Below are 271,210 nucleotides of genomic sequence, written 5' to 3'. Positions count from 1 at the left end.
AATTAAAAATGAGAGTTACATACTTGATGCTTTGGTAACAGTAAACCAAATTTAAAACCATCTGGAAACCAAACTCATTGAAAACCAAAAAGATTTAAAAATGATAATCTTCACCTTTGCTTTTATTGGAAAGAACACAGAAGTGTGATGATACAAGAGCTGCTAACAGATGGCATGAGTCACCGGGGCCAGAACACTCCAGCGAAGCCACTTGAGGAGCAGCGGTTCGCTAACACACGGGAGTAACACCTCAGGAGCAGGAGCGCTGCAGACGGACTCAGTGCTATAGTTGTCTGTCTCATTCCAAAAGATTTGTTCACCCCCAAGTTAAATCTGCAGTAATTTCCCAAGGTTTTTTGTGTTTTGTTTTTTTTTTGCTCGCAGATGGTGTTCTTCTCTGATTGAACAGCTTATGGTTCTTAAACTGTCAGAAAACTAATATGCAACTGAAAGTGAAAACTGCATCTATCTATGGTGTGTCCATATTACTGAAATACTGTGAAGGCAATCTATAGGAGTTCTTTGTTCATTTTCATAGGGGCAACATGAAGCCGCTTTCTCCTGTGGTGTGGTCAACGTCAAGGTCATTTTAAAGTTCAGCACTCACAATCACTTTTTCTGAGAGGTTTTAACAAGCCATTAACCTGACCCAGTTTTAGAGATACTCAATCCGATTGTTCAGACTATGACAGTGCTCTTTTTTTTTCACTGCTTTTAGTCCCAATTAACCCAAATTCACCCTATATGAATATTTCAATACACACACACACACATATACACACACACACACACATATATATATCTATATACACACACATATACTGTACACACGTCTAGATAACACCAGATGCAAAATAGTTTCTTTTTTCTGTCCACAAAATTCATATGAAATGTTGAATTTAAATCGTCCCAAAATCGTCCCAAAACGTATTTAGCATTTTCCATGCTTTGTCACAATTGATATTACCAAATAAAAATGACCAAAAAATCTTGCTGCAAGAAAAGAGACAGAACAAAGATAATTTCTTATAAACTTATTGCTACATTGATGTTTTAAAATATCATCATTATCAATGTAAATATTTCCACTATTGTCCATGTCTCTATAGTATCACTCTTTTTTATACCATAGCAATTGCTGCCAAAACCATTACTGTAATTTTGTCTTTTTCAGACTACAAAAAAATTAAAACAAAAAAGTATATATATTTTTTTTCTTCTGCCTGTTTGAACAAAGCTGATAATCCAGTGAGGTTCTATGGTCTTTTTATATTAAATTTTTGTAAACCGTTTTGATTGAAGTGTATGACAATCCAGTTGTGATTATGAGAACAAATGTGTGAGTAGATGTTTTGCAATAAGCAGAGTCAGTAAAATCATGCATGACAAATAAATGAAAATCTAGGCTCTGGTTTGACACAAGATGTTCCTTTCCATTAAGTTTTTCCATTAGGCAAGTTATTGTTTTGTTCCCATTATGGTAATTTCGTCATAATACAATAATATTATGATACAACTAATGCATCGTCGATACAAGCCACACAATCTACAAGAATTAAGACCCTAATGATTGCAGCACAAAGAAAGAACAAAATGAACTATGTGGTTGCTAGAAGATATACAGAAATAATTCTGTTGCTGTGTGGCTTCAAAATAAGAGATTTTCTGCTAATCCAAATTAGTTTTCCCCTCATGCTAATAGCCCAGTCAGTAGCCCTTCCTGTATCATACTGGAGTCTGTCTCCCATTAAGAACAGATGTGTTTTCTTTTGACAAGCTCCGACAACTTAATGGTCCTTCCATAATGTGTATGGTTCTTAACCGCCGACAGAAGCATACAAATAGCATCAATTACCATGTAAGACTACAGCAGGTCGAAACAGGGTTAAGTATAGCTGTACTGTACCTGCCTGAGCTTTCTTTCTATTCACAATACAGCTAAGACATCAAGACAAATGGGATTTAGAAATCAATATTTTGGTAGAGCAAGCTCTCTCTTATTGAACACTTAAATACACAAAGTAATGGTGAACATGTGCATCTTGTTCAATACAGACAGATTTCATAGCATACATAAGTGTGGTCTTTACACTGATCCATAATGGCTTCCATCTGGAATTCGACTTGGTACGGTTTGTGCATTATTCTGAAGAGATGTAAATTGTAGGCTTAAACTGAAATTGAAATTAAAATAACCCGTTAAACATGAAAATATTATGCAATCATCTAATACATTTCTCCTTATGTAGAACCTTCTTTGCATAAAGGGGTTCTTTAAAATTGAGTGAAAAACCCTAGGGAAATATGGAAAGAAAACCCATTTTTTTTAATCTAAAACTAGATTATGCTTGTAGAATGAATCTTATTCACGGATTCAAGTGAAAATGAAACCTTATCAGTATCGGCACGAAATGCAACAGTTACAACAGTATGCAAACATTGAGAATGGTTTGGCCCAGTGGTGGAAAAGTGGCTATTGTGTCCATCAGATGAGCACTTCAGAAACTTGCAGGAAGTAGTACTGTAGGTCAGGTCATATGAGTTTTTTTGCCTACTGTTCTCCAATACTATGTATTCAGACATACTACTCTTTTGCTGCACGGTTATCCGCATACTATATGTTGTGAACATAAGTGAAATTGTATTGCTGACTACTATTTTGAAGAGGAAGTCAGAACTATTGAGGTTGTGCCTGAATGATGTAATGACGTAATATGCGAGAACGGAAATGTGTAAAAACAAGATGGATGAAGTTCGTTACTTCTGTCTCATCTGCTTTATTGTTAAATTACTTCTGACAAATACAAGACAATTCAGTAGGGAAGTACTTGATTGCGGGATGCAGCGATTGACTCACTCATAAGTCAGTCACAAGTGAAATTTGGGTGCTAAAGCAATGCAGACAAAATGGAAACAACCCAAAATAGGGGGCAAAAACTCATGTAGAGAGAAAGGATTACTGAAGGATTATAGTTTCAAAATCTGTCTCACAGCATTTAATCTTTGATGGTGTGTTCTTTTCTAGAAAAAAGTTATTTGTTCACAAAAGACTGGAGGTTGTTGTGATCCATATATGATGTTTGGCCTTGCAGGGCAGTTTGTTTGAAACTAACAATTTTGATGACAGTGGGTAACAGACAATTGACAACTATTTTGCAAGGTAGAGTGCCTTTTTGAAGATATGACTGCTTCAACCTTGTGTTCACTTTCCAGCTGATTTCCCTAAAATGTCACCAGGCTTACGATCAGCTTGAAAAACATGGTAGTATGAACAAACAAAACACACTAGAAAATTTATTGATCTTGTCATCTTAAATATATCTTTACAAACATTAATAAGGTGTAAAAAATATTTACACCAAAGAAGCAAATCTAATTTCAATGTCTAACAACATATGTTTGCACTTGACTAAGATATTTACCTAAGAGCAATGAACCCAGCCACTGTGCTTTTCTTCAGTAACAGCGTGAGGTCTGCGTGAGGCGTGCATTGCGCTACTGGACTGCTGCCACTTATTGACTAAATATGAGATGTATTCAATTAGAAAAGAATCTAAATTAAAGCATTTTCATTAGTAGTCTCAAAAATTTGGAGCCCACTATATATTGGTAAGATATATAAAAGTGTCGAAGATAAAGAAAAGTCATTTGGAAAATATATACAAAAGTTTGGAATAAAGAATTTGGTTCCAATTTATTTTGATGTTCCCTTTAACACATTCCCTTGACTATAAGTAACGTTACTCTCATTAGAGTGTTAGTAGAATATTAGTAGACTGATAGGGTTAGGGTTAGAATAAATTGTCATGTACTTGCAAAGTTACTTATAATCAGTAGAATGTCTGTTGGAGGAGCATCACAATAAAGAGTAGCTGATATTAAGCAGTTAGTTGTAGTTACTTATAGTCAACAGAATGTTCAATAGGGACAGTCTCTTCTGAGGCTTTATTTATTTGAGTAAAAATACAATAAAAAAAAACAGTAATATTGTAAAATATTATTACAGTTTAAAATCACCTTCGTCATATTTGAAAATATGATTTATTCCTGTGATGGGAAATCTGAATTCTCCAGTCTTTAGTGTCAAATGATCCTTCAGAAGTCATTCTAATATGCTGACACAATATGTGAGATTTTTGGATTAAAGTATATAAAAACCACTTGAACATGACAACCACTATATATTTATATATAGTATATATACATTATACATTTTTGTTGACCTGTCAATGATGTCACATCCGTGTTTCCCTCGATTTCGAGGTTTACCTTCTGTAGAAACCATGGAAAAACCAAAGACACTTTAATATATTATATATTTGATAGGTAAGCAACTGTTTGGATACATTTATCCACAGAAAACTAATTGTTATATAGCTCAACATGGTTAGTCTTATTGGCTGAACCTTTTGTTTTCTTGATTTACTGCGAGTAATATGTTTGTACCTCAGAGACAGCACTGTTTTGTCAAGTGGCTAACATAGCGTAATCAGAAATAGCTTTATTTGTAGAAATAGTAATACAGCATTACAACAAGCGTCTCATAGCAGCCACTGATCTAACGCACAGAGTAGATTGTTACTCACATTAGTCAGTGATTTAGAAAATCAAGAACTTAATGTATTAATAACTTGTTTTCACTGCTTCCAAACTAGCTCTCCAGAAGAGGATCCCATGGCAACAGAATAATGATAATGGGGCTTTTCTCTTTAATGAAGCACTGAATTAAAGCAATGACTAGATGAAATAAGACACACAACTACTCATGAAATATTCTTATGTTCAGCTATGCTGAAGAACACATGGTTTCTTATCTTGACTGAATATGAAATTTGAAACAGCAAGAATGGAGACAGTAGAATTAAAAAAAAATCTACAAGTGAAATGTGTCATGGCAAAGGGAAGTCTAAATGTTGATGGTGTCACCTTAAGAGCTGATGCATTTGGGGCACAGTTGTGCTTTAATGCATGAATATTCATAGCAATTCAAAGCAATGCTGTAACCGCGTCCACATTAAGCATTTACTATGCTCCAGTTTGCATAGTGACAGAATGGAACCTCACAAATTTCTTACTACTCACAATCAACAGACAGAATGAGGGGCTTCAATATTAAAGGGATGGTTCACCCAAAATTGAACATTCTCCCATCATTTGCTAACCTTTATGTCATTCTAAACCTTAATTACTTTCTTTTATTCTGTGGAACACACACACACACACACACACACACACAAATAGATTAAAATAACTTCTTTTTTGTCCATAAAATTAAAGTCAGTGGAGTCCAGCGTTCTTCAAAATATCCTCTTTTGTTGTTATGCATCAGTAGTTAAGTAGAAATTTCAGGCCAGTACCGTTAATACTAGTTTTGATTGCAAGCACAATCCCAATTGCATTTTGTACACACTGTGGTTACTAAAACATAAATTTGAGAACATTTAGTCTGATTTAAAAGTAATAATGATTTTGGTATCAATATTTGATCATGATAAATAACAGAGAAGTAAATTGAAAATTGCCTCATCATCAGAGTCCTAAAACTCTGATCCAAATGTGCTTGATTATATATACCTATAGCAATCTACAGATAATCAGCAACCTAAATGGATTTGAGTGTTTATTCATTTGAGTATGAGTGGAAACAATTGGAAAATCCTTAGGGATTTAATTTAAATTTAATATTTGAATTTAATGTTTGTTTGTTTTTTATTTGTTTGTTCTCTTTGTGTTGCATTTTATGGGCACTGTTAATTCAGTTACTGTCTCTTTAAGAAAATTAGCAAAGGCATAATCCAATGTCAACACCACACTGTCATGTATGTGTCATATATTCTTCTATTTTATGACAATAAAGACAGTTTTAATCCTTTAAAGCATATCTCTGGTCTTTAGTGACCCGGGACATTATTCACTACCCGCCTCCTCATTTATACAACCTACTTAGTATTCCTCAATCAATTCATTATAAACAATACAACAAGAAAACATTTTATAAAAGAATGCCTGTTTTACCATTCATTTTTTGTAAAAATTGCATAGGGTCGCTAACGAGCTGAGGTGTGTAATAGTATATATTTTTTTGTGCACAAAAATAATTGATTCTTTGATGACTGTTTATTCACCTTTATTCCACAAGGTGTCAATGTCTGATACACAATGATGAAGTGACGTTTCACTCACAGTTACCGCAGGCAGAAAACAAAAGAATAGGAAGTATCATCAACAAAACTTGAAATGGCTCAGCAATTTACTGCAGAGCAAGAACTGAACGCAATCAAATATTAGTTTCACTGTCACTTGGTGGTGGATCTGGTGAAGAAGCTGTCAGCAATCAAAATATTGCTTTTGAAGATGTTGAAAACGCTAGTTTTTAGAATATGTTTGAGATTGCTAATATGAGCCAGATGCTGAATGTACTGGGAAATGAGCTCTGACGATGACAGTGATGATGGTATAAAACATCTGCTCAAACTGAACCCTTCCAAGCTCCAAAAGGTAACAAATTATGCTTTATTTTATTCTTATGTAATTTTTACTCTAATATCAGGACAGTTCTCTTACGAGAGATACTCTCGTACTGCGTAGAATACGCTAGGGGAAAATCCTTTTCCACGAGAATACTGAAGCCAAAAAATTATCCTTTAATTTTGTATTAATGTAAAACGCGTTGCGGCAGCATACAGACATAGGCGAGGCAGCTCGCGCGCCTATTGGCTGGTCTGCTGGCAACTGCTTAAGCCTATCGAGCGAGACCTAGAGTGACGTCAGACCCAATGAGGGCGCTTCGCGCCCTCTGCGTCACGTCCCGCCGAAACGGGCGTGGCTTAGGTCTATAAATACCGCTCGCAGGCATTATAACTCTGATTTTTCATCCTTCAGCGAAGCAACTCACATCGCTGGATCCGAGAAGAAGCCGCGCTGTTGAAGAAGCACTTCAGCGGGACGAGTCGAGAAGCTGCTGGCCGCGCCGCCTTCATCGCCTTCCTGCTGCGCTATCCGGTGCTGTATCCTTTTCTCTTTTACTATGCCTTGTGTGTGTGCTCGCCACCGCGACACACACTCTCATTGCACTAAAAGAGCCGGGCGTCTTTTTCAAGACGCCCCTTTCCTGAGGATCACGCAGTTCTCGCGCTCGCTGACGGCGACTGCCCTCACTGAGCTAGGTACTGCCTATGGTGACTCTGAGGACTCACCGGGCATCCTTCTCCGAGACTGCTCCTCCGTCCTTCCAAGCCGCAAAGCTCGCCGGTTCGCCCGCTTGCCTTGCCTGCTTGGGGGATGATACCTGCTCGCCCTCTGTTCGAGCCGCGCAACCGCGCCGTTCACAGGGGATGTCTGGAGCGGACCGTCACGCGTCACTCACCGGCGAAAGGAGAAAAGTGTTTACAGTCCCGTCGAGACCGGACTGAACACATTTCTCGCACACGTCTCAGTTCCCTGATCAGGCGACTGGAAGTGCCTATACTGCAGCAAACGTGCCTGTTTAATACACGCACGCCTGCAAGCAAACGCAGAAGAAAACATGTTGACGCTCTTTCATATGCTCGTGCATCTGAAAGCCTTTGTGTTTCCCCCCTGTGGCTCAGTGGCGGAATCCAAGGTTTTTTCACACGGGAGACCGGTGTTCGAATCCCGGTCTAACGGCAGATAAATTATGCCGCCAATGCTTCGTTCTGTCAGTTCCCTGGAAGGCGACTGCAGACGTGCATTTTGCAGCCGACGAGCGCGTTGTACAACCCGCTCGCCTGCATCCAGACACCGTTTCTATGGTTCCCGTGCGTCACTGGCGAAAGGAGAAAAGTGTTTACAGTCCCGTCGAGACCGGACTGACCTCATTTCTCACACATGTCTCAGTTCCCTGATCAGGCGACTGGAAATGTCTATACTGCAGCAAACGTGCCTGTTTATTATACACGCACGCCTGCAAGCAAATGCCGAAGTAAACATGTTGACGCTCTTTTATATGCTCGTGCATCTGAAAGCTTTTGTGTTTCCCCCCCTGTGGCTCAGTGGCGGAAACCTAGGTTTTGTCACACGGGAGACCGGTGTTCGAATCCCGGTCTAACGGCAGAAAAATTATGCCGCCAATGCTTCGTTCTGTCAGTTCCCTGGAAGGCGACTGCAGACGTGCATTTTGCAGCCGACGAGCGCGTTGTGTAACCCGCTCGCCTGCACCCAGACACCGTTTCTATGGTTCCCGTGCGTCACTGGCGAAAGGAGAAAAGAGTGTTTTAGTCCCGCTGTGGCCGGGCCGATCTCAATCTCTTACACATTTCTCATTCCCCTCTGATATTCAGGCGACTGGAAATGTCTTTATTGCAGTGAGCGAGCCTGTTGTTACACGCACGCCTGCAATCAAACGCCAGCATGTTGACGCTCTCTGATAAAACTCGCGCTGACTGAAATCTTATGTGTCATCCCCTGTGGGCCAGTGGCAGAATCACAGATTTCCGCACGAGAGACCCGTGTTCGATCCCGGGTCTACCGGCAAATAAAATTATGCCGCCAATGCTCGCTCTGTCAGTTCCCTGAAGAGGCGACTGCAGATGTGTATTTTGCAGCCAACGAGTGCGTTGTACAACCCCCTCGCCTGCACCCAAACCTTGCCGCTCGTCCAGTTCCAAGAAATGTGACTGGTCCAGCGTATTTAGCAGCCAACAAGCCGGTTCCATTGCCCGCTTGCCTGCATAAAAAAGCCTTTTTATGGCTACCCAGATAAATCCCTTAAAGAGTGTATTTTCTGGTGTCCCGGCCACGGCCGACGGTGTTTTCATGTGTAGAAAAAATGGCTACTACTCAGTGCCCATTCCTACACACAAACACAGCCCTTCACACAGGACTTGCGCACATAAAATCGACTCAGATCGATTGCGCTTTAAACGTAGCAAACGTGCACACTACCCAGTGCCCACAAACGCTACTTCCCAAATGTCTCACGGTCTCTGTAAATACAGGACCAGTATGCATACGCTCTGCTCACGCGAGCAATGCTGTAAAAGTGGTGTATGTGCCCGCTGCTCTGCGCCCACGCCCACACACAGACATGAAACTAGCCCAGCCCTCCTCCTCTCAGCTAAACACTGCGGAGGAGTCGAGCGCGGGCATTCTGCCCGCTGTTATCAGCGCGCCCCCTGCCTCAGATGTCATGAGCGCGACGCTTATGTCACAGCACGCAAAAGCCGCTGTATCGCGAGCCGATCAGAGCGCGCTTCGCATCCGGCCCCTAGCTACTCGCGCACCTGCGTGGGAAAAGCTTCCCGGGGTTTTCGAGATGGGTGCTGAACATCATAAAGGAGGCTATTCGCTGCAGTTTCGCCGACGCCCTCGCCGCTTCATGGCGCGCGTCGAGACCACGGTAGAATCGAAAGTAGCCCATCTACTTCGAGCCGAAATTTTGAAACTGTTGAGCAAAGGGGCTATAGAACCCCTATCTCAAGCTCAAAGCGAGGGGGGCTTTACAGCAGATACTTCCTGGTGCCCAAAAAAGACGGGGGTCTCAGACCCATACTAGATCTGCGGCAGTTGAACAGAGCGCTTATGAAGCGCCAGTTCAGGATGCTCACAACCAGAAAAATCCTCGCGCACGTCCGCCAGGGGGACTGGTTTGTGTCAATAGATCTAAAAGACGCGTATTTTCAAATACAGATAGCGTCACGTCACAGGCGATTTTTGAGATTCGCCTTCGAGGGCCAGGCATATCAGTACACAGTCCTGCCTTTCGGCTTGTCCCTGGCACCCCGTACATTTACGAGGTGCATGGATGCAGCGCTCGCACCCCTCAGATACGGGGCATACGAGTGCTGAACTATCTGGACGACTGGCTGATTCTAGCCCAATCTCACTCAGAGCTCGTAGAGCACAGGACCATTTTACTCGATCACCTCGAGAATCTCGGTCTCGCAGTGAACTGGGAAAAGAGCTCGCTTTTCCCCAGACAGATTATATCTTTTCTGAGAATAGAGCTGAACTCGCTGCTAATGACAGCACGCCTGTCATCTCAGCGCACACTGGATCCGGTCAGCTTCGCGTCAAGGTCAATCAAGCATGCATTGCAGCTTTGAAACCTTGGGAGGCAAAAGACTGGTACCAATCAGGTGTAAGCCTGGGGACTTCCTCGAGAGTGATGGTGGTGTCCACGGACGCATCCACCTCGGGATGGGGAGCGCTGCTCGAGGGCAGACCGTTTTTTGGCCTATGGTCAAAGCGGGAGATGCTCTTACATATCAACTGCCTCGAAATGCTGGCAGTGAGCAAAGCGCTCACGCGCTTTTGTCCCCTCATACAGGGACACCACGTGCTAATACGTTCAGACAACGTCTCAGTGGTGTCCTACATAACTTGCCAGGGCGGCCTCAGGTCCCTGTCTCTGTACAGGCTAACCAGGCGCCTCCTGATATGGGCCCGCAGCAACCTGCTCTCGCTGAGAGCAGCGCACGTGCCAGGGCTCCTAAACATAGGACCAGACAGACTGTCCAGGAAGCAAGTTCCGACAGGAGAATGGTCTTTGCACCCACAGACAGTCCAGCTGCTGTGGAAGAAATTCGGCAGAGCGGAAGTAGACCTGTTCGCGTCTCAGGAAAACGCTCATTGTCCCGAATTTTTCTCGGAGAGCAAGGACGCGCTGACCCACGAGTGGCCTCGCCGTCCTCTCTACGCTTTTTCCCCCCGTCTCCCTCCTGACTCAGGTGGTAGAACGGGTCAGGGAAGAAGGATGCTCAGTGCTGCTTGTAGCCCCACTTTGGATGAGCCAACCTTGGTTCCCAATTGTGATGCAGTTAGCAAGCACCGCCCCGTGGCCAGTGCCTCTGAGGAGGAATCTCCTCTCTCAAGCCAACGGCTCGATTTGGCATCCTCACCCAGAGCTGTGGTCCCTCCATGTGTGGGCCATCAACGGGTACCCGCTGACCTCCCACAGGGAGTACTAAACACTATCACACAGGCCAGAGCTCCGTCTACACGACGTCTCTATGCCTCAAAATGGTCAGTGTTCTCTAGCTGGTGCACAGCTCGTGGTGTGTCACCCCTGCATTGCGGTGTGACAGAGGTTTTTTCCTTCCTACAGGAGCTGTTGGATAAGGGCAGGTCCCCCTCCACGCTCAAAGTCTATGTAGCGGCCATAGCAGTGTTCTCTTCGACCACGCTCGGCCAGTCTATTGGAAGGAATGATTTAGTTATTCGCTTCCTTCGTGGAGCTAAGAGACTGAATCCTCCCAGACCTCCCACAGTCCCTATATGGGACCTTTCTACGGTACTGGAAGCCATGAAAGGTCATTCATTTGAGCCCTTGCAGGAGATTGATCTTAAACACCTGTCTTTCAAGACGGCGTTTCTTCTGGCTCTCGCTTCAGTGAAGCGCATAGGGGACTTACACGCGCTCTCAGTAAGCGCGACGTGCATGGAATTTGGGCCGAATGACTCTAGAGTTATACTCAAACCTAAGCACGGTTATGTTCCTAAATCCCTCAATACACCGTTCAGAGCACAGGTCATTCCCTGTCTGCCCTGCCGGTCACTGAAGGAAATATGGATGAAAGCTCCCTTTGCCCAGTCAGGGCGTTAAGAGCTTATGTGTCTCGCTCGTCTGTTTTCAGACAGATGGAGCGGCTCTTTGTTTCGTTCAGCGGGCGTTCTAAGGGACTAGCCGCTTCGAAACAGACCCTATCCAGATGGGTAGTGGACGCAATAGCGCTAGCTTACACAACCAGGGGCATACAGCGCCCGCTGGGTGTCAAAGCGCACTCCACGAGAAGCATGGCTTCATCGTGGGTATGGTCAAGTGGGATTGCCTTGTAAGATATTTGTATGGCGGCAGGCTGGGCCTCTCCGTCTACATTTATTAGGTTTTACAACCTAGGGGTTCCCGCACTACAGGCCAGACTACTGTCGGTCTAGTATGGCCAAAATCTCATAACTGGCGCTGTCAGTTATGCAGCTATTGAGTATTGCAATCCTTGCTCTATGCTGCTATAAGGAAGATAGTGGCTAACCCCCCCTCTCTTCCAGGATTCCCTGTGAGTCCCCTGGGTGATTATGTACTGTATGAACTCCGGGCTGTCGCCCTTGAGTCTATGGTATCAGATCCCAGCACGCACGGCGTTTTACAGTAGGTTCCCCTAGCGTATTCTACGCAGTACGAGAGTATCTCTCGTAAGAGAACGTACTCGGTTACTAACGTAACCTCGGTTCTCTCTAGAGAGAGGAACGAGTACTGCGTATCCTGCCGTGCTTGCACGCGCTCTGGTTGCTTCGACTATGAAAAACCAGAGTTATAATGCCTGCGAGCGGTATTTATAGACCTAAGCCACGCCCGTTTCGGCGGGACGTGACGCAGAGGGCGCGAAGCGCCCTCATTGGGTCTGACGTCACTCTAGGTCTCGCTCGATAGGCTTAAGCAGTTGCCAGCAGACCAGCCAATAGGCGCGCGAGCTGCCTCGCCTATGTCTGTATGCTGCCGCAACGCGTTTTACATTAATACAAAATTAAAGGATAATTTTTTGGCTTCAGTATTCTCGTGGAAAAGGATTTTCCCCTAGCGTATTCTACGCAGTACTCGTTCCTCTCTCTAGAGAGAACCGAGGTTACGTTAGTAACCGAGTACGTTTTATATTATCACAACAGGTAGATATCCATCCATGTTAGATGTATATTCGGGTAACTAAAGACATGAATATCTAATAGTGATTGGCAAAACATTCATGTATTTAAGGGTTAATCATATTGAACAATTTGAAACTAGTAGTTTACTGGAGTATACTCCAAAGTGTGCTTTCATAAACTTAAAAATCTGCTTCAAGTATTTAACTAGTAAACTATCAGTATTATAAGTTCACTTTTAGTATAGTTGCAGTACAAATGGAAAATGTAGCCTAGTTGTTAGCTGAGTACTCAAAGTTTACTACTGTTACACTTAAAGTATAGGCATACTTAAAAAGTAGGACAATTTAGTCCCAAGTAGTATTGAAAACGTACACATACAAGTATACTACTAGTACAGCAAGTATTGGTATACTTGCTACATAAAGAATACTTAAAAATATACTTGAAATTTACCTAAATATACTTAAAATAAGTATATTTCAATTTACCGTATATACCCGACTATAAGACGACCCTGAATATTAGACGACCCCCCCATTTTCCAGACTTATTTTTGGGACAAAAAGAGATTTTTGTGAAAAAAATCTGGTTTTCACCAGAAAATAATTTTATTTGAAAATTGCAGTGATAATTCATTCTCTCTCTTCCAGCGCGCGCGCGCACCTTTCTCTATCTCTCTCTCTCTTGCACTCTGCGTCTCGCACGCGCACCTCTCTCTCTCTCTCTCTCTCTCTCTGCGTCTAGCGCACCTCGCTCTGCATCTCGCGCTCTCGCTCGCTCTCTCTCTCTCTCTCTCTCTCTCTCTCTCTCTCTCTCTCTCTCTCTCTCTCTCTCTCTCTCTCTCTCTCTCTCTCTCTCTCTCTCTCTCTCTCTCTCTCTCTGCGTCTAGCGCACGCGCACCTCTCGCTCTCTCTCGCTCTCTCTGCGTCTCGCGCAGCAGAGAGGAGCAGCATTTTAATTCAGTTAAACACAGAATGTTGCTTCTCTAATTTTACATGCAAGTATAGCTGAAATCATTTGTCTTAATGGGTCATGTTTCAGTCACTATTTCATATTTATTCAGTTGTTCTTTCTCCCTTTCCCCCCGTGATTTTGTCTATATCGCGAATATAAGACGACCCCCCATTTTTCAGCCTATTTTTAGGACAAAAACCTCGTCTTATATTCGGGTATATACGGTACTTTTATTAAGGGGAATGCAGAGCTGCAGCATTAGCAATGCTAATCACACCAGCCAACTCCATATTTCAACAACAGTGCAACTAACCACAGCACATCATGCAAATCAGCACAATAAATAAATAACCCAGTTTAGCTACTATCTAACTTGACTGTACTTCCCTGAGCTCACATAATTATGATTTTCAGTATAGGCACAAATGTTCTGCACATAAGGCTAGCCCCTTAATCATATTAGCATTCATCCCAAATTATTGTTGAAAAAAGTGGGGCATGGAGAATTTTCAGTGTACTATTACTATTACTATTACTGTCAAAATCTGGCACAAGTCACCATTTATATTTATATTTATATCATCAGCATACGTTAGCATCAAAGTGAATGTGACTGATCCAACATTCTGACAAGGATACGAACAGATTTTCGAGCAAACTGAAGATTGTAACTGAAGACTTAGATGATTCTGCAGCTAGGTTTCACAAGTTGGCTAAATGGAAACGAGAAATTGCAAAGCTTGTTACCCATCTCATGGCTTAATATATTGTCAATAATGTTGAGGAATGTTGTATACTCACTTATTCACTACAAGCTCTGCTGAATAGTTTCAGCTGTTCATTATTCAGAGAGCTCAGAGGATGAAGCAACATATATTTCCCATGTTCTGTGGTGCAGTATGCTTTAATGAGTTTCGTTAACCGATTCAATAACTCATCTCACCGCCAATGCCAACAGCCGCATGAAGTTGTAGATAGCATGAGCATATGGGCCTGAATCTGCTGCTCCCGTTTAATAAGCTCCATAAAGGGAACAAACAGCTTGAATCAAATCCATCCCATGTGATTCCTAACTTATTAAAACACATTACTTTCAACATTCCCTTTCTCCCCAAACTAAATCAGTGAGAACTTGGAATTTGAGAGCGGGATGTTTTGCCATTTCCATCAGAGGAAAAATGCTGAGACTCTCTATTTTACTCCCTACGGAGCTGGTTATAATTGTGTTGGTTTGCTTGGACTCTGTTTGATCCACCGTTCTTTGATGCCGGATGCCGCAAAATGCTCACAAGATGCTCTGTCAGAGTTGATTATGGTAGAAAAAGGTGTTAATAAGAAAGAGACTTTTCTCCCTCAGGATTTTTGATTCACGATAGGAGCAAAAAGTGGATTTTTATAAATGTCACTATGCTTTCAAGGATGACGTCAAAAAATTATTACTCATTATGCTCTTTGAATATGCCAAAGATTTTCAAACATATACTGTTAACTTTAAAGCTATAATTATGCTCTTATTTAGCATACAGCCACTACCCAAAGTGCTCTTGTGACTTTTGAATGACTCATTTTGAACCGCATTCAAAAATGTCTGTTAGAATCATCGACATGGATAGAAAGAAAAAGTGTGCAAAAAGCATTCGTAAAAAGCATTCATGACAGGTAAAGGTTGCCATGCCAGCCATTTTTCCTCTAAACTGATTACTTCTGTGTTCTGAAAGACAGCATTAATTAGACATTGCATTATGTAAAGTTGAATTTCGCACACTTAAAAGATGTGCGTGTCATTTGTATGTCATACAGTAGATCATTCTGACTGTGTGGGCTGCTAGTTTCCATTATTAAACTGGGCTTAATGACTATGTGATGAATAGGACGATCTCACTCAACATCCTGCAGGGGTCCAAATGGCACGTTAAGGTGCCAGTTAAAGGGAACTCTCAAAACAAGAGATAATGGATTGGTCGACATCCAACAAACACTAACATTTAGCTGAAGAAATGTGTGCTTAATTAGTCTGGATGCTGATTATAGAGAAACACACAGCGTGTGGGTGAATAATTGAAATAAAAAGCCTTGTCACAAAGCTAACGTAATGTCACAACCAAATACCAAAACGTGGTCCCTCCATGGGTCTGAATTTGCCAAGCCTACGCAATAATTGTAGATAGACCACCAGTCTCGGAGAGAATAAAGTTGCAAGTTAAAAAGCTCTGAACTATCTCTATAAATATGAGCTATGGGAGTGAGATGATGAAATTGCCGCTCATATACGCTCTTACACCCACAGCTCTCTGAATCATATATTTATTTAGCGTCAACGGTGAGTTTCCAACAAGCAGTAATGCCTACCTACCGTTCATTTACCTCAGAATCTCCCCACGGACAGCTGAAAGAATTAGCCCCGACTTGTATCCAAGTGCTTGCACATTAATCCGGAGACCTTGACCTTCTAAATGAATAGTGCCATAGAGATTTGAGGGTCAGCGGCTATCGGCAGATATTTTTAGCATTAATATTTTTAACTTATCTGATAGACAAGCCCAAACCGCCTGGGAACTTCAAAATGCTTCAGCATCATTATTTTTTCTGAACTCAAAAGCCATGTCTTAATACTGATCAACTCTTTCAATCAACACGTCTGTAAAGCACAAAGCCACAAAAGGCATAGACGACTGTTTCACATATTAGAGAATTTCACATTTGTGTGAAATAGCTTTTTGTCTGCACTACTGGCGGAGAAGAAGTCTTATATAAAGGAAGATTACCCAAATCATTGCAGTTAGTACACTCGTTCGATCGTGCAGACTGACAACCTGGCTTTACTTTTATTTCTGAATGTGTCATCAGTAGGTTTTTTAACGATCTGTCCAATTGTCTGAACAGTCTGGAGCTTAAATTAAATGGGTTATGATTGCTTTGCAAAAAGAGATGAAAGTGACTATGTCAGAACAGATCAATCCAAGCAAAAATGTTTCAAGCAGGTCGCAGGCAATCTAAACGTTATAGCACTTATAACGTTATAGACAATTTCAGAGGACAGTTTATGAAGCATTATTCCAAAGATAATTACAAAAGCGGCTGCTTCATATTGAGTTTTAGAAAAATCTTCCTGAATTTCCCATCTGGGAATGGTGCCTTCATACATGCCCTTACGCAACCTGTGACTTCTTGTGGTCATGCTACCTGATTTGCCAGTGTTACCCGAAACATATTTTTTAACTTAGGCTAGAGCTAGAAAAAAACGAAACAAGACAGTACTACAGAAAACCCTTTTTATGTAAATCTTTATACCGGTATTTAAGACGGGTCTTGTATAGACGATCTTGGGAAGCTGTTCAATGCAATGTTCAATGTTCTTTCAAAGCTATGAACAAACATTATTCCAGAAAGGTTAATAGAATGTTCATTCAGTTATCTGATCTTTAATAATGTTCTCAAAATGTTTTTCTGAAATGTTCAAATGTTACTAGTTTCAGAATGTTCAAAGAACATTCAAAAGGAACGTTGCCATAATGTTTACAAAATTATACAATGGAATGTTCCCTTAAAGTTTGTATCACCACAAAAAAGAAAAAAGAAAATGATATACAGTACTGTGCAAAAGTCTTAGGCATGTTAATGTGCGCATGTTAATTTTCCCTGTTTAGTAAATCTAACAATATGGCAATAAATACTTACAATCATTATACTCAATTCAAAATATGGCATTTCCTTTGGGTGTGACTTCAAAAGCATATAGTAAGGCTATTCATAGTTGTACAGTAGGTTGTACTGCACTGTAATATTGCATGTTGTGCGTGTTACCATTGTTGAGCTGAAGTGTAGTGTCTACTATGCTCATTAATACTGTATTTGCTTGTATTATATTGCTTGCTGCTCTGTTATAGTTTAACATCAGCAGAACTATTTTGCAGAAAAACATTTACATTTGATAATTTAGCAGATGCTTTTATCCAAAGCGACTTACAAATGAGAACAATAGAAGCAATCAAACCAACAATATGCTATAAGTGCTATGTCAAGTCCTAGTTAGTCTTGCACAGCAAACATAGCAAGTTTTTTTTTTTTGATTAATGTAATAAAAAAAAAAAAAGATTAGAAATATAATAGAATAGTAAGTGTTAGTAACTATTAATGGGTCAAGTGTTGATGAAAAGAATGTGTCTAAATGTTTTTTGAAAATGACTCGGGTGGAATTAGGCAGGTCATTCGCAGGGAACAGTCAAGGTAAAGGTCCGTGAAAGTGATTGTAGCTAAGTTAAAGGCTCAGGGAAGGAGACGGGAACCGGCGGAAGTTAAACACACTTTAAAATCAAAATAAACAACGAAACGAAAGCGGAAGTCCCTAAGGGGCGACTGCCCCACAAACATAAACAAAACACAAAGTAAAATCCAGGCCTGGTCTTCTCTCGTCCTTCACTGTCATCACTCCTCCTTTTATCCATCCAGATTTTGTGCCTCTTTGGGATGGCACCACAAGACTCCATTCACTTGTAGAATGCAAGCTTCTGGAGGGCACATAAGTCTGAAGTAGTGAGTTTAGGTATAGAGGTGCAGAGCCAGTGTAGGCAATTATCAGTGCCTTGAATTTGATGCGAGCTGCTATTGGCAACCAGTGCAGATTGATGAAGAGAGGTGTGACGTGCGCTCACTTCAGCTCATTAAAGACCATTCTCACTGCCGCATTCTGGATCAGTTGCAGAGATTTCACAGTACATGATGGAAGACATGCCAAAAGAGCATTACCAGTCTGGACAGAACAAGAGCTTGGGCAAGGAGTTGTGAAGCATGCTCTGGTAGGAAGGGCCTGATTTTCCAAATGTTGTTTAAGGCAAATCTGCAGGACAGGACAGTTCTAGCAATGAGGTCTGTGAAGTCTAATTGATCATCAATCACAATTTCAAGGTTCCTGGCTGTCCTGAAAGGAGTTATGGTTGACGAACCTAGCTGAATGGAGAAGTTGTGATGAACTGTTGGGTTGGCACAAGCAGTTCTGTCTTTGCCAGGTTCAGTTGAAGGTGATCAGAAATGTCTGTCAGGCAGGCTGAGTTGTGAGCAGCTACCGTCAGATCATCTGGCTGGAATGAGAGGTAGAGTTGTGTGTCATTAGCATAGCAGTGATAGGAAAAAACATCATATAGTGATGATATGTAGATGGAGAAGAGAAGTGGTCCAAGCACTGAGCCCTGAGGCACCCAAGTAGCTAGATGTTGTGACTTGGACACTTTACCCATCCACAACACCCTAAAGGACCTACCTGAAAGGTAAGATTTGAACAACTGGAGTGTGGTCCCTGGGATGGCCATTGTCATGAGGATCTGGTGGTTAACGGTGTCAAAAGCAGCAGACAGATTCAGCAAGAGGAGCACTGATTATTTGGAAGTTGTTCTTAACAGTATCAGAGCTTCAATAACTGAGAGCAGGGCAGTCTTGGTTGAGTGGCCATTTTTGAAGCCAGACTGGTTGTTGTCCAGGAGGTGGTTTTGTTTGAGAAAAGTAGACTTGGTTAAACACGACTCCCTCAAGTGTTTTAGCAATTAATGGAAGAAGGGATACCGTTCTGTAGTTTTCTAAAAGTGCTGGATTTAGAGTGGGTTTCTTAAGCAGTGGGTTTATTCGAGCCTGCTTGAATGCTGTGGAAATGTACCAGTGTGAAGAGAGGTGTTGATCATGTGAGTGAATGCAGGCACAACTGTAGAGGATATGGCTTGAAGGAGATGAGTGGGGATAGGAGCAAGCGGACAGGTAGGATGATTGGAAAGGATGAGTTTGGAGACTTCTGTCTCTGAGAGGGGAGAGAATGAGGGGGAGTGTGTGTTTGTGGTGTGGAGACTTGGCCACTGATGGTTGTTGTTTTTATTTACGAAAAATGTGAAGTTGTCAGCTGGAGGAGGACAAAGAACTGAAGGAACTGAGAGCAAATCAGACAGATGCAAACTGACATTCAAACTGAGCAAGATTATGAAGCAGAATTCCAGAGTCTCCAAATCAACAAGTCCAAATTAACTCCATAAATAAGAGACCTGTCAGTTGGGTGCCACTCAGTCTGGAAACGAACTGACTCTTCTACACATAGGACAACAAAAGCTTGTAAGTTATGGCCCCAATTAGAGATCAGACACTTAAGATGTCAATGTTAGGCAGTTTTAAAAAGATGGATTGGTTTCGGAGATAGCACATCTTGAGTCTCCCAAGGTAACTCATGATCTGCTTTTATGCCATTTTTCCTTTTTTATTCAAAATATTCATAAATTTGTTAGATATGGCATGAAATATCTGATATTCCGATTGTCAAATATATGCAAGTGGAAGTGTTTTGTTGTTTAAACACCTTTATAACGATCGCGTTAGTTGAGCTGTATGCGCGATGGGAGCCGCTGATCTGTTGGATTTACAATACGTGAATTCATCCACTTCTCCCGAAATACATAAAAGTAAGTGGCTGGTGAATAAACGTGTCTAATTATAATGGAAAGGATTATTATTGCCTCTTCCTTTGACATCAGTGTGTATTTTACAAACTCTAAATGTATTGTTTTTTTAGTACTTATATGTCTGAAACCTAAAATAAACATTATGTGGTTGAAAACACTGAAAAGTTGTGATATATGACAGCTCTGAGCGCGCCTGTCTCTGGCTCAGCGCCAGCCAACGCGCAAAAGCACATTTGAATTTAGCAGTTGATCACGCCATGCACTGACCGTTCTAATCACACCGGTGTGATCGTACGCTCCAGGGACCAGCCTAGACTGATCACACCGGTGTGATCGTACGTGCGAAAGGGTTAAACACAGTACTAACATCCCTCTAAAATCCACAGAGACCGCCTTTACATATCAAAATGCATCAGATAATTCCAAACTCAAGTCTCCAAACTCATCCTTTCCAATCATTTTAATTCTTAAAAAGAAATTACAATTATCTCACCAGAATGTTTGCTCACTCAATGTATTTGTGTTTTTATGAGGTAATTTGTTGCAATAATCAGTAATAAAGCAAGAATGAATAAACACATTAGAATCAGTAGCATAAATAAATACAGTAGAATAAATATACAAACTAAACAATGCTCTATATTTTTTCAGGCAGGTCTAACAGTAGGTTTCAAGTAAAAATACCACAGAAATTGAATAATCAAAATATAACTGACGCCTATACAGTGATCTGTCGCGCCACATCAAAGAGCATCAAAACTGCATTTTTTTGTTTAAATTTCATGATAAAATGGGCAGAATTTGAAAGATGACACTTTGTTTCTTATCGAAAGTAACAAAACGCAGAGATTATTACAATTATTGGCGGTTAATGGTGGTTAGGCTACAACACTGTATTTGTTATGTTCATAAGACACAATGGGTGGGTGGTGTATCAAGTTTTTTCGGTTCAGTTTGAATATCGTTACACCCCTAGTAAAAGTACATACAAATAGCCAAAAAGATACATAAGTACAGTAACTAATTACATTTCCTCAAATATTTTACACCACTGCTTGTGTGTAAACAACTTCTACCCGCTCCTTTTGATGCTACGCAGATCTCCTTTGCTGTTTTTGGATCCAGAGTTGCTGTATTTCAGAAGATACATATCAGAACCCCTACCAGATTACCAGAACAAATCGTAAATGGAAGGGAACCATTGTCATTGTTAAAAATCTCGTCAATGGTGGGGAAAGAGTTACAATTCTTGGTGTCTTGGAGAAGACCATGTCAGATCTGGAGATTACCAACAAAAATCAAATTTCAACATTTAAATGAGAAAACGCCCCCCAAAAAAATCTGAGCTCAAAGAGAGGCAAGTGTTATCAACATAATTTTGGAGTCAGTGGGAAGCTAATTGACCCCAACAAGAGGCACAATGAGTTGACTCATGTTTTATTTCAGCCTGGTGAAGCGCTTTATAGATAATCATATTGAGGCTGTCTAATCTTAGCGTGAATGAAAAATGACAATGAAAAAAAGAAACAATCCAAGAGGAAGGCCTGGACAATATATCTGATGTCTCAATCAGCAAACCTATTCTAACTAAGCATGTCTTGTTTAGTGTGATCTATGATCAGAGTTGTTAAATCATTTATAATTGAAGTGGTTTCTCGCACACTTGCTACATCTTTGCAAGCCTTCACGTAATAGATCACAGACTCACAGAGGCAGAAAATGGCATTTCTGAGTCCATTGTTAGTGTATGTGAACTCAAACACTTCAGTTTCAAACAATATACAGTCACACAAGGTTTTTTTTTTTTTTACAGAAAAGAGCTTGCAAAAAAGCTTTTTAAAAAAAAAATAATAATAAAGGGAACTATGATTCCTATGATATTGACCTTAAACTCATGGTACAACTGAATAGAAATGTCTGTATATTTGCTAATGACTTTGCATTATTTTTTGTCATTGTTACATGGTCAGCCATTTTGTTAGATTCAGGTTGCGTCTCTGTGCTTAAGAGGATAAATTCAGTTGACTGGTTCATTCTCTTTTCCATCTTTTGCCTTTGTCTTTTGAAAAATATTTGTATCAATGTCATGTGACATTAACTACAGGATTAAAAGTAATGAAATATCGACAGCCCAAGTTCTGATTATCTCTTAATAGCTCGACCTTGGTTTAGATTTCATGTCTTCTGTAGATCTTGAAAAAGGTAGACTATCCTGTGAGGAGAGGATCGTCACTGAGAGGAGTGTTAAAAAAAGAAAATCTACAGATCTGGAGTTATTTTTTCTTTGGTTGGGATTTGGCTTTTATTTCTGATCTGCAGGAGGTCAAGGTTTGGCTGGTTAGCATTGGCAGTTAACCTCTGCTGCTAGATGCTACAACTACACCATTATCTTGGCAAAGAGCATTTTTTTCTACATTGAAGAAAACCATTCTAAAGTTAAAGTTGGCATGAAACGGATGTTGTGATAGTTTTTTTCTTTCTTTTTGTGACGTATATCTGAGTGAAATAGAGTCTCAAACAATAATAAAAAAAAAAGTAGGCCGGGACTTGTTTTTGTCCATGGGGAATCGGTAAAAAAAAAAGAATTATCCATTTTGATTTGTCTGTGACTTTAAATATTACAAATACTCAGGAGAGATTTTTTAGAACGTATGAGCTGCTCTTTGAAAGTTAATGGGGACCAACTTCAAAGCCCCAAATCATCATTTATGTATAACAAATGCAGTCCATATGTCTCATAAAATATATATATATTTATAAAACCATTTAACAGCATTTTGTGGGGCACAGACTGAGGTCTAAGTTGGTTTTCAATGAGATCTTTAATTTAGTTTAACAGCTGTGATCACCATTGACTTTCATTGTACAGAAAAATGAGAAGCAGTGAAAAAATTCACATCCTTAAATCAACATGTAGTGAAGCCTGACAGTTTCTTTTTGTGTGTATGTAAATTGTTCTTACATAATTTTTAAGAGTACTGTATGAAAAACATATTAATTACTTCCTGTAATAACAATGATTGTTCAAGTAGAGAAGCCATGTACATTTACATTCATGCAATCTGAACAGCATTTAAAGGGTCTTTTTTTTTAAGATGTGAACTTATGTACAGGCTGCACATCAATGAAAACACTAAAAGCACTCATACATATTCTCAACAAGTGAATATTGGTTATTTAGCTTTTTTCTGAGCAATCTGGTTCTGCAATTTGCAACGTCATGGAATGTGAGGTAGAAGTGTGCTTTCGGAGTGTGTGACTGGCTGTCGGCACGATTCTACGTCAGCTGGCCCTCGAGCTAATTTCTGCATTTATTCATGAGAAAGAGCTCGTATGCGCACATATTTAATCACGTCTTATTCAAATGAAATATATATGTGCAAATGAAAGTGCCCATTTTTGTTTTTTTGTTTTATATTTTAAAATGAATGTGTCTGTGTCTGTATGGTAAATGGAAGCTCAAGCATGTTCGCTTGATGTGCGAGAACCATTGAGGTTCATTCTCGTGTTACGCAGCACATTTGAGCTTACGCAAGAACCAAAAAGGTTTATTCTTGAGTTATGCAGCACGTTTGAGCTTAAACAAAAACCAATGAGGTTCATTCTCTCGTGTTTTACGCAGCATGTTTGAGCTTCAGCAAGAACCAATGAGGTTATAATAATAATAATTTGTTACATTTATATTGCGCTTTTTCTGGGTACTCAAAGCGCTTTACATGGAAGGGGGAATCTCCTCAACCACCACCAATGTGCAGCATCCACCTGGATGTTGCGACGGCAGCCATATTGCGCCACAACGCCCACAACACCAGCTTATTGGTGGAGAGCAGACAGTGATGAAGCCAATCAGTTTATATGGGTATGATTAGGAGGCCATGATGGACAGAGGCCAAGGGGCAAATTTGGCAGGGATTTTTAATGACCACAGAGAGTCAGGACCTCGGTTTAACGTCTCATCCGAAGGACAGTGCTTTTTGACAGTATAGTGTCCCCATCACTATACTGTGGCGTTAGGACCCACACAGACCACAGGCTGAGCACCCCTACAGGCCTCAGTAACACCTCTTCCAGCAGCAACCTGGTTTTCTCAGGAGGTCTCCCATCTAGGTACTAACCAGGCTCAACCCTGCTTAGCTTCGGTGGGCAACCAGTCTTGGGCTACAGGGTGATATGGCTGCTGGCATAGGTTCATCCTGAGGTTCATTCTTGTGTTACGCAGCACGTTTGAGCTTCCACAAGAAGCAATGAGGGTTGTTCTCGGGCTTCAAGCAGGTTTGGTTAAGCTGTTTATGTTCACTGATCAATGTTTAATGTGAATAAAAGCCTAAATTAAATCTGTTCATCATATAAAGCGATCAAGTCTCTTAAAAAAATGGACTAAGGCGCTCAATTCATATAAATTAGTTTTACGATCTTTTTAATAAGCTTTTGGAAGCGTCAAAGTAGCTGCCAGTGGAGGGACAGAAAGATCTCAGCTTTCATTAAAAAGATCTTATTTGTGTTCCAAAGATGATCGAAAGTCTAGTGGGTTTGGAATGACTTGAGGGTCAGTAATTAATGACAGAATTTTCATTTTTGGCTGAACTATACCTTTAATCATTAATGAAACAGCTCATCCACAAATTAATATTCAGTCATGTCGTTACGAACCTTTATGGCTTCTGAAGTCTTGAAAATATAGCACATGAGTTGTATGGACTCAAAAAAGGTGTCCATACAAGTTTCATTTTAGGTGCAGAAAAGGCATGAAAAGATTGTTCAATCGAATTTCTTGTTCCACAGAAGAACGAAAGTCGCACAAGTTTGAGTAAATAATGACAGAATCATCACAGCTAGAGATGACTTAATGCTGAAGTTTTACCATATCAAAAGTTAATCCTGCTATTTGATATGCAGGCATCAGTCTACTGCAGAGCTGGAATGGAACAGTTCCTTTGTTCCAATAGCACGGCAGACCCTTTCAACCTCTCTGCTGTTTATTTGATTAGAAGGCTGCTGTGGTCATGAGAGACACACTGGATGTTAGCATCTGCAAATGGCCAGACAAAGCAGCAGCAGCGGCAGCAAGATCACTATTTCAACCATAGCTATGCAACTCATTACCACAGCACACTCTTTCAACACCAAACCTCAACACAAGGTCAACAGAAAAAAATATTGAGATTTGATAATTAAAGGAAGACAGGCTGATATTCATGGAATGTGATAAATATACCCAATACTGTAGCTTGTTTTGACCTCTCTTAGTAAAGTTCACAAAATTAATTATCTATATATTAGAAGTTCTCTCAAGCCATTTGTTAGCTTTAACAACTACAACTGAAATTTCACACAAAGCTATCGTTTGGCTTCAGGAGAATATAGAGCATGAATCACATAAACTATACTTTTATAGTGCATTTACAGTGCTATGCATAAGTTTAGACACCCAGGGGGAATAAAAAATCATCTTTTGGAAATTGAACTTAATGCCTTAATTAAAAAAAATTTGGAAAAATCCAACCTTTAAGGACACCAATTTTCTTTGTGAATGAATAATGTATCGTAAATAAATAAATGTTCTTCCTTAAAATATAGGGTGCATAAGTTTGGACACCCCTATCACATCATCATCATCATCACATAGCCTTCACCATACCTAGAGATTGGCATGGAGTACTTTCCATAAGATCATCTCTCAATGCAAATCAAACCAGCTATTAGGCTAACTGAAATAAAACCATGCCAATCTATAGGTATGGTGAAGGCTATGTGATGATGTGGGGCTATTTTAATTCCAAAGGCCAAGGGAACTTTATCAGGATGCATAGTATCCTGGATCCATGAAGTAACTGGCCTTTAAAAATAAAAATCTGCCTGCCTCTATGGGAATTTAACATAGGGTGTCCAAACTTATGCACCCTGTATTTTAAGGAAGAACATTTATTTATTTACGATACATTATTCATTCACAAAGAAAATTGGTGTCCTTAAAGGTTGGATTTTTCCTAATTTTTTAAATTAAGGCATTAAGTTCAATTTCCAAAAGATGATTTTTTATTCCTCTTTTTAGTCAACTTTAGCATGGGTGTCTAAACTTATGCATAGCACTGTATGTCCTTTTTGGAGCTTGGCAGCTCAGCATTTTCATTTCTCCTATTGTGTTCCATGGAAAATCATACAGGATGAAAGGACATGAAAATGACAGAATTTTCATTGCAAGTGATGTATTTAAGTAATTTTTTTGTTTTGAGTGTGCCGACATGCAACAGGAAATTGTGATTTCTTTCTCTATTGTGATGTACAGTATAAAACAGCTTCTGGGATGGAAAATAAAATTTAGCGTGGGAGTTGATTTTGTCTTATGGTATTGATTAGATCATAGGAAGTTGGGCATTGCTAACTAAATGGAGGCAGATCACACCATGTTGTTATTACCATAACTTGTAAAACCATTAATGTCCTCGTTGAGCTCGTAATGAGTTTTTTTAAATAATGATGTGCATGGATAAATAATTGACAATAAACACTGCCACAGTCTTAAGTAAAATATAAAAAATATAAAAATAAGAATTGTCAATTTTGATTTTGATTGTGATTTTAAAGAGAATCTATTATGCTTTTTTACATTTTCAACTTTCTTAAGTGTGTAATGTTGCTGTTTGGGCAATCAGTAAGAACTGTTTCTGAACTCGCTGAAACGCCTCGATTGTAGTCTTGAGTTTACAACACGTCACAATATTCCTCATTTAAATAAATAAGGCATACGCAGAACAAAGGTACGAGACCTGGTTGAGTTGCGTTAGTAGTGCTGTCAAATTGATTATTTGATTATGTAAAATTTATGTATTGCAAAACCTACTTCAGGGACACCAAAAAAATTAAGACTTTGTAAAAGGGCATAATAATGTGGGTCCTGTTTAATTAAAAAATAAATTAAATGTATTTAATTTATTAATAAGCACCAGCTCCTTATTACACAGCTCTTGAATCTGAATGAACAGGTGATTTGTTTTTTCTTTTGGTGGATAGACATGTAATAATGTATAGCCAGAATGATGTATTCTACAGTTAGTCAATGACTATATGATATATTAATATCAATATAAATATAGACTTGATATAACACATTATATCATTATTATCTTGGAATGATGTTTGCTTAAGCGTAAAGGTCATGTTAGTCCCCAAGTTGTTTTTTAATTGACATACATTTACAAGGCTTTTTTCACTCCCATAGCAATACACCCCGGTGATTCCTGAAATAGGTCTAATAACTTTCAGGGCATTAAACTACCTTGCTGCCTGTTGTACTGTGCGGCCACCCAATCAATCACCACTCTACATGGTAATTGTGGTTTAATTGCAAGACAACTGCCCAGAGAGTGTTTCTTTATATAGATAGCCTGTAAACCCATTTGTAACCATGACTAGTTATGCATGACAATTACCTGCAGATCTTTCAAATAAATTTGGACATTGATGTGGGGGAAGAAACTTTGTCATTAGGGTTAATCTAATTAACAGAGAATATTATATTTGCATCCAAGACACCCTTTACACACATTACACAATCAGAAGGGTGTGTGGTGAGTGTCAACACAGCTGCTCAAAACACCCGTTGGTATTCAACACATGCAAACGCGAGTAGACTAACAATTACCGCGCGCTGCTGAAAATGCACACTTCGCTCAAATTCAGATTAGCTGCTGGATCTGCCTCTTCATTATTTACGAATTTTACCTTTGAAGAAAGCAAAAGCACACGTCTGTTTTTCCTCCTTAGTCCACTGGCAGTTACTCAAGCCCCTCTCCTTTCGCCTTCATGTCTGTTTGGAGGAGACGAGACCATCAATCAGAAAATCAGAGAGCTGGATAGGAATCTGACAACACACCACACACACACACACACACACACACACACACACACACACACACACACACCTGTTCTCTTGAAGGTGAACTGGCAGGATATAGCCTTTTGACTTTTCATCCTTTTCTGCATTTTAGTCTTTGATATTTTCAAATGTAGTCAGTGTAGAACATTCTTAAAAATCTGTCTGAAAACCCATAGATATAAGTGCTGGTGGAACATCCATCTTAGGAAAAGTAGCTTGCTTTTGAACATGGTAGCTCCATTTCTAGCTACTCTATTACCTACAATTGCATTTAAATAGTATTTCATTTCAAATATTCCATATGCATGGAAAAAACTGTTTCATTTGCTAGTTCAGTTTGGTCAACCAGCTTGTACCAGCTGTAAACTTGAAGGGAACTTCATACATAATAAAAAATTATCTTGGAATCAGTTGGTTAGAAATTGCTCTCAGACAATCGCTCCCACAGCAGAAATGGCTTCTCACTGCTTCGTGTGTGTGTGTCCACGTTTTGGTGTGTGTGTGTGTGTGTGTGTGTGTGTGTGTGTGTGTGTGTATTCACTCACTCCTAATGTGTGTGTACTAACTTGAATGGGTTAAATACAGAGGACAAATTCCAAGTATGGTTTACGATCCTTGGCCTTTACATGTCACTTTCACTTTTATATATAAATGCTTGTAACAATGACCATTTACGAAACTGCATATTCAGTTCAGTAGGACAACATCAGGGATGGTTGCGTTGAAAAAACGTGAAATGGAGGGTAGTGGAATGAAAAAAAAGAAAGACACATCTTTTTAAAAGTTTAACTAATTGAACTCAATTTATTCATTTCTTTCTAACATTTTTAGAACACCATGTCATGTGCGAGACACTGGAAAAGATTCAACCGCAACGGTCAAACACGTCCATCAAGAGCATTTTTGTATAGAAAAACTATTGAAAAGCAGTAAAGCGGAATGCAAAAATACGTTTGAAAAACAGACAACACAAGAAATTACATTGCAAACAACATAAGCGTAATGGTCAACAGGGCCATTCACACATAACAGGGCTCCAGACAAAAAAAAAATTAAAGGGATGGTTCGGAGTAATTTCAACCTAGGGTCCTTTGCACCATGACCTCGAGACCCCCCCCCCCCACACACACACACCCCCCCCACCCCCCCAAAACTTACCAAACTTCTACAGAAGTACAAATATGTTCTGTACTCATAAACCGAGGCATTAGAAAGTTTGTAAGTACATCAGGAGTTTATATAAATAACACTTGCCTGATTGCTTGTGCTACTGCTAACCCGGACGTCGAGGTCACTTCCGTGATTTGGGAAAAGCCTGTAAAAGTCCTGGCAGAAAGTGATGCATAAGGATGAAGCGTAACGACGCCCTTGGCTCCTATAAGGGAAAAAAATAGGCACCAAATTATTTTTTTAAGTGCCACAAAAGAATAAACATGTTTTAATTTTGTCATGTGTTGTCACGTCTGCCTTCCTTTTACAGCATCAGCATTTCATCCATCTTGTGGATGTCCTGGGAATTAAGATTCACTTAAACTAGGAAGTGAATTGCTTTTCCAACTTGAGAACTACATACAGTCGCAAAGAATTGTTCTTTACACAGAATCTGAACCAGTGTCAATGACCATAATAATGTCTGCATCACTTGGCCAATGAGTAGTTTGGCCTCCTCCTAATGCCTACCATAAATGTTGTAGTATGTCTTGCACACACGCAATCTATTTTTCTTTTTTAGTAATATCTGAGAGGTCAATTTGGCGAAAGGCAGCTCTTCATATGCAATTATACGGGTGGTGTTGAATTTTTAGCTCCTTCCATTCTGTAGACAGACAACAGTTCAAGTAAAAAATTAAGGATTATGTGATATAGTTCATATATTTAGCAAAATGTCACTTTCTATAGTTATTTTTCTAGCTGACTAACAAGTGTATGAGCATCGAATGGCTTTTCTGAGGTAAATTTGACGTTACGTGACATGACTGTTTTATACAAGTTCTTTCCAAGGTCTAAATACTGATTGAGCGATCTGTCAGGCCACATTAAAGAGCACCAAAACAATATTTATTGCTTATATTTCGTGATAAAATTGACAGAATTATAAAGCTAAAAGTTTATTAATTGTTTACTAAAAGAAACGCATTAAAGGTGACAATTAAGTACAAATCTTACTGTGATTATGGATGGCTGTGCTACATGTGTGAAGTTTAGACAGTAACAGAAAACAGCAAAGATTAAAAGATATTGAGAATAAGAATCCATATCAGTATCAATTAAAAACGAGAATTGTTAATGATTAGTTCACGTCCACACAGCTGACATGTTTATCTGTTGTAGTTCATCCATGCTATGTGCACGAAATAGACTGTCTTCCTACACTTTTACAGTACTTGCTTGTTCATTAATTGACACGTCTCTGTCGTTTTCTCTCTCATGCTGGCACAGCTGTCATGTTGCTCGATAGAGATGAGGGCTTTGAAAAAGCGTGATATTTTTCGGGTTGACGTGGAAAGCTGATCCTCACTGTCCCAATGCCTATTTTGGCGCTCGCTCGAACTCAGTGAGGTTTTTATAGCACTGCAACTTTGCTGCACATCGTCTCATTTTATTATGTCAACAAAACAAAAGATGTGATGGGCTACATCACAGAATATGCAGGTAAAAAGGGACGCAATTTTTATCCATAACAAGTACATTCATATTGTCACCAGATCTTAGCAAAAATATCACTCACAAATGAATATTTTTGGTCGCAAATGACAGTTTTAGTCGCAGTCTGTAGCCCTGCAGAGAATTCTTTCTGTGCGATTTTAAACGTGTGAAACAGGGCGGTGGAATGAAGAAAGATCTAGAGATGTGTTTTTTAAAAGTTTAACTTCTAACTTGAGTGCCGCATTTTTAGAAGGCAGTGTCGTGCATGAGATGCTGCTAAAGACGTGAGCGCAACGGTTAAAGGCATCCGTCTAGTGCATGTTAAACAGAAAAACAATGGAAATGTAGCGCAGTTGCATGCAAAAACACATTTTAATTCTGCTGAAGCATCACATACTGTATACAGGGTGGGCCATTTATATGGATACACCGTAATAACATGGGAATGGTTGGTGATATTAAAGTCCTGTTTGTGGCACATTAGTATATGTGAGGGGGCAAACTCCTCAAGATGGGTGGTGACCATGGTGGCCATTTAGAAGTCGGCCATCTTGGATACAACTTTTGTTTTTTCAATAGGAAGAGAGCCATGTGACACTTCAAACTTATTGGTAATGTCACAAGAAAAACAATGGTGTGCTTGGTTTCAACGTAACTTTATTCGTTCATGAGTTATTTACAAGTTTCTGACCACTTATAAAATGTGTTCAATGTGCTGCCCATTGTGTTGGATTGTCAATGCAACCCTGTTCTCCCACTCTTCACACACTGATAGCAACACCGCAGGAGAAATGCCAGCACAGGCATCCAGTATCCGTAGTTTCAGGTGCTGCACATCTCGTATCTTCACACAATAGACAATTGCCTTCAGATGACCCCAAAGATAAAAGTCTAAGGGGGTCAGATCGGGAGACCTTGGGGGCCATTCAGTGTGTGAAGAGTGGGAGAACAAGGTTGCATTGACAATCCAACACAATGGGCAGCACATTGAACACATTTTATAAGTGGTCAGAAACTTGTAAATAACTCATGAACGAATAAAGTTACGTTGAAACCAAGCACACCATTGTTTTTCTTGTGACATTACCAATAGGTTTGATGTGTCACATGGCCCTCTTCCTATTGAAAAAACAAAAGTTGTATCCAAGATGGACGACTTCTAAATGGCCACCACCCATCTTGAGGAGTTTGCCCCCTCACATATACTAATGTGCCACAAACAGGACTTTAATATCACCAACCATTCCCATGTTATTACGGTGTATCCATATAAATGGCCCACCCTGTAGAATGGCTTCCATTTTGTGTTGCATTGCAAGTCTTTTTCTCTAGTATTCTTATGCACTTGATCAGATTGTTCGGAAAGGCACAGAGAACTCAGAGAACTACTTTTCTAGTTAATGTCCCTCAACGATATTCCAGCTGAATGAGGGTAGTGTTCTCATGGCTCCTGTACAGCTCCTTGGCTGACTCTCACTGATATGGTCTTTTGGATGACACTCCAGAAAATGTTATTTCCAGCAAATGTCACCCTGACTTCACTGATCTCTCTGACAGTGCTCGGAACGGCTCAGATATACCCCCCGTTCTGGTAAAGCTGATGATGTTCAACGCCCGGAGCACCCTTCACAACATTCCATTTACTTTAGATGGAATGCTCTGCTTTAGAACAGACTGTCTGCATTGAGAGGAAAACAACCCTGGAGTTTTCTCCCCATCTGGGATACGAGAAAGCATTTACACACTCGCCATTCCATTAATCAATGTTTGGAAATGATTTTCAGGGAAATTTTGGTTGTGTCTGGCTGAGCCAACCCTATTTGGCCACCTGACTGTTCCCCAGTCAGCTAACCATGTGCCTTTCCTTCTGCATAGTGGCTGGTGATAGGCCACAGTTCTCGAACTAATATCCCTTTGCTTTGCAAGGCAATAGCAGCTGTCTGTAGTGTGCTCTCAGACAGGCGGTAATTTGATATTATACCAGAAATAAAATGGATCATGGCTGAATTTCAGGTTTAAGAGTTCCTCCTTCCATCGCCAGTGTTTTTGGCCCCACATATGAAATAGGCTCACAGATGTTTGGAGTAAAAGGGTGACCTCAGCTGTTTGGACCAAAACGTAATGAATTCTACATCCACATTTAACTCAGCTTTGTGCCTCCATGTATCAAATTAACTTACCTTGAAGATTAAGAGCCAAAATGTTGAGAACTGTGAGAAAAAACAAACAAAAAAACAGTAGTTTGAGTAATATTTTAATTTATTCGTAGATTAATGAAATGTCAAAATCAAGCCAAGTAAGCAATAAGGTCTCAAAGGCTGTGCTGTGGGCTTTTGTGAATACAGTCAGGATGAAACAACCCCTTCAGCCGTGACCATATTCACAGTAAAGCATGCATAGAGTATCTTATTACTTTTATAATAAAAAAACAGTTACCACAAGCCAAAATATATATATATTAATATGTTACGTTTTGGAAGTAAAATAATTAAATTACATCCTTCTCCCAGAAAAAAGTCCCTAACAGTGACTGTAAACAGCAAGAGAATGTTCCTAGATGTAATGTCACATCTGATGAAGCTCAAATTTACTAGCTAACTTTTCTCAATGGACCACAAATAAATGAACTTTCCTCAAACACATACATATGCTTATCCTCAGCATGAGAAAACATTTGTTTTCTGTCTTTTATTTTAAACCAGACCTGTTTGTGGCATAGCGCCTACAACAATAAGCCCCATATTTTTAACATAAGAAATGGTGCGGCCATAACTTCAATGTGTCAAGGCTGGGTCTCATACACTTCCAGTTATTTTAGCTGTACAAAAACTGTCCATCATGCTGCTTGATATCACAAAGTAACTGTTATTTGTTATCATATTATTTTAATGTATTATCGTAATCATAAACACACTGGTTTGTAGCGCAAATTATTTAACCATTTACTGTATTTTTTTATCCTTTCAGCGGCTAAAAAGTTCACACACATTCACAGAAAATAGCTTAGGCTACTCATGTGTTGCAAAGGTGAATAACTCAAATATCATACAGTAGCCTACTCTACCTGAAACAGAAAACTTTTAAATAATGATCCCTCTGAATCAATTAATTCATCAAGTTTATTTAATAATCAACACTCAAATAATACTGAGTTGTACAAGGCTAAACTACACATAAGGCAGTTTTTATTTCGACTTTTTAATAATAGAATTAGGCCTATGTTGCTACTCCAATTTCTTAGTGAAATATAACAACAGCAGTAATAGCCTAACTTGTTTTCATGAGATTTATTTGCAGGCTACATTAAATGATGTAAAAATAACTACGTTAAGTAAAAAATATAACAAATAGGTTAAGTAAAAAAAATAAAATGAATATGTAATCTCATACATATTTTTATTAAAATACTCCTCTCTATAGTTATTCTTGTCTAGTTTAGTTTACTGAGTTGCGGGAATAGCTTTCCTGAGGTAGGCCTAAATGTTAGTCAGACATTAGGTAGCTGTTTTATTGACGTTTTTCCGCGTTTTAAACAGCTTATTTGTTTCAGTCATTTCTACTCTATCTTTCAATATATACTTTCTGATGTTTATTCATGTTTATTTCAGCTATAATAACCAGGGCCGTTTGAAGGAATTTGGGGGCCCCAAGCAAAATGGACATGGAGGCCCCCCCAATAAAAAACATATCCGTTCGAAAAAAAAGTTGCACTAACTGTTTGTTACAAGCAGCATTTGCCGTCAGGCAGGTAGCTAACATAAACATATTTTTTTTCTAGCCTACCTGCTGCAAAATTACACCATTTGTACAAGACAAGTGGAGCTATTTTATCCAGTGTAATTTATAACTTACCACTAGGGATGTAACAAAATTCACGGTTCGGTTCAATACGATACACGTGTTACGGTTTGGTATGTTTTCGATACAGCAAAAAGAAAGAAATGCCAATTTCCTTGATTTATTTATTTTTCTTCTTTTTTTTAATTAAAACTAGCACCATAAAATATTATTTCTTTTTACTTTGAGCAATTCTGGAGCTATAATTGACTCTTCTTAGGAGCATATAAAACAAAACAGCTCCTTGGAAAAAAAAAAAATTAATATTGTAGTAGTTATAAACAAATGTTTATTTTAGTTAAGATTAACATTTGAGGGCATTGTATTCATAATGTCAAAATAAAACCGACGTAATGTTTCTTGAAGGCATTATAGCCTACTATTCCTGCCAAACAATGTGAATGTTTCTCACTACATCTCGCAGCGATGTTATTACTTCTGTGGCGAATTCAAATGCTTTCTTTACTGGATCTCTTATTAGTGCTGTGTAGTAACAGTGTCGCATGATCACGATCGTCTCGCGCTGCACTGGTCCAAACTGATAAACAACGGTCCTTCAACCACACAATAACGAGTAGCTCAGTTTCGTTCCGCTTACATTACATTTGCCATTTGATGTTGGGCAATGTTGTAGTCGCGCCGGCATCTCTACATTATGAGCGCGCTTGCCACGCGCGACCCGCCTACATTTGAAATAACGAAATTTTGGTCGGCAGGAAAAATGATCCAACGAACCGTTCGGTTTGAAAATGCGTACCGAAGACCGAACCGAAAGCCTCGTACCGAACGGTTCAATACGAATACGTGTATCGTTACACCCCTACTTACCACTATCTTGTTTTTTCTTATCCTCCTCTTCCTTTCTCTTCATTCTTTTCTGGCTTCCTGAAGCATAATTCCGCTTCATGATGACTGCCGAGGAGGTTTTGTATTTTGCGGCGGCAGAGATCGCGTGGTTGGCTGGCTGCTGTCAGCGACTACTGAGGGGGGCCCCCTTGAGGGGGATCCCGATAACAGTGTCATTGCACTTTACTGCATTGACCATCAAAGGGAGATGGTGCTCGATGCAGAGCCAAATGGGAGGAGCTAGAGCTCCAGCCCCTCCCCTCGCTGGAGCTCCAGCCCCTCCCCTCGCTGGATTTAGTGAGCGGGGATTCGCTGCAGCTAGAGGTCTAGCTCACCCTTGCTGGATCTAGTGCGAGTTCAACCGTGATGGAAGGACAAGTTTGTTTTGATGCGCAAGATGCTGGCATACATCATATTGTATTTTTCTCTAATATTTGTCGTGATTATGATTAAATTTATCGTTTCTGTGACAAACGCGTAAACACCTAATAAGAACATTACTCACACTGTGTGTGTGTGTGTGTGTTTGTGTTTGTTTCTAAAAACGGTTGAAACTTTGTATCTATTTATTATTTTATCTTTATAACGGTTTCGTTGTTTTCCTCACTTTTAAAGCTGCTTTGGACAAAAGCGTCTGCTTGATTATGTAAATTACTAGACTTAAAAGGCAATGTAAAAGCTTAGATAGTGCACCCCTATTTATTTTTTGTCCACCGCATTTACGTGACCTTGTCAGCCACAACATAATGACGTCACATATTTTCCAACCCAGCCCTCAGCCCCGTTCGCATGAAACAGCTTCCAGCGCGCCTGGATGGAGGTGGTGCTGCTGATGCTGGGGATGGAGGTGCTACCCAGCTAACAAAAAAAGGTCCCCAGAACGTCCCCTAAATGGCCTGTGCGAACGTCCCCCCGAACGTCCCCGTCCTCCTCCGGACGTTCAAAAGGACGTTCACATGACCAACAGCGGCCTTTCGGAACGTTTATGGGACTTTTATGGTTTTTTACTTTTTTTACCAAAAGAAAACAGCCATAGAAGACAAGTGAGAAATTGTAAGGACCAAAGATTTTATTTTAACTGAACAATTGTACAGGTGAGGGTGAGTGTGTGTGAGGGTGAGTGAGTGTGAGTGTGTGTGTGTGTGTGTGTGTGTGTGTGTGTGTGTGTGTGTGTGTGTGTGTGTGTGTGTGTGTGTGTGTGTGTGTGTGTGTGTGTTGGGGAGGGGTCTGGTCTGGGTCTGGGTCTGGGGCTGTCAGCTGTCGCCGGGGTTACTCCGATGGAAATTCTTCCTGTTGGCTTCTAACCTGAAATAACGAAATGAGCAGAGTATCCTATTGGTAACTGTTTTTATGTTATCAATTTGCAAATGCATCATAGGCTACAGCTCGATCCTATATGCTAGTAGGCCTATAGGCTATCATGTCTTTATCATAGGCAACTTCTACGTTCAAGCAATAGCCCCCAATGGACATTCATGTTAAATTTTTACTGTGCATAGCCTACATATTGTGTCCCCTGCAATTTGAACAACGGATGCATCAAACATTAGGCTATTCTGTGCTCTAAAAACTTATTAAAAAATATTTCATGGTATTGTGTCATGCAAGGTAAATGCAAAAGAAATGTGCGGGGTGGCCAGTGGGGGAGAGTTGAGACACTAGGCTACCCCAGATTTATGTTGAATTGTTCAGTGTTATGATAGCCTACTGTACACAGCCTATTAATACATAATGAAAATGCTTCGTTATTTTTTTCAGACATATTTATTATCATTAGCCTACTTTTGCCGGTGCTTGCTTGAACTGCACCCAGGATCACTCTAAAAAATGCTGGGTTGTTTTTTAACCCAGAATGCTGGGTCAAGTCTGTTGGGTAATTTTGTTGGGTTATTTTATCACATTTTAAACACCTTTGGGTAGTTTTAATTTTCCAGTTTTTGGGTTAAACCTGCTGGGTCGCAACGCTGGGTTGTTTCACGAGCTTCCCGCCTTGGAGATGTTTAAATTCGCTCCCAAGCTGTCATTTTGAGAGGACAAAGGGGCAAAGCAGCTGGGTGCAACTGTTTTAAGGTAAGTTTATATAATGTTTTATTTTATTCTTTATTAATAATTCGTTTGAATTAGCACAATTATAACTTTTTCCGCACCAATAATTCTTAAACTTATATAGTCAGACTAAAATTAGTGATGCAACTTGTTCGACAAACAGTTATTACCTCAGAATCAGATATTGACTCGCATAGTCATTTTAATGTGAGACGACAGATTAATACAGTTAATGATTCTGTATCACACGGAACTATGAAATATGTGAATATCTGTGAAAACAGAGGAAAGAGTCGTTTCTGTCACTGACAAGCGAATTGAACAAAGTGAGTCGAGTCACTCAAAACAAAACAATTGAGTAATATGACTCGCTGCTCTTAGGTAAAACGCCTGCAATTGTCCTTACCGACATGTAAAAGACATAAAAAGTAGCCTACGTAAATGTCGTGGGACCGCAGGTATAAAAGAAACTACCATCCGGTAACGGTTCAATAAACCGGTTCACACTTCCAAGTTTGAAACAAAATGATTCCCGGAAATGAATCGACTTATCAGCACCGCGAACACTTTCAAAGTGCGTGCGTGCATCAGTGCCGTGGGTTGGACCAGTAAGGTGATTTGGTGTGGTACAAAAAGTATTTTTTACATAGGCTACATAAATTCGTTTTTGGTAAGTGATGTAATTTAAAATTTCGTTTTTTTTCCTAGTTAGAAAACCATATGGATATGAACTCTTCTCTTCGAGTGGCAGTTACCCAGTCTTATCGACAAGTTTAACGGTAAGTTCATGTTTATTATACACTTTTGCTGCTTTTACATCTATAATTGACTGCCTGTGATAATCAACTCAACCTCGCGGAACTTAACGCATATAAATTTGATCCGTGCTTAAATATAGGTAGGCTGCCAACTTCTGAATTTAGCAATTTATACCTAAGCTTGTGGTTCGATTCCGATCTTGATTCAATGTCGATTCATTTGGATAAATATCAGTACATGTTCATTTTTTAATGAACCTACTATTCAAACCTATTATAGTATGGCCCTACTATTCTTTTTATTTTTTTCAACTTTAGTTAGTGTGTTATGTTGCTGTTTGCATAAAAAAGATCTGTAAGGTTACAAAAATCAGTCACTCCAAAGGGAGATAGCCTATTTTATGTAACAGAATTTTAAGGATTGCAATTAATTTAGAAAAATTGAATCAGTCTTTGGAAAATATTCCACAAGGTGATGTTTGTTGTTTTAAATCTTCAATACAACATAAAAGGCAAGGTATTTAGTATCATTATTGCATATTTATTTTTTATGTCTGTAGCTTATTGCACAAACTTTAGTATATTTGTTGTAGCTGGTCCTGTTTCTGAGATGTTATGTCTCTTTTCTGCAGAGAATAGAGGTGATTTTGCTCTTTTGGTCCTTCCCCTTCTTCTTCCTGCCACAGTGTAATAGGTCAGACGGTAAATCGGCCATCTATTGACGAAGCTAGAAAGGCTTTCATTGATTGTCAACTAGTGAGTATAAAACCGCATAACTGCTATTTAAATTGCATTGTAACCTGTCTGGAACTGCCTGTGCATTACGCAAGGGATACTGTACATCCAGCCAGTTAATATTGCAGAATAAACTTCAACAGGGTAATCAACACAAAGTGGAGGGATCTCATATCACCCTGAAGGAGTTTATTTTGTGATGAAAACTGACTGGATGTACATTACCTCAAAACAATTCCTGTTAAGCAACTTTGATCCTAGACAAAAAAACAAGATCAAACAAGACATAATGTAAAGCATACCACTTATTATATGGCTTTTCGCCAAATAAAAATATTGATTGTTGAAATCATGATAAACTCCATTTCATGATAAACTTCACACAGTTATTGAACTGAATTGAATCAACACTGAACTGACTTCAACTGAATAATGAAACCGTTACCATTTAAACAATCTGTATTTTTGTGTTTATTTTCTTTTATAGGTCGGAACGAACATGGTGGAGTTTCTAAACCGGGCAGAGTCTACATAACCCGCGTCTAAGAGTCGTCTTCTTCTTCGGAGTCAAAAAAAAGTAAATTTCACTGTGTACATGTAAAATAGGCCTACAATTTTGCACATCTGTGAATTTCACTTTAATTTCCTAAGAATTAAATGGTATAAATTACATTGTTCAAAACTAATTTTCTTTCTTTCTTAACTGTATTTGACTTTATTTAACTATACTTGTGTACATTTTTGCATATTTTAAAAATGATTTTGCATTCGCTGACTTTAAAATGAATTGTCTGTTGATTTCACTGCGTATTTAGACCGTTACACATGTAATAGTTAAACGCATAAATGTCATTGTTCAGAACTAATCTTCTTTCTTTCTTTAATTGTATTTGACTATTTAATACTTGATGTATTTTTAAATGATTTTGCATTTGCTGAATTTAAAATATAATTGTCAATGTCACTGTATTTAAACCGGTAATAGTTTTAGAACTAATATTTATTTATTTATTAAAACTGACAATATTGAACTACTTTGATGTCAGCACTAAATGATTTTTGCATTTAAATTTAATGTGCAGTTTGTTGTCATTGTTGCCAATTTTAACACATTTGTGAATGTCAGTTGACAAGCATTAAAATTATTTTAAGTCTAAACATGTTCTTCATTGTTTCTTAATTCAAAGTTTTACAGTAAAGCACAGGTGAAATTATAAGAAAAATAAAAATAACCCAGCAAAAATAACCCAGAATAGCAAATCCATTAATGGTAAAAAAAATTACTACATCTTGGGTTTCTAGACAACCCAGCCTGCTGGGTTAAAATGTCACTGGGTTAATTTAACCCAGCATGTGTTCTGTCCAATATTTACCCAGCACTGGGTTGCCAATTGGGTTGTTTTTAACCCAGCCAATTTTAGAGTGATGGATTAATGCGATATAGTAATTGCTTAGGCTAAATGAATGACTAACGTTAAAAATATTTAGTCTATCAACTCTAATCAAATTAGATGGCCTTATCTAATGACATAAAGCCTATTTAAGTATTAGTATCCAGCTCTTTACATTACATTAGACGAGTTAGCATTTTATTAACCTAATAACAAAATAAAGTTTAAATTAAGATGCTATAAAAGGCTATGCTATTTCTATATAGCAGGCCTTATTCCACAAAGGACTGTTTATAAGGTGATAATCCGTTATACTGTAGGCTATCTTGAAGATTTTTGTAGGCTATCTTCTGGTATAAAGACGAAGATTGATATTTCGTTAATGAAATAAATAAGAACATATTGAAAAAAATGAACAACTCAGGTTATGTTATGTTAGATGTGTTTTTGTTTAATTATGAAGATAGCCTATTAACAAATATACATTTTAATATATTAGCCTATATAAAAAACATTATAGGACTATATAAAATATATTTAAAAATAGGGCCTTTATTTGTTTTATTTATATGTGGAAATAAATCTGATATTGGATGTGCATTTTGGACCTGCCGTGTGCGGACAGATCGTACATTCTGGCAATGTCGTAGGCTACGTCATTAACGTGATAGGCCGTTTATTTAAGCTTTTTCCTTCTCCATATCTTCCCAAGAAACTGTGGAATATCGCTAAAATGCAAACGCATATCAAACTGATCTTTTCTCTCTCTTTTGCTATTTATCTTGGCCTCACTGTAGAAGTAACCATGGCAACTGATCAACTGATAGAGTTACCACCTAAAATGGCGGCGCCTTCCCGGAATGCAACGCTGCGGGAAAAGATCGTGACGTAACTCTTTGATAGCGAGAAAGTTTACCTGCGCATGCGCGGCCCCGCCCACTAAATCCAGCGAGGGGAGGGGCTGGAGCTCCAGCGAGGGGAGGGGCTGGAGCTCTAGCTCCTCCCACTTGGCTCTGCATCGAGCCCCACTTGATCAAAGGGGCGCTCACACAGTTTGTCGTTGCATTTTATTCTTAACCAGTCGTTGTCTTGGGGCCCCAGGCCAGCTCGGGGCCCCAAGCAATTGCTTGGTTTGCCTGCCTTGTCGCGACGGGCCTGATAATAACCAGTAATGAGGATGATATATAGGTGTGCAGCTTGAACTGGGCGCCAAAAACAAATGTTTGAATTCCACGATACAATCAACAGAATTTGAAAGCTGAGATATTGTTTCATATTAAAAGTAGCTCAAAGCTCATTGCGGTTATTGAATGTCAGGAGCTACACATAATGTTTAGTTAAGTTATGTTATGTTCATGCATCCAAACTGAAAACGGACCGATTTCCTATTTGGAGTTACAGAGAGATAAATACTTTGGGGTGACCTGGTGAGACTATAAAGATACAAAATGCATGGGAAACACACATGAGGTAATATATAGGCTACAGACTTACTTGTAAGTGTTGTCCTTTTCAAGGTCAGAGCGATCCTCACAGGAATACTGAAGTACGATTAAAGTGGCGCTAAATCGCGCGTACACGAGTACTGGAGGCGGAGTTAAGGAATAAAGGAATGTGTGTTGCTGTTGAATTTTGATGAAGGCTACAGTATTAAAGTCCTTGTTTGATAATAGGCTATGTGTAGACCCTTAAAATATAATTCTATGTAAAGTATAAATAATAATCGGTGGCCATAACCAAACTTCAACAACATAAGGGCAGATCCTCAACAACTTAATGTAACGCAGAGAATTGGGTTGTTTTTTTCTTCAGAAAGCGAATGTAATATATACTAGATTAGAATTATGTTCACCACTCAATAGTGTTCATACATCTTAATTTATGACCAATATTAAGGGTCACCTTCATAAATCATCCAGATTAATAATTGACATGCTCATTGATTTTAAGCTTGGAGTCATATCCAAGCATTTGACAATGCATTACAATGAAGAAAATGTGTTTTTTTATTTCAGAAAATTATGTTAATTTGACCACTCAACTCTATTAGTACTGCACTGACCAGCACTACACTAATATTACTTTTCCTTTACTTCTGGCCTGTTTCACTCCAAACTAGCTCTAATGTGCCTGCTTAAGGTTGGATGCCTCAAAATGTAAATAAACTGAGAAATCAGGCCATCTAATCAGTTCTACCAGAAAGACTCGGGAGGCAAAATAACGTAACAAGTATGCATTTATTAACAGCCCAGCAAGCATTTATAAAGTTCTTTGGCGTAGGCCCCGTCCGTAGCTCGCAATGGAATCTGCATTTCCTGCCTGAAGACGAAGGCAGGGGCAGAGCCGACCCCCTGGGAGGTATGGACAGGGACCTGGTGGTGGTGCGAGGATGGAGGTAATTGATGGTGTCCGCATTTGCGAACTCAGACGTGTGTAAGTACCGATCTTTTATACTGCAAGTATTAGAACACGATTGGTTAGATGTGAAGGTAATAAGTGACGTAACAATTCTTCCTGGCAGAACTTATGCTAAAGCTTTCATTCATCTGCTGGGCTGCTTAAATAGAGCCAGATCCATTCTCTCTCCATATGTTTAATGCTGAAGCTCTGCCAGCTCTGTAGGTCTTTCGCTGGTAAGACGCACACACACATGTCCTCTTTTTTTTTAATCTGAGCATTATTACAGCTAAAGCATTACTAACCAACCCTAAAACATGTATCACATTTCTGTATGCCTGTGGCACTTTTCCCGGGCTCAACACACAGTCAGAAGAGGCCACGATCTTCTCCGAGTTCAGGGCACAATAAATTAAATTTTCATTGCTGGATGTAGTGTTTTTTTATTTCACCTTATCTCACAGGCTTCACTAAATGGACAGTGGACAACATAAGGTTGTTGCAGAAATCTCATGGCTGGAACATTTAATTTTATTGTACAAAACATAAGCATTGCTAGACCCTGATTTGGAGGGCTTCTGTCTCCGTCGTTCATCTCAGAATCATGAAAATCTTTGATTAGAATAACTGACAGCAAATATGTGATACGGTTTCATAGGTGGGTTTCATTTATATTATTTGTTAACATGAACTAAAAATGAACTTATATTGCATTATTAATCTTAATACAACATTTTAAAATACATTCTAAAATAAAAAGTTGCCTAGTTAATTCATTGTGAACTTACTAACATGAACAAAGAAAGAAACAAAGACATTTGTACTAAGTAACATTAACAAAGATTAATAAATGTACTAAAAATATAGAATTTACTGTCAGTTTTTACATTAGCTAATGTTAACAAATGAGATCTTATTTTAGTGTCACCAATCTTCCCACTGACAAACAGATTTTTAAATGGATAAATATTGCTTAAATATTTTAATTAATCATTTTTAAAACTGTGGAATTTGAACTTCTTTCTAATGATTTTAATCTAATTTATGAGTCAAGACCTCTCTCACTTTAGGCAACTAACATTCATCTGAGCCACATCAGACTGAAATCCTTGAATTACCTTTGGTACGAACAGAAATTGGCATTTATTTGTATTTTTGCTGCATGCTAATACTGCCACCTCAGTTGTTTAGATTATTTAAGTATTTCGCTTGTTTACATCAGCTTGTAATATGACACCATGGGGAATGAATATATATATATATATATACTGATGTGTTGAATCCTCAGTTTAAAATTGGCAGTAATCAACCTGATTATAACAGCATACAAACTAACAAAGTAAAAGTTAAATATATCATCATTGCAGCCGGCACATTAATGCAACATTCTTGCCAGGGGCTCCATATTAAAATGTATGAGCAAAAGGGCAGCAGACTCAAAAATACTCTGACATCATTAGAATTGTTGAGGATGCTCACAGTATGAATAAACATAATCCAGGAGGACTGTTGCAAAGAGAGGTTGCACCAGAGCTCCAGGACATCAGGGAGATGATGTGACTTAAAGTACATGGACATGTGATTAATGTTCTCATAAAGTAGGGCAAATATTGTTGCCAAGAAAACTCATTGGGACTGTAAAGCTGTTAGGCAGGCCAGAGAAGATAATGATGATAACTGTATTATAGCACACATTAAACATGCTACGCTTTACCAGCTCTACTATTTAGATGATATTATGATGAATTGATACCTGAGAGGCACTGAAGGGTCTTCATTTTTCTCACCACTCTTCTCATATACCTCTATACCCACCATACAATTTGTTGTTAAAATGTGACACATGAAAAGGTGATGTGTCATGACAATAATCCATTACTGTCTGTTTTTTTTTTTTGGCACCAGAATGCTGCCACCTCCTGAGGGCCATTGACACATCTGTCCATGATAGTGGCCTTAGTATTGAGCAGACGCATGTTGACCTATGGGACGTGACAAAGAGGTCACACCGGAGCAGCAGGACAAATGGCTCTAATGATGGTTACAAAAAAGAGAGATGCGGTGCCAAGTGGAGCATTGTATGCCAGGATATGTCCCCTTGCAAAAGACGAGAGTTGTACAAGAGCTTTCATCAAAAACATTTCTCATTCACAAAACACTGCTTGTCTATATTGAGCCTGACAGATGCTCTGAAGTGAGCATTTAGTCAGAGAGCGGGGAACGATCTATATGCTGATTACAGTTTATTATCATTTTCTTTTTTCAAACAGTTTCCTTTTTACCACAATTTCACTATATTGTAGATTGAGCATGTTGCCAGAAATGCCAACATTTCTACAGTTCATTGAAGTCTGAGTCATTCCTTACACCTTTTAAAGGGATACCAAAAAGAAAATTCTGACATCCTTTTCTGCCATCATCATTAAAAAAAAAGAAGAAGAAGGGTATTTTAAGAAAGGTTTCAGTCACCACCAGATTTTCTTACTTGTGGGTGGACTATCTCTTAAGCCATCACACCAGGGTTGTGATTTGGGCTTACCTGGTCATTCCAAAACCATGACTTTTCAATATCCTGGTGTCCTTGGTGTCATTGTTCTGTTGTAAAACTAAAAGCCAAGCTTTAGATGTTGGACAAATGGCCTCATATTTGTCCCTAGAATATATTGTTATACGGAGGAGTTCATGGATGACCGGAAGCAGTCCAGATCCTGTGACTCCAAAACAAACCTAAATTATCACTCCACCAACAGGCTTGATATCTCATAATTATATTTGGGGCTTTTTGTGGTACATTTGGTTAGGACTGTGCTGGAAATACCATTGTGCATTATGCCCAAACACCTTCACTTTGGTCCCTCCTGTGCAAATGACATATTACTTCTATGACTTTTTTATCTTTAGATATAAACCCATGGAAATAATACTCCATTTCTATCATCAAAATTCCTCAAACACTGAACCCACACATTTCAGCTGCAGCAATTTCATACACACAGCTGGACAGAATGGAAAACATATAACGCATGTCCTTTAAAGCAGCATTTCCACAGAAGACCATTACATGAAAATGAGAAAACAGGGTTGAACCACACCACAATCATCAAATCTCTAGTAAAAAAACAGCAATATTTTGAATGATCAGGCCTTTATATTAATCTCATGTTTTCTCTGTTCATTGTACAGTGCACAGTATAATCAGGCGTTAACATTCATTTAATCAAATCAATACCAAAGATGCATAATTTCATATGTACAATGCCATGTTGTTTATACACAATGTTTCCCACTATAATGTCTCAGAAAAAGTCTCAAAGGGCAAGACAGCCGAATGAAATATGGGTTCTTATTATATAGTCCTTGGTTTAAATGACCATAGCACCACTCTGTGGTAGCCTGCTGAATGTCATTTACAAGCTCTTATTCATAACTGTTTTAGGCTTTGGACAAATGAAACAACGGTGAAATTTGAGAAATAAACCCAAAATAAATGCAATTTATTATGGACCAGAAGGCAGGTCCATGGTTTTTGTCCTGACATTTTCCCCTGGCTGGGAATCTTTAGCAGTTAGAGAAGGCAAAAAGTGAACTTTGGTAGGCTTACAGACTATTCACTGTAAATCACCATCTGAGTGATTCTCCCACTCAAACCTTGCAACACTGCCAACTACTACAGACTTCAGTGTATAACTTTTATAGCCATTTTTATCTTCAGTTTTTTAACCTCAGGTTAAGTTCAGTTTTACTGATCTGAATTTCTGCCCAACAGAGCTTTTGCGCAATTGTTTTTCAATTGCCCAAATAACTTTCCAAATTGAGTTTATTAACCAATATAAACCAAATAATATTGATAATGGGTCTGGCATCAGTGCAAAAACATTAACATTTGAGGTGAAATAAAACAAGTAAAATAAGCATTAGAAATGTTATAGCTTTGAAGGAATCAGGAAATGAGGCAGCTACCAATCGCCAATATTTTAACATGAACAGCCAAAGCGTAATGAATAATATTAGCAAAGATCATGACACTAAAAAAAAGAAAAAAGATAGTCCCCAAATATTAGTTAAACAGTGAATGCCTACAAAAAAGTCATTAAGACAGCAACTGAATCTTAACCAATTTGGTAAAAAAAAAAAAAAAACAACGTTTCAAACATTTATTAAATTTTATTCTGGAAGACATCGCTTTGCATTATGAGGCAGTTTTTCTAGAGTCCCTTAGCCCTTGATGGGGAAGTAGTGCTTGAGAAATGGTTGCTTGTATAGCTGGACACCTGACCCAGATTCACGTAGGGCCTGTGCAGTCTGCGGGACACCAGAAAACATACCAACAGGAGATGCTTGGGCACTCAAGCCTACAGATGGAGCCCTGTTGGAACCTGAGGGGTGTTGCAATGTCACAAAACGTTCAGATATTTTCTTACTGCTTGGGGAGGTGGAAGGAGCTTGAGATGAAAGTCTAGAGGTTCTTTCAACTACACCGAGACCCTGGGTTAGCCGAGAGTCCGAGCTATACAGGCCATTTGTCCTCCGATTACTGATAGACTGACTAGAAATAGATAGTGGAGGGTAACCAAGCTTGGCATATGCATGGGACTCAGGGGTGTACTTGCTAGAGCGGCTTTGAGAAAGGAGCCAAAGGCCACCATAACTTGTGCTACCATCCTGTGCAGAAACAAACTGTCCTGACTCTCTGGATGAGCCTCCTGCTGAAGACAGGGAAGAGAACCTACTCTGCATTGGAGAGCTTTGAGACAGAGAGCTACCCTGTGACGCAACTACACCTGAGGTCTGAATATTTTGTGAAGGCTGCCATCTTTGGGGCTTCTGGCTTTGGGACACATAATAGCTCTGTAACTCTTGGTTGGACTGGCTGGCAGCACCTTGGGGTGAGGATAATGATACACTTGGATAGGAGGATGGAGACCCAGAGGCAAACTGACTTGGGGTACCTTGAGGCTGCACTGATCCACCATAAGTGTTGCTTCCCTGAAGGTTGAATGGAGTAGAGGACCCTGACAGGGTGCCATAGCTAGAGGTAAACTGCTTCCGTGAACTCTGGACTGTAGCAGACTGACTGGCAGCACCTTGGGGTGAGGATAGTGATACACTTGGATACGAGGATGAAGACCCAGAGGCAAACTGACTTGGGGTACCTTGAGACGGCAGTGATCCATCATAAATGGTGCTTCCCTGCAAGTTGAAGGGAGTAGGGGACACTTCCTGGGTTCCAGTGCTGCCTGTGATGGTAGAGATAAACTGCTTTCGTGAACTCTGGACTGTAGCGGACTGACTTGCAGCCCCTTGGGGTGAGGATAATGATACACTTGGATAGGTGGATGGAGACCCAGAGGCAAACTGACTTGTGGTACCTTGAGGCTGCACTGATCCACCATAAGCGTTACTTCCCTGAAGGTTGAATGGAGTAGAGGACCCTGACAGGGTACCATAGCTAGAGGTAAACTGCTTCCGTGAACTCTGGACTGTAGCAGACTGACTGGCAGCACTTTGGGCTGAGGATAGTGATACACTTGGATAGGAGGATGGATACCCAGAGGCAAACTGGTTTGTGGCACCTTGAGGCTTGAGTGATGCACCATATGTGGTGCTTCCCTGCAAGTTGAAGGGAGTAGAAGACCCTTTCTGGGCGCCAGTGCTGACTGTGAAAGGAGAAGTAAACTGCTTTTGTGAACTCTGGACAGTAGCAGACTGACCGGCAGCACCTTTGGGTGAAGATAGGGATGCACTTGGATAGGATGGAGACCCAGGGGCAAACTGACTTGTGGTGGCTTGGGACTTGAGTGATCCACCATAAGTGTTGCTTCCCTGAAGGTTGAATGGAGTAGAGGACCCTGACAGGGTGCCATAGCTAGAGGTAAACTGCTTCCGTGAACTCTGGACTGTAGCAGACTGACTGCCAGCACCTTGGGCTGAGGATAGTGATACACTTGGATACGAGGATAAAGACCCAGAGGCAAACTGACTTGTGGTACCTTGAGGCTGCAGTGATCCATCATAAGTGGTGCTTCCCTGCAAGTTGAAGGGAGTAGGGGACCCTTCCTGGGTTCCAGTGCTGCCTGTGATGGTAGAGATAAACTGCTTCCTTGAACTCTGGACTGTAGCAGACTGACTGGCAGCACCTTGGGGTGAGGATAGTGATACACTTGGATAGGAGGATGGAGACCCAGAGGCAAACTGACTTGGGGTACCTTGAGGCTGCACTGATCCACCATAAGCATTACTTCCCTGAAGGTTGAATGGAGTAGAGGACCCTGACAGGGTGCCATAGCTAGAGGTAAACTGCTTCCGTGAACTCTGGACTGTAGCAGACTGACTGCCAGCACCTTGGGGTGAGGATAATGATACACTTGGATAGGAGGATGGAGACCCAGGGGCAAACTGACTTGTGGTACCTTGAGGCTGGACAGAACCACTGTAAGTGTTACTCATTCCGTGAGAAGCAAAACCAGTATAGGCACCAAACCGAGCCCCAGAGCCATGATAAACAGCTTGGTGTGAAGACATGGGAACACTCACATATTTGGTAGGAGATGCAGGGGCATACATACCCACAATGCCCTGAGGCTTCAGAGATAAAGTAGAAGTAGAGTAACTACCTCCCATCACAGGGAAAACATGACTGGAAGTCGTCAATTGAGTGCCAGACCTGCTCTGGGTGCTTGTAGACACACTAGGTGAACTTTGAACACTTGTGTACTGGCTAGAAACCCCAATTGGTAAGGCACCAAAATTGCTATACATCAGGGATCCCGGGGCATACTGACTTGAAGTGCTAGGTAATTGGGACACACCCCCATAACTGCCATTTTCAACTTGCCCAGAACTTCTAGACAATTCAGGCCCAGAGCTTCCCTGAGAAGTGGAAGCAGAGGCCTGAGTCAAGTTAGACAAAATGCTTTGAGAAAGACTACTCTGAGTGTCTAGAGGTAAAGCAGGACCTGTTGACTGTGAATCTGTGTTAACCACAAACAAGCTGGGAGTGCTTTGACTATTACTAGACTGGCTAGAAACCTCCAAAGGTGAAGGCAGGAGCTGATTGGAGGTTTCTTGAGATTGGGGAGACAAGTCAACTTGAAAGGAAGAGCCAGAAGCGTCCAACAAACTGCCAGAACTACCCTGAGAGCTCTGACTATACAGACTGGGAGTACTCTGATCACTGGTAGACTGACAAGAAACATAATTAAGCTTGTTATAGGAGTCTGGGGTATCAGAGGCACCTTGAGACTGAGACAAACCACAGTAAGTGATTTCACCCGGAGGGGAGATCGATTGACCAGAGCCTTCTGAAAGTGGTACAGGGCTACCTTGAAAGTTGTAAATGGCACCTGGAGCAGATGAACTGTTGTACAAGATACTCTCCTGAGAGAAAACAGGCAAAGTGGCTTCTGTTGACTTAGCACCAGAAGTTTCCTGGGAGCTGGACATGTACAAACTAGGGGAGCTCTGACTACTGGTGGACAGGCCAGAAGTGCCAAGTATAGCAGGGAAACTAGTACTTTCTCCTTGTGCAGAAGCACTTGCAGTATCCGTAATGGTTGATCCAGAGGAACCATGGAGCAATTTCAAACGGCCTGCAAGCTGTTTATTTAAGGGTAGGGTCAAGGACGCTAAAATTGAGCTGCTTGGAGCGGTTTGGGCATAGGACGTCGATTCAAGCCTGCTGGAAACACCACCTTTAACAAACTTGAATAAGTTCAGCCTTTTCACGGGTCTGTTAGTGAATAAACTAGAGTCCACTTCAGCCAAAGTCCCAGTCACAGGGACCTCTGGCACAGAAGACTGGACTGCACGAGGTGAGAAAGTATTGTCAGAAGGCTGACCCCACTGGTGGTGGGCATTTGAATAAGCGCCACCTGTGAATTAAACAAAATAGAAGGATTTGTAGACAAACCTGATAATAAAATAATAATAAAAAAAATCCTTAGCAAACCAAGGAGAGATAGATAAATTGTACCTTTAAATCCAGAAACATTACCCAAAACCAGGAAGATTACAAACAAGGATAACCTACAAGTATTTACACAAAATATTAAATACATAACATAAAAAACAAACTCAATATTTGCAGAATTATTCACAAACACAGACTGATTAAATGAATAAACTCACTTGTTACACCATTGATCCATAGCAAACAAAACCCTTTTCACTTTCTCAAAACACCAAACAAATGCTACAAATACACGTAGCTGGAGATAAGTGTATTGTATAGGCCCTCATTTGTCCAATTAGAGCAAATAACTAATTAGATGAAACATCATTCACCTGGGAAACTAACTGGCTGTTAAGAGATAACTGATGATTGTTTCATGAAGGCTCTGATACCCTCTGTTGTTTAAACATTGTAAAGCAGATAATTATTTCAGACTTTCATCTAATGTCTAGGATATTCTCATATACCTTACACAAAATGTGCCTCATCACCTCAGGATGACCTTTATGAATTGTTTGTTTTATGAAATTACATAGTGTCTTGCAGACTTTGCAGAGACAATTACTGATATATGGGGCAGATACATTTTAGGATTGGGCACATGCAGAAGTAAGAACAAAGCTGTTTATGCTAAATTGGGTGGAGTCTAAAAACAATCCTGTACATTTTCTTGTCTGACTTAGCACGTTACATGGACATGGTCTTTTCAATGTCTTACAAAATGTGTTTGCACAATTGAGAACCACTGTGCTTTGTAAAGTCCCTAGTACCCTGTTGTGCAAATTTAATCAGTACCAAAATTGACATCAGTCAATCAGGATGTGCAGTGCTGCAGTATTATATTTGATTACTTTCATCATGATCATTAATTTACACCACAGCAAAGTTTATTTAATGAAGCAAGTGGTCACATACATATTTCCAATATAGTGTTCATGCATTAGGATAATGACTTCATTATGAATTCACTTGATATTACGCACTGTATCACAGTAAATATTTATGGCACCAAAATAAATTATAATAAATACATTTCTTACACAACTATAAATTAAACATTTTTATACAAAACATAAATTAACTAAAGGTACAACAAAGCATGAAAAAAAAAATATTGCTCAGTGTTTGGATTTCTTCCTTTGATTTGATGGGGCCACTGTGCTTATCTATTCCCTTTTAATGCATTCTATGAACGTATGGCTTCCTTTTATACTTTATGATACATTTGTACTTATAGATATGTAGTGAATTCATTATAATGACAAATTCATAGAATACATTAAGCCATTATACATTAATCTTGGCACTTTTTGAAATAAATAAACATTGTTTTGTGACATACTAGTAGTTTGTCAGTTCTAAAATTTTCTAAAAAGTTGGCCTTTACATCATATACCACTTGGTCAGAACACTGTTTGACACACTGAACAACACACAAAAGAACTTCCACACTATATTGTAGCGACGATATTCATACAATATTTTCTTTACTACTTAGCAAAACTTTCACAATAAATAAATACCAAGAGCAGCAATGAAAAACGACTTTGTAATCCGTCAGTGTAGACTTTGTGTATTTGATTTGATCAGAGAGATTGAGTAACATTTAGACGTGTAGAAGACAGATTCATAGCTGATTGAAAGACAAAATGAATGAACAAGGAAAAAAGCAAGACTAATGTTTGGAGTCTCGGGGATAAAACTCAGCCAGAGTGCTCTGAGGAATCCTCTTCAGCATCTCTTTGGGGAAGATTCTCAAGAGCTGCCAGCCAATGTCCAATGTTTCGAACACAGTTCGATTCTCATATGCACCTGTGATACGAAACAAGTTAGGTTCATTCTGAAGTAATATATATATATATAGTACAGTCCATTGCCATTCACGGAATTTGATTGCATTTGATAAAAAAAGAAAAAGTATACACTATTTGTTTCTTTTTCTTCTTTCTAAATGTCCTTTCACACCAAACTTGAATAATGTGAAAAAAATAAAATAAAAAAAAAGGATTTAGAATGCAAACAATGCATTCCTAAAAAGCTATTCACACTGGGGTGAACATATGCCTGACAACAAACTAAAGTTTTTGTTTCTTTGTACAGTGCTGAAACAGCATTAACAAATAAAGTTATAATCATCGGATCATGTGACTGTAACCATTGCAGGTACACATATCAGTATATCTCAACGTGCCAATAAGCATTAAAAAAAGATTCAGAATTATTTGAAAGTAATAAAGATAGAAAATGCAAGCATTTGGTACAGTATTTCAAGTGTTTGGTTTGCAAGGGCCTTTAAGAAATAGTTCCCCCAAAAATAAAACATTCTGTAATCATTCACTCATCTTCAAGTTTGTTCTGCTGAACACAAAAGAAGATATTTTGAAGAATGTGGTTAACAGTTGCTTGTCCCCATTGACTTCCATAGCATGAAAAAAAAAACCTATGAAAGTCAATGGGGACCACATTTGGTTACAGTTTGGTTACTCACATTCTTCAAAATATCTTCTTTTGTGTTCAACAGAACATAGAAACTCAAACAGATTTAGAACAACCTGAGGGTGAGTAAATTACAGAATATTTGTTTTTGGGTGAACTATCCCTTTAAAATGAGATTTTTTACATCATTCCACAGGTGCCCTCCTGTTGTTACTTACCCTGGGCAATAAAGTTCTTCTCAAATTTCTGTAAGAACTCCAAGTACAACAAGTCATCCGATGTCAGTGCTTCTTCCCCAACCACGGCCTTCATTGCTTGCACATCTTTCCCGATAGCATAGCAAGCATACTGCAAAAGAGGAGATGCTTTGTCACAGACAAGTCAAATGTCCATACACAATTAACTCAAACCATTAGATAATTAAAATAAACATATGCATGAAGAAAAAACCCAACAACAATTATTTGTGAAAGAGACCAAGTGCTTTGATCATAATACAGGTGTTGTTCTTTCTTCGTTTCTTTACAATTTACAATACCATTCAAATGTTTGGGTTAGAAAGTTTATATATTTATTTTTTGAAATAATTTTTATTTATTTATTTAGCAAGGATGTAGTAAACTGTTCAAAAGGGGGGAAAAGACTCTTCACAAAACATTTCTATTTCAAATAAATGCTGTTCTTTTCGAACATTCAATTCAAAGGATCCTGGAAAAACAGTTTTTTAAAATTGATAATAATAATAATAAATGTTTCTTGAGCATCAAATCAGCACATTTCTGAAGGACCATGTGACACTTAAGTCTGGAGTAATGATGCTGTAAATTCAGCTTTGTCATCACATAAACAAATTACAATTTAGAATATTAAAATAGAAAACAGGCATTTTAAATGTAAATAATATTTCACAATTTTACTGTATTTTGCATCAAATAAATGCAGTCTTTGTGAGTATAAGAGACTTTTTTCAAAAAAATATTACAAACCCCAAACTTCTGAACAGTAATGTATGTTCATCCATACTTACCAGCTGATTAGAAACATCTGAGTGGTCTTTGCGTGTCATTCCCTCGCCAATGGCTGATTTCATCAATCGAGACAAAGAAGGTAGTACATTGATAGGAGGATAGATCTGCATAGAAATATCAATAGTTGGTATAAAACAGCACATGCGACTTATTAAAGTGTATTAAAATTAAAATTCTGTCATTGTTTACTTAAACTCATGTTGTTCCAAACCAGCAAGTCTTTCGTTCATCTTCAGAACACAAATGAAGATATTTTTACTACAATCTGAGTGTTTTCTGTCACTCCATTGACAGCTACGCAACTACCACTTTCACTTCTGAAGAGACACGATCGCTTTAAATGCTGAACAGATTTAATTTAGGCTTTTATTCAAATATAAACATTTATCAACTCACACATCAGTTTTGGTAAACGGAAGCTCAAGCATGTTGTGTTACACAGGATTAGTTTTACAATTGAAGCGTCAAAGTGGTAGTTGCATAGCTGTCAATAGAGATTACAGAAAGCTCTCAGATTTTAGTAAAAATATCTTCATTTGTGTTACTAAGATGAACGAAAGTCTTACGGGTTTGGAACGACATGAGGGTGAGTAAATGATGACAGAATTCTCAACTAATGTCACACTGTAAGCTTGTTTCCATCACTTGCCTGTCTGTTATGAAGCTGTCTGTCCACATAAATTTGACCCTCAGTGATGTATCCAGTTAAATCCGGAATAGGATGGGTAATATCTGCAGATAATAGTAAGCAAACCATTAAAGTAGTAAGCAAATCCGTTATGATGATATAAGGATTAAAAGATGAGTAGGTAGATGTTTGCTGACCATCGTTGGGCATAGTGAGGATTGGGATTTGGGTGATGGAGCCATTGCGTCCCTCCACACGTCCGGCCCTCTCGTATATAGTGGCCAGATCGGTGTACATGTAACCTGGGAAACCACGTCGACCAGGAACCTCTTCTCTAGCCGCAGAGACCTTCAAGACCATGATAGAGTTTAATGCATAGCAATGAGTAGCAAGTTTAGAATGAATCCTAACGGCTGTCAGTATAAATTCACACATTATGTCGTACCTCTCGTAAAGCCTCGGCATAAGAGCTCATGTCAGTCAATATGACCAGCACGTGTTTCTCACACTGGTAAGCCAGAAACTCAGCCGCGGTAAGTGCAAGCCGAGGGGTGATGATGCGTTCAATCCTGAAACAGGGAAATATAACTTTTTGTTGCTCCCTTATCATTTACTCACGTTCATGTCGTTCCAAATAAGCATGGCATTTTTAAGTATTATACTTATTACTCTTCTTGAATTCATTTAGTTTTGGTCTACTTGGAACCATTTAGAACACAAGTCATATAGAACGACATGAGGGTGAGTAAATGATGACAGAATGTTATTTTTGTGTGAACTATCCCTTTACTTTCAAGAATATTTGAGAGAATACTGACGTGGGATCATTGGCCAAATTTAAAAAGAGGCACACGTTGTCCATGGACCCGTTCTCTTCAAAATCGGACTTAAAAAATCTTGCAGTCTCCATGTTGACCTAAAGATACAACCAATGTCATGAAGATATCCCACTGGTATGGATGCATATATTTAGATCGAAAACTTTTAATCCCATGTGCTCCTCACCCCCATGGCAGCAAACACAATGGCAAAGTTATCCTCACTGTAATCCATCACATCTTTGGATTTCTTCACCAATCCCGCCTGACGACAGATCTGTGCAGCAATCTGGGAAAATAAAATAAAATCAAGGATCAATTGTTAGATAACTACATTAGACTTAAGTACTCAAGTTCTTAAATTAAAATAGGCATTTTTGGGTAAGGAGAAGCAGTCAAGCAACAGAAGTGGACAGCACGTAAGTGTATTTGTTTTTATTTCTCATTTGATTTAAGCACAGTTGTGGTTGCTAGGAAACATTGTTTTGTTTACTGTGTTTACTGGTAAACTGTGTTTACGATTTGTTCTCATGCCATGTCGTGTGGTTTTTCAGTTTCATTCGGTTAAATACTAAGGTAATGTTTCAGATACTACCAATGATGTTTCAGGCAGGCACAACTGAAATAGAAATCTTTTGTAACATTATAAATGTAAATAAGGTCACTTTAATATATTGTATAAAAGTATTCATTTCTTTCAAGAACCACCCCAAAGTAGATGGACTGACAGCGGCCTCACCTCATTGTGGGGTAGACCAGCCGCAGAGAAAATGGGAATTTTTTGGCCTCTGGCAATACTGTTCATGCCATCAATGGCAGAGATGCCGGTCTGGATCATTTCCTCAGGATAAATACGGCACTGAGGATTAATCGGCTGACCTGCAGGAAGCAGGATGGAATTTGATGGTACATTTATCATCAATATAATAAAAAAACAAAACACTGATGACAATTTATGAGCATAACAGTTTATGTGGTGCATCACAAAGACAGCCTCATTGAAATGTACCCATGATGTCTAAGTAGTCCTCCGCCAACACAGTAGGCCCTCGATCAATTGGCTTTCCTGATCCGTTGAACACACGACCTGTAATAGACTTCAAGTTTAACCAAATACACATAATAAAAAACATCACATGGCTTCAGAATGTCTCTTTTTTATTATTACCCAGCATATCCTCGGACACAGGTGTACGCAAAATGTCCCCTGTAAATTCACATGTGGTTTTTTGGGCATCAATACCAGATGTTCCCTCAAACACCTAAAAATGAAATAATGAGATGCTACAAATCAGATTACAAAATGGGGGGTGGAAAAGAAAACATGTAGGTCTATTTGAAGATGTTATTCCCTGACCTGAACCACAGCTTTGGAGCCTGTGACCTCCAGCACTTGTCCGCTCCTCTTGGTGCCATCAGGGAGAGTCAGATGGACAATCTCAGCATACCTGGGGAACTGCGCCAGGTAACCAGTTAACATTGCATTAAAAACATCAATGTAATCCAGTACTTTCCAAACAAATTAGCTGATGTTTGCAGAAATCCAATACCTTCACATGATCCAAAATCACCAGGGGTCCATTAACACCAGCCACGGTTTTATATGCTGAGCACACAATAAACATGAATGTCACAACACAAGAGTGTTTTCATAGTCTAGATCAAATCACAATACAACTAAGGGTTTTCTCTTAATTACACAAAGAAAATCTGTAAGCACTGCATTAAGGAAAACAAATACAGTAAAAAAATAAAACACATCACCTGATAAAATATGACATCATGCTATGGTCAAAGTGTCTTAAAAAGAAAAATAAAGAAAACAAATGAGAGTGTGTCATTAATATTATATGAAAACATAAATAACAGATATAAATAACAAACATGAATAACAGAGATGCTCAGAATAAGAAAATAAAACGGCATGATGCCTTAGCAATTGGTTATTCCTATCCAAACATTATGTATACATTTAAGAAATAATTAGAAATTTTTATTTTTTAACTAAAACAACTTAAACTTGAGTAGGGAATGAACATGTTTAAATTTCGTTTTTAAAGCTCCTTGTGTGTTTTGACCATCAATGCATCTGATGATGCCGTCATCTATGGCAAGCTAATTTAACATTATTCCTCACAACTAACTATTTATATTTTTAGTACTTATTTAGCCTAATTTCTAGTAAAATAAAAATTAGTAACCAGTGGGGTGTGCGATATTGACAAAAAATGGTATCTCAACATTTTCTGGGATTTTATTAATAACGATAATTAGACGAAATTTTGCTCAGTGTGTTAATTGTGTTGGCACCTTGTCAGGTTTAGAACTGCCGTGGACAGCTGACTCCTAAAGTCTTTGATATTTGTCTGTTCGCAGTACTGACAAAAATGATCTTTTCAAATAAGTTTAAATAGATTTTAACCTTTTATAGGCATTTCTACCTTTGTAAAAAATGTTTTAACCTAATTAAATGTATGCATCATCTTTTGTTGAATTCTTACATTTGATCAATAAATTAAATTAGAATAATGAGACACAATAGGGCTTTTACCATAGTAGACTGTAAAGAAATATGGACGCAGTGTGACGTGACGTCACCCGTAGGGTTTCTGAAGAGCATTTTTAAAGCCCAAAGTGGGCGGAGCCGGCCGTCGTCATCTTGGTAGCGTGTCACCAAAAGTCACTCCCAGATAACCGAAAATGGGCAAAGAGGCGGGATTAGCTGAGCTGACGTGATGGCTAACAGACAGCAAACAAACGGCTAGTAGTGACAGCAGCGGCAATCCACGTGTCACTCAAGTGGCCACACCCTTAAAGGGATACTCCACTTTTTTCAGAAATATGCTCATTTTACAACTCCCCCAGAGTTAAACAGTTGAGTTTTACTTTTTTAGAATCCATTCAGCCGAACTCCGGTTCTGACGGTACCACTTTTAGCATAGCTTAGCATAGATCATTGATTCTGACGAGTCCAGTAGCATTTCCATGGGTGCAACAGGCGTAATGATATGACGCAGCGCCTGAAAATAGTTCTAATAGGTTAGACAAACTTAGTCCCGGTCACGTTGGAAGAAGTTACCGAGCTGGGGACTATTTTCAGGCGCTGCGTCATATCATTACGCCTGTTGCACCCATGGAACGGCCGCACAGTTCCTTGATTATTACGCCGGAATGAGAGTAGTTCCTAGCCATATAGGCTTAGAAAATCGCAACTTTTCATTTTCCGTCGATCTTAGTACATGGTTTAACTACAGAAGAGTCAAGTTTTAAATAGGAAAAATATTAAAACTCTTTGGTCATTTTGAAAGAAATGCTACTGGACTCATTAGAATCAATGATCTATGCTAAGCTATGCTAAAAGTGGTACCGTCAGAACCGGAGTTCGGCTGAATGGATTCTAAAACGGTAAAACTCAACTGTTTAACTCTGGGGGAGTTGTAAAATGAGCATATTTCCGAAAAAAGTGTAGTATCCCTTTAATTATGCAGAGCTTTAAGGCTTAATATGATTTAAACGGATGAGTTATAAAAGAAATTCACCCCCTCACAGTTGTCATGAAGGGCAAAATTAGCTATATAGACCAAAACCACTTTTTGCACCAGGCTGTAAACACATTTTTTTCTGCTGTAAATTTGGGCATATTAACATGGGGGGTATATGGGATTGACTCTCTTTAGAAGCCTGTCTCTAGCGGCCAGTTGATGAATTGCAGTTTAAGTCACTTCCGTGTTCGATTCAAGAGAGAGACCGGAAGATTGACGCTTGGCTTTTACCAGTCAAATGCAACAAAATGCATCTTTGATGCCTCGCGTTTTCGAACCTGAAAAACGCGTTAGGTGTGATCGGGCCTAATATAGCAAAGCACCTGAAAGACCGACACCCGGATCTATATAAATAATTTCGAGAGGTTGATAACTCTTCTCATTTTAACATTTCTGAAACATTAACCAAGATGGCCTAGTATTGTTGTTGATATGAGTGTGTGTTGTCTCGTTTTTTCACTGTAATTCTTGAAGTTAATATAATCTGACTGAGGAATCTTAGACAAGTAAATATTTTAACTGTGATCAAATGTAAATTAACTTGTGCTTATTCAACTTTATTAAAAAAAATATTATTTAATTCTGCAATTTGCCTTCATTAGCGATTATCATCAATTTGATTACACAGATACTAATTAAACTAAACTGAGCTAGACTGATGTCTCTGCAAACATCTCTGAATTCAATAATGAAATGCCTTTAACTGAAAATTGAATGTTTAATATTATTATACATTACTGACACTCTATCCTCCAATTTGATACTGTTAAGTGCTTTGACAATCCGTATTGTTAAAAGCACTATATAAATAAAGGTGACTTGACTTCATGTCGATCCAGTGAGCATTGTTTTCGCGTTATGCATGCACGTTTGCGTTTAAATATGTTCATCAAATAACGTTAATGTATTAACCAGCATTTATGCTTTTGAACAAGTGCACTACCTCAGGACATTTTTGTTCATGTAAAATATACCTCATTGTCATGTTCTAGACTTGTTATATTTAGCTTTAAATAAAAAAAATAAAAAATAAAAAATATTGTGGCAGTTTTTTTCTCCGTGGTATCGAAAATGGTATCGAATATCGATATTTTTCAAGGTATCGTATTGAAGTTAGAAATTCTCGTATCGTGACAACACTACTACCCAGGAATCCTTGCGAAAGGCCAATCAGACAACGGATGGGAGGAGATTTCGCTCACGGACAATTGTTGACATGGCTGAGAAGAAAATATTACGTTTTTTATGACCTAGATGTACATTTTACCAGTTGTAACCTACAGTTTATACAAACATTATGGTCATCGAGCAGTGGTTGATGTCTCAAACATAATAATAGCGCGTTGAATAATACGATCGCATTATGATTCATTAAATAAATAGAACGGAATGTCAGGGCTTTACTGAGTCATATGTAAACATAGTATGAATATTGAAACCTGTAAATTCATCTGAAACTCAAGCACATTTTCATTATGTGTTAAAATTGTAATCTTAGTTCAAATGGAACATTATATATTATTATGTACAACTGTATACATCATTTAAATATGCATGATGTATCTATTGTCTAATGCCCAGGTGGCATGCACAATATAAAAATGTAGAACTGTAAAATTAGGCTGTGTAGTTGACATGGAGATAAGACGTCGGAGAGCAAAAATGTGATTTCTCCTGTCCAACAACAACCAGACCATTATTTCCGGAGTGACGATCGAGTCTGTCCCAAAAATACCTCTCAATGCGCCCTCGTGGAGTCGCGCCAAGGGCCCTATAGGTCTGCACTACATGACTTCACCAAAGTGTCTGAGGAAGTCCACAAGTTCCGGAGTGTGCCATTTGGGACAGGGCCAAAGTGCATTTTAATAGACTAAATCATCCAGTGAAAGTGTGCACTCTAAATGTACAAGCGCACTAGTCTAACCCACTAGACTACATCACGTAGTGTTAGTGTATGCGTGCACTCTCTAGGTGTGTTTTTGAAAAGTGAGGGACATACTAATGTCAGATCGCACATCATTAAAACAACAATCACGATCGTAGACGGTATATATCACACACACTAGCAGGGGTTGAACAGACTAGTTGACTTCAGTGGTCTGCCATGATACTTTAAAGGGGACATATCATGCTAAATCCACTTTTTTAGCCCTTAAATGCATTTTGTTGTATATTTGGAGTGTTTAGAAGTACAAAAAAGTTGAAATTATTTTCTTCAGGTGCTTCGTTGATATCTTTATATTCTGTTTTGGTCATATTTTTCAACCTGTTCAGATTTTTCTGTTATCTATGACGTTTTGTGAACAATCATGTCACAGTATTTGCAGCGGAACTGCCAAATAAGGACATTGACTTCCAGCCCAACACTTCGAGCAATCCGCCATTTTTTATTTCTCGCTGCAATTTTGTAGTCCAAGCTAAAAGATGCAGAAGTTACGAGAGGGTAAGTTAAAATGTTCGGTTGTTGGATGTAGTAACCCACACGCTTCATTACACCGTCTAATGTAGATGAACTGCCGCGCTTATGACAGTGCGCATGTTTGACTGAAAGAACGAGCAGAGAGAGAGAGAGACCCGGTCGCGCGCGCATTCACTCTCTCTCTTCAGACCCTGGCGAAAGTGTAAACCTTCTCCATACTAGACGCTGTCTTGCTCTCTCTCCCTCGCACATATTAATCAAAATAAATCGACACGGTGGTAAAAGGTCGGAAGACCAAAGTTTCATGTATAAATACAGTAACACACCATTGCGATACATCCATATGAAGACGTTGTTCTGCAGGTTCGTCGTCTTCATTTTCATCTCGCTCCGGCTCCGGACTCTGGCTCGAACATGTAAGGCTGGCTGGACAAGTCTTCCGTTGTTGACATTTTGTTAATAACGTGTGAATAAAAAGTTTCTGTGCTGCTATAATCGTATCTCTGCTATTAAACTACAAAAATGGCCGAACGGGGTGGAGTTGAACCTCTGCAAACTGTAGAGGGGCGGGGTATGATGTGTCTCAATTGTATTTAAAGAGACCGCACCAAAACGAGTTGCTGTCAGACGCACACCAGAAAAGGGGTAAAAAGGGGGCCTGTGGAGCTATAATAATGAGGAATTCAGACCCAAGCATTGCAGTTCTGCTTTATATAGACTACAAATGTATGATTTATATGTTAAAAGGAACGATTTAAAAGCATGATATGTCTCCTTTAAGCTTGACGTCGACAAGTCGCTGATCATTCATGGCCTAAAGAGGGCGCAACATGGTAATAAATCTTTGAAGTCCACTTTTACGCTCTGTTTCAGTTAAAATGACAAATAAATGCATACTCAGAGAGCGCTCCACAAGATATGTTTGATTATACCATCTGAATGCTCAAAATTGATCGCGTGAACCCGCTACGTTCTGTTCAAATGCTCTGATAATAACAGCTTTGTAGGACTATACATTATTTGGATAACTTGTCAAAAATAATTATATTAAATCAAAATTTTGTTGGATAGAACTGAATAAATAATAATATATATATTGTTTTTTTTTTATAATTAATATATTTCCAGTCCAATTTTAGTGTGACTTTCAATAAAAGTGTGGTTATTTTGTTTGATTGTCTTGTATTTCTTAAAATCAGTTTTTGGCCAAGTGTATCCAGATTTTTCAGTTTCAGCCCAGAGTTTTCATTTCGGAGCATCCCTACGTTTCACAATTTTATTCTGTTTATGTCACTTTCAGTGTGAGTCTATTTTTTTCTTGGTATTGTGCATAATATAAAATTAAAATGTATAATAAAAATAGGCCCATATGATTTAATTTATTGATGTGAAAAATAATATTTCTATAATTACTAATATATATAATATTATATAACTGAAATATAATTTTCCTTATTTTTATGGTAACTATTCAGTAGGTAATAATTGTTATATGTTATTCTGGAAGTAATGAAAAAAGAACTAGTAACACAAATACATACTAGTTAAGGAATAGTCTAAATGCTGAAACGGCTTGCCACTCCATCACGATGCAGATCCTACACGCATCAACCTAAATCATGTTGATTTATTAACATCTAATGTGATGAAAAACCAATCATTCATTTAATTTTTAAGATCAGGCAATCAGAGGTAAACAATATGCATGAACAGAGAATATACCCTCTAACGTTAGCTAGTAAACTGACCCTTTATTATTTACCTGACTGCATGTAACGTATTTATCATAAATGTACAACATCAGAAATGTCAAAATGTTATAAGTCTACAGTTGAAAATAACATGATGATTAGCAGATTCAGTGTAAGTTAAATACAAAACACGTCATTCATTCGTTGCGCCATACACACATCATTGTATCGCTCTAGTGGAGTTCTGTTTGTAAGGGCCCTTCATAGTCAGCACTGGACACTCACTCAATCTCGGCTGAGAAATGTAGTCACGAGTCACGGCAAGGACATTTTCCCGGACGGCGACGTGTTTGGTCCCGGTAACCGCAGATGATATTTCGCTGACAGCTCCGCTCACCATTCCCCTAAGAGCCTTCATGATGACTATAATACTCAAAAATCACTACAGGTCTGAAGCTAAGCGTGACAACACGGCTGCACATGCGCAATAGTGCTTATGTGTTTCTCTCCCCTCCCCTTTTCAAAATCGACGCAGTGGACGATGACGCCCTCTAGAGGTGTATGAGGTCACGATAACCTATGACGGTATAATAACATATTTTATTACATTTCTCTAGATATTACAATATATTATTAGAATAACAATGTAAAATGTTTAACTGAAAATTCTGGAAAAAAAATATTTATATTCCCCTTTTACTTTAGCGGCACAAACCTTTTTTTATTGTTTATATGTTCTCCAACATGATTTGAAAATGATCCAAAGCACATCTTGTGCTTCAGTGGAAGCAACGAAACATCTGTACAAAGCTCTAGTGCTCATTGTCAAAATAGTTTCTTTTTTTGTGTGTTTGACCTAGAAATAAAGTTCAAAGTTTCAAATTTTAAGTCATATTGTCTCTTTGTTAAAACACTTCCAGATTTAAAATATATTTTGAAGCCCAGATTTTAAATGTAGTCTCAGACACTACTGAACTTCATGTAAAATTAATTTAATTTTTTTTTTTAATAGTTATTGTAAAATTATTAGTCAAGTTTATTACTGCATTCATTTAGATACTACATAAAATATGTACAAAAATCAACAGACTTTCATATCTTAACCAAAAATCTTGATTTTTAAAAACGTTAATATCTGTTATTTGTCAAAAAATTGATCTTCATTTTATACAATGCAATTTTTTTTATTTTATACAATACATTTTATTCTCAAATTTAACATACAAGTAATTGCTTAAAATTCCTATTTCAGTTAAAACCTTTTATAACGTTAACATTTTCAGTATAACATCTGCAAATCTTAATAGTACAAACAGAACTATTTTGATTGCACTTTATTTGACAGTACGTGCACTTACAGTATACTTACCTAAGTACTGGGTAATAGGTCACTACATGGTTTAAGGTTAGGTTAAGGGGGAGGTAGGTTGTTCTTAGTTATTACACAGTTATTGTACAGTAATTATAGTAAGTACATAGTATGCATATGGGGAACAGGACTGTAAAATAAAGTGCTACCATTATTTTTTATGGGCAAAAACAAAGACGTCATCCTTCCTGTAAAAAACAAAACAAAAAATAACTATCATTCAAATGCATTTCAGTAACATCTTTAGGAAGATAAAAAGATTAAAAAACAGAAAAAAAGAAGAAAAATCAATAATGGACGCTTCACATTTTTTTTTTTATTTAGGCCTTAAGAGCTCTACCAATATCATCTTACATGAAATCTGGTTTTGCATCACTAATCTGAGGAATAATGTATCATTCTCTCATATTTAACTTTATTACATTGAATGTTACACAATTACAAGACATAACATTTTGGTACCAAATTGTATCTTGACAGAAAGAAATGGGGTTCTACATAGAACCCAAGGATTCTTGACTCAATTTTAATGAACAGTTTATGCCAAAAAGGTTCTATATAAGGAGAAATATCGTAAATGACTGCATAATACTTTCATGTTTAACAGGTTATTTAATTTCTTTCTTGTGATAAAGTGTGTTTTTAATTTATAACATTTTATTAAAATAAAAATGAATTCAAACAAAATGAATTTAATTAAATCTAAATCCATAAAATGATCCCATGATGGGAACCCTTAAAAGGTTATAATAAAGAATCATTTAAGGTTCTATATAGAACCTTTTCTTCTAAGAATGAAATAAAAGGTAACCTGAGTCAATATACATAATCAACCCTTCTTCCAAAATGTGTTTTCGTCTTACCCTTATTCACTATGGTCTATTATAAGTCTATTATAAGTGTTTATATTTTAGACTTGGCAGGATGGTTTTGCTGGAAATTGCGTACATACGACTCTCGCCCTTTCTTGTCTCGTCATAAACATGTGTGTGACGCAGCCATGTGCACTTACTAAACCATCTCATTCTAGATTTTAATGCTGAGGAGGACTCTTGCCAGTGTTTTCCTACGGAATAAAGCTACTTTTACACCGTTGCCGCTGATAGTTTTTGAAGAAACATGTTCTTTACTCCCAGAACACGTTTTCACGGGGACGCGATTGGGCTAGTTTTGTCCGTGTTTGGGCTAGTTTTTATAAGCAATAGGGTGGGCATTGTTGAGCAGACCTGGCAACCCTGACTCTAGCCTACAAGCCTCAAAAGGACTGGATTAAGAAGGACAGAGCCTCACCAGGATGCAGCTTTCCGTTTGAGAAGCACTCGTGTATGGTGTGGGAGGGGCATAAGTTCATTGTGATAATTAGCTTGTCTTGGAGCTGCTAAATCTCGAACCTCTGGGGAATCACCCATAAAAAAACAAACAAAAAAAAAACACCAAAGAGAAGAGAGTCTGCCGGCAAAAAGAGAACGTGACAGAGCTTGTAATAAAACAAGAATCAACATTGGCTTGGCTTTTTGGAGACTGTGAGAACAAGGGACTTGAAATGTTGTAAAAGTGACAGAGATGGCGTTTTTATCACTCAACAGGTGAGTAAGGTATTTTATTGAACAGAAAAACTGCCATATGTAGCTCTCTAACAGTTCATTGTAAAGCATTTTCTATTGTGAATGGTCATATTCACCCGAAGCACAACCAAAACAATGTTCTTCTGCAAAATGCGTCCATTTTTGTTTTTTAACCACTACAGAGCAAAAAGTTACATATTGTACCTTTAACTGTAAACCAATGGCAATCTACAGTATCATAAGCATGACCCCTCATACAGCATAGCCAAATCTGCTGTCATACTTTGCAGTGCTGTAGCTGGTGTTAGTAGAGGGTGGATGCTCAGTTTGGGTTTGGCCCACCTGGCTGTAGGCCACACCTGAACGGAAGCTGGAGATTCGGCTGGAAGGACGGCTCTCAGGTGCAGGAGCATCCTCTCTTTAAAGACAGAAAGAAAACAGAGCCAGAATGTCTTGTTATCATCATCAAAGTTCACATGATTGAAGGAAATGGAGGGATTCATGGAGGAAAATGGAGGGGTCTTATTACCTAATCTCATTAGAGAACTCTTTCTCCTGTCGATTCCTGTTACATCTGAAGACGAGAAGCCATATAATGAGCAGGACGATCATGATGAGGAGTAAACACCCAACAAAGGTGCCTGTGATGACCCCCGCTCTGTTAGGAGCTGTGAAAGATTATGATTATTAAGACTGACCATTATGAATAATCAGTTTGCATCAAATCACTGGAGTGTGTCTATGCGCTTCACATACGCTTCACAGCTTGAAGGTTAAGCCGACAGCTCTCTTTCCCGACAGAATTGGAAACTTCGCAGGAATAGACACCGGAGTGGCTTACGGAGTGGTTACTGATTAGAAGTTCTCCTGTGAGGGAATCTAATGTATAGAGAGAAAGAAAAACATGCATTAAATCTCATTAATTTAAATAAATCTGTGGGCTTCTTTTCCTCCTGCATGTTAATATAAATAGGTGCAAATCCTCCACAGAAATTAATTGACAAAACGTCCCTTCCTAGCCATTTTGGGACGCATCAATTGGAAAATGTATTAAAAAACAAAGTAAATATTTTTTTTCAAATGTATATATAGACAATGCAATCTCATATATATATATAGATAGATAGATAGATAGATAGATAGATAGATAGATAGATAGATAGATAGATAGATAGATAGATAGATAGATAGATAGATAGATAATAAAACACATAATAATAACAATACTGACAATTAAACTTTCTAACAAAATTTCTTTAATGCTCTATAAGGATTTTATTTATAAATAAAATAACTGTTAGGTTTTTCTCACATCTGTTTTGCTTTTATTACCAATTCATTAATTTAAAATACTTTAACAGTGCTTGAAATTAATATATAATATAAGTCTCATAACTTCACTTTTGCATAAAAAATAAAAAAATAAAAAAACTTATGCACACTTTTAAAAATAAAGGTTTAAAAAGGGTATTTTTCCACAGCAATGCAATAGAAGAACCATTCTTGACTTCCCAAATAACATTTTAGTCATCAGTTCATAAAATAACCATTTTCTAAAAGAACATAAAAAAAGAATCCATTATAAATAACCTTTTTGTGGAATGGAAAGGTTCCATGGAAGTTAAAGGTTCTTTATGGAACCATCAATGTCAGTAAATAACCTTTATTTTTAAGGATATATTGGGCATTAATCAAATAAATTGTTAAATAATCCATACAGTAAATTGTATTGGCTCCACATTCTTTTGCAAAAGCCATAATTTATATATCAAAATAAAAGACGTAATTTAGCTATCAAAGTGATGGTTTGCATACTATTTTATAGAGTCAAAACTGTTTGGAATCACTGATGGAAAAGCAGCATTTCATTACAATACGTTACCACCAGAGGTAGCACTAACTCTGAATGGCGTCTGGAGGGATGGCACCTCCGCTCTCTCTCCTCCATGAATACAGCAGAGGTGCAGAGCCTTGATCCGATCTGCAGCGGAGAGATGCTGTCTCACCCACAGCTTCGCCAGCATCAACCCAACACTTCGGCACGGACGGCCTCACTACCACACAGAGAGAGCCAAAACACTGTTATTCTCCCATACAAATTCAAGGCTGTTTGAATGATTGCATTGTGCAGTTCTGTAGGGAGCTGGAAGCACTGCTGAGAAATGGTGCATGCTTTTCCTCAAAGACTCTCTCTTCAATATAATCCTTTCAAAATCAAGGAAAAATCCAATTTTGAACAAAGTCTTCTACTAGAAGAAATTTGGAACTTTTGTTGGAGTTAAAACAGGTTTCCTGAACACTTCTCCTCACTTCTATTGGTCAAACCAACCGATAGCTCCACCCCCAAACTCACACCATTGGTTGAGCCCTTTGTTGCTGTGAGAAAAATCAAATTCTTTGTAATGGAAGAGTTTATTGAGCCTTTAGACAATATTTTAAAAATCAGAAAAACTTTGCATATGTGTTTTTTGTTGAGTATTATATATGCACATCAGGAATCCTACATCAGGATTTTATGGCTTACATTAGGCTATGAAATGAGAATAATGGAGTTCATATTCAATGGGGAAAAAACATCTGCGTTTTATTTAGATGCCCAGACTGGGTATAAATATGCAATTTGGTGCATATGCTGATATTTCTATGGCCAAAAAGTAACATGAAATTCTGATAGCGTGTGATGTAAGTCAGTGAGATCTATTTAACAGTATAGCAGACTACTTAGATAAAATGCATATAAATATCATTTGTCACTCTATACCTCCCAATAATGTGTTATAACATTATATTTAAATGCTTAGTTTTATGATCAAATCTTTGTAATTTTTATTATTGGGGGCAAATCATATAATGCAATGCAATATAATGATTATTGGAAGATGTACAAATACATTTTCCTTAGATGCCTGATGTATCATATACTCAATTTAATGTGATTTTAATGTAGGGATTATGGATAAATTCTTTAAATTGCTTTATCCATGATCCCTATTCCCATAAAAAATAAAATTAAATGCTGGTAATCTTTAATCAAAATAACTTCCCCTCACTCTTGCAGTGACATCTCTTCTCTTCTTTGATGTGTTTACTGAAACAAGGGCGGGGCAACCTGTCAATCACATGAGATCGACCAATAGCAAACCACAACAAATCAATCAATTCCACATGGACAAAATCAAGCCCTGCCCTACATTTTTTCTTGCCCGAGAAGCCGTTTCACTCGGATAAATGTCACAATAGAGAAGAAAAGATTATGGCAGCAACTTCTGTTTCAGTGGCGTCTTTAAAGATTCCTTATAGAAACGCTCTGTGTAGTATACAAAGACTGGAAATACATGACATTACCCATCACAATCAGAGATATTTTCCGACTGTCCACCCCAGGTGCCTTTTTAACTTTGCACTGATACGTTCCAGCATGACTGACCATCAGCGAGGTGATAGATAGAGATGCATCTCCCTGGGCAGGGTCTACAGCTGTGAAGTCCACACCTTTCATTAAAGCAGGGTCACCATGGGTATATCTCCTTCCACCTGTATATGATATGATCTAATAGACAACAGATTTAAATAACAGTTCAAGTTGATAGTTGTTTTTCAACACATATACGTAAATCACCAGTAAGAGTCTGGTCAAAGCAGTGCCTAAGGAGATTATATCATTTCACTGATATAAGCAGAGCCTTACGCACCATCTGGTCTTTTTTTGTGGTGTCTGGACTGACAACTGACCACTCAATGTCAAGCTCGCCGATGTCTGCTGGACTTGACGTGTAGGTGCAGTCTAGTGTAACGGGTTCCCCTTGAGCCATCTGCATAGTCTGTGGTCCACTGGAGGTCACTTTCATCGCTACTGACACATCTGCAAAAGATCGATGTGCATCTACTAGCAAAATTCTCTGAAGAGATGTTTAGTCATGACGTCAATGACTATGCCAACCTTGAAGGCTTATCGATATCAGCTTCTCTTCATTTTTAATGGGATTTAGTATTTTTTTAAGTAAAAAAGGCTGCTTAACTACTTGAAGAAATGTTCATGTTTTGTTAAATATTATTAATATGAAAACCAAAATCCACCAAATTTACCTTTAGTAAAACATAATTATGAGATAAAAAGTCATTATTATGACATAAAGGTCTAAATTATGAGATACTAAATCATAAATATGAGCTAAAGATCAAAAGATGAGATAAAGATCGAAAAAGATTGAAAGATGAGATACAATTTCATAATCATGACAAGTCAAACTTACAAGATAAAAGGTCATTATTATGTCATAGAAGATGGAATTATGCAACTTGTTATCAACTTAGCACACAGTGGTTCCAGAGTTCATATTTTAGGTATGACTATGCAATTTTTGTTGTACATGACTTTATTTTACACATTAATTAAAAACTACTATTCTAATTTCAGAGGGAATCCATGGACTGAAAATGCAAACTCTGTCATTTTAGAACTACAAACTGAATACAAATGTTTTCAGACTGTAAATATAGAATTTGCTCAACAAACTACAAAGACACTTTTCTTTGAACTATGATATATTAAAGCTTCAAATCTAATTGAAAATGAAATAAGTTATGAGAATAACTAGTCTTTTTAATTATTCTGTTCTTTCTAGGTCATTCAGCTTTTTTTCTTTGTCATTTAAAGTCTAAGGATGATTATTTTCAATTAGCCTGTAATTCCAAAAATCCTGGTTTCATACTGAAGTTCCATCCTGGTGCTCCCTCATAAATGATTCATATGGGCTCATATAATGAAACTCTCCAAATGACTAATATCTGGATTTTGTCCAGATGCTTGTGAATAAATCCCATCATACATCCATGACTTGGATGAAGGAAAACTTTCAGGCCTAATTGAAGAATTTTAGCAGGGTTGTGAGCAGAATGCCATATTATCTGGTCTAGTAGCTACAAATGGTGCAGGAAATCAAGTTTGAAAATACAATAAGTTTTTTGCAAAGAAACTTACTTGCTTTGAGAAACACAGCGAGCGCAGTCAATATCACAAATGAGGACAACGGGGACAAACTTCTTCGTCTAACACAAGGCCATTTTAGACATCTGTGAGAGATGAAAGTAAAAAGAGAATGAAAGCTAGAGGAGAGGATCATGACTGAAAGAAGTTTGAGGAAGATAATGAGCATGTCTTGCTGGGTACCATATTTTGAACATTCAGTTCTTACATACAGTAGGCCTACCTTGTGTTGCAGCAGCAGTTTTGTACATTCATGTTTGGACACCCTTTTTTGTGCCACTTCCTCCCATTCAGCTGAGTGAAGTTTTTAACACACACGCTTGAGCCTAGAAATGAAAAGAGACTGCAAAAAGGATTGATATTTTACACCAGTAATTTGTTCGGTCTTAGTTTGCTATTTTGGTAACACTTTAAAATAACGTCCCATTAGTTAACATTAGTTTATGGATTAACTAACATTAACTAAAAAATAAGCAAGACATTTGTTTCTGTCACAAGTGGTTACAGGAAGGGAGATGAAGATGAAGATGAAGATGAAGATCTAACACATAATTAAATGAAAGTTAACATGAAGGATAAACTGACAGGCAGGGCAACACACGCTTAAAGCAACATAGACATGAGAATGAATGTGAGGGACCAATTTATATAGCAAACACAAATGAGGATGCTTAATAGAACACAGCTGACACAAATTAACTAATAACGAGGAGCGGGAAAACTGAACAAAGGAGCACATGATGGGAATGAAAGCAAACTAAAAGTCCATCATAAAGAAACTAAATTGAGCATAATGGTGACAGAACGCCCCCTCCCAGTAGGTGCGACCTCGCGCCGTAGTAGCAGAGGTGAGGGAGGGAGGGATGGAGGGATGGAGGGGGTGGACAAGGAGGTGGCGAAGGAGTGGTGACAGGAGATGGTGGAGGATGACGATCCCCTGGCGGCGATGATGGCAATAGTTCACAGGCACAGACCCAGAGCTCCCCAGTGCCGACAGCCCACGGTGGAGTCGAGGGAGGGAGGAGCCAAGGTGGTGTAGTGGCTGACGACAGCTGGGGAATGACTGCGGGAGACGTGGCCGATGGATCCACAGGAGCAGACAGAGAGCCGATGGAATCGAGCGACATCACTGGCTATGCAGACCAAGGCGATGCCATGGCGATGAACGTCTGAGGCGGAGCCGGCAGGACGAGGGAACCCGGTGGAGCCGAAGGTGGGAGGAGCCAAGACGGAGCCGACAGGCCGAGATGGAGAGAAGAGATCCGAGGCCAGAGGCGAAGCTGCAGGATCCTCTCGCACTGACGCTGCTGGTGGTAACACGACCTGCGGCTCGACGTCATAGCAGGGCTTCCATGGAGACAGCGCAGGGCTGCTGATATCCGGCAGTGGCGGGGCTGGAGGACTGGCTGAGCTTCACGGTGATGGCAGAAGAAATCTCGACAGAATGATGGTGAGTATGACACAGTCTATGTAGGTCGATGAAAATAATAGTTCATAGTTTATACAGTCAATGGTACTGTTCCAAAACAGCAATGACGAAGGTACCAGGTGGGATAGGGTGGGAGTCGATAATTCCTCATTGAAGTCAATCAGCCATTCCTCATTGTCTGTAGTCACGACTCCCTCGTCCGCTGATGTCGTGGGCTCACGCCCCTGGTCAGACTCATGATGGAGCTCCACTTCCGGGGCGAGGGTCAGCTCTGTCCTCTTCTCCTCGGGCTCTGGCTGATGCGTCGCGGCGGGGAGTAGCTCTCCGTCTGCGGGGGGAATTCGCCACACGAATTCTCCGCGGTCGATGGTGGTGATTTGGGCTCTGGGTCTGGCTGTGTTCTGGATCGGGGAAGGATGCTCTCCAGACACTGGATGATTGCTTCTTTCCAGTTCAGACCGGTTAGTGGGAGGTCAACTGGATGATGATAGTTCGCCCCGATCCAGAACAGTGACTTCAGGGTCTCGTCGTCGAAGGGACAGGTGATGGCGAGATGGAAAAACTCCTCTGAGAAAGACAAAAAATGAGCCACGGTCGCAAACTTCGCTGCGTAATCTAGACTCTTCTGTTACGGGTGGTTGCAGGAAGGGAGATGAAGATGAAGATTAAGTTCCAACATGTAATTTAATGCAGATAACACGGAAGGTAAACAGACAGGCAGGGCAACACACGCTAAAAGCAACGTAGACCGAACAGAGAATGAATGTGAGGGACCAACTTATATAGCAAACACAAACAAGGGTGATTGAAGTCATTTCAACTTAAATTACATTAAACTGGCATAAAAAAATTAGTTTAATCTTGTATAACTTATAAAATAAAGTAGAAAATTGCTTAACTTATTTTGATGTTACATTATTTTACTTATACTTATTTTACATGTTAATGTAAAAACATATGTTGTCATGACTTATTGATCATTTCATTTTTTACAGTGTATATGTTGAAGTTACATCAACTAAGATTAAGAAAGGATTTGTTGTTTGTTCATGTAAACTAATGCAGTTAACTAATGTTAACAAATGGAACCTTATTGTAAAGTGTTACTATTTTATTTTAAGCATTAAATTATTTTTAGTGTCAATGGTAGTCAGTGGTAGTCTATAATTAATGCATAGAAAAAATAGGACACAAAACCTGGAAAATATTACACTGTAGCAAAAAGTAAAAAATACGCACCTGTTGTGACCCGAGGACATTCACAGAGTGAAAAGTTTCTTATCTACTTCCTACTGAGAGAGAAAAAACACATCTTTGTTGTTTTTCTTTTTGTAACGCACTCCATTCTTCCTCCTACACTATTTTGAAAGCCTGTAACCTCATTGTTCACCAAAATCTATCCTGCACCATGCATTATACAACACAAGACGAAACATTTTGGCTGCTTTTATGCTGATCGACTGGAATAACTGGTTCCTCTGCATGAATGTTCATCTGAGCAGGAAAATAGGACATAAAAAAAGATAAAATGGAATTATTTATGGAAACTTACAGATGGAGGGCCAGTTCATCTCTGTGCTTTAGTCCTCATGCACGTCACCTTCTGAATGGCTCCACTGTGAGACAACAAGTCACTTCTGGTATCAAGTGAAGGTGGTGCCATGGTGATATGGTCCACGGAGACTGGTCTCAGGTGACAACTGGTTACTCCACTCAGAAAAACAAAGGACACAATAATAAGTTATTATAACGATTCAGTATACACATGCCAGGCATTTTTTATTTTATCGAAAATAAACAGTTTTTCTTTTCTTGCTATGCCTTTTCACCAAGCTATGCAGTGGAAGTCCATCTAAAGGTGGTTCTTTCACAATGAACAGTGAAGCTCCACACATCTTCATGAATAGGCCACTGCAACCTTATCTTTAAGAAATGCACATGCTTGAATATAATGAGAACCATTAACATAATTGAAACGGAGAACGATTACTTACATTTAAGACATTTCACAGCTGCTCCAGCTTCACACGTGAGGCTGCGATAGTCAACAGATGGCAGTTATGCAATTCAGAAAGACAGGTGGGAAATGAAATGTTTCCTAAAGAAACACAAATAAACAAGACCATTTTTTTCCCCCCAGTTAAAGCAATTCTAACCATTTGGGCTATGCTGTTCAAAGGTTAGCAGACTATCCATACAGTTAAAAATGCATACAATATATTATAGCAAATATGAGCACATATGGTTTCACAATAGCACATGAAAATGAGATCACAACATTTGCTTCATGACCTGATCACAACTTTTTCTTTCATTTCCATGAAACGCTAAATCCTACTTTCTACACTATACATTTCTGAACAAATGTTCTGCATGTCTCATGTCTAAATCGACTAATGCTCAAATTATTATTCAACATGATAAAGCTACATGTATTTTAAATATTGCACATTTATACAATTTATTCACTGTAAAAAAAAAAAAAAAAAAAAATTTGCTGTACCCTTAAGGTGCATTTCTGTTTACATACACATTTCAGTTTACATTGCAAATGCCATAGTATTTTGTTGTCTAATGCAACATTCATTTTTTAAATGTGACTGTAGTACTACTGTATACACATTCTTTTTGGGAGGTTTTACACGGAAATCCAAGTAGAGAGAATAATGAGTTAAACACAAGTGGGAGGTCTGAATATCTCCCACTGGAGTCAGTGGACGGTCCGCCTCATCAGGGCGAAGTGCCAAGTGCGTTCACGGTCTGCAACAAGTGTGCATCATAAAGTCGAACTTTAACCATTCTTAGCTTTGCAGTTTCTCTGCAGGATAATCGAGGTGTTATATTCGCCTGTGCAACACATTCCCTCGAGCTATTTCATCAACCCGCTGCAGGAATGAGTGAAGATCAGTTTGACGTAGTTGTCGTTGGCGCGGGCCTGTCAGGGCTCAGCGCGGCTCGAAGGCTGCAAAAGAGAAACTCGCAACTCAGCGTGTTGGTTCTGGAGGCCAGAGGTGTGTCGCTCGCAAGAAAACACACTTTTATCTTAGATATTCTCTTTAATTAACTACACTTGCATATGTCTGCAGTCCACATGCAAAATATGAGCATTTCTTGTTTTCTATTGGCTGTATACAGACCGTGTCGGGGGAAGAACTGTAAGCGAAAAGCTGCCAGCCGCGAATGGCGTTGACCAGTGGGACATGGGGGGACAGTGGGTGTCCAGGTAAGCTTTCCATGACTTGATGATGGTGATTCCATTTTTCAAGGAAGGATTTTAAATGTCACTTTGGTTAGAGTAGACAACTCTCATTTGCCGAGAGAGTGAGGATGAGTGAGGGGAAAAAAACCCTAATCATGACATAAAAAAAATCGAAATGATGACATACTAAATTATGCTTATGAGATGAAAACGAGAAATTATGACAAAAAGTCCAAATAATAAGATATAAGATAATTTAGAAATGATTACAAGTCATACGAGGATAAAAGTCAAAATTATGACATAAAAAGTCAAAATTAAGATAAATTAAGAAAAATAAATTCGAAATTAAGACTTATAAGTCATTATTACGAGATTAAAAGTCAGAATTATGAAAAATTCTAAGCTTTTATGCCACAATTTTGCCATCTAAGTCATAATTATGATTTTCTTCTCATGAATATGCTTTCTGTATGAATTTCTTTCTTCTGCTGAACACAAAATATATGTTGAAGAATGTCGGTAACCAAAAAGTTGATGGGTCCCAATAACTTTGATAGTATGGAGAAAAAAAAAAAAAAACTATGGAAGTCAATGGGGCCCATCAACTGTTTGGTTACCCATATTCTTCAAAAATGTCTTCTTTTGTGTTCAGCAGATGATAGAAATTCAATTATGGTTTAGCATGTCATAATTTCAAACGTATCTTACAATTTTGAAATTTTATGTCATAATTTTTACTTTTTAATATCATAATTATGACATGGTATCTCATAATTTAGACTTTTTGTGTCATAATTTTGACTTTTTATGTCATAATTAAGATTTACCAAAGCATGATTTTTTTTCGTATGTGGCGGAAATGGGCTTCTATACTTAGTTGCACCAAATAACAAGACAGCACAAAATAAATCACTACAAATCCGCTCATGCATGGTCTCCTCGCTTTGGTTTTGGTTTCCTCCTGGTGCTCTCCTGGTGATTTCCCCCACAATCCAAAGATATCCAGGTTTGAGGAATTGCAGACACTAAATTGCGAGTGGGAATGACATTTTTCTGGCTAAAATCAATCTATTTATATTGATGTATTATTTAATTATATATTGTAATAATAAAATGTATACATTTAAAACACGTGATGCCTTGCCCAACCTGACATTCATTAAAAATAACCTTGTCCTGAGACTAACTTTATTTTAAGTTTACTCTTGCTGGAATGTATGTTTAGTGTGGTTGTATTGTTGTTTTCTTGTTACCCAGCATATACAGCATGATCATATTGTGAAGAACATAATTTATTTTTAATTTAACAGGGTTAAAACAACACACATATGTGTAATTGGACCTTAGATTCAAAACCTCATAGTTACTGACTGAAATATAGCCCTTGTGACAACTAGCCCCGTTCTCCCTATAGTTTGTTTTCGAGGTGTGATAATTGGAACTCCACAAAAGCTTGTTTAAGCCTACAAGCATTAAAAGTGTGTTTTCAAGCAAGGAATTTATTGCAGCAATCCACTACCCAAACTATTAGAAAATACCCAGAGCTACTCTCAGAATCCACAGAGATCAATAAACAGCTGTTGCCTGGGGCTGTGAAAGCCTTCGCTTTAGACGAGGGCAAGCAAGGACTTTCATCAAGTTACACAAAAGCTGATTTGAAGCAGGTTTCCGCCTTTAGTCGTCCGAATGTGTGCAGAAACACGGTTACTCGCAATTTACTTGATTTTCATTTTTTGTAGCTCGCAGACCCATGTCATGGAGCTTATTCAAGAGCTTGGTGTGGAGGTCTTTCCACAATACACAGAGGGCAAGAAGGTGCATCACATGGGCGGTCCGCATGCCAAAATCTCAACGTATTCTTCTAGCGTCCCATCATACTCCCCGCTGGTCCTGCTGGATTTCACCCAGATTCTGTGGCGGGTAGGAGAAACAGCACAATCTCATCTGACAAAGTGCATCTACAATAGAATATATCTTTTTTATTGAGTAGTAGAATGTGACTAATAGCCATCATTTCATATCTTAATGGATGAATGGATTTTGGTTCTATAAGGAGTTTAAGATGCATGTTTTCCTTAGCCTATATGTTCAGCCATGAACATACGCAGTAGTCTTTTAGATTTCTCAGACATATATGGATGTATGAAAGCTTTTTAGCTGCTATTCCTAAGAGTACTGAATGGATTAATGTTTTTTTCTCCAAACTCTTGATGTCATTTTTGACATCATGCTAGTTTTAAGCTCAACCATGAAGATATAAATGTGTTGTTGGTGTTAGGGCTGCACGATATTTGGGAAAAACTGTTATTGTGATATTTTTTAGATTTTCTGCAATATATTGTGATGAAAAGGTACAGGAAGCTTCACCAGATGACTTAAATAGCTCTATTTGAAAAACGGGTTTTCCTGGGAAAAAAATGGCCCAGAACTGACAATAAATCCAAAATAAATGCAAAGAAACAGTTTGTAGTTTTAACTCATCTCATCCTATTTATTTGTGAAATAAACAATAACCACTGTCAGGACAGATGCTTAGTGCTTAGAACTATTTTATATTTAAAAATCTGTAAATTTATATGTAAAAAGCCACTGAGTGACTGATTTGAAAAGTTAGTAATAAAATGAACAACAAAGTAACAAATTACATAGAAAAAGTGGCTGGTCTATTATTTAGCATTTACTCTCCAAGACTTAATGCACAGATAATTTGACATACAGTATCTGTTTTGTTCCGTCCATTGCTACGGTTGTCAATCCAGAAACTTTGCAATTTGCTGTAAAATATATATAATATACAGAAAGTTAGCAAAGATCGCTGCCATTATATTCACTGAAGCTGTCAATTACAACACGAGGCACACAAAGCAAGCGTGAACTCGCGCTGAACAAAAATTCAGCCATTTTGAGCGGTGTTGAGCGGATTCTGACTAACTTAAACACATCTGATTGGTCATTGCTTTCACGCACTCAACAGATATGTCTGTGATTGGCTACAAAGCTTATCACTGCAAAAACATAATTTATATAAGAAACCTTTGATGCTCTTCACAGAGCACAAACACTCACGCCAGCGTTTTAAAGCAGCATCAGCTGGTACCGGTACTGCAGAACAGCAGGTATCATCACATTAAATGATCAAATAAATCTTTGGTGGGATATGTTCATCAATATTTTCAATGCAGGAAAAACCCTGGAAAGAATGAATAGTTGTAGAATATTTGGGGTGATTTTGTTTGGGAGTGTATTGACATTTTTTTTTAAAAAGGCAGAAAAATTACTTTTTACTCAGAATTATTTTTTATGTCTGAACAATTTGCGAAAACTTAAAAAATATGGGCGGTCATCCTTGGGTTTACTTTTAAAAGAATAAACTCAAACAAGTGAACAATTAAAAAAAATCTTTGCGCTCAAGATTTCATTGGTCACATTCACACTGTAAAATAATTTTGGCAATCGCACTAAGCCATTTCGCGATATTGATTTTTTCAATAAATCGTGCAGCCCTCACTGGTGTACTAAAAGCATGCTTTTTCAATTGGATTATGTGTATATCTCCTAGATCGACTCTCTCACTAAGACCATATCAGTTGAAGATCCAATGAGTTCTCCTAATGCCGAGCTCTATGACAGCATGACGCTTTACACCTTCATGGAAAAACATATCTGGACCACACGTGAGCATTGTGGATTTCTTGCATGTTCAATTCATTGCATTGTACAAAACAGCCCATTGACATTTGTCGATACTTATCTATATGTCCCTGTGCGTCCTACAGAGATAAAAGAGGAGATAGCCTTGTGTAGCCGTATCGTGTTCGGCCTGGAAGCCTCTCAGGTGTCCTTCCTCTACTTTCTGATGTACTCCGCTGCAGCAGGGGGCACTCTACGTCTCCTGGAGACCACACCTGGATCGGGTCAGGAGCTCAGAGTCAAGGTGAGGGAGAGAGATAAGGTGGATGAACGACACAGAGACGTGACAGAGATAATTCTCACTATCTGCAATTGTTATTCAACAACGGAAGCGCTGTTTCAGATCTTAAAGAGGCCAGTCATTGCTTGAAAGCACAGCTTTTGTAATACAACTGGTTTGAAATGAATAATTCATCAAAACAAGACAATTTTTGTACTTATTTGCATTTACGTACATATGACTTGACTTATTTCCATAGAACACAAAAGTAGACAGTTCTTGCATTATAACAACATAGTGATCAAGGCCTTTCAAGCTCCAAAAAGTACTATTGTGTAACTTAAACAAAACTGTAATTTTGTCTTGCTCTGACAAAAAAAAAGAAAAATCTGAACATGGGTTTGGAATGACATGTGGTTGAGAAAACTTTGAAAGGAAAATAGAAATATATATGTATAGGGGTGTAACAGTACACAAACATGACGGTTCGGTACGTACAGTACCTCGGTATTGAAGTCACGGTTTCGTCCACCTGTCGTCCATTAATTATATCATTAGTTCCCTTTGTTTGTCACATTTATATACCTTGTGCTCTCACCCATTCTCTGTTCGTCCTCGTTAGAGATAGTGTTTGGTTGTGTTTATTCTTTGTTGTTCTCCAAGTTTACTATTAAAGGAACCGTATGTAAGAAATGTATTTCAATTAATCATAAAATGGCCCTGATATGTCACTAGACATTAAGAAATCATGTTCATTTCAAATACTTATATCATTGACAACAGTAGTCCGGCCAGGATATTGTCATTTAAAAGTGAAGTTGCAGCCCTCAACTGATGTTGATGTTGTCATGTTGTGTTTTGGCCTGATGCGCCGCCCTCCACCGATCTACCAATCACGAAGTCAGTAGTGTTTCGGCATCTGGGTTGCCAGCTCTGCTCTAGTTACCACAGCTGCAGCTACAAACGTGTCGGATAAAAAATGTCTAACGTTACGAAACCTAAAAGACCTCGTTATGAGTCTGAAATACGTCGTGACAAAGTCCGAAATAAAACAAGGATTTGTATAAAAAATACAGCTGATCGCTTTCACTTTTAGCGTCAGCTAAATGAATAGCTGTATCTTTGATATCTGTTACACATAGTGACTTAGGCTTGTGCTTGTACTTACGTTAATGACAGATACCTACCGTTACAAGTTAGACTAACAGCTACTGTTCTAACAATGTACTGTCACTTACGAGCGTACATCTTTACGATTATATTTGGCTAATCGCCATTAGTACATTTTTGCGATACATAATTACTTAGCAAAACATCTCTCATGAAGCATAAACATAATTAACAGAAAAATAACTTACTGTGTAGGACTCGTCACTTGCCATTGGAAGCTCCTTGTAGCAGCCTACGTTCCTGCTGGATCCTGCAGCCTAACTGGCAACCTCGAGTCAGGGGGGAGGGGGAGGGGGAGGGGATACACCGCTCTACAGTAATTTGAAAGTGATTGCAGTACCAGTTTTGGCCACAATCTTACATACGGTTCCTTTCAATATTGCTCCAGTTAAATCTCCTTCATCATGTGCTTCATTAACTCAACCATTCCGTAACAACTATATGGGGAGCCCTTAATTACACAATACTATCATATTAAAGGTTACAATTACAAAAAACAGAGCCCAAATTATTACATTCAGTTGCTGTTTATTTTTTAGATTCAATAAGCAACACTCAAAAAAAAAACCCCAAAAAACATGTACTGTAAATTGCAAATAAGGCAGGTTTTGCATTAACTTATAAATCTAATTATAAAGTAACTTTTCTACTCCAATTCGTTTTTGAAATATAATAATTTACACAGTGGCTGTCATAACTTGTTTTCATGACAAATTTATTTAAACATACATTAAATAATCAAGAAATTACTAACAGGTTACGTAAATATAATGAATAGGCTAATAATGTGCATATACGAAATGCTTCTCTCTAGAGTTCAGTTCATCTAACGAAGTAATGACACTAAATGCCTGAGGTAAATGTAATGCTACCTAAAATTATTCTCAAGCCATTTAATTAATATCTTTCCGCAGTTGAAACACTCGATCGTCTCTTCTTCTTCTTCTGTGCTTTTTACTGGTACTGGTAGCAAACAGCGTTGCATTGCTGCAGGCGCCCCCTTCTGGATTGGAGTGTGGATCCCCTGTGACTGATTGTATTCTTCGTGCGACTGCATGCACCGAACCGTGACGTCCGTACCCGGTTCGGGACGGACGAATACATGTACCGCGTTACACTCCTAATATATCCTAATCCTTTTAATATGAAAAAAATAATAAAGAAAGAAAGAAATATCAAGTTTAAACATAAACAACATGAGAAAAACTCCTTAGTGGCTGAATAGTGTGAGCTAGGCTGGAACTCAGCGATAGCATCAGATATCAGCTGTTGATTTAGGTGAAAGGGTGAAAAATGGCTCATTTTGAAACGCTTTTATCTCCTGGTCCTCTTTTACTTACTTTCTGCCAGCACTGACTGCCTTGTTTATCTCTCTACTAGATTAGGTCTGTCTTTAACCTCCTAACCATTGAGCACTGCATACGATTACTATGCGTACTGTATATTCCCCATTGTGTTTTTTCAGCACACAGTCAATGCAATCTCATAGTCTCATAAAACAAAACAGATGTATCATCATGGCATGATACTCTTTTGCACAACAGACAATTTGAGCATAATTTGTGGCAGAGGAGAAGCCCATTGGAGCAACACAGACGTCTGTGTTGTGTTTATTTGTGTGCATTGAGAGCAGAATCTGTGGATGACCCTAGTGTGATACCCATCTCTCTCCACAGGGAGGCACTCAGCAGCTGTCGGAGAAGCTAGTGGAGCAGATCGGAGCAGAGCGGGTTCGGCTGGGTGCCGGCGTAACCACCATATGTCAGGTAACAACTCCATCAGCGCAGGCTTGACACAGAGATAATGAGCATTTCTCCACCAGCAGTGCGAGTGATAAGTTCCTTTCCTTTAAACGAGATACTATTCAGATACCAAGGCAATGGGTCCCGCTGTGTGCTTTTCTCTCTCTCTCTCTCTCTCTCTCTCTTTTGTTTTGTTTTGCACTGTCTCTTCCTTTCCATTTCTGTATAATGCACAGTTGTACGCTGAAGTGCTTGTCATGACAAAAATATTTAGATGACCTAAATCAAATCCACTCCATTAGATCGTTCTCATTTGAGAATTGGTGACACAAAATCTTTTGAAAGCCTCACATCAGGGAATTAGCCTATAATGTCGCTCTCATACATAGAGAGGTAAAATCCATTAGCCATCTTAATGGTGTTACATCGACATGGCTGAGTAGAAAGTTTTACTCGCCCCTCACTGTTTATCAAAATGAACTCGTTGACTTCTATCAATATCAATTAAGTGAAGTGGTGGTCACCGTATAGCACATGTGATAATAAGTCCGCACTATTCGATAGAGGCAAAAGCCCCTGCAGCACGTTTTTTGAGTATCTGAATATAGTTGGTTACTTGTACAATCAAAACGATCTTCTATAATCAGTGTCAAATATAATATTCAGAGGTGTTGAAATGTTTTTTTATTTTTTTGCGATACCATGTATGAGATTTCACTGAAATAGGTCCTCTGAGAAATCACACATCTGGGGCTCTGTAAACAGAAAAGGGCTCGCATTTGTTTAGCTAATCAGAAAATGAGTAAAAAAAATTAGCATGATGGCGGAAATGATCTAAACAGTTAACATCACTTACAGAGCATGTAAGCAATAAAAAATTGTACTAATAATAATATTAATTAATAAATTATTTTTATATAAATAAAATATTAATGTAATTTTTTACTTTTTGTATACTTCTATTTCACATTTCTTTAGGTTTTAGAAGTCTTGTGCTATGAACACACTACCGAAACTAGTTTGGGGTCTGTAAGATTTTTTTAAATGATTTTAAAAGAAGTGTCTTATGTTCATCAAGGCTGCATTTATTGTTTAAGTTTACGTAAAATGTATTGTGAAATATTATTACAGTTAAAAAAAATTCTATTTCTATTTTAAAAATTGTTTTAAAAGCTGAATTTTCAGCATCATTACTCTGCATTTTCAGCATCATGCATCCGATATAATGATTTGCTGCTCAAGAATTGAATGAAATTAAAGGGGTCATATAATGCCATTTTTGTACAAGCTAATATGATTCTTTAGGGTCTAAATTAAAAGTTTGTAATATACTTTAATTAAAAATTCTCATTAGTATTGTAAGAAAACACTAATTTTACCTGGTCAAAAACAGCTCTGTTTTCAGCACGCCGTTTCAGTGCATGTGTCTTTAAATGATAATGAGCTTTGCTCACCACGCCCCTCTGTTCTGTGCATACACCGTTTCTAACACAATAACCACGCGTTGTTCATTATAAACGTGGGATTATGAATTATATTGAGAAGGTCGTACATAGAAAACATGCCGTAATGTACCCTGAGTGTAAACCTTAGATGCATTCATTGTGAAGCCTGCAGCAAGGTTTGCAAATTTCGCATAGATTATTATAAATACTAATATAAAGGTTAATAAAACATTACACTCACATTTTCTGGAGGTTCAGCAGGAACACGTTGGTACCGATCCGTTTTTTTCTCGTTTGTAAAGCTGTCTGGTGTGAAATGATTCGCGCAAACATGAAAGCATGGACGATCGTGGGGAATCCCCGTGAGGGAATCCCCGCGTCAATCCTTTGGGCATATCGCTTCAAAAACAAAACTCTTCAACGGCTCGGATTTAGGAACATCCAAATTACTGCTGTGTTCCTTATTTCATCTAAGAACAGAACACCACAATCGCTTAGACGCCATTCTGCTCCAGCATATCCACAATGGCGGACTACTAAGACGGCTGTCACAGCTCACTCAGGGCGGGTCTTGTGTTGCAACACAGCTGTCAATCACAATAGCGGGAGGGGCGTACGATCTTATGACGTCACAATATCGAACGGCTTGATTTCAGAGAGGGTCAAACATATAAGGAGATTAAAACAAAACCACTGGATGGATTTTTATCATGATAGGATGGTTGTGTACAGGCACTGCCAACAGACATTTCAGTGCAATCAACTTGTAAAAGTGCATGTACCATTATATGACCCCTTTAATAGAATGTTTAAAAGAGCAGCATTCATTAAATAAATAGAAATATTTTGTAACATTTTACATGTCTGTTTTGATCAATTTAATGCATCCTTGCCAAAAAATCTAACTAAACCTAAACGTTATTATTACATTATATAAAAAGATCAATCAGTAAAAGCTTCTTGTCAGTTGCATGCATTACAGTTTGAACCGCTGTCTATTGAATTTCCAGAGCCCAGGAAAAATGCTGCATGTATGTGGGTCCCAGCAGTGTAAAGACCTGTTAAATGTGCCCCCCTTGTCCCATAGCCAAGGATAACGTTTATCAATGTCCTTTATAATGATCTGCCCAGGTGTTTTGCCTTCTATTTGAGTGTGGTAGCTGGTCTCTGGTACTGTATCTATAAAAGGTACTGCTGCACTCATATTTCTATCTGCAACACCTCTGGGGGTCGTACATACTGTAGCAGCCTGTATTTATTTATATCTCAGTCTGGCCAGCGGTGAGATCTGTTTGGGGGAGAGCTTTATGACAGATGGCCATATTAATAATATAAAAATAAAATAAAATGAATAAAGAATAATGGCACTTTTGTCTTCTTTAGAGCTGTTTATATCTAAATTGAACTTGTTTCATGATTGATGAACTTTACAAAATTATTGAACTGAGCTGACTTGAGTTTAATAATTTGTCTTTTAAGCCTCGTTCAGACTGTAAGTCCAAAACTGATTTTTGTGCATATCCGAGTGGAATCCGATCATATTTAGCAAGTGTGAACAATTTCGAGATGCATTCTTATGTGGTTTGCAATCTTATTAAAATTGCATTTCTGGAAATCCTTTTCAGTCTGACCGTTCTAATCGGATTTTGTGCCGTTTGTCGCTTTCTTTTGCCACGCAAAACATAAACATATCAGACGTTGTTATAGGAAACATGATGAAAGTCTCTGCAGAAACAAGTGTTGTTGCAAAGTGCCGGTCGTGCGGAAAATTACAATATAATGGAGACAAGTTTTGAGAATGACGGAGACGAAAGCACATCATGTTGTAAATAAGACACAACATCTGTTTTGCAAATCCCCTCCATTTTGCTGTTGTTGTTTTTGGCGTATATCTACCAACGCAACGCCATTGCCATAGAAACCAATGCAGATATTCTGGAAAACGAAAGAGCGGCATGGGACACACAAATCAGATCTAAACGGTTGCGATGTACAGTGTGGACAGTCAATAATGTAGATCAGATTCCAATCGGATACTTAAATAATAAGGTTTGAATTTGTCTCATATTTGAAGTTTGCATTATTGAAGCAATCTGTCTTGTATAAAAAGCTGTAGAAACATAGGTGACATTTCTCCCTGTTGTCCGAGAGCCAGATATGTGTGGGTGTACAGTATGTATTCTCCAATACATAATAACATGATTTTCTTGATAGGGATCAATAGTGTTCATTAACAATACTGTTATTGTGTATTGGCCACAGTTTCAGCAGCCACATTGTGTCAGTGTCCTTGCCATTTCAGTCTAACCTCACAATACCAGACTGTTTTAGTCTTTGAATCAATTCTAATATGTTTTTCTCTTACAGGATTCAGAGAACATAAAAGTCACGACTTCTGCAGGCACAGTCACTTGTAAAGCCGTCATTGTTGCTTGTCCTTCTAACTTGTCAGGTTAGTGCACGTGCAGTAAACACACACATCTATGTGAATCACAAAGTTCACACAAAACAGTCTGTCGCATTGACCCCAAAACAGCCGTCAATCACATGCCCCCTGTAGTCTACTTCCTCCTGGACTGCCGCCATCCTGACTGCAAGTTTGGCTGCCACATTTTGTTTAACAGATAGTGCAGCACAGTCTGTTGCGCGGAGTCTGGCGAGGACACTTTTAATGTGACGGATCTAAGGACAGCTCTGAATTACGCAGAGTGCCTGAACTGCTATCGTCCTGCTGGCTCGAAATCAGAATTCACGCATGGCAAGCTGACAGGTGACGGGAACTCTTAAAAACTGGAGACACTGTTAAGTTTAGACAGCCGTCCAAAATGCATTCAGCAAATAAATAATGAAGGCAGTGTGGCTTGAAGTCAACCCTCTGGCATCTTCTCCTGTTACAAACTGAAAACTTTTAATATTTGTACTGGGAATCAAATTGTCTGAAGCATCACATAAGCTGTTGAGTATACACACACACACACACACACACACACACACACACAAACACATAGGCCTAATATATATATATATATATATATATATATATATATATTAGGCCTATGTGTTTGTGTGTGTGTGTGTGTGTGTGTGTGTGTGTGTGTGTGTGTGTGTGTGTGTGTACTCAATATATATATACTCTGTCAATCGATTAAAGGTTAATCAGTTAATTAATCACAGATTTTTCTGTAAAGTATTTAATATTTTTTATATTTTATATTGTATATATTATAATTTCACATTTAATCTCCAAATTAATGTAGAGACAACATAAAAACAGTAGCTTATCATTTTTTTTACATTTGTTTAATGGCATCTTTTTATGAAAGAAAGCCAGTATCACATACCAATTCTGTTAGGACCACAGTTAGCATACAGTTTGGATTGGCGGTATGGTTCCGTTCTGGGGTGCGTTTCCCGAACAACGGCATAACTCGCTGCTTGACTACCATAGTACGATGCATCGTTGAAGAAATCAACTAGCTAGTCACAACTGTTTCCCGAAACCGTACTGTCACAAAGTGGTCGTTCAACCACGTTGGTTTATGACGTCACAAACTTCTTTTAACCCTCTGGGGTCTGAGCTGTTTTCTGGGCCCTGGAGGTGTTCTGACATGCTCTGACATTTGTGCTTATTTCTGTTACTTGTGACATTTCACATGGCTAAAGTCTAATTACACTGTATTCAGCACAAACTCTGCTACAATAATATATCAGCAGCATGTGTGTAAAAGTTTGTTGTTTTGAGATAATGACGTTTATGTATGGTTTTTGAAAATACAAAAAAAAATTCTCACTGAAATAAGGTCATGAAACCCCTACTGATTATTTCTTCACAAGACTTTTGAAAATTGTATGACGTAGCCTAGAATATTTGCTCTAAAACTATGTGAAAATTACACGGACTGCTCATTCAGATAAGACAATATATTGATTTAAAAATTTTAAGACGTGTTTTGTGTGAAAAAGCTTTATGCGGGAGCTCATTAATATGTAAGCTTTTTACACCTGAGAAAGACAATGACCCTCCCCTAACGGCCCTATTAGGAGCTATCAGGCCCTATCATTCTGAGCAACCTTGCACAAAGAATGAGGAGATTTAAAAAAGAATGGCTTTTAGATTTTTTGGATTTATTTACAACACAACATAATCCAAAGATACACAACAAATGACAAAAAGCACTAATTGAAAACAATGATCCAAAGACAGAGACCTTTGTGCCATTCCTAAAAACATTGTACATACCTTTCATTTCCAAGGTGTTTGATTTTCACTTTACCATGTTCATGTACAGAGACTCATGTGAATGTTGAAGTCAGCAGGACAGGACTCAGTGGCATCTGGGCCCTGAAAGAAAAAAAAAGTGAACATACTGATATCAAGAGAAAGGCCTGCACGATTTTGGGAATACATTTTAGATTTTTCTGGTTAAAATTGCTTTTTAAAATTCACAGACAAAAATACACACAAATAAAATTCACAAATACACACACACACACACACACACACACACACACACACACACACACACACACACACACACACACACACACACACACACATAAATGTTTCCAACAATATATAATATAATGAACACCAGGTTTGTTGTGCCTTGTAGGCATAGGCTATGCGCAGTGCTGAATAAAATAATAATAACAATAACCTATAGCAGCCTATAAATCTTCCAAAATATTTCAGTAACAACTAAGCAAGAGAAAAATAGATTGATTATCATGTTAATTCAAATGTTTCCATTCGTTATGATGATATGAAATGAGATAATAGTAAAAACATGAAGCCGTTTGGTGCTTTTCAAACGCGATCGCGATCCAAAATATGATACATTCAAATGTGATCGCGCTCAAATATTAAACATTATGGTTACCATATACATATCTACATTTGAGCAGATATCCACAAACACAGTAACAGTAAACACGGGTCTAAATAGTATAATATTCACCATATATCTAGCAACAGTTCAACTGCAATGTGAAATTTATGCAACAATAAACTAATATGTAAGAATTTCTTAACTTACATCTTTCTTGTCTTCAAATCGCGTTCTTCTTCTTCTGAGGTAGCCTAAATCCAATGTAAGCTCACGGCGCGTCTTTCAAACTCGACGAAAAGCAGAGACTTGTGAAGTGTTTTGGTGTTTTGTTTTTGAGGTAACGAGCGCGTTTGTTCCATGTGGAGATTTGCATGTCAATCTCTTTTGCGCGAGTGGGCGTGTTCAAATTAAAAATTATTAGGAAGCGTTTGAGAAACTGGACATCTTGTTGGTTTTATACAAATTACTTAAACAGAGAATATTTGTTTTCAGTTTGAATCCGATCATTTAAAAGTACACACTTAAATGTTTATAAAGGTATATGGCTCATAAATGTGTGACAAGTATTCACTGAGTTTTGTTTCAGTTTATAGACGTGCTCAAGAAAAAAAAGTTCACCGCGACGGAGAGGCAGAACGCACACCCTGTTTATTTTCTTTATTTTACAAAAGCACAATGTTTTGATTTGATTGTAAGTGGACACATACAAAAGTAAAAATATCACAGATTATTTTTTTATATTTCATTTTTCTGTATGACCATAAATGACGGAGTAATTTAAGTTTATAGTGCTACAATGTGAAGAAAATCCAGCAAAACGCGCCGGCGCGTTTGCCGACCTCAGAGGGTTAATGAATCTGTTTGAGATTGAATTAACGCTAGATATTTTGCTATAAATTACAGACATAGCATCTGAGGACTATTTCTCATTTTTCTCAGTTATTTTGCTTTATTTCCAGATTCAATCATAGGCTCGTTCTTACATAGTAGAGCACGTCCGTTGCTTTAAATCTCTTGACAAACTAAAATACGTAAATGACATTTGTATGTATTCTAAATAAAAGACAAAGGTTTTACTGAATGTCAGCTTGCTTATTTTGCTCAAGATAAGGATTTATTAAGTCCACATATCATGCAAACTAGAAACTATGCTTCTAACCACAGGTCAAGATCTGTCGTTCCAGCTACATAACTTTGCGATGCTGTTTGCGAATGTTCGTTAGAACTATGGTTTCAGGAAACACTGACTCATTGAACTATACTGATAACGACGGAACTTGCGAACAAAGTTGGCTAACGATGCTTTTGGGAAACGCACCCCTGGACGAGAACTCTCTGCGCATCCATGCAGCCTAGCATGGATAAGAGCAGGGAGAGCAGCAATAACCCCCCTTGGGGGAAACAGAACAGAACCAACATGAATGTTTGCAAATATATTTAATTCAAGATTTTAAAGTACAACATAATTCGAGAATTTATTCTGATTCAAGGGGAATCAGAATGCCAAATCCTGACTGACGAGAGGAGGAGCTGGGGATGGAGGAGGGTAATTAGCTCCTGAGAAACGCGATATCTGCTGATAATACTGAAGGAGCTCATATATGTATACGGTGATAGGCGTTGTATTCCTATAGGTAGATGTGGATCAGCTGAGAGTCAGCTGATGCGAGCTTGACTAACGTGACGTGCTAGAACTAACACTACGCTTGATTTATGCTACTAATGTCTCTTTGAAATTGATTTTTTTCTTCTCAAATTTAGCCATTATAGGCATTCAGCATTACAGTATAATTGAAAGCTATAAATTGTAACATTTATTAGGTTTTAAAAAATATCACAACATTTAATTTAAGTGAACTTAAAACAATCTTCACATAAAACCATTATAATAAATGTCACATTTACATATTTTCTTCAATAAACCAGGGTTAAAACTTTTCTATTGACCCAGTCAGACTGATTCAGATTTTTACTTGCCCAGTCAAAATGCCCAAAAAAGTTATTGTTTTGTTGTTTTTGACCCATGTAACCTTGTAAACAGTGCTTTAAGACTTTTAGGTCTAATAGGTAGGATATATCAAACAAAGTCTTCACTGCATAAATTATAAATTAAATATAGATTAATCCTGATTAAAGCTATGAAAGTTATTCAGTCTAGAGCAGTGAGGGATTTTCTCTTATTCATTTGTTCTTTGATTACCCTTAATGACAGACAGCAGCAGGTTATTAGGTTGCTGTCACTTTAAGCACATCACGTGGATCTGACACACATCCCGTTTTCTCACAACTCTTTACGTTCCTTTTAGACTTCATTTAACTCATTTAAGACAGTGCTTGCGAGGAAACGCAACAAAAAAGGGCATTTTGGTATAATTTTGTGTTTTTGTTCATTCAAGTGCTGTCTGAAGCAGCTTTCTGTGCGCAGCTGTGCACGAGTCGTGTGTGTGTCACACAGACAGGAGATTCACAGACGCGGCAGTACCGCACTGATTTCTCCTTTTGCGCTTGAATGGTTTAAAAGCATTCATAAGAGCATGGTCATATAATGTCATGCTATCTAAAGCTACCTATATATATATATATACACTCACCTAAAGGATTATTAGGAACACCATACTAATACTGTGTTTGACCCCCTTTCGCCTTCAGAACTGCCTTAATTCTACGTGGCATTGATTCAACAAGGTGCTGAAAGCATTCTTTAGAAATGTTGGCCCATATTGATAGGATAGCATCTTGCAGTTGATGGAGATTTGTGGGATGCACATCCAGGGCACGAAGCTCCCGTTCCACCACATCCCAAAGATGCTCTATTGGGTTGAGATCTGGTGATCTGGCCATTTTAGTACAGTGAACTCATTGTCATGTTCAAGAAACCAATTTGAAATGATTCGAGCTTTGTTACATGGTGCATTATCCTGCTGGAAGTAGCCATCAGAGGATGGGTACATGGTGGTCATAAAGGGATGGACATGGTCAGAAACAATGCTCAGGTAGGCCGTGGCATTTAAACAATGCCCAATTGGCACTAAGGGTCCTAAAGTGTGCCAAGAAAACATCCCCCACACCATTACATCACCACCACCAGCCTGCACAGTGGTAACAAGGCATGATGGATCCATGTTCTCATTCTGTTTACGCCAAATTCTGACTCTACCATCTGAATGTCTCAACAGAAATCGAGAATCATCAGACCAGGCAACATTTTTCCAGTCTTCAACTGTCCAATTTTGGTGAGCTCGTGCAAATTGTAGCCTCTTTTTCCTATTTGTAGTGGAGATGAGTGGTACCCGGTGGGGTCTTCTGCTGTTGTAGCCCATCCGCCTCAAGGTTGTGCGTGTTGTGGCTTCACAAATGCTTTGCTGCATACCTCGGTTGTAACGAGTGGTTATTTCAGTCAAAGTTGCTCTTCTATCAGCTTGAATCAGTCGGCCCATTCTCCTCTGACCTCTAGCATCACGGCATTTTCGCCCACAGGACTGCCGCATACTGGATGTTTTTCCCTTTTCACACCATTCTTTGTAAACCCTAGAAATGGTTGTGCGTGAAAATCCCAGTAACTGAGCAGATTGTGAAATACTCAGACCGGCCCGTCTGGCACCAACAACCATGCCACGCTCAAAATTGCTTAAATCACCTTTCTTTCCCATTCTGACATTCAGTTTGGAGTTCAGGAGATTGTTTTGACCAGGACCACACCCCTAAATGCACTGAAGCAACTGCCATGTGATTGGTTGATTAGATAATTGCATTAATGAGAAATTGAACAGGTGTTCCTAATAATCCTTTAGGTGAGTGTATAGCCTAGGCTATAGCAGCCTAGGACATAGCTCGGCGATTATTATCTTTTACATGAAGTACGAGGGCGATTATAAAAAGTGTCAATGATGTCATCTTACTCAGCAAATAAGAGTTTGGTTCCAAAACGCGATAAAAGTTAAATATATACAGTGAGGAAAATAAGTATTTGAACACCCTGCTATTTTGCAAGTTCTCCCACTTAGAAATCATGGAGGGGTCTAAAATTGTCATCGTAGGTGCATGTCCACTGTGAGAGACATAATCTAAAAAAAAAAATCCAGAAATCACAATATATGATTTTTTAACTATTTATTTGTATGATACTGCTGCAAATAAGTATTTGAACACCTGTCTATCAGCTAGAATTCTGACCCTCAAAGACCTGTTAGTCTGCCTTTAAAATGTCCACCTCCACTCCATTTATTACCCTAAATTAGATGCACCTGTTTGAGGTCGTTAGCTGCATAAACACACCTGTCCACCCCATACAATCAGTAAGAATCCAACTACTAACATGGCCAAGACCAAAGAGCTGTCCAAAGACACTAGAGACAAAATTGTACACCTCCACAAGACTGGAAAGGGCTACGGGGAAATTGCCAAGCAGCTTGGTGAAAAAAGGTCCACTGTTGGAGCAATCATTAGAAAATGGAAGAAGCTAAACATGACTCTCAATCTCCCTCGGACCGGGGCTCCATGCAAGATCTCACCTCGTGGGGTCTCAATGATCCTAAGAAAGGTGAGAAATCAGCCCAGAACTACACGGGAGGAGCTGGTCAATGACCTGAAAAGAGCTGGGACCACCGTTTCCAAGGTTACTGTTGGTAATACACTAAGACGTCATGGTTTGAAATCATGCATGGCACGGAAGGTTCCCCTGCTTAAACCAGTACATGTCAAGGCCCGTCTTAAGTTTGCCAATGACCATTTGGATGATCCAGAGGAGTCATGGGAGAAAGTCATGTGGTCAGATGAGACCAAAATAGAACTTTTTGGTCATAATTCCACTAAACGTGTTTGGAGGAAGAAGAATGATGAGTACCATCCCAAGAACACCATCCCTACTGTGAAGCATGGGGGTGGTAGCATCATGCTTTGGGGGTGTTTTTCTGCACATGGGACAGGGCGACTGCACTGTATTAAGGAGAGGATGACCGGGGCCATGTATTGCGAGATTTTGGGGAACAACCTCCTTCCCTCAGTTAGAGCATTGAAGATGGGTCGAGGCTGGGTCTTCCAACATGACAATAACCCGAAGCACACAGCCAGGATAACCAAGGAGTGGCTCTGTAAGAAGCATATCAAGGTTCTGGCGTAGCCTAGCCAGTCTCCAGACCTAAACCCAATAGAGAATCTTTGGAGGGAGCTCAAACTCCGGGTTTCTCAACGACAGCCCAGAAACCTGAATGATCTAGAGAAGATCTGTGTGGAGGAGTGGGCCAAAATCCCTCCTGCAGTGTGTGCAAACCTGGTGAAAAACTACAGGAAACGTTTGACCTCTGTAATTGCAAACAAAGGCTACTGTACCAAATATTAACATTGATTTTCTCAGGTGTTCAAATGCTTATTTGCAGCTGTATCATACAAATAAATAGTTAAAAAAATCATACATTGTGATTTCTGGATTTTTTTTTTGATTATGTCTCTCACAGTGGACATGCACCTACGATGACAATTCCAGACCCCTCCATGATTTCTAAGTGGGAGAACTTGCAAAATAGCAGGGTGTTCAAATACTTATTTTCCTCACTGTATATATATATATATATATATATATATATACACAGTATATATTTTTTTTAGTTCCCGCAAAAATCTGTATTGTATCTGGTCGGTTTTGAAAAGTCCATTTTTAATTTTACGTAAAATGCGATATCCGCGCAGTCAGCGCACCATTCCACGCTTTGTAAACCGTAACGGCGGCGCTTTGAATAAACCCGGCATCCTAGTTTTCCTTCTACTTTGTGATCCACAAAAAATAAAAAAAATTATAATAATAATAATTTTGATGGCATTGGTGACCCTGTGGTGGTTTCTGCGGTGGGGGAGAAACGTAAGCCATCGAAATCTAATAATTTAGGCTACTTGAGGAGATTAAGAAGATGAGGCACGCGGGAGGAGGAAAAATCTCGACTGTTGCTTGTTCTCACACGACAGCATCAAACTTCTGTCATGCTGACACTTTGACCCCAGGGGATCTTTTGAAAAACTTTCAATTGTTTTACTCAAAGTCAACGAAAACCGAGCAAGACCCAGCCATTTTACAGCTGATCGCCGTAAAAAAAAAGTTCAGGAGGTATTTCTTAGCGATGGTGATTTAATGTCGGCTATTTTTAGTCCAGTGCCTTTGAGTTATATAAGATTAGTATTGACCAAGTTCAGAGGCTGTCATATGTGGATCAACTTACTTTTTTGTGTATTTCAACAGTTAAAATATGAAAAACTTTTATATTGATTCAATGAATTAATTGCATTTTGGAAAAAAAAGGTGCCATGAATTTATTGCATTTTGTGGGGAAACTAATCCTTTTTTATAATAAATATTTGAAACTCAAAATATGGATTTGAAATTGTTATGTTATTATAACCTAAAATATGCTACAGTATGTGAAAGTTTGAAACAAAAAAAATGTGGTTTTAATCTTTCCACTCTCTTGGTAAAGAAAACACATTATTTCTCAAAATTAATCATAATGAATTTATCGTGTTTTGAAACCAAACTCTTCATATACAACAGATATAGGCTATACAGGAAATGTGGTCATCACTGGTTGTGAAGGCGGTTCATAAATTGCAAACAAGTCATTGTGCCGATCTGAGTCGAATTCTCACTGCTATTCCTGTGATGAAATATGTGCGTTTCTGTCTCCTAGCCGCTTCACTCGCTGTCGTCTTGTAGTAAGCTGAAGCAAACTCAGATGTAGATGGCTTATTTTCTCCTTCTCGCTCATCTTTTCGTGCGTAATATTGTACTTTGCACAACGCTGCCATTGTCACCGCATGAACTCTCACGCGAAGATGACAGCGTAGGTTACGCACAACATGTCAAATCAAGTTTGAAAACAGACGCATTTTACCACGCAGTATTTTGATTGATCAATCTATCAATTAGACTAACACATCAATAATTTCTTATTTTTATTATTTTATTTTAAGCCATCAGAAATCTGAGGGGGCCGGACATATAAATGAGGGGGCCTAGGCCCACCCAGGCCCCCTCGTGGCTACGCCACTGGGTGAAACTAGTGACAGAAATTAACTTTAAAGTAATAATTCACTCAAAATTGCAGTTTGAATGCAGTATGTCCTTAGACAGCTTTTCTCTACAATTAAAATTGATAGTGCTTTAATGCCAAGCTGAAAAACCCCCACCAATCTCATAAAAGCTCCAAAAATTAAGGAGGATACTGTTAGGGAATAAAAGTTTTTTTTTTTTTTTTTAAGTTATTATGTAACTTCAGAAGACTTGGAATGTAGCAGAAGTCACATGGTTACTTATTTGAAGTTAGCATTTATAATCACCATCCATTCTAATTGAATAGAAAAGCTGCTTAAGGACTTCTGTGTTTCATGAAAGAAAGAAATTAATACTGGGAACTGAGGACATGATAACAAAACTGTAATTTTTGGGTGAGCTGTTTCATAAAAGGCTTGTTTTCAGAAAATGTCTTATGTCTTTATTTACATTAGTGTACGAATTGTAATATGTTGTGAATATAAAATTAATATTATGGTTATTAATCATTTATTATATAATGATTATTAATAATATTATATTATTTATGATTAATAATAATAATACATTAATGAATATAATATATATTTAAAAATGTTCTAAAGCATATTTTGTCATATATATGATATATATATATATATATATATATATATATATATTCATTTGTTTAATAATCCTCACTAAATTGTTATTTAATTACAGTTTTTAAACTGCTATTTACAGTGTCCAAACTGATATAGTCAGGGTCTAAGAACATAGGAACTCCAAGGCACTCGAAGTATGTTGAAAAAAGTTAAAAAGCCTTTATTTTATTCATGGCTTAAAATGGCTTTTTAACTTTTTTCAACATACTTCGAGTGCCTTGGAGTTCCTATGTTCTTAGAGCTTATTTATCCCAAACAACCAAAGAGCACCGAGATTTTACACCCTGTGCAGCACTTCTATGGCATTCTTTGCTTTGATGATATAGTCAGGGTGTCAGCAAGTGTTGCACAGACAGATAATGAAGGATAAAGTTCAAACATGAGTCTTTAACAGTAATCCACAGCATAAAACAGAACATAGGAAGTTGCATACCCAAACATTAACGCAAACGAGACCGGACCTTAAACACAGGAAAAGGCTGAACTGAAGTATGCTGATTAACAAGGTAATTAATGTAACACTGCTGAACTAAACGAATGAAATAGTAACCATGACAACTGAACACAAGAGAAGCGGGAAAAGAACGAAGGAAAACAGGAAACTAATGAATACAAACTAAAAGTCCATTAAAACTCAACTGAGAACAAACACAACAGAAATATTTGTAACACAGGGCGTTTTTTTTTTTTTTGAAAAGCCTATAGACTCACTTACGCTACGTGTGGCCTTGCCATCCGGGCTGATGGAGAAAAATGTTTTAACCTCCCATCCATCTATCTTTTATAATGAGTGAAGTCACTTCCCCACCACCTCCATTTCAATGATTAATGAACTGCTTGACTTGATAGTTGTTCTGGCTTTGCCTATCTTAGCGTTTTTGCTCCCCCTGCTAGTCTTTTTTTATATTCTGCACTTTGAATTGGTTTTATTCAGTTTCCGGGGTTGGGTTCAAAAGAACAACGTGCACAGCACACGGTAGCGCATGTTGACTTTGCCGTCAGTCCATAGCAGCAACAACAACACTTAAACGAGGCACTGCCTGTTAGTGGAGTTTGATTATTCTTGATTATGGCATTTCGTATGTTTATGAGGGAGTGCATATAAAAGTAATTGTTTTCATAGTTCTGCGTTATATTGTGTGAACATGTTGTGTTATTTTCTCGTGTCGTACATTGTTGGACTCGACATTTACCATGTGACAGTTTAATTTTGTATTCTTTTTGTTTTTATATTGTTTTACAGTTTTACACATTTATTCAGTAAATCTGAATGACGACTCCGGTGTCAAGACTGAGTGCATGTGTTTAGCTTTCTGGGTATGAAGCCAGTATAATAGTACTTTATTGTGCTTCAGTTTGCCATGCCGGGTGATAGAAGACTTCTGTTCTACTGGAAGCCCAAAAGTCTCAATATATATTTTTAAAAACTAATATAGTATTTTAAGGAATAATTCAGCCAAATATGAAAATTGTCAATTTAGTAGCATTCCAAACACACTTATATATATATATATATATATATATATATATATATATATATATATATATATATATATATATATATATATATATATATATATATATATATATATATTTTTTTTTTTATAGAACACACTTTCTTGCCATTCAAGCTCCAAAACAGTAACATAGTGGTCCAAATGACTCATGGTCTCTGTCTTCTGAAATCATACAATAAAGTAGCTACTATTAGGGCCACATAAAGGAATCACGGAATCGAATCATAAAAATGGAATTGACTGTATAACGTGGAATGTCACAGAATTTGGCAAATTTGGGATGAATAAAGGGCTGTACACTTAATTATATCATGATATGGACTAGTATCTTTGAAAAATAAAGGATACAACACAGGACATCTGAGAAAAAACATTTCATATGGCCCTATTAATTGTAAAGAGAAAAAATACATGAATAAATTATTAAATTAAAACTCTGATTAGACATGCTTTTTAATTGTTCAAATATAATTCAATTGAATCCAGATAAAAGTAAATAGAAAAATTGACCTTTTTAGAGCCTCTGGTTACAATGAACTTCTGTTGCATTCCAAAAGGTGCATTTCTTTATGCATATTAGCATATAGGTTTAGAGAGACATGAGGATGAATGAAAAATAACAGAATGTTTATTTGTGGGTGAACTGTTTCTCTGATAGTGATTTTTAGATATTTCTTTACTTTTAGTCATAGGTAATGGCTGTCACGAGTAAAGTCAGCGGGACAGATGTCTTCAAGCGATCGTTTTAAATCTGTGTGTTAAAACCCTATTCGCAATCCTGGATTTCTGTGACAGTGGGTGAGAGGACAGAATATTAAGTGTGGGTGTGCGTGGGCACCCATGAGAAACGAATGTGTGTGTATGCTTGTGTGTTTGCTGGATTTGTTGTGCGTGGTATAAAACCATGAAGTATTCATGCTTTGCTGCACCAAGCCTACATTATGCCGGCGATTAGTCAGGTTGTGGGATGTATGTGCTTTTTTGTCTTGGTATTTTGGTTGGCGTTAAGATGCTCAACCGGGTTTGGACGCATTCCTTCTGTGGGTTTGTGGCGTGTCGAAGCATACCCGAGTGCAGCCGGTTGGTTGCTATATTTAACTCCCCAGTCTTCCTCCAAAATGCTGTACCTGACTTAGCTGGCATTGCAGCTGCATGCAATTTGAGCTGACTGGCAGAGAAACCGGTCCCCAGCCCAGCCTCCTATTGACTCCACTTTGATGAGAGAACATCTCCAGTGACAGCAGGCTATGGTGGAGGCAAGCAACATCACAGACACGTCACTCAGAGTTTCGCTTAGAGGCCTGTTTATACTTTAAGAAAGAAGGGAAGCAATATATTAGCATTCGTTTGACTGCAGTGACCTATTTTTAAGGGTGGTTACACCGAAGTTTAAACAGATTATTTTTTGTTTAAGAGTGCCAGATTATTTCCAATTTCACAGCGCTTTGGGAATGTGTTCAAAAGCACAGGCTTTATAATCAAACCTTTAATTACCAAATTGCTGGTATCACTTTTTACAGATGAATGGAGGCTGTGTGGGTATGTGAATGGGAACAAGGGATATATAGCAAATTTCGGCCCTTGAATTTTCAGCTGAAAATGGCATTTTAGGACATTTTCGACTGGAAGAAGAACATTTGAATGGAAAATGGTACTTTATCATGCAATAACAGAATCTTGTTGGAGAAAAAGCATCTGTGTCGTTCATGTTCACTTGAAAAGATCCACATTTGAAGATGCCTTGACATTGTCTGACAGGTTTGGTTTTATTTCCTGTGTTGACATATTTCCTATTAAAGTGTGCAATTCAATTTTATATGCAATTCAAATACATAAATCTAAATTTTAGGCCTAAATATTTTATTTTTGAGTGAAGAATTGTCCTTTAAAAAATAATCAATTTCCAGACTGTTACAGGCAGTGTCCCTCACATTGTCAATCTAGAGAGCATTTGATTGGTCAAAATTCTATGAAGTGCAGGATGAGTCATAATTGTTTTAATACTTTTAATGTATGTGTATATATTATATTATATTATATTATATTATATTATATTATATTATATTATATTTAGTTTTATAGTTTTCAGCCGTATCCAGGATTTTCAGTTTCACTGCATCACTAGTGTAAACAAGTGATTATTTTTTTCCCCCTTCCTTTTTAAGTATAGTTTTCCCAAAGGCTCCGGGCAGGAGGGTATCCTAGAGAAATGCTGAGAGCACCTGTGGCCCGTTAGCCCGAGGTTATGCTATAACTGTCTGTTCCACCACTCACGGCTACCTGGGTAACACAGGTGACAGAGATGCCAAGGAGTGAGGGGGAAAAGAGACAACACAAAGACACACACACACAAAAAAAAACCTTAAGGCAAGAAAGATAGTGACAGACTGACTGAAGTGTAGGAGGATCTAGAATATGGTCTGTAAAATATCCTTGGAATTCACTTAAGCTTGAACTGCAGCCACATACCTGTGGAGTTTGCATAGTGTTGTTTATTTGCATTTAACACCTGGATCACTAAAGGAATTATGCAAATCGGGTAAAGACAAACATATATCACTCCCTAAATGGCTCTTTAAAATGATAACTTCATTTGAATCATGACTTGAAAAAATCCTAAGTGGGGTGATTTTGTTGGGAAGTACATCTGCATTGAAAATAAATAAATAAATATGTATAGATTTAGGAAAAGCTTCACTGTTAAAAATTTAGGAGTATGTTTTACAATATACTATTTCAGTATTTCTACTTCAGAAATTTTGTTGAATTCAATGTATTACTTGCCATTTCTTTTTAAGTATTTGTGAAATTAACAAGCAATTTCTGAGTGAAAATAGTTTCAAGGTAAATCCTACATCAATTTTTTTATTGTGTTGCAAAATATTTTTTTTTATCTCTCAAGGCTTCACACTGTTTTAATAATCATTATGTTTTTATTGATTATTATTAAAAATAAAAATTACAAAATAAGAAATATATTGTCAACACTGTTGTACTGTAAAATAAAAATCGAGTTTATTTAATTAGAATATTTAATTTATTAACTTCTTAATTTCAAGCTTTTGTGCTATTTCAAAAAAATGCGCCGTGGTTTCAGAGTGAAGCTTGGCACTGTGTTAATTTACATGCATCTCACGATATCAGGTGTGTAAATGGCGTACTTCACTTTGAAACCGGTAGTGCTGTCAGGCTTCTGGGTGGATGAAGTAGGAGACGAACACGAAGATAAAGAAACAAAGGTTTTAATTCTCAATATACACTGATACAAACAAAAGGGGAGCGTGTGCTCAAAATACAGAAAACCTAACATTCAACATTGACCGACAAGTGAAGAGTGAAAACCAGGAACTTAAATACACACACAGATGAACACAAGACAGGTGATGCAGATAATGATGATGAACAGGTGGGTAATGAAGGGAGTGAGTTCAGGTGTGGAAACAAGGAGGATTCTGGGAACTGTAGTGCAGACAGGACGATGACAGACCGTGAATGTGACATTACTCCCCCCTCCCGGTAGGCGCGTCCTCGCGCCGTAGAAAGACCAAGGGGGTGGGAGGGTGGGCGCCCTGGAGGCTGACGGGGAAGACCAGGCAAGGGAGACAAGGCGGGAAGCCTCCAGGGCGGAGCAGACTGTGGGTGTGGTCACGGTGGAGCAGGCTGTGGGCGTGGCCAGGACGGAGACAACCCCTCGGGCGGCCATAGCGGAGAGGACCCTTCAGGTGGCCAGGGCGGTGATGTCCCCTCAATCGACCACGGCAGTGAGGACACGTCGGGTGGCCATGGCGGTCTGGACCCTTCGGGTGGCCAAGGCGGTGAAGACCCTTCAGGCGGCCACGGCGGAGAGGACCCTTCAGGCGGCCACGGCGGTGAGGACCCTTCAGGCGGCCACGGCGGTGAGGACCCTTCAGGCGGCCACGGCGGTGAGGACCCTTCAGGCGGCCACGGCGGTGAGGACCCTTCAGGCGGCCACGGCGGTGAGGACCCTTCAGGCGGCCACGGCGGTGAGGACCCTTCAGGCGGCCACGGCGGTGAGGACCCTTCAGGCGGCCACGGCGGTGAGGACCCTTCAGGCGGCCACGGCGGTGAGGACCCTTCAGGCGGCCACGGCGGTGAGGACCCTTCAGGCGGCCACGGCGGTGAGGACCCTTCAGGCGGCCACGGCGGTGAGGACCCTTCAGGCGGCCACGGCGGTGAGGACCCTTCAGGCGGCCACGGCGGTGAGGACCCTGCAGGCGGCCACGGCGGTGAGGACCCTTCAGGCGGCCACGGCGGTGAGGACCCTTCAGGCGGCCACGGCGGTGAGGACCCTTCAGGCGGCCATGGTGGTGAGGACCCCTCAGGTGGCCATGGCCCCTCGAGTGGCCAGGACGGAGCCCTATGGCCCCCCCCAAAAAAATACTTGGGAAAAGTCCCGGGTCTCAGAGAGGGATGGTTAAAAACAGTCTCTGACCGGGCTGACGGGGGCCGTGAAGAGGGCTCGGTGCTGGGCAGATCCAGCGGTGAGGGCTCTGTGCTGGGCAGATCCAGCGGTGAGGGCTCTGTGCTGGGCAGATCCAGCGGTGAGGGCTCTGTGCTGGGCAGATCCAGCGGTGAGGGCTCTGTGCTGGGCAGATCCAGCGGTGAGGGCTCTGTGCTGGGCAGATCCAGCGGTGAGGGCTCTGTGCTGGGCAGATCCAGCGGTGAGGGCTCTGTGCTGGGCAGATCCAGCGGTGAGGGCTCTGTGCTGGGCAGATCCAGCGGTGAGGGCTCTGTGCTGGGCAGATCCAGCGGTGAGGGCTCTGTGCTGGGCAGATCCAGCGGTGAGGGCTCTGTGCTGGGCAGATCCAGCGGTGAGGGCTCTGTGCTGGGCAGATCCAGCGGTGAGGGCTCTGTGCTGGGCAGATCCAGCGGTGAGGGCTCTGTGCTGGGCAGATCCAGCGGTGAGGGCTCTGTGCTGGGCAGATCCAGCGGTGAGGGCTCTGTGCTGGGCAGATCCAGCGGTGAGGGCTCTGTGCTGGGCAGATCCAGCGGTGAGGGCTCTGTGCTGGGCAGATCCAGCGGTGAGGGCTCTGTGCTGGGCAGATCCAGCGGTGAGGGCTCTGTGCTGGGCAGATCCAGCGGTGAGGGCTCTGTGCTGGGCAGATCCAGCGGTGAGGGCTCTGTGCTGGGCAGATCCAGCGGTGAGGGCTCTGTGCTGGGCAGATCCAGCGGTGAGGGCTCTGTGCTGGGCAGATCCAGCGGTGAGGGCTCTGTGCTGGGCAGATCCAGCGGTGAGGGCTCTGTGCTGGGCAGATCCAGCGGTGAGGGCTCTGTGCTGGGCAGATCCAGCGGTGAGGGCTCTGTGCTGGGCAGATCCAGCGGTGAGGGCTCTGTGCTGGGCAGATCCAGCGGTGAGGGCTCTGTGCTGGGCAGATCCAGCGGTGAGGGCTCTGTGCTGGGCAGATCCAGCGGTGAGGGCTCTGTGCTGGGCAGATCCAGCGGTGAGGGCTCTGTGCTGGGCAGATCCAGCGGTGAGGGCTCTGTGCTGGGCAGATCCAGCGGTGAGGGCTCTGTGCTGGGCAGATCCAGCGGTGAGGGCTCTGTGCTGGGCAGATCCAGCGGTGAGGGCTCTGTGCTGGGCAGATCCAGCGGTGAGGGCTCTGTGCTGGGCAGATCCAGCGGTGAGGGCTCTGTGCTGGGCAGATCCAGCGGTGAGGGCTCTGTGCTGGGCAGATCCAGCGGTGAGGGCTCTGTGCTGGGCAGATCCAGCGGTGAGGGCTCTGTGCTGGGCAGATCCAGCGGTGAGGGCTCTGTGCTGGGCAGATCCAGCGGTGAGGGCTCTGTGCTGGGCAGATCCAGCGGTGAGGGCTCTGTGCTGGGCAGATCCAGCGGTGAGGGCTCTGTGCTGGGCAGATCCAGCGGTGAGGGCTCTGTGCTGGGCAGATCCAGCGGTGAGGGCTCTGTGCTGGGCAGATCCAGCGGTGAGGGCTCTGTGCTGGGCAGATCCAGCGGTGAGGGCTCTGTGCTGGGCAGATCCAGCGGTGAGGGCTCTGTGCTGGGCAGATCCAGCGGTGAGGGCTCTGTGCTGGGCAGATCCAGCGGTGAGGGCTCTGTGCTGGGCAGATCCAGCGGTGAGGGCTCTGTGCTGGGCAGATCCAGCGGTGAGGGCTCTGTGCTGGGCAGATCCAGCGGTGAGGGCTCTGTGCTGGGCAGATCCAGCGGTGAGGGCTCTGTGCTGGGCAGATCCAGCGGTGAGGGCTCTGTGCTGGGCAGATCCAGCGGTGAGGGCTCTGTGCTGGGCAGATCCAGCGGTGAGGGCTCTGTGCTGGGCAGATCCAGCGGTGAGGGCTCTGTGCTGGGCAGATCCAGCGGTGAGGGCTCTGTGCTGGGCAGATCCAGCGGTGAGGGCTCTGTGCTGGACGGGACCAGCGGCGAAGAGGGCTCTGTGCTGGACGGGACCAGCGGCGAAGAGGGCTCTGTGCTGGACGGGACCAGCGGCGAAGAGGGCTCTGTGCTGGACGGGACCAGCGGCGAAGAGGGCTCTGTGCTGGACGGGACCAGCGGTGAAGAGGGCTCTGGGCTGGACGGGACCAGCGGCGAAGAGGGCTCTGGTGGGTCGATGAGAGGAGGAAGATCGCTGTCAGTCACGACGCTTACTGCCTTGGTCTCGGCAGATCTGGCGTGAAGTGCAGGCTCGGCTGGACTGGCGTGAAGTGCGGGCTCGGCTGGACTGGCGTGGAGTGCAGACGGTGACATGGCGTGCCACGGGAGGAAGCTCTCCAGACAACAGGAGAGTGCCTCTCTCCAGTCCTGACCGGAGAGATCTGGAAGCTCCCTCGGGTCGACCTCCTTGGCCCCAAGCCGGTAACACGCCTTGATTGTCTCGTCATCCAGCGAGCAGGAGGCAGCAAGAGGAACAAACCCCCAGGTGAATTGGAACAGATCGCGGCTATCCCGAGCCAAAGCCGCGATCTGTCCAGCGAGCTCCCAGCTCATCTTTTTGGTCGGTCAATCTGTCAGGCTTCTGGGTGGATGAAGTAGGAGACGAACACGAAGATAAAGAAACAAAGGTTTTAATTCTCAATATACACTGATACAAACAAAAGGGGAGCGTGTGCTCAAAATACAGAAAACCTAACATTCAACATTGACCGACAAGTGAAGAGTGAAAACCAGGAACTTAAATACACACACAGATGAACACAAGACAGGTGATGCAGATAATGATGATGAACAGGTGGGTAATGAAGGGAGTGAGTTCAGGTGTGGAAACAAGGAGGATTCTGGGAACTGTAGTGCAGACAGGACGATGACAGACCGTGAATGTGACAAGTGCATATATTTATTTAATTATATTGCAGCCTTTGCGATTTGACAATTACACTAAGCCATGTTGCGATATTGATTGTATATGCCTGTTTAACACTCCATCATTTGATTGCAATTTGACGAATTTCCACTTTCATAATCAATATAAAATGTACACAAACATTTCTTCTAAGGTTGCTCATCCCTTTGTCTCCCTGTGCGGCTGGCAGATTGGTGGTGTTGTAATTTCCTAACATCTTGCAAACTGAAGCAAGCTGACAGTTGCTGTCTCTTACAAGCACACAGTTATGATGGACTGCCAGACGCAGAGCGATTGCTCTCAATCAACGAGAGCAACTCTACACCTCAGTCACTGTGGTTAAATTAGATCTGTTTCCCCCGTCTGCCATCACAGCCCTTACGAGAGACAGATTAATGTGGGCTGTCATGGGATTGGCGGTCACATATAAATGATCACAGAAATAAATCATGGTTAAGAAAAGATACATTAGAAACATGGTTTGTGTTTTTTCCCCAATTAACATGTTGGAAAGTCTTCTGGGAGAGAGTTAGTACGATGGAAATGTGCTAATCAGAGCCTCTTGTTCAATTAGCAACGTGTTCGTGAAACATAATGTAATCAAAATATCTTTTTCTGATTGCCGTCTTTTAACACAATTGCAATGTAGTGCTTGATTTTTCAGTCTGGACAAAGACGTTTATTAACATTAGCTCCAATTAAAATGCTTCTCTGCATTATTCTGGATCCACTTTAATGAGAAGTGGGGTGATTTGCTAAGCATTTTACAGATGGACTTAGTGACAATTTCCTTCCCAACAGTATCCAAGCTCCCTTTTTTGTCCCTTTTGTTATAATAACCCTGGTGTTTTGTAATTGCTTTGCATTTCCTGTTTCCCACAGGGTTTTGTGAGACTATATGAGGGGTCAACCGCGGCCCCTGGAGGTATGCCTCTATCCACACTCTGTGTCTATATTTTTCCTCATGCTAATAAGTGCTAAATAACTACTTTTACAAATGTATATTGTTGAGAACATTGTAGCATACCCTGTACACAACCCCATATGCGCTCTGCTTGTGTGGATGCAGTCAGTATTGACTGCAGAAGATGAGGTCATTTGATTGGATGTCATCTATTAGTCCTTTTATGGTATTTTGTCTGTTAGAAATACATGTTTTAAAGTGGGGTAGAATTAAATGAACAACATTTTGTTCATGTACCCCCTCTTGAGCTGTTTTAACTAAAAGCAACTTGCACTGATATATCTTAAAATATGTCAGTGCAATTGTTTTCTCCCAAGATGCACGCCAGTAGGCACGTTTATTAAAGTTACCTACTTGTCCTAACTGAGCTATAGCCTAATCCTGGCTTAATCTAATCTTTTTAACATCTTTTTATATTGTTATGCTTGTCAAGCATTTACTTTTCAATTGACCAACTGGATGGAAGGCTAAAATTTATTTGAGTGTCCTCTCTTCAAAAGGTTAGTTCACATGTTGGCTTGTTGCCAGAAGGCTGTCTTGTCAAAACTGAGGTCAGAGTCCCTTCTGGCACTGTTTGCCTTACACACACATAGAGATGGCACTGTGGGCCGCACATAAAGTTATTGGATACCCCACACTCGCGAAATGGCTAAGCCTTAATTATGGCTTTTAAGAAAACAAAGTAGTAGTGTTAAATCGTAGAGATTCTTTAATAGATTGGCAATTTCATGGAGAGCCAGTCACTGGGGTATTAGATCCAATTTTCCAAAGTGCTGCTTGATTAGAAGCTATAGCCACCTAAATCAATACCAAGGGATGATCTGAGACCTATGAGTTATTCTATACCATATTCTTCCTGTCTGTGCTTCCCATTTTCCCCTTTCTCCTCATATGGAAGTCCATTTTCTGTTTTCCAATGCTCTTTAAAATGTGTATTTCTATTCAGTCCGGTCCTCCCCTTTATAACACTCTTAATCCAAAGTATACAGCATCCCAGAATCCTTTGGTCAAGAGTGTCGACATTTGCTCTTCCAAAATCTAGTGAGCTGCCTCCTTAGGCAGAATTTTAAGGCATTCTTGACTCTGAGGCTGAACTTAGACGTACAGTATATTTTAAGAAAAGTATGTAAACATAGGGCTTGTGTACTGTTAATATGAAGCAATTTTCCGTTTTGATATTTCACAGGTGTTTTATGCATATTTTTAATTACCAGTAGACTACCCTTTCCATTTTTCTACAGTTTTTTTTTCTAGTGTAGGCAACTTCCAGTAATCATACTGCCTTTTAAGACATCTTAAGACAAAATCTAAGTTAGCGTCCAATGCATCATTTGCAGGGAAGGCAATCCCAGAATACACGGCGATGAGCTCTGTGAAAATATAAATCCAAGATGATAACAGATTAAATGTTTCAAATTAGCATAACTGACAAAACTAGCTAATTGTAACTAAGCATAATTTTACCTAATATTTGAATATGTTATGTTTTTATGCTTTAAAGGGGTCATATAATGCCATTTTTGTACAAGCTAATATGATTCTTTAGGGTCTAAATTAAAAATGTGTAATATACCTTAATTAAAAATTCTCATTTTACCTGGTCAAAAACAGCTCTGTTTTCAGCACGCCATTTAAGTGCATGTGTCTTTAAATGATAATGAGCTTTGCTCACCCCGCCCCTCTATTCTGTGCGCACACCGTTTGTAACACAATAACCATAACACGTTGTTCATTATAAACGTGGGATTATGAATTATATTGAGAACGTCGTACTCGTACATAGAAAACATGGCGTAATGTACCCTGAGTGTAAACCTTAGCCGCATTCATCGTGAAGCGTGCAGCAAGCGATTTGCAAAGATTAATATAAAGATTAATATAAATAAAACGTTACACTCACTTCAGTTCTTCTGGAGGTGCAGTAGGAACACGAATAGTTGGTACCGATCCTTTTTTCAGCAGCAGCTTCTAAGCAAAACCAGCTTTACTGACCCTCGTTTGTAAAGCAGTCTGGTGTGTGAAATGATTCGCGCAAACATGAAAGCATTGACGTTGATCGTGGGGAATATTCCCTTCAAGAACAAACTCAGCCACTGCGTCTTCAGCGGTTCGGATTTAGGAACATCAAAATGACTGCTGTGTTCCTTATTACACCCAAGAACAGAACACCACAATCGCTTAGACGCCATTCTGCTCATAGACAGTGCTCCAGCGTATCAACATTGACCGTGCGGACTATGATGACTGACAGCTCGCTCACGAGCGAGGGCGGGTCTGTGTTGAAACGCTGCTGTCAATCAACAATCGTGGGAGGGGCGTCCGACCGTGTGACACCTAAATTGAAGATGTTCACCGTCGTGATTGTTGAAATGTTGCATATCTGCATATTTCTACTGTGAAAGAAATGATAAAAATAAATTATAGTTTTGAAAATAAAAATATTGTTTTACCCAATATTTGTATGTACTATCTTTTTTTTTTTTTTTTGAATGCTTGTTACAGTTTCAAAGCATTATTTCAGCAACATACTACATCAAACTATTGAAATCAATTGTGAGTTGCTTCTCTCATGTGGAGCGAAATTTGTTGTTGCTCAAAGTTTTCCAAGTTGCTCCCTTATGAGGTTCGGTGATGGTTAAATGCTTTCTTTGAAGGTAGCTGCCTATGAAGACAGTAGGCAACAATGCAGCTTACTACTTTTAAAGTCACCATGGAATCAAAATTGACAGTTTTTGTTTTGGAATATATGGAATATTTATTATAAATGATCTATGCGTCCACATCACGGATAGGAAAACCCGTCACTCACTTGAGATTGCAGCATTAGCAAATCACAATCATCCAATCAATTCCCCATGGACAAAATCAAGTCCTGCGATATATTACATATACGGCACGGGAAGAAAAGACTATCACAACTTCTGTTTCACTCTAACTTCAAGAACAGAGCTGTTACCTTTCTCATCTGTCCTTCCTATTTTATTATCATTAATAAACATTAGCATTCCACTGTTCTTTTTTAGCACTAAACGGCTTTTCATTCAGTGCTGATTATGCCCTCATTTCCAGCCCAGATCCACTACGAGCCTGCCCTGCCAGCCGAGCGCCAGCGCCTCATCCAGTGCCTGCCCATGGGCCACATGACGAAATTTATCGTCACGTACCCCACTGTGAGTAACACGCATAACCCATCCACTTACCCACAGCCGGCTTTACTGGCTTTCCCGGCTTTCCTAGCGCAGCGCAGTGCAGTTACTTCCCCTATGGCTCTATTGCATTATACTCTATAATGAAGTTAAAATGTGCAAAGGCATGGAGAGCTGTCTCCTAGTGCTCATTCTACCATATTCAGTATAAACCCTCACTTTAATTTAATATTTAATTTTGGTCCTGCAGTGACTGGAGAAACCACCTTAATCAGAGGATAAGGCTTGTCTGTCAACTGTGAAATGTGTACTTGAATATTTTCTATCTTGTGTATATAAATGAAGATCATGGGTTTCATTTATTAACAACTTGTGCATAAAACGTGATACATATTGATTCAATAATAAGTTCACACTTAAATTGATCATAAATTTGATTAGAACCAACTGAAACCAAACATGCACAAAAATCACTCCCAGTGGCCTCTGAAACGTAGATTGTGTTAATGTGAATTGATTATTTATATATTTTATTATGCATTTAATAACTATATGAACCTACAATTCAGGGAAATAAAATGATCGATCAAACCTCTTTTTTTTTCAGGGAGAAGCTTTTCTGTGCAGCACACTCAATTATTAGTGCATGAAAGCCTGCCTGAGTGCTTAAAAGTGTGTTTTAATCTTTCTTATTATCTCTAATTGCATATATACATGAATTATGGATAACACATGTATAAATGAAGTTACATATTGGAGTTACAGCCCCATAAGTATGCATCAAGTTTGGTAAATGAATAAATGTAAAAATATAAATGAATACATTTTACATTTATTTATTTAGCAAATGCTTTTATCCAAATCAACTTACAAATGAGAAATACCACATAAGCTATTTTTTATTTTTAAATAAGGTGCTTCAGATAAAGTGCTGTTTTGGAAAAGTACTAAATATTTTAAATTGCACATAGACAAAATGTGATTATGAATTATTTAACCTTTAAAGTACAATTAGTCTTTTTCTGTCTTTACATAAAGAGGTTTATAATGCATGCATTTATATTTTAGTTCAAACATTTTAAGAACAAAGTAATTTATTATATGTGTTATTGTTTTAGTTTAACGGATAGTTGTTACTCATCATTATGTCATATATATATATATATGTGTTCATCTCAACATTCAAAATTCACTTTTCAACGGGCCACGTAGCACCTCAGTTCGAAAGGACATATTGCTTGAGAGATGATCAATATGCAGATAATACATATAAATTCTCATAAATCTACAATTGAATATTTACATTTATGCAAATATAGTTGACATTTATGCAGATAATGTCAGTTGACAGCATAGTGCTTGTCTCATTTAATCAAGAATAAATGCTTTTCATTTTCAGGCATGTTGATTCTCTTCATTTTTGATCTGACTTAACAGGCATTTTGGAAGGAAAAGGGTTTCTCGGGGGAAATTGTGGTTCGCCCCTCCGAGTGCTGCCCTCTAAGCGTCACATTTGACGCCACCAGCCCCAAAGGCAATCCTGCGTTGGTGGGATTCATCACCGGAGTACAGGCCCTTGACTGGAGCGAGAGAAAGGTGAGAGACAGAATGAGAGTGGGGGTTTATGAAAAACAGAGACATACTCTACAGTGAGCTGAACTGGAGTGAGAAATGGAAAGAGGGAATGTGAGATAAAGAGAAAGAAGTTCATTATGTTCCGGTGTCAGGTCTATTCTCAGTTTCACACTTTCATAGGAATACTTAGACAGTGAGTCAAGAGGTGAAAATAAATACATTTTGACATTTAGTTGCTCAAAAACTGCCCTTGTAAAGCTTAACAGTCATAATACCCTGCTGAAAAGAAATACAGACAGCTGCTCACAACCATTTGTTGTGTTTTGGATGATCATGTACTGGTTTGCTTCATCTAGCTGAACTTGAGGAAATCTATAATATGTGGAGAAATCTGTTAGCATTCCCATTTCAAAGTCTGTTTCATATTTTTAAGAGCCTTCAAAAACAATCTGTCTACTTATAGAAAACAATATAAAAGTTCCTTCAAGACAAGTCATTTCACTCAATAGTTTTTTTTTTAAACACCTCTCGGGCAGCTATTTCAGTCATGCAAGTACATCTCCTATCTCTATGAATGGCATCAAAGTCCCCAAAGCTGTTCACCAAGCTTACGATTAAATTTCATATTTGAAATCACCACTGAAATTTCAAATCTGACAACAGTTGTCTCATAAATGTGTTTACTTATGTTAAGGTAGCGTTAAAAAAATGAATGAACCTTTCAGGCTGGACCAGCCAATGCGCATGTGCAGTTCTAAGCGTGCGTCTCAGAATCAATTACTTTTTGTGATTGCACTTTCTCCCATTCACAGGAATACGAGTACGAGTAGCTACATTTTGCTGAAGAAAATCATGGCTATGTTGGTCCACGAACTAGACCAGCACCAGTGTTGTTAATGTTAATAGATAATTAAAAAATGTTTTCAGTAATTGAAATAAAGGTGAAATAATATACAATATAAATATTAGATGAAAAACTTAGTCTGTCCCCGAAAACTTAGGCAGCTGGCTTGTTGGCTTGTTGCCTCTCAGGCAATGACTTTGCAGGAAGCGTTTGTGCATGAAGGCACCTCATGAAACTGATTTCGGACAGACTTCTGACGCAGCGTAACAGTTTAATGATCTACAGGAGAATAGAGCGAGCTTTGGTGAAAACTAAGCAAATATTCAATTACTATGATTAATTAGAGTAATTTCTTGCTAGGAATGATATCAGAAGTGGAAAACATTGGTCAGAAACGTACATTTACACGCAAACTGACCAGGAACCGCAACTTTCAGATGCCATCTTTATTTTTGTAACTCAACTGTCACAGATTGTGGGATTGTGGGATATCAAAGGCAGTGAAGGCAGCATTAATACACAAGGGGTAATTGGGAAACAAGACAGCCTGGTCTTGTGTGGACTTTGATTGTTCCCAGGTATGTCTTGCTGCATCTTTCAACAAAATTTAAATGAGCTAATGAGCTGTTTAAACTGGATGTGTCAAAGCGAATGTTCTTTAACGCTTCCTTTTACTCTTCCATATGTCCTGTTGTCGACAGACTCAAGTGCGTGGAGTACAGCAGAAAATAAACGGGCATCTGTATACTTTATCCAGTTGTCAGGGTTCTGTCACTTCAGTCTGTTAATTCTTGGTTTGGTCAGAACCCTGACACCAGTGTAGACAGCGTCAGTGATTATAATGGATTCTATTTGCTTTTGACGCAATGCTCACATCCAATGTATGCGAATGTCAGTCTTTAAACGTCTGAATGACAGTGGGCAGGGCCTATGGTGCGATGATGTATAACAATTCATCCATGTCTTGCTCTGGAGGTGGTCATATGCAAATTTGTTTGCCCATGTGATGTCAAAGATCCCACAATATCTGAACGAACCGTTTTTGGAGCTTGATTAAATAAATGCTTTGTTTAAAATGAGGAGGGACATTTTGAGCTATGAAACTTGCAGGATGTTTTAATGGTACAAAAGCCTCTTATATGTCAAAAGATCAAGGCAAATTTGATTTATGATGCCAACTGAAATAAACAAGTTGAAGTTCTAAATGTATTAAAACTAAAATTTTAACTGAAAATATAAAAACAAAAGTTAATTCAAAATATTATTTAAAAATATTATTGTATAACTAATACCAAAATATAAAATAAATAATACTAAAACAACACTGACACCAATGTTGCTAACATGCTAGTCTTAGCGAGTCTTTGTGAGTGTTTGAGCCAGTGCAATGAAGGACAAATTTATTTTCTCAGCATCCTAATCTGATAAGCAATTAGCTAAATGTCTTTGCTACAGAATTAAACTGGAAGCCTTATCTTGGGAAAACAAATATTTCCAGCTTTGAGTCTTCAAAGGGTCTTTTCCTGACTGATAATGTGGCAAAATATTGATTTATCTGTTACTCGATGCTAAATCAAACAAAGATAGCCACACATCCTGCATGCAGAAAATAGCTACTGTAGCCTAAAGCTTAAAACCAGATGAGACCAGAATTCACTCTTCGAGATGAGCTTCATATGATAAAACTCCCAGACCATCCGTTGTCATGCATTATAGACAAGAGGAGTTCTTCTAAGCAACTGAGTTTATGGTTGCTTCATTCATAATGAATCAGATGGACGAGTCAGTCTGGTTCTCATCTACTAATACAACATTTCCATTTTGTGTATGGTGGTATTTTATGCTGGAATAACCAACCCATTTTTATTTTTTTACCTCCATTAATGAGTTTTGTCTGTAAAATGTCTTGTACTCTGCAAAGCAGTTGTCGCCGAGCTCTGGTTCTTTTTATACGGATGTCTAAGAAGTCCAGACTGACTACTCAGCACATTATGCCCAAGCCATGTGCTTTCTGCCGTTACTCCACATTAACTGCACTGCACATGAATGAGCTGGCAAAATTTGAAATGCGGACATGAAGTGCAATTTTGTACGGTTTGTTTTATGAGCAGGCATTAGAGATAGCGGCTAGCCCTCCAGCTCCTTATGGACACTTTTATACCAACCACCGCATATGGTTCCACTGCCGCCCTGCCCCCTACCTGGTGCAAAGCCATAATTGTAGGCTGAATTATGGTCTGGGACACTTGGTTCAAGTGGAAGTGTTCACAACATGCAGATGCAGGGTTTTATGTGTTCCCTTAACATCTGTCACTCGTTGGCATAGTAACAGCAGGGGTGCGTGCCCCGGCCCGTTTCTGCCCATAACTCATAGAGAACAGAGACCAAAAAGGAACTGAGTTATTAAGATCGATGTAGGTTGGAGAACCAGACTCAGCCCATTTACTGCCCTTGTGAAAAAGTACAGTTTAGCGTAATTTAAAAAAGAGAACTTATTAAGGACATAATATACTTTAAAATAATATGCTTTAAAAGAATATATGTAATGTTTTCGGACACTTAATTGTTATTTACTATTAAATTAGAGTGTATTCTAGTTTAAATATATTTTAAATGCAATTAGCTGAACTTTAGAGGGCTTAAGTACATATTTTATGTCATTTTCTATTTTACTTCTATTGTCTTTGAAATATGGTAAAAGTGTACTGTAGAAAGTGCTGACAAACATTTATGGTTAACTAAAATGTACTTAAATGTCATTTGTAATGAAACTTATCTTTATACTTAATTAGTAATGATGAAGTTGTAATTTAGTGCATTTAAAATATATTAACTTTAAATGTAATATCGAATAGAACAGTACAATTTAAAAATGATACTTTACATGTGCTTTAGTGTGTTAAAGTCCCCCTGTAGTCAATATTTTTTTCCCTTAAAACTTACCTTGATCACCAAAATTAATAATTTTTTCCTTAAATTTTTTTTTGTCATGCCTTAAAATAGCTTGAATGTTACTCTACACCCTTGCCTCATTTAGTATATGCGGTTCTATGAATATGCAAATTAGCCTTGCCCCCACTCACTCACAGCAGCTCAGAGATCCACTCGTTGACGATCACACATTGACGTGATTGGTTACAAGGTAGTTTGTGATGTCAGAAACAGACACCAACATTTCAAACCGCGTGTCAACAGTGGCACATGCACAGCGTTAAAAAAACGCCAACTGTAAATTCACAGATGATTTACAGAGAAAATTCAGGGGTTTCCGTTTGGGTCGGGATCCGTGTAAAGCAGAATGCATGACCTGCAAAGCTAGCACGTAGCCTATGTGTCAGTGTCAAATAAAGGTGCTAGCAACCTAGAAGCCCACATAAGGAAAGTGTACAAGAGAACATCAGGAGGACTGAAATTATTTTTTACTGAAATAGTGTAGTAGATTTTTTATTTTATTTTAACCTATGGCCATAAATAGAAACAGTGTCATGTAAAAGGTGTTAAAAGCTAAACTATTTTTTTATTTGTTTGTTATTATTCTATTAATGCTGGCCAAAAGTTGAATGGAAAGGATGTTTTATTTTATGTATTAAAGTAGCCTACAATAACATAGTTACAAGGTTGTAAATGCATATGTCAAGCATTTGTTGATGCATTCACGCCCCCCAACAACGCCCCCACCGACCTTAACCACGCCCCCCGTCCTCTTTTCTGAAAACTAAAATATGTTCACCCTACTTTCATGTAGTGTGTAACATAGACCTAAGTGAATGAAAACATCCTACAAAGTTTTAAATCTGATAGTGCACCGTATATATAAAGTTATTGTCTTTCAAAAGTAAGACTCGACTCTGAGTCAATGAAATTAATCGCTTTTCAAACGAGTCATAAGCCGTTTCGTTGTGACGTCAAGATGAAACATTAGCATATTGCCTGCCCACTTATTGCGCACGCAGACACCAGGGAAAACTTGAACCTCAAATACTGCAGCTGATTCCTGTGGATACTGGATAGCATCATGTCGAGAAGACACTGTGCTCTACAATGTGAAGGTAAAGCCAGTTTTTTTTCACTGCCCAAGGACGAGCATGTGAAGAATCCGAGGTTAAAATTAATCTTTACCATGATATCACAGCTGTATAATCCTAAACTTTTGCTGTTCCCTTTATTTCACTGATGACAGCTTCTCAAATCTTGGAGTTCAATGCAGGATTCGCACACCGCTTGCTCTTGAAAGATGGTGTTCAAAATACTTAGTTTTGAGTTTTATTTTGTGTAGGTCTCCTGCTAACTGGTTAACTCACATTATTACTGTCTTACTGAAATACTTCTGCTAAAGCTGATGGTGAGGAATTACAGTTGCAACACCTCATAATGTACCTCAAACTGAGTAGTGTATCACTGAGAAACGTCCTGCTCGAGTTGTCCTTGCGATGGAAGTTCGGGTTGAATAACTATATCTTCCAATTTTTCATCATCGGACTCTCACTCACATTGTTATGGTAAAATCGACATCATTGTTCGTCTCTGTGTTTAGTTTACAGTGTAGGAAGCCTCAGGACAAGCAGAGCTGACGTTGTTATGGCAATGGGCATTTTTGTTTTCGACGCAGGCTGTACACAGTAAACCAATCACAACAGACTGAGCTGTCTGGCCAATCAGAGCAGAGTAGCTCGCAGAAAGGAGGGATTTAGAGAGATTGATTCATCTGACGAGTCGTTTGAGAATCATTGAAAATGTGGAGATGTGCGAATGTATATTACGAGGAAATTAAACAGTTTTTTTTACCTTTGATGCATGTAAACCTGTTGTAGGAGACTCCACAACAACATTAGGAAACTTTAAAATAGCATAATAGGGGCACTTTAAAGCATATTAAAAACACCACGTAGACATATAAACAACATTAAAAGCTGGATTTTCACTACAGGGAGACTTTAACACATCAAAATAAGTGTCCTTCTTTAAAGGCTTCTTTAAAGGCTGTCAAAAGATGATTGATTAAAGGATTTAAAATTTACTTTAAAATTAAACTTTTTAATTGACATTATTACAAAGTCTGCTTTGAATTAAGTGTGTTAAGAAACATAGTGTTCTCTCTTCAAGTACACTTAAATTGGCCTTTTATTCCATTAATATATTACCTATAAGTAAAGTTTTTAATACAATTGAGATTTAAAGTACACAACAAGAGCACATTCAATACAACCAAGCACACTTCTTTTTCACAATGACAACAGTGCAGTTATATTTTAGCAGCATTGGCCTTTTATGATATGATGATAAACAAATGTTTTTATGTTTTTCTTATTTTAGATGGAGGAGAGAAGAGATGCTGTCATCTCCAGCCTGGTAAAGTACCTGGGCCCGGAGGCGTCCACCTACATTCACTATGGGGAAAAGGTATGTGGTGAATTTCAACCAATATGTTCACTGAGTCAGAGAATTTATAGTCATTGTCTTGCAAAACCCTCCACTTCAGCTCCACTTTAGGAACAAAATATTTTCTGAAAAATGAAAAAAGACACTCCCCAGATAGCATGTAATCATTGAAACAAAGTTGAGTCAGTGTTGATGCGTAAACACTAATTACATTAAATTAACGTTACAAAGTGATGTTGCTTTAGCATCACTCTTGCACCCTCAGTTAATGTTGAAGCAATGTTGAGATTTCAACCAAAAATCAATGGTAATAGTATTGATTCAACATCACAAAGTGATATTTTATCAACATCACTTTTGCACCCTCAGTTAATGTTGAACAAAAAAATCAATGGTAATGCTATTGAATCAACGTTACACTATGATGTTGAATCTACATCACTGCTGTTGAATCAACATTGAAATGAACAAAAATAGTCTTTGGTAATATGGTTTGATCAATGTTACAATATGATGTTGATTCTAAATACATTTTGTTGAAAAACTGAAAATACAACTGAAAAGGAATGTCAAAAAATGTTGCCATCTGATGTACCAAGTTAATGTTGAAACAACATTAATATTTCAACTACACTTCAATGGTGCATCAACAAATTCCTGACCATTTAAAAATTCGCCAAAAATCTTTTAAAATATAAATGACACCTTTCCAGCAGTTGAGTCAATTTATTGTATTCAATCAATCAATGACAAAAAATATATTAAAAGATAATTCTTTAAAAAAGAAAGGGGGAGAAATAAGGACAAAAGCATTCAAGTTACAAGTTTATCCTGTAGAATAAAAGTTTCATTGGTTTTTCCAATGAATATAATATCTTTAAAGGGATAGTTCAGCCCAAAATGAAAATTCTATCATAATTTATTTACCCTCAAGTTGTTCCAAACCTGTATGAGATTCTTTCTTCTGTTTAACACCAAATAAGATATTTTAAAGAATGTTGGTAACCAGAAAGTTTACGGTGGCCATTGATTTCCATAGTAGTGTAAGAATTGATAAATTAGGAAATTCCAAACAGTCTGTTTTGGGGGTGACCAGGCCCTGAGAGGACAAAAGGACCTCTCTGGAGATTAGCATTTGAACTGGCTCTCATGCATCATTGAGACGAAAGTCTCACCTCCGAGTCATCTAATCTACATCTCTTTCCCTCTCCCCTCACCCCCTCTCTCTCATGCTCAGATGATCAGCTGAAATCACCCAAGAAAATGTATAGTTTAATGTGAATGATTATCACAGAGTATTTTCATGTTTGGTATCATTTAAAATGTCACAGTGCGACTGGTACAGATATCTCATATCCAGATAGATAAAACAAAAGGTAATAAGGTTTTTAAGAGCTTATGGATAACTGATTTACAAAGGAAGGTGGTCTCTAAGCAAATGGTCCCACACCCCCATGAAGATGCGACCACTGCATGCAAATTTCTATTGTTACATGTTTCCAGGTAAAAGGTTTGTCTATTTAAGGAATTGCAGCAGGGAGATCGGGGCCTTTTTCTGTATTTCAGATGGGTCCGTTAGGCTGGGAGATGTAGATCTCTCAGCCTAACGTATTTCTTAAAATGTTGGGTTTGCATCTTATCTCTATTCCAGAGCATTTGATGTTTTGTATCGATTATCTTTGAATTGATTATGGAATTGGCATGACACATTTACCTGACATAATAAATTGTTACATTGTTGATTATTCTAACGGATTTTCATTGAAGAAGTTAGACGGAATAGTCAAAACATTCACTCATGATTAATGATCCACAGATATCATTAAAACCCTCTCATTTATGGAGTCAGATGAAATAAACGAGTAAATATATGATTAATATATATTGCATTTAACCAACCAATACTTCGCATGAGTGAGGACAGAGCACGTGAGACCTTCCCTGTGTTATTGGAAAACCTCCATTGGACCAATTTCACGGGCCTTACAGTAGGAAATAAATACCATGGAAGTCAATGGCCATCAACTGTCTGGTTTATGTTTACAGGGTAACATAATCAAGTTACAAGTGTAACTTCAAGAAATCTGTTAAATGACGCTGGTTCCTGAACTTTATTCAGGACATTCCTAATAAACTTTACTAAAGCAAGGTGCATTTTTTAAGAATGTAGAAAAATATATGCTTTATTCAAACACTTTAATAACTTTTTAATCTATCTAATTACAGTGAGTAACAACACAAATTAAACGCAAATAAGCACGCAAAACAAAGGAACAGAGAAATAAGGTAGATGCACCATTGTTTGAAACTGTGCTAGAGAAGTCATGTAAGTATGTCAGGTGCTTCTGTATAGGATGCACCTATGTTTTCTCTCTATTGAGGAAGCATTAGATTACTGAGAAGTGCAAAATGGGCGTTTACCAATCAGTGGCCAACTTCAAACTACAATAAATGTTTTTCAACCATTTTTCAACAGACTTGCTAAAATCATGAAGGCCTTAAACCAAGCCCCCAGTGGATTAGAGCAAATCGGGTAAAGCGGTTGAAAATGGCCATTGTGGTTTGAAAACGCCCCACTGATTGAGAAACACCCACTAGTGTTCTGCAGAGATACATGCCTGAATGATATTGTGCTCATCAACTACAAATCACTGTTAGTTCAATGTCACTGTCTTCACCCATGTGTGCTGTTGACTTTCATCAAAATTTCAATGCTGATCCAACACACTTTCAACAATTTCAATCTCAACCAAAATGATGATTTGATCAGTGACAGGACAGGAATCCATATGTAAATAATATTACCTTTTTAGTACATTCATTTAAATGTAGCAAATGTACAGTCATGTGAAAAAGAAAGGACACCCTTTTTGTGGTTTTACGTATCAGAACATAAAAAAAACTTCTAGTCCTTAGCAGGTCTTGAAATTAGGTAAATACAACCTCAGATGTACAACAACAAATGACATATTGCATTGTGTCATTATTTATTTTACAAAAATAAAGCCAAAATGGAAAAGCCATGGGTGACAAACTAATTACACCATATAATTTAATAGCTAGTAGTGGCACTTTTAGCAGCAATAAGTTGAAGGAATCATTTTCTATATGACTTTATCAGTCTCTCGCATCGTTGTGGCGGAATTGTGTCCTGCTCTTCTTCACAACGTTGCTTGAGGTTTGTGGTTATGTGTTTATGCACAGCTCTCTTACGGTCTGGCCACAGCATTTCAGTCAGGTTGAGGTCTGGACACTGACTGGGCCATTACAACACCTTGATTTTTCTTTTTCAGACATTCTGTTGTTGATTTGCTGGTGTGCTTAGGATCATTGTCCTTACCCAATATCAGCCAAGCTTTAGCTGTCGGACAGATGGCCTCACATTTGACTCTAGAATACTTTTATATATAGAGTTAATGGTCAACTCAATGACTGCAAGGTGCCCTGGTCCTGTGGCTGCATACAGTAACAAGCCAAAAATCATCATCCCTCCATCAGCATGATGGACAGTTGGACTGAGGTGTTTGTGCTGATATGCTGTGTTTGGTTTTCTCCTAACTTGGCGCTATGCATCATGGCCAAACATCTCTGCTTTGGTCTCGTCTGTCTAAAAGACATTGTTCCAGAAGTCTTGTGGTTTGTTCAGATGCAACTTTCCAAACCTAAGCCATGTTGCCATGTTCTTTTTAGAGAGAAGAAGCTTTCTCTTGGAAACCCTTCCAAACATGCCATACTTGTCCCGTCTTTTTCTAATTCTACTGCCACAAACTTTAACATTTAACATGTCAGTTGAGGTCTGTAGAGTCTGAGATGTAGCTCTTGAGTTTTTTGCAGTTTCTCTGAGCATTGCACTGTCTGACCCTGGGGTGAATTTGCTGGGACGTCCACTCCAGGGAAGATTGGCAGCTGTCTTGAATGTTTTCCACTTGTGAATTATCTTCCTTACTGTAGAATAATGGACTTCAAATTGTTTGGAAATGGCCGTATAACCCTTCCCAGATTGATGGCGGTAACAATAGCTTCTCTAAGATCATTGCTGGTGTCTTTCCTGCTTGGCATTGTTTTAACACACACCTAGAGGCTCCAGACCAGCAAACTGCAAAAACGTCTGGTTTTATAGAGTTGATCACACTTGCTGATGATCAATAAATCAAAGATATTTGATTATCAGCTCCTGACTGCTACTTACACTCTTAATTCCTATGGAAGCTGTAAGGGTGTACTTTTCACACATGGCTTCTCCATTTTGGCCTAGTTTTTGTTAAATAAATAATGCCACAGTGTAATATGTCACGTTGTTGTTCTGAGGTTGTTGTATTTACCTAATTTTAAGACCTGCCAAGGACCAGATGACATTTTATGTCCTGATACATAAAACCATAGAATTTAATAGGGTGTCCTTTCTTTTTCACATGACTTTAGGTATCCTTTCTTAGATTATACATAGACAAAGAAAATTAGCACAAAAAAAAATCTCACGGGGTAAGATTTACTCTATTTTTGTTTAAAACTTGCCAAAACACAAATCCTCTCCAAAGATGAGAAAATGGCGGACGAAAACAGTTGCTAAGGTAGAATTGGTCAGTAATGTATTTAAGGGCCATGACATGACACACCATCTGACAGTCGGCCAACTTCGGCCATCTGTGAGTGTGTGTCGGGATAGTCTTTGCTGTGTTCTACACGTCGGCGGCAGTTCACCTGAGTCAGCATGATGAATCGGCATTGGGGTGTTGGTGTGAGAGATTGCTATGATTGGCTGTTCAGTTTAGCAAACAAGTGTAAGCACAAGAATATAAGCGAAAAGCGACAGAAGGCATACGTCACCTTACCTAAAAGTTCAATACAGTTTGTATATCTGCAGTCCTTTTTTCAGTGTCCCTTTTTCAATGACGAATACAGACTATTGATACCTGCTGATATATAGATAGTTATTTCCTTACGCGCAGACGCAGAACGCACATACTAGTTGGCAGTCACCTTTAGTTGGTTTGGTGTGTTCAAGCGTAGCTTTTTGGCTGTTCTTCCATCGCTGGCAAGTCAATGCAAGGCGACAACTTTTAATGACACTAATAACACTAAAAACAATACAATTACAAATTATTATTATTATTATTGATAGTAATATCACTAAAATTATATAGGCCTAATAACTGTTTTTGGTCCAAACACAGCACAAATCAGTCATCTTTGAAAATCAAAAGCAGCTTCAAACGCTGACTTAAAAAACTTGTTTAACAAGAAAAATGCATTCTTATTTTTTTCACTGTCATTAAAGTATGGTCCATTAGAGAAATATTAAGCCAGTAAATTCAGATTAACCGTCATCAGCTTTTAACGTAGATTGATCGTCCTCTCTAAGAGAATGCCCCGTTAATGCAGCGACAGATGCTCAGTCAGTTTTTGCTTTCACTTTCAGGAAATAAGTGAGCGCGTTTACGTGCACATTCTTAACCCGATTATGCTGAATAAGCTGACAATGCATGTGGACATGTTAATGCGTTTACCCATTTTCCTTTATTGGAGTAAAGCCATAAAAGGCTTAAGCATAAACCGAATGACAGCTCGATTTTTGCCCCTTACCCCTGTTTCTCCCGGCATTTAAACACATTAGCAGGCATTCTTTGGGCTTATTGAAGTGCACATGTGATAGGCTATATGACAGGAAAGCGTCCTTACTGTGCATTTACGTGTATCCAGACAGAGTGAGCTTTTCGTGAGAGCTATAGACATTATGTAGCCCCGCCCCTTTTCAGCACTACGCTCGTTGTCTTTTGACTTCCGGTCTGTATTTTCACAGCGATTTTGCATGTTTATTAATGAACGGCTCGTTTTAAAATCTTCCCGGTTGACTGACATTTGTTTAGTCATCTGCTTTAAACATTACAGTCTTCATGATAACTTTCGTTAACTTTACATTAAGTAAATCCACTTCAAAAGCTAATTACTCCTGGACAGCAATGTCATAGAAATATACAGAGCGACCACAAAACGGTAGTTAAAAAACAATATTCTAAAGATGGCAGCACCCTCGTTTCTCTGGCGCATAAGGTCTATAGGGAGGAGGAAATATCGCAAACTCCAACTTTTTCTTGACCCAAGAAACTTTAAAAATGTGTTTTCATCTCTTGCAGAAGTCCTACAGTAAAAATGCTGTATCTGTAACGGCATGAGAGGATATGTGTCCATAAATTTCCCATAAACATCAAAACAGACATAATAAATGGAATACTCAAAGTCAGATACACGAATGATTAGGCTTTGTTTTTACCTCACTACCGGGAAATTACCTGATTTGTTAATATACACTCCACCTTTGCTAGCAAAATAGAAAAAGATTCTCATATATAAAACAAATTATTGAGTAAATAAATAAGTAAAGAAATAGGCAATTTAATGATCAAATAAGTAAGTTAAGGAAATTATAAGGAAATTATATTACAAATGTCATTCAGACAGACCTGCAGAAATGTTTCATACACAGTATGTAAATGTAACAGTCATGTTCTTTTAGTTTTGTTTTCATGGACTTTTAGTTTGTATTCTTTAGTTCCTGTTTTCCCATGTCTGAGTTTCCCGCCATCATTAATTACCATGGACACCCATCTCACCAGCTGCCATTCATCATGTTCGTTAGCTCTGTGTATTTAGTTCCTCATTGTTCTCTGTTTCCTGTCGGTTCTTGTTAACGCACTAGCTAAGTTTGGTTATGTATGCATTCTGCTATTAAAGCCTGTTTATTCTTATTCCGTCTTCATTGTGTTCCTGTTGAAGCCACGCTGAGCCAGATCGTGACAGTAGGCTGTTAAAAATTTTTTTTATTATTATTTTTTTTTAGAAAGACCTACTCATTTTGATGGTTCAGTGTTTAATTAGGAGGTTCATACTCAAAATTTACATCCTAACCAGTATAATACTCTTTCAAATTTACTCAATTCCACAATACAGAGATAGGCCCAGTATCCCAGCGACCCTATATTGAACAAGCGGTTTGAAAATGAATGGATGACAGATTGACAGTGAAAACATCTCAGTCTTGAATGGATCCAAATGCCAAAGCTCTCGGTTTGTTGCTTCTGTTCTCACTGAGTGAGTCAGCATGTGAATATAACACACATTGTCCAAAATCAGGCATGAAACCTGTTAAGACTTGCTAGAGTTCATCACCTCTGTGCAAGCTCCCTCTGTGGCTTTGACAAGCCTCCATGTGACACTTGCCACAGGCGTCAAGTGAAATGGAAATCTCTGCAGCCACCTCTATTCCTAGTTGGCCAAAGCTGAGAACCAGTCCTCCACTGTGCCTAAAAAGCAAAAGAGAAATGGGAATTTATTCCCCCTAAGAGGTAAAAAGGCGACATAGACCGTGCAGAAGGCGTAATGGAGATTGACAAACGGGCACATTGGTTTGACAGCCATCAGCTTCAACAGAATGTTAACATTTTACCACCTTGGTGCAAAAGCGGTGTCTGGCCACTTTAGCACTCTAAGTGAAAAAGGAGAATAGCCTTAAGCTACTCCTTGACCTGTGGATGGAGAGGGCAGGAGAGAATTATAGGACTACTGTTGGCAAGGCTTTTTTTGCAAGGAGCTGCTACTGAGAAAGGAAATATATAGAACTACTGATGGCAAGGCCTTTTTTACAATGAGCTGCTACTGAGAAAGGAAATATACTATCTTTTCAACTCAGAGAGTCCTGAGATGTCTTGTGTTGGGCTTATGGGTGCATTGTGGAAAGCAAAGGTGCATCAACTCAGAAAACCTCCAGATGGTGTTTAATCTACAGTATATAAAACTGAAATAGCGTTAGATCTTATCAAATAGTGATTATCAAATCAAAGGCTGCTGTGCCGTGTGAGTGAAAACCGGCACTGTGTTCATTTGCATGCGTGTAGCTGTTTTTAGAGCAGCTTGGTTCACAGTCATGCAATAAATGGCATCTCTGCAAGTGAGTTTAACATGTATTTGCAAACACAATGGCCCTCATTTATCAAAAGTGCGTACACCAAATTTCCAGCGTACACCTGGCGTACACCCAAAACCATGGTGACTTTGAGATTTATCAATATGGACGTTGGCGTACGGCACGCTCAAATCCTACGCCAGCTCAGGAGGTGGTGTACGCACGTTTTGAGTTAGTGCGGAAATGCACAGAAAAACAATTCCTAACACCACAAAACGCACTGACAAACTAAAAGATATGATATATTATGACCCACTGTAAAAAACAACAACATAGTAATTATAAACTTCAGTGTTTATTTTTGTGCAACATGGACTTCATTGTTTAATTTGTGTGACTTTACCAAAGCATTTGATTTGTAGGCATATGTATTCCTTCAGTTGCGAGCCTGTGCACTTTACCTGACGTTTGAAGCCTGGTTTAGCCTATACTTTCGCCTGGCTCCGCAGCGCGAGTCTCCGCGGACTGCGCGCACACCTCCCCAAACGGACGAGGCGTTTATACTTGACGCGCTCGCCGTTGTACTATTCTTTGAAACGATGGGCCAGGGTTAGGCCCGGCAGGTGTGAACGGACTGGGTTCAGTAAGGCTTTCAATGACCAAAAAATAATTCAGATTGACAAAATAATAAAAATGACATTCTTCTTTTAAAGGTCCCATATTATGCCCCTTTTCACAAGATGTAAAATAAGTCTCTGATGTCCCCAGAGTGTGTATGTGAAGTTTCAGCTCAAAATACCCAGCAGATCATTTTTTACAGCATGTTTAAATTGTCATTTTTTGGGGCACAGAAAAACACGCTGTTTTAGTGTGTGCCCTTTAAATGCAAATAAGCTGCTGCTGGACGACCCAGGGGGCGGAGCTTCATAAGCTTGCGCTCAGTCTCTCAGGACAATTTCATCTCACGGAATGATGATAATATCAGAAACTCTCAGTAACGGTGTTCATTTCGAGTCGGACAATAATGCCTACAGAGTCAGAGTGCTGTATAGAGATGAAACGGGTATAGTTTAGTAGTTTAATTACGGTTATTATAACATATTTGTCATCTGCTTGTATGTATCCATTATTTATTAATAGCCTACAAGTCTGCTGTCTGAATGATGATCAAACATATACTGATGAGTTTAATAAAGTTTATTGTACATCACACAAAAGATGAAGCGTCAGTTTTACTTCAGAAAATCACCATAAGAGCTGAGTAAACAGTAAGTTATAAGAAGTGCGCAAGTACATTAAACGAGTTTCGGTAGAGTTGAGGGAGCATTGCTGTGGGCGGAGGTTAGTCAAAAAACGGTTCTAGTGATGTCATTAAAGAAGGAAGTAGAGGGATGTAGTCCAAACGGGCCGTTCGATGTATTCAACTTCTGTTAAATAAAATATCTCGCTTGGCATTGAACTTTGAGCTTTATAATTTTACAGATATTATTTATGCTCTAGCAGCAACATTACACACTAACTAAAGTTTGAAACATGGGATCACGAAGAACGGGACCTTTAAATAATAATAATAACAAAAATACAAATAATAATAATAACGACATTCTTCTTCTAAATAACAATAAGCGTCATTAATAATAAAAATCTAGAAATCAATTTTGTTTCTTTCCACTTCCCTGGTTTCTCTTTCTCTTTCTCAAAGAAGTTTCTCTTCTTTGCCGTCTTCCGTGTGTCCATGGCGGAAAATGAGGGGTGGGGGAAGCGGAGACTTGAATATATAGGGGCGTGTTATTCTAATGACGATCGTTTTCAGCCGCGGCATTTATCAAGGGCAGGTATTGCGTACACCTGGATTTCAAAGGTACGCACAGCTTCATAAATCAGGCGGTGAGAGGAGTGTAAGCATAATCTTAGCCAACATATACGTCCGTTTCTACGCAAGAATGATAAATGAGGGCCAATGTGTGCTAGGTTTATTTATTAAACTCATTATCGCGGTGCATTGTGGGATTAAATAAGTGCACTCGATGACATCCACTATGGTTTTGAACACCACTACAAATGGCTGTCCCCTCAAATAGTGTCCTATTTAAGGGAATAGGAGGCGATTTCGAACAAAGCTGCAGTCTATGGGTGCTTCTCATTTCTAATGTGTGCGTCCTCGCTTCCTTAGTACATGCATCAGGTTTCTCAACAAGAAAGACTTCTGCATAGGATAGACCTGTGCATCCTCGCTCAGCTCCTCTGGAAGCCTCCTGTTCCTCGCGGTGCAATTAGAAAATTGAGATGTCCTTCAAGATGGCTTTCTTTGATCAGTTTCCGAGTCACAGGCTGGAGGACGTGTAGGAGCAAGGAAATGAGGAAGCATCACTTTGAGTATTGAGAAGAACCCTATATTTTTTTTCTGCTCTTTATGTTGTGCTGGACAGTTGTCTTAGACTTATACTGACACCTAGTGGTGTGGAGACAGCATCGGTGTTTATTATTCAGCTGATTGTATCAAGCTAATTGTTAACTGTAATTGTGTTATTCATGTTTTCGTAGAAAGGTGATGCATACTACCAATAGAGCTGTTTGAGATGCCAAAACCTTCTAATAAAATCTTATACATAAGTTATTCACAAGTTAACATGCTTGGATTGTTTAAGGGTTTTGCTTCAACTACCTTCAAAAATCCACAAGAGCATTTAAGAACATTCAACATTAACCAAGATGCCAGCAGGGTATTTCGTGAAGAAAGGCTACAGGGCTCTAATGATGAATAATGAATAATTGTTCATTAAATGTAGTCTAATCCACACAGAATTCATTAAGGTGACCTTATTAAAAGTGAGAAATAGGGGGTTGTAGGGAGTTTATGATAATGTGAAGCTGCATTAATATAAAAGTAACCTGCTCAGTGAGAAGAGAAACAAGATGACTTTCTGCCAAATGTTGTCTGCCAGACTTCTAAATGTTTTGTTAGTGTCAATGCAAAAGGCACCTGCTTAATAAATTCGTCTCTTCTAAGAAATAAAGGACAAGCTACATCAAACCACAGAGTGTAAATGTTTCTCAGATCATTTATTAGCCTGGAATTAGATTTCACATTGACGCTGACTGCTGCAAAATGTTAATTGTTGTCTTGTTTTTTCAGGACTGGGCAAAGGAGGAATATAGTGGAGGCTGTCCTGTGAATGTAATGACCCCCGGGATGTTAACGTATTACCACCCCAGTCTTCGAAAGCCCTTCGACAGGTAAACCAATCCACTACACTGGCCAAAACCCTTCATGTTCAACAAAGCCTATTTCAAAACCCCAATCCCTCATTTCACCGCTTCCTCTGTCCTACAAGGAATAGTTCACACAAAAAAATAAAATTCTGTCATTATGTGCTCACCCTCATATCGTTCCAAACAACACTGTTATTTAGCCTTCTAAAGACTTTGAATACTGAGCATGAGGCATATAGGTTACTTTTATGGTCTTGGAGTGAAAAAACTTGATCAATAAACTTGGCCAATAAAAGTGGCTCAGTTCTCATTTTGGTTCATTTTTTTTGTGATCAGGTCTTAGTCCACTTTCTATTTTTTAGTGCCACAACCACATAATAATAATAATAATAGTAATTATTATTATTATTATTTAGTTCAATTCTGTTATTAATTCAGTGCCAGGTCGGTACTGAAATTAAAAAAATGTGATTATGATATGCATTGATCATTGTAGCAGTAAATATTTGCAAAATAAAAAACTGCATCACAGACATAGCTGTTGAGTGTGTGAACGCAGTGGCCACTCAACCATTCAAAACCTTTTGTTCACAGCGCGATTTAGTTCTGCAGGCTTGCAAATCCTTTCATTATTACCAACAAAGGGTAAACACAGTGTAAATAAGAGATTCATTGTGCCGTGTAGGCAGCTTTTTCGAGTTTCCGCAGGACTGTAAATCTCAGTAAGCAGGCGCTGAACATAGCCTAAGTTATTGACAGCTTCAGTGATTATAAAGGGAGCGCTCTTTGATCGCTTTGTGTTTATAACCCATACACATTTGAATTAAAGTTTTGTTTTTCATGCTGCAAAGTACACTGCACAGTTTCTGGATTTTCAACTGTATTTAAATGCGCAATATGATACTGCATGTCAAAATGCATTAATCCTTAGAGTGTGAATGCAAACTAATAGACCTGTCTTTCTTTGTCCTTGATTTTATTACAAACTTGATTTCAGATTTCACTTGATCTTTTATAAAAGCAGTATTTACTACATGCTGTTTAAATGTATTATTTACTCATTTCATTTAATAATTATTATTTTTTTTTCAAATAGATAAATAAAATAGTTCCCACTATTTCTGCTATGGGACGGAAATTGGTACAGAGAATCGTGACATTTTACTGGTATTTGTACCGACTAATGGAATTTTGGTACTGTGAAAACCCTAGATCCTAGTACCAAAACATATTGTGGTACTATTAGAATATTTAATAATAATAATAATAATAATAACAGCATTTATTAATTACTGTTATTGATAAATAAAAAAACTGTGGTCCAGGCACCAAAACAGATTGTAATATTAATTTAATTTATTATTATTATTATTATTATTTATACTATTTATTTATGATGTTATTCAATTTTATTTGAAATACTAATTTTGTAATAATAATGTTTAATATTAATCGTATTTAATCTTTTTTTTTACTGTTTTGTCCTTGTATGTACATAGATATTGAAAGACTTCATTTTTGCAAAACAAAAACAAAAAAACAGCACACAGGTTGAAAAACATAAAGAATAGTAAATAGTGACTATGTTCATTTTTGGGTGAACTTTAATTGGAGATCTCATTGACTTTAGCAGACATTAGCTGCAGATAAAGATAAAAGTGAGAGTAGTACATAAATGCCCATTTTACCTTGAAGTGCAAATGCTACCCGAATGCATGACTTGCATGATGTCAAAAGGACAGCGCTCTCAGGGGAAAACGTCTCAAAAGCTATTTGAAATGGGCCGGTTAAGCGATTGACAGGGCTGAACTAATGCTCGCCCAAGGAGAACGTACAGAAAGAGCGTGTAAGAGAGAAAGCGATAGCGTGCGGTGGCTGGGGCTGGAATCGAGGGGAAATTTCCATAATAGAATTAAATCCATAGGGAGAGGAATGAGTTCATCATGTAAAGGTGGTTGAGGCATGTACAGACTTCCCATTCTTTCTGGTACCTGTGCGGGCAATGAGACGTTTTCTGAAACAGGGCTGTAATCTGTCCTTGACCCACTTGGGTTTCCCGACGAGATCTTGAAGCTCTTGATCTCTCAGATGCTACAAGACTCTTTCATGCATTAAATCTCCATCCATTCTTTCTAGCTACAGAAGTTATTCATATTAGATGTGAATAATTAAAAGGACTAAAATATGAATTAACAACTGGTACACTTGCACACAATTCTAAAATATCCCATTTAAGATGTCTCGAGACAGCCTGCCCTGAGTGTTGGAACAGCACAAGGGCAGTCGTTTAAATTGTAGTGCACGACAAGATTCTGTAAAATTATAAAGGCCCTGATATACTTCAAGAGAAATCAAAGTGCAAACTTGTGTAACGTCATTTCAAACTAAATAAATCCTGCTCTCTGAGAGAGAGAGAGAGAGAGAGAGAGAGAGAGAGAGAGAGAGAGAGAGAGAGAGAGAGAGAGAGAGAGAGAGAGAGAGAGAGAGAGAGAGAGAGAGAGAAAAAAAAAGTTGTGGCAAGGTGGTACTTGGATGTTCTGATTTTGATTGAAGGTGATACTTGGCCAGAAAAGTTTGAAAACCGCAGAACTAGACTGTTAGATTTATGCTGGCTGCTTTTGATGCAGTATTTCCAGAGTTAGAAGAGCATCTCTTGCCTTTCATAGATGGTGGAATAGAAAACAAACCGCTTTCATGTCTTCGAAGTGATTCGCATATACAAAGAGCATAGGTGAAAACACTGTGGGTAAGGGATATACCTAAGGGTTTTCTTCAAGTCCACACATCCATAATGCATAAAGAATAAACAGTGTGGTGGATGGGAAATGGCCTTGCATGGGGAATATGTTGTTGAATGCAGCAATAAGCATTTTTGAGAACCCAATTAAAAGTTATTTCTGTTAAATTCACAACAGACACGAATGTGTGCATTATCTGCTGGAGGTTGACTGAGTTGTTTTATATGTGCATAAATTAACCATCCCATGGAGTTACCAGGACTGTCAGATTAGATATTAACTTTTTTAGTAAATAGCTTTTGCTTTTGTTCCTCTTTTGTAAGTCGCTATGGATAAAAATGTATCTGTTAAATGCATAAATGTAATTCTGTCAGGACCACTATCATTAAAGATGCTTGACGCTTACCTAACAGTTTGGATTGGGCGAGGAACTCTCTGCCCATCCATGCAGCCTAGCATGGATAAGAGCAGGGAGAGCAGTGATAATCCCCCAGGATAAACAGAACAGAACCAACATGAATGTATTGCAGATGTAATTAATGTTCAATAATTTAATGTTCAACTTAACTCAAGAAAAAGGAGTCTGATTAGAAGAGGAATATCAGAATGCTAAGTCCTGACGGGACGGGGAGGAGCTGGTTATGGATGAGGGTAATTAGCTCGTGAGCAACACGATAAAGCTGATGATAATACTGAATGGGCTTTATATATAGGGATGCTGTGATAGGCGTTGTATAGACCCCTTCACGGTCGACGTCACAGGAAAATTCTAAGTTCGCAGTGCACATGTCGGGATCAGAAAGTTCATTCCATCCCATTGAATTGTGTGTTTACCAGAGAATTTCTCGTCAAGAAAAAATGCCTTATTGTTGCGTCGTGGACTGTGAAAATCACACCGGTTGTGGAGTCAAGTTTTTCAGGATTCCTGCAGGATCTCATCCGTTTTTTTTTTTTTTTTTTTTAATAGACGACATCTGTTCAGATCTATTTTTTTACAGTCTATGGTTCAGATACTGCTGCTATCTGCTAAGTAGCATGACACAGGTCACAATTAATGCCAGATATCGAACTTCACCTAACTATTAAACCAGTCTACAGTTTACAGAAAACATTTGTTTACTTACCAGGGCTTAACTATACCGTTGTTGTCACAATAACTGTCAATAACACAATAACACTACAAACACGAGCATCTTTGATCGTAGCATTGTCCCAGTCTGCCCGTTTATTATATAAAAAATACACATACTTAACAGTGTTAAATTTGAAAAAGTACTGTTCGACAGAACTGCTTGGTTTGTTACCACAGTTATCCGCGTGGTTCCTCGGCGATGAAGTTCCACATTTTTAAAAGTGAAAGATCAGGGCGTGGCGCGTGGGCAAATAAACTGATGTGGATTTTAAATTATTTTATCAACTTGAAATACAGGCAATCAGGCATATTTTTGTAGACGTGTTCCTAAAAATCTGAATATATTTTTACGTTTGCATGTGATAGTTTTAAACCCGTGTTTAGACCCGTGTCCGACCCGACACAGTTGGATATTTTTCACCCGTTTGAGCAAAATTTGCGGGTCACCCGTCCGAACCCGTGCAGGACTCTAATCAGGCAGACAATCGCCATTAGCTAAAACAAATTTATTATGGTTCTGTTCCCGTTCCTGTGATGGCAAAGACAGTGCATATATATGCCGGTCTATTAGCCGCACCATTTTTCTGACCCCATGCTGCGCGCGCACCCAACCTAGGCGTTCGATGTTTACAAACATTGAAGGGGTCTATAGAGAGCCTAAAGCCGTTTCTCAATACCAAGTACGCAAAGTTCGGACTTGAGTCCTTGGTAGTTCGGACTGACAAGTTCGACTCAGGAGAACGAACTCCCGAGGACGGGAGGACGCGAGTCCGATAATTCTGCAAATGGAACAGCGGCGTACTTCGCGTCACTCAGCTCGCTCTGGCAACTCCGGTTATCTCTTTATGTATATCTAGGCTACAAATAAAACAAAATATGTCATAAACCAGCATTTTGCCTCTTTTCATTTTCATTTAAAAAAGATCTTTAACATAATGGCCACACAAATGAGGTTCAGGCAACGCAAGATTATCTTCACTGCATATTTACAACAACACGAAATATAAAGCACAACCCTGACTCTTTTTGTTTTCATTTTTAAAATATGATGAATAAAAAACATTATAATATTGATCATTAAAACGAACATTTAGCAAAAAGAGACAGGGTTGTGTCATATATGTATATACAGTGAAGATAATGTAGGCAACATGTAGGCTATTATAATAAAATATTGTATATGTTTTAAATATATAAAATAAAATGACATAACCTTTTTTGCTAAATGTCAGTTTTAATGATCAATAATAGCCATTCTAAAAGTATAAGTAGCCTAAAAGGTATAAGAAGCTATACAATAATAAAGCCAACGATTCAGTCAAACATAAGTCAGCTCTCTAGGCTACATAGTTAAATAGACTAACGTTAAATAAAGCTATAACTTCACTTTGCCCTCAGCTAAAACGTTTTGCCAGGGAACAAATAATACATAAATGAGACAAATAAAGTAAATAAATCGCCTGTTGGATATACACGAGACGATTTAAATCTCATGTTATACCCAGACTGTAAAAGGTTATACCACTAGACTAGAGACATCCGAGCCAACGGCAAGTCAGCAGCAGAAGCCGAGGAAAGGCTGTTCTCGGCGGGGTACGAGCGCCGAGCGTCCGATTGCCTGGTTCTCACAACTCCGAAACCGTCAGATCAAATTTTCAAATAGGCGCTATCTTTATAAATAAACCAAAGATTTGAGCTTTAAACAACTACATTCTCGCCTGAAATACTCTTAAAACTACATTTCGTGACACATTTATAGCAGTATTTTTAAATTACGCGGGGTTTCTCCTCTGCTATTGACGCTTGCTGGTTGGTGGTGTGAGATGCATTCTGGGATACCTGGCTTGTCAAGTCCGCACAAGTCACCTCTTGATGCATCCTCGGTAAAAGGGGCGGATCAAGAACACATCCGGGGATTCGAACTGGACTTGGCTAGATGTGAACTTTGAATTGGCACAGTACTTGGGCAGCGACTGATGACGTTTCACAAGTCCACAAGAACACAAGTACAGACAAGAACGCATATTGAGAAACGGCTTAAGTCCCGCCCCTCCGCTTCCGGCTCATGGGACCTTAGTTCGGAAAAAATATGTATGGAAGTCAATGGCGAGAGATAACTTATCTTTTTATTCCGTCTGAACTGTGCCCTGAACTACACATATGATGTTTGTCAATTTAAAAGGTAACTATGAAAGTCAAGAAAGTCGCAGTTTGTCATAAAACAGAAGAGTAACGTTTAGTTTAATGTGAAAATCGCTCAATGAACTACATCTCTCGTCTCGCACTATGTACGTCACAAGATCCGTTGCTCGTATGTGTGTATTCTGGCTCAAAACACTCAGGCATGACGGCGTAACGCTACGATTATAATGTAAGACTATAGAAAAAATGACAGACGTTAGCTTCAGTAAAGTTAGCTTCATTCATTGAGAGAAAAGGTATGACGTCGCATGTGCGCCTTCTGGGTTTGTAGTCTTTGTAATTACGTATTTTCACAGTCTTATACCTCAGCAGTTTTACATCAAGCTGCGACCTTCTTGACTTTAAAATGTATCTTTTAAATTGACAAACATCATATGTGTAAATCAGGGCACAATTCAAACGAGATCAAAATATTTGTTGTCTCTCGCCATTGACTACCATACAATATTTTTCCGAAATAAGGTCCCATCAGAGCCCGTCTACGGAGAGCCTGCCCACTCCCTATTAAGTCCTATTGTACCGAATTTTGGTTGTAGTTCCACCAGAGTTCCACTGGGGGCGATCGCCATGAGTGCAAAATGAATGGGAGTCAATGGGGCTAGACAGCTAAATGTGTCTCTTTCACCCGATTGCCGTTGAGAAATCTCAGATCTGATTGTAGATTTTGCAAGTTCAACATGGGTTTTAGGTCGAAAGTTGAATGAACGAGTACTTATGTCCTTTCGATTTATTACAGGTTGAGTTGTTGTTGCCCATAAACGCTAGCATTCTGCTAATGAACGCTGATTGGTCAGTGAAGGACTGATTACGACCAGAGATACCGCTTGATGGCATCGTGTCATCCGCAGCGGGACCAGAAACAAACAAAACAAAAACTCTTCTAGCACGTGTGTTTACCTGTGTCAGCTGTGTTGTCGATGCCTCGAGTGAAAAGAAAGTGCAGAGCGCGAACGCACCAGAGTGACTGAAGGACTGCCGTGAAGCAGTATCTCTGGTCGTACATGTGAATGACGTCATTGACACTTTAAAAGACTTTTTAAAGCAAATAAGTGACTCAAAAAAATCTAACACCCAGCAGTGTGTAATTTATTTGCATCTCCTTTCGAATACAACATTCAAATTACTAGACAAAAAAATTATATCCTGAGAAAAGTGGATTTTTATTGGTATAGCGCCATAGACCTCCATTCATTCTGCACTCGTCCTGTGAGCGCCCTCATATGGAATCAGAGAGGAACTGCAACCAGTTCAGAAGCCGGAAGTGTAGTGAGAGTGAAACTTCTCGCCATATTAGACATTCTCTGGTCCCATGGTGGTCGACCGGAAGGGGAGGGACTTAGGCTCTCTATTCCTATAGGTAGACAAGGATCAGCTGAGAGTCAGACCTGCCAGAACTAATTCTATGCTTGATATGTTTTAACTTTAATTTTACTGCAGTTTTATATTTTAATTATTGTATAATATATAGTTACACCTTTTTAATTATAAAAATGTATTTGTATTATTTATAGAATATATTTATACCAGGTAATTATATTTACTGTTCAAATGTTTTAAGTCTCTTTTATGCTCACCAAGGCTGCATTTATTTGATTAAACATACAGTAAATACAGTACTATTATACTGAAAGCTGAATTTTCAGCATCATTGCTCCAGTCTTTAGTGTCACATGATCCTTCAGAAATCATTCTGATTTGATGTTCAAGAAACATTTCTGATTGTTATTAGTGTTAAAAACAGTTGTGCTGCTTAATATTTTTGTGGAAATCGTGATATGTTCATGTATGTTACATGTGCAGCAGTAACATACACATATTACATTGTATAGCATAGCAGACCTATTCCGCCTAGACCAAATACATTAACATTGCAATATCCATTACCATGCCAATCTCTCAGAGAGTTGTCATGACAGAAATATATACAGTGTGTATAAAATGATTATGTTTTTAATGGATTGACCATTCTAGAGGTTACACATAAGCATATGTTGTAAAGTAGATAATAGACACCGTAGTGGAGTCTAAGGCCTTTGAATGCGCAATTACATACGAGAGTGAAGAGTCATGACTGCTATTAGCACAAACTTCGATTTAGGTAACTAATTATTAGCCATTATTCATTTTGACAGTCATCAACCATGAATACAAAGTCTTTATATTTCCAGTCACCTTGACATTTTCCACATCCCTTAATACTCAGTCATACTGGTTTACAGTCACCATGACATCAAAATTGACAATTAGTTTTTGTTTTGTTTTTATCTGTGAAATCTGTGCACATCATCATTAGTTATTTTTTATTCTTCTGCACTTGTAATCTTAAAAAGTTAACCTCCCCTCCCCCTTGAATCGACCAAAACACATCTTAATACCAGGTAAACCATACCTCAACTCTGATATACATCACAGTAAGGAAGAAAAGACTATCGTAACGTCCATTTCATGCCGACTTTAAAGAATACAGAAAGTATTAACACCTTAAAATGTCTATTAATTTCTGTCTCCTTTGTCAGGATTCATTGGGCAGGCACTGAGACGGCCACCCAATGGTGTGGATACATTAGCGGGGCAATTCAGTCCGGTCAGCGGGCGGCTATGGAGGTCCTAGCTCAGATGTGTCCTTCTTCTATGTCCCAGGAGGAACTGGACGCAGTGCGAGCTTCCCTGAAACACAGTAACCCAAGAAAGGAGTCAAAGTGCAAGTCGTCCAAGTCTTACTACCTCCTCGGTGTGGTAATGACAGCAGCCGCACTGGTGACCGCCTACCTGTTGGCCAAACCAGAACTAGGATTGAAATGGATCTAAAGGGATTTTTTTCTTGACATGTAGTTAATTAGTAGTTGTACCTTAAAATACATGACACATTTTACGTCCATAATGGTATGTATTTCAAAGTGAAACATGATTTTTAGTGAGGAAAAAAGGGGCGGGACTTGATTGTATATTTATTGGAAATTGATTGGTCCATGAAAATACAGTGCTATGCATAAGTTTAGACACCCATGCTAAAGTTGACTAAAAAGAGGAATAAAAAATCATCTTTTGGAAATTGAACTTAATGCCTTAATTAAAAAAATTAGGAAAAATCCAACCTTTAAGGACACCAATTTTCTTAGGAGATTGGCATGGAGTACTTTCCATAAGATCATCTCTCAATGCAAATCAAACCAGCTATTAGGTTAACTGAAATAAAACCATGCCAATCTATAGGTATGGTGAAGGCTATGTGATGATGTGGGGCTATTTTAATTCCAAAGGCCAAGGGAACTTTATCAGGATGCATAGTATCCTGGATCCATGAAGTAACTGGCCTTTAAAAATAAAAATCTGCCTGCCTCTATGGGAATTTAACATAGGGTGTCCAAACTTATGCACCCTGTATTTTAAGGAAGAACATTTATTTATTTACGATACATTATTCATTCACAAAGAAAATTGGTGTCCTTATTAAAGATTGGATTTTTCCAAAAAAATGTAATTAAGGCATTAAGTTCAATTTCCAAAAGATGATTTTTTTATTCCTCTTTTTAGTCAACTTTAGCATGGGTGTCTAAACGTATGCATAGCACTGTATACTATAATAGAAAAGAGTGTTGCATACCAGAATAGAAAAATAAGAGGGCATAGAAATGTTGCAGATACACAGCAAGTGTGTGCTGACTTTTGTTTGTGTGTGTGCGTGGAAGAAAGAACAGGAATGTGAATTAAGAATGTAAAAATGGTCTGTTGTTTAATTGAAGTATCAGTATTTTAAAAAATAGAACATCATTACAGTATAATCACTCATTGTTGTATGTTGCACTTAATCATATTTCCAGATTTTAATTTCCAAGATATAAACTAACTTTCATTGCCTCGTCATGAAATTGCGTGGCATAATGTGTTATGTGGAGGAAATATGAAACATCAAAGCACAGAAGTGAAGCAAACACATTGTGAGCTATAAATGTATTTTTGTCAAGCACTTTGAGTGCCTCTCTTTCTTTCAACCCCACGAGAATCTCAATTGTTATTATGAGAATAAAGCATGTCGGACACTCATGTCAAGGCCTCTTTGAACACGTTAAACGAGTGTAATGGCTCTCGTTGTGTATAAATGCACAATGCCACATCATTTTAGATAATGACAATAGTATAGGCAATGAAATTGTCAAACTATAATGAATTGAACTGTAACCAAACATTTTTAAAAATGTATACATATTTATTAATAATGTATTAACATTCCATATAATATCCCAGAAACAGTAGCATTGTACAAAATCAGTATTAACACTCTTGACACTAATATTCACTCTGTATACTCACCTACAATATTTCATACAGCCTGTAGGTGAAAGCCTTGAGCACCACGTAATTACATAAAAAATGTATACTAAGCTTTAATCAAAGCTTTTGAAATAATAATTTAGTATACAGAACTATCAAACTTTTAGGTGATACTGCATGTAGAGACTGTTAATTGTTAGTTTGGTCACACTTTATATATGTGTTTAATTTAGCTTCAGAAACAAATTTGTCTTGTATGTGGCAACATAACTGCACAATAAAGCATTTAATCTATATTTGTTTTAATGATTGTTATTCCTTTTCTAAAAGAAACATATCGATATCTTGCAGTCTCTGTTTTTTTTTCAGTTTTTTAAGTTAAAATCATTCAATTATAATCTTGATGTGTCTTTTTTGTTCTATCATAAAATATTGTTAAGAAAAATGTAATAAACATTTTCGTCTGTAATTTTGTGGACTAAATGAACTTGGCTTAGAATGCATCTCAAAAACAATAATTTAACATCACCCATTTTACTTATGTTTTCTTGAGTGGTTTTCTTGGTTAAAGAGTTACATGCAATGAACCAAACCATGCAGTTACGTGTTGAATCACATTACAAACTTTTATTTGAAGCAAAAAAAGTATTTGAAAGCCAGCCAAAATATACTGTACAAGACTCTACTGTACTTACCCACAAATGATTTAATGACGAAAAGAATTACAATCCCAAAAAAGCATTGCAAATGATATAAGTAAATTAAGGATGGAGAAATACTGTATAAAACAACTGATTTAAAGATGTTGGTTGTATAAAAACAATATATCTTGTTTATTGTAAAATATGCATTTGCATTAAATATTTAAGTAGTTCACAGTGCTTCATAGGAGTGGGCGGAGCTTTTAGCATGAAAGGCTTGTCACGATTCTCTGATTGGTGGAGATTTTTGCTAAATTATGGGTATAGTTTTGTCACTGGAAATTCTGATGTTAAAGACGATTTAAAAAATAATGTGGGCAGATGGCTTTAAGAAAAAAAATTACCATCAATTAGTCTTTAATAATAGTTAATCAATTCCCCTATGGAGAAAATTTGATTTAGTTTGCTTCCGGAACCCGACTGTTGCACTCTGTTAAAGGAAAGAAGTGTTTCATATGCGCAGAAAGTTTGTGATGAAAGTTTACAGCCTGCAGACATTTTTTCGTTAAAGCCAGGAACATGAATTAAGGATATCTATTGACTTTAAGCATGAATATTTTAAAATCAGCATAAAATGTTATATTATCTTATAAAAAATCATGAACTTGTATTTTGAAGTTTCCATATTTGATCTTCTAAGCTTCTTTAATGCCCCCCATATAATTACAATGTGTTATGTGAAAGGAATTTGAAACATCAAAGCACAGAACTGAAGCAAACACTCCGTGAGCTATAAAAGATATTGTCATGCACACTAAGTGCCTCTCTGTAAACTCCATGGGAATGTCAATTGGTTTCATTGCTTTAGCAGAATAAAACATGCTGGAAATGCAACAAGTTTGTCAAGGCCTCTTTAAACGTGTTAAATGTGTGTAATTGCTCTCTCGTTGTGCGCAGATGAAAAAAAATAAAAGAAAGACAGGCCGTCAGATAGGCCTATAGATGGAATACATTTCGAGCAAATCTTGCCACTGCGACTCAGCGTTACCCGCACTGTACAGTAACTCACACACTCACGGACACACGTGTATCCGCCCACACGCGCACAGCAGGCACGTCGCTGGGAGGCTGAGATGTGAAAGTGATTTAATCGCTTGTGCTTGATTACACAGTTGATGGAAAAAGCTCCTGTCATGCTCGGATGCTCTCTAAGGGGTGATCAAACTCTTCTGGCGGCCCTTAAAGGAGCATTTTTTTCTCTTCGTTACCGCCGCCTCGCGGGGGATCAACTCTTCATTTTCCCTGCCTCACGCCCACCCCATCAAGATCACACCCTGCCCTGACCAACATGTTTTTGTATGCGTCCAATTTATGGGCTCCAGTAGTGGCGAGATGACACAGCCAGCACTTCCTCCGCTCGCTCTGGCCAGAAGCCACGGGAAAGATGAGTCTCTTGTGATTGTGAATCTGATTTTCCATTCCATTTGCTTGATTACCTCCACGTCTGGCCGGAAAGCCACAAGTCTTCATTTAGAGCCACTCGCCGTGTGGATTGGCTATTATTTTGGACGTCCCATGAGCAGCTGTGTGCGTCTCAAAGGATCCACTGCCTAAAGATTGCATAATGTAACAACTTGTCCAGGGCTTTGGCAGAGCTCCTGCATCGGTTTGCGGTTTGAAGATGTCCGATCCGAGGCAATGCACCAACTTTAGATTAGGTGTATCCGAGCCAAGATGGAAGCCTTCCATCAGGTTTTAGAGGCTGCTATAAAGTAAAAACAAGAGAAAAGGTGCAAAAAAGGGTCAGAATTGTGAGATAAAAACTCACAATTGAGAGAAAACTTGTGAATCGTTAGATATAAACATGTAATTGCAAGGACAAAAATGTCAGAATTGTGAGATATAAACTTGCAATCATGAGAAAAATTCAGAATTGCGAGATATAAACACAATTGCAAGATAAAAGTCAGACTTGTGAGATATAGAGCTGGTAAGTCCCGCCCCTTTACGCAAAACCCCGCTGGACCTCAAAGTTGAAAAACCGTCAATGCAAGTGAATGGGAGAAAATAATTATTTTCTGGTCCCGTTTGAATTGTGCCATGAATGTGAACATATGTTGTCTGTGAATTTTTTATATAACTTTTCGTGTAAAGAATGCTACAATTTAGCGGGTAGAAGTTTGATACGGTTAGACTTTGTGTGAGAGCACTTTGTGGACTACAACTCTCGACGCGTTTGAAACGTCAACACCACTCGCACACGGACACTAGCTCACGGATCCCGCTAAACATGGCTGTGTCTTTGGTGCACTTCATCGCCTTCTTTCAGGGAGAGGACAAAATCGTTGAGGTTGGTGAAAACCACGGGTAAGTCAACTTTATGGGGTGACGTCACATAGGCGACATGTAGTCTTTCTCTTTATGTCTTTTCCACAACTGCTAGCCGAAGAATCATACCATATACTGTCAAACCCGTAACATGAAAAGTTATATAAAAAATTCACAGACAGCTTATGTTCACATTCATGGCACAATTCAAACGGGACCAGAAAATAATTATTTTCTCCCATTCACTTGCATTGACGATTTTTCAACTTTGAGGTCCAGCGGGGTTTTACGGAAGGGGCGGGACTAACCAGCTCTATAAACTCACAATTGCAAGAAAAAAGTCAGAATTGTGAAATATAAACTCGCAATTGCAAGAATATTTTCAGAATTGTGAGATATAATTTTGCAATTGCAAGAAAAATTCAGAATCGTAAGATATAAACTCACAATTTCAAGAAAAAAGTCAGAATTGTGTAATGTTACAACTCGTCACTGGCTTTGCCAGATTGCCGGGTTGGTTTGCAGTTTGAAGGTGTCTGATCCAAAGAAATGCACCAAATTCATATTAGATCCATAAGGTGAAAGGCGGCCTCTGAGAAATGCATAAAATAATGTTATCTGTGCCCTTCTCTTGTGATATGACACGTTGCACCACATGGCGGTCTGTAATATTCAGAATGACAGATTTTCTAAATGGGGGGGGTCTCAACTGTGTCTCAATCAGTGTGTAACTCAGCTGTTCACACATGAGATCAAGAGCCGTCACAGACACTTCCTGACGTGCAAAGAAATGATTCAATCACATACAGTGCTGTGATGTTTTGGTAGCACTTTACAATGAGGTTTCAACAGTTAACATTAACTTACAATTCTTCTACAGCATTCATTATTCTTAGCTTATTTAAACATTTACAAATGAACATTAACAGTAACATAAATAAACAACTGTATGGCGGGACAACCTGTCACTCACATGAAATCGACCAATAGCAAACCACAACCAATTCCACATGGACAAAATCAAGTCCTACCCGATTTTTTTTTCTTCTTCTTCTTGTTTGAGAAGAAACTGAGTTTCACTCAGATGTACCTTACTATCACAACTTCCATTTCATTGTGACTTTAACAAATGAGACCATATTGTAATTTGTTACCAATGTTTTTGTTGTATTCACTGCATTTTAGGTTTCATAATGTTTTATGAAATGTGTATTTGAAATATTCATATTCAAACTAAAAAATTGATATTCAGTCAACAATATTTGATTCATTTTTAAATGATTCAAAACAATTTTGCTAGACTGACGGAAAAGAGTGGGCAAAACTAGATCGCCTGCGTATGAACAGCAAGTCCGTTGGACTGCCGGATTCTATAAACAGTTTGGGGTCAGTAATTCAATTTTAAACCTGAAGAAACTTGTATTGCTTTTTCAAGGCTGGTCTTTCATAGCTCAGAAAACTGGAGTTCTATAGTTTCACTGAACATAGAAACCTAGGCTACATTTCATGTAAAAGTTGTTTACACTATTCATGCATGTTCTGTTTGATTAATATTGATTAATATTTTATTCAGTTGAGAGACACCTCCACATTTTATTAAAAAATACTGATAGGCTTAAAGTCTCTTTTTGATCCAGTTGGCCAAGCTAGTTCTGTAATATACTGTTGATTAGCCAATTTGTTTTTCAGTTAAGCTAATTTAAATAAAACATTAATAAAGCTATTAACGCTAAGTACAATAAACCTCATATTGTTAAGTCATGAGCATTGTGTCAGGAGGGAATACCCATAAGCCCTGGCTTTTGAATAATTAAAATATGTATGCTTAATAAGAACAGGGCCATAGACAAGGCTTTGAGCTCTATTTAGTAGTGTGACGTTGTTTAGTTAGTAAATAACTGTACATAATCTCCTTTCATGTTCCACGGAAGAAAGTAAGTCGTGGGTTGAAACAATGTGAGGGTGAGCAAATGATGACAGAACTTTTATTTTGGGGGTTTAATATCATTAAAACAGCTGAGATGCTAAAGAGTTCTCATCTTTTACTACATTAACACTAAACATTTGCTGGCTCATGGATAAAACAGACTACTGGTTTCATATTAATTAACAGGTTGTGGGTCTTTTTTAACCATACTTTGTACTTCTGTGTGGGTGAACCAAGCGTGCCGCACAAGCCCTGAAAAGTGAAGCCAAAACGTCTCGATCGCCCCCCGGTGACTGGTCCTAGTATAGATCATAAGCCCCGCCTCCCCGTGTTATTCAACGGGACGTGAGACCAACTAAACAATTAAATTACACTTCAAATATCTTTTTTCCAAAGGTGGTTTCTTTCATTTGCTGTAGCTTTTATCACGCTGATGTAAGTTCAAGTGTCTGGTTTCAAAAATAAGTTGGTTTTTAGTTAGTTACGTGATGCGGTGGTGTAACATCATGATTGACAGCTGTGATTGACAGGTTTTCTGAGCGAAGTAGTCACTGAAGCACCAACGGACATTTTTTTCGGGATCTTCGGAGGACTGAGGAGATTGTATTTACTTTATTTTAACAAGCCTCTTGTCGTACTGCAATCAATTTTTAAAAAAGTGTGCAGAATGCACTCTCCCTGAGTGAGTGAGGGCGGAGCGTTGATTTCGCGGCTTTACTTCCTGCTCACTACTGCGCAGGTCTGGTCCCGAGATCGCTACTGCGCAGACTCAAGTTCCAATATGTCAGCGCCATATCGGGACTCTGGCGGCTTCAGTTCTCATCAATGGAAGAGAGCGAAGCAGGGGGGCAGGGTTTTCTATTATTTTGAAGGTACCCCCGGGCGCCGCCATTGGCTAGCGGACCCCCACCTGCTGTAAGCATCCCATGGACTCCCATTCATTTTGGCTTCACTTTGACAGCGAATAACTTCACATCTGAGGCGTTTAAAGACTCCATTTGTCCATTATTTATTTCTAAAGAAACACGAAAATGTATAAAAGGCGATTGCGTCATAACCACGCGACTCTCTGTCGCACAATAGAGAATTACCGTATGGACAGGAGGAGAAGCTCACGGGCAATCGGGGAGACGTGGAGGCAAAGTGACAAAATAATTAATCAGAATACATAGCAAACGTTTCTCCTGCTCCTAGCTCATGGACACATCCTACTCACACTCTCTGTCTCTGCAAGTTTCGGAAGGGAATGATTCAGATTTCTCTTGGCACAGCTACTAGAAGACAGACGGGTTGCTCACGTCACATCTACGTCGTCAAGCTCAGTTTGAGTCTGTGCAGTACGCTCGACCCCCAGGAAGTAAGAGTTTCTGATTGACTTCACTTTGTCTCCGTTGAATCCAATGGGGTCGCTGTGTCCATTTCTTTTACTGTCTATGGAGCGAAGGGGCGTCGTCTATCTTTTTTTACAGTCTATGGGGTGAACTGGAAGGCCGGGTGAACTGGACAGTCTATATCATCTCATAACTTTTAATTAGCTGTGAGATGTGTTCTGGAAATACAGTTTCTGGCTGGGTGTTGCATCGTTTCTCCAACCTCAAGCTCCCTGGAGGATGTGCAACCATTGGCTAAAGATCAAGAATGGCCGAGTTTTCTTCCTCTTGAGACATATTCCCATGAGGCCTAATCTTTTCCAGCCGCAGACACATCAATCTATATGATCATGTGTCAATCATCCGTGATGCAATAATGCTTTTCAACTGATGAAAGGCGTGAGAGCAATTGTCACATTCATCTACCACATATTTACATAGAAAAACAATGAAAAAGCAGTGTAGTGCAAAAACGCTTCCTGCGTGAATGTTCCCAAAGGTGTCTGTCTAATTCATGTCTAGCCCACACTTAAAAATAATTGAAAAATTGAGCACTTTTGGGATATCATGATTGAGGTTAATAGAGCACACAACAGCCAATATCTGAATGCAGTCGGGTCCTCTGAACACAGAACTCTTCCAGTAGTAGGTCGTTGACTGGGCAAAATGTCAAAACTCCTTTCTGAACAAGAAGGGATGGGGGCTGATGAATAATTCATGGGGAGAGTATGGTCAAACACAGTGCTGTGTCTGTTTAGCCGTCGCTTCGGCAGGCAAGAGAGAGAAGGGGAGAGATGCAACACTAGGAAAACACCGGAGCTGATATGCCATCTGGACCTCATATCAGACAGCTTGACGTGTTCCTTGAGGACTTGGTTCGGGACAAACTCTTCATGTTAGCCCCCTCTTGAGAAATGACATATTTAGTGATACTTATGGCATTCCCGGAAGAATTTTGAACTTTCTTTGTTTAGAGAGGGCAGGGCTGGCACAAACCCTGAATGAGAGGCTCTCCTTCAGGGTTATGAGGCCAATATTGATCTGACAGCATTCAAAGATGTGAAATATGGGAGGACATTTCCTTGGCTTGAGCATGCGGGTGCAGCCAAGTAGCTTGAACTTTCTTTTACTAACTTGTGGCCACAATGACAGAGATTTTAATGGCTGAAGGTTGCAGTACTGTTGGCTGCTAGTAGATGATGCCACTGGCAGTGTGTAATTGGCCATAGCTTTTAAAAATCATATCACAAATGAGAAAAAAAATGCCCACGTCGTCGCCTATGTTGCCAGAAATCGCCAACACTTACTGAAAAGTAGTGTCTTCCGGTGATTTTGTCGCTGCAAATCATGGTCAGTGTGAACAGCCCCTTTAGTCACACAAACTTAATAGCAAATTCCAAAGTTTGAGACACAAACAGCCATCTAAGCTTTAAAGTAAAAACCTTATGAACATATTAACTTTACATTACTGATCAAAAGTTTGGAATAATTAAAAAAAATATATGTTTATGAAAGAATTCTCTGTTATGCCCACCAAGGCTGCATTTTTTAAATAAAAAATACAGTAAACACAATAATGTTGTGAAATATTATGACAATTTAAAATAGCTGTATTCTATTTGAATATATGCAATGTATTCCTGTGATGGTAAAACTGAATGCATCATTACTCCAGTGTCTTCAGATGATCCTTCAGAAATCATTCTATGCTGATTTTCTGCTCAATTATTGTTATTTTTTAGATACATTTTTTAAATGGTAATGTATCATGGTCTCCACAAAAATAAGCATATGAGCATAAGAGACTTCTTTTAAAAACATTAAAACATTTTTTTTTTTTTTAAATGACAGACCCCAAACTAATTTTGGTAGTGCATTCTATACTCCATGTACAAATGAGCTACATGAAATGTCCAACAAGTGAAATTATGCGTCGGGCCTACTCGGTTCTTCTCAGTAACATTTTTTTTTTTTCTGGAAAATCTATATTGCTAAAAAGAGTTTTAATAATAAATTCATAAAAATAGAATAAGTTGATCAATACTAATTTCCATTTGACAAATGTATATTTCTCACCATTGATTTTGACAACATTCTCATTATAAAACAGAACTTGGTGGTGTACAATTCATACAGTTTATTACAAAAATGTAATTATTAAATTAAAGTGGGGGAGCATAAAAGTAAATTACACTTTCAAATGGCAATGTTTCATGATTGAGGGGCAGGTGGAACCTGAACAAATCAATATCCACCCAATACACTCACACACGTGCTCTTTATGACCCTTCTCCAACACACATGCCATTTTAAAGGTGAAGTGTATCATTTCTGCACAACTAGCAGCACCAAATGATACGCTCCTCTAAACTAGCACTTTAACGATACCTCTATATTCAGATCTTGACATTTGCTTACACACTCTCCTATAAAATGAGACTACATATTTACACTCAAACATTGAGTCAGTGTTGACATAGTCAGTGAGATCAGAGGTCATGTTTAAATTATTTGGTAAAACAGTAAGAAGTCTATTACTGTCGTGAAGGGCATGTCAATTTGAGAATCTCCTCAAATAAAACTGTACAAAGAGGTTTGCAGAAACTCAAAGCATACCAAATCCAGTATTAAGCAGCAAATATAAAGGTTTTAACTCAGTCGTTTTATTTAGTTATTCTGATACACAAATTTTCCAAGGATTTACATTAAATAACAAAGGAAAGGGTCAATTTTAGGGTATATTAACAAAGTTTATAGTTTATGTATAGGTCCACATATGCGTCAAATGACGCTGAGTGATTCATCAAAGGCTGGATAGCTTTCATTGGTATGTTCCATTGCTCTTTATTTGAGCACTAACCATGCTCTGTATGGCCCACCGGAGGCTTCTTCACCCATCTGACACATGTATCCAGGTGCATTAAAGAACAAACTGAGGCCTCCAAATGTGTTTTAGTAAAATATGCTCTGTTCTGACTGTCTCTCAGATGGCCATTTGTAATATCCAGCACAGTCTATTAAAGAAGCACTGACAGCATGAGTGGATTCATGAGAACAAAGCTTGATGCATTAGTGGAATGCAGGTAGGCACAAATCCTCCGCCGGTGGATTATTTTTGTGGAACAAAACATTCCCTTTAGTGTATGGTCGGTATGTCTCCAATCCAAGCTCCAGGTAACGGTCTGGGACACGTGTATTCATTCTGTAGGAAGCAAAAAAGACAGATGATGATTACTACGGTACAAAACCATGAGGTTCAGTTTAGAACTGCAACACGGGTCAATGACACGATGCTCTCTTTTGTACTGATGCATTTATTTATTTATTCAAAAATTTCAAAAATGCAAATAATACATCATCCTGAATACACCTTTTCTATGATGAGCATGTTTTTCTTTCTTATAAAAAAAAAATTCTCTTTTTTTGGGGATTAGGAAGTAAAAAAAATAAGGGTTTAATGATATCATAATGAAGAAAAATAGAATTATATTCTTGAAAAAAAATAAAATAAATGTCATGTGGTGCGACTCCCCCAAAAAACAATGATATTTATTTTTTATGAATAAATACTTCATTACATTTGTATTTTGAAAAATGAAAATGTTTTGTGAACACATGGTGTAATAATGAAAAACATTTTAACATTTATTTAACAATTAACATTTTAATTGATGGTTACAACACACAACATTTTTTTTAGCTTTTTTATGTAATCAATAAACTACATAGAAAACATTTCTTGAAAAGCTACACAAGTTTTTCAAAAACAAATAACCAATATGAATACAAAGACAGAGTACATTGCTAAGATGTTTTATTGACCATTGTTAAGATAAATTTGATTATATAAAAATATCAGAATAATAAATCAGACACATTACTTCAGCCGCATGCAATTGTGATGTAAAATGAAACGCTCATGCATGGCCAAGAAATAAAAAAACGTTGAGAAGCAGAAATGAAAGCTTCAGCATAAGTTCTGCCAGGAAGACTCAATTGTTACGTCACTTATTACTTTCTCATCTATCCAATCGCGTTCTAATATACTTGCAGTATAAAAGAGCGGTACTTACACATGTCTGAGTTCGCAGATGCTGACGCCTACATTCACCTCCATCCTCCCCACCACCATGAGGATTGTCCCTTCCCCTTCATACTCCCCACCACCACCAGGATGGTCCCCTCCCATACCTCCCAGGGGGTCGGCTGCGCCCCTGCCTTCGTCTTCAGGCAGGAAATGCAGATTCCGTACCCTCGGATTGCGAGCTACAGACTTGCTTGCTGGGCTGTTAATAAATGCATACTTGTTACGTTATTTTGCCTCCCGAGTCTTTCTGGTAGAACTGGATCATTTGGCAGCTATCAGTAAAAAAAGTCAGAAATCAAATATGGCAGCACATTGTATGCCATCATTGTTAGGATGTTAATTACAGTTGAGACGACAGAATTTACTCAGCTCAAGTGACCTTGCTGTCATGAGCACTTCGTCTTAAATGGATTAAACAAACCGATGTGAATACAAATTAGCAATATGCATTGAGCACAATCATCATTATCTCAATTATCCTCAAGTTCAACTGAGGTTCTTTCAGAAACCATGGGAATAGCAGCTATACTGCCCAATGAGTCAACCTGAAGACAAAGATTGGAGTAATTACTTGATAAAATGAGGACAAAAGTGATGCCGCCTTTCTTACCCATGAGAATAAAATCTTCACCATCAAATGAATTAAATCTTTCTCACTTCATCTAAATTATCCCACAGTGAATGGGTTGTTTGTCATATCTCTAACACTTCAGAGTAGCTGCAGACTTTTGGTGCAGCTCATTTCAATGGCTGCCCCTGGTTCCCATCCACTTTCATTGTATGGAAAAGTGCAGTTTGGACATTCTGCCAAATATCTCATTTTGCGTGGCATCAAAAAAAGAGGTCATACAGGTTTAGAAAGACATGAGGGTGAGTAAATGATGACTAATTTCATTTTTATCCCTTTAAGAGAAAGACAAAAAAAACAATGATCAATGAAATGTCTTTGAATAGAGAAATGGGATGTAATGCTAGTAAACTCAAGGCAGAGATAACCGTGAAAACAGCAGATTCTTCAAGAGGATGCTCTCGGAAAGACTAACTTGCAAAAAAAAGGGAATCTGATTTTTAGTTAAAACCACGTTTTGTGTTTCACAGCGAGGTAACTAAAAATGCCAGCTTTTTTCCACCATTGCGAGGCTTTGTTGGAGCAGCCTGAGGGTGAGCTTTGATTTTCTTGTATTCAAACTGGCTGACACAAGCTGTATACCCTTGACTTACAATTTAAGTGAAATTCTAGATAGGCTGAAATTACTGACAGCGAGTTCTTTCAGCAGATGCAGGGCTCTACGGCGTGAACATTTGAGATTGAAAATTACTGTGTACAGTATGCGGAAAATTATTTGCCTGCACTGGTAAATTTAATTGATTGATATAATACAGGTATTATCAAAAAAATTACCCTCCTTTTTATGCAAGTTATGTTTCAACAGGACATTCTGCTCCATTTAAAAACAGCATCCTGTATGTACGCCCAAATGTGAAATTAAGGTATACCGTGTGAATATTAATTGAGTCGTGTCCTTCTGAGTGTCCTGTAATTCATTAAATATTCATGAGCTATGCCCTCACATATTTGTTAGTTATTAGCTGTGTCTTTGTTGGCTGCATACGTCATAAAGGTGGTTTTATAAAGGTTGTTTTATTTCAGAGCAGTAACCATTGTAAAACTGATCGTTATTCCTATAAAGTATAAATTGCTGTAATTTCTTACGACTTTGGAATGACAAATCTATCTATGTTTCTATCTACACTGTAAAAATAAGTTCCCTTTCAGTCGCTCACGTTCAGCGTAGTCGACGTGTCGACTGATCGGGATCACGTTTAGGGAGCCTGTCATCTTCGAGTATTGATAAAACGAGCCAATGCACACATTGCCGTGCGAGCTTTGCATCCACGCTCCGCCCCGCAGCACGGGTATAAATACGGAAGTGGATGCAAGCACCACTTGTCTTTTGCTTCGGAACCGATTGGTCTTCATGATGGTGTATATGAAGAGTGTTGATATATTCAACGAGCGAGTGTGTCGGTGCTTCTTCTGGAAGTCTCTCCCAGGGCTGGTGTTTCTACAGCGCGAGTGCAGCGGTGGTTGCGAGCCTTCTGAGCTCTCCACTGCTGCTTTAACAGCATTCATTTTTGTGTTTGTTTGTCTGACGGCCGGTTGGGGGCAAAGAAAGTGAGTGCTTCATTGGCACAGGCTGCACCATCCCTGTCAGTGTTGCCGCGATCATTCCCGTGTGCCTCGGCACTGGTGAGAGTTTTTCATTTCCTGAAAGAGCAACACGGGTGAGTTTGCATATTTTTCAAGATGTCATTCCACCCGTGCATTTCTGGATGACGCCCTGTCCCCCTCTGACGGTCACATTAGTTGCATCACGTGTTTGGGTTAAGTTTGGGTTACAGCTTCAGCTTTTGTGGATATAGCTCATATTCTCATTGCAAAAACATGACTATCACGGTGTTGAGATCGAGACTCGCCTTCGTCTGCGAAGGTGGAGTCCCCATTACCACGCCCCACCCTAGGGTGCCGTGTGGGATGGGTGATCAGAGGATCATAGTAATGCCTTCCTTGCCTGTTAAACAATGCCTGTGGGCCCCTCAATCCTCTATCACACCGCAGCCGGTGGAGCTCCCCATTGAGCATTCTGGTCCCTCTGTAATGGACCGACCAGCCGTTTTATTCAGGGCCCCTCCAGAGGACAGGATGCCGATTGCAGCATCGGAGGGTGAGCTGAGCTCTGGAGATGACAACTCGGCTGCGTTATCCCCTTTGGGGAACATTGCCTGAGCCAGATCCAGAGATGTCAGCTATGCTGAAACAGGCTGTCGGGCTCGTGTGGAATCCTCCACTGTGTCCCGAACAGTCTCGTTGGATGATTCGTTTCAGTGCCTTTCCTTCCCGAAGTTCATGGAGAGCTTGCCAGGTCGTGGACGGCACCTTTCTCTGCCAGAGACTGCCTGAGTAGCTCCTCCCCCCTCACTACCCTTGACGGAGGAGCGTGAAGGGTTACAGGGCTATCCATCCAGTGGTGCGGTCTGTTGCGACACACCTGTGTCTGGCAGCCGTTACCTCTTGGACGGGGGATCCTCGTCTCCCCTCTAAGGCCTGTGAGTTCTCGTCCGTTCTTACGGGCAGAGCTTACAAAGCCTGTGGGCAAGCCGCTTCCTATTTGAGTGTCAAGGCGTTGCACTCATGGACATGCACAAGGGTAACCCCGGACTGTGCGCTCATAGGTGAGCTTACGCGATCGGACTGGCGATGTCCACCTTAGTGGTCCAGGAGCACCATCTCTGGCTCAACCTGGCCAATATGGGCCTTACATTTTTAAGTGCAATCAACTTGGATGTTTAAGTCATTTCAACTTAAATAACATTGAACTGACTTTAAAAAATCTTGTGTAACTTATAAAAAAAAAGTTGAAAATTGCTTAACTTATTTTGATGAGTTAAAACATCATAACTTATTGATTACGTTTCCTTCTATCTATCTATCTATCTATCTATCTATCTATCTATCTATCTATCTATCTATCTATCTATCTATCTATCTATCTATCTATCTATCTATCTATCTATCTATCTATCTATCTATCTATCTATCTATCTATCTATCTATCTATCTATCTATCTATCTATCTATCTATCTATCTATCTATCTATCTATCTATCTATCTATCTATCTATCTATCTATCTATCTATCTATCGTACGTTACTTAAAAGTAACTTAGGAACAAGTTGTCCTAAACAAAAATGTGAGCACAGAGCCCTGCTCTGCAATGAAGAATCATAGCAAATAAAGCAAACACAAAAGCATTTCAAGTCCCCCAAAGGACATGCTCGGAGCAGAAGCACACTCTAGAATGCTAAAAAACAGACATAGCATAATAGATGATGTGAGTTTCCTTGCACTCTATAGCAGAGTTCACAACCCTCATAATGTGGCATGCAGCATTCGATTAGCAACCTTTGAATTTGACCTTTACCTTCAAAGTGTTTAGGATATTATACAAGATAAATGACATATTTTGTCATTGTGTACGGAATAAAATATCTAAAGAATAACTGATGACAGGCCAATGAATTATTAAAAAAAGTTTGCTTGATCGGTGTCTTTGGGTTTATGTTATTTTGCTGTTGTATGCAGTAAGGACTTTTACTGAAGTGACTGAAATAATTAGATGAAGTGGAACTGTAATTAGTTTAAATAAAAATAAAAATAATTGTACACATTAGAATGTTTGTCAACCAATCAGAATCAAGCATTCAACATAATAAAAAAAGTAGTATTCAGTAATTATTAAGATATTATAGCATTCTAAAACACTGAATACTAACTTGAAAAATAATAATTACTGTGTTAAAAAAACACATTATGCAATGTCGCATTTCAAACTGTATTACATGTTTGTTTGATTCTTCAAGCACTGTCTAGTTATCATCCTGAAAATAAAAATAATTATTTTGCATTTAATCCAATTTTGTGTTAAAACGTTTTTGCAGACCAATCAAATCAGAAAGGGATCATGGGTAATACTTCTCATCACTGGAAATGAAAGTGAAGTCCATTGCATCATGGAATACAGTATGGCGACTAATTTGTAAAATCTGCAAAAATACAAAATGAAAAGAATTTAACATAATAAAATCCTGTTTTCAAGCATGGGTTTCTGCAGGTCAGAGAAGTGGGCTGAAAGGTCTTTATAATTGGTGGTAAAAGCTGCCTGTTAGGGAAGGGAGGAGAGGAGAGGGGGGAGGAGAGGGGGGAGGAGAGGGGAGGGGAGGGTTAGGGGTTAATCATAGATGTAGCATTGTGTACCTTTCAGCACACCCGTTTCTTCGACCTGCAGCTATTCATCAAATCAGATTTGAGGGACAAGTTTACAGTTTATGTCAAGTTTAGGCTTACAACCAGGGTTATGTGCTTTTACATCAGTGTTATTCACCATCCTTTCCCTCTGATTTTAGGGATGACGCATGGGTAGGGTTAGGTTTAGGGGTAGGGATATGGTTAGCATTGCACTTTCAGATAGGAATATTGTTCCAGAATCAATAAAATATGTTGACACAGGAACACATCTAACTCAGGACGTGCCAGGTTGGAAAGAAACTTTGCAGGACAGTGGGTCCTCAGGAGCAGGGAAGACCTCTGCATTACTTTTTATATTAATTTTTATTATTATTATTTTGGTAACACTTTAAGGTTCATTAGTTAACATTTGTTAACATGAACTAATAATGAACTGCACTTACACAGTATTTATTAATCTTTGTTAATGTTAATGTCAACATTTTCTAATACTTTATTAAAATCTTGTTAACATTAGTTAAAGCACTGTGAACTAACATGAACAAACAATGAACAACTTTATTTTTAGTAACTACCATTAACAAAGATTAACAAATGTAATGCTCATCATTAGTTCATGTTAGTTAATACATTAACTAATGTTAACTAATGAACCTTATTGTAAAGTGTTAATGGAACCGTATGTAAGAAATGTGTTTCAATTAATCATAAAATGGCCCTGATATGTCACTAGACATTAAGAAATCATGTTCATTTGAAATACTTGTATCACTGACAACATAAAGCTAAAATTTTTCAATCGCACTAAATCGTGCATAAATGAGGTCTCAAAATAAGCAGGGCTGCGTTTCTAAATGCGATAAGTTGATCGTAGAGATCATTCATTGGTGGCAATCATGGGCCACGTAATCATGTTACTTGGGCATCGCCATGTTAGTATGCACTGGAATTTAGAGAATAGGATCTGTTGGATTTACAATGCGTAAATTCATCCACTTCTCCCAAAATACGTGAAAGTAAGAGGCCGGTGAAGTGGGAGAAAGAAAGAAAAAAGTAAACTTTATAGTTACCTACACAATGTGTGTGGTAACTTAGGTATATTTAAATGCCTGAAATGCACTATATAATCACACCGGTTTAATCGTACGCATCAAAGGCTTAACATAATCTAAACCATATGGTCTTTTTTTAGTATGTGTATGTGTTCATTCTGTTGTGATAATGAAGTCACTTTCTATTTTTGTTTCTCAAAAGAATTATATTTTTTCTTCTAAACTGTATGCAGGAGGACAGCTACAGTGACATCACTCAGCACATCATTAAAATGCTGGTCGTCCATGGTGCTGATGGAGAACTTCAAACATCGAGATTCAATCGATGTATCCATCCTTCTTAATTCTCCCCAAAAGTTGAAAGATTAAAGGATTAGTTCACCCAAAAAAATGAAAATTCTGTCATCATTTACTCTCCCTCAAGTTGTTCCAAACCTGTATGATTTCCTTTCTTCTGCTAAACACAAAAGAAGATATTTTAAAGAAGGTTGGTAATTAAACAGTTGCTGGTCCCCATTGACATCCATAGTATTTTTTTTTCCTACTATGTAAGTCAATGGGATCCATCAGTCGTTTGGTTACTGACATTCTTCAAAATATCTTCTTTTGTGTTTAGCAGAAGAAAGAAACTCATACAGGTTTGGAACAACTTGAGGGAGAGTAAATGATGACAGGATTTTCATTTTTGGGTGAACTATCCCTTTAAAGATGAAGTTGTATTAAATGCTATGGTATGATAGAATTGTTTAAACATTCAGCTGTTGATGTTTTAATAGATTAAAGTTGTAATGGTATTCTTTAAAGGGTTAGTTCACCCAAAAATGAAAATTCTGTCAGTAATCACTCTCCCTCAACCCCGTAAGACCTTCGTTCATCTTCGGAACACAAATTAAGATATTTTTGATTAAATCTGAGTGCTGGATCACTCCTCCATAGGCTTCTAAGACATTATAACTTGCTGGCCCAGAAAATGTATTAAAGACATTGTTAATATAGTCCAAGTGACTACAGTGGCTCAATCTTAAGTTTATAAAGTGACGAGAATACTTTTTGTGCGCAAAAAAACCCCAAAATAACGACTTTATTCCACTATTCATTTCCTTCTCTCTGGGCCTTGAGTTTTTTCACGTAGTATAACTGCGCAGCGCGTCTGTGTTGTACGTCACACTCATCACACACATGACCAGCGTTGGCCAATAGTGAGCCTACGTGTGACCAGCGTGTGACATACAACACAGAAGCGCTGCGCAGTTATACTACGTGAACTCAATTGAGGCCCAGAGAGAAGTAAATGAATAGTGGAATAAAGTCGTTATTTTTTTTATTTTTTTTTTGCGCACAAAAAGTATTCTCGTCGCTTTATAAACTTAAGATTGAGCCACTGGAGTCACTTGGACTATATTAACAATGTCTTTAATACATTTTCTGGGCCAGCAAGTTATAATGTCTTAGAAGCCTATGGAGGAGTGAGCCAGCACTCAGATTTAATAAAAAATATCTTAATTTGTGTTCCGAAGATGAACGAAAGTCTTACGCGGTTGGAACAACATGAGGGAGAGTAATTACCGACAGAATTTTCATTTTTGGGTGAACTAACCCTTTAAAGAATACCATTACAACTTTAATCTATTAATACATCAACAGCTGAATGTTTAAACAATTCTATCATACGTTAGCATTTAATACAACTTCATCTTTAAAGGGATAGTTCACCCAAAAATGAAAATCCTGTAATCATTTACTCTCCCTCAAGTTGTTCCAAACCTGCATGAGTTTCTTTCTTTTGCTAAACACAAAGAGATATTTTGAAGAAAGTCGGTAACCAAACGACTGATGGACCCCATTGACTTACATAGTAGGAAAAATAAATAAATACTATGGATGTCAATGGGGACCAGCAACTGTTTAATTACCAACCTTCTTTAAAATATCTTCTTTTGTGTTCCGAAGATGAACGAAGGTCTTACGGGGTTGGAACAACATGAGGGAGAGTGATTACTGACAGAATTTATTTTTGGGTGAACTAACCATTTAAAGTTCTTGTTGAATGTTTTGCATGAATTTGTTTTTAAATACATTTTTGTTTAAAACAAGGGTTACAGTATAATTCTGAAGTTTAACTGAATGCACCTGTGTCAAGAGATGACTGTGAATGTCCATTTTTGTATGAAGAACAATTTTTGATGACTGAAATAAACTGTTTAATTGGATTTTATTTGTGTGATTTGTGAAAAATATAGAGAAAATGTTCATTTATTTATGTTCAGGATTATTTATAAAAAATAAATTAGCAATGTTTACATAATTATAGGGAGTATTATAATTTCATAAAACTAAGTAAATGAAAAAAAAATAAATAAATAGAATCTACTTATTTACTTCATTAAATGGTAAGATTTACTTCATAACTTCATAAAAGCAAGCTTCCTAATTATAAAACAATAAATAAACTTTACTTAATTACTTTAAATAAATATAGCTTCTAAATGAAATGTAAATAGGTCATTTTTACTTAATTTCTTCATGAGCGTTACGTTCAATACTAAGTAGATTTTACTTGATAATGACAGGTAAGTTGTACTTGATATTATAGCAGTAAAATTTACTTAAAATATACTTGTGCAAATTGTTACGAGGATTTTATTAAGTAAATCTTACAAGTAGTTTTTTTCAGTGTATAAATCACGAAGTCAGTAGTGTTTCGGCATCCGAGTTGCCAGCTCTGCCCTAGTTACCACAGCTGCAGCTACAAACGTGTCGGATAAAAAATGTCAGCCTATCTGGCAACCTGGAGTCAGGGGGGAGGGGGAGGGGATACCCCACTCTACAGTAATTTGAAAGTGATTGCAGTACAAGTTTTGGCCACAATCTTACATACAGTTCCTTTAACTTTTTTTCACACAATCTAGCATAAATTGTATACAGACTTCAATGTGGAATATTCGATTGGTCAGTTAATCACAGAAATAATCAACAGATGAATCGATTATTAAAATAGTCATTTCTTACAGCCATAGTTCACAGTATACACAAAAATAGTAAGAGCAGTATAATAGCATGTGATTTAAATCATATTCACAGTTATGACAGTAGTGACAGATACACTGACAGTCCTGCAATTACTGACAAGAGAACAACAACACATCGAAATTGTAGCAGCAAAAAATGGCAATAAATCAGACAAGGTGAAAGATTTTTGACACAGTTATAGGAGATGAGCATGGCTGTAAATTCCAACAAATAGGTAACTGACTAATTATGCTAATAAGTTTTGCCTGGCTGAACCCTCAGCAACTTCAATTATCACACGGTTGCACAACAAATGCGGTTTAGAGCCAAGTCAAATAGTGGATGATCACTTACTTACACTCTATAGGCCAAGGTGATAACCTAGACTGCATTTTGTCTTTATTTAGGAAAGTAAAATTAACCTCACTTCCTCATGGGCAGAGCTGTAATTAGATCATATTAGCGAGGTTTAATTAGTAGCAGAAACATGTAGTGATTAGCTTGTATTGTGTCGGCAGTGAAGCGCTAAGTGAGACATATGTCAGGCTCAACCTGTCAGTAAAGTCATGCTGTTTCTCTACTAGAATCCGGCCCAAGGCTCCAATTATCCCACTGTGCCTTGCAAACAACGGGAGGTCAGCTGCTGTGCACAGGGTCTCCTGCTTTCTTTTTCACATATAGCAAACATGAAAGAGTGAGCAAATGAGAGAAGTTTCAAACAGAAGGAAAAAAGGTTGCCAAAAGTGCTCTTCCAGTGAGTTTTGTTCTTGTTGAACTGCCTTTGAAGTCTCCTTTATGATGCCTGAATGTCTGATAATTGTGTTGATTTTGGATGTGTAGGTTTTTCTGTATAGGCAAAATAGCAAAAAAAAAAAAAATTATAATAATAATAACAATAATAATTTGTTTGATGTTATTGATGATGTTTTATTTATCTTAATATTTAGGCCTATGTATTTTCTCAAATAACTTTTTTTCCATCAGATTATTGAACCAAACATTTTAAATCTAGTTAATAAACATAATCTAGGCACTATTTTACTACATTTATATTGTGTAATATAACAATAAAATGCAACATTTACATACATATATAAAACCAGTGTTATTTTAGTTTTATTTTGAATTAACTTCTATTTTAGATTTTTATTTTTGTTTTAGTTGCTTTGTTATGTGCTTTTGTCATTTTTTCCCATTTTTTATTTTATTTTTATATTTTGATATAGATTTAATAAATATTTATTATTACCATTTAAATCAGGAAGAATCATGAAACTAATCTAATGAAACTCCCCTTAGGAAACTTAATGTCTGAATAAAAAAACGAATTAATATCATCACAATACTCACATTCCTGCTTAATGTATGACCAACAAAATGACTGTGAATCAGTAGATCACTCAGTCTAAGTACTGTATGTCTTATAAAAGAAAGTTCAGTGTTCGCTCTGTGCAGATACCCTTGGACTCGTTCACTATCTATGACAAATCACATCACACGGGGCATTTCCTCCTCAACTCTCTCTGATCCAAGGACAGCGCGGTCGGTCTGAAACCCCGGGGCTGGGTTTATTTATATTTGCATTATTGAGCTCATTACTTTAGAGCCACATCTGAGCGTCCGGACACATTATTCACCACAAGACAGATATAGCGAATCTTTGTTTCCTAATCTTGAGAAATACAATTCTGAAATTCAGTAGAGAGTTATTATAATAATAACTGTACATATTTTCTTCCACTAACAATAGTGATGCTAATGTCTCATGATTTCCATCAAATTCTATTTCTTGGTCAGTTACACTATAAAAAAAAATTATTTTACAGAGATATAAACTTTTATTTTCTGCACATATTGTTGCCATAACATCCTGTAATTTAGTGTGTTAAATATAGGGGAGAGTTTTATAATATGTCTCTGAGCAATCAGCGATGATAAAATGAATGTCTTTCTTTAGCTCCTTTTTTGAAATGATATTACAGCACTTTATCTTGATCAAGAATCAAGAGCAATAGCTGCATGTATAAAAGTGCATAAAAGAGATCATAACATGACTTTTCAAATGTTGACCCTTCAGTTGACCAACATGAAACCCAGCCAAAAATCCAATTACACTACAGCACAGTAGAATGACTCACACAAATACATATATCTATGGTAATGAACCCCAAAAGACGAATGTCATAGAGCCATTAAAAGACTGGATTATTTCCCATTAGTCATTTCAGCTGTGTTCAAATCATATTCAGTGTGAGAAGAGCCAAAAAAAAAAAAGAAAAAAGAAAAAAGAAAACTATTTCATAAAAGTACTTCTGTCCCTTGTGGCACAATATGAAAAAGAGGAAGAGAGAGAGAATGTGGATTGTTTCATTTCAGTGGACTGCAGCCTCCATATGCGAAACATGCATTTGTGTGCCCGCAGGCAAAAAATAATAATAAAAAAAAATCTCTTCAACCATCTTTTCCGTGCACTGCTCATCAGCCTTTAATAATTCAGAGATTTGCTGAAAGAGACCTCTTAAAATATGACCAATCATATATATATATATATATATATATATATATATACATATATATATATATATATATATATATAAGAACTAACTAAATTCCATAAAAGCCAGTTTATTATTTTGTTTTGTTGTATGTAACGATGTATTGTTGTATCATTGTATTGTTTCGATGCATTAGTAACTAAAAGAGGGAGCTTTAAATTATACCTTAAATAATGCTGTTCCATTGTAGCTACTTGATTAAATATTAAAGCATTTCATTTCATCATTTTTTACTCAACATCTTCTCTGAACAACAACAACAACAACAACAAAGTAAATTAAATAATAAAGTGAGGAATACGGACTATGGGACATGGAAAGTCACTGTTCAAAGCTTTTTGTTTGAAGTGTCATAAATGGGATATGCGTTTATGGAAAAACTGAATACTTGCCGTGAGCATGACTGTAAAAAATTATATGATTAAAGTTTTGACAACATGGTTTTACATTGCTTTTACTCATCAAAATAAGTTAAGCAATTTTCAAATTTTTGTGTTATACAATATTCAACTAATTTTTATTTTTTTTAAAGACAGTTTAATGTAATTTAAGTTGAAATGACTTAAACATACAAGGTGATTGTACTTACAAATTTAAGGCAGCAATTTTTTTATTTTATTTTTACAGTGATACGCATCTGCTGATTGTCCTGTACACAAGAAAAAATTACCTATGAAGCAGAGATGGTTACTGCACTTGAGTTACTGACTCGGATTTGGATTTATTAATGTCACATTGGCTATATGCAAAGAAAATATAAATTAAATAATTAAATAATGAAAAACAAAAAAACAACAATATAATTTTTTTTATCATGGTTCCTTTGGATTGCCAGCCTGTTGAAAACATGAATGAAAAATCTAGCATTTAAACCTAGCACTACGTTTTATCCAGCTTTTTGTAGCCTATGGCTTTTCTCTCTCTTAAAGGGTAACTCTCGCCAAAATGCAACATAGGTTCTTTTTGTTAATCTACCCATGGCAAACTTTCGTTTAAAAGTATAATTAGAATGGAAACGCCACTTTTGAGTTTGACCGTATTTTCGTTTTCAGTCAAATTGCCTTTTGAATGGGAGTGCTTGGGGCACTTATGATAGAATCAAAAATCGCTATTTTTAAAAGAAGGCTCGACAGAACATGAAACTTTGCTCGAAGTATAATCAGGGGCTCTATACATGAACTCGAGCATTGAGAACATTGTTTGTGGACACAGAGTTTACTTAAAAATAAAGATTTTGAACAACTCACTGTAGCTGTGTCCGCCGGCATTTTGACAGTCAAAAATAGTCGATCTCCGAATGCGAATGAACTGACTCTGAATTTTAGTATTGCTTCTTATATGAGCATCCTTTTTCAAATACAAGGTCAATATTGATTTTCACTAACGACAAAACAACAAATTATCCGTGCATTTATATGGAACTAAGCTTTAGGAGCTTTCCATCTTTACCTGTTACGTTGCATTCGGAGATCGACTATTTTTGACTGTCAAAATGCCGGCGGACACAGCTACAGTGAGTTGTTCAAAATCTTTCTTTTTAGTAAACTTTGTGTACACAAACAATGTTCTCAATGCTTGAGTTCATGTGTAGAGCCCCTGGTGATACTTCGAGCAAAGTTTCATGTTGTGTCGAGCCTTCTTAGTGTTTTAAAAATAGCGATTTTTGATGATATCATAGAAGTGCCCCAAACACTCCCATTCAAAAGGCAATTTGACCGAAAACGAAAATATGGTCAAACTTAAAAGTGGCGTTTCCATTCTAATTATGCTTTTAAACGAAAGTTTGCCAAGGGTAGATTAACAAAAAGACCCTAGGTTGCACTTTGGCGAGAGTTACCCTTGAATGTGTGTGTATGAGAGAGAGAGAGAGAGAGAGAGAGAGAGAGAGAGAGAGAGAGAGAGAGAGAGAGAGAGAGAGAGAGAGAGAGAGAGAGAGAGAGAGAGAGAGAGAGAGAGAGAGAAAGAGAGAGGGAGAGAGAGAATGTTAATGCATACAGTTTTTCCCATATTTTAATGTGTTGCAATCAACATGCATACAATTCTATATCGACTTTAAACAGCTGGAAACATTCTGAGGTCTGATATTTTGTCGTCAATAGCAACGCTGTTTAACAAACCACGGCCGGTGTCTCACTTAGCGACTGTATTGAAAATGACTACTCGCATTAATATTGTTGTAGTGTTTTTCTTGTTGGTCAATTGTTTTGTACATTGTAAAGGACTATAACATAATAAACAGCCTAGATATACAATATCCATTACATCTTGGCACCTTTGTTACAAACAAAACAGATAATAGAAAAAATCATATAATTTAAGTTAGAGATGAAATTACTTGAGACTCGACTTGGACTCTTGTGATAAAGACTTCTAAGGCTCTTACATGGTAGAACTACCATTCCAGACAATCACACTAAATGTAGTAACCCGAAGTCCTCAGCGACTACAGATCCTTTATTTCTCTGTATTCTGTCCTTGCATTTTCATTGAAGCTCTTTGGTAAAGATTTACTCCGCTGACTCATAGATGTACAGATCGAAAACCAAAATATCAAAAATCCTAGTGTGCTACCACCATCATATGATTCCATTGACCTATCCAAATGAAAGTTTGCTAATTACATATACTTCCTGTATTTAAAAATGAAGATTTGTATGGGCTAAACACTGAGGCTGCACTATATCAACAAAACTAAAAAGCACATTAGATCGGCATGATGGAGCTATAGTGTGCATCCTCCATCTGTGCAATCATCAAATTAAAATTTGAATGTCCTATCTAAAGTGTTTAAATATTTCTACATGCCCAAAGTGAAAGCAGCTTGTCAATTTACTCATTTTGTTGTTTGTTTTACCACTGCAATAGATCGTTCTCTCTCTCTAAAATCGCAACTGCACAGGAAAAAGAAAATCAGGCTTTCCTGTTGTCTTTGCCTGAGGACTATATGAGGTTCCAGCTGGGGCTTTTAATAAAATGCAAGACCCACAGTAAAAGCCTAGAGTCATTTACAACATGCAAACAAGATGATTTGTTTCGTTCATGCTTGGTTCACTAGAAAGAGAAATGTCTTTTCTTTTGGCTTAATATGTTTAATACATCCTACACATAATTTCTTTCACCTGACTTACCTCACGGCCTAGTTTTGCATTTATTTTTAAAGAGATGCCGTTGGCATGCTTTGCAGCCTGTTTAAGGCTAAAAGGAGAAACATGCAGCAGTTTGAAAGACATGTTTTACTTATCTTGTTATTACCTTTAAACTTAGGGTAAGTGTACCCATTAAGCCCATTTATTCTTTAAGCCCACTTTCAACTCTAAAGTAAAAATAAATAAAATAAAAAATATTTTATGCTGCTCATTATTTTAACCAATCCAGTGATTTGTTACTTCCCTGGCACTTTTTATTGCATACCAATCACATTTGGCAATGTTGAGTTAGCCCCACCCATGTGCATGCTGTCTCAAGGGACCTCACACAAAGTCACCCCAAAACTTTGGTGTTTCGGGACCCTTCAGAAATCAACATATTTCTGCAATTTTCAGCCATTTCTTTGGTAACTACATTGATATTTGGTCAAATAAGAGATTTATGTATTGTTTTTTGTGTATGAACAAATAGTACTTTATCACTTTATATTATTTTTCTTTAAAGGAGAACTTGGTAACTTTTTTAACTTAATCAAACTGTCTAGAAATCATTTGGATTCAACCTGTTCTGGTGATATTGGTGACTTTCCCCGCTCCCCCCAGCGTTCCCAGGCGGAAAACCAACCTTGCAACTTGGGGACTACCGTCCCGGCAAGATAGAAATGGGAAGTCTCGTGAGAAGCGAGAACGAGAACGAGCGCGAAACACGAATTGCTTTACGGCAATTCGACATAAACACACACGCATGTATGATGTATTACCAGATTACCCACCTCGGTAGACATAGCTCCACACGATTCAGTTGGCTTGCTCTGATCAAAACAAACGCACATGAGCAGCAGTAGAGAGGGGGAGGAGGCCGCCGCAAGTGAGTTTTTTACGACCGTGTTGTGAAATATACGCCCCCCCCCCACAGCTGTAGGGGGAGCTCGTGGGGAAAACATGCAACAACAAAAGAGAAAATCAGCGAAGAAGTGACTAGAGTTCGCTAGAGTTGCCGAGTTCTCCTTTAAATGGAAAGATGAGTTTTATTAGCTTGCGTTCAAAGCCAATCTCTAGGTCAAACCATTAGCCTTATGAAAGGCGAGACTGCCAAAGAATTAAGCAGTGAACTGCAAATGGTAAATGTTTTGCGATTCATTTTATATTAATTTACAAATAAATTTACAAATAAATACATCATAAATTGTTTTGTAGAGAAGATTATTTTCATAAATTAACTTTTTTTTAAGATGGGCTTAAATGGTACAGTGCCACAAAACGCATGCAAACTATAGCCAACACAAGCTAACCTTGAATGAAAAAAAAAAAACGTTACATTTCTCAATGTGGGCACAATGAAAATTACTATGATACTTAGTCCACAGTATATTTAAGCTCCATGCATGTATTTGTAAACATACTGTATCTTAAATTTTTGTCTTTTTTTCACCATTACTCACTGTGGAACCATTTAAGCCCACCTTATGTGTTTCAATGGGGAATCCTTCTAATTGCAAACTTTGATACATTTTCTGAAAGTGTTTAAAGATAACATTTCTTTGTGTGCTTTTACCTTACTAACATTTTAACCTTACCTCACTTACTACCTTAATTTGCAACTATATTTAGATAGGCCTACAAATTACACACATTCATTCAAACGAGATAGAAAGTTTTGTCTTAAAGTCCCTTGTGTAAACCGGGCATAATTTGGGAGCCAAGCCAAGTTAAGGCTTGAGATTCCGGGCATGGAGAGGTCCCAGAGGGACCCTACAGTAAATTCCCCACATTCCTGAGTCCCTGGGACCGTCTGGCTCTGAGATACAGCCACTTCCTGTCCAGCTTTGACCGGGCACCCAAGCCGACTTAAGGCTCCATACTTCAGGCATGGGGGGCAACTATAAGGGATCCCCTAAGCCCAGAGTATGGAGCCTCAACTCGGCTTGGCTCCCGAGATACACCCGGTCAAACTTCCAGCTTGACTCCAGCTACAACTCCAGTCAAGCCGACTTAAGGCTCCAGACCACCGGCTACTAACACCTACCCATGACACCCAGGGCTCTAATCAAACATTAGCAAAATGATTTTTTTTAATACTTCTCTGTCACTGAATACATATAGTGATGTTTTACTTCTTTAAAATCAATACATTTTATATTTTGTCTTCGGCAGTTCATTGGAACGAATGTCTTTAAGGCGACATCTAGTGTATATATCTATGCACCAGTCTGCGTACACTTCACACACCAGGATGCGCGAGCGCCCTCAGATCACTTGGACGTGGCTGTGTATAAGAGCTAAAAACGATATAAATACTGTTAGTTTTCTCACACAAACCGCTCGTTTCGTGTCTTAGGCCATCAATGTGTACTTACAGTATGATGGGGAATTGTTTAATTTGGACGATGGGGAATTGTTTTAATTTGGACTCTGTGCATGCTCTTTGAGACCGTGACCATAGACCTGCATTATATGACTGACAGACAAGAACGGTTTGACCAAAAAATATCAAAATTTAAACTATTGCGGAAAAAAAGACACCTACATCTTGGATGCCCTTGAGGTAAGCTAAAACATACCAAAATTTAATTTCAAAGTGAACTATCCCTTTAATCTTATGAGATAATGAGAGTCAATGGGCATGTGATGCATCTGACTCATATGATGTCATACAGGAATTGTAAGGAAGGATACTGCTGAAAATCCAATCATGTCATTTAATCTATCAGTAATCTCCACAGACCCAAACATTGGCATTGATGATGCTTTATTTATTATCATAGATGCTGGCACGCTTTTTTTATTGCCATTTTTCTCTGATCACAAATTAGGTATCATTTGAATACTCAAAATTCATCATATAAAAAACATTTTGAAATTGGACACTGCATTACCATGGAAACTGTACTTTAAACCTTTTAGAGCACTTTAAAATGCTGGGTTGTTTCAACTCATGTTTGGGTCATATGAACAAACCCAACCGTTGGGATTAAATATTTGGTCACACTTTAGATTAGGGTCCAATTCTCACTTTTAACTAACTAACTATTAGTAACAAATTTGAACTCAATAAACTCCTAGTTACTGCCTATTAATAGTTAGTAATGTAGTTGTTAAGTTTAGGTATTGGGTAGAACTAAGGGATGTACAGTAGAATATGGTCATGCAGAATAAGGCATTAATATGTACTTTAAAAGCACTAATAAACTGCTAAAATCCTAGTAACATACATGCTACTACGGTAGTTAAAAGTGAGAATTTGACCCCAGAATAAAGTGTTACCAAAAATGTTATATAAAAAATGAAACCAATGGTTGGGTTTGTCCATATTTGACCCAAACATTGGTTAAAACAACCCAACATATTTTACAGTGTAGGCTCAATTTTTGTTATATCAACTTCAAATTTGGAACACAACTTGGTTAGCCATATGGTTTTGATTGTCTAACAATATTAGAGTCCAAATTATTTTGAAAAATACATATTTTGTATTTCAGCACATTTGCTTTACAATAAACATAAACTTTGTAACGGAAAGCAGATGATCAGGTCTGCCTTTGTGTTGATCAATCAAATCTAATCAACAAACAAAAGGTACTGATTAACCCCTCAAAACAAAACAACAGTGTTAGCAGATGCTCGGTCAGGTCCCCTGAGTTAATCTCATCAACTCAAGAAGATATTCACCCTGAAAAGGAAGGACAAAGTTCACCACGCGGTTCCACGTGTGCACGACTCTGCATACACACACACAAAACACAGACTCCTTATCATGCCCGACCACTTGTGGTCAAAATTACCTTTTTAAAATGTTTAAAATGTATTTCTTGCTGTGCTTATGATACTTATACCCGAAATACGATATCTATAAGCTTTATTGATATGTAATCAGTTTAATATGCATGTAATCACGAGAAATCCTGTTTCTTTGTGTTGTTGACTAACAGAATTGTCATTCGCGGTATTGTTTTGTTCAGAAGAACACAACGGTGTTGAATATTTAGCACAGAATATTAGAGGATGCATTATTTGATTAATACCAGTTTTATAAATGTTTATGAACGAAGTTTATTCCGCCAGCATTAGTTAGAAGAGGCGTGTACCTTTCCAAATGAAAGGACATGACCACAATACGTCCTCCCAGGCGATTGGGTCACGCACGCAAGGGGGCGTGACTTGAGCTCCTTCAAAACACAGCGGGCTCTCTCACCTCTCTCTCTCTCACCTCGCTCTCATCCTTCCTCCTCTTCTACCGGCGCGACGCTTCCCCGAGGAACATCCCGGAAGGCCTCGGACAAACACATGTTCGAGTCGTAGCAGCCGTTCCTTTGCAACTAAGTTATATTTGCCTCTTCCTTCACGGAAGATGAAGACGAACTTTCTCGGTAACGTTACATTTCAGTGAGCCTTTTCAAGCTTCCCGCGACACCGGAAGACGCAGTCGAAACAGGACCTCGTCCGCGCTTTCAGCATCAACCAAACAGAGAACAGACGTGCAAGTATATTTATCTGATAAAAGCTGCTTTTCTGGGGTCCGTCGTTTAGGTTTCTGTATGTAACAATTACTAGCTTTTCCCTTCTCTCTATTTCTCTCTTTCTTTCTTTCATTTCATTTTATTCTTATCACGTATGTTATTATTGTTTAAATGTTTGTTTGTGTTTATTGTTTGCATTTTTACGTACGTTTCTATTCGTAGCTCATATAATCTTTAGTCACATTTATTAAAAACCATTTATACTTTTCACTGTCTCTGTGTTTGAAAACCCACCATTCTAAAGTCAATGAAACAAAAGATCCAGCTACAAGCTCGATATTAGACTACATTCAGTAGTTTTAATTAATAAACTCATAAAGTTTACTGTTCGTGGCCAGAACCTAAACTTTCTTGGAGTTTGTAAAGAGATAACCCTTCTTAACTGTGATAATCTCACCGTTACTCGCTGGACGAATAACGATTAGATCAGTTACAGAACCAGTTAATCTCTATAATTGATAAAATAAATGTATATGCGACTTATGAATTATGACCATGAGTCATAATTATTAATATTTCCAAAATTCCCTATATTATTGAGCTAATTCAAATTTACCCAAAGTCGTATTCGCTACATTTTGGTGGAGAATGCGGGCAGTTTCAAACTTTATTTGGTGGGCAAAATTCAGTTTCAGTGAATGTGTATTATTGGTATTAATAATTGTAACGTTACACGCGCGTTTTGAATTGTGAGGTAAGTCGCTATAAAGCGAACTCACTCAGCTGACGTTAGGCACAAAGCCAGCTCAGCTCTTCAAATTAACAGTTTCAAAAATGTCTAAGCATTTTTAATCACTGTTAAGTGCTAAAACTGCAGTTCATGATATTACATTTGTCTCTGTAAAGACGAAGCAAAACTCTTTACAGTTAGTTCATGTAATACGATTTAAACCGACTAAATGAAGACGAAAGGATCTCTTTTAGGACGAAGACGTAAATCTGACCTGAGCAGTGACTCAGTTTTTCAGTCGTAATAGGCCTTATTATATATAATACGTTAACGATACGCTCCTGGTCAGAAATTGGCCTCGCGATCCAATTTCGTAAACCTACGCATTATCATAAAGTGCTACTTTGATTAATGCTTATGGGAGAGGAGCAGATGCAGTAATTCCTGTTCCTGTAATGAGCAGATGTTTAATTCCTGTTCATAGCTGTAAGTAAACAGAAGAAAAAATTCCTGTTCACAGCTGAAATAAACAGAAGATAATCCCTGTTTATTCAAACCGTTTCATGTATAATGTGTAAGTAAACCGAAGTCTAATGCCTGTTTACTCACAGCTCGATTAATTAAAAACGGAAGTTTTAATGCCTGTTTTATTTAAACCGTTTCATATGTAATGTGTAATTAAATAGATGTGTAATTCCTGTTAGTCACATGTTATGAAACTCGTGTAATTTTCCGCATGCAACAGAGCGCGAAATACTCGTGATTTCCACAGATAAAAAAATCTGCTGTCTAAATTGCTGAATCACGTCACCGACACTAGAGGGCAGCTTCTAGGTGTGTGGCAGTTCTCAAATCACGTGCCCTCACCGACGTCATCCTGCGTGAGCGTCGCCTCCCACTGACGTCAGCCTGCGCGAGCACAATTACGCCCTCTGGTGGCGTCCTCAGATAATACCTGCTTTCAATTTCTTTTCCTCTCTCTGCATTCATTTTCTCTCTCAAATACTTAACTGCATTCAAAGCTTAGCTTATGCTGATATTATTTGGAGTTAGACATTTCCTTTTTTTTCCTGTTTTTGACTGTCACACTTTAAGTGAAGTTCGAAAAAAAAAAACACTTTTTCGAATTAAAGCTTAGACTTGATTCACTCAGTTATTGATAGTCCACCCAGTCCCAGTCTGCATGTAAGTGCTTTATTGCTACCCTTTTCGTTTGATTATTTTTATAAGCAATACTAATAACTTCAGTGTTATTGTAAGGATTATAGGAAGTCATTCTGAATTTCAGTTTAATTAATTTTAGTATTGATACATCACTGTCATCATTCTAATTTTCTTTCCTTCCTTATTTTTATTATTTTGAACCTCCCCTTGCATGCTTAGTTGAATTTCAATTCAAACTAGTTTAGGTTATTCTGATAAATCACCATCAGTTATCATAATTTCCCTTTTGTTGTATCACTATTTTAGTAAAACCTTTGCCTCGGACTCCTGCATACATATTTACTCAATTTGATGACACCAGAAAGCCTTAATTTACATTAAGTCTAACACCTTAATCCCTTATTGTGTATCTATTGGCAGAACTCAGTCAGTGTTTATAGGCTTAGGCCTCTTTATTTTTATTTTATAACACTCCCCGTGTTATTGCTTGTGACATTTCATTACAGACCAATTCACTTCCTTGTGTTGTGTTTCCCTTTGATCTTCCCTACCTTCAACTTTGTTTTTATTTAAATTTTTCTCCATTTCTGTTGTGATTTGTTTCTCTCATTTCACTTACAGACAGAACCTAAGAGAGACCCCAGGAAAGTGAATAGAGTAACGATCAGAGCCGGCGTCATTAGACGACCCCCAGGCTACCGCCTGTCAAAATCTCTATTGTGGGCTTTATCCATACCCACGAAATTGGCTCCGCTAACTGTCGGCATCAGTTAGCCCCGAAATTCTCATAAACGGCCTAGCCCGTATGAGTATAGCTCATTTGACCCTAAAACAAACTTGCATTTTGTCTCTTTTTGTGTGTGCTGTGCTTCTCTCGCCAACAGTGAGCCGAGATGTCGAGCTCACCCTGTCCTGCAGTCCGCTGGGACGACCTTGAGGCATGGCTGAGAGACATAACAAAGACCGTGCTGCCCCAGGACTCACATCGCTCGAGCCAAGAGCAACGGGACACAGACCTGAGCCAGTTCGAGTCCCATGATCCAGCCCAGACATACAGCCACGAGCAGCTGTCCAGAATCTTCGGAAACCTCGCACTCAAACTCGTCGTCAAGGCCCGGGTCAGTGAAAGAACCACCCTCGAACTGGAGCAAAAGACAGCCGCACTACAGCTCCAGGCCACAGAGGCCCTGGAGGACCGAGCACACACACAGAGCCGTCTAGGCCAGCTACTCTTCCTGACCGAGGAAGAGGACGAGACGGACACAACGCTACAACAGGAAGTTGAAAGACTTCAAAATGCCCTAGACGATCTTCATCGGCACACAGAACAAAGACAACAGTCGGAGGAACTCACCCGGAAGGAACTCAACGAAAGGCTCCAACGGGCTGAAGCTCACCTTGAGAGAGCAGAGACTAAAATCCATCAGCTTGCTCAGCAGAGACACGAGCTCCAAGATGAACTTGACACTGTTCATGCAGAACTAAAACATGCTTACAGATTGCAGAGTGGCTGGAACAGAGAAACACACCTCACAGAGTTTCTCCCAATCAGCCACCCCAACCCTGTCAGCCAAAATACAAAGGCTGAAGGGGGCGGAGTTGTAAAGGGTCAGAATCCTCCCCAGACGGATTGGGCCCCCAGCAACAGCTCTCCTCCCAAAAGCCTTGACAAGCTAGCCCGCAACATTCCTACGTTCAACCCAGATCCTGCAGGAAACCATGACGTTTTTGCTTACTTACAAGACATTGATTTTCACTTGCAAACTGTCGCCAACGTGACCGCTTGGGATGCATTGTATCTGCTACGAATAACTGCAAATAGAGATGTGCGTAAATTCCTGGATCGCCAACCAAACCCTGTCAAGGCAGATTACAAGCAACTGCGACAAGCTTTGATCCATGAATTCTCTGACCCAGAATCTGACCAAGGGTTTATCACGGCCCTCGACGTGAAACAGGCCCGACTTGAACACCCAAACTCCTATTATGGCCGACTCCGACAAACGTTTTTCGGAGCAACCGACACCCCAGGTATGGAAGATGATGTGAACTTTAGAACGTTGTTTCTGCGGAATCTACATAGCAGCGTGAGTGGACATCTTGACGTGCTTGTCTGCCCACGAACAATGTCCACTCGAAAACTCAGAGACTTAGTCCACAAGGCTTACACCAAGCAAAGGGCTATAGATGAAAAGACTGTAAAAACACACACAATCTACTCCGTCTCTGAACACTGCTCAGAGCCAAACAGCAGGTGGCAGCACGACCGTGACGGTGCTCATCCAAAGCGTCGGACCAAGCGCTCAGAAAGATTCTGGAACCAGCATTACCCGCCGTCCAGAACTCCAAGCCCTGACCGTCAAACCTATAGCCACTCTCTCCAGAACCCTGATGAGCCCGAGTCTTCTTACACAACAGATGAAGACAGTGCAGCCACGTCTGACACCGACACAGAAAACGAACACTGACACCTGCTGCTTCAAGGTCATCTCTGACCTGCAGCTGAGTAACCAGACCAATGTCTGCGCCACACACAGACCAACCACCCTCACGATTGCAGTGACTACACAGCAAAAACGAACTTTACCAACTACACTGCACGCCTCAGAGCTGCTTACGCTACCTCCGCTGTGTTAAAAGGTCATGCGGGCCTCTGAAGAACAGACTTTTTCTATGCCGCCACTTACCCCTCCACCACCCTCGCAAGCCATCTGAGCTCACTAGCAGCCAGTGCCTCAGACAACTGTCTGCCACCACGCACAAGCTGCGTTCACAAGACTTCAGTACGCATTGTGCACCTGTGCCATCACAGCGCCACAGCTTGTAAGGCCACAGCGCACAAAGGGGGGTCAGGCGTGCCGAGAACACATCATGTGCTGAACACCGCAGCACCAAACCCACGCATGGCACACCAAAGCATGTGGCATACCAACCTCAGCGAAGCAACAAGATGCCCTAGCCAACCAAGGACATCCATCTCTGAAGTTTATCCTCCCTTTCTCTCTCTCTCTCTTTTTCCTCCAACAGGATGCTGTGGTGGTTCGCTAGAAAGCAGCCACAATCGGACATCACCAGATCCGGCATCCGGCATCGCATGGAGAGAGAGCAGCCCCGAGTCCTGATTACCAAAGCAGGACTCACACTCCGAAAGTGTACATTCGACTTAAACCCAGCAACGTCGAAAGAGCACATTACCTCAACGAAATGTGAACATCCACAGCCAAGTTCACAACGCCGTGTCCGGCGGTTTCCTATGGAACCCCGAAAAGGGGGGATCCCACACTATCGACCCCCCTCAACCTCATTTGAGCTGAGTCAACAGCCTAGCAACCACCTGCCATCTGACCATTGTTACCGTGATGAGTCAACTAGGCCCATACACGCCCTATCAACTCATCAAGGGGGGACTGTAACGGAAAGCAGATGATCAGGTCTGCCTTTGTGTTGATCAATCAAATCTAATCAACAAACAAAAGGTACTGATTAACCCCTCAAAACAAAACAACAGTGTTAGCAGATGCTCGGTCAGGTCCCCTGAGTTAATCTCATCAACTCAAGAAGATATTCACCCTGAAAAGGAAGGACAAAGTTCACCACGCGGTTCCACGTGTGCACGACTCTGCATACACACACACAAAACACAGACTCCTTATCATGCCCGACCACTTGTGGTCAAAATTACCTTTTTAAAATGTTTAAAATGTATTTCTTGCTGTGCTTATGATACTTATACCCGAAATACGATATCTATAAGCTTTATTGATATGTAAACAGTTTAATATGCATGTAATCACGAGAAATCCTGTTTCTTTGTGTTGTTGACTAACAGAATTGTCATTCGCGGTATTGTTTTGTTCAGAAGAACACAACGGTGTTGAATATTTAGCACAGAATATTAGAGGATGCATTATTTGATTAATACCAGTTTTATAAATGTTTATGAACGAAGTTTATTCCGCCAGCATTAGTTAGAAGAGGCGTGTACCTTTCCAAATGAAAGGACATGACCACAATACGTCCTCCCAGGCGATTGGGTCACGCACGCAAGGGGGCGTGACTTGAGCTCCTTCAAAACACAGCGGGCTCTCTCACCTCTCTCTCTCTCACCTCGCTCTCATCCTTCCTCCTCTTCTACCGGCGCGACGCTTCCCCGAGGAACATCCCGGAAGGCCTCGGACAAACACATGATCGAGTCGTAGCAGCCGTTCCTTTGCAACTAAGTTATATTTGCCTCTTCCTTCACGGAAGATGAAGACGAACTTTCTCGGTAACGTTACATTTCAGTGAGCCTTTTCAAGCTTCCCGCGACACCGGAAGACGCAGTCGAAACAGGACCTCGTCCGCGCTTTCAGCATCAACCAAACAGAGAACAGACGTGCAAGTATATTTATCTGATAAAAGCTGCTTTTCTGGGGTCCGTCGTTTAGGTTTCTGTATGTAACAATTACTAGCTTTTCCCTTCTCTCTATTTCTCTCTTTCTTTCTTTCATTTCATTTTATTCTTATCACGTATGTTATTATTGTTTAAATGTTTGTTTGTGTTTATTGTTTGCATTTTTACGTACGTTTCTATTCGTAGCTCATATAATCTTTAGTCACATTTATTAAAAACCATTTATACTTTTCACTGTCTCTGTGTTTGAAAACCCACCATTCTAAAGTCAATGAAACAAAAGATCCAGCTACAAGCTCGATATTAGACTACATTCAGTAGTTTTAATTAATAAACTCATAAAGTTTACTGTTCGTGGCCAGAACCTAAACTTTCTTGGAGTTTGTAAAGAGATAACCCTTCTTAACTGTGATAATCTCACCGTTACTCGCTGGACGAATAACGATTAGATCAGTTACAGAACCAGTTAATCTCTATAATTGATAAAATAAATGTATATGCGACTTATGAATTATGACCATGAGTCATAATTATTAATATTTCCAAAATTCCCTATATTATTGAGCTAATTCAAATTTACCCAAAGTCGTATTCGCTACAACTTCCATTACGTTTTTACACTTTAATTTTTTGAAGTGCTTTCACATATTCTGAGTGTCTTCTTTAAAATGAGACCAACACAAGGTCTAAATTCCAAAGTTCAGATCTGTGCTGAAAAAGGGGGGTGACAGTTACAGTTTACATTTTTTTTTAGACATTTTTAAGCATATTTTTAGAAGTGTTGCAAAATTGCAAGTTGGTCATTTAAGTTTAAAATATTGACAACTAAGGCCCACAGTTGCATTTTGGTGCATTTCATACATTTTCAAGAAATAAACATACAAATTACAGGCCAAATAAAGAAACGTGTTCCAAAAGTGTTACAAATTCTTTCACTCAGTAAGCAGCGACCTTGTTCAATATCTAATTATTTCAAAACTGTTGCTGGGAGACAATTTAGACAGTCAGCTACTACTATGTGTATCAAAGAATAAGAACACTATTATTGAATTGCTTTTACAGTTTTTCACTTTGGCACATTTTTCAAAACAGTTTTAATATTCTCTAAACTGTAAGTGCAGTTGTCACAACTGTTTGCTGGAACATCAGAACTCTAGCATGTCTGCAAAATGTAGTAAATCACTCAACATATTGAATTAATGCTTCAAAAACTAGTTATTGTGTCAGTAAATTGGCCAATGCCACCAAAATAAAAAAGTGTTTTTGTCATTACGTCAGCCACAATAAATCAAAATGTTAAAGTGTTTTTTTCCACCATGGAACTATTTGTTATATACAGATGTAATGTGTTTTCTACTTTTTAGATGACATTGTCTGTTTTCTACATTATACAAGAATGTCAGTTTTGTCTAGTTGAATGCTCATGTGTCTCACACTGCGCTTTTAGATACATAATTTGGCACACAAACAAAAAATGGACTGGTCACAGTTTATATAAGGTGTCCTTATCTACTATGTACTTACATTAAAAATAAGTACAATGTTCTTATTGTGTTCATATTGTATTGGAAAATACTTTTACTGCTATTGAAGAGGGATACAGGTAAGGGTAGGGAGTAGGGACAGGTTTTTGGGACAGGTTGTTGTCTGTGTCGTTAAGACCCTTTTACCTATACCGAGGGAATTTTCACAGATTTGTATTACAGTTGTTTACATTCACCCAAAAACAAACAGCATAACTGTCACTGGATATGTTAGTAAAGTTTTATCAAATTTTAGATCAATCTCTCCAGATATTCCAAACTTTGCTCTCGGGGATTTTAATAATTGCAATTTAAAGAAGACTTTAAGTGACTTTTATCAGTATGTGAACTGCCATAAAAGTACAGACTGGAATGTTTTTCAAACTGCGTCAGAAAATACTGATGAACTCACAGAAGTGGTGTGTGATTATGTGTCCTTCTGTACAGATATGATTATTTCTAACAAAACGGTTATAGATTTTCCAAATAATAAACCATTGGTCTCCAATCAAACAAAAGACCTTCTGCACAGAAAACAGGCAGGATTTAAACAGGGTGATCTGAATGCAGTTAGGGATTTGAAAAAGGCAGTGACAGTTCAATTGAATAAGGATAAAACAAAATATATAAGGATACAATTGAGAAACAATTAAGTGGTAATAATCTAAGATTGCCTTGGCAAGATATGAAGGAAATGGCAGGCTGTAAAGAGGAGGGCATAGGGATATTAAACCGAATGGGTTTAGCTCAGCAAAAAAGTTTACTGATGAGCTGATCACATTCTATTTAAGGTTGATGATACTATATATGATTTAAAATAAAGGACTGCAAGCAGTCAAGCTTTTAATCAATGTGCAAAGGGTTAAAGGTCATTTCCAGTGTGTTAACAATAATAAAAGTCTCGGTCCAGATGATATTGAAGGAAGGGTGTTAGGCACGTGTGCTGAACAGTTGTGTGAGATATTTCATTATATTTTTTCTCAGTCACTCAAGCTACAAAGAGTCCCTGAAATTTGGGAAAAAATCTATTATAGTTCCTGTAGCTGAGACCAGGGCTCTAAGGGAACTCGATGATTTAAGGCCGATAACTTTTACTTCAATAGTTATAAGTATTTTGAGAAAGTAGTGAATGGATAAATTTTACAGCAGTCTAAATATAGTCTTGATCCTCTGCAGTTTGCATTTAGACAGGGCAGTTGTGTCGAGGTTGCTAACCTTTGTTAAATTGTTTGTTCAAAACACCCATGCTAGGCTACTATTTATTGATTTTTCTTTGGCCTTTAATACAACACGGCCCCATTTGTTGGCAGAGAAACTTATTTCTCTTTTTAACTTGGATCTCAATATTGTTGGGTGGATCTTGGATTTTCTATTAGGACGTCCTCATTGTGTCAGAGTTAATGGTGTTCATCTGATCTAATGGAGTTCATCAATGGAGATCTGATGAAGGACCTGCACCTAGACACAATGACAACGCAGCCCTGAAGTGTCAACCAGACTCTCCCCAGTGAAGGCCTCCTTCCCTTCCCTTTACCTCTCTACAGATAAAACGTTAACAAAATGATTCATGTTCGCATGGATCCGCGGAAAGGACTAAAAATTCTGTATTGGCTCAAGGATCGCTCAAGGATCAATTGCTCCGGTCTGCCTCACTGTCTTGCTGCCGTGTGTTTTGCGTCTGTAAGCTCCATATAGTTTTCCATTTTAAATCTCTATTTACTATCATTCTCGGTTTTCTCCGGCCAATTTTTACCGATCCAATCAGCGAACAGAGGGAGTGGCTGAGAACGATGAGATTTAGGTTGTGCGCTAGTTTGAGGGTTACATCACAACCAAACGTTAGCGATTGGTTATGGCAGATCCAGAGTGGCTCTGGGCAGATCCAATAGTTTTAAACTTCAACAGAGTACCCGCCTTCAAGGAAGTTAATGCTTATCAATGTGGAGTGGCCAGACTCTCTGTACAAATGAAATGTACGAGAGTCTGGTAGGACCAGGCTAGTTATTTATAGCAATATCTTCAGTATTACTCAGAAATCTAGTTTTACATATAATTATTTTAAAGTGATGGTGCTTTCTGTAATGTTATCTAGCGTAAGTGATAAATCCTGTTTAACATTTGTGCTGGCTACTGTATACAGGCCACCAGGGCACCATACAGATTTTTTCAAAGAATTTGCTGATTTTCTATCAGAGTTAGTACTGGCTGCAGATAAAGTCCTAATTTTAATATCCATGTAGATAATGAAAAACACGCATGGGGATTAGCAGTTACAGACATTCTAAACTCTATTGGAGTTAGACAACACGTGTCAGGACCTACTCATTGTCATAATATTACTTTAGATCTAATATTGTCACATGGAATCAATGTTGATGCCGTTGAAATTCTGCAGCAGAGTGATGACATCTCAGATCATTATTTAACCGACTCTGTGTTATAAATATGGTAGAACTATCACTTATGCCACTAAAGATTGCTTTATAAGTAATCTTCCTGATCAATTTCATCTCATCAGCATCCCAGATAGCCTAGAAGAACTCGATGTTGCAACAGAAATGATTGACTCTCTCTTTTCCAGCACTTTAGACACAGTTGCTCCTTTGCGCTTAAAGAAGATTAAAGGAAATAGTCCAACAACGTGGTACAACAAGCACACTCAGACCCTTAAGAGAGCAGCCAGAAAAATGAAGCGTAGCTGGAAGAAAACAAAATTAGAAGTTTTTCGCATTTTGTGGAGAGAGAGCACGATTGCGTACAGAAAGGCCTTAAAAACTGATAGATCTGCTTATTTTTCAACACTTTTAGAAGAAAACAAACATAACCCTAGGTATTTATTCGAAACAGTGGCTAAATTAACAACAAAAAAATAAAGTTTCAACACCGGACGTTTTCAAACAGCACAGCAGAAATGACTTTATGAACTTCATTACTTACAAGATTGATAATATTAGAGAGAGAAAATTAGAACTATGCAACCGTCTACTACAGTTTCACATCAGACAGTGTATTGTAGTTTCCCTGAGGAAAATTTTCATTCATTCATTGCTATCGGAGAGGAAGAATTGTCTAAACTTGTTAAATCATCTAAATCGACAATATGTATGTTAGACCCTATACCGACTAAGCTATTGAAAGAGATGCTTCCAGAGGTCATAGATCCTCTTCTTAATATCATTAATTCATCTTTGTCACTAGAATATGTACCGAAAACTTTAAAGCTGGCTATTATTAAATCTCTTATTAAAAAAAACGCAACTTGATCCTACAGAATTAGTCAATTACAAGCCGATCTCAAATTTACCTTTTCTGTCAAAGATACTAGAAAAGGCAGTATCCTCACCACTATTTTCCTTTTTAGAAAGAAATGGTATCTGCGAGGATTTTCAGTCAGGATTTAGATCATACCATAGTACTGAGACAGCTCTCATTAGAGTCACAAATGATTTGCTCTTATCATCCGATCGTGGTTGCATCTCTCTATTAGTGTTACTAGATCTTAGTGCTGCATTTGATAACATCGACCACAACATTCTTTTGAATAGACTCGAAAATTATGTTGGTATTTGTGGAATTGCACTAGCATGGTGTAAATCATACTTATCTAACCGTTATCAGTTTCTAGCAGTAAATGAAGAGATGTCATATCGATCAAAAATTCAATATGGAGTACCACAAGGCTCAGTACTAGGACCGTTGCTGTTCACTCTGTACATGCTACCCTTGGGAGATATCATTAGGAAGCATGGAATTAGTTTTCACTGTTATGCTGATGATTCTCAGCTCTATATTTCTTTGCGCTCTGACGAAACGCACCAATTCACAAAATTAACAGAATGCATAGCTGATATAACAATTTGGATGACTAGTAATTTCCTACTACTTAATTCTGAAAAAACAGAGTTTCTAATTATTGGGCAAAAAACCTCTGCATGTATTAACCCAGAATACTGTCTAACAATTGATGGCTGCTCTGTCAAGTCTTCGTCGTCGGTTAGGAACCTGGGTGTGCTCTTTGATACCAATATTTAATTTGAAAGCCACGTTTCTAGCATCTGTAAAACCGCATTCTTCCATCTTAAAAATAAATCTAAATTACGACATATGCTTTCTATGAAAAATGCGGAACAGTTCCCTTTCGAGGGAACTCGAACTGCGTCGAATGACACTTTGGGGGAACGCCCCTCAGCGTAGCGCCTCTGAAGTATGAATGAAACTAAGCCAATCCTGATTGGTGTTGCGTCATGACGTAATGTGTGACGGCATATGCGGAAGCTACAAAAGGACGCCGGCACACAACAGAGATAGCTTTCTGTTCTTCAGCAAAGCGCACTCTGTCTCTTGTCTGTCTTATTTGGTGTTGTATTGTCTAACAGTCACAAGCATATATATATTATCATGGCGAGCACAAGCAGTTACACGAGGTGTGTGCATCCCTGCCCACGTTACATTACGGGTGGCGACACACACAGAATGTGTGTACACTGTTTGGGAGCGCAGCATGCGCGGACAGCTCTCGAGGGGGCTTCTTGCGAGGATTGCGAGAGATTACCAATCCGTGTGCTGCGCTCCCGTCTGGCCATTTTCAATGAGGATGGCCAGGCTCGCGAGCCCTGTGGTGCGGGACCCAACGCCCTGTGGTGTGAGCCCTGTGGTGCGGGCAACGCTCTTCATGGGGCTCGCAGATGGATCTAGCGGGGATCCCAAGACTGCCGAGGCACACTCTCGTGATTCATTCACCAGTTCCGATGCTCTCCCTTCCTCACGCAGAAGCCCGCTGTGCGGCTTCTTCCGCACGAGTGGAGAGCCTGATGCTTGAGCTGTCTGCTTCTGAGGAAGTAGACGTGCTCAGCATCGAAGGCGGGGATTTTGGGGATGACTCGCCACCCCATGTCCCCGCATATGAGGAGCTGGTGGAGGTTGTCTCTCGTAGCCCGCCTTAATATCAGTTGACAACATAAGAGGCAGGAAGCGCAAGTTAACCCTTTAGGCGCCAGAGGTTTTTTCCTAAAACTTTCGATTTTGACATCTTAATTTCAAAAGGCTATATCTTAAAAGTGATAAAAGATAGAGACTTTCTGTAAATTAGAGAAATATTAAGGATGACCCAAAGTTTATGTAGGGATTACATTTTCCCATCTAATTTGCATATTATGACGTCATATGGTGGCGGCCATCTTGGATTATAGAATTTTTATGGTTTTTGTTGATGTTTATTTGGTTGTTTTTTTGTTTTTTTTAGCTGACAAAGACGCACACATCACAAGGACATGAACACACAAAAAAGAACACATATTGTACACTACTAAATGGTCAGGGAAATAGATAGTAAATCAACAGTGTAATAAATGGCAGACAAAAACAATTGTTGCAGGGCTTTTGCTGTAGAGATAATGACTCCCTATTCATCCAGGTGACATTTCTTGTAGTGTTTCATGGTGTGGTCTTGCGATAGACTATGCATAATAGCCCCTCTGCCCCGTGTCACACCGCCTCTGCTCCTGCTACGAGCAGCAGCGCGCGCGGGCGCGGCCAGATCTGCCTCGCGCGCGCGCCGAATGTGCACAGCTCGGACTACTGTCATTGTCATTGCGACTCCCCACCCTGCCTCCACGTTGCCCCCTAACTGTCCTATGAATACTTCGACCTCGTCTAACATACCCAGTGGCATTAGACAAAGTCTCCACCACAATACTGTCGCCGCGATTGCGGAGAGGCACACGGTCACCATGGCTAGCGCGGTAAAAATCTCCCGCGGCCGCCTCGTTCCCCACAACACTAACACGCCTGCTAACTTCGCGATGAACACTCCGACCCCGGGAAACATTGTTCCCACCACTGACATTGGGCAAAGGACCATCTAACGTTATATTGGGCAAAGGATTCACCGTTTGTGCTTGGTGTAGGGCTATACTTTCACTTTCAGAATCACCGTCATTTTCTGAAGGCAGATAGCGTTATTCCCCTTCAGAATCAGGGTCCGCGAATAGAAGACACAACACTTCATTTGCGGGTAAGCTTTATTGATGCCATTAGATAATAATAATAATAATAATCTAATGCAAATACTCACTGATGTTGACAATATTGCTCTGATAAAATGGCTTACTCGCACACTAGCTCCGCTTTTGTTCGCACTGATTCAATGCGCTCTAGCTCGAAGATTTTGTATAGAAGCATGACTTTTTTTTGAGTCGGGGATGAAGTATGACATGTCTGCCAACTAGTGGAGGGGAGGTTGACCGAAATTTGACACCCTATTTGACAAAATCGGCCGTTTTATTCAGTGCCGCATCTTGTCGAGTAAACTCGACTGTGGCGCCCAGAGGGTTAAAAGCAAGTTGGACGAGCGCTTCCTGCATCATAGAGAGCAACCTCATCATCGGGGTTTACCATTCAGTTTTCAGTCGAACACTGCCGAAGATCCGCTTCAGGGGGCCAAGAATGAATCCCGATTAATACCCGAAGCCAGCCTCAAGAGGCTGGTTCCCTTAGTAGAGTATTTCGATGCATGGAAAAATCTCACAAATATCTCTCCTTGGGCTCTATTCAAAAGGGGTACAGACTACAGATCGTTTCCCGCCCACCAAAGTTCAATGGGGTGGTCTGGACTGTAGTCGACCCACAGCAGAGTCGGGTATTGGAACAAGAAGTAAACTCTCTGCTGGTAAAAGAGGCTATAGAACGTATTCCTCCTCCAGACAGGGAGTCCGGGTTTTACAGCCGCTACTTCATAGTTCCCAAGAAGGATGGGGGGTTGCATCCGATAATAGATCTCAGGCACTTGAATCGGTCTCTGAGGAGATTCAGGTTCACGATGCTCACTATTCCCATCATCGTGAGCCAAATTCAATCCGAGGATTGGTTTGTCACGATAGATCTGAAGGACGCATACTTCCACATTTCCATCCTTCCATCTCACAGGAAGTTCCTGAGGTTCGCTTTCGGGGGCGAAGCGTACCAATATCGGGTTCTTCCGTTCGGCCTAGCTCTCTCCCCTCGCACATTTACAAAATGTATGGATGCAACTCTAGCACCGCTGAGGCTTCAGGGTATCAGGGTCCTCAATTATATCGACAACTGGCTGATTCTGGCCCAGTCACAAGAGCTGGCAGTTCGGCATCGAGATGTCGTCCTTGCCCACATCCAGAGCCTGGGGTTGAGACTCAACACGAAAAAGATCGTGTTGGCACCAGCCCAGAGCACCACGTTCCTGGGAGTGGTGTGGGATTCGGTCACTATGCGGGCACAATTGTCTCCTGCATGGATCGAATCCATCCTGGCCACGGTGACCAGGATAAAGCTAGGCCAGGCCATCACTGTAAAACATTTTCAGAGAGTGTTAGGGCTCATGGCAGCAGCATCCAACATCATTACATTTGGTCTCCTGCACATGAGGCCCTTGCAGTGGTGGTTGAAAACCAAGGGGTTCTCCCCAAGGGGAAACCCATTTTGCATGATCAGGGTTACGCGCAGATGCCTTCGTTCCCTATCTATGTGGAAGAAAGCTTGATTTCTGTCCCAAGGTCCCATGCTGGGAGCATCATGTAGCCGGAAAGCCGTTTCGACAGACGCCTCCCTCATGGGCTGGGGCGCGGTCATGGACGGCTGCTTTACGAGAGGTCTATGGCAGGACCATCATTCCTCCTGGCATATAAACTGCCTGGAAATGTTGGCGGTGTCCCGAGCTCTGAGGAGCTTCCTGCCGGATCTCAAGGGTCATCACGTCCTTGTGAGGATGGACAATATGTCGGTGGTGGCCTATATAAACCACCAAGGGGGTCTGAGGTCTCACCCTCTATGCAGACTGGCGCATCAGATCCTCCTGTGGTCCCAGGGGAAATTGTTGTACATACATCCCAGAGAATCAGACTCAGGGAGCAGACATCCTGTCGAGGCAGGGGCTGAGGCCCGAGGAATGGAGACTCCATCCCGAGGTGGTGGTCAATATGTGAGAGGTTCGGCCCAGTGGAAGTGGATCTATTTGCGTCTCGAGAGACGACTCACTGTCCACTGTGGTTCTCCCTCACACATCCAGCCCCACTGGGGTTGGATGCCATGGTACAGACGTGGCTGAGGCTGCGTCTGTATGCATTTCCACAGATCGCTCTGCTCCCGGGAGTTCTAGAGAGGGTTCGTCGCGACGGGATCAGTCTATTATTGGTAGCCCTGTTGTGGCCGGCCCGAGTATGGTTCTCAGACATAATATCACTCCTGGACGGCCCTCCATGGGAGCTTCCCATCAGGAGGGACCTGCTGACACAGGCAGAGGGCTCAATATTTCACCCTCGGCCCGAACTGTGGAAACTGTGGGTCTGGCCCCTGAGGGGGCACCGTACAGAGAGGCTGGCCTGTCAGCAGTAGTAGTAGAGACCATACTCAGCTCTAGTGCTCCCTCCACGAGGAAATTGTACGGCCTAAAATGGAATGTTTTCACCGTATGGTGTAGAGAGTGTGAGGTGGACCCAGTTAACTGCCCAGTGGCTTCAGTGCTGGAGTTCCTCCAAGATCGCTTCTCAGCTGGTCTTACCCCGTCCACTCTCAAGGTGTACGTGGCTGCCATTTCGGCTTTCCACGCTCCTCTGAGTGATGGGCCTCTGGGGAGACAGCAGTTGGTCATACGTTTTCTCCGTGGGGCATGGAGGATGAGACCTGCGGCTCGTACCAGGGTTCTCACTTGGGACCTGGCGGTGGTTCTCGAAGGGTTGGTTGAGGCCCCCTTCGAACCGCTGGAGTCGGCTGAGGCCAAGAACCTTTCACTAAAGGTGGCTTTCTTGTTGGCCATTACTTCTTTGAGGAGGGTAGGAAATCTCCAGGCGCTCTCTATATCTGACGGGTGCCTGGAATTTGCTCTAGGCAACATCAAAGCCATCCTACATCCTAGGCCGGGCTATTTGCCCAAGGTGCCATCTAATATGGCACGGCCTACGGTTCTGCAGGCTTTTCATCCTCCACCACACGTGATGGCGGATGAGGAGAGACTTCACCTGCTCTGCCCTGTCAGAGCTCTCAAAATATATATCCAGAGGTCCTCCTCATGGCGGAAGTCAGACCAGTTGTTAGTATGTTTCGGGTCACCCAAGAAGGGGCTTCCCACTTCCAAACAGACCATTAGCAACTGGATTGTCCAAGCTATATTTATGGCCTACCAGGTGCGCAATTTGCCTTCACCTCTGGCCGTGAGGGCTCACTCTACCAGAGGCATGGCGTCCAGGGAAGCAGGAAGGATCCAGGAAGTCTGCAATGCAGTGGGATGGGCCACCCCTCACACTTTTATTAGATTTTACAGCCTGGACATTCCTTCGACACCTGTGCTCTCGTCCTAAGTGTGCCTGCGCGCAGCTTCACACTAGGACAGGCAGTGCTCGTTGTGGCATAGTGGGTACTCGTTCCCCCAAAGTGTCATTCGATGCAGTTCGAGTTCCCTCGAAAGGGAACGTCTCGGGTTACAACTGTAACCCTTGTTCCCTGAGAAAGGGAACGAGAACTGCGTACCTTCGCCACGCCTTCCCCTGCCGGGGAGCGCTTGCTTCATCACAGAAGCTATCTCTGTTGTGTGCCGGCGTCCTTTTGTAGCTTCCGCATATGCCATCACGCTTAGTTTCATTCATACTTTAGAGGCGCTACGCTGAGGGGCGTTCCCCCAAAGTGTCATTCGACGCAGTTCTCGTTCCCTTTCTCGGGGAACAAGGGTTACAGTCGTAACCTGAGACGTTAGTTCATGCGTTCATGATCTCAAGGCTAGATTATTGTAATGCTCTTATGGGTGGTTGCCCTGCATGCATAATAAACAAACTACAGTTGGTCCAAAATGCAGCAGCTAGAGTTCTTACTAGAACCAGGAAGTATGACCATATTAGCCCCGTTCTGTCAACATTGGCTCCCAATTAAACATCGTATACATTTTTAAATATTGCTGACTACTTACAAAACACTAAATGGTTTAGCTCCCCAGTACTTGAGCGAGCTCTTAACGCATTATAGTCCTTCACGTCTACTGTGTAATAAATAAGCTAAAATAAATATTAATAATTAATCATGATGATCAGCGCTCTCAAGGACGCCGAAATACCTATCAGCCAAGGTCTATCAAGAGAAGATCTGCTCCTCCTGGCCCAAAACACCCTGGGAAATCCACCAGTTTTTAATTCTCCGACACCTTGCTGCCTGCACAATGGTCATCTTCTCCGCAGATCGACGTCTCCACCGACATGAATCATCATCTCATCTCTGCAGTTCAATGCCTCTCTCAAACGGTTAAAGGATTAGAATTAAAAATGGGTGAATTTTGAACATTCCTTCACTAACCTCAGCTCAAATTCTGCCAAAAACTTTTCAGCCATTCCACAGTTCCCTCCTCCGCATTTCGGACTAAGTGATCCCCCGAGTGTGCCTTCGACATCAGCTACTCTGCCAGCTCCTTCATATACGGTTCAGTCGCCATTTCTAGCTGTTCCTGCTCCACCAACTTCTTCAAACTTCAATCTCTGCACAGCAGCTCCAGCTCAAGTTTTCAGTAGGCGTTTTGTTTCACTCGCCACCGTAACTGTGTCTCCCCATCTAAGAGCTAACATCATCCAAGGTAAGGACATTAAATTGGCTACTTTACTGCTTCCTTCGCCTGCAGCTGACAGGAAAATGGTGGACTGTGGCGACGTAGCAGTCCTACTCAAAACTTCTGATCCCCGTTTGCAATGCAATCTTACGTTTGGCGAATTTGTAATTGCTTTTAGCATTTACAGAGACATTTTTGTGCCAGGTTTATCCAGAAAGAAGGGAAGAGTTAGATGTCTATCTAGCTATGTTAGTGGACTTCAACCAAAGATATGGGGGCACTTTATTTGATGAATACCACAAGTCATTCTCCGCGAAATCTGCTTCCTTCATTACACTTTATAACTCTAGACTAGACTGGTCAGTTACCGACACTGAACTGCTCGTCCGTCATTTCGGAGGCCACAAAACTTTGGCTTGTGCTATTTGTAGCGCTCAAGGTCACACGGCTTCATTTTGCCCTAAAGCATTCGCTAGCCATGATCTGCGCGCTGTCCCTGGTGCTGAAAATGTAAGAATCTCCCCAAACAGCAGAAGTCGCCCTGTTGCAGAATTCAACGGTGTTCCTCTAAGTTTTTCCTTTAATGAGTCTGTTTGTCCACATCCTAATTGTAAATATGCTCACATCTGTAGTTTTTGCAAGGATTCGCACCCGAAATCAGTTTGTTCACGCCGATACAAACCTGCAACCCGCGGGAGAGTCCCAATTCGAAAAGAATTCTGAACAGTCAACCAATTACTCCTATTCATTTCATGTCATTGGCCCTTTCGCTTCTCCTCCCTTTTCTCCATTTCACAAAAATTCTATACAGTAGGTGTCGCTACTCTGAAATATTCCGGCAATTCAGTTAGCACACTCAGTTCATTAATACTATTCAGTTAATTAAAGGGATACTTCAGGATTTAGCATTAAGCTTTGTATTAGTAGAAAACCTGTAGTATTTTCGAATTACCCTGCTTTCCACCTTCATATCCCCCTGAGAGGAGAGATTTATGTATTTTTTGTCTGGAAAAAATCCTCCGATGACGCAAAATCGTCACCGAGATCGTTCAAAATGTCCGGGATTCAGCTTTTGCTTTCTGCGGTCGCCATTCATTGTTTACATGCACACCTCTTGTTTCAATCTAACTGAATTCATTCCGATTGATGAATCTGAATGTAGTGTTTACATGAACGCTAAACAAGTGATCAGTTGATGTGCGTTTTAACATTGCTAAGAAAATTCCCGCACCTCCGTGAGAGATACGAGACCGGCGCGTCTCAGTAATGACGCCACCGGCCTCGCGCCGTTCTCCCGCGGCCGTCAGCCTCGTCCTGCTCGCCACAGTAAACATGATGAATGGCGACTGTAGAACGCAAAAGCCGAATCCCGGACATTTTGGGCGATCTCGAAATCCCAGGCAGACTCGTCACGGAGACTCACTGGTAGCCTAACCTTGTTGTTTTCAACTGCGCTCTCTAACCGGTAGGCGTGGCCTCCTAGGGCAGCTCAGTCTAGAAAGCTCCAAATTAAAAAATTTCTTCACATTTCTTCTACATAAATGACCTATTTTAAATACACATTCATCTTTCCAGAGGTGAAGTATCCCTTTAAGTTAGCTGGTCAAGGCACTTGGTTAACTAAAGCCGACATAACAGACGCTTTTAAATCTATGCCAATTTATCGAAAAGATGGCCGGTGGCCCTGTATGAAAACTGCTACTTCTGTTTGCTTATTAGGCATAGCTATATCTTCTAGCAATTCCCAAGATAAACGGTTGCCTTCTACTTTGTCTTATTGCAAAGATAAATCATCGTCCTATTTATTCTACCTAATGGAGCACCTCTCTCTAAGCCTGGTTCAGGACTCATCTAGCTACTGTCCTCTAAAGCTGCAGTCTATCCAGTATACTAGTCACTCCTTCAGGATCGGGGCAGCCACTACAGTGGCTGAACGTGGTGTTCTACTTCAGCTATCAAGATCCTGGGCAGATGGTCTTCCTCTGCTTTAGAATCTTACAGCAACAGCAAGCTCTTCAGTAACGATTCAGGTAAATCCCTATGCAACTACTGGCGAAAAAAAAAGGCCTAATGCAAAAAAAAAATGGCCAAGGTGGCCCAGTATGAAAGAAAAACAAAAGATGTCCGGTGGCCCAGTATGAAAGAAAAGATGACCGGTGGCCCAGTATAAAAGAAAAACAAAAGATGGGCGGTGGCCCTGTATGAAAGAAAAAGAAAAGGTGGCTGGTGGCCCAGTATGAAAGAAAAGATGGCCGGTGGCCTAGTATAAAAGAAAAACAAAAGATGGCCGGTGGCCCTGTATGAAAGAAAAACAAAAAATGGCCGGTGGCCCTATATGAAAGAAAAATAAAAGATGACCGGTGGCCCACATGTGGTCTTGTATAAAAATAAATAAATAAATAAAATAAAATAAAACTCTTTCCGGTAACTATTTTATCTTTCTATGTTTTAGAAACTACAGGATTCACGACTGGTGGGTATACTTTTCTTTACCATTCTTTGGGGGTGGGTGGGCAGGCCCCGGGCGGGCCCTATGCCAAAGAACTTTGTATCATAATTTGCTTGCTGAGCTGTTAATAAATGTACACTTGTTACTGTATTTATTCTCCCAAGTCTTTCTGGTAGAAATTAAAGCTTTAGCGTAAGTTCTGCCGGGAAGACTCAATCGTTATGTCACCTCCATCCTCCCCACCACCACCAGGATGGTCCCTTCCTATACCTCCCTGGGGGTCGGCTGTGCCCCTGCCTTCGTCTTCAGGCAGGAAATGCAGATTCCGTACCCTCGGAATGCGAGCTATGGACGGGGCCTACGCCAAAGAATTTGCCATAATTTGCTTGCTGAGCTGTTAATAAATGTATACTTGTTACAGTATTTATTCTCCCGAGTCTTTCTGGTAGAACTTTATTCTAGAGCTGCTGTAAAGCCAAAACAATCTCTGTTACATTAATTTCCTATTACCACTGTAAAGCTGCTTTGAAACAATCTGTATTGTTAAAAGTGCTATATAAATGAAAGTGACTTGACTTGATGTTCAGACCTTCAGTATTGTTCCACTGGTTCACCTCAAGGCTGCGGTCTTTCACCTCTTTTGTTTATCATGTACACCAATGATTGTCGGAGTAGGTATGATAACAGTTATATTATAAAATATGTGGATGACTCCGTGATTGTGAGTCTTCTCCATGAACAGGATCCGAGGCATGGTCTTGTCATGGAGGACTATGTGTCGTGGTGCGATCGGTTTTCTCTTCAGCTCAGTGCTAATAAAACAAAGGACATGGTGACTGATTGTAGGAGTTCCCCACAACAATTAAAGGTTCGGAGATAGAAATTGTTGACACTAACAAAAACTTGTGGTCATTGACAATAAGTAGAGCTTCAAAAAGGTAGCAGGGAAGATCATTGGCATTGATCAGACTAGTCCTTCTGACATTTTTCATAATTATGTTTTCAAGAATGTTTGGCATGTGAAGGCTCACACGATGAAAGAATGTTTAAAAGTTGTGAAGAGTTTCACAATTTCACTGATAATCAACTCATCAGTTTTGATCATCAAGCCACGCGCATTTAGTTATTGCACAAACTGTAGACAATTGTACTTACTCTTTTGCACACATGCCAAAACATATGCAATTTGCATAAGAAATTCTAATTTGACATGAATGAGAAACTAACTGTTCAGAGATCTGAACTTATTGTTTTTGGGGAAAAAAAATCTAAATTGAGAATTGAGCCAAAGCGATTGAGAAAAACTGTAAACAAGAGTTGCAATTTTGCTACAGTGGGTCATCAAGGGTTAAAGACATTCAGAACTTTCTGTTTATCAGAAATCCCCATTTATCACGCCAAGGCCACATTTTTGTAAGGTGCTCATGCTCATTTATACTGACTTAGCTGCATCTTTTGTTCGTGTGTTAAAGTCTTGCAGAACCTATTAAGCACTCCATGAGATTGAGCGAGAAAAATATGTCTCTTTCCTTGCATGTTATTGGGTTGACAGCCTGCCAAGGACTGATTTAAGCACACAATATATATTGAAGCATAGTGGGTTCAGTACACCGCCTAACACTCTAGTAAATGCAGTTAAAGCACTGAGAACTTTTAGCAAATGGTGCAAATGGTTTAGCAAAAAGCACTTTTGACAACATTTATAAAGAATTGTAGTTTAACACGCTCTGAAATGCTTGATTATAATTGGTCAGTCGAGGTATTCTGCTGATATAGTGACAATATATATATATATATATATATATATATATATATATATATATATATATATATATATATATATAGGCTATGTATAAAAAAAAATTTACAGTGAACTGGAGGTACAATAACACTTTATATTTTATAATAATTTACAAAAACATTTGAATAATACTGTTGCGTGGAAAAGCGGGCAAGGGTATATTCTCAAAATGGCCATAATCAGTCCCTCTAATTAGGATCCTAACGAATGGCAGATTGTGCATTACAGTCGAACTGTGAAGTGCATGAATTTTATTTTCATGTATTGCTAGTTTAGACCCAACACATCTGAATCGTACTAATGCATTCTGTGGGAAAGGAGCAGATGAATAAGCTCATTCAAGTCCAAAGAGCTGCCTGGGCTTTCATTCTTTCTCCTCACCGCTGCAGATTCCATTACAGACCAAAAGCTACAGCACACTGTGATACCTGCTTCCTGCTCATGATCAGTGCATCTTACCAGCATCCACAGGGACGGCCTCCACTGTGTATGGGCTGAAATGAAAAGTTCTGAACCTGGCACAGCAACACTGTGCTTGCATAAGCAGAATGGGTGCCTGCTCTTGTATTATTAAACATCAGTAGAAAACAGTGTAGTAACAAAAACAAAAAGAAACATTGAAAATGTTTCTAACGAGACAAAGGTGTGGTAAGTGATATCGTTATATTTAAATTATGTTTTTTTTTTACCACACACATTGCTATAATCTTTATATGTTCTTTTTAAATTTTTCAAAATAACTTTAATCATAAGAGTAAATAGAAACTACATAGGCTCATTCCTTAAAAGTTTTACAGCCTGAGATTACTGTGTGCTTAATGAGTCAAAATGAGATGAACACATTGAACTCTAGAAGATGACAAAGATGATATCTCTTTAGATTAAAAGTAAAGGCCCTTTCAAACCAAATGCATCACTGTTAATGGTCTTTTCACACTTGCCCTTTTTAAAGTTTATTCAAGTGTGCTATTAGTGTACTAATCTGTTACTACACTAAAAATAAGTATACTTTCATTCTACTTTTCTCAGAAATATACTTAAATTTACACTTAAGTATTTGACTTACACTGACAGAAAAAAGTATATTTGGCATACTTGTACTCAATTTTAATTAAGTAAAAAGTATAATTAATTATACTTGGCTTGTAGTCGTGTTTACTCTTTTGAGTAACCTATTAAATACTTTCCCCCAAAAAACTTGCATGTTTTTTGGCATCCAATACAAACCGATTTGTTAAAAACATTGATTTTTAAGGAAAACATACGTTCAATTCAGTATGTGAATTTTTGTGTAGTCCAGTGGTAGTGTATGTAGGAATTTACTCCAAATCTTCTTGAAATATACATTTAAGTAGTATAAAACTGTACTTTAAGTATAAAACTTACAGTATAAAACTTACAGGTATACTTGCAGTATAAAACTACTAAATTAGTAGTTTACTGTGAGTATACCTCAAAGTCTACTTTCATAAATTTAAAAATATATACTTTTATAAACTAAGCAGGCAAATTTAGTCCCAAGTAGTATTGAAATAGGGCATAGTGAAATAGTGATGAAAATGTTGAAGGGATAGTTCATCCAAAAATGAATGAATTTGGGTGAATGGGTGAATTTACTCACCCTAAAGTTGTTCCAAACTATATTTTGTGCTCAGCAGAAGTAAGTCATGTTTGGAACAACATGAGGGTGAGTAAATGATGACAATAGTTTTTGGATGAACTATCCCTTTAAGAATGTAGATGTAGAAATATATGCAGATTAGAGACCATGGGCCCTATTTTAACGATCTGAAACGCAAGTATCAAGCGCGAAACGCAAGTAACTTTGTGGGCGGGTCTTGGGCGCTGTTGCTATTATACCGGCGTGATAAATGACTCTTGCGCCCGACGGAAATCTAAAATGGGTTGGTCTGAAGTAGCTTCATTATTCATAGGTGTGGTTTGGGCGTAACGTGAAATAAACCAATCAGAGCGACATCTCACATTCCCTTTAAAAGCAGGCCCGTTTCTTCCATGGCGGATTGCTATTATAACGGCGGATTTGCCATGCGCACGCCAGGAGTAGTTCACAGCCGAGGAGACCGACGTTCTCGTCAGGGCCGTAAAAGACAGAGAAGTGACATTGGGGATGGGAGAAACCCACCCAAATTAGCTTCGGTTAAACAGGCGTATAAAAATTTGCCTAGATTTATGCCTATTTTTTCACATCTTCATGGACACAACAATGATTTCCCTTGTGTGTTAATATTTTTCTTTGTAATAATGTATGGTTTTCTAAAAATGAGAACTGCTGCGTCTGTGTGTAGATGAGATAAGCAAAGTGCATGTGCGTTGTGCACACGCTACATTGATTATTGCCAAGCATGCGCCCTTAAAATAGCATATGAATAACATGCGCAACGCGACTTTAGACTAGGTTTTTCCTGGTCAGTGACGGAATTGTTTTTCTAAACCTGCAAAATAGCACCAGGGAACGTTTGCGCCCGAACACGCCTCCTCTTTGCGCTGAACCGCCCCCAGGAGCGCAAATGCATTTCCTAGTTTACAGACGTGCGTCTGTGGAGGGAAAAGTCTGCTGTGCGCGGGTGCAAAATAGGAATGATTCATGCGTCGGTGTACAAAGTCAATTGCGCTGGCTGCAAGATAGGGCCCCAATGTCTCACATAGAACAAAAGTGTGAATGTGAAAATTTATTCAAGCAATTTGACAACCACAGGTTTTGCTCTGGTATATGTACCAGCAGTGGCTCCGGACATCTTAATGGTAGACGCATTTCATTGCAGGACAAGAAAAAAAAAACACCCTCTCCAAAGAAAATAAATTTCTCAGCGGGCGAGAGTTTACATCCGATGTAAATAGCTCCATAGTGGTCACTTCTATTCAAAATCTTCTTACAGACTGGTAAGGAGACTTTGGAAGGAAAAGAACTCCATTCAGCCCTGTCACCATCAATGGTGAAGACACTGGGGTGGTATAGGCCTACCTGGGGTCCACTCAATCAATACATTAGAGTGGGCAGCAAATACACACTGCCTGTATAAGAAAGGTTGCAGCACCTACACAGGAGGTGTCACAGGGCTTTAGCTTAATCAAGAAAGGTACCTCAGTTCAAGAACAAACCCCAATCCCTTGCAGGTGGTGGATGAAGGCAAAGCTGTCCAGGCTCTCAGAAATCATGAAAACCATCCATATCATCGGGTTCCATGGAATTCCTTCTTCCCTGCTGCTATCAAGGTGATCTGATGGATCAGTTAAATGGAAACTTGAATTGTCTTGTATTGTTTTAGCACGTCTCATTGTTTGTCCTATTCTCTATGTTCATTGTCTCATTAATTTAACTCAGTGACTTCATTGTTCAAACTACATATTTACAGAGTTTAATAGCTTTTCTTATTCAGTGATGTTTGGTTACCTCCATTAGCTAATTTGAATGAAGTACATTACTTCCAGTTTAGTATTTTGGTTTCTTGCCATATACAATTTCTCCTTTAAGTCTAAATAACCCCTTTTTTTTTATCAGATATGCCTGGTGCACATCCGTTTTTACTGACTATTCCTGGCTGAACTGAAGCAGAGCCGCATCTTGGGATTTTGCATGACTGTTAAAAACTGCATCTTCACTTCACTTCACACTTAAGACTGTTCTGAACACTGGTGAAAACTTTATACTATTTCCCTAGCTGCAATGATGCCATGCCAGTATGATTAAAATATAACATTCATGTCTCCACAGTCTGGTGGCTGTTTGGTACATGAAATATATCCAAAATTAAAATGCAGCCTTTAAAATCTTCAAAAAGAGCTACATAAAAACCAATTACAGATTTCGACAGATAAAGAGATAGGTGCTTTTAAACATGACATTAGAGAGTGAAGGATGAGTAATTTTGGATGCATATATCATTAGACTGGACTGCAATTTTAATTATCGACAGATATATTTTTTTAGACATAAGTAATTGCTGTACTCTCAGAAGCTACAGTAAGTGAGGCAAACCAATTGCCAATGCAACAGACATGGTTTTGACTGTCTGAAAAATCATGTTTAAAATCAGAGGATTTCAGAAACCCGTTTAACATCTCAAGTGTATATATGCGTTTCAAACACAAAGCATACTAATCATAATCATGAGGACAAACAAGAATGAATAAGCCTTTCACAAGTGAAATAACTAATGAGGCCAAAACCAAGATGCAGATGTGTGAGACGGGGCAGTGCAGGGAAGTTTTGGTAAAGGAACCATTGACTCCTGAATTATGGTTTACCTTGTACAGCAACATAAGGGATGCACAACATATCTGCAGTCATTTTGGTCTCAACCAATAAATATAACTTTAATGTTATCATTATCAGTCTGAAAAGTAAAAAAATGCAGATAATATTTAATATGATGTTTGACAATATAAGCATGTAGAGATCTGGAATTTTAAAGGGAGTGTTGCAATCAATCACAAAAAATGCCAACTGTTACCTAAAATCAGCCAATACTGGTTATCAGCTTCAAAATACAAATAATTATTGTATCAACCAAAAATGTCCATTTGGTGCATCCCTAGACACTTTATATATCAGTTTAAAAAGTGGAGTCAAGGAAAGTAGACTAAATAAAACAATCTCTTGTATAAGTCATTTTAAAGGACCTAAGGAGTCAAAGGTGCTTACCCTTGCTCTGGTGAATATTTCCTGCATGCTCAATGAAGAATTTACCTCTATTTCCTGAGTTGTTCATTTGTTTTGATCTGATTTGATTTTAGGCTGCTTTCACATGTCATACCTCACATTCCCGGGAACCGGATATGGTGCAGGTGCAGGTACCAGTCCCATTACCCAGCACCTCCAAGGCTTCTGGCGTGGCTGCGGGGCTGTAGCTCATGTAATATTCCTGGAGCTGGGAGCTCAGGTTCTGCTCTGGCTCCTGACTCTTTTTCCTTCGCTTTCGGCCCACTGAACTCTGCTGCAATAGCCGGGTGGCACCCGGGTAACGTTTCCAGGAGACATAAATTACAGACAGGACAAGGGACACTGAGAGGAACAGTGCAACCCCACCCATTACCACTTTGTGAAAAGACACGTCTTGCTCAGGAGCTGGTGTCACTAATAAGCTGTCAGGAGATGAGGGTGTCCATTGACGGGAGTCTCTGGGATCTATATTTGAATGGCTGGGAAAGGTGGGGCGTTGAGCTGGTCGAGGGTGGGGAGGAGGAACGGGCGCCTCAGAGGCAGGTGAAGGCAGGGGTGGAGACGGTGTTGTAGGAGCCATTGTCGGTTCAGTTGGTTCAGAGGTAAAGTCAAAATACGGATCAAAGGTCTGCAGATACAAAGGTGATTGAGCAGTAATTTCATAATCATCACAGTCAATGAAGTTCTTTGAAGCCTCCATGACCTTCTCCCCTTGAAGGTGCTTGGGACTGCTGCAGATTATACTAGTGTCCTTGGTGCCTCTGAAATTCTTGAGCCAGACAACAAGAGGACAAATGCCTGGCCCGCAATCCCACATGTTGCCTGCAAGGCTAATGGTTGTTAGTGAGATCCAGGCAGCCACAACTTCCTGAGACACATTGGGCAGTTTGTTAGACTCTAAGTTGAGAACCTGAAGATTGGGAAGGCATTGAAATACCACAGGATCTAGTACCTGTATCTCATTGCCAGAGATATCAAGCTTCTGCAAGGTATACCAGCTCCATGGAAGGCCTTGGTTGACAGCTCGAATACGATTCCACTGTAGGTACAGGGCACGAAGGTTAGCAAGGCGAGGAAAGAGAAAGAAGTTGATTCTTGAAAACTGATTATGCTCCAGGTGGAGTTCCATAAGTCGAGACAAACCCAGGAATGCAGTGCGAGTTAGAACCCGAAGCCGATTATAGCCCAAGTCAAGAAACTCCAAGCTTCTGCACTCCAGAAAGGCCCGGACAGGAATTGTCGTAAGCCCGTTGGAGCGTAAGTGCAGATTCTGCATTTTTCGAAGACCATAAAACTGACCTGGCTGCAGCTCCTGCAACTTGTTGTAGGAGAGATCAAGACTGCGAAGGTTAGGTACTCCGTGAAAAGTTACACTATGGAGCTGTGAAATCCTATTGGAGCTCAAGATCAACTCCTTCAATCGCCGCACCCCCTGAAAAGCACGACTATCCACAAATGTGATTTGATTATGGTCCAGGTACAGCCACAGTAGCTGGTTAAGATGGGCAAACTGGTAGGGGAGCATTGTGTGCAGGTCATTGTACCGCAGGGATAGACCTTGGCAACTAATTGAAATATTTTCTGGGACATCCTGGAAGCTGGCTGACTCACAATGGACAATTTTTCCCTCGCAGCGACAGCTATAGGGGCACATCCTTTCCCCAGAACTGAACAGCAGCAGGGAGGAGGCTTGGAGGAGGAGGAGGCCTGCTAATCTCTTGTCACAAGCAACAGAACCTGAAGAGGGAAACAGCACAACATCAACTTATGATTTTTAACAAGAAGACCAATTTTATTAAGCTAAATATTCAGTTATCAACACTCATATAATTAAATGTTGCTTCCATCCACACCTACAATATTTTTGTGAAGTCCAGATGTCATCTTTTTGACAGTTTAATTATATTCTGTAAGTTTTTTTTTTTTTTTTTTTATGTTGGGGACCATCAGATTTTATTTTTAATGATTTTATTTTTAAATGAAACGCAGAATCATTTGCAGCCTTAATGAAATTTAATTAGCATTGATGTTCAACAAGTGAAATATTACCCAGGACTGAAATACTGTCATTCATAGGAATGTTAATGGTAATAGTAATTAATGAAAGATGGTGGTTTTATTTAACATGCAACAATTTGAGTGTTAGAGATTTATGTGGCTAATGAGAATCCTTGATATTAGTAAGGGATAATGTACAGTGTACTTGTATCACCCTGAACCTGAAGTAATTTATTTTGTAATAATGTCCAGCTGACTATACATTATAGCTCTTAATCGATGGCCACTAACAAAAGAAAGAAATAATAAATCACATTAAATAAAAATAGTAATACCATAAACATGAAAGATGCAGATTTTTTTCTTTGCCCAAGACAACACATGTTGTTTTATGTGTCTTTTAGCCTCTTTGTTTGCTACTTATTTCAGGATTGGTTGACTGCATAGTTGGAATTTGTGGTTTGTCTGTCTCTCCAAACTGAGCAATAATAGATCAGTTCATGAAATAAAACCTTCCCAATCCCTGTAAAAATCAAAGCTATTACTTCTGATTGGTTTGTTTCTGACATCGGTCTCAGAAAATGAGAGATATCATATGCATATTCTATATGAATAAGATTGTGTATAGATCTCATATTCTAGCGAAACATCATAAAAATCACCAGTATATGATGTAGAGTGTATATAAAGTTCTAAACAGCATAAGGCAAATCACTATAAATCTGTTATTTAGCTTTTGGCACTCTCTTTTGAATTAGACTAGAATTACAGAAGGAGTCCCAAGAGAGTCATTTGGATGAATTTACTAAGGACCATTTTTAAAGCTTAGTAATTATCACCTATGAACTAATCAACTTTAAGATATGACTAATGACCAGCAATATCTTTAATGCCATATTTTATAGTGTTCTGTGGAAATTGATTAGTCATTTTAGAGCTGAATCATTACATCAAACATAATTACTCTGAAGCTATTACCCATGCTATTTGAAATGTGTTTCATATTGTGTTATCCATGCCAAGAAAAAAAAAATGATGCAAAATGGACAATTTCATTACAATCTTTTGCATCTCATACGTTTTAAGTGCAACAGGAATTTTCTTTGCCAGGAAAAAAGAATACAGCAATATGCAGAACAAAGAAAAATTGATTGAAGTCTTAATGTATAACCATTCAGTTAAAGATCTGCACTGTGTGTACCATGAACTCATTGTCCACTGTAAAAAAGGATGACTGAGGCCATCCAAGCATACACAGCAAACTACAGAGTCATCTGTTTTACCAAACTATAATCCCATTGGTGCTGTTAAGAAAATTTCAGAGGAGGCTGAAAAAAAAAAACAAAAAAAAAAACCTGAGAGATCACTGTCATTACATCTTCCAACAGTACTGTCCAATGGTCTTCTTTAAGGGCTTACTGGTGATAAAACCAATTCAGAGTCCATGCAATAAATATCATAATTACATATCATTGTTGTCAATTGCTGTTAGCATGCAGTGACTCGGAATAGATTTCCAACTAAACATATGGCTATGAAAATCATCACACCGCTATTAGCTGTACTCTGAGCTTTTTGAAGAGAAAAAATTTGCCCAGGCGCATCTCTCTGTGTTTACAACTGACTTGTTGACTATTACCGATTTGTATGCTTCACTGGTAGTCCATTACACTCACACATTTTGTTTCCCTCTCTACAAGGACATTTGTTAAGGGTCATTATGTTTGTGTCATGTCGTACCACTGTCCATGCAAGTCTTAAGAGCAAGAAACAGGAAAGGTAAAATGAATCAGAAGAGATTAGCCCTCACAATGATTATGTAGAAACACACACTGCACTGTCCACAAACTGTAGGCACAAAAATACAAATGTAGTCCAAAAATACCCAGCCTCAAGTTCCAAGAAAAAAGCTGTAAGTACAAAGATGTACAAAAGTAGAAGAACTAGCTGATTGTTTGTCTGTCATCCTACAATAATGGACACAGTTAACCAAAGGTCAAGGTTTGGCTCAATAGCACGGCCCTGTTATCAAAGGCTATTCTTTAAATTGATGATCTGGCTGCTAAAAGCATATTTCTCCTGAATCTCCAGTGCCACAGCAAACAAAATTTTGCATATAAATACTATAATAAATGACCTACGCTATGAATGTAGATTAGCAGGCTGAATTGAATGTAATGAGATAAAAAGACTGTCCCTCAATATAATGGCAAAAAATATGTATTTCGACTGTGATGTCCTTGTAAGCTAAATTGTATGCTTTTATAGCAGTGCTGTCAATCAAATGGGAAAAAAATAGCTAATAAATTGCACATTTTTCTGTAATCGACCATGATTAATCAATTTATTTCTCACTATATGGGGATGAAATTAGTAATTATAGTCATTTATCATTACAATATAATAAGCCATTTAATAAGGTGTTAAACTGTTAACTGAACTAACTTAAAACAATCTTCACAATACATAAACACATTATAACAAAATTTCACATTTAGCTGTGCCTTTAATATAACAGAGCTCAGCGCTAAGGATTTTTTCCACTGGCCCCGCCAAAAACCCATGTTTTTGACCCATGTAATCTTTTATTTTATTTGATTTCATTTCATTTCATTTCATATACCAGTGAAATTTTACAAAACTCAATACAAAAACTATGAGCCTAACTAACAAACATTTTTTAAAGACATGTAAACAGTCAGTAATACAATAAGAACAAATAAACACATAAGAACAGATACACATGAAATAACTAGTGCTTTAAGGTTTTACGGTAGGTCTAACATTAGTATTCTGATACTACATTTATGCAGCCTTCTGTGCTAGCGTTTCGGGTTTGTGCACAAAGACAGTCGCGCGCCAATTACAATTTGAGTTCTCTTTTGCATCTAATTGTGCTTGAATGGTTTAAAAGCGCTTCACTGAATGATAGGCTGACAGGCACAAGGACATTTTCTTAAGTACATTATTTCTTCTGAGCATTCTTTCTATATTTTTTTTCCATTAAAAAAATTATCATTTGCATCTTTGTAAAGCACTTTGGTCAACTTTGGTTGTGTTTTAAACATACTCTAGAAATAAATTATTTATTGATTGATAAATGTATATATTTATTATTGTGATACATATTGCGAGACCAATTCTTTTTTACTAATATCTTCACATAATTGTTTGCTTGCGTCGCCAACCCTTAGCATTAAGTGTATTAGCAGGAGTTTAATGTTGTAATGCTAAAAGCATCTTGGTCTCCATATATTCTGCAGCAAATTGGTATCAAATTGGTACCTTCATATTCCAGGTGCAATATTTGATATTCAAACCAACAAACTGCCAGCTACTGGCAGATGATAGCAGTAACCTTTTAATGTAGGGTCCTTATCTACCAAGGCAGTGCCAATCAATTGCAATCGAGTTTAAATATTTACAATGCTCCTCACCAAAATTTAGACTCAGAATATATTTGATTCAACTCAAACCAAGATAATTACTAACATGCCACTTACAAATGCAGTAATGCAGTAGTATTTGACTGCAAATGATGTAGTGTAGAATGAATCAGAGATCTAAGGAAGGCCGTGGTGGCAAGTGTGCCACCTGTGAGTATTACTGCTGATAAAAATCGATCCGGACAAGACTTTTTTACTCCGCAAATTAAAATACTTTGAAGGCCCATGCGCCATAACTCACCCAAGGTTAGTTCATTTAAAAGCCACTCATTTAACTTTGTACAACTGTGGCAGACCCCTTTCAAATAGCTGGGGAAGATGCTGGCACATACAGCAGAGTCAGCTGCTGTATTCCTTGGCAGAGTGACAAGCTGATATTTTATATAAATGCTTTGGTGAATTTAAGGCTATTACCCAAAGTGCCAAGATAATGGCAAAACCTGGATAAAACATCAACATTTGAAGCAGAATGGAATTAAATGGTTTTAACTCATACGTTTGCCTATTAATATTGGTTTCACTAGACTAAATCTTTAAATATAACTGATATCCCACTGCTTGCATCAAGCTCAGCTGTCAAGTCAACACTCAATTTAATATCACTTCATGATAGACTGAGCAAATGTTTAATAAAAAAAACTGCACTTTCCATATTAAAACTTCTATTTCTCTAAACTAAACTTTGAGAGGAACACTGATATGTGAAATATTACATTAATGGCTTACGTGAGAGCAACATGGCCACAGGAAATGCAAATGTGCCTATTCTTGGAATGTAAAATAATGGTCATTTTCTCTACAAATCCAAACTTTCCCTCAAGTAAGATGAACTATGACTCATAGCCAATGCACGATGTGTTTAAGTCCTCAAGTTGTTAGATTCTCTATAGGATGCACTCTTGCGCATGACGTGGTCCTATTTAAAATAAAAATACAGCTTTACATGACTAAACAGTCAATTCCCAGTAATGAGACTCCTGAAACATTTCATAACACTAGTTCTTGAATACTGGTTTAAAACAGGCAGTGTATATAGCCTATATATATATATATAATGAAATATCTGTTCAGGTATTTACCCACAAAATGTGCTGTATAAAAACGAAACGTAGGGCCACAAATTAACCTCTTCCTTCTAGATATAGCATACATTTTCATAGCATAAATGTTTTTTTTTTCTTAAGTGTAATATATATTTCAATCTACATGAGGCTGTTTTAATTTTAATCTGAATTAAGTTGTGGTCCTATATTTAGTTTTAGAGGAAGTGAGTGATAATGGAATGTCATCATTCTGATAAAGTAAAGAGAAAATCTAATAGATTGACAGTTTACTTTCATGTCTCAAGAATCATAAATAATTAATAACAATAGTATCCATAATAAAAAACAAAATTAACTGAAACTCATATGTCCTGCTACCAAAGCTTTTCTAAACCTTTCTAAACATCTTGAGAAAGGCTTCATTTTCATTTGGATGAAGCTCACCGTGGCTCTTCCATCAAGACCTAGTCTTTAATGTGTTCCAAAATCATAAAAAGTTTTAGGATAATGTAATTTAAGAGTGGTTAAATAAGAGATCACTCCGCATAATGAAATCCATTCAGTATTTAACAAGATATAGTAACGGCGCTTTTATCCACACATGACCACAACTCAAGCACGTAATTTACGCAGTGATAGATTCAACACACATTAATTGTGAGATTGAAGAGTGCTGTAACTGTGCCTCACTCAGGATGTGGAGCACAGAACAAAGGAGTGATTTATACTATAAAAGCATTATTTATGGCAGAATTGTGATTGTAAAATCAGCTTAATCCACTGCAATGAATAATGTGTTGCAGTAGCAAGGCAATTGATTTGCATTTAAGTAACAGGCTCAGGATTAAGAATGCTAAAAGTTTGGTGGCGACTGCTCGTAAATAAATTAAATGTTCCAATTAGATAAAAGAGAAGCTCATAACTGTAAAGACAAGCTTTAGCTTTCATAATTAAATATTAAGAGAGGCACTTTGCATACTGTGCAGCTATATCATTTGTTGTACCCATGTTTTTTAATGGAATGGTTCATCCAAAAATGAAAATTATTTCATTGTTTCGAACCTGTATGACTTTCAGCAGGAGACATTTTGAAGAATGCTCTCACGTTTTGTCTATATAATTAAAGTCAATGGGGACTGAAACAACACTGGACACTAGAGCTGCACAATTAATCATTTAAAAAAATCTCGACCACAATTTTTCAACGTTTCGCCTGTCTAAATCTCCGACAAAAATCACACCGGAACATTCAAATCTGCGTTGACGCTGCCACTGACCAAAGAGAAAGTAGTTATCATGTGTAGGTATGAAACAGCTTCACCAACACTCTTTTCAACCACACAGTATCATTATTTCTGTTTTAAATATCCTTATTATCACATAAGTACTGGGAAAAGTTTATAGTTGTCTGTTCAGAATTGCGGGAGAATTGTGATCTTTGTTTGAAACTAAAAAAAAATGTGCTTCTCAATTTATCCAGAATCGTACAGCTCTACTGGATAACCATTGACATTTTGACTTTGGCATTTTTCACTGAGCCATTTTTTTATGTTCCACTAAAGAAAGAATGTTTTTTCTATTGGGTGTACTGTATCTTGAAGATTCATCTTTCTCATTTATACTTAAGGTGTTGCATTGAAAGAATATACTGATGAAACCCAAGTAAAATGAAAACATGTGTCTTCTTTCAAAACCTATTCTCTCCAGTCCAACCAAACTAGAAATAAAAGCTTTGAAAAGGACAAGGTCTGTGTAAAAAAGTGAAGAACTTTCATGCCTGAAAGGTTATTTTATGTTAGAAAAGAGATCTTTGATGACATAGTCAGTTATTTTAATATAAGCCTTCACTATAGGCTATTTAATTCTGTATGTAGGGCTAGCGATCAATGTAATGGTCACAAGGATGAATCTGATTCACATGGACGTGTATTTTCATGACAACATGGCAATTTCTAAGTGCAATCCATCATGTGAGCAGGAATAAATGTGAAATCATGTTAGCTAAAGGCTGGCCTACACTAAAAGATTTTTAAAATCTTATCAGATTTTCAAATTGTGAGAGACCACTAACATGACAATAAAAATAATAATTTAACAGTTTTGTTCCTATAGTGTGTGGAGAGTCCCAACTATGATTTTAGAGTAAACAAACATGGCGGATGACGGGCAAGAAGAAATGGTGATAATAGTCCTCGGGGTTCCTCCCACACAACAGGATTTCTGATCGTAAATATTCAACATACCCCCCTGTTCAATTTTTTGTTTATGCAAATATCTAATCAGCAAATCACATGGCAGAAACTCAATGCATTTAGGTATGTAGACATGGTCGAGACAATCTGCTGAAGTTCAAACCAAGAATCAGAAAATATAGAAGAAAGATCATTTAAAGGTGCAGTAAGCAATTTCTGAGAATCATTGTTGAACACTGTTGATTTTTTAAATCAACCCAAACAAACACACAGTCGCACACACTCAAAATCAATGTTACTCAGGTATGCAGCAGAAACAACGCAACCTCTGAATCCGTTTTCAGGTCTTCCTACTAAAGCCTATCCAGTGCTGGAAAGCTTTTCTAATAAAGCTCTTACCTGATCATAACCCTTCTTTTTCCAGCGATACGTGTTCTGTTTTATAATGTCTCTCAGCCAGTCTTTCTTCAAATCTCCCTCTTGCTCAATCTCTCTCCTCCCCTGTCATGTGACTCATACAACCACTCATAACAACCAAGGTCTGCAGAACATGTCGAACCTTGAACAGATGGGCTACTTCCAGCAGGATAAGGCACCATGTCTCAAATCATCTCAAACTGGTTTCTTGAACATGACATGAACATGAGTTCACTATACTAAAATGACCTCCACAGTCACAGATCTAAATCTAATTAGAGCACCTCTGAGATGTGGTTAAAATGGGAGATTTGCATCATGGATGTGCAGCCGACAAATCTGCAGCAACTGCGTAATGCTATCATGTCAATATGGACCAAAATCTTTCCAGCACCTTGTTGAATCTATTCAATGAAGGATTAAAGCAGTTCTGAAGGCAAATAGGGGTCCAACCCAGTAAGCTACTAACAAGGTGTACCTAATAAAGTGGCCAGTGAGAGTGAATATAAAGTAAAAACTGATATTTTAATAAATTATCTTGTGACAAAGTTGAAATTTATATAAGCACAGAAATATTCACTTGACTAAGGTGTGCCAAATAGCCTCGGTCTCCCCTGTAGGTTACATATGAAATTATGCAGCGCTGTAAAAACTGTTTTGCCAGGTAATCTAAATCTTAATTAAATGGTTAAAAGGTACATTAATCAAATATTGCTGCTTTTAAGGAACCATTTGGATATAAACAGCTCTATAAGATCACAGCGTTTTCATTGTTTACATTTTGAAGGCAAGAAAAAAAGAAGCAAAGGTTTTAAAAGGAGCGAATGGGATTGACTAAATTCCTCCTCAGTGACTGAATGATCCACTAATGACATTTCATATTCTCTTTAGATAGTAGCTAAATGAGCTTACCATATGGGGGGGGGGGGGTCTTCATTATAGGCTGTAATAGCAATGTCCAATTTGGGACCAAAATTCAACGAATCATTCTTTTGAATCAAACAGTTTTAATGAGTCATTAACCTGGGGCACGTTCAAGCTCAAACCGGTGCGCAACGTTTTGCTACGGTTTCCGGGTTGAACAACATGTTGCATGGAAACAGTGTGCAACAGGGTTTGAGATACGTTTTCTCTTGTTTGGTGGGTGTGTCAAAAATGTCAGCCCAATCAGCAGCAACATGTATAAACCACGCGGTATTAAATAGACAGCTCGCACAATGGGTCAAAAAGAGTAAAAATATAGCACATCAACAGTGATCAGCAATAATGATAAGCCAGGATGATAAGTGATAAATGATAAAGTCATATAGATCATATCACAGTCTCGGAGATAAGAAGTGGATTATCCTTCAACTGAAATGTTTGTCTTTTCATCCTGAAATCCAAGGCAAATGTTGGATCACAATAATTAGGAACCACAGTTTCCACAAATTCCTTCACTCTATTGGGATATTCTCTTTTATTTTGGACGGCAAGGGCAGTAACTGTAACATAGAGCATATTTTGCGGTATTAAACATGTATCTACATACTGATTTCATCAGGCTCTGAAAATTCTTCAAAAAGAACACAAAGAATGGCCTTCTCAGCTGCCATAGTTGCAACTCTTTCACTAAAGATTTAGCATTAGAACAGGGTGTTCAACGCACCACTGTTTCCGTTTAAAAAACGTTTTGCAACTTTTTGTCAGAGCTGAACGCATTCCAATAGACCCTTTTACAGTTGGTAAACACGGTGACGTATTTGTGTGGGCGGAGCTTAGCTGGAGGCAGAAAGATCCCTCTGGCCGCTTCACTAACGTTAGTTTGCAAGTTTTGTTAGCTTGTTTTATAACAATGACTGGAGAAAATCCGATTTTGTCTTAATGTGCAAGGTCACTCACTGTCCAGGATGCCGATTGTTATTTGCAAAAGTTAATTTTAACGGACGGAACCAGATGACCGTACACGCTCAGTCAATGGACGAACTGACAGGATTAACGTTAACGCTACCTCCGGTTGAGTGGCCTGACTTCTACACCTACCCGATAGAGCAGGGCTATTCAATTGGCGGCCCGCCAATCATCTCCATGCGGCCCGACGGCACCAACCTCCCTCCTCCTCTTTTCGCTCCGATTGACCTTAGAAACGTTTTACGTGTGAATATTTCAGCAGTTATTATGTGTCCCGAATTTATGTCGACTGAACCAGCGATAGGCTACCAATCATTCGTGAAAGAATCATTCTTTTGGTTCGATTCTAAACGCGCTTTCATAACGGTCTAAAACTATTCGGATTCATTCGGACCGCTCCGTCACTGAATCATCTGAAGCGGTTTCTCGTTCAGTACAGTTACAACAAATAGCGATGTTTTCAGTTGTTTCACTAGTTGTTTAAACACGGCCCAGCGCGGAGTTGCGTTTACTCCCGGTCCCGGACACTATATTAAACAGTGTTGCGATAACCAGTGGAAGCGTTTCAGTTCGACAGAAACCTCTCTGTTACAAACCACAAATCACTCGATGATTTAATTAGTATTAAATCGGATGAAACAGCCTCAACATTCCCAACAAGACTGATGAGGAAAGCAGGAGAAACATTGTGGCATGAACGAAATTAGAAGACTTTTAATCCCCTAATCACCCTTACAAACATTTACCACATTTACTGTAGTAATTTACCATGGTTGGGCAGAAATGTGCAATATTTATATTGAATACTATGTAGTAATAAATAAATATAGTAAATATATACTATAATATTTTATAGTATAATAGTAAATATAGTGATTTATATTGCATTAGATTTATTAGGTGGGTTGAGGAATATATATTTAATGCTTGTTATGAAATTATGTCAGTTTCTTTGTAAAGGTGCGTAGGCCTATAGTTTTTAACTTGTGTTTAGGCATTTTTTATACAGTGGGAGCCTGTGGTTAACAAGTCTCACTGTCAGAATATTTTCATTTAAGCATAACAATTATAAATAAAATAATTATTATTTCTCACCAACAGCTATAAGTTTGTACAAATAATTTATTTGTTCCAAGGAAAATAGTTGTACACAGCTGTAAATTATCAAGTTTTTATTTATTATGGTTTTATATATTTGCATACTGTTGGGTACCACATTTCCAAGTAAATACCACACTTCTTTAGGGTTACTTTAACTCATTTATTGAAACTGTTATGTTTCAATAAATAAGATAAACCCCCAAACCAACCCACCGGCCCACCTCAACTTTTCGATTTGATAATGCGGCCCTCGAATGAAACTAATTGAATAGCCCTGCGATAGAGAAACCGAGGGTAAAGAGAAACTGAGGACATATAAATATTTAGATGCCTATAATATAACTATGTGCTGAATGGTCATGTAAATACTTGTGTGGTGCGATCCGCAGTTCTGCCTAGCCAGCGCCAAGACGACAATGTAAAGAGTGACACTACGGTGCAATTTTAATGATATGAATATTTTCTAGAAATAAAAATTCCAGATACAGCATACTCATTTTTCATTGATTCTTGCACCCAAGAACACAACAAGATGACTTTTAATAATAAAAATAATAATTTAAGCTCCTTATTATGTAGCCGAATCTGTGCTGGTTTGTATTGGCCGCCTCCAGTTTTCCGTTTGTTTTGCCTCCAGCTAGCGCCGTGACGTAGGCGCAAAAGGGGTCTATTGACAAAACCCGTTTGAAAGAGTAGTTCACAAACTGAATGAGTTTAATTACAGTATAGGCTAATCTTTCGCAGTGATCCGGGTTAAGAGTTAACCAAAAAAAAAAAGCTCACAAAGTGAATCGAGAACTGAGCGCCAGTGAGTAGCCTAAGCTGATCTTTTGGTCTGAGCCTTTGGAGTGAGGATTTGACTAATGGGGTCAAAGCCAATTTTAATAGCAGAAATATTAACAATTAAATCTTGACTGTAGGCACATGGCAGTTTTACATGAGATAATAGTAGGTTATAATAGTACCTAATTTATTAAAACAAACTTTTTATCCAAAAGATGTCAGTTTAGTTTAGGTTCTAAATATTTTTCGAACTAAATATGTTAGTTTTTTTATGAACTGAATCATCATTTTAAACTAAACTGGGACAAAAGAAATCACAATAAACACAAGTATTAATAGGCTAACTAAATCGAAAAACAGAAATAAACAGCCATGTGTGCACAAATTACTTTATCGGAATATTTTAAAACATGCATTATACCACCTTGTGATGTCAGAGACCACGTGTCAGAGACCAAATTATATATTTTTTCACGAAATGCTACTTTGACACGAATTGTTCGAAAGAATCGATTCGGGCAAATGAGTCGAACTGCCCATCACGAATTGATGCGTTGAAATAACAAAAAGGCCAATCATTTTGACTGGCAAGCCAAAAAATGATTTGAAATGTGACATTATCAACACCTTCAGATAATTTTAAAATTGCAATGAATCATCTAACAAATACAGAAGACGAAAAAAAAAAACTAATATTTTACTTTACATAGTTTGACTTTTTTTAACCATTAGGTAAAAAAAAAAAAAAAAGTTAAAAGGTGCATTTTTGTTTAATTTTACATAAATAGACCGGCTATATGTTTTAAATCTGCAAATTATATAAACATTTTTTTTAATCATCAATGGTCACCGATAAACTGTATCCCAGGATGCCAATACTCACCCATATCAGCCGTGCGCTTTTGATTCCACTCGCGTTTAATCCCTGCGGTTACTGCACAGATATCAGTCTCTCAGGGTCCACTCCAGCGAAGACTTTTACCTTTAGTCCGAGCAGTATTACAGCCGAACTAAAATCATTATCGATTCGACTCCATGTCGCAAAAATAAAACTTTAAAACGAGCTGCCTCCCCCGTTGAATCCAACAAAACGGCAAACCGGTACATATCCAACAGCATTAAACATGATGGTCATCCGTCGATCAAACGGAATGTAATTCAATTCTCGCTACGCATCAAGGCAAGCAACTGTCTGAATATAAGGGCAAAAGTTGTTCTGGGTCGCATAATTTAGGCAATAATGCTAAAATCATGCGGAGCTTATCGACCAGAGAGGTAAGCAAAGCCAAAAGAAAGACCGAGTGTTGAGGGCTTTGCGTGAGAGTAAATCTGTGCTCGCCGCCGCAGTCGAGTCTCGTCCCTGAGAAATATCACAGACCATGATGATGATTGCGCGCTCCCGCCCTCACCCTCAGGTTCTCCACAGTCATAATAAAGGTGACCCGGAGGCAAACCTGCTGCGGTAAACACTAGCAGAATGCCAGAACACCCCCTACTTAACCAAGACGGTTGATGAATGTAAACGACACACTGTTAATCACTACAAAGTAACAATAGAGACCCAGTGTGTGTGTGTGTGTGGTAGCCCACCACAGGTATGGACACTAACAATGATTGATTTATTTTTATTTTCTTAATTTAAAAAATGTCTTTAACACTAATATACTCCATTCACAATATTGACATACATTATTGGGTTATGCTAAACTAGTTTTGATTCCTCAACTACCTTACAGTGCATCCTTGTATCTGAAAAGATTTTCATTAATTTAAAGATGATTCATGCTCTATATCAATCAAATGAGATGATAAAAGCTGCTGTTGTTGCATTTGAGCATACAATTTGACGGGGGTTTTGTTGTTGTTGTTTACTTTTGAAAGAGTATTTTTGTTTTTAACAAAATAATAATAAATAAATACATATTTTGATGTTTTATAATTGAATGGACTCCCTTGCAGTATATGAACCCCAGTTGAAAACTAAACTATTTATGTACCAGAACCTTAAAATTGCTTTTAATGTATTCAGGTTAAATTAGGCATTAAAAAAATATTTTTCATCATATCACACAGATCCACTTGACTCTGACTATTTTCTGTAAACTGTATGTTTGACAGAGGCAACCTTGCTCTGAAAGCTTTTTGTTCTCACGTCTTTAAATAATTTCAGCTCAAATCAATATTTAATGTTTATTTCATTACTTGGTAAGCCCCATAATAAGCTAGATAGTCAATCTATCATTAGCTGCATTGTGAAGTAGAAGTTCACATGCAAAACTGTATGTGATACAGGCACATAAAAAATGAAAGAAAATGTCTTATAAAACAAGGTAATCCAGCATGTTAGCGACATAAAATTCTTTAACGATAAACAAAATGGAAATTTCCTTTTGGTACCCCCGGAGCTTTTTTCGGAATCTCTAATTAGTGTTAGGAAAAACAACCATAGAGCTAGTTCCAATTTAGTGATCAAATTAATGGAGAATTTAAAGTCACCGTAAAATCAAAATGGACAATTTTACTTTTTTTTATTGGAATATTGCTGTATTTATTATAAATAATATATCCATGCACATCATTAATTTTTTTTTTCTTTTTAAATGTGATCTTTAATCAAAATAACTTCCTCTCCCTCTTGCAGTGGCATCTCTTCTCTTCTTTGATGACACGTTTACTTGGGCAAGGGCGGGGCAACCTGTCACTCACATGAGATCGACCAATAGCAAACCACAACCATCCAATCAATTCCACATGGACAAAATCAAGTCCTGCCCTACATTTTTTCTAGTTTGAGAAGCCGTTTCAATAGGATGTATGTCACAATAGTGAAGACAATCGGCAAGTTTAACTCTTGTTGTTTTGTTATTCTTATTGGCATTCTTAGTATTCTGTAGGTCGTGTAAAATACAGTATGCTGTTAAACAAGAGAGCCAGCAGCTGAACTAAAAAAACACTTGATATATGATCTATGAAAACTGATTATTCTGATTTATTTTCTGGTTTGAGAAGTAGATTTGTTCTAGGCAGTTCTTGTGATCTGACTGACTTGTCCAGATTCAAAGTAAAACAAAAAGAAATGACAACTTTATCACAAATACTTTAATTAATAGGAATGCTATAGTAGTTAGAACATGAAAAACATTTTTTTTTTTGGACTGTCTATCCTGTGGGTAAATGTAGTGTGCATGTTGATGAGTTTTCTTCCGGTCTTTACCTGTGAATCCATCTAATTTTATGCTCCGTAAGTCGATTATTTTATAATGGGCTCTTTTAACAAGGTGCAACTGCCTGTTTTTGATGCTTTCGAAATGGTTTTGGGCAGATTATCTAAAAGACAAGATGATATCTCATTAGAACTAAAAATTATTATTTTTTTTTTTAAAACTCAGTTCCATCTTGGCTGTTTTAAACAAGATTTTCACAATGAAAAAAAATTCTTGGAACTTTCACACATTGGCAGTCGTGATATGAGTGGATTAAGGATGCTATGGCTTTATTTGATCTCTTGCCGCATTGAAGACATGCAGATAATTTTAAGCAATGGAATAAATTTTAGCAGGGGATTATCCAGTTTAAGCAGTGCGAGTTAGGCAAAAACAGGCAGGAGCCAATGGCAATGTAAGGATGGATGAAGGCAAAACAAGGTCACTGTTAACAGCATAGCTTAATTCATCATTGTGTTATCTGCTGTGTTGAAAAGAAATGTTGACCACAAGCACTGACATTAACAAAAAGTCTTGTAATGAGAGTTTAAGCATGATATAATATCCAATCCGAATCATTTAATCCATAACCAAAGAGACAATTCTGTCATTATTTACTCTCTCTCATAGGACTATGATTTATAAAAAGCATATTGTCTTTTGAGTCTGTAGAGAGAGTGTATGATGGATGTGATAATCAGTGGTAAAAAAAAACAAAAAAACTCCGCCCAGACAGGAAACCAATTGTTACCCATTTGTCTTGAAACAACACCAAAAGCTTCTGCTATGCTGATGTAAGCCAATTACATGGCTCTCAATATCTCTCCCAGGGTGTCATAAATATTTCATGCTTATGAGACGTCATAACAGGCATTCTGGATGGAAGTTCACACATTAAATTGCATACTGCGCTACACAAAAAGTTCTATCCTGATGTGAATTTCTTTGCTTAGAAAAATAACATGCATTCCCTTGAGTATGTTTTCAATAAGCATGTGACATTTTAAAAGTAATAAAGGAAATCTCTCATAACTGGTCAGTTCTGTCTGCTCCATTTGAGTGATTCAGAACTTAAACATGGGTCGGGCTGAGTTGTCTTTCTATTGATTGCCTTTAAGAGCCCTCAATCTGAAGGAAATCTGCCTTTTTACAAGGCTTAACCATTCATCACAAGTGAAAGTCAAGTTTTCATATATTAAAGTGATCATATCGTGCATTTTTTTCGAGCATTTTTATTTGTTTTTGTGAATAACTCCACCGCCTTTCTGACAAAGGCTGTATTTCTTTATGTTTGCTGCTGCGCCAGTATACATGCATGTTTGCGGTTTAACTTCTAACTGCATGTTGAAAAAAGGACTCTCATGACTTTGAAATCAAAAACAAACAGCACAACCAGCTAACCCCAATTCCCAAAACAAATCCCTATTACTGGTTCTAATAAATAAAAAAAAATGAAAAATGCTTCGAATATGGTCCGATTCACAAACCATTTTTTTTTTTTTGCAGAATCAAAAACATAGGCTACAGCACGATACAAAGGCACACATTGTGACAAATGTAGCCCTCTTCCCAAACCACTGGTTGTTGGCTTGAAATTAATATTTACCCAATCTATTTTCTAAATGCATGTTATAGATCTTATTGTGAACAATTCATCTGTTTCTTTTTTTTTTTATGATTTTACCTCATAGTGTGTAATCAATGTCATAACTTGATCTTTCGGTGTTATGACAGACTTCTCTAATAATTTAGTCCACTTAAACCCTACCAATGCAAGCTTTCATTCATCTGCCTCCACTTTTATGTGAAATATGCACAGCTCAACATCCAATCAACAACCAATTGATAGAACCAAGAACCAAGTCTCTTTTCCAATAATCTGTTAGAAGAATAAAAGATTACAGAGGCCAGTTGCCCAAACAAAGTTACAATGTTAAGCCTTAAGTCTTAAAGGGTCATTTCACCCGTGGAGACATGAATGTGTATTGAAAGTGGGTCATTTATGTAGAAGAAATGTGAAATTATTTTTGAATTTGGAGCTTTCTAGACTGAGAAAAGCCAGAAAATGTATTTTTGGCTTATGTGGATGAAAGACAACAACTCCCAGAATGCACTTGCTTCGCTGCCCTACAAGGCCACTCCCAAGCCACGCCTACCGGTAAGACAGCGCAGTTGAAAACAAAAACATCAAGGCAAGGCTAGGCTACGAGTGAGTCTCCGTGACGAGTTTGTCCAAAATGTCCGGGATTCGGCTTTTGCGTTCTACAGTCGCCATTCATCATGTTTACTGTGGCGAGCAGGACGAGGCTGAGGGGCGCGGGAGAACGGCACGAGGCCGGTGGCGTGATTACTGACGACCGATACCTGTGAGGCACTGTTCTCGTGTCTCGCACGGAGGAGCAGGTATTTTCTTAGCAATGGTAAAACACATATCAACCGATCACGCCACCGGCCTCGCGTCTTTCTCCCGCGGCGCTAGCCTCGTCCTGCTCCCTGTATTACTTTGATTACTGATGAGCGCGCCTGTGAGATGCACCGGTCTCATGTGCTATCTCTCACGGAGGTGCGGGTATTTTCTTAGCAATGTTAAAACGCAAATCAACCGAGCATTCATGTAAACATTACATTCAGATTCACCAATCGGGGTGAATTCAGTTAGATTAAAACAAAAGGTGAGCATGTAATCAATGGATGGCGACCGCAGAAAGCAAAAGCTGAATCCCGGACATTTTTGTCGATCTCGACGGCCGAACATGTCCGGGAAATAGAGTATGGTAACCCCTACTACTCAGCTTTCTTCGTCCCTGTTTTCTGCAGGTTTCTGCCGTTGAAATCAAACGCACTCGCACTGATCTGTGATAGGTCTGTTAGCGCATTAGGTCCAACCCCCTATGGGCAGGTTTGAAAGGGTGGATCTAGTGCTTGTAGTCTTAACAGAAATCCCCCCCTCTTACACTTCCTCCTACAATGACGCAAAATGACGATTTTTGCGTCATTGTAGGAGGAAGTGTAAAGAGGTAAATACAGATTTCTCTCGTCTCGGGGGAAAATGAAAAAATGTTGCATGACCATTCAATAGTATGACTGGGTTTCTAACAATGCAAAGCTTAATGCAAATGGGTGAAGTGTCCCTTTAAGAACTAGTCTGACCAACTACATTTTGCTAAAGGGGCAATCAGTCTGACTTTTCGGATTAAAATTAGACCAATCTTTATAAATGATGAATTAACTGTTTACTAATGCTTAACTAATGATTAATAGCGTGCAGTTTTATAAAGTGTTACCGGGAATGTCTCAGGTTATGACTATATCCCCGGTTCCCTGAGTTGAGTAGAACTTCCTGCATGCCCAGGCTTTTTCCTTCAGCCAATCAGAAGCTAATGATGTCTACTTCAGGGGCCATTTAGTCATAACAGCGCACCATTTCATGACTGCCATCAGCTAATAGAATTTGGTGTGATTTCACATGTGCTTCAGAGACCGGTCACTCGGAAGCGTTCCCATAACATTCTGACAGTATCTCGTTCCCTCAGGGAACCCAGGTTATAGTCATAACCTGAGACATTTTGAACAACTTGATTGGGCGAATAGTTCAATGACTCTCTCAACAATGATAATCACCACCACAAATGCACAGACTGTGGAAATCGCAAACAAAGTGATACAAACGGTCCCAGTGCTGTTAGACTGTTATATCAGCATTCTTGGAACGCCACTCAGCCAATCAAAATCAAGGACCAACAATATATACACTGCATAAAGCACTATCCAGTTTATAAGAACATATATTCAAACACAGACACCTATACTCACACACAAGCTCACACACAAATTATCAGAGGCGGTGAGGGGTAACTAAACTTGGCAGCGGAAAAAGGAGGATATTTACAGCTCTCAACAGCTTGCTGAAAAAGCGGGGAAGACATTAATTGCATTGCACTGTCGATGTCTTTTATGCATTGATCAACCAAACATAACACCCACTACACCACACTGAGCGCAATAACTCGGATACTAATCAAATAATAGAAGAATAGACATAAGCACGGAAACAAATCTGCAGAGAGCAAAGAGACAGCACCCGTACATGGTCTAATAGTCACCTGTCAAAGGCTTAATCACTAATGATGTCTTCTTGCAGGTCGTTGCCTGGAGTGAGCTGCACTTATGGGTCTGTGTGATTAAAGGTAAATGCATTAATATGGAAAGGAGGAGAGGCCAACATGTGACCTTCTAAAGGACACAAGTCAGAACCATTTACATGAAAAGAAAACCTGACTTCTAACAAAACATGGAAATCCACTTAACAATTGTTCTGTGGGCTGTCAAACCATGATTTCTCATTCAGTTTTCTTTATGAGCTTTTGAAAAAGAGAGAGCTTGGATTGCTAATAGGGTTGTTGTTTTTTTGGAAGTTATGAGGCTGGTTGTTTTCTGATCTTTGGAAACTGGCATAGTTGTACATTTTTTTAGTCCTTATTGTCAACAGTTTTGAACTAGTTTGGCCAATTACAAGCAAACTTAGCTGTCAAACACAAACACTGCACACACCATAGGCCTACTCTAAGTGTTCTGTGAAGATAAAAAGTAAATAATTTAAAACAACATTCATTATTAAAGAATCATTATTAAACATGAAGACATTCATGGACATCACATAAAAGTTTAGTTTCTTGTTAATGATAAAAAATGTATGTAAAACAGCCTATGCAACATTTTTTCCCCATTCTTTTTTTTTAAACAAACTACAGGGGGGATATCTCATGCACAATCTCTCTAGTGTTTTTGTTTTGTTTTGTGGAGCTTGCTTAATTATTTAATTACTTTCAAACAGTACTTACTAACTTATAATAATGTTCCATTTCAACACATATATGTATTTATTCTTTAATCATGTACTCCCAGGTATAGGTCAAGCTCTATTTCCAACTGTTAGGGAATACCAGACTTTAGAGAAAGAATTAGTTCAACCCGAACAGGTATGTATTGAAACATGCTAAATGCAAGCAGGTGAGAAATTAGTAATTTGCATCTGCTCAAATGTGATGATTTGAGCAGATGAAAAAAGGATAACAGAGACTTTGGGCTCTATCTTGCTCCCATTGCAACTGACTTTGTACACCGACGCATGTATCATTCCTATTTTGCACCCGCGCACAGCGGACTTTTCCCTCCACAGACACACGTCGGTAAACTTGCAAATGCATTTGCGCACCCTGGGGCGGTTCAGCGCAAAGAGGAGGCGTGTTCCGGTGCAAACGTTCCCTTATGCTATTTTGCAGGTTTAGAAAACAATTCCGCCACTAACCAGGAAAAAAATAGTTTAAAGTCAGTGGCGCGTTGCGCATGTTATTCATATGCTATTTTAAGGGCGCATGCTTGGCCATAATCAATGTAGCGTGTGCACAACACACATTATTACAATAGATAGATAGATAGATAGATAGATAGATAGATAGATAGATAGATAGATAGATAGATAGATAGATAGATAGATAGATAGATAGATAGATAGATAGTTTATTATAAAAGCATAAATCTAGCTTACACAATTACCCAAATTATTATATGCCAAGCTAATTTGGGTGTGTTTCTCCATCCCCAATGTCACTTTTCTCTCTTTTACGGCCGTGACGAGAACGTTGCTCTCCTCGGCTGTGAACCGCTCCTGGTGCGCGCCTGGCAAATCCGCCTTTATAATAGCATCCGCTATGGAAAAAGCGCTTCTGCTCTTAAAGGGAATGAGATGTCGCTCTAATTGGTTTATTTCACGTTACGTCCAAACCACACCTATGAATAATGAAGCTACTTCAGACCAACGCATTTTAGATTTGCGTCGGGCGCAAGACTCATTTATCCCGCCGGTATAATAGCAACAGCACCCAAGACCCGCCCACAAAGTTACTTGCGTTTTGTGTTTGAAACTTGCGTTTCAGATTGTTAAAATAGGGCCCTTTGTGTCTTTACCAGGTTTCAAATATCTTGACTCTGACTGGAGCGTGATGGAGCCGGAGAGCACACATCTCTTTGATGACAGTGGTAAGTAGCCAGGTGAGTAAACAGGTAAATGGGATTCAGAGGACAGGACTGACATAACTGCAGTATCACATGTAGATATCAGGAGTCTTACTAGGAGATCACTGGAGTCTTATCAGGTAAAGACAGCAGGTAAGGAGTCGGTAAACCATGTTGGAGACCAGACGATGAGTGACTGAGATGTGTGTGCTCTAGAACTTTTTTTGGTTGGCGTGCTGATGAGAAACAGGTGTGGGTGATGAAGATGGGCGGGACCAGCGGAGACACAGGAGACTTGGTTTGGGAATAGGAGGGAACTAGGGAGCCTATTGATTGGGCTTGGATGGAACCCAACTCTTCACTGTTAAATTCCTCTAAAATCCCCACTGGGATGGCTATCGCACCTGGTCAGACACAATGACTGACACTGGGATGAGTAGGGCTGCAGGCTCTGGCTCCGGGTAACTTTCTCCATTCGAGGAAGGTCCTTGGAAGGCTCTGGCTCAGGTTCTGGGTCTACCGTGGGCTCTGGTTCAGTGACCCTGGTGGGTTGAGTAAGCGGCTGTTTGGGCTCAAAGTCTGTAAGTCACTAGCTCTAGCATGGTGGCGGGTTTGAGGAGGGGTGGAGAAGGACTAGGGAGGAGTTCTGAGGCAGGTGGTGTCTCTGAGATGAAGACAGATGGCACCAGGAGGACTGGAGTGGGCTGGAGAGGCTGCGACTGAGGGGCAATGGTGTCTTCATCCTCTTCTGCTATTACGAGGGAGAAGCCACTCATCTACATTCTAGATATCATTCCAGGGTACAGGTGGTAGTTCCCGCTGTTAACTGTTGAAAGAGATGATTATCCAAACCACTCCAGAAGACTGTCCTCTGGGTGTCGTCACTCCAAGACTCCAGGTGGGAAAGCTCAAGGAACTCCTCCACATAGTGTTCTAGATGGCAGCCATCCCGTGAGAGAGAGAGGAGCAAGTCAGCGGGGTGGACGGGTGAATAAGCTGTTGGGTTCATGATGTTGTAGGTCTGGACTTCTGTCAGGGGATACCAGACTCAGAGTTCAACCCAAACAGGTATTTATTAAAACAGATGATAAACAACGCAAGCAGGTGAATGGAGAAGTGATTACTTTAGCCGATGAATATAGAATAGCAAAGTCTTTGTTTCTTTACCAGGTTTCAGAAATCTTGACTGTGACTGAAGCATGAGCAGGAGAGCTCAAACCCCTTCATGACAGTTGTGGGTTGCCAGGTAAGCAAATAGATTCACAGGACAGGAGATCGCTGGAGACTTCTCAGTTGAGTATAACCAATTTGGAGAATATCTATTAAATCAAACTACATCAGCATTAAATTAAATCAATCTAATATGAATCGATCTGTTCACTTAATGATGTCTTGCTATTTGAGATCAATAATAATAATAACAACAATAATAATAAAAAAACATTATATATAATTTGGTAGTTACTGTAGGCTATACATTGTTCATAAGTTCAGGATTGGCAAGATTTCATTATGTTTTTGAAAGAAGTATTTTATGCTTACCAAGGATATTTAAAAATCACTGCATGTATTTTTTTTTAAAGTATGGAAAAGTTATGAAATAATAGTTGATGAATAGAAAGTTTGCATATTAATAATATGTCTTTACTTTTGATCAAGTTACTATTCTTGCTGAATAGAAGAATTCATTTATTTTTTGTTTTGTTTTTTAAAGTCCAATGGTAGGCTATATATAATTAATATTATATAGTTAAATCTTTCCCTTAATCACAGTTTCAACCTATATAGCAAAAAAAAAGAGTATTGTAAAATACATTATTTTTATTGCTATTCCAGTATATGATTCTTGTAATTGCACAGTAATCAATGGTTGAGACAAACTCAAGGTCCACATGTTTCACAGTACATGTATCTCAAATGTTGGAAAGGTTAGCGTGTGTTTAGAAAATCCTCTCAGTCCTGAAAGGCATTTTTTGCTCTGACAGGTTACTCAAATTTATCACAATCAAAAATAAAGGAACGTTATAAATTCTGTCAGTGAGAGGAATTAAAAATAAAATAATCCTTATTGGCCCTTTTTGTTCTGTGGCACCAATGTAATGTAAGCCTATTATATATCGCTTGTCCTTGAGTTTGAAAAATACAGCTTGTTAAAAGGCAACAGCAAAGGTAGGCATGGAGCTGGAGGAGGAATTTAAAAAAGCACATCTTGCTGAGATTGTGTCTTCACAAAGAGTAACACTCACTGTGTGCACTCTCCGCTATTACATTAATACCCCAGGGACCGGCCACAGTGATCTACTGTACACACGTGACTTCATAGCCATCTTTACTCTCTAAAGTCGCAGCAGAAGCACAAAGAACAACAGCACTGTGGCTCGACCCTTTATCTGGTAAAAGGACTTAATTATAGATATGGATGTAGCCAGGCGACGACTGTGAAAAAGACATTAACTCTAAGGAGCCGCACGTCACGTGTCTCCAAACAGTACCTGCACTGCCCATTAGATTCAAGCAGCTTCTCTGATTGTCAACGTGACATAGAACTTGACCCGGTTTACTTCCTTAATGCACATTTCTGGTCTTATTCTGCATAATTCATCAGGGCACATTGTTTCAAATAAAATAATACAAGTTTTGTCTTTGTATTTATTTATTTTTTTCTCAAAATGCCAGTCCCTCCAACCATCTTCAGTATCTATTTACGATGCAGTTTAATCTGATAGATAGAATGAAAGTTGGCATGAAACAGACGTAGTGATAGTTTTTTCTTCCCTTGTGATGTATATCTGAGTAAAACAGCGAACATTTGTCCGAAAATTTTACAATTTTAATTCAGTTTAATGCGTCCTTCATTAATAAAAAAAAACATTTAAAAAAAAAAATCTTGACCTCAAAAACTTGAATGGTGGTGCATATTTAAAAAATAATTTAAACATGCTGTATTCTCAATTAGGGATTATTAAACTTAGATTAAATTTACACAAAATACAGCTAATAAAACTAAAAGACATTATGCAGCTTGTTAAAAAACAGGAACAGTAGAGCCTAAATAATTGATGTATTTAAGATAACATAATATTTTGAGTTTCTGTTGATTAAACCAATCTCCATTGTATTAACACATTTTTTGTATTATTTCAGTGAAATTACATTTCTAAGGCAACCAGGTTACTTACTTTTTTAAGTTAAACCAAAAACCTTTTTTTTTTTACAGTGTGGATTTCCATTCCAAATCCAGTCTGTGATCCAGCCTCCTGGAGCTCCGGTGGACCGCAAACAGAGATATTTTCAGGCAGGGAAGGGTCGTGGGTGGCCGTCTTCATTACTTACACTTTGTCTCCTTCCATCAGCAGGGCGATCATGAGGGCCAGTGGAGTCTGCTGTCAAGATGCTCCACACTAATTGATTTCTCAGCTTTTGACAATGCCTGGCAGCCAGATAATGGGTGACAGGGAAAATGATGGCTGCTTCTTGATTCCTTGCCTTGCTGACACTTGGATAAACACTGTTTATAGATAACATGCTGGAGGTTATCAGAGGGTGTCTTGACAGCGTGGAAGCAACCCAGAATGTGAGACTATTCTCCTGCGGGCCTTGTTCTGTGCTTAACATTACCCGTAGCAGCGCTCTTTTATACTTTAATGACTATGGAACAGACAGTATTTGCCATCAGAGACTCCCCCAGAGGCATCTTTCTCAGAGATCCCGACCTCTTCGTTTGAGAGCCACTTTGTGCACAAACTTGCAAACATTGAAGAGGGCTTCCACAGGCCATTCGATATTTCCATGTAGTGCTGCTCACATTCACAGGCAGTAAGTTCAAAAATAATGGCTAATAAATGGCATAGCTGCTGTTACTGTACGTGATGGTTTTTGTCCCCAGTGCCCTTACAGGTGAATGGAGATTCAATGGGAATCTAGAAGCCCTGGAAATACATTAGGCATGAGATGAACATTCAGCACATGCTACTACTGTTTGTTGCACTTGGATCATTATTATATATAAAAAAAAAAAAACCTTTATGAGCTTGCCTCATTTGTTACTGTATCCCAAGGGGTAAAAAAAAGCCTCATTGTACTGTTTACAATAATAAATTGCTCACATTACAAGCTGCAGCAACTAGGTTTACATATACAAGAGCAATGAATCATGGATATTCCCTTGTAGAACAAAAATTATCAATATGACAATTTGTGCAAAGACGCAATGACTGTACAGGGAACATAATTTTAACGTTATTTAAATGTGTATTAAATATTTTATCTATATATGTATGTATTACTCATTTGTAAGTCACATTGGATTAAAGCATTTAATTGTGTGCTAATTAATTCTGTAAGAAAATTTCATTAGTGTTGAATGGCTGCATTACTTAATTAATCATGTGCTGATTTTTGCTATGACAGAATAGAATTGTTCTGTGGAATGTAATGTGAGTTTATCTTCACATTGCTTCTTTTGTGATGGTATAGATAGAAGTATAATAAATAAATAATAAATAGCACATTATTTTGTCGGCTATGCCTCATAACCCCCAGGTAATGGATATTTTAAACCTCTCCCTTCATCCAAAACATAGTGATTCTGATTGAGTTATAGTATTATTAAAATATATCATAAAAAATGTATATGCACTACCCTTTGAAAGTTTGGGGTCTGCACGATTTTTTTTACGTTTGATCAAAAATTAAGTAAAAGCTGAAATACTGTGAAAAATTACAGTCTAAAATAACTTTTTGTTATACACACACACACACACACACACACACACACACACACACACACACACACACACACACACACACACACACACACACACACACACACACACACTCACATACACACACATACACACTAATTTTTAATTTATATAAGTAACAATTTTTTTTCATAAATTACCCATCAGTTGTCCCTCAATGAGTGCCTACAGAATGACTAACTAGAATTGTCACTGAAGAGCACATAAATGTGTCAAATGTCTCAATTTGAAAACCAAACTTACAACTGACCTTTATTACATACACCCACAGATATTAATCTTTTCAGTGTATAGTGGGAATGTTTTATGAGAAGATCGCTAAAACATAGTGCACACATATTGACATGATGATGAAACAGCCAGAAGGCTGCTGCTGTGAAAGTTTTTGCATACACCCACAGGATTCACTACAGATTTATGATCATTACCATAATATGCAATAGGATTGTACAAGAGCTTAACGATAGATGGTTTTTAAATTGTCATTTTAGGAAAAAAGCACACAGGCACTTCAGAAACATTGTTTAAAAGGTTTGAAGGACAACACATGGACAACTAATTAGGTGTGGAGAGGTTGCTAGGACGTTTCCAAAGTGGTTGCTAGGGTACTCACATGTCCACCTTCATGTCTTTATGATATCATACTCCCTTAATATACAGTACAGTAGCTGGGTTCCCTTCTAGAATGTAACCGTTCACGTTGTCCATCACAGCAAAACCAATTAAGTAACGCAACCTAACATAGAACATTTACATTCATGATTCAATCCACATTGGAAATAGCATCAGATTGAATATTAGATTATTAGATCACTGATATCATTAGATCAATAAAGCTTTATATGCAGAACAGCACACCATAGGGTGACCTCTGCATCAAGCCTTGAATATTCATTCCAGCCCTTTCAGAAATGTATGGCTGGATTTATCCACCCTTATTGTTTTTGCTGGTTTGTCCTTCATAGGTTTGTGATATTCTATATAAAACTAAAAAAAATAAATAATGTAAAAAGCAACATGCAAATATAAAGTAAATATTTTCCAGATATTGTTTTAATAATTTGCTTTAAAGCTACTTACTTTGGAACAAATCATTGCCTTTATATTAATATATTAATAATACAATTATAAATATATTAACATATATGCTAATACAGTATATTATATTACAGTTTTTTTCGATTGTTAAACGACAGTGAGCACAACTGGAGCTACATGTGCAAAACTCTAACTACAGTCTGCACTACCAACAGTCACCTGAGCTAAACAGTTCACATCACCTGCAAAACTCATTCCAAGCAACACAACTCTTAACACATGGCTCAAAACAGGCTCAGTGCAGCCAAACACTATGCACAACCCTCACTGAGATAACACACACTGTCACTCAGAACACACTGAGAGTAAAAACACCAATACAGAAAATACAAACTTTTCATCTTTACAGTTTGAACAATTTCAGTGACTTCATACAAAGTAATATTTTCTTCAAAGAAAAGAGTGAAATTTTTTCACATGATTTATTATTTTTTTTAGAACATAACAATTCTTTACAGTTTTTTACAATCGCTATGACAGTTTTTTCAATACATTTAACAAGTTTCCTAAACTCTTAACGCACCAACACACCTAAAACACACAATTGGCAAAACGGTTAATTTCATGCTCAAAATCACACATTGTAAACTAAACTCCAAAACCTTTTTTTCAAAATACAATAATACACTAACACAATACACTATGTCTAACAAAACACTGCAAACATGTTTCAAAATTAAATAATTATTCAAAACACTAACACATGTTCTCTTCCAACAGGAACATTTAGTCAATCATAACACAATGACAAAAAAAACACTATCATCAGCTGAAATTACAGAAACTGCATTATTTTCTGTGTCAGGTCTGCCCTTATACAACAGACAGTATATTGTATTGATCATAGATTGTGTTTTGCATTGCAGTTTTTTTTTTTTTTTTTAAGTCTCTACATTTTGGTTTTGTTTGTAATGTAAATGCATGCATTTTGTTGTTGTTGTTTTTTTGCAGCAGAAATTCAATACAACAAAACAAATGACCCTTCTTAGAGTAGCTTTATAGAATGTATGGTTTATGAAAAAAAGAAGACAGAGACAGAATTGCTGCAGTAACGGCTTTATTTGCAACAGGACATTTCTGCAAGATAACAAAAGTATGCAATATAGCTGCCATTTACAGTATAACTGTATGTGAAAATACAAAATATACAAACAGAAAAGGCCATCTTCTAATCTGCTCGGTCTTCTGCATTTGTCCACATGTTCTCATCCACATCACACCTGATATCTTCCCTGGCAAGGCATCGTGGGAAGAATCTTTTACAGTAACATGCCTTATCCACCCCTGGTAGTGTTCAGCTGTGATGTCTTGGTATGCAGCATCTTTTGCATACAGGAGGGACATTTGGTCCTGTGGACTATGGTCAAAAACCTTTCATCTCCAGGCTGAGAAAACTCCTCAATGGGGGTTGAGGAAAGGGAAGTAAGGGGCAAGGAAAATAGACATCATCCTCTGATGGGCGTCAAACCTGGCTGTGACAGCACGGGAATGGTGGAATGCCACATTGTCCCATATTTGCATAACTTCAATCAGCTGTTTCTCACTAGCAATGGAATAATGTGAAAATACAAAATATACGAACAGAAAAAGCACCAGAAAAAAAAAAAGAGGAATCTTCTAATTATTTGCATAATTCAATCAGCTGTTTCTCAGTAAGAATATAATAAAATACAGGGGATATATTTGTGTTTCAGTTCTCAATATAAACAGCTGTTTACCTTCACTTTCTTTAGCCTGTAAGGTTAGGTTTAGAACATGGTGTTATCTGTTCTGACATACAGTGTGAAAGCATTGGTAAATTTGGCAGTAAAAATCCATTGTTTTGGTCTTGTTTGAGCTTGTGTGTAAAAGCATTCAAGCATTTTAAATTTGTGTTAACTGTATGCATTTTGTGTTAAAGCAACAAAAAATGTGTTAATAGTATAGCTTACACAGACGGATGTAGTGCTAACTGTGTTAAGAGTTTTGGAAAATTGTTGAAAGTATTGAAAAATCTGTCATAGCAATCGTAAAAAAATTGTAAGATAAATGAAAATTAGCAGTTTGCTTCAATAGTCTGTAGTAATTTACGGAATTACAGTAATGAGAAAAAAAAAGGTAGAAACTAAAAGTACATACGAACATGTAATGTAATGTAATGTAATGTAATGTAATTCGAACAAATAATTGAGGGGCTAATCCTGCCTCTCTCTAGCATCAGGCCACAGGTTTTCATCAAATGATGTTTTATAAACAAAGTTCGGGAGGAGCACGTTCAAATAATCAATCCAATCTACTCGTCATCAAACAATTATGTCTACCCTAATCAGCATGACAAGAAGTATATATATATCCACTCTGTCAACTCACCTAATATTCCTTGACAGTTTTTCCAGCATCCCTCCACCACCCCGACTCCTCACTCTTGGCTCAATCTTTTACAGCCAGGAATACGGGGGGAGCACTCTGGGTTCGGGCCGAATACCGAGCCCGGAGCCCTCTCCTCGGACAGCACGCCAAATACGCCTTTATTCTATCTGACTTATTTGTAAGTGTGAACTAGTGAACATCACATCTAATATTCTCTCTTGCCATGCACCTGGGGAAGAACCTTCTGGAGTGCCTTATCCATCCCTGGCAGTCGTGTCCTCACATCCGGCACGCATGGCTTCCAAAAGAGACCTTTGGTCATGTGGGTGGTGACCAAACACTTTCCACCTCCACCCATACAGAAAAACAATATATTGAAATATATTTTACGTAAAGTGTCGAATATATACGTGGCATATCAAATACATTGAAATATTTTTGCATTGTTGGTCACTTATATTTATCATTTTGAAATGTATTCTGAAATATAACAAAAATATATGATGTTACAATAAGTGTGAAATATATTTACATATATTTAACTAAAATATATTTATTGGGCCAATTTCGTATATTTGAAAATATATTTCAAATATATTTCTTTTGTGTATGGGAGCCTTTCAGCTGAAATTGCAATCAGCAGTGTTTGAAAGGCACAAGGCTGAAATCTATTCTGTTTTGAATGTGTGGTTCACAGTTTTGACAGCAGTGTGTTAGCATTTGAACAAAGTGCTGTAAATCCACAGTGTTGTGCAGGTTGTGGGATATGGGTCATGGGATAAGTGTGTAGTCATGGGATAAGCGTGTAGAGTTTTGAAAACTGTGTTCAAGCAATGAAAAACGAACTAGAGTTTGGTCCACATGAACTGCTGCTGTGCAGACGGTAGTTAGAGTTTTGCACATGAGACTCCAGTTGTGCCCACTGTCGTTTAGCAATCGAAAAAAACTGTAATGTATTAAAATATATTTTACTATATTTGTCACATACATTCAGTTATTTTGGTCTTAGATTAATTTTCATTAGTTTCCTAATTCCCTTTGTCTAGTTTCCCAGCCACTCTTTGTCATCTTTGTCATCCAGTTGTCATGGAGATTAATTTAATTATCCCAGGTCTCTGCCATTATCTCCTCACTTGCCTTACTACTTAAATTCCTGTGTTCTCAGTGTTCAGTTGTTGGGTCTTGTTAAAGTTATGTTGTGTTTGCTAGTTTGCTACTTTCTGTTTGATTTTCCTGTGGATTTTTATCAAAGACTCAGGTTTAAAAAAAATCTTCCCTGTCATCAAGCTGCCTGCCTCATGGAGGGATTTAGGTGTGGGCTGGACAATGAAACTCGCTTTGTCATGATCACTGTTGGACCCTAGAGGACAATGTCAACTTTGCATTGTGGGTGGACGGATCCAAACTCACAGTGGGCAAAGCGATCAGCCTTGTCCAGCCCCAGCTTACGGATGTCTCGCAGCCAGACCCAGAGCTCAGCCCGCCACCACCCTGATGGACGGATATTATGCCAGAGCCAGTGTACCCATGCCTGAGGAAAGGAGGACAGCACCCACCATTGCCCCAGAACAGAAGCACCTCAGTGAGTCTGACCAGGGGTGTGAGCCGGCATCACTGTCCATCGCCATGGGAGTCCTCGTGGAGTTTGAGGGTATGGAAGTGAGCCTTCTGAGAATGAGTACCAGCAGGACTTACTGGACAGATTATGTGTGTGTAGAGATGAATTCCTTGTGTCCCTTGATCTTGCCAAAATGTGTATCGTTGTCTTCAGTCCCGTTGACCCCGCCCAGGCTCCCACTCCCACCACCTCTTGAGACTGCCATTCCTCAGCCAATCCTGCCACTCAGTCATCGGCCCCTCTGTCACCTCTACCTCCTCTCAGTGGCGTGGTTACACAGTGGACCTGCTGGGAGCCAATTCCTCCTGGGCGTGATGATCCCGTGGCTTCCCCACCAGCTTCAGATGGCTCAGTCCTTCCTCGACTCGTCACCCTGGCTCCTGCGCCTGTGCTCCTTCCTCCCTCGACTCTAGTGTTCCTAGTTTTCTTATCCATTCCAAAGTTGGAGATGAGCGGCAGCAGCAGCTGAGCTGTCTGAATGCTAATTTGAGTGGTTGCTGATTGAATTATTTCTCGCTGTTCATTACACTATATAGTTGGCATCTGTACCTGACAAATTAAAAAGACTAAGCAACAAGATTTTCTTTGAATTAGCATTGTTCATGACTTTTCATACTAACACTTTTGAATGACATAGCTGGTGATTCATTTTTACCGTAACATTGAAATGACTTGAAAATAACAACATTATTCTTTACTTTTTATTCACTGACAGTTATTTTAAACCCATGTGGGCTGGATCCAGGATGAAGTCAGCAAGGCTCTTGCCTTCCTATACCATAATTTAATCTTTCCAGGATTCATGCCAAGATCTGTGTTAAAATGTGCGTTTGTTTTATACACATTTTTAGGATACACAGTGGCCGTAAAAAGCACTTGGGCACCTAAATCGCACTTAAAAATGCCTGACTGTCATTATATTAAGTGACAAAATCAAGTCAGTTGAGATGGAGGAATGGAACGCTAAATGGATGCATGGATGGAGGAATGTAATGATAAAAGGATGCATAGATGGAGGAATGTAAGGATAAATGGATGGTTGGTTGGTTGGTGGGTGGTTGGGTGGTTGGATGGAGAAATTGAAGGATAAATGGATGCATGGATGGAGGAATGGAAGGCTAAATGGATGCAGGGATGGAGGAATGTAATGATGAATGGATGCAGAGATGGAGAAATGTAAGGATAAATTGATGTATGGATGGAGGAATGTAAGGATAAGTGGATGCATGGATGGAGGAATTGAAGGATAAATGGATGCATGGATGGAGGAATGGAAGGCTAAATGGATGCAGGGATGGAGGAATGTAATGATGAATGGATGCAGAGATGGAGAAATGTAAGGATAAATTGATGCATGGATGGAGGAATGTAAGGATAAGTGGATGCATGGATGGAGGAATTGAAGGATAAATGGATGCATGGATGGAGGAATGGAAGGCTAAATGGATGCAGGGATGGAGGAATGTAATGATGAATGGATGCAGAGATGGAGAAATGTAAGGATAAATTGATGCATGGATGGAGGAATGTAAGGATAAATGGATGGTGGGTGGGTGGGTAGATGGATGCATGGATGGATGATAAATGGGTGGTTGGGTGGGTGGATGGATGCATGCATGGAAGGATAAATGGGTGCATGGATGGAGGAATTGAAGGCTAAATGGATGCATGGATGGAGGAATGTAAGAATAAATGGATGCATGGATGGATGAATGTGTAACAGTTCCACTATTACAGGGTGTAATTTCCGGCCCCTAGAGGTCACCATCCCGGCCGCTAATGTTGTCACTAAGACGTGGTTTCTTTAAAGAGAGGGAGAGAAGAAGAAGGCAGGTGACAGGTGCTAAGCTGAAATGGTTTAACTGTTTTTGGCCTCCACAGCTAACCTGTAAACAATGTTAAGTGCATTTATTTTATGCTTGACTTGTGGTGTTTTGACATATTGCTAAACATTGAATGAGTATAAATATGCTCTTTGTTTGGAGTCTGTAGAAAACGCCTGCAGGATTGAGAAAGGTGGATACATGCAAAATGACTGAAAGGATTGTGAATAAAAGTGGATCCTGATTTTTTCCATGCACCATTTTGGATTGGATTTATTCTGGTGCTGTTGCTTGGACTCAGACTTCTCTCACGATTTCCACCAGAGACTTGGTCTGTCTTTCATGCACCTTTGGACTTTAACAGATAAGTCATGCTTTAATGTGATTGTCTAAGGAATGTTTTCTATGGAATTAAGTGGTATTTAAATGAATGGGTGATATTTGAATACTGCTATTGTGTCCATTTGAGATTGAAACAAGCTGCTTATGATTGTCAAAGTATAGTTTAATTTGTTGTTTTCTTTTGGTTTGTTTTCAATGTTTTGTTAATTCATATGGCTATTTTTGATGGGGTTTTTCATTTTCATTGTGTAATTAAGCACTATAAAATAAGTCAGATGGTTCCCTCATGCCGAAGATTCTGGTGTGATTTGTAACAGACAATTTTTAATAGGTAGAACCCCTTTTCTTTTGTGTAGCCCTTTACATATAGAGTGGAGGTGGTTACAAATGTAAGGATAAATGGATGGATGGATGAATGGACGGATAAATGGATGGATGGATGCATGGATGGATAAATGGGCGAGTGGATGGAAGAAGGATAAATGGATGCATGGATGGATGAATGGAAGAATGGAGGCATGGGTGGATGAGTGGTTGGATTAGTGGTTGGTTGGTTGGTTGGGTGGATGGATGGATAAATGCGTGGTTGAGTGGGTAGATGGATGGATGGATAAATAGATAGATCTTTTTGCCGCTAATGTGACCACACCTTAAAATGTTATTTTCCTTGACTAGAACTATGCTATTTAACTAAAGGTAAAATTGGCTGAAATTATTAAATGACATAACGAAATGTGAGTAAATAAAAAATAAAAAAAAACTGTAAAATAAAATAAAATAAATAACACAGCTATTCAGAGCCTCATTTCCAATTTAAATAATTCATTTTGTAATACACCAAGTTGTGCAGAAAAGTCTGATAATAAATAAATCTCTTTTCCGCCTCACTCTACAACTCTGGCAGTCTCTCTCGCTCGCTCTATCTCAAAGGCACAGCTCTCTCCACTGGTTTTCATTTAATGGGTTATGTGACTAAGAGTTTCTTTGTTTTTCATCCTGATCACTGTGTCGCACTGAGCCAGGGAGACCCCAAATCCTCTTGCCAGCAGTGTCAAGCGAACCGCTAGCTTTACCTCTGTTGTGCCATAACTGGCAGTGTAGGAGAGCCCCACTTTGCTTCGCATTAGCAGGGCTATTTGAAGGGATAATGATGCACTAACTTGAATACGGATGACTGGCAAACGTTTGACAGCGTCTATACATCTCCTCAGCGTGAGGCCAACATCCTGGGCTGTAGGTAGGCTGATGTCCACCCACTCAGATACTGACTCAGAATCAGCCCTACACGTGCTGCAGAACCATCCTTTGAATATCGCTTCACATGGTGGGAATTTCTGCAGCTCAGTCATCATCAAAAGGTTTGAGCTCTTAAATATAATTGAAGCAGAACAAACTTGAAAAGCAAGCTTCAGTGGTAGCTATAAAATGAACAGCATCTGAAAAACGGATATTTGTCATTTGGTTTTGCCTTTTGCTTTAATGCACCGATATTAAAATTATGTCCGATAGCGACCAGCCAACATTGTTTATTTTTATGTTACACTATATCACCATTTTGTAAAAATAAATAACACAAAAAATGAATTGTTTTAAAGGAATAGTTAACCCAAAAATGAAAATTCTGTTATCATTTACTCACCCTCATGTCATTCCAAATCCATAAGACTTTTGTTTATCTTCAGAACGCATATCAAGATTTTTTAAATGAAATCTGGGAGATTTCGGTCCCTCAAGATGTAATTTGGGTTTCATTCACATCTAAATATTGATCAGCGAATATATGTACATAGAGCATATCAAATATGGTACACAGAAGCTCAATTGTACATGCTGGACACACAAGAACCAATGAGGTTCATTCTCGCATGTCACTCAGCACTTTTGAGAACCAATGAGGTTTGATCTCGCGCATCAAGCAAATCCGGTTGAGCTTCTGTTTATGTTCGCTGATCAATGTTTAAATGTGAATATAATCATAAATTACATCTGTTCCTCAAATAAAGTGATCGTGTCTCTTCAAAAGTCTTTGACTGAACCGATCGATGTGTATGGATTTATTTGATGATCTCTTTATGAACATTTTGAAGCATCAGAGTTTTGGATGAATAGATGGAGGGACAAAAATCTCTCAGATTTCACTAAAAATATCTTCATTTCTGTTCTTATGGGTTCGGAACGACATGGAATTGAATTTTCATTTTAAGATTAGCTAAAGACTTCATTAAATTATTGTTTTTAAAAATTAATTTTAAATAAGTGTTAGATGATGGCAAAGGTAATCTAATGTAAAACAATAATAAAAACAAACGTTCATTCCTATTTTTCTCATTCATTGTATATACCCATATTTTTAATATCCTAATACTTTATTTCCAAATTTAAATGTAAATAAAATCTCAGATTTTTTAAGTGTGCTCTCAGGCCCACTATATATGTTAATACGCCCCTCATACACATTTTTTTTTTTTTTTTTTTTTTGCTGCACCCCTGAAATCCCACATTGTTAAGATCAAAAATCTTTATCCAAAATATTTCCATATTTGAAATTCGAATAATCTTGTGTTCATTTTCTCAGCCAACCTTGGAAAGCATTGTGCTTTTTTAACACAATAACGTGCCCTTTCCCCTGAAGTGAGATGATTATAGACATTTGTTTAGCAGGGGTGTCATTTTCCTGCTTAAGTGGATTAAACCTTTGCAATACATGCCCAAATAATTGACCTGACAAAACTGCCTACTTTATATTAAAACAGGTAGATTTGCTATAATAACGTCTCTCTTGCAAACTGACTCACTTGTGATATAAACAACATTTATTTGAGTATCTTTTCATTGCGAGATTTTGCAGTCCTGACAATCTTTATTTACAGTAACCTTTAAGGTTGATAGGCATCAGCTGATGTTGCACAAGCCTGCAGCGGCACGCATGTAATAAACACACATATGACACGCAAAAAAAAGAAAAAAAGAAAAGATAATCAGAAACTCCGTGTTTTGATTTGAAACCATGTTGCATCCATTACATGGTTATTAAGAAACAAATCAGTTGCACAACAACAGCTGTGCTCAGCGATTCAGCCGTAGTGTTTATCAGGGAGCTAACAGGGATTTCTCAAGGGTTTCTGCTGGCGTTGCACATCCATAACGGCTATTCACACATTTAAAGATGTCCACAAGATGTTGGTACAACCATCATTTATGGAATGACCGTTTGAGTTCATTTAAGGCAAGACACCACAGGTGACTAAGGGACAAATTGTAACTAATGGATATCGCTATACTTCCCCATTTGATTAATCAAAGTACATTGAGACAATAGAGTGCAACAGTCGGGTTCCGGAAGTAAAAACTCCATTCATTTTCTCCATTTGGAAATTCATTTTGAATGATAACTTTTAAACCTTTAAAGACAGACCTACTGTGAGCAGTGGCGGATTAAGACTCTTTGGTGCCCCTGGTCACTGACACCTAAAGTGCTGACGTCAACCTAACTTTCATTTCCAACCAAAATCCAACGTCTGTCCGACGTCAGACGTTTACGTCGGGGTGACATTGGGTTCTGACGTCAACCAAATTTTCATTTCCAACCAAAATCTAACATCTGTCCGACATCAGATGTTGACTTCAGTCTGACGTTGGATTCTGATGCCAACCCAACTTTCGGCACTGACACCTAGAGTGGGCATTGAATATGTATGTAATATGCCACTAACATGGGCATTGAAATGAAACGTGTGCTCACGCAGTAGTGTGAATCTGGCCAACACAATCTCATGAAAATGAGTATCTACAATTTATACGCAAAAAATAGTTTTTACGTGCATATGATAGGCACTGTAAACCCCTTGGGTAGGATTAGGAGTGGTGTGGATTACGTGCGTATTACACGCCATAAAGTGTGTATCATATGCACGCGAAAACTGCATATCAAATGCACGAAGAAACTCTTATAAATTGCGCGATAAATACAATTTGTGGTATAGATACACACTTTCATGAGATCAGGCAACAACAACAATTGCAACTTCAGAATTGCAAGTTAGAAAGTCGGGGGTGTTAGGAAGTTTATATCTCACAACTCTGACATTTTTGGCAGAATGTTCCTAGATATAAACTTGGAATTGCGAGAGAAAAAAGTCAGAATTACTTTTTTTATTTATTTATTTTTTTTATTCTGTGGCGGAAACAAGCTCCATGACAAACAACTCTGATAAAAATAAAACTATTCACAATACAGACCAAAGTAACCCTAGTTTGTCGAATGTAAGTGCAAATAAAGTAGAGATTTCTGGCTCAGTGCATGAGAAACAACAATGGTTTTGAAAATCATTGCAAGTACTTTGGGAATGTAAAGCACACATTGTGCTTATGAGAGATTTCTGGTGGACTCCAAAACATCTTGTTTTTATTCAAGTCATGTTCTAAGGGCCAAGAAATAAATAAGGAATGAATAAGACCTTAAGTGAACCTTCTTATCGCTATAAGTTGGCCACAAAAACCGAACTTGGACGTGAACACAATTTCACATACCCTTTTCGTGTGGGTGAGAGAACTATAATTAGCAGAAATTTGTAAGATCAGTATTTATTTTTAATAAAAATGGCCTTTTTTTTGCCAAGTCTGGTCCTTTTGGCTTCTGAATACTTGACAAAACTAACAGCGCTATGTACACAGATAAGGTCCTGTATCAATTAATTTTGACTTGCACTTACTTGACATTTAGTACTCAGCCACAGGCTATAGATTCAACCCACTGCTCATTAAAATTATCTGGCTTTGGCTTAAAGAACAGTGGAGTCATACCATAATCATACAGTACTGAGCAATCTTTAAAGTTCCTCAAGACCAAGACCATAAAAAGGAGGAAGGGGTGAGAAAATTAGTGTTAGTTTGTGTTTATTGAAATGTACTAGCTAGGTGATTGAACCCATTTCATTCGGTACCAAGCTTAAATGACTGCGTGGTTAGCAAATGAAAAAACAAGTAAACTCATTTCAGTTTCCCCACTGCATTTAGAGGTGTATAGATCACTATAGAGGTGAGTAACTCAAAGGTCATTTGGAGATTAGCGTTTTACTAGGTTTTTACAATAGCACAGAAAACAGTCAAAAAGAAGAAAAGGAAACACTTTTGGGAATCAGCATGTTCGAGAGAATAGGAATTAATTTGTGGAGTTGGTTGCCCCATAAGGCCTCATTTATTCCAGACCTCGGGGTCATATCGGAAATGCAAGAGCTTTGAAAGAGGCTTGTTTTGTCTTTCTTACTGGATGTCAGCAGAGATCCTATCAACCAGACAATCCCCTGTGAAGGCCTCGTCGACACGACAGCCATCGGCACAGATCCTCAGCAAAGACCACGAGAATCAAACAAGTCCTCTGCACAGACGGGTGGAGTTTGGGCTCCTTGCCACTGCTGCCTTTTGGCTTGCTTAGTTGGGGACACGTAATATTCAGCAATATTACTGATTTGACCGCACTGACACTATTGAATGAGAACTGAACTGAGCTGGATGATGACATTACTGTTTTCTGCAGGATTGCTTTATAGATGAAATGAACTAATTCAATAATTGACGACCTTTACAACGGGATTGAATCAACACTGAAATATCTTCAGTTGAACAATGACACTATTTTCTTATAGAGCTGCTGTTCAACCGAAATGAACTCTGTTTGCATCATTGAATCATTATCAACGAAAAGCTGCTTTGAAACAATCTGTATTGTATAAAGCGCTACATAAAAAAACTTGACTAGACTTTTGTTTTCTAAATCATATATCTTTAATGTTATTGTTCAGTGTTGGCTCACAATTTAAAGCTGAAGCTTCTCTTTTAAAAAAGCAGCTACAAGCTGCTAATCAAAATGAGATTTTCTAGGTAGGGTAAGCAATTTCGAAGAGGCTAACAATAGCAAGCTAGCATTGAAAGCATGAGATCTCAGTCTCCAAAGTCACGCCTCCTTCAAAACAAATGGGCGCACACAGCAGAGTCTGCAAAGCATCACAAGAGACGGCGTTAAACTACCTCATGTCTCAAAGCACATAACATTACAATTATAATGAACAAACAACTTACAGAGCTCTTACTTGTACCATTTGACTGCTGCAGATTTATTTCTGCGTTGATAGTGTTGACATAGAAACGTGTAAATCTGAGTATGAGGACGTGACCAGCTCCGGGTAGAATGTCACGGGTTGCCATCTCGTAATTATTTTCATGACATGGAGTGAAAGCAGGAGAGCGCAGCAGGGTGCGCGGAGGTATGGAAATACATATTTTACACAATAATGTAATGTATAATTTATAACACAAGAAACACTGGGATTTAAATACTAGAGGGGTAAAAGGCAAACAAGACACATTTGGGAATGATCACAGAACTAATCAACTAGAGAAACTACAAAGGACTTCAAAACATGGTGCAGAACAGGAAATAACATAAAAGTCCACACAAAACCAAGGGAACACAGGCTGGAATTCTGACAGAACACAACTAATAAAACGAGAAAAAGTAGACTCTCGATTGTTATATCGGTAACACTTTACAATAAGGTTTCATTTGTTAACATTAGTTAATGCATTAACTAACATGAACTAACCATGAGCAATACATTTGTTACTATTTTGTTAATCTTTGTTAATGTTAGTAAATACAAATATGGCTGTTCATTGTTAGTTCATGTTTTTTATTCTAAACTGAACTCAAATGGCACTGAGAATTGTGTAAGAGAGATGAAACCATGCTGATGACCTGGGTCTGTGGTGGAGTAGTGAGTTTGATGTGTAATTAAGGAGCGATGATATGCGTTTTTTAGGCTGAAACTGTAACATACTGTCATACTAACAACATGCTGTCACATACAGCAAACATCTCCTCACTATCCACAAGCTGCCTGTCCCCTGAACACACTGTAAAAAAAAAAACGCGGCCTCTGTAGACAGCCCAGGCTTCACAAATGGCAACAAAAACAAACTGGGCCAACCTGCACCACGAAACATAACAGACAGTGTTCCAGCCAATAACTGACAAGAATGATTTGGGAAAGGGGGTTAGTGCGCATGCACATGAAGGGGGTGTGGAGGAGAGAGAAGCATGAAGAGGGAAGTTAACTATCGAGGAGAGATGTCCTAGATTACGACAACGACTAACGATTGAATTATATTCTCTTGAATTTTTATATGGCCGACACACAACCAAAGAGACGACGCTCCGATGAACAAATAGCAAAGAGGAGGGAAAAGGAAAAGGAACACGCAAAGTCCCGAATTTACATCGGAAAAGCCTGTTTCAGGAAGCACGAGGGGGAGGGGGAGGGGATGGGATGAGGAGGAGGGAGGGTCGAGTTAGCCTCCATTTTGTTTGACAATACTTCGAAAGTCAACAAGAAGTGACGACACCCAATATCGCTTAGAGCACCTTTAAACTCGAGCTTCTGTGGGGTGCGGACTGGATTGATTCCATTCCTAGAGCTTCCGAACAAATGGGTTTTTGTGGAAATACTGGTGTGTGTTCTGAACAAATGGGTTTTTGCGGACTGATGGGGCAGTGAACCCAAGGTTACCCCGTGAGTCAGTCCTAAAGCTCCTCCTGTCCGATTTTAGGGAAAAATCGGGTCTAGAGACGTCCAACAGATTTTTGGGGCACGTCGAAAGAACACCACAGACACAGTGTAATCACCATGGGAAAATCTCACAGTAAAACAAGCAGCTGTACAAAATATGATACACCAGTGTTTTGCCAGATGAGAAGTTTATTTATGTATAATTTTATAACTCTTTTAATTATTTTTATAACTGTATCCACTGTATGTCCGACTGATTGTACTGTATTCCTCCTTTCTAAACTGAACTGGCACTGAGAATTGGGTAAGAGACAAACATAAATGACTTAATTGGGGAACTTGAGAGATAAAACCATGCTGATGACCTGGGTCTGTGGTGGAGTAGTGAGTTTGTGTAATTAAACTCGAGGTTCTGTGGGGTGCGGACTGGATCGACTCCATTCCTAGAGCTTCCGAACAAATGGGTTTTTGGTGTGCGGACTGATGGGGCAGTGAACCTAGAGCTCCTCCTGTCCGATTTTAGGGAAAAATCGGGTCCATCGGAGACGTCCAATAGATGTATTAGGCGCGCCGAAAGAACATCACAGACACATTGCAATCCCCATAGGAAAATCCCACAGTAAAACTGGGAGTTGTGGAAAATATGTTTTGCCAGATGAGAAGTTTATGCATCATCTTTTTACTCTTTTAATTAATTTTATAACTGTATCTCTTTTAATTTCTTTTAGAACTGTTTTAATTTTCCTTGCTTTTATTTTGTGATTATTTTAATTATTTTCTGTAAAGCACTTTGAATTGCCATAGTTTATGAAATGTGCTATATAAACTTGCCTTGCCTTGCCTAATATATTAGTAAATGTTGAAATGAACATTAACAAAGATTAATAAATGTTATAGAGGAACAGTTCATTTTTAGTTCATGTTAACTACTGTTAACTGATGAAACCATATTGTAAAGTGTTACCGTAATATCTAAACAAATAAGGGACTTCTGGGTAAGGACTCAAGTGAACTGAATGAACTGATTCATTTAAATAAGAGGACGATTTATGTGAGCATGGCTCTTAGGTCAGTTAATGACCATAAATTACTAGCTATAACTAGAGGCGATATAAAAAGATGAAAAGGGTTTAACATATCTACCATAATGTTTTTAGCACAGTGAAAACGAGGCCATTTGGAAATATCCTGCTGTAATGACACAGATCATGCCATGTTAGATCATAATAGTATGATGATTCATCCATCTCAAAAGTTTTAAAAAGAATCCTTCTTTATCTGACTGACTTGTTACTTTAAACAGACCCTCATAAATAATTCAATGCAATTTTGCGACAATACATACTTTGATGTACAGTATTTTCTTCAAAAAGCCTTTTTAAGAGCTTTCTCTTTTGCCTATTAATATTTTATGTGCTTGCAGACATCAATTAGAAATTTGATCACATCCGCTATGATGATGTAAGGCAAATGAAACATTTTCTAAATTAAATCCCTTGCGACAATTATTGATGTCTATTACATTTAATTGTCTCCTGATATTTGAAGTAAAACTGATTATGAGGCTAACTATAAGTTAATCTCAAAAACACTGATGATCCTAGATCGCTAGTCATTAGCAAAAATAGCTTGTGACTGGAAAAGCCACACTATTTTGAAGTAGCTGTGCTCAAAACACAATACTGAAAAATGCTAGTAATGTCTTTCAATAGGTGTGAAATGTTTTATATTATATAATTGTGAGTATTTGGAGATATCCCAAGTTTACCAAACAGCTTATGTAATTTCACAGCTCGAAGTCGAATTCATCTCTGTAGCCGCTGAATGATAATGACATTTCATTGTACTGCTTTACAGTGTCTCCTGCACTAGTTATGATATTTATTATTTAAACCACATCATCTGTCAGATATCTGCATAATTATGAGGTGTTTTTCAAACGCCCAAAACATGCACAGAACTTCAAGTCCGGGGTGTTTGCATCAAAATGAGTTCAAAAAGTTAAACTATGAAAACTTTCGGTTTAGATACAACAACATTTGGTCTTTTAATGTGTGTTACAGTTAGTTTAATATATGTACAAAGCCTGAATAAAATAAAGGTTGTCACTGGGCTTTATTTACGTTGTTAAAAAAGCATTTAAGACTTTATTAAAAATGCCTTTTAAATGCTAATGAGGTTACATGGCAAATCCTTGCTGTTTATGAGCCTGAATGCTGCTTATGTTTTTTAATTGAAACTTCCACTCGGCTGGATTGCTACAAGGTTGAAGCTGTGTTTTACAATAAATACAGCAATTACATTTTAAGATATTAATAATGGATAACGTGAGAAAAGAACTTGGCAAAACAGCAAAGGACAACAATAACAACTAAAAAAGCTCTCTCCTCAGCTTTTGCGACGTGTAAAGTTGTTATGTCGTGCTTATTTCTATTTTGAACCGCAATGAGGAAACAGATGGAGGATCACACGCTTTCTTTTTGCACTTACAACCCTTTTGTACAGTAATAATTGGCCTTTGATGTGATTTTTATGTGTTCTGCGTTTGGAGTTGTGAAAGAGACACACATTTTTTGCCAGTTGCGCAGTTTATGCCTTGTATGTAATAATCTTGTTATCCTAATCTTGTTTTTTTTTTTTTTCTTGATGAATACAGAGCACAGCACTAAAACATTAAAGGGATAGTTCACCTAAAATGTTTAATTCTGTCAACATTTACTCACCCTCAAGTTGTTCCAAACCAGGTTCACACGACACTTTTCAAATAAAAACATAAAACTTTTTATGTATATTGGTCGTTCATTTACATGACAACGGCGTTTTGAGGCACTGTAAACGCAAGCTTTTGAGTGGTTTTATACGTTTTTTTTTAGGTTTTTGAAAACAATAGGCCTACCATTATTGTCGTGATTTTTTTAGAGAAAAATTACTAGCTATAAAGTCAAAGTCAAATCAAAACTGTGTAATAGCTTTGGCTGTTAATAAAGATGAGGTCATGACTTTTAATACTGAATCAACCAATATACTTATTCTAATTATATTTATTAAACATTGCAAATACTAAAATAATTTAAAGTTTGAGTAAATGTTTCAATTTAACATTATTATTATTATATAAATTTTTTATACTTCATGTTTATATTATAATATAATTAATAATGTATTTAATATTAGGAATATTAATATTAATATCAATAACTATTTCTGTTAAAAAATATAAATAATAACAATGTATTATTATTATTATTTACATTACATTTATATTTCTATACTATTAATAATAAATTTAATACAAATAATTATTTTGTAATTATCATGATAATAATATTGTTTATATTAACCTGTTATTAATATTAATACATGTGTTATTAATATTAATATTTATTTTGATAGTTTGTAATAATGATGATGATGATGATGATGATGATATTACTCCTGCTACTACTAATAATAATGTATTATTATTCAATAATTATTGCTGTTACTATTAATAAATATAAATATTACATTTATGATTACTGCTACTAATAATAATTACTATTGTTATAACAACAACAACATTAATAATAATAATAAGGATTATTATTATATATATATATATTTTTTTTTTTTTTTTTTAAATAATCATATTATATTAAAAATATTAAATTTTATATTTATCTTCCAAATAGATACATTTGCAATAGTAGTCTTTTGGAGCTCACTGCAACACTCTCAGCAGTATTGACACTTTCCCATGTTCTAGAAGATGTTTTCAGACCTTCAAAGCTCCACAGTTGTGAAACAAGAAAATCCCCTCATATTTTCGCCACTCAATATCGTAGCACAATGTTTCCCAACCTTCCGTGAGAGTCCAGTGGAGGAAGCTGAAAATCTGCTAAAAATAGGCAGATGCAATCCCTTGCTTGTGATGAAACTTGGTGGGAAGGGGTGGATGGTGGAGAGAGCCAAAGTGAGATAGAGAGATGGAGAAAATGAGCAGGGAAAACCTCACATCTAATAGAGAGATATTGAGCGCAAGGGGCTTTTAACTGTATTCCCCAGCTGTGCCATAACTCTAAGCTTGAGCTAAAGCCTGTGGCCAATCAAGCTCATTGTGCAAGAATCAATGTATGCGGATTCTTGAACGATGTAATTATATTGCCATTAAGAATAAGGACAGAGCTGCTCATGAATGTCACAAAATGTTAAAAGCATCAAAGTTATCTGTTCCCATCCTACTTAATATATCTGCTGGTCTCCCTCTTTTTACCACGGTGGATTTTTGTGGGCAGTGCTCATTTTACCATTGCTAAGCCTGTTCAGGCGGCGGTGGTGGATATGGAAGATGTGGAGGAGGAACAGATCCACGTGTGCTTGAACGTGTGTTTGTGTGTGTGTGTGTGTGTGTGTGTGTGTGTGTGTGTGTGTGTGTATGTATGTGTGTGTGTGTATCTTATAGCCCACTGCTTTTCTCCCAGCATGACTATGTCAGCCCCTTCACTCATATATTTCTGGTTCACTCCGGTTGTATTTTTGGCTACTGCATGATGAGCGAACGACGGCAAAGCCAGAGCCGATTCTCTTCCTTGCCTTCCTCTGATGGATTGGGGACGGAATCTGAGTTTGCACTCGCCTGGAGGAGGGTTCCCTGTCTCAGCCTTTCAGGGTGGAAGTACATCTCGGCTGCATGTATCGTGATGTGCTTCCTGCAAGATTTAGTATGTTTTGCAGTTGAGAAAGGCTTTGTTTTAAAAGTGATTACATGTTTAATTCATACAGCCGCTATGGCCATGTAGCAGTCCAAAAAGAAAGACAAAAGGAGGACAGGGTATGTTTATTATTAATAATAATAAGGGCTTGGGATTTTTCAAATAAATTACTTCCAAAACAGGGCAGGATTACCAACCAGACATGTGGGGCAAGAGAGCAGAGAGCAGTGAACCCCTTCCTATAGTTTACTCCGTGACATAAGGGTCCTTATATGTTACACGTGTCTATATGCACTGCACAAGGAGGAGGCCCACAAGCCACTGTTTAGTTTACAGTTTTCGCTGTAAGCAAAACATTTTACTTCCAGAGATGTCCACAGTCTGTACATTTAACAGTATATTGCTGTAAATTTACTTAAAATCTTATTGGCTCTCATACAGTTTTATCATCACAAATAGTAAGAGAAATGAAAGCTTTTGCGTAAGTTCTGCCGGGAAGATTCAGTTGTTACGTCACTTATTACCTTCTCATCTATCCAATTATACTCTAATACTTGTAGTATAAAAGAGCGGTACTTACACATGTCTGAGTTCGCAGATGCTGACGCCTACATTCACCTCCATCCTCCCCACCACCACCAGGATTGTCCCTTTCCTATACCTCCCTGGGGGAAAGGAAATGCTGAGCTGTTAATAAATGTATACTTGTTACGGTATTTATTCTCCCAAGTCTTTAGAAGTCTGGTAGAACTTGCTGTCAACCAGTTAACAGGATTTTACTGTTGATGGACTTTTAATGTTAAAATTACAAAAATAATTACAGTGCAGGGGATGGCCATTTGTAATGCTATCCCCCTTTAACAAATAATCAAAACATAGTCCTAATTGAACATTTGTGAGTATAGGCTATGCTAGCAGGCTAAATCTGTACGCTAAGCAGTTAACTTGTAAATTCTATGCTGAAATACTAACTTTTTCATTTAAAAAAAAATCTGAATCTTCTTGTACCTGACAATGGCAACTACCGATTGCCAACACAGTGCTAACCAGATAAACCATGGCATACTACTCTATTATAAAAAGGTGATAGTTGGTGATAAAAGGTCATAAAAGTAGAAAAGAAACTAGATGACCTACTACTTCTGGTGAGATTTTGAATTGTGCATACAATGTACAGTTTACTATCCCATGATGCCACGAGAAGATTAATGAATGCCAGTGAAGCGACACAACTGATGCTGTAGGTCACATGACAAAGACAACATGTAGTATGTCTGAATTTCATTCATAACACACACATACATATTATATAGAGCATACATTTTTTAACTGTCGCAAAGTACTTAATTAAAAGAAGTACCTGCTCAGAGAGCAGGGCCGTAACCACCATAGGCAATGGGGACAAGTCTCCCCAATAATTGGAAATTACTAAATTGTCCCCCCCCAATATATGATATTTCTTAATTCTGCTCTCTATTACGCCCGGCCCTGTTTGTTGTTAGAATGACAGACAGTTAAAAAGTAAAAATTTTAGGTTGGTATGCTTGAGCGGTGTAACAGCGCTCGCCAATGTTAAAATGATGGCCAAACAGATCAAAGAAGATGGGGCTTCAACATTCTGTTGACTATAAGTAAAACTGCACCTACATGTCTACTAACTCTCATTAGAGTGTTAGTAGAGTATTAGAAGACTATAGGGTTAGGGTTAGAATAAGTTGATGTGTAGTTGCAAAGTTACTTCTAGTCAGTAGAAAGTCTGTTGGATGAGCATCACAATAAAGAGTTAGTAGATATTAAGCAGACAGTCAATGAGAGTTAGTTGAACTTTGGTCCCCACCCCCCAATGTTCAAGACATGGTTATGGCCTTGTCAGAGAGTATGTGATTTTGGACGCTTCCCTTATACTGACCAGGGAATTTAAGATGTTTCTACCCCGTTTGGCCATGTGCTCAGTGTCTTTTGTTTTCCTCTTAAAGCGTCTTAAATTTCCTCTGGCTGTTTTCCTGTTTGCAGAAAACTCTGAAGTTTATGTCATCATATGCTTGATTTATAGAATGTGTTGATAACCTTGAGGGCATTTATCAAAATTGAAGTAATCTGGATTGATCTCCAGTATAGATAGCTTTTGCTGTTTATTTGACTCGGGGGCCCATTCAGAAACTGGGCTGGCATTCAAATGATGGGCAGCTTGGAAATTCTCCAATGGAGAAGTGTAGGAGTGTTGGCTCATCAGATGCGGTCTTGTTCCAGGACTGATCAGTCACAATAGACAGCCTCACATGACCAGATCTGATCCATTAAGTACAAAAAACCCAATCAGGCTAATGTATAGCATCACTCTCAGTGCAAAAACATGCCACCAAGCTCATGAAGATTGTGGGTATAAAAATTGGACATTTAGAAAGGAAGAAAAACGCAAGTAAGGGGCTGTTCATTGATTCCATTCACAAAGAAGACATTTTCTGTGTTTGTGAGATGCAGGGCAGTGAAAAAAAAAAAAAAAAAAAAGCCTAGCATATGTACATAGAAAAACACTGAGAGACTAGTGTGCTGGAATACAAAAACACGTCCTGTGTGAACGGCCCTGAACTTGCAAACAGTTATGATTGAAACAAGTTGACATGTGCTTGTGTAATCCCGTTTATCAGTCCAAATGTGGGTTTCTGCCAGAACGGATGAAGGTCTCTGCGTGTTACTGTCTTTCCGCATGGCAAAGTAATTTAATTCCATTTAAGCTTTTATCTCCATTTTATATCTGACTCCATTTTATCACGACCTCGAATTTAAGTTAGATTGCCAATTGGCTATTGGTCAGTTATATAATAGTTTAGCAATACATTTGATTGTTCTATTTAACTCTTTACTTATATTTTGCCCATTCATTTTAGGAAGCTATGTCGCTCAGAGGTCCTCACGCCCTGTTTAACGCAGGTCTCACGATTACAATCTCGCCAGCTTCGGTCACTACAGAGGTAATTGCTATATACTTGAGATCGGTCGCATTCACGTTTACACAATCAGAGATACTTTGGTATAGCCCCCGTGATTGCATACACTTGAATTTAACGTAACGTTTACTTCAGTAGAAGTGTGGCGCGTACACTTACACTTACACTCCCACGTACACTTATCTAAAGTAACATTAAATTAAAACAGAGGTAAGACACACCCAGATTTAGGTTGGTCAAGCAGCATTTACTGTTCTAAACAAAAATTAACTTATTGTCTTTGCAAACCAAGTACACTTGAATTGGTGCCAAATATTAGTCGTCACTAATCTGACGCAAAACTTGCGGTAACATACGAATCCATTTAATCTACTTGGGAAAACAATTGCTGAGTCAGTCAAAATAAAATCAAATGTAACAATTTATTATGTCAGGTAAATGTATCATGCCAATTTCATAATCAGTTCAAAGATAATAAATACAAAACATCAAATGCTCTGGAATAAAGAGAGAAGATGCGAACCTGACATTATAAAATACATGATGCAAAGTGTTTGGCATACACTCAGCATCACGGGCTGATTTGAGTTACAAATCGCCCCGAGCCTCCTGTTGCAAATCATTACATACCCAGACTAAGGCAGAAACTTCCTTCACATGGAAACAATTGCTAACAATGGGAATTTGCATTCAGAGTTTACACCTTTTGAGAGCAGGAGGCCATTTGTCTTGAAGATGGACCCTCCTCTGTGTGCAAGACAAGTTATCTCTAAACTCTTAAAAACTTTATTACCTTTTGTTTTTCTTCTTTGGGAATGATACCTTTGTACCAGTCGCACTGAGACATTACAAATGATGTCTTAACTGAAAGAAAAATTTGGAATCACAAGATGGTACCCAAAATAGCATGAATTTTTATTTCATCCTTTTAACACAACTTTGAAAATCATAGATATATTTCCTAAACCTGCAAAAAAATAATGTCATAGCACTCAGTAATTGAACCCTTACACAAATATAGCTTAACAAATTTCTGAAAGACTGCCTCAGTTAAAGGGATAGTTCACTTTGAAAATAAATTTTGGTTTGTTTTAGCTTACCTCAAGGGCATCCAAGATGTAGGTGTCTTTTTTTCCGCAGTAGTTTCAATTTTGATATTTTTAGGCCAAACCGTTCTTGTCTGTCAGTCATATAATGCAGGTCGAAGGTCATTGTATCAAAACACAAGCACAGAGTCCAAATTAAAACAATTCCCCGTCGTCCAAATTAAACAATTCCCCATCGTAAGTACACATTGATGGCCTAAGACACGAAACGAGCGGTTTGTGTGAGAAAATGAACAGTATTTATATCGTTTTTACCTCTTGTAACACAGCACACGTCCAAATGATCTGACGGCGCGGGCGGGTATAGATATATACATAGATGTTGCCTTGGCTACGGTTTCGTTCCAATGAACTGCAGTAGCCAAGGCGACATCTATGTATATATCTATACCCGCCCGCGTCGTCAGATCATTTAGACGTGTGCTGTTTTCAAGAGATACAGTAACAACGATATAAATACTGTTCGTTTTCTCACACAAACCGCTCGTTTCGTGTCTTAGGCCATCAATGTGTACTTACGATGGGGAATTGTTTTAATTTGGACGATGTGCTTGTGTTTTGATACAGTGACCATCGACCTGCATTATATGACTGACAGACAAGAACGCTTTGACCTAAAAATATCAAAATTGAAAGTACTGCGGAAACAAAGACACCTACATCTTGGATGCCCTTGAGGTAAGCTAAAACATATAAAAAAATAATTTCAAAGTGAACTATCCCTTTAAACCTTTTTTTCCCTCGTAGTTGTAAAAATAACAACTTCAGACCTGCAAGACCTGTTGTTCTATCAGAAATGCAAAGCCGTACCGGATCGCCCTCACTTGACAGGTTTATTGTGTCATTTTCTGAATGTGAGTCTTTATACTAGAGACAGGTTTTGTGTTAGAATTTTGTTTTCATGCCAGGCACAAATCACAAGGGCCTGGTGAAATAATAATGAATGATGAGGGAAATTAATCAAAACAGACAAGGATGACAGGGTTGAAGTATATTCACTGGCAAGCTATACATGATACATTTTATAACTTTAAAGCTTGACTCACTCAGTTGTAAAAGTACAGGAATAGCACAGGCACATGCTTTCATTAATCAATAATACTGTCTGCAATCCTTCTGATTATAAAGGTTTGTTCGGTTGACCTTTTTTTTAAAAATATATTTCTTTTCTATGCATGCTTTTTGACATGTCTGATTATTTGATTAACGACTCGCTGTCCTTTCTCGCAATATGCTGTGCTCAACATGTTCTTTTATCACTCATCTTGCTAGCTTAAGCATATTTGCAGGAAACGTCGATTCTTTTAAATTCATAAAATTTAAGAAATGTGCTCTTCAAGAAGGAGGGGGGGGGGATATATTACCTGCATTAAAGGCATATTCACTATTCAGAGTCGTATACTTCAATCTTTAAGTGTTATATCACGTGTCACATAATGGAAATTTCCGTCATCAGCATTGTACACACATACTGTAAGTGGACTTTTCTACCTGTGCATATTAAAAATATAAAATGCTTTTTTTCTCTCTTTTACTGTCATTATTCCATGAAATATTTTTTAATGCAAACCTTGTATGTTCTATAATTTTCTTTTTCGCCCAAAGAAGTAAAAAAAAAAGAAAAGAAAAGTGTACTGAGGTTTTTGGGTAGCCTATCCATTGTCATGTTCACAGCCAACATTCACTCTCAGTGTGAATAAGAGCCGCAAGATGCTATCAGTGTTACTGGATCATGTCCAGTTCACACAGGGACAGAGATGTTAAAAAAAAACACCAGCTTGTATACTTCTAAATAATGCTCTGCATGTCGCAACAGCCTTTGTTTTCTGTCTATTACCCTCTCCACATCTACATCAATATTATATTATTGAGAAACCACAAAATCCAATAACTATGGATGCAAGATGTTGTATGTATGCGTGTGTTTGTGTATGGACTTGAGAATTGTAATTTTAAAAGCACTTGGCCCTGGTAATCGTTTTATACTTCTGTCATGAAGACAGCATGTCTTGTATTTTAAGAACAACTGCACAATGAGCTGTAATTTCATGCAGTCACAAAAGCTGGCACTGAAAAATTAGGCAAATCAAAAGAAAATGAATACTTTGAGAATAAATGCAGACAAAAGAAATGCTTTGAAGATGTATTAAAATGAGATTTAATCCCAAAAATAAAAAAGATCCTGCCATCATTTACTCAACTCATGTTGTTCCAAACCCAAAAAACATCATGGAACACAAAAGGTGATGCTTTAAAGAAATGTTCATGCTGTTCTTTTCCATACAGCAAAAGGGGAATGTCAAGCTCCAACAATGACAAAAAGCTCAATAGAAATGTCATAAGGGGCTGTTCACACAAAACGAGTTTTTGCAGTCCACTGTGCTGCGTTTTCATTATTTTGACGTGTTTCACCATTGCGCTCACATCTTTTGCAGTGCCTTGCGCTTGAGACGCCATTCTAAATAATGTGGTGCTCAAGTTAAAGAAGTTTAAGGTATCTAGACCTTGTTTTTTTTTCTTCTTCTTCTTCTTTTTTTTTTTTTTTTTGCTCCACTGACCTGCAGCCCGCAATTGCAACCACAGAAATGGTTCTGTGCACTTTTAAAAATGACAATTCTTTTTCTCATGGATGGTTCCATAAACCATAAAAATCCATGAAAGCTTTCAATTGCACAAAATGATCTTTATATTGAAAAAAGGTTCTTTAGATTATTAAAGTATTCTTTAACACCAAGAAAAAAAGAACTGATCACTGAAAGGTTCCAACCAAAAATGGTTTCTCTAGCATCACTTCTAGAATAATCACTTTTATTGTGGCCAGCCTAAGGCACACCTGTGCAATAATCATGCTGTCTAATCAGCATCTTGAAATACCCACACCTGTGAGGTGGATGGATTATCTCGGCAAAGGAGAAGTGCTCACTAACACAGATTTAGACAGATTTGTGAACAATATTTGAGAGAAATCGGCCTCTTGTGTACATAGAGAAAGTCTTAGATCTTTGAGTTCAGTTCATGAAAAATGGGGGCAAAAACCAAAGTGTTGCGTTTATAATTTTGTTCAGCGTATTTGTCCTTCTATATATTTGTGTGAGGAACAGACTGAAATTAAGGTTGTTATTCACTTATTAATCTATCTATACCATAGTTTTACATTTATGTGTTGTTGTTTTTTTTACTTACATTATTTTAAAGATAAGCATTCCACTAATAGGGAAACACACTTCTGCACTGACAATTATGGAAATCCAATTTGTCATCGCTTGGAGGCGATGGGGTTCCATGTTTTCATCAGTAACCACATGCTGTGGAAGAGTGTTCTCTGAGATTTCCGATGGGGATGCCTTCACCTCTAATGAATTGTTGTTTTTTTTAACCAAAGAAAAGATTGTTTTATCATCTCAATGGGACCTCGGTGGGATTTATTTCTAGCCAGTGCTAATTAATAAGAAGAGAGGCCTAAATGGTTGCAAGCAAATACCCCGAGAGCTAAACTTCAGATTTTCTTTATTTTGAGAAAATTATATTATTGTACTGCATAGGGAGCAATTAACAATGAAGTCACTTCACCTCCAGACAGCACAGACAATTGGGTTGTGTGTCAAAATGAGAATTATATTTTGAAAGTAAAGCATGTAGGTCTATAGAAAAAATATTTCAAGGGTATGACACTCTATGCATATGAACAAAAAATTCCTGATAGTCTTGCCTTTATTGTACAAGCCTCAATGTCATACCTCTACAGGAGGTACACACACACACACACACACACACACACACACACACACACACACACACACATAAATATATATAGTTTAAGTTTTTATAGTTCATCAAAAAAAAAAAAGCACCACAGTATATTTCATGCAAAAACGCTGTCTCCAACATAAAATCTGAAGAGTCTGCATGAAGAAAGACTGCAACAATAGGTGGCACAAGCTGTAAAAGCTTTTGTCTTAGATAATTAGAGTAGGTTTGAACTGTGTGTGTCGACTTACAATGACTCACAATGCAATATGTCACATTAGCTATCACTAGGTAGTGCAAATACATGCTCTATTTCACACAGTGTCTGTTCTCCTGTCCTTTTTAGCATGTTTAATTAGGTTCTGGGAGTAAGAGACAACTAGTCGAAAACAATTTGTTTAAAGGGACAACTCATCATCAAATTCAATTACCATTAACCTGAGACTGCACGCTTATTTGGGCCATTTCATTCTGCATAATTCAACACATTCACGCACTCCGATGCATTAAGCAGAGCAGCATGTCAATCGAAATTTTAATTAAAGATAAAATTTGGATTCAGTTGTTCAAGTTGATCAACGTGAAAAAACATTACAAAAAAAATTCACTATTTTTGCTTTGTTTACCAGTAAAAACTATTTTGATGGTCCACTTTAGACATTCATTCTACTAACTATAAAGAACTTTGCAGCTATGTTCATTTACTCTCATTAGAGTAGAGTATTTGTAAAGTGTTAATTTAGAGCTAGGGTTAGTAGAGTAAGTTGACATTTAGTTGCAAAGTTCCTTATAGAATATCTAAAGTGGACCATTGAAATAAATTGTTACCATAAAAAAAATCGAAATATCCATAAACCATATAAACTTTATTCGAGCAAACTTACTAACTAAAAACTAGACTAAATTTATGATATATTATCTTTATGGAGTATTCTTCTCCTTTTTACCAATTATTTTATTCTTTTAAACATAATAAACCTCATTTCTTTTTGTTGAATTTAGGCTGAAATCAAGAAAACATAAAATTAATTCAATATATATTTTACTTAAAAATCTTATGCAAGACCAAAATTCTGATAAGTAAAATATATTTTTTCTTACATACAGCATGCATACAGTATATAAATATATATATAGAACAGTAGATTATTTTAGTATGTTGAGGTGGGAGTAAGTACCTGAGCTGCCAACAGAGGAGACAGTCAGTGGAGAGTCATTGAGATTATATTCATGTCCTCCCACCATTGTGCAAATGGCACAACATGGGTTTCTCCAGCAGGTCTATTCTGATAATGACTGACCTGTGAGTCGTTTTTTAAAAAAAAAAAAAAAGCAACAAAACATCAATTTACAAAGTCCCTAATGTCACATTTACAGAAATATAAACTCACACATAGTATATGAAAAATTACGGTTTATGCAAAACTAGTTCCCTTTCAGTCGCTCATGTTCGATGTAACGTCGACTTGACAACGTAATTGGAATCACTTCAGGGAGCTCTATCATCTTCGAGTGTCTACAGAATGAGCCAATGACCATTGTGAATCGCGTCACGCACCCCGCCCCACAGTGAAGGGTATAAACAGGAAGCGGGTGCACGCACACATTGTCTTTCACTTCGGAGCCGAGAGGAGATTTGACTTCATGAGTGCTGCAAGAAGAGACTCTACAGTTGGAAATTTATCTTCAACTCTGTTCTAGCGTTGATGTGACGGCGCAATCAGCAGTGGCCATGAGCTTTAGAGCTCACAACTGCTGTTTTCACAGCATTACACTTGTGTGTGTGTGTGTGTGTGTGTGTTGGTTCGGTGGGCGTTTTCCTGAGTTATACTCACTACAGCCGTGGCTAGCCTTGGGTGCCTCAGTGCGGAAAGAGTTTTATTTTCTCTTTTTTGTTTTTCAACTAAAAGCAACATAAGCGTGACCCTGCGTCCTTTTTAGGATGTCATTCTGCTTGTGCGCTTCTGGGTGCGGTCGTTCCCTGGCTCCAGCAGACGGCCATAATAGTTGTCTTTTTTGTATAGATTTTGCAAAATACTTTTGTGAATAGTTCATGTTCCCACTCCGGGAATATGACTATGGCCGCGTTGAGATCGAGACTTGCTTACCTCAAGGGAGGTGCAGTCCCCTGGCCTATGCCCCGATCTAGCATCTATTCTGCCCTGCAGAATAGGCCTACTTCAGCGCTTAGCTAGGGTGATCTGAGGATTACTGTGAGGGCTTCCCCGCCGAGGCAATCTCCTTGGGCCCCTCACGCCTCACAAACGCGGCCGCCGCTGGAGGTTCCAAAAGAACGTGCTGGTCCTTCTCAGGAACAACCAGCCGTGTCTTTTGGGGCTCCTCCTGACGACCAGATGTCAATCACAGCATCGGAGGGGGAGCTTTGCTCCTCTGGAGATGAAGATTCAGCTGCGTTGCCCCCTTCGGGGAGTGTAGCGTTGCCCGAGTCCGATCCAGAGTGGGCAGCTATGCTTTCCCAAGCTGCCGAGAATGTCGGGCTTGAGTGGAACCCTCCACCACGTCCGAACCTTCTCGGTTGGACAACAAGAAATCAGCACGGCCTGCCCCGGTGCCTTTCTTCCTGGAGGTGTACGAGGAGCTCACCAAGTCGTGGTCGGCGCCGTATAGTGCCAGACTACGGCCTGTTGGCTCCTCCCTCCTCACCACCCTCGATGGTGGGGCAGCCAAGGGGTATGCGGACCTCCCGCCAGTGGAGCGTGCCGTTGCGATGCAGCTGTGTCCAGCGTCCGCTTCCTCTTGGTGGGGGAATCCACTCCTCCCGTCCAAGGCTTGAAAGTTTTCGTCCGGTCTCACGGCGAAGGCTTACAAAGCCTGTGGACAGGCTGCTTCCGCCCTGCATGCCATGGCGCTCTTGCAGGTCCTCCAGGTCCAGGTGCTCATAGACATGCACGAGGGTGGTGCTGACCCAGAGCTCCTCCGGGAGCTCCATGCGGCAACTGACCTCGCCCTCTGGATGACGAAAGAAACCGAACGTTCCATCGGTCAGGCAATGTCCACCTTGGTGGTCCAGGAGCGCCACCTTTTGCTAAACCTGGCCGATATGAGGGACACCGATAAATATCAGTTCCTGGATGCTCCTCTGTCCCAGGTTGAGTTATTTGGCGACGTGGTCGAGAGCTTTGCCCAGCAGTTCTCGGCCGCCCAGAAGCAGACGGAGGCAATCTGACACATCCTGCCCCGGCGGACTGCTGCTGCCCCTACCCGTCCGCTGGCCACGGAGCCTTCGTCTGCTCGTCGCCGAGGTCGACCTCCTGTGGCGTCATCCGCTTCCTCTAAGCCCCAGCAGCAGCAACCACCTAAGGCTCAGTGTGGAGCAAGCCGAAGGAAGACGACCCCGCCCATCCCGTCCACTGCCAAACCAGGAGGCAAGCGCAGGTGCAAACGACCCTGAGACGGGCGACCCAGAGGTGGATCAAACTGCTCTTCAGGAGATGGCGAAGGCGCCGCTCCTTCCCCCTGTGGAGGGCCGGGCGGAGAATCTTTTGTTTCATTTTGTTTCTGTTCCGCAAGAGGGTAGGGGACCTGCATGCATTTTTGGTCGACGAATTGTGCCTTGAATTCGGCCCGGATAACTCTCACGTGATCCTGAGACTCTGGCCCGAATACGTGCCCAAGGTTCCTACCACTCCCTTCCGGGACCAGGTGGTGAACCTGCAAGCGCTGCCTTCGGAGGAGGCAGACCCATCCCTGGCTTTTCTCTGTCCCGTTCACGCTCTGCGCCTGTACGTGGACAGAACACAAAGCCTCAGAACCTCAGATTAGCTCTTCGTCTGTTACGGAGGCCAGCAGAAGGGATAGGCTGTCTCCAAGCAGAGGATGGCCCATTGGATAGTGGATGCCATCACCTTGGCTTATGAAGCCCAAGGCGTGCCCTCCCCGCCCGGGTTGAAAGCCCACTCCACTCGGGGTGTCGCTTCTTCTTGTCTCGCTGACAGACATCTGTAGAGCTGCGGGCTGGGCAACAACTAACACATTCACCAGATTTTAAAGCCTATGTGTTGAGCCGGATTCTTCTGTAACACCAAAGTTCCCGCTCTAGAATCGGCTTGCTGCACCACTCCCTTTCACATGGAACGGATACAGGCGCTTTTTGCTCCAGTCGAGTTCCCCACTCAGACGAACCCTGTAGAGTTGCTCCGCACCCCTTCGGCAGTCAGACATTGTGGAGCGTCCGACACCAGGACTAGTGCTCATATGCTTGTGCAACTTGTGCTAGGCTGGGTGCCATATGTGGTGATCCCTGTGGCGATTCCATATGCGTATTCTTCCACGATCAGCTCCCTGTGGTGAGCCTGTGTCTTTCCCTTGGCAGAGTCTGCTCTGCCGTCACTGTCCGGTGTAGCCTCCCCCTTCTCAGGCAGGAGCCACCCCAGTGACATTCCATATGTTGCACTGCCCCTAACCGGCCAGTCCATATGTGTATTCTCCACATGGTACCTCCCTTCGGGCAGGATGTGGCTCCGCAGCGTACCTCTCCCCTGGAAAGCCACGCTTTCCCAGTGTTATCCAAGAGTTCCACTGTGTGGGGTATAACAGAACAGTTTGAACTCCCTCTATGCAGGCCTTCCGCCCCAGTTAGTTGGGGGTCTGAGAGTCTTGCGTAGGGCGCTGGATGTGGCAGCAACTGTGACGTTTTCCAAGGGATCCCAATTACGTCGTCACGTCGACATTACGTTGAAAGTGAACGACTGAAAGGGAACGTCTCGGTTACTAATGTAACTGTAGCAAATTAGCTCTATGAAATATTAATAACAATAATAACTTGTTATAACTGATTATGAATATGTAGATCAGTTAATATAATTGACTTAATGTTGTAAATTAATATTACAATCAATTAACCTGTTTGTCCCGGGAACACTCAGGATTTGTTTACTTTTTCTTTCTTACTTTCAGTACTACTAAGAGCAAGTAGTCAATATTTTATGATTAGAGACTCCAGATATGAGCTTGAGACACGGACAACTTTACGTATGACATGAACAAGACTTTATTAACTAGACTAAACACTTAAACTACTCTAACATACACATACATACATACATACAGTTTACCAAGGGAAAGAGAGCTGAAGCAGAATACAGGAAAGCAAGAAGTTATAGCATTGTTTGAAATTCAGCAGATTGGCAGCCTTGAGCAAACCATCAGTTAAGTTCTAACACACCCTTCTTTAAAAAGGGGTAATGATACTTAATGTATCAAATAATTAGACTAAGTTTGATACTTGCATGTCTTGTCCATTTGAATTAAACTGTCCTGATGCAATTTGTTGAGGCTCCAGTTGATCTTTGCTGATGTGGTCTTAATGAGAGAGAACCAGTGGAAGTCAGAGGATCTTTGGTGAATGGAAAGACAAGGCCGCAGCTTGGCACAAGCTTGGGGGTCCTTAGAAAACTTCTTGTTCAGCATCATCTTCACATCAGGATTTCAGCAAGGGACTAAGAGAGTAAGAGGATAAGTGGCTAAAAAGCGTGATCTTGTGATCAGTGATTTTTAAAGCATGAAGATGTCACAGTAAAGCAGTAGAGTGGTATTTAATTGGTCCTTCATTTAATTAAGATCTCCTGCAGTTATAATTGGCATGACTGCAGCTATACATGTAATCAGAGCAGTATTGGGGAGAGTGGTCTACAACAATCTTAAAACTTCAAACCAACTACAACATAATTTTACACAGCAGTAGTTTCTGCCTTTCGTATTTGTTTTTAGTTTTTTTCCTACACAGCCATTCCCAGGCTCACATACACACGTGTACCTTCATGGAGTGCAAACCTAGAAAAAGATTCTCATTCTCACCAAATCCCACTTCCAATACGTGTATGCTATGGTAGAGATTACACTTCATCCTATTCCAGGAGCTTTAACACCTAAGCCTGTGCTGTACAATACAAATACTAATTTCTATCTTCCTTTTTTATTTTAATCATTCCATTCTCCATATACCTACACTGACCTGGCATAATTTTTGACATTCAAGCTAAATCTCCAGACTTCTCTATAAAACTTTATTTTAGGTTTAATATCTCAAACTTTAGAAACTTGCCTGACAGACTTGCAAACTCAATATGAATTCATATTATCTTGCTTGCACTGGTTGAACTTCTGTCTCAGAATCCTATGTCTTTGCAAGGCAAGATACAAGAATGCCACAATAACTTCTGAATATATTCATATATTTATAAATTCACAATATAAACACTGTCTGTAGGATTCAACAGTCTAAAAGCTTCTAAAGCATTCTTTTGTAATTTAAACAACATTTTTCATGACAAATTTTATTTTGTGACCTTTTGTACAAAGGAGGTCATATGATCAGGGTCACAAATTTGCTTATTTTATCAATGAATTAAATATTTCATTTTTATTTTTAATTGCCTTTGTTTTAAAACTTTCAAAATCCTAAAACAAAAGAAAACTGTGTGAGGTAACAAGACAAAATTTCATAATATATTCTCTCTTTTTTACTAATTGCTCAATTATTTTGTGGTAAACCCACTGATCTATAGACCCCTTTTGCGTCGACGTCACAGTTACGTCACGGCGCTAGCTGGAGGCAAAACAAACGGAAAACTGGAGGCGGCCAATACAAACCAGCACAGATTTGGCTACATAATAAGGAGCTTAAATTATTATTTTTATTATTAAAAGCCATCTTGTTGTGTTCTTGGGTGCAAGAATCAATGAAAAATGAGTATGCTGTATCTGGAATTTTTATTTCTAGAAAATATTCATATCATTAAAATTGCACCGTAGTGTCACTCTTTACATTGTCGTCTTGGCGCTGACTAGGCAGAACTGCGGATTGAACCACACAAGTCTTTACATGACCATTCAGCACATAGTTATATTATAGGCATCTAAATATATGTGATGCGATCTGGGAAAACCCGTCGGATGTCGCGCTGGGCCGTTTTCAGTAAATTCCAAAATAGTTTGAATGTCATTTTTTTTTGTCAATTTTTTTTTCCATTAAATTATTATTCTATAACATCTTTTCTCTTATCTCTGAAAATATCTTGGCAAAATTCCCTTGTTTAGTGCAGAAAAACAGCGATTTATAGTGTCAAGCTGAAAATACTCTCTTTCTCGTCTAATGCATTCTATGCGACCATTTCTCTAACGCCCGGCAGAGGTGAAAAAAAACAATCGCCGTATATCCCATACATCTGTCCGTCCCTTAACACTACAAAGATAGTTTACCTTTAAAATAAACCACATACATGTACAGTGAATGTGTATAGTGCGCATTTCGCGGCAATCCTGTTTAAACTATAACGTCACGCAGTTTTATAACAGTCGCGAGATGGACAAGAAGCGTCTCGACGGTGACAGTTAATTAAACCTGTTTTTCTCAAAATTCCGTTCCAGAAAATCATAGCGATCGGCCGACTTCAGATAAACATAACTTTTGCTACCAACAAGCTATGATAAAAATAAAAACAGATTTGGAAAGGGCTTGATACCAGCTTCCATATGATATCAAAACCTGTAATAGGTAAAATTTCACCATGTGGTGGGTTTTCCCAGATCGCATCACATATTTATATGTCCTCAGTTTCTCTTTACCCTCGGTTTCTCTATCGGGTAGGTGTAGAAGTCAGGCCACTCAACCGGAGGTAGCGTTAACGTTAATCCTGTCAGTTCGTCCATTGACTGAGCGTGTACGGTCATCTGATTCCGTCTGTTAAAATTAACTTTTGCAAATAACAATCGGCGTCCTGGACAGTGAGTGACCTTGCACAAGTTATTGTGGAAGACAAAATCGGATTTTCTCCAGTCATTGTTAAAAAACAAGCTAACAAAACGGTTAGTGAAGCTGCCAGAGGGATCTTTCTGCCTCCAGCTAAGCTCCGCCCACACAAATACGTCACCATGTTTACCAACTGTAAAAGGGTCTATATAGAATGACTGGATAGCTCATGACGTCATAAACTGTGAAGCCCCTAGTGAGGTCATGCATTCGATTGAATCAATAGGAAATTTTATGATTTGGCTGAGAAAACATTGCCTAACGAGACACCGTTTTAAATCTAAAGTCTCACTGTACATTCTGAAAAACATAAATATCCTAAGCATTTAAATGGGTATTTGTTTAAAGTCGAAAATTTTTCCTGCTTATTAATTTTTTTTAAAAAAAACGGCAATTTCTTTGCAAAAGGAAGGCCTTCACTGAAGAGCTATCTTCACAGGTAAGAAAAACAGTTTGATACAATTAATTAAATGGTGAATGCTAAAGACCTATAGCCTATTTTTGTGAATTTTACTTACAGGGCTTGAATTACAACCTGTGGGCAGTTTTTCTACATCCTTTTGTGAACGTCGTTTTACACTTGAATGCTGCACAGCGGGGCTGCGTTCCAGTCCACTTTTACACACGCACTTGCGAACTTCCCGAAGCACTTCCCTTCGGGGGAATCTCTGCCGCCATTTTGAAGTGCGTTCCACTTGGTGAACTGGACGAGAAACAGACCCTTTTTTAATTTAAAACAACCCAAACACGCCTATATACATTTGGATGCTGCATTAAACAAATTCTTAAAGGGAAAAAAATTTAAATAATAAAACTTCATAGCTGATTCCAAGTGATCAAGGGTTTAGGACGTTCCAATTCAGCCCGCCGCAGTTTCCGCCAGTAGTGGGCACTCGTGCAACGTAAGCAGTGACGTACATCCGAGTGAATCAGACGGAGGGAAGTTAGCGAGTGAAGGGCATGACAATTTTGGACTGGAACGCAGCCTGGGTCATCTTAAACGTGCCGTCAGAGCTACCAATCTCTGTATAACGGCCGCTGGAGCCCTCTGCTGGTAGGGAATCGTAAGATGGCCGCTCAAATACTTCCGGTGACTTCAATGCCTGCTGGCAGTTTATGACGTCATGAGCTATCCAGTCATTCTATAGACCCCTTTTCAGTTAGTAAACATAGTGACGTTTTTTTGTGGGTGGAGCTTAGGTGGAGGCAGAACGATCCCTCCGGCCGCTTCACTAACGTTAGTTTGCAAGTTTTGTTAACTTGTTTTTTAACAGTGACTGGAGAAAATCCAATTTTGTCTTAATGTGCAAGGTCACTTACTGTCCAGGACCGCGATTGTTATTTGTAAAAGTAAATTTTAACGGACGGAACCAGATTGGCTGACCCGTAACGTTACACGCTCAGTCAATGGATGGACGATCTGACGGGATTAATGATAACGCTACCTCCAGTTGAGTGGCCTGACTTCTACACCTACCCGATAGAGAAACCGAGGGTAAAGAGAAACTGAGGGCATATAAATCTTTAGATGCCAAAAACTATGTGTTGAATGGTCATGTAAAGACTTGTTTGGTACGCAGTTCCGCCTAGCCAGCACCAAGAAGACAACAATGTAAAGAGTGACATTACGGTGCAATTTTAATGATATGAATATTTTCTAGAAATAAAAATTCCAGATACAGCATACTCATTTTTCATTGATTCTTGCACCCAACAACACAACAAGATGACATTTAATAATAAAAATAATAATTTAAGCTCCTCATTATGTAGCCGAATCTGTGCTGGTTTGTATTGGCCGCCTCCAGTTTTCCTTTTGTTTTGCCTCCAGCTAGCGCCGTGACGTAATTGTGACGTCGGCGCAAAAGGGGTCTATGTAGATCAGTGGGTAAACCTCAATGAAATGTTCAATTTATTATTAAAACAAGAAATACATAAATTAAATTGAATATGCAATATTAACGTTGCTGCAAACAAGACAAAAACACTGAATAATATTTTTTTTTTCACATCTCATGATCAGGGTGTCACAAATTTGCAATATTATTATTGTCTAGGTGTTACAATTTTCTAAATCCTAAAGCATAGTTTATTTCCAGATTTCAATGAGATTTTCCATGTGGTCTCAGACTTTTGGATCCAGATTTGGATTTTAATTCTACATGATTTACTTCTGTTGAAGCCCATTATTGTGAACTTATTGTGAAATGATGACTATAACAAAATAATATTTCATTTGGCATATTGACAGCATTATTCTGAGGAGAAAAGGATTGACAGTTACAGTCATATTATTTCAATACCTTACCTTGCAGAACACAGTGTTTTGCCAATTGTTTTGTTTTTGTGAGTCTGTTGGTACAGGCAGTATAGGCAATACAAACTCGTCCTGAAACTCAAAATGAGAGCGGACAGAACATCATGTCTATAGACAGAAAGGTTGTCCTTCTGGAGATGATTCTGCACTCAGGGTTTTATAAAAGTGGCATTGGGATTCCTGTTCATGTAAAAACACCATGATTTTCAACGTCGGGCTAAATAGAATCTCCTCACTGACAAAACAGCTATAAAACAGAGTGGCCTTGAGCCATTATAACTCGTATAAAAGGAGCGCTGTGGACTGAAGAGAATATGCTGTAAAGCAGAAAACACAGTTCACAGATCATAATTACACTGTTGAATTTGTTCATATCACCAGGCAACCATCGCAGCCTTCGAAAGCTTGGCCTTCGAAGTCTGAGTTCTTCGCAGAATGCAGCCTTTGAATTGGGACACAGCCTGCATTCAATGCATCCTCGATATTATTAAAGTATTGAAATTGAACTTCGACAGTTGATGATGATGTAGTACGAGAACACAAGGACGAAAGATCACTTAAAGGCACTTTTCCGTTTTTGTCAAACAGCGACCCCTAGAATTGCTGTGGAGTACTTGTATTTAACGTTACTGTCGTAAATACCACTCACACAGAGCAGTCTCTGCACTCACGACCTGATCCCCCCTGTATACCGGTACCTGTTCAGTAGGATGGAAGAGTCGGACATCGAACAGGCACAGCTAGCCTCCGAAGATGTCTACTGACGAGGTTATGTTTCACGATTTCATACAAATATGCCAGCTAAAGTTTGCATAAGCACAGAACACATGCCATACGAAACCTGAACCAGACAAAGGACTACGTGATAAATACATATCACAACACCTGAGTTCTGCTGGTAAATTGCTCGTGAGGAAAGCTGGGCAATAAAACATAACGCAAAAACACGTAAGAGAAACAAGTGTTTGTTATCAAGTCTGCTAACAGCTCTGCTAATTGATAGCTAGCTAGACATGTGGAAATTAATGGACTGGTCTTAATATCAACATTGGATGAATGAACAATTTCATTGACATACAACAAGCAAGCGCAACAACATACTGTACAACATAGAACGCAAGCAAGTTTACAAATAAGAGATTTACTTACTAGTCCATCAACAAGAACGCCAGGGCAGCATTGCTGTTGCATCCTTTGCTGCTTTTTAACACTCGCCAATGAGTGAAAGCCTGACCGGGTGTCTCACTTTCTTGTTTTCTTTTCCTTTATCCTTCCAACTTCGTTTTCTTCGTCGACTCTGCCATGATTCACGTCTGAAAATAGCGGTGGGAACCTTGGGCACATATCCAGGCTGGGGTCTCAGGACCACGTGAGAGTAGGCTGGCCCGAATTCGTCAACCAAAAATGCCTGCAGGTCCCCTACCCTCTTGATGTAGGCCAATGCAACCAGGAGCGCTGTCTTCATTGACAGGAACTTAAGCTCCACTGATTGCAGAGGCTTGAAGGGAGCACTCTGCAGGGCAGTTAAAACCACTGAGAGGTCCCAAGAGGGCATGAGAGGAGTGCGAGGAGGATTTAGTCTCCTCGCTCCTCTCAGGACTTACCTTCAACTGCGTCGTGATGTGCGGCGACAGCGGCTAAAGGAAGACAGCCTTCGCTTCAACCCTTCTTGCAGGAAGAAAAGCACGACACTGATCAAGCATTTTCTGGGGTCTTCTCGGCGAGAAGAGCACCAGGTGACGAAGAGGTTCCACTTCAACGCATAGGCACATCTCGTGGACGATGCTCTAGCGGAAGTGATGGTAGCAACCATGTCCACGCTGGTGGTAGGGTACTCAAACCTGCCTCGTTCCATCCAGGAGCCACACGTGGAGGTTCCAAAGATCGGGATGAGGGTGCCACAGGGTGCTCTGTCTCTGAGAAAGGAGGTCCTTCCTCAGAGGGATTGGCCAGGGAGGTGCTGTCGCGAGAAGTACTAGTTCGGAGAACCAGGTCCGGTTGTGCCAATGAGGGGCAACCAAAATGACCTGCTCCTCGTCCACCCTGATCTTGCACAGGGTCTGTGCTCCCAAATCAGCTGAACTGTCTGAGGATGAAGTCTCCATTCTCCAGGGAGAGGCTGAAGCCGTGAGAGCTCGTCGGCTGCACGGTTCAGGTTTCCCGGGATATAAATGGCTCGAATCGACCTCAGATGCTTCTGACTCCATAGGAGGAGGTGGCGGGGGCGAGTTGCGACATACAGCGGGAGCGCAGACCACCTTGTCGGTTGATGTACGCTACTGTCGCGTTATTGTCTGATCGGACTAGTACGTGCTGACCCTTGAGCAATGCATGGAAATGGTGCAGGGTGAGACGTACTGCCACCAAATGGGATGTAATGTCCTGTAATGGGATGATGTCTGTTTGGGTTGTCTTGACTTTGAGGGGGAAGAACTGGTAGAAGCTTGATGCTCCGCACCCGCCAGTCTGGACGCCCGCCCCATTATGAGTTTCTTTTTGAACAGGTGGAGAACCGTAGTTCGATACGGAGCGTTTTCCAAAGCCAGAGTGCCAGTGATAGTCCAGAGACTCGAAAGACCAGGATGGACCGCCTCAGATGAGGGTGTCTAGTGTTCAAAGGGCCGAAACATCTGATGAGCCTGAGGTACACTACTGACGAGAGTGTCTTGAATATTTCCCTCACACATTCCTTGAGGGAATAGGGAATGGATTTTTATGCAGATTATACCAAAAGACCTTTTAGTTTCTGCATTTAACATTTCTTTGTTAATTTAGATCTAAGCCTGTACCAACTCCTGCTCTAAACCTTACCGTGGTGACCCTTTGGGTTACAAACCTAGTCATTTTTGGATTTGGCATCGCTTGATCAATATAGATCCAAGCCCGTACCAACTCCTACTCTAAACCTAACCATAGTAACCCTATGGATTACAAACCTAGTCGTTTTTGGATTTGGCATTGCTTGATCAATATAGATATAATCCCGTACCAACTCCTACTCTAAACATAACCATAGTAGCATTTGAGAATGCGTTTAGCCGTGAGCATCTTGAACGGAAGCCTGTGGTGGGATCGGTTCTAGACGCGCAGGTCCAGGATTGGCCGTAACCCACCAGATTTCTTCGGTACAATGAAGTAGGGGCAGTAGAACCTGGACTTCATTTCAGCTGGAGGGACAATCTTGACTGCACCTTTCACCAGTAAGGTAGCGACCTCCGTACGCATGACAGGGGCATTGCCACTCACCATAGTGTAACGGACTCCCCGGAAGCGGGGAGGAGATCGTGTGAACTGAATCACATAGCCGAGCCTGATGGTTCTCTCAACCCAGTGGGACAGGTTGGGAGCTCTAGCCAGGCTCTCAAGAACTGAACCAGTGGGGTCATGGGAACCACAGACCGACCCTCGGTGGGGCAGCGAAGCGGAATGACCGGCCCGGACGTGGGCGGCATAGCGACCCGGTGTGGGGGCACAGGGAAGGACCAGCGTTCCACGGGGGCCTGCTCTAACAGGGGTCTGGTGACAGAGGTGGACAAGAGTGGCGAGGCTCGCGAGTGGCGCACACTGTCATCCGGGACCTCTGGGGGCTCAGAGGAAGGGGCATCAGTTCTTAAAAAACAAAAGATTCTGAAAAAGAAGGAATGGCCCTGCTACCAGCTCCTGAGAAGAACTGAGCCCTAACTCTAAGCTGTCCATCTCATGAGTGCTGCTTAGCCTGGCGTTTTAGCCAGGAGACGGGCTGTGCCGCCCTCATGCGACCTCCTCCTTCCCGGGGCCGGTGAAGGCTGTGGAGCAGGAGGGGGGGAGCCGCGGTCTTGGCGGGAAGCAGACTAAGGAAACCGCACGGACGGATGGCCGTCGGTGCAGAAGGGTCTCAGTCTATTTCTGGGCAGTTGAAAACTGTTGGGCGCAGTTCTCAACCACACCGCTGAAGAGCCCAGCCTGGGATATGGGGGGGCTGAGAAAACGAGTTCCCAGACACCCTCACATCAACCTGGCTGAGCCCATTCCTGGACCACACTTGTGGACATCAGCTGGCCCAGAGATCACGCAGGTACCGATGTTGCCCGTAGAGCGAGATCAGTAGTGTGCGTGGCAACACAATAGTGGCAGAGAACATACAGACCATGATCGCCGCGACAACAAGTGCAGTGAAGGCGGAAGACGCCCGTGGGCCGCGATAAGTCTCGGGAACTCTCGCAACCCAGAGACATCCTGATGCATGTCAGGGAAGTAAGGCACTGGGGGCGAGTGCTGGTAGTGCAGGACGTGCCATGCCCAGGAACAAATCATCCAGCTTAAAACGCTCGGGGGAGTGCGGCGCCACTCCAACCGACACTTTCAGCTGCCCAGGAAAGCATGACCATCAGCTCTGGATCTGACTCGACTAACGCTGGCACTCCCGAGGGAGGCAACGCAGTCGAATCCTCATTTCCAGAGAAATCAAGCTCGCCTTGTGATGCTGTCAGTGACATGATATCATCTGCCAGAGCACCGAATGAAAAACTGGGTCCCCAAGAGGAACCAGCCACACACGGAAGCCCCACGATGTGGAGGGGGACGTGGCCCGACAAATGATTTGTCGGTTATATGCCACACCATAACCCTGATCACCCTGGCCACCAGCCAAAGTATCCCCTCTCGAGGAAGAGATAAATTGGGGTGTGGCAGAGGGGACTCTACCCACACGGAGATCACTGAGTCTCAATCTATAAACATCACGATTGTCATGTTCCCGCAATGAAAACATGACTCATCCACAAGCGCTGCCGAGCATGATTAAGCCCAACACGCGAAACAGCGCTCGTGACTGTTAGGCAGATGGATCACGCACCCACATCCAGAAAATACATGGGGCGAACCGTCTTGAAAAAGACGTGTCGCGTGCAGCTCTTTTTGAGAGAGGAAAAGCTCAGTAGAGTGCTGAAACGTCTAGGGAGAAACACCCACACTGTCGGCAGATCACTGCACAGATCAGCAGCAAGCAATGCGATCTCGCTGGAACGTGCCGTCGCACCAACACACTGAAGAGCCACTCGTCTCGTAGAGTGAAGATGATTCAGAATGGCTTGTGGGAGTGAAGAGAACTCTTGGCTCCGAAGCGAAAACATATCTGCATGTTGCCACCGTACTTCCTTATATACCCACAAGGTGGGGCAGACTTACGGAATGAAAATTCCACCGACCCATGGCATTTCTTTGCCATTGGCTCGTTTTATTTCTCGAAGATGAGAGGCTTTCTAAGCGAAACCCCATTCGTCGCCACGACTTAACTCGTAGTGACCACGAAAGGGAACTATATTAGCGTCCATACCAGCGGATGATATCATTCTGTTTATTCTAAGTGTGTGCTTGTCTGACACTTTAAAAGGCTTGAGCTCGTTACAGCAGGATGGATAATCAGCTGGATAAAATCATTCTGAAAGTGATTCCAACGATATTGTTTCTCTGTGCCGTTATCGTTACAGCTATGGTGTGAACTCTATTCTTTAATACTGAGAATGATTTTTAGAACTATATCTTTATCGTTAACTTTATAATTATTGTCCTTGGTGTGAACAGACTTTTAGGGTATACGCCATAAACAGTAAAAGAAATGGACACAGCGACCCCATTGACTTCAACAGAGAAAAGTGAAGTCAATTAGAAGCACTCACTTCCTGATGGCTGAGCGTACTGCGCAGCCTCAAACTGAGCTTGACGACATAGATGTGACGTGAGCAACCTGTCTGACAGTTGTAAGTCTTCTAGTAGCTGTGCAAAGGGAAATCTGAATCATTCCCTTCTGAATATTGCAGAGACGGAGAGCGTGTGTAGGAGCTGTTCATTAGCTAGGAGCAGGAGCAACTTTTGCTTAGTATACTGAGTAATTATTTTGTCATTTTGCCTCCACTTAAAAACACACAGTATGATTCAAGTCCAGATTTAATTAGTCTTCCAACCTTTCAGCCTTTCATCAGCTCATTTATGGCCCTTGGAAAAAGATACAAGATACAATTTCTCATGCGGTTTGTCCACGCCCTCATGACCCTGAGCTGGCCTGAGGGTAGGGTGTCAAACAGGGTATAGCCAGGGTGTGTAGGATCCGCCCTGATGCTTGCTGCTCTTCTCTGCAGCCTACTGGAATAGATGTCCTCAAGGCTTGGAAGAGGTGCACCAATGATTCTCTGGCCAGTTTTAACTACCCGCTGCAGGTCTTTTTTTCCCTCAGTAGTGCAGCTGGAAAACCACACTGTACAGCTGTATGCCAGCACACTCTCTATTGTGCACCTGTAAAAGTTTATGAGGAGTGTCTGCGGGAGCCCAATTCGTCTTAGGATTCGCAGGAAAAAGAGTCTCTGCTGAGATTTTTTCCCTATCTCTTTGGTGTTCACTCCCCAGGTCAGATCCTCCGCCAGATGCAGCCCTAAATATCTGAAACTTTGGACCTGTTCTACCTCCTCTCCATGTATCTCAAGACTGTCATGTCTGTTGTTTTTACATTTCCTAAAATCAATTATGATTTCTTTTGTTTTCTTTGTGTTGAGGATTAAATTGTTTCTGCTACACCATGATACCAGTGATTGGACCTCCTCCCTGTAGGTGGTCTCCTCATTGTTGGTTACCAGCCTCACCACAGCTGTGTCATCTGCAAATTTGAAAATGGAGTTTGAGTCATGAATGGGAAAACAGTCATAGGTGAATAGCGAGTAAAGGAGCGGACTAAGAACACAACCCTGGGGAGTGCCAGTGTTGCCCTTACGAAAAAGAAGTTTATTCAAGTGTTCTATTAGTATACTTCTTTTAAACTAAAAATAAAAAAGTATACTTTCAGTCTACTTTTTATATACTTCTCAGAAATATACTTTATGTACTTCTCAGAAATATACTTCAAATTGCACTTAAGTATACTTGACTTATACTGACAGAAATGTATATTTGGCCTATACTTTTTGATTGAGATATACTTAAAGGTATAATTAAGTATTCTAAGTATTCTTGGCTTGTACTTGTGTTTACTATTTTGATTGAGTAGCTTATTAAATACTTTTTTTTAACATAATATTACATACCGTCTTATAAACTAACATGTTCAGCGTTATATAGTAACAAACTTTTGGGTGGAATAGCTTATAGAGTAAATAAAATAAGCATGGAAAATAAGTTTATTCAAGTGTTCTATTAGTATACTTTTCATCTAAAAAGAACAAGTCTACATTTTATATACTTCTCAAAAATATACTTAATTACACTTAAGTGTACTTGACTTATACTGAGAGAAAAGTCCAAGTATATTTGGCCTATACTTGTAAATTTTTAATTATTCAAAGTATACTTGGCTTATAGTTGTGTTAACTCTTTTGATCGAGTAGCCTATTAAATATACTTTTTTTACATCGGTTTTCATATACAGTCTTATGAAACTTTGTTTGAAAATATTGATTAAAATGTTAATATAAAACAGATATGTTTCTAATTCTGCGTATCTGAATTTTTGTGTTGGCTAGTTCACTGGAAGTGTACATATTTACTTTAATTAAACTTTTCCCCACCATTGACTGAATTTTCCAGCTATCCATGTTTTCACTGGTATACGGTAGGGGGCGCTATGACACACCTTCTAGTACAGAATCTCTGGATCAAAACACAGGAGAAGAAGAAGCTGAACCATGTGATAGAAGATTGCTCACTCAAATGTAAAATAATGTGATCATCAAACATTAAAAAGCTTGTAAATCAAAACTGCTTAATGTTTCCAAATGAAATGAAGCGTAGGCCTAAGCCATGAAGAGAAAACGACTGTGAAGCTTTAGGGGGGTCGGACTCGATTTACTCCACCTGTGTTTTGATCATCGTTCTGGATCTGATCAAGGCGTAGTCTTTGACAAAAATGTGATTTTCTCAACTATTTTCTCAACATTTTAACAAAATGTTGACTTTCTTTATGAAACTTACTGACATTCGAGTGATGATAAAGGATGCATGAAGCTAATAAAATGTTGTTTTTTTAATTAAATTAAAGTATTAAAGGTATTTTTCAAGTATAAAAAACTACTAGTTTAGTAGTTTTATACTACAAGTTTTCTTTAAGTGAACTTAACATCATACTTATAGTTTACCATTTATATATTCTTTTTACTCTTTTAGTGTACTCTCAGTAAACTTGTAGTATAAAACTACTTAACTATTAGTTTACTGAGAGTACACTAAAAGAGTAAAAATAATATATAAATGGTAAACTATAAATATGATGTTAAGTTCACTTAAAGAAAACTTGTAGTATAAAACTACTAAACTAGTAGTTTACTGAGACTACATTACAAGTACACTTACAAGTTTACTACTAGTACATATTGACATTAGTATACTTACTACATAAAGTATACTTAAAATATACTTGAACATTACTCAAGTATACTCCATAAAATGAACTTGATGTATACTTTTTTTTTCGTAAGGGTGAGGATGGTGGTGGAGGAGGTAATATTTCCAAGTCTGACATGCTGGGGTCTGTCAGTGAGAAAGTTCTTAATCCACTTACAGAGGTGAGAGTCCAGGCCAAGCAACAGCAGTTTGTTGACTAGCTTGCTGGAGTTGATGGTGTTAAAGGTGGTATCAGTGATTTCAGGCCCAAAAATATTTTTATCACATTCATCTAATCTTTCCTAACAATCCGCTAGCTGCCCGCCCCATAAGCATGCCGTCAAAAAAACGCGTCTCTGTAGGCAGCCTAGGCTCTGAGATCTGCACATGTAACGGGACTGTAAGTCTCGCCTCGTAGGGGAAAATTAAAACACTACCTTGGAAGACTTAAAAGGGAAAGGATCTTAGTCCCCGCTCGAGTGCTTTGAGCCTCAATATGCAATATGTTAATGTATATGTTTTCTCTTACACTATTTTATGCTACAAGAATAGGTAGCGTAGGCTTCAGGTGAGTATGTCGACACGGTGGCTTCCTGAAGTGTATGTAGTGAAAAATAAATTGAAATTCACATCCCCACCCACCTAATCCTAATAGTGTAAGTGAGACGCCCCTACCCCAGGGTAAGTTAAAAAATAACTGTCAAATGTTTCACGTTTTAACAATTAGCAATTTATTTTCCTTCTCTTTGTAAATTATATTTCTGCTGGAAGGATCTGTTTCAATAGCATAAAATACCAAAAAGTAACAAAAAATAAAATAAAATAAAAATAAACAGTTTTGAGATTTTGTTTTGTTTTCTTGAAAGATCTTCAAATAGCTAGGCTAACACTTTCAAAACAAGCCCTTTTTTAACACCTCAAAAGTGTTTCCCCAAAATTAATGTCAGAATAGGGCACAAACTTATTTACAGACAACACTGGATGTAGATGACTCTTAGGCCGTGTGTCCACCAAAGCGTTTTTACTCGCGGCTGGCGTGTTTTTTCAATTGTTTTCAATGGGAGCGAGCGTAACGAGTTGCTGAGCGTCTTTTTCACGCTGAAGCGCTGAGCGTTCGGCGTTTTTTACTGGTCGCCGAGAGTTGAAGAATGTTCAACTTTTGGTAAAACGCAGCGCTCATCACTGTCACTTTTTACCCAACCGTCCAATCACAGTGGAGGAGGGGCGGGACTAATACCACACCGGCCAACCGCGTCCGTCACATGATTCTGCTTGTACAACGTACGTCAACAGATGACAACAAGCATAATAACGGAACAAAATCAAGAGCCAGAGAAAATACATTACATATTGTATTGACATTTTAATATAGAATCAACACAGAAATAAAATATGTGTGAAATGAGATACTAGTAAGACTTTCGCGGATATTCCGTATCATAACAAGCAAAGTGTCTCGGTCTCAACCGTCTCAACTGAAAAAACGCTGCGCGGCCAAAACGCTCTCAAGCGCCCACAGCTGAGCGTTTTTAGCAGAGCGCCTAGCGTTTTCAGCTGGCTAATAACGCTTTGGTGGACACACGGCCTTATAGTTCAATCCAAATGATTCACTTCACAAACTCATTCCATTTAAATGACTCACTTCTAACAACTCATTTCGAATGTAGCCTAGGTAACCTTGAAATCACTTAAACGATTCCCATGAATCAATTTTATGATTCAGTTTCCAAACAACTCAGTTATCACAAACACAGTCCAATTTGACAGTTGAAACCCTCAGTTTGTTCAAACACTCAGTTCAGTTCACACTATATCAGTGAAATGTTCGTGTGTGTGTGTGTGTATCGAACTGTAGTACCAGTCTGTGGCAACGACAACTTTGATGTGATGACTTGCGATGACTTGTGATGACTTGCGATGACTCGAACAACAGCTGTAACGATTTAGTGAACAGCTGAGACAGGACAGTGAGATGTCGTAAGGATGGCAGGGTTAAAAAAAAAAAAAAAAACACAAGAAAGTTTCAGCGTGGCTCAGGAAAATAAATTTCTGGAACAAAATGGCGCAGCTCAGCCCAGCTCGCACGCGGCACGCATAGATCAAATGATCTGGATCACACAAAAAAAAAAAACTTCTTTCAAAAACAAATCTTCACCATTGACGATCGTCAGTCTCCCAAAAACGAATCACTCCTTCAAGATCGATCGATCAGCTCACATAAGCATTTTCGCGCACTGAAAAGTGCACTCAAATGATTCTCAGAAAAAAATAAATGTCTCTCGTTCCAAAACGGTCTGTAGATCACCCAGAAAAACAGTAGGACGCTCAAAATTTCTTAGTCATACTAACGTTACGGAAAAACTAGTGTTCCGGAAGAAACTCACGGCTCTAGCAACTCTCTCTCGTGCTCTCAGCCAGTCTCCAACACCGTTCTCCGTCCGATGACGCAATCGACCGAATTTCTGTTTCAACTGCGTCTACAGTTTCACATGACAATGTTGATATACACTATACTCACGAAACTTAATCCGAACGTGCATCACTGTTTTACATTACAGCTTAAACGGAAAAATATCGACCTCTTGTACAGCAATCATGGCGTGTCTCTCTCGTAAACTATAGAGAGCCTAAGTCCCTCCCCTTCCGGTCGACCACCATGGGACCTTATTTCGGAAAAATATTGTATGGTAGTCAATGGCGAGAGACAACAAATATTTTGATCTCGTTTGAATTGTGCCCTGATTTACACATATGATGTTTTTCAATTTAAAAGATACATTTTAAAGTCAAGAAAGTCGCAGCTTGATGTAAAACTGCTGAGGTATAAGACTGTGAAAATACGTAATTAGAAAGACTACAAACCCAGAAGGCGCACATGCGACGTCATACCTTTTCTCTCAATGAATGAAGCTAACTTTACTGAAGCTAACGTCTGTCATTTTTTCTATAGTCTTACATTATAATCGTAACGTTACGCCGTCATGCCTGAGTGTTTTGAGCCAGAATACACACATACGAGCAACGGATCTTGTGACGGACATAGTGCGAGACGAGAGATGTAGTTCATTGAGCGATTTTCACATAAAACTAAACGTTACTCTTCTGTTTTATGACAAACTGCGACTTTCTTGACTTTCATAATTACCTTTTAAATTGACAAACATCATATGTGTAGTTCAGGGCACAGTTCAGACGGAATAAAAAGATAAGTTATCTCTCGCCATTGACTTCCATACATATTTTTTCCGAAGTAAGGTCCCATGAGCCGGAAGCGGAGGGGCGGGACTTAGGCTCTCTATTGCGCTCTCTTCTTCTTCCCAGACGTCTTTGCATCTCCCGCGAGCACGCCGGAGAAAGAAAAACCCGTCAAAATAAAAGTCCCCATAGAGAAAAATACCTCCGTTACACACACA

The 271,210-nt window shown here is 39.0% G+C and overlaps 5 protein-coding genes across 7 annotated transcripts; 1 reads left to right on the top strand and 4 right to left on the bottom strand.

The window, feature by feature from the left end:
* Positions 1 to 46,441: 46,441 nt before the first annotated feature.
* On the bottom strand, positions 46,442 to 50,726 carry LOC308684090 (uncharacterized protein). The gene is made up of 3 exons (XM_081355127.1): positions 50,648 to 50,726; positions 50,493 to 50,545; positions 46,442 to 50,391 (listed from the first exon to the last, which is right to left on the bottom strand). The coding sequence occupies exons 1-3, from the start codon at positions 50,665 to 50,667 to the stop codon at positions 46,736 to 46,738; spliced, it is 3,729 nt and encodes a 1,242-aa protein (XP_081211253.1). The 5' UTR covers positions 50,668 to 50,726; the 3' UTR covers positions 46,442 to 46,735.
* Positions 50,727 to 51,294: 568 nt separating this feature from the next.
* atp6v1b2 (ATPase H+ transporting V1 subunit B2) lies at positions 51,295 to 64,649 on the bottom strand. The gene is made up of 14 exons (XM_081354643.1): positions 63,319 to 64,649; positions 56,932 to 56,987; positions 56,739 to 56,837; positions 56,550 to 56,643; positions 56,391 to 56,468; positions 56,121 to 56,260; positions 55,569 to 55,670; positions 55,382 to 55,479; positions 55,009 to 55,132; positions 54,761 to 54,911; positions 54,585 to 54,667; positions 53,935 to 54,039; positions 53,126 to 53,255; positions 51,295 to 52,283 (listed from the first exon to the last, which is right to left on the bottom strand). Exons 1-14 carry the CDS (start codon positions 63,449 to 63,451, stop codon positions 52,147 to 52,149), a joined length of 1,530 nt encoding a protein of 509 aa, XP_081210769.1. The 5' UTR covers positions 63,452 to 64,649; the 3' UTR covers positions 51,295 to 52,146.
* A 52-nt stretch (positions 64,650 to 64,701) lies between these two features.
* On the bottom strand, positions 64,702 to 74,481 carry vsig8a (V-set and immunoglobulin domain containing 8a). Of its 2 annotated transcripts, XM_081354644.1 has the most exons (11): positions 74,378 to 74,481; positions 73,936 to 74,095; positions 73,623 to 73,675; positions 71,178 to 71,297; positions 70,949 to 71,040; positions 69,660 to 69,829; positions 69,313 to 69,517; positions 67,869 to 68,021; positions 66,724 to 66,846; positions 66,497 to 66,635; positions 64,702 to 66,385 (listed from the first exon to the last, which is right to left on the bottom strand). In XM_081354644.1, exons 3-11 carry the CDS (start codon positions 73,640 to 73,642, stop codon positions 66,220 to 66,222), a joined length of 1,188 nt encoding a protein of 395 aa, XP_081210770.1. In that variant the 5' UTR covers positions 73,643 to 73,675; positions 73,936 to 74,095; positions 74,378 to 74,481; the 3' UTR covers positions 64,702 to 66,219. The 2 variants fall into 2 exon arrangements, with proteins under 2 accessions (XP_081210770.1, XP_081210771.1); XM_081354645.1 differs by lacking the exons at positions 73,623 to 73,675; positions 73,936 to 74,095; positions 74,378 to 74,481 and adding an exon at positions 71,540 to 71,569 and having other exon boundaries at positions 65,977 to 66,385.
* Positions 74,482 to 75,089: 608 nt separating this feature from the next.
* LOC308683838 (putative flavin-containing monoamine oxidase A) lies at positions 75,090 to 138,846 on the top strand. Of its 2 annotated transcripts, XR_014029293.1 has the most exons (13): positions 75,090 to 75,394; positions 75,519 to 75,606; positions 77,325 to 77,505; positions 79,145 to 79,259; positions 79,362 to 79,519; positions 82,342 to 82,431; positions 86,220 to 86,304; positions 109,221 to 109,321; positions 110,735 to 110,893; positions 117,030 to 117,116; positions 128,132 to 128,232; positions 136,797 to 137,267; positions 137,825 to 138,846. XR_014029293.1 is itself a non-coding variant. In XM_081354642.1 (12 exons), the coding sequence occupies exons 1-12, from the start codon at positions 75,277 to 75,279 to the stop codon at positions 137,086 to 137,088; spliced, it is 1,575 nt and encodes a 524-aa protein (XP_081210768.1). In that variant the 5' UTR covers positions 75,090 to 75,276; the 3' UTR covers positions 137,089 to 138,846. The 2 variants fall into 2 exon arrangements, 1 of the variants encoding a protein (XP_081210768.1); XM_081354642.1 differs by having other exon boundaries at positions 136,797 to 138,846.
* An 8,017-nt stretch (positions 138,847 to 146,863) lies between these two features.
* Positions 146,864 to 209,668, bottom strand: lrrtm4l1 (leucine rich repeat transmembrane neuronal 4 like 1). The gene is made up of 3 exons (XM_081355269.1): positions 208,982 to 209,668; positions 195,323 to 196,965; positions 146,864 to 148,020 (listed from the first exon to the last, which is right to left on the bottom strand). Exons 1-3 carry the CDS (start codon positions 208,983 to 208,985, stop codon positions 147,955 to 147,957), a joined length of 1,713 nt encoding a protein of 570 aa, XP_081211395.1. The 5' UTR covers positions 208,986 to 209,668; the 3' UTR covers positions 146,864 to 147,954.
* Positions 209,669 to 271,210: the final 61,542 nt, after the last annotated feature.

Source organism: Scardinius erythrophthalmus, assembly GCF_964197995.2.
Source record: "Scardinius erythrophthalmus genome assembly, chromosome: 23".
Classification (NCBI taxonomy): Eukaryota; Metazoa; Chordata; class Actinopteri; order Cypriniformes; family Leuciscidae; genus Scardinius; species Scardinius erythrophthalmus.
Note: the sequence above shows the minus strand (reverse complement) of the source record. Positions and strands in the feature narration are given on the sequence as shown.

Bases quoted from the DNA above. Each gene is read 5' to 3' on its own strand.
- LOC308684090 (XM_081355127.1), bottom strand. From the start codon at position 50,667: ATGGATCAATGGTGTAACAA. The intron at 50,546-50,647 runs GTGAGTTTATTC...AAATACTTGTAG, and splicing joins ATGGATCAATGGTGTAACAA to GTTATCCTTGTTTGTAATCT. The intron at 50,392-50,492 runs GTACAATTTATC...TTTAATTCACAG, and splicing joins TAATGTTTCTGGATTTAAAG to GTGGCGCTTATTCAAATGCC.
- atp6v1b2 (XM_081354643.1), bottom strand. From the start codon at position 63,451: ATGAAGGCTCTTAGGGGAATGGTGAGCGGAGCTGTCAGCGAAATATCA. The intron at 54,040-54,584 runs GCAAGTGATGGA...ATTTCTATGCAG, and splicing joins GACAGCTTCATAACAGACAG to ATCTATCCTCCTATCAATGT. The intron at 53,256-53,934 runs GTAAGTATGGAT...CCTCTTTTGCAG, and splicing joins CAGATGTTTCTAATCAGCTG to TATGCTTGCTATGCTATCGG.
- vsig8a (XM_081354644.1), bottom strand. From the start codon at position 73,642: ATGTCCTCGGGTCACAACAG. The intron at 71,298-73,622 runs GTGCGTATTTTT...TCCTTTTTGCAG, and splicing joins ATGTCCTCGGGTCACAACAG to TCTCTTTTCATTTCTAGGCT. The intron at 66,847-67,868 runs GTTAGTGCTACC...TCTATACATTAG, and splicing joins CCCTCCAGACGCCATTCAGA to ATTCCCTCACAGGAGAACTT.
- LOC308683838 (XM_081354642.1), top strand. From the start codon at position 75,277: ATGAGTGAAGATCAGTTTGACGTAGTTGTCGTTGGCGCGGGCCTGTCA. The intron at 109,322-110,734 runs GTGAGTAACACG...CTGACTTAACAG, and splicing joins TTATCGTCACGTACCCCACT to GCATTTTGGAAGGAAAAGGG. The intron at 128,233-136,796 runs GTAAACCAATCC...CTCCTTTGTCAG, and splicing joins CTTCGAAAGCCCTTCGACAG to GATTCATTGGGCAGGCACTG.
- lrrtm4l1 (XM_081355269.1), bottom strand. The intron at 148,021-195,322 runs GTATGACATGTG...TGCTTCCTACAG, and splicing joins CCGGTTCCCGGGAATGTGAG to AATGAATACACGTGTCCCAG.